Here is a 279,230-nt window from a genome sequence, read left to right as displayed (position 1 = left end):
GGGCATGAGCTCCCCTCGGCCGCCTGCAGTACCCCTTTTCCACCAGCAGGTGGCGGCAGAGGTGCGCCCTCGGGCGTCACCGGGCATGAGCTCCCCTCGGCCGCCTGCAGTACCCCTTTTCCACCAGCAGGTGGCGGCAGAGGGGCGCCCTCGGGCGGCACCGGGCATGAGCTCCCCTCGGCCGCCTGCAGTACCCCTTTTCCACCAGCAGGGGGCGGCAGAGGGGCGCCCTCGGGCGTCACCGGGCATGAGCTCCCCTCGGCCGCCTGCAGTACCCCTTTTCCACCAGCAGGTGGCGGCAGAGGGGCGCCCTCGGGCGTCACCGGGCATGAGCTCCCCTCGGCCGCCTGCAGTACCCTTTTTCCACCAGCAGGTGGCGGCAGAGGGGCGCCTTCGGGCGTCACCGGGCATGAGCTCCACTCGGCCGCCTGCAGTACCCCTTTTCCACCAGCAGGTGGCGGCAGAGAGGCGCCCTCGGGCGTCACCGGGCATGAGCTCCCCTCGGCCGCCTGCAGTACTCGTTTTCCACAAGCAGGTGGCGGCAGAGGGGCGCCCTCGGGCGTCACCGGGCATGAGCTCCCCTCGGCCGCCTGCAGTACCCCTTTTCCACCAGCAGGTGGCGGCAGAGGGGCGCCCTCGGGCGTCACCGGGCATGAGCTCCCCTCGGCAGCCTGCAGTACTCGTTTTCCACCAGCAGGTGGCGGCAGAGGGGCGCCCTCGGGCGTCACCTGGCATGAGCTCCCCTCGGCCGCCTGCAGTACCCCTTTTCCACCAGCAGGTGGCGGCAGAGGGGCGCCCTCGGGTGGCACCGGGCATGAGCTCCCCTCGGCCGCCTGCAATACCCCTTTTCCACCAGCAGGGGGCGGCCTAACCATAACCCTAACCTAACCCGAACCCCAACTCCAACCCCAACCCTAACCCTAATGGCGTCCCCCCGGCAACCGCACCCCGCACACTTGGTTCCCCCCTCATTTTAGTTCCCCCCGGTGCGCCCCACAAAAGTGTCCCCCCACAACCCGCACCCCGCACACTTGGTTCCCCCCTCCTTTTGGTTCCCCCTGGTGCGCCCCGCAAATTTGTCCCCCCGGAACCCGAACCCCGCACACTTGGTTCCCCCCTCATTTTGGTTCCCCCCCCGGTGCGCCCCGCAAATGTGTCCCCCCGGAACCCGAACCCCGCACACTTGGTTCCCCCCTCACTTTGGTTCCCCCCCCGGTGTGCCTGGCAAGTGTGTCCCCCCGGAACCCGCACCCCGCACACTTGGTTCCCCCCTCATTTTGGTTCCCCCCCCCCTTGGGGTCTCCCCAAGCCCCATGGACCCCCCCCCCTTGGTTCCCCACCCCCCGTCCTACCCGTGCCCGCAGCAGCCGCTCGCGCTCCGCCAGCGCCTCCCGCACCCGACGCTGCATCTCGGCCAGGTGGAGGCAGGCGCAGGGGGGGGGAATAAATTGGGGGGGGTCTGGGGGCGCATTTAGGGGGCGGAGGGGACTTGTTCTCACCTGTAGAACTCGGCGTCGAGCCCCCCCGGGGGCAGCTGCACGGCCAGGATGCCTGGGGGGGTGCGGGTGGGACATGTCAGCACCGGGCATGAGCTCCCCTCGGCCGCCTGCAGTACCCCTTTTCCACCAGCAGGTGGCGGCAGAGGGGCGCCCTCGGGCGTCACCGGGCATGAGCTCCCCTCGGCCGACTGCAGTACCCCTTTTCCACCAGCAGGTGGCGGCAGAGGGGCGCCCTCGGGCGGCACCGGGCATGAGCTCCGTTCGGCCGCCTGCAGTACCCCTTTTCCACCAGCAGGTGGCGGCAGAGGGGCCCCCTCGGGCGGCACCGGGCATGAGCTCCCCTCGGCCGCCTGCAGTACCCCTTTTCCACCAGCAGGTGGCGGCAGAGGGGCGCCCTCGGTCGTCACCGGGCATGAGCTCCCCTCGGCCGCCTGCAGTACCCCTTTTCCACCAGCAGGTGGCGGCAGAGGGGCGCCCTCGGGCGGCACCGGGCATGAGCTCCCCTCGGCCGCCTGCAGTACCCCTTTTCCACCAGCAGGTGGCGGCAGAGGGGCGCCCTCGGGCGTCACCGGGCATGAGCTCCCCTCGGCCGCCTGCAGTACCCCTTTTCCACCAGCAGGTGGCGGCAGAGGGGCGCCCTCGGGCGTCACCGGGCATGAGCTCCCCTCGGCCGACTGCAGGACCCCTTTTCCACCAGCAGCTGGCGGCAGAGGGGCGCCTTCGGGCGTCACCGGGCATGAGCTCCACTCGGCCGCCTGCAGTACTCGTTTTCCACCAGCAGGTGGCGGCAGAGGGGCGCCCTCGGGCGTCACCGGGCATGAGCTCCCCTCGGCCGCCTGCAGTACCCCTTTTCCACCAGCAGGTGGCGGCAGAGGGGCGCCCTCGGGCGGCACCGGGCATGAGCTCCCCTCGGCCGCCTGCAGTACTCGTTTTCCACCAGCAGGTGGCGGCAGAGAGGCGCCCTCGGGCGTCACCGGGCATGAGCTCCCCTCGGCCGCCTGCAGTACTCGTTTTCCACCAGCAGGTGGCGGCAGAGGGGCGCCCTCGGGCGTCACCGGGCATGAGCTCCCCTCGGCCGCCTGCAGTACCCCTTTTCCACCAGCAGGTGGCGGCAGAGGTGCGCCCTCGGGCGTCACCGGGCATGAGCTCCCCTCGGCCGCCTGCAGTACCCCTTTTCCACCAGCAGGTGGCGGCAGAGGGGCGCCCTCGGGCGGCACCGGGCATGAGCTCCCCTCGGCCGCCTGCAGTACCCCTTTTCCACCAGCAGGGGGCGGCAGAGGGGCGCCCTCGGGCGTCACCGGGCATGAGCTCCCCTCGGCCGCCTGCAGTACCCCTTTTCCACCAGCAGGTGGCGGCAGAGGGGCGCCCTCTGGCGGCACCGGGCATGAGCTCCCCTCGGCCGCCTGCAGTACCCTTTTTCCACCAGCAGGTGGCGGCAGAGGGGCGCCTTCGGGCGTCACCGGGCATGAGCTCCACTCGGCCGCCTGCAGTACCCCTTTTCCACCAGCAGGTGGCGGCAGAGAGGCGCCCTCGGGCGTCACCGGGCATGAGCTCCCCTCGGCCGCCTGCAGTACTCGTTTTCCACAAGCAGGTGGCGGCAGAGGGGCGCCCTCGGGCGTCACCGGGCATGAGCTCCCCTCGGCCGCCTGCAGTACCCCTTTTCCACCAGCAGGTGGCGGCAGAGGGGCGCCCTCGGGCGTCACCGGGCATGAGCTCCCCTCGGCAGCCTGCAGTACTCGTTTTCCACCAGCAGGTGGCGGCAGAGGGGCGCCCTCGGGCGTCACCTGGCATGAGCTCCCCTCGGCCGCCTGCAGTACCCCTTTTCCACCAGCAGGTGGCGGCAGAGGGGCGCCCTCGGGTGGCACCGGGCATGAGCTCCCCTCGGCCGCCTGCAATACCCCTTTTCCACCAGCAGGGGGCGGCCTAACCATAACCCTAACCTAACCCGAACCCCAACTCCAACCCCAACCCTAACCCTAATGGCGTCCCCCCGGCAACCGCACCCCGCACACTTGGTTCCCCCCTCATTTTAGTTCCCCCCGGTGCGCCCCACAAAAGTGTCCCCCCACAACCCGCACCCCGCACACTTGGTTCCCCCCTCCTTTTGGTTCCCCCTGGTGCGCCCCGCAAATTTGTCCCCCCGGAACCCGAACCCCGCACACTTGGTTCCCCCCTCATTTTGGTTCCCCCCCCGGTGCGCCCCGCAAATGTGTCCCCCCGGAACCCGAACCCCGCACACTTGGTTCCCCCCTCACTTTGGTTCCCCCCCCGGTGTGCCTGGCAAGTGTGTCCCCCCGGAACCCGCACCCCGCACACTTGGTTCCCCCCTCATTTTGGTTCCCCCCCCCCTTGGGGTCTCCCCAAGCCCCATGGACCCCCCCCCCTTGGTTCCCCACCCCCCGTCCTACCCGTGCCCGCAGCAGCCGCTCGCGCTCCGCCAGCGCCTCCCGCACCCGACGCTGCATCTCGGCCAGGTGGAGGCAGGCGCAGGGGGGGGGAATAAATTGGGGGGGGTCTGGGGGCGCATTTAGGGGGCGGAGGGGACTTGTTCTCACCTGTAGAACTCGGCGTCGAGCCCCCCCGGGGGCAGCTGCACGGCCAGGATGCCTGGGGGGGTGCGGGTGGGACATGTCAGCACCGGGCATGAGCTCCCCTCGGCCGCCTGCAGTACCCCTTTTCCACCAGCAGGTGGCGGCAGAGGGGCGCCCTCGGGCGTCACCGGGCATGAGCTCCCCTCGGCCGACTGCAGTACCCCTTTTCCACCAGCAGGTGGCGGTAGAGGGGCGCCCTCGGGCGTCACCGGGCATGAGCTCCCCTCGGCCGCCTGCAGTACCCCTTTTCCACCAGCAGGTGGCAGCAGAGGGGCGCCCTCGGGCGTCACCGGGCATGAGCTCCCCTCGGCCGCCTGCAGTACCCCTTTTCCACCAGCAGGTGGCGGCAGAGGGGCGCCCTCGGGCGTCACCGGGCATGAGCTCCCCTCGGCCGCCTGCAGTACCCCTTTTCCACCAGCAGGTGGCGGCAGAGGGGCGCCCTCGGGCGGCACCGGGCATGAGCTCCCCTCGGCCGCCTGCATTACCCCTTTTCCACCAGCAGGTGGCGGCAGAGGGGCGCCTTCGGGCGTCACCGGGCATGAGCTCCCCTCGGCCGCCTGCAGTACTCGTCTTCCACCAGCAGGTGGCGGCAGAGGGGCGCCCTCAGGCGTCACCGGGCATGAGCTCCCCCCGGCCGCCTGCAATACCCCTTTTCCACCAGCAGGTAGCGGCAGAGGGGCGCCTTCGGGCGTCACCGGGCATGAGCTCCCCTCGGTCGCCTGGAATACTCCTTTTCCACCAGCAGGTGGCGGCAGGGGGGCGCCCTCGGGCGTCACCGGGCATGAGCTCCCCTCGGCCGCCTGCAGTACCCCTTTTCCACCAGCAGGTGGCGGCAGAGGGGCGCCCTCGGGCGTCACCGGGCATGAGCTCCCCTCGGCCGCCTGCAGTACCCCTTTTCCACCAGCAGGTGGCGGCAGAGGGGCGCCCTCGGGCGTCACCGGGCATGAGCTCCCCTCGGCCGCCTGCAGTACCCCTTTTCCACCAGCAGGTGGCGGCAGAGGGGCGCCCTCGGGCGTCACCGGGCATGAGCTCCCCTCGGCCGCCTGCAGTACCCCTTTTCCACCAGAAGGTGGTGGCAGAGGGGCGCCCTCGGGCGTCACCGGGCATTAGCTCCCCTCGGCCGCCTGCAGTACCCCTTTTCCACCAGCAGGTGGCGGCAGAGGGGCGCCCTCGGGCGTCACCGGGCATGAGCTCCCCTCGGCCGCCTGCAGGACTCGTTTTCCACCAGCAGGTGGCGGCAGAGGGGCGCCCTCGGGCGTCACCGGGCATGAGCTCCCCTCAGCCGCCTGCAGTACCCCTTTTCCACCAGCAGGTGGCGGCAGAGGGGCGCCCTCGGGCGTCACCGGGCATGAGCTACCCTCGGCCGCCTGCAGTACCCCTTTTCCACCAGCAGGTGGCGGCAGAGGGGCGCCCTCGGGCGTCACCGGGCATGAGCTCCCCTCGGCCGCCTGCAGTACCCCTTTTCCACCAGCAGGTGGCGGCAGAGGGGCGCCCTCGGGCGTCACCGGGCATGAGCTCCCCTCGGCCGCCTGCAGTACCCCTTTTCCACCAGCAGGTGGCGGCAGAGGGGCGCCCTCGGGCGGCACCGGGCATGAGCTCCCCTCGGCCGCCTGCATTACCCCTTTTCCACCAGCAGGTGGCGGCAGAGGGGCGCCTTCGGGCGTCACCGGGCATGAGCTCCCCTCGGCCCCCTGCAGTACTCGTCTTCCACCAGCAGGTGGCGGCAGAGGGGCGCCCTCGGGCGTCACCGGGCATGAGCTCCCCCCGGCCGCCTGCAATACCCCTTTTCCACCAGCAGGTAGCGGCAGAGGGGCGCCTTCGGGCGTCACCGGGCATGAGCTCCCCTCGGCCGCCTGCAGTACCCCTTTTCCACCAGCAGGTGGCGGCAGACGGGCGCCCTCGGGGGTCATCGGGCATGAGCTCCCCTCGGCCGCCTGCAGTACTCGTTTTCCACCAGCAGGTGGCGGCAGAGGGGCGCCCTCGGGCGTCACCGGGCATGAGCTCCCCTCGGCCGCCTGCAGTACCCCTTTTCCACCAGCAGGTGGCGGCAGAGGGGCGCCCTCGGGCGTCACCGGGCATGAGCTCCCCTCGGCCGCCTGCAGTACTCGTTTTCCACCAGCAGGTGTCGGCAGAGGGGCGCCCTCGGGCGTCACCGGGCATGAGCTCCCCTCGGCCGCCTGCAGTACCCCTTTTCCACCAGCAGGTGGCGGCAGAGGGGCGCCCTCGGGCGTCACCGGGCATGAGCTCCCTTCGGCCGCCTGCAGTACCCATTTTCCACCAGCAGTTGGCGGCAGAGGGGCGCCCTCGGGCGTCACCGGGCATGAGCTCCCCTCGGCCGCCTGCAGTACCCCTTTTCCACCACCAGGTGGCGGCAGAGGGGCGCCCTCGGGCGTCACCGGGCATGAGCTCCCCTCGGCCGCCTGCAGTACCCCTTCCACCAGCAGGTGGCGGCAGAGGGGCGCCCTCGGGCGTCACCGGGCATGAGCTCCCCTCGGCCGCCTGCAGTACCCCTTTTCCACCAGCAGGGGGCGGCCTAACCCTAACCCTAACCTAACCCGAACCCCAACTCCAACCCCAACCCTAACCCTAATGGCGTCCCCCCGGCAACCGCACCCCGCACACTTGGTTCCCCCCTCATTTTAGTTCCCCCCGGTGCTTCCCACAAAAGTGTCCCCCCGGAAACCGGACCCCGCACACTTGGTTCCCCCCTCATTTTGGTTCCCCCCCCCCGGTGCTCCCCGCAAATGTGTCCCCCCGGAACCCGAACCCCGCACACTTGGTTCCCCCCTCATTTTGGTTCCCCCCCCGGTGCTCCCCGCAAATGTGTCCCCCCGGAACCCGAACCCCGCACACTTAGTTCCCCCCTCACTTTGGTTCCCCCCCCCGGTGCGCCTGGCTAGTGTGTCCCCCCGGAACCCGCACCCCGCACACTTGGTTCCCCCCTCATTTTGGTTCCCCCCCCCCTTGGGGTCCCCCCAAGCCCCATGGACCCCCCCCCCTTGGTGCCCTACCCCCCGTCCTACCCGTTCCCGCAGCAGCCGCTCGCGCTCCACCAGCGCCTCCCGCACCCGACGCTGCATCTCGGCCAGGTGGAGGCAGGCGCTGGGGGGGGGGAATAAATTGGGGGGGTCTGGGGGCGCATTTAGGGGGCGGAGGGGACAGGTTCTCACCTGTAGAACTCGGCGTCGAGCCCCCCCGGGGGCAGCTGCAGGGCCAGGATGCCTGGGGGGATGCGGAGGGGACATGTCAACACCGGGCATGAGCTCCCCTCGGCCGCCTGCAGTACCCCTTTTCCACCAGCAGGTGGCGGCAGAGGGGCGCCCTCGGGCGGCACCGGGCATGAGCTCCCCTCGGCCGCCTGCAGTACCCCTTTTCCACCAGCAGGTGGCGGCAGAGGGGCGCCCTCGGGCGTCACCGGGCATGAGCTCCCCTCGGCCGCCTGCAGTACCCCTTTTCCACCAGCAGGTGGCGGCAGAGGGGCGCCCTCGGGCGTCACCGGGCATGAGCTCCCCTCGGCCGCCTGCAATACCCTTTTTCCACCAGCAGGTGGCGGCAGAGGGGCGCCCTCGGGCGTCACCGGGCATGAGCTCCCCTCGGCCGCCTGCAGAACCCCTTTTCCACCAGCAGGTGACGGCAGAGGGGCGCCCTCGGGCGTCACCGGGCATGAGCTATCCCCGGCCGCCTGCAGTACCTCTTTTCCACCAGCAGGGGGCGGCCTAACCCTAACCCTAACCTAACCCGAACCCCAACTCCAACCCCAACCCTAACCCTAATGGCGTCCCCCCGGCAACCGCACCCCGCACACTTGGTTCCCCCCTCATTTTAGTTCCCCCCGGTGCGCCCCACAAAAGTGTACCCCCAGAACCCGCACCCCGCATACTTGGTTCCCCCCTCCTTTTGGTTCCCCCTGGTGCGCCGCGCAAATGTGTCCCCCCGGAACCCGAACCCCGCACACTTGGTTCCCCCCTCACTTTGGTTCCCCCCCCCGGTGCGCCTGGCAAGTGTGTCCCCCCGGAACCTGCACCCCGCACACTTAGTTCCCCCCTCATTTTGGTTCCCCCCCCCCCTTGGGGTCCCCCCAAGCCACATGGACCCCCCCCCCTTGGTGCCCCACCCCCCGTCCTACCCGTGCCCGCAGCAGCCGCTCGCGCTCCGCCAGCGCCTCCCACACCCGACTCTGCATCTCGGCCAGGTGGAGGCAGGCGCTGGGGGGGGGGAATAAATTGGGGGGGGGTATGGGGGTGCATTTAGGGGGCGGAGGGGACTGGTTCTCACCTGTAGAACTCGGCGTCGAGCCCCCCCGGGGGCAGCTGCACGGCCAGGATGCCTGGGGGGGTGTGGGGGGGACATGTTAGCACCGGGCATGAGCTCCCTTCGGCCGCCTGCAGTACCCCTTTTCCACCAGCAGGTGGCGGCAGAGGGGCGCCCTCGGGCGGCACCGGGCATGAGCTCCCCTCGGCCATCTGCAGTACCACTTTTCCACCAGCAGGTGGCGGCAGAGGGGCGCCCTCGGGCGTCACCGGGCATGAGCTCCCCTCGGCCGCCTGCAGTACCCCTTTTCCACCAGCAGGTGGCGGCAGAGGGGCGCCCTCGGGCGGCACCGGGCATGAGCTCCCCTCGGCCATCTGCAGTACCACTTTTCCACCAGCAGGTGGCGGCAGAGGGGCGCCCTCGGGCGTCACCGGGCATGAGCTCCCCTCGGCCGCCTGCAGTACCCCTTTTCCACCAGCAGGTGGCGGCAGAGGGGCGCTTTCGGGCGTCACGGGGCATGAGCTCCCCTCGGCCGCCTGCAGGACTCGTTTTCCACCAGCAGGTGGCGGCAGAGGGGCGCCCTCGGGCGTCACCGGGCATGAGCTCCCCTTGGCCGCACTCAGTACCCCTTTTCCACCAGCAGGTGGCGGCAGAGGGGCGCCCTCGGGCGGCACCGGGCATGAGCTCCCCTCGGCCGCCTGCAGTACCCCTTTTCCACCAGCAGGTGGCGGCAGAGGGGCGCCTTCGGGCGTCACCGGGCATGAGCTCCCCTCGGCCGCCTGCAGTACTCGTTTTCCACCAGCAGGTGGCGGCAGAGGGGCGCCCTCGGGCGTCACAGGGCATGAGCTCCCCTCGGCCGCCTGCAGCACTCGTTTTCCACCAGCAGGTGGCGGCAGAGGGGCGCCCTCGGGCGTCACCGGGCATGAGCTCCCCTCGGCCGCCTGCAGGACTCGTTCTCCACCAGCAGGTGGCGGCAGAGGGGCGCCCTCGGGCGTCACCGGGCATGAGCTCCCCTCGGCCGCCTGCAGTACCCCTTTTCCACCAGCAGGTGGCGGCAGAGGGGCGCCCTCGGGCGGCACCGGGCATGAGCTCCCCTCGGACGCCTGCAGTACCCCTTTTCCACCAGCAGCTGGCGGCAGAGGGGCGCCCTCGGGCATCACCGGGCATGAGCTCCCCTCGGCCGCCTGCAGTACCCCTTTTCCACCAGCAGGTGGCGGCAGAGGGGCGCCCTCGGGCGTCACCGGGCATGAGCTCCCCTCGGCCGCCTGCAGTACTCGTTTTCCACCAGCAGGTGGCGGCAGAGGGGCGCCCTCGGGCGTCACCGGGCATGAGCTCCCCTCGGCCGCCTGCAGTACCCCTTTTCCACCAGCAGCTGGCGGCAGAGGGGCGCCCTCGGGCGGCACCGGGCATGAGCTCCCCTCAGCCGCCTGCAGTACCCCTTTTCCACCAGCAGCTGGCGGCAGAGGGGCGCCCTCGGGCGTCACCAGGCATGAGCTCCCCTCGGCCGCCTGCAGTACCCCTTTTCCACCAGCAGGTGGCGGCAGAGGGGCGCCTTCGGGCGTCACCGGGCATGAGCTCCCCTCGGCCGCCTGCAGTACCCCTTTTCCACCAGCAGGGGGCGGCAGAGGGGCGCCCTCGGGCGTCACCGGGCATGAGCTCCCCTCGGCCGCCTGCAGTACCCCTTTTCCACCAGCAGGTGGCGGCAGAGGGGCGCCCTCGGGCGTCACCGGGCATGAGCTCCCCTCGGCCGCCTGCAGTACCCTTTTTCCACCAGCAGGTGGCGGCAGAGGGGCGCCTTCGGGCGTCACCGGGCATGAGCTCCACTCGGCCGCCTGCAGTACCCCTTTTCCACCAGCAGGTGGCAGCAGAGAGGCGCCTTCGGGCGTCACCGGGCATGAGCTCCCCTCGGCCGCCTGCAGTACTCGTTTTCCACAAGCAGGTGGCGGCAGAGGGGCGCCCTCGGGCGTCACCGGGCATGAGCTCCCCTCGGCCGCCTGCAGTACCCCTTTTCCACCAGCAGGTGGCGGCAGAGGGGCGCCCTCGGGCGTCACCGGGCATGAGCTCCCCTCGGCAGCCTGCAGTACTCGTTTTCCACCAGCAGGTGGCGGCAGAGGGGCGCCCTCGGGCGTCACCTGGCATGAGCTCCCCTCGGCCGCCTGCAGTACCCCTTTTCCACCAGCAGGTGGCGGCAGAGGGGCGCCCTCGGGCGGCACCGGGCATGAGCTCCCCTCGGCCGCCTGCAATACCCCTTTTCCACCAGCAGGGGGCGGCCTAACCATAACCCTAACCTAACCCGAACCCCAACTCCAACCCCAACCCTAACCCTAATGGCGTCCCCCCGGCAACCGCACCCCGCACACTTGGTTCCCCCCTCATTTTAGTTCCCCCCGGTGCGCCCCACAAAATTGTCCCCCCACAACCCGCACCCCGCACACTTGGTTCCCCCCTCCTTTTGGTTCCCCCTGGTGCGCCCCGCAAATTTGTCCCCCCGGAACCCGAACCCCGCACACTTGGTTCCCCCCTCATTTTGGTTCCCCCCCCGGTGCGCCCCGCAAATGTGTCCCCCCGGAACCCGAACCCCGCACACTTGGTTCCCCCCTCACTTTGGTTCCCCCCCCGGTGTGCCTGGCAAGTGTGTCCCCCCGGAACCCGCACCCCGCACACTTGGTTCCCCCCTCATTTTGGTTCCCCCCCCCCTTGGGGTCTCCCCAAGCCCCATGGACCCCCCCCCCTTGGTGCCCCACCCCCCGTCCTACCCGTGCCCGCAGCAGCCGCTCGCGCTCCGCCAGCGCCTCCCGCACCCGACGCTGCATCTCGGCCAGGTGGAGGCAGGCGCAGGGGGGGGGAATAAATTGGGGGGGGTCTGGGGGCGCATTTAGGGGGCGGAGGGGACTTGTTCTCACCTGTAGTACTCGGCGTCGAGCCCCCCCGGGGGCAGCTGCACGGCCAGGATGCCTGGGGGGGTGCGGGTGGGACATGTCAGCACCGGGCATGAGCTCCCCTCGGCCGCCTGCAGTACCCCTTTTCCACCAGCAGGTGGCGGCAGAGGGGCGCCCTCGGGCGTCACCGGGCATGAGCTCCCCTCGGCCGCCTGCAGTACCCCTTTTCCACCAGCAGGTGGCGGCAGAGGGGCGCCTTCGGGCGTCACCGGGCATGAGCTCCCCTCGGCCGCCTGCAGTACCCCTTTTCCACCAGCAGGTGGCGGCAGAGGGGCGCCCTCGGGCGTCACCGGGCATGAGCTCCCCTCGGCCGCCTGCAGTACTCGTTTTCCACCAGCAGGTGGCGGCAGAGGGGCGCCCTCGGGCGTCACCGGGCATGAGCTCCCCTCGGCCGCCTGCAGTACCCCTTTTCCACCAGCAGGTGGCGGCAGAGAGGCGCCCTCGGGCGTCACCGGGCATGAACTCCCCTCGGCCGCCTGCAGTACCCCTTTTCCACCAGCAGCTGGCGGCAGAGAGGCGCCCTCGGGCGTCACCGGGCATGAGCTCCCCTCGGCCGCCTGCAGTACTCGTTTTCCACCAGCAGGTGGCGGCAGAGGGGCGCCCTTCGGCGTCACCGGGCATGAGCTCCCCTCGGCCGCCTGCAGTACCCCTTTTCCACCAGCAGGGGGCGGCAGAGGGGCGCCCTCGGGCGTCACCGGGCATGAGCTCCACTCGGCCGCCTGCAGTACTCGTTTTCCACCAGCAGGTGGCGGCAGAGGGGCGCCCTCGGGCGTCACCGGGCATGAGCTCCCCTCGGCCGCCTGCAGTACCCCTTTTCCACCAGCAGGTGGCGGCAGAGGGGCGCCCTCGGGCGTCACCGGGCATGAGCTCCCCTTGGCCGCACTCAGTACCCCTTTTCCACCAGCAGGTGGCGGCAGAGGGGCGCCCTCGGGCGGCACCGGGCATGAGCTCCCCTCGGCCGCCTGCAGTACCCCTTTTCCACCAGCAGGTGGCGGCAGAGGGGCGCCTTCGGGCGTCACCGGGCATGAGCTCCCCTCGGCCGCCTGCAGTACTCGTTTTCCACCAGCAGGTGGCGGCAGAGGGGCGCCCTCGGGCGTCACCGGGCATGAGCTCCCCTCGGCCGCCTGCAGCACTCGTTTTCCACCAGCAGGTGGCGGCAGAGGGGCGCCCTCGGGCGTCACCGGGCATGAGCTCCCCTCGGCCGCCTGCAGGACTCGTTCTCCACCAGCAGGTGGCGGCAGAGGGGCGCCCTCGGGCGTCACCGGGCATGAGCTCCCCTCGGCCGCCTGCAGTACCCCTTTTCCACCAGCAGGTGGCGGCAGAGGGGCGCCCTCGGGCGTCACCGGGCATGAGCTCCCCTCGGCCGCCTGCAGTACCCCTTTTCCACCAGCAGCTGGCGGCAGAGGGGCGCCCTCGGGCGGCACCGGGCATGAGCTCCCCTCAGCCGCCTGCAGTACCCCTTTTCCACCAGCAGCTGGCGGCAGAGGGGCGCCCTCGGGCGTCACCAGGCATGAGCTCCCCTCGGCCGCCTGCAGTACCCCTTTTCCACCAGCAGGTGGCGGCAGAGGGGCGCCTTCGGGCGTCACCGGGCATGAGCTCCCCTCGGCCGCCTGCAGTACCCCTTTTCCACCAGCAGGGGGCGGCAGAGGGGCGCCCTCGGGCGTCACCGGGCATGAGCTCCCCTCGGCCGCCTGCAGTACCCCTTTTCCACCAGCAGGTGGCGGCAGAGGGGCGCCCTCGGGCGTCACCGGGCATGAGCTCCCCTCGGCCGCCTGCAGTACCCTTTTTCCACCAGCAGGTGGCGGCAGAGGGGCGCCTTCGGGCGGCACCGGGCATGAGCTCCACTCGGCCGCCTGCAGTACCCCTTTTCCACCAGCAGGTGGCAGCAGAGAGGCGCCTTCGGGCGTCACCGGGCATGAGCTCCCCTCGGCCGCCTGCAGTACTCGTTTTCCACAAGCAGGTGGCGGCAGAGGGGCGCCCTCGGGCGTCACCGGGCATGAGCTCCCCTCGGCCGCCTGCAGTACCCCTTTTCCACCAGCAGGTGGCGGCAGAGGGGCCCCCTCGGGCGTCACCGGGCATGAGCTCCCCTCGGCAGCCTGCAGTACTCGTTTTCCACCAGCAGGTGGCGGCAGAGGGGCGCCCTCGGGCGTCACCTGGCATGAGCTCCCCTCGGCCGCCTGCAGTACCCCTTTTCCACCAGCAGGTGGCGGCAGAGGGGCGCCCTCGGGCGGCACCGGGCATGAGCTCCCCTCGGCCGCCTGCAATACCCCTTTTCCACCAGCAGGGGGCGGCCTAACCATAACCCTAACCTAACCCGAACCCCAACTCCAACCCCAACCCTAACCCTAATGGCGTCCCCCCGGCAACCGCACCCCGCACACTTGGTTCCCCCCTCATTTTAGTTCCCCCCGGTGCGCCCCACAAAATTGTCCCCCCACAACCCGCACCCCGCACACTTGGTTCCCCCCTCCTTTTGGTTCCCCCTGGTGCGCCCCGCAAATTTGTCCCCCCGGAACCCGAACCCCGCACACTTGGTTCCCCCCTCATTTTGGTTCCCCCCCCGGTGCGCCCCGCAAATGTGTCCCCCCGGAACCCGAACCCCGCACACTTGGTTCCCCCCTCACTTTGGTTCCCCCCCCGGTGTGCCTGGCAAGTGTGTCCCCCCGGAACCCGCACCCCGCACACTTGGTTCCCCCCTCATTTTGGTTCCCCCCCCCCTTGGGGTCTCCCCAAGCCCCATGGACCCCCCCCCCCTTGGTGCCCCACCCCCCGTCCTACCCGTGCCCGCAGCAGCCGCTCGCGCTCCGCCAGCGCCTCCCGCACCCGACGCTGCATCTCGGCCAGGTGGAGGCAGGCGCAGGGGGGGGGAATAAATTGGGGGGGGTCTGGGGGCGCATTTAGGGGGCGGAGGGGACTTGTTCTCACCTGTAGTACTCGGCGTCGAGCCCCCCCGGGGGCAGCTGCACGGCCAGGATGCCTGGGGGGGTGCGGGTGGGACATGTCAGCACCGGGCATGAGCTCCCCTCGGCCGCCTGCAGTACCCCTTTTCCACCAGCAGGTGGCGGCAGAGGGGCGCCCTCGGGCGTCACCGGGCATGAGCTCCCCTCGGCCGCCTGCAGTACCCCTTTTCCACCAGCAGGTGGCGGCAGAGGGGCGCCTTCGGGCGTCACCGGGCATGAGCTCCCCTCGGCCGCCTGCAGTACCCCTTTTCCACCAGCAGGTGGCGGCAGAGGGGCGCCCTCGGGCGTCACCGGGCATGAGCTCCCCTCGGCCGCCTGCAGTACTCGTTTTCCACCAGCAGGTGGCGGCAGAGGGGCGCCCTCGGGCGTCACCGGGCATGAGCTCCCCTCGGCCGCCTGCAGTACCCCTTTTCCACCAGCAGGTGGCGGCAGAGAGGCGCCCTCGGGCGTCACCGGGCATGAACTCCCCTCGGCCGCCTGCAGTACCCCTTTTCCACCAGCAGCTGGCGGCAGAGAGGCGCCCTCGGGCGTCACCGGGCATGAGCTCCCCTCGGCCGCCTGCAGTACTCGTTTTCCACCAGCAGGTGGCGGCAGAGGGGCGCCCTTCGGCGTCACCGGGCATGAGCTCCCCTCGGCCGCCTGCAGTACCCCTTTTCCACCAGCAGGGGGCGGCAGAGGGGCGCCCTCGGGCGTCACCGGGCATGAGCTCCACTCGGCCGCCTGCAGTACTCGTTTTCCACCAGCAGGTGGCGGCAGAGGGGCGCCCTCGGGCGTCACCGGGCATGAGCTCCCCTCGGCCGCCTGCAGTACCCCTTTTCCACCAGCAGGTGGCGGCAGAGGGGCGCCCTCGGGCGGCACCGGGCATGAGTTCCGTTCGGCCGCCTGCAGTACCCCTTTTCCACCAGCAGGTGGCGGCAGAGGGGCCCCCTCGGGCGGCACCGGGCATGAGCTCCCCTCGGCCGCCTGCAGTACCCCTTTTCCACCAGCAGGTGGCGGCAGAGGGGCGCCCTCGGTCGTCACCGGGCATGAGCTCCCCTCGGCCGCCTGCAGTACCCCTTTTCCACCAGCAGCTGGCGGCAGAGGGGCGCCCTCGGGCGGCACCGGGCATGAGCTCCCCTCGGCCGCCTGCAGTACCCCTTTTCCACCAGCAGCTGGCGGTAGAGGGGCGCCCTCGGGCGTCACCGGGCATGAGCTCCACTCGGCCGCCTGCAGTACCCCTTTTCCACCAGCAGGTGGCGGCAGAGGGGCGCCCTCGGGCGTCACCGGGCATGAGCTCCCCTCGGCCGACTGCAGGACCCCTTTTCCACCAGCAGCTGGCGGCAGAGGGGCGCCTTCAGGCGTCACCGGGCATGAGCTCCACTCGGCCGCCTGCAGTACTCGTTTTCCACCAGCAGGTGGCGGCAGAGGGGCGCCCTCGGGCGTCACCGGGCATGAGCTCCCCTCGGCCGCCTGCAGTACCCCTTTTCCACCAGCAGGTGGCGGCAGAGGGGCGCCCTCGGGCGGCACCGGGCATGAGCTCCCCTCGGCCGCCTGCAGTACTCGTTTTCCACCAGCAGGTGGCGGCAGAGAGGCGCCCTCGGGCGTCACCGGGCATGAGCTCCACTCGGCCGCCTGCAGTACTCGTTTTCCACCAGCAGGTGGCGGCAGAGGGGCGCCCTCGGGCGTCACCGGGCATGAGCTCCCCTCGGCCGCCTGCAGTACCCCTTTTCCACCAGCAGGTGGCGGCAGAGGGGCGCCCTCGGGCGTCACCGGGCATGAGCTCCCCTCGGCCGCCTGCAGTACCCCTTTTCCACCAGCAGGTGGCGGCAGAGGGGCGCCCTCGGGCGGCACCGGGCATGAGCTTTGTTCGGCCGCCTGCAGTACCCCTTTTCCACCAGCAGGTGGCGGCAGAGGGGCCCCCTCGGGCGGCACCGGGCATGAGCTCCCCTCGGCCGCCTGCAGTACCCCGTTTCCACCAGCAGGTGGCGGCAGAGGGGCGCCCTCGGTCGTCACCGGGCATGAGCTCCCCTCGGCCGCCTGCAGTACCCCTTTTCCACCAGCAGGTGGCGGCAGATGGGCGCCCTCGGGCGGCACCGGGCATGAGCTCCCCTCGGCCGCCTGCAGTACCCCTTTTCCACCAGCAGCTGGCGGTAGAGGGCCGCCCTCGGGCGTCACCGGGCATGAGCTCCCCTCGGCCGCCTGCAGTACCCCTTTTCCACCAGCAGGTGGCGGCAGAGGGGCGCCCTCGGGCGTCACCGGGCATGAGCTCCCCTCGGCCGACTGCAGGACCCCTTTTCCACCAGCAGCTGGCGGCAGAGGGGCGCCTTCGGGCGTCACCGGGCATGAGCTCCACTCGGCCGCCTGCAGTACTCGTTTTCCACTAGCAGGTGGCGGCAGAGGGGCGCCCTCGGGCGTCACCGGGCATGAGCTCCCCTCGGCCGCCTGCAGTACCCCTTTTCCACCAGCAGGTGGCGGCAGAGGGGCGCCCTCGGGCGGCACCGGGCATGAGCTCCCCTCGGCCGCCTGCAGTACTCGTTTTCCACCAGCAGGTGGCGGCAGAGAGGCGCCCTCGGGCGTCACCGGGCATGAGCTCCACTCGGCCGCCTGCAGTACTCGTTTTCCACCAGCAGGTGGCGGCAGAGGGGCGCCCTCGGGCGTCACCGGGCATGAGCTCCCCTCGGCCGCCTGCAGTACCCCTTTTCCACCAGCAGGTGGCGGCAGAGGGGCGCCCTCGGGCGTCACCGGGCATGAGCTCCCCTCGGCCGCCTGCAGTACCCCTTTTCCACCAGCAGCTGGCGGCAGAGGGGCGCCCTCGGGCGGCACCGGGCATGAGCTCCCCTCAGCCGCCTGCAGTACCCCCTTTTCCACCAGCAGCTGGCGGCAGAGGGGCGCCCTCGGGCGTCACCAGGCATGAGCTCCCCTCGGCCGCCTGCAGTACCCCTTTTCCACCAGCAGGTGGCGGCAGAGGGGCGCCTTCGGGCGTCACCGGGCATGAGCTCCCCTCGGCCGCCTGCAGTACCCCTTTTCCACCAGCAGGGGGCGGCAGAGGGGCGCCCTCGGGCGTCACCGGGCATGAGCTCCCCTCGGCCGCCTGCAGTACCCCTTTTCCACCAGCAGGTGGCGGCAGAGGGGCGCCCTCGGGCGTCACCGGGCATGAGCTCCCCTCGGCCGCCTGCAGTACCCTTTTTCCACCAGCAGGTGGCGGCAGAGGGGCGCCTTCGGGCGGCACCGGGCATGAGCTCCACTCGGCCGCCTGCAGTACCCCTTTTCCACCAGCAGGTGGCAGCAGAGAGGCGCCTTCGGGCGTCACCGGGCATGAGCTCCCCTCGGCCGCCTGCAGTACTCGTTTTCCACAAGCAGGTGGCGGCAGAGGGGCGCCCTCGGGCGTCACCGGGCATGAGCTCCCCTCGGCCGCCTGCAGTACCCCTTTTCCACCAGCAGGTGGCGGCAGAGGGGCGCCCTCGGGCGGCACCGGGCATGAGCTCCCCTCGGCAGCCTGCAGTACTCGTTTTCCACCAGCAGGTGGCGGCAGAGGGGCGCCCTCGGGCGTCACCTGGCATGAGCTCCCCTCGGCCGCCTGCAGTACCCCTTTTCCACCAGCAGGTGGCGGCAGAGGGGCGCCCTCGGGCGGCACCGGGCATGAGCTCCCCTCGGCCGCCTGCAATACCCCTTTTCCACCAGCAGGGGGCGGCCTAACCATAACCCTAACCTAACCCGAACCCCAACTCCAACCCCAACCCTAACCCTAATGGCGTCCCCCCGGCAACCGCACCCCGCACACTTGGTTCCCCCCTCATTTTAGTTCCCCCCGGTGCGCCCCACAAAATTGTCCCCCCACAACCCGCACCCCGCACACTTGGTTCCCCCCTCCTTTTGGTTCCCCCTGGTGCGCCCCGCAAATTTGTCCCCCCGGAACCCGAACCCCGCACACTTGGTTCCCCCCTCATTTTGGTTCCCCCCCCGGTGCGCCCCGCAAATGTGTCCCCCCGGAACCCGAACCCCGCACACTTGGTTCCCCCCTCACTTTGGTTCCCCCCCCGGTGTGCCTGGCAAGTGTGTCCCCCCGGAACCCGCACCCCGCACACTTGGTTCCCCCCTCATTTTGGTTCCCCCCCCCCTTGGGGTCTCCCCAAGCCCCATGGACCCCCCCCCCTTGGTGCCCCACCCCCCGTCCTACCCGTGCCCGCAGCAGCCGCTCGCGCTCCGCCAGCGCCTCCCGCACCCGACGCTGCATCTCGGCCAGGTGGAGGCAGGCGCAGGGGGGGGGAATAAATTGGGGGGGGTCTGGGGGCGCATTTAGGGGGCGGAGGGGACTTGTTCTCACCTGTAGTACTCGGCGTCGAGCCCCCCCGGGGGCAGCTGCACGGCCAGGATGCCTGGGGGGGTGCGGGTGGGACATGTCAGCACCGGGCATGAGCTCCCCTCGGCCGCCTGCAGTACCCCTTTTCCACCAGCAGGTGGCGGCAGAGGGGCGCCCTCGGGCGTCACCGGGCATGAGCTCCCCTCGGCCGCCTGCAGTACCCCTTTTCCACCAGCAGGTGGCGGCAGAGGGGCGCCTTCGGGCGTCACCGGGCATGAGCTCCCCTCGGCCGCCTGCAGTACCCCTTTTCCACCAGCAGGTGGCGGCAGAGGGGCGCCCTCGGGCGTCACCGGGCATGAGCTCCCCTCGGCCGCCTGCAGTACTCGTTTTCCACCAGCAGGTGGCGGCAGAGGGGCGCCCTCGGGCGTCACCGGGCATGAGCTCCCCTCGGCCGCCTGCAGTACCCCTTTTCCACCAGCAGGTGGCGGCAGAGAGGCGCCCTCGGGCGTCACCGGGCATGAACTCCCCTCGGCCGCCTGCAGTACCCCTTTTCCACCAGCAGCTGGCGGCAGAGAGGCGCCCTCGGGCGTCACCGGGCATGAGCTCCCCTCGGCCGCCTGCAGTACTCGTTTTCCACCAGCAGGTGGCGGCAGAGGGGCGCCCTTCGGCGTCACCGGGCATGAGCTCCCCTCGGCCGCCTGCAGTACCCCTTTTCCACCAGCAGGGGGCGGCAGAGGGGCGCCCTCGGGCGTCACCGGGCATGAGCTCCACTCGGCCGCCTGCAGTACTCGTTTTCCACCAGCAGGTGGCGGCAGAGGGGCGCCCTCGGGCGTCACCGGGCATGAGCTCCCCTCGGCCGCCTGCAGTACCCCTTTTCCACCAGCAGGTGGCGGCAGAGGGGCGCCCTCGGGCGGCACCGGGCATGAGTTCCGTTCGGCCGCCTGCAGTACCCCTTTTCCACCAGCAGGTGGCGGCAGAGGGGCCCCCTCGGGCGGCACCGGGCATGAGCTCCCCTCGGCCGCCTGCAGTACCCCTTTTCCACCAGCAGGTGGCGGCAGAGGGGCGCCCTCGGTCGTCACCGGGCATGAGCTCCCCTCGGCCGCCTGCAGTACCCCTTTTCCACCAGCAGCTGGCGGCAGAGGGGCGCCCTCGGGCGGCACCGGGCATGAGCTCCCCTCGGCCGCCTGCAGTACCCCTTTTCCACCAGCAGCTGGCGGTAGAGGGGCGCCCTCGGGCGTCACCGGGCATGAGCTCCCCTCGGCCGCCTGCAGTACCCCTTTTCCACCAGCAGGTGGCGGCAGAGGGGCGCCCTCGGGCGTCACCGGGCATGAGCTCCCCTCGGCCGACTGCAGGACCCCTTTTCCACCAGCAGCTGGCGGCAGAGGGGCGCCTTCAGGCGTCACCGGGCATGAGCTCCACTCGGCCGCCTGCAGTACTCGTTTTCCACCAGCAGGTGGCGGCAGAGGGGCGCCCTCGGGCGTCACCGGGCATGAGCTCCCCTCGGCCGCCTGCAGTACCCCTTTTCCACCAGCAGGTGGCGGCAGAGGGGCGCCCTCGGGCGGCACCGGGCATGAGCTCCCCTCGGCCGCCTGCAGTACTCGTTTTCCACCAGCAGGTGGCGGCAGAGAGGCGCCCTCGGGCGTCACCGGGCATGAGCTCCACTCGGCCGCCTGCAGTACTCGTTTTCCACCAGCAGGTGGCGGCAGAGGGGCGCCCTCGGGCGTCACCGGGCATGAGCTCCCCTCGGCCGCCTGCAGTACCCCTTTTCCACCAGCAGGTGGCGGCAGAGGGGCGCCCTCGGGCGTCACCGGGCATGAGCTCCCCTCGGCCGCCTGCAGTACCCCTTTTCCACCAGCAGGTGGCGGCAGAGGGGCGCCCTCGGGCGGCACCGGGCATGAGCTTTGTTCGGCCGCCTGCAGTACCCCTTTTCCACCAGCAGGTGGCGGCAGAGGGGCCCCCTCGGGCGGCACCGGGCATGAGCTCCCCTCGGCCGCCTGCAGTACCCCTTTTCCACCAGCAGGTGGCGGCAGAGGGGCGCCCTCGGTCGTCACCGGGCATGAGCTCCCCTCGGCCGCCTGCAGTACCCCTTTTCCACCAGCAGGTGGCGGCAGATGGGCGCCCTCGGGCGGCACCGGGCATGAGCTCCCCTCGGCCGCCTGCAGTACCCCTTTTCCACCAGCAGCTGGCGGTAGAGGGCCGCCCTCGGGCGTCACCGGGCATTAGCTCCCCTCGGCCGCCTGCAGTACCCCTTTTCCACCAGCAGGTGGCGGCAGAGGGGCGCCCTCGGGCGTCACCGGGCATGAGCTCCCCTCGGCCGACTGCAGGACCCCTTTTCCACCAGCAGCTGGCGGCAGAGGGGCGCCTTCGGGCGTCACCGGGCATGAGCTCCACTCGGCCGCCTGCAGTACTCGTTTTCCACTAGCAGGTGGCGGCAGAGGGGCGCCCTCGGGCGTCACCGGGCATGAGCTCCCCTCGGCCGCCTGCAGTACCCCTTTTCCACCAGCAGGTGGCGGCAGAGGGGCGCCCTCGGGCGGCACCGGGCATGAGCTCCCCTCGGCCGCCTGCAGTACTCGTTTTCCACCAGCAGGTGGCGGCAGAGAGGCGCCCTCGGGCGTCACCGGGCATGAGCTCCACTCGGCCGCCTGCAGTACTCGTTTTCCACCAGCAGGTGGCGGCAGAGGGGCGCCCTCGGGCGTCACCGGGCATGAGCTCCCCTCGGCCGCCTGCAGTACCCCTTTTCCACCAGCAGGTGGCGGCAGAGGGGCGCCCTCGGGCGGCACCGGGCATGAGCTCCCCTCGGCCGCCTGCAGTACCCTTTTTCCACCAGCAGGTGGCGGCAGAGGGGCGCCTTCGGGCGTCACCGGGCATGAGCTCCACTCGGCCGCCTGCAGTACCCCTTTTCCACCAGCAGGTGGCGGCAGAGAGGCGCCCTCGGGCGTCACCGGGCATGAGCTCCCCTCGGCCGCCTGCAGTACTCGTTTTCCACAAGCAGGTGGCGGCAGAGGGGCGCCCTCGGGCGTCACCGGGCATGAGCTCCCCTCGGCCGCCTGCAGTACCCCTTTTCCACCAGCAGGTGGCGGCAGAGGGGCGCCCTCGGGCGTCACCGGGCATGAGCTCCCCTCGGCAGCCTGCAGTACTCGTTTTCCACCAGCAGGTGGCGGCAGAGGGGCGCCCTCGGGCGTCACCGGGCATGAGCTCCCCTCGGCCGCCTGCAGTACCCCTTTTCCACCAGCAGGGGGCGGCCTAACCATAACCCTAACCTAACCCGAACCCCAACTCCAACCCCAACCCTAACCCTAATGGCGTCCCCCCGGCAACCGCACCCCGCACACTTGGTTCCCCCCTCATTTTAGTTCCCCCCGGTGCGCCCCACAAAAGTGTCCCCCCACAACCCGCACCCCGCACACTTGGTTCCCCCCTCCTTTTGGTTCCCCCTGGTGCGCCCTGCAAATTTGTCCCCCCGGAACCCGAACCCCGCACACTTGGTTCCCCCCTCATTTTGGTTCCCCCCCCGGTGCGCCCCGCAAATGTGTCCCCCCGGAACCCGAACCCCGCACACTTGGTTCCCCCCTCACTTTGGTTCCCCCCCCGGTGTGCCTGGCAAGTGTGTCCCCCCGGAACCCGCACCCCGCACACTTGGTTCCCCCCTCATTTTGGTTCCCCCCCCCCTTGGGGTCTCCCCAAGCCCCATGGACCCCCCCCCCTTGGTTCCCCACCCCCCGTCCTACCCGTGCCCGCAGCAGCCGCTCGCGCTCCGCCAGCGCCTCCCGCACCCGACGCTGCATCTCGGCCAGGTGGAGGCAGGCGCAGGGGGGGGGAATAAATTGGGGGGGGTCTGGGGGCGCATTTAGGGGGCGGAGGGGACTTGTTCTCACCTGTAGAACTCGGCGTCGAGCCCCCCCGGGGGCAGCTGCACGGCCAGGATGCCTGGGGGGGTGCGGGTGGGACATGTCAGCACCGGGCATGAGCTCCCCTCGGCCGCCTGCAGTACCCCTTTTCCACCAGCAGGTGGCGGCAGAGGGGCGCCCTCGGGCGTCACCGGGCATGAGCTCCCCTCGGCCGACTGCAGTACCCCTTTTCCACCAGCAGGTGGCGGCAGAGGGGCGCCCTCGGGCGGCACCGGGCATGAGCTCCGTTCGGCCGCCTGCAGTACCCCTTTTCCACCAGCAGGTGGCGGCAGAGGGGCCCCCTCGGGCGGCACCGGGCATGAGCTCCCCTCGGCCGCCTGCAGTACCCCTTTTCCACCAGCAGGTGGCGGCAGAGGGGCGCCCTCGGTCGTCACCGGGCATGAGCTCCCCTCGGCCGCCTGCAGTACCCCTTTTCCACCAGCAGGTGGCGGCAGAGGGGCGCCCTCGGGCGGCACCGGGCATGAGCTCCCCTCGGCCGCCTGCAGTACCCCTTTTCCACCAGCAGCTGGCGGTAGAGGGGCGCCCTCGGGCGTCACCGGGCATGAGCTCCCCTCGGCCGCCTGCAGTACCCCTTTTCCACCAGCAGGTGGCGGCAGAGGGGCGCCCTCGGGCGTCACCGGGCATGAGCTCCCCTCGGCCGACTGCAGGACCCCTTTTCCACCAGCAGCTGGCGGCAGAGGGGCGCCTTCGGGCGTCACCGGGCATGAGCTCCACTCGGCCGCCTGCAGTACTCGTTTTCCACCAGCAGGTGGCGGCAGAGGGGCGCCCTCGGGCGTCACCGGGCATGAGCTCCCCTCGGCCGCCTGCAGTACCCCTTTTCCACCAGCAGGTGGCGGCAGAGGGGCGCCCTCGGGCGGCACCGGGCATGAGCTCCCCTCGGCCGCCTGCAGTACTCGTTTTCCACCAGCAGGTGGCGGCAGAGAGGCGCCCTCGGGCGTCACCGGGCATGAGCTCCACTCGGCCGCCTGCAGTACTCGTTTTCCACCAGCAGGTGGCGGCAGAGGGGCGCCCTCGGGCGTCACCGGGCATGAGCTCCCCTCGGCCGCCTGCAGTACCCCTTTTCCACCAGCAGGTGGCGGCAGAGGTGCGCCCTCGGGCGTCACCGGGCATGAGCTCCCCTCGGCCGCCTGCAGTACCCCTTTTCCACCAGCAGGTGGCGGCAGAGGGGCGCCCTCGGGCGGCACCGGGCATGAGCTCCCCTCGGCCGCCTGCAGTACCCCTTTTCCACCAGCAGGGGGCGGCAGAGGGGCGCCCTCGGGCGTCACCGGGCATGAGCTCCCCTCGGCCGCCTGCAGTACCCCTTTTCCACCAGCAGGTGGCGGCAGAGGGGCGCCCTCGGGCGGCACCGGGCATGAGCTCCCCTCGGCCGCCTGCAGTACCCTTTTTCCACCAGCAGGTGGCGGCAGAGGGGCGCCTTCGGGCGTCACCGGGCATGAGCTCCACTCGGCCGCCTGCAGTACCCCTTTTCCACCAGCAGGGGGCGGCCTAACCATAACCCTAACCTAACCCGAACCCCAACTCCAACCCCAACCCTAACCCTAATGGCGTCCCCCCGGCAACCGCACCCCGCACACTTGGTTCCCCCCTCATTTTAGTTCCCCCCGGTGCGCCCCACAAAAGTGTCCCCCCACAACCCGCACCCCGCACACTTGGTTCCCCCCTCCTTTTGGTTCCCCCTGGTGCGCCCTGCAAATTTGTCCCCCCGGAACCCGAACCCCGCACACTTGGTTCCCCCCTCATTTTGGTTCCCCCCCCGGTGCGCCCCGCAAATGTGTCCCCCCGGAACCCGAACCCCGCACACTTGGTTCCCCCCTCACTTTGGTTCCCCCCCCGGTGTGCCTGGCAAGTGTGTCCCCCCGGAACCCGCACCCCGCACACTTGGTTCCCCCCTCATTTTGGTTCCCCCCCCCCTTGGGGTCTCCCCAAGCCCCATGGACCCCCCCCCCTTGGTTCCCCACCCCCCGTCCTACCCGTGCCCGCAGCAGCCGCTCGCGCTCCGCCAGCGCCTCCCGCACCCGACGCTGCATCTCGGCCAGGTGGAGGCAGGCGCAGGGGGGGGGAATAAATTGGGGGGGGTCTGGGGGCGCATTTAGGGGGCGGAGGGGACTTGTTCTCACCTGTAGAACTCGGCGTCGAGCCCCCCCGGGGGCAGCTGCACGGCCAGGATGCCTGGGGGGGTGCGGGTGGGACATGTCAGCACCGGGCATGAGCTCCCCTCGGCCGCCTGCAGTACCCCTTTTCCACCAGCAGGTGGCGGCAGAGGGGCGCCCTCGGGCGTCACCGGGCATGAGCTCCCCTCGGCCGACTGCAGTACCCCTTTTCCACCAGCAGGTGGCGGTAGAGGGGCGCCCTCGGGCGTCACCGGGCATGAGCTCCCCTCGGCCGCCTGCAGTACCCCTTTTCCACCAGCAGATGGCAGCAGAGGGGCGCCCTCGGGCGGCACCGGGCATGAGCTCCCCTCGGCCGCCTGCAGTACCCCTTTTCCACCAGCAGGTGGCAGCAGAGGGGCGCCCTCGGGCGTCACCGGGCATGAGCTCCCCTCGGCCGCCTGCAGTACCCCTTTTCCACCAGCAGGTGGCGGCAGAGGGGCGCCCTCGGGCGGCACCGGGCATGAGCTCCCCTCGGCCGCCTGCATTACCCCTTTTCCACCAGCAGGTGGCGGCAGAGGGGCGCCTTCGGGCGTCACCGGGCATGAGCTCCCCTCGGTCGCCTGGAATACTCCTTTTCCACCAGCAGGTGGCGGCAGGGGGGCGCCCTCGGGCGTCACCGGGCATGAGCTCCCCTCGGCCGCCTGCAGTACCCCTTTTCCACCAGCAGGTGGCGGCAGAGGGGCGCCCTCGGGCGTCACCGGGCATGAGCTCCCCTCGGCCGCCTGCAGTACCCCTTTTCCACCAGCAGGTGGCGGCAGAGGGGCGCCCTCGGGCGTCACCGGGCATGAGCTCCCCTCGGCCGCCTGCAATACCCTTTTTCCACCAGCAGGTGGCGGCAGAGGGGCGCCCTCGGGCGTCACCGGGCATGAGCTCCCCTCGGCCGCCTGCAGAACCCCTTTTCCACCAGCAGGTGACGGCAGAGGGGCGCCCTCGGGCGTCACCGGGCATGAGCTATCCCCGGCCGCCTGCAGTACCTCTTTTCCACCAGCAGGGGGCGGCCTAACCCTAACCCTAACCTAACCCGAACCCCAACTTCAACCCCAACCCTAACCCTAATGGCGTCCCCCCGGCAACCGCACCCCGCACACTTGGTTCCCCCTTCATTTTAGTTCCCCCCGGTGCGCCCCACAAAAGTGTATTCCCAGAACCCGCACCCCGCATACTTGGTTCCCCCCTCATTTTGGTTCCCCCTGGTGCGCCGCGCAAATGTGTCCCCCCGGAACCCGAACCCCGCACACTTGGTTCCCCCCTCACTTTGGTTCCCCCCCCCGGTGCGCCTGGCAAGTGTGTCCCCCCGGAACCCGCACCCCGCACACTTAGTTCCCCCCTCATTTTGGTTCCCCCCCCCCCTTGGGGTCCCCCCAAGCCCCATGGACCCCCCCCCCTTGGTGCCCCACCCCCCGTCCTACCCGTGCCCGCAGCAGCCGCTCGCGCTCCGCCAGCGCCTCCCACACCCGACGCTGCATCTCGGCCAGGTGGAGGCAGGCGCTGGGGGGGGGGAATAAATTGGGGGGGGGTATGGGGGTGCATTTAGGGGGCGGAGGGGACTGGTTCTCACCTGTAGAACTCGGCGTCGAGCCCCCCCGGGGGCAGCTGCAGGGCCAGGATGCCTGGGGGGGTGTGGGGGGGACATGTTAGCACCGGGCATGAGCTCCCTTCGGCCGCCTGCAGTACCCCTTTTCCACCAGCAGGTGGCGGCAGAGGGGCGCCCTCGGGCGTCACCGGGCATGAGCTCCCCTCGGCCGCCTGCAGTACCCCTTTTCCACCAGCAGGTGGCGGCAGAGGGGCGCCCTCGGGCGGCACCGGGCATGAGCTCCCCTCGGCCATCTGCAGTACCACTTTTCCACCAGCAGGTGGCGGCAGAGGGGCGCCCTCGGGCGTCACCGGGCATGAGCTCCCCTCGGCCGCCTGCAGTACCCCTTTTCCACCAGCAGGTGGCGGCAGAGGGGCGCTTTCGGGCGTCACGGGGCATGAGCTCCCCTCGGCCGCCTGCAGGACTCGTTTTCCACCAGCAGGTGGCGGCAGAGGGGCGCCCTCGGGCGTCACCGGGCATGAGCTCCACTCGGCCGCCTGCAGTACTCGTTTTCCACCAGCAGGTGGCGGCAGAGGGGCGCCCTCGGGCGTCACCGGGCATGAGCTCCCCTCGGCCGCCTGCAGTACCCCTTTTCCACCAGCAGCTGGCGGCAGAGGGTCGCCCTCGGACGTCACCGGGCATGAGCTCCCCTCGGCCGCCTGCAGTACCCCTTTTCCACCAGCAGGTGGCGGCAGAGGGGCGCCCTCGGGCGGCACCGGGCATGAGCTCCCCTCGGCCGCCTGCAGTACCCCTTTTCCACCAGCAGCTGGCGGTAGAGGGGCGCCCTCGGGCGTCACCGGGCATGAGCTCCCCTCGGCCGCCTGCAGTACCCCTTTTCCACCAGCAGGGGGCGGCAGAGGGGCGCCCTCGGGCGTCACCGGGCATGAGCTCCCCTCGGCCGACTGCAGGACCCCTTTTCCACCAGCAGCTGGCGGCAGAGGGGCGCCTTCGGGCGTCACCGGGCATGAGCTCCACTCGGCCGCCTGCAGTACTCGTTTTCCACCAGCAGGTGGCGGCAGAGGGGCGCCCTCAGGCGTCACCGGGCATGAGCTCCCCTCGGCCGCCTGCAGTACCCCTTTTCCACCAGCAGGTGGCGGCAGAGGGGCGCACTCGGGCGGCACCGGGCATGAGCTCCCCTCGGCCGCCTGCAGTACTCGTTTTCCACCAGCAGGTGGCGGCAGAGAGGCGCCCTCGGGCGTCACCGGGCATGAGCTCCACTCGGCCGCCTGCAGTACTCGTTTTCCACCAGCAGGTGGCGGCAGAGGGGCGCCCTCGGGCGTCACCGGGCATGAGCTCCCCTCGGCCGCCTGCAGTACCCCTTTTCCACCAGCAGGTGGCGGCAGAGGGGCGCCCTCGGGCGTCACCGGGCATGAGCTCCCCTCGGCCGCCTGCAGTACCCCTTTTCCACCAGCAGGTGGCGGCAGAGGGGCGCCCTCGGGCGGCACCGGGCATGAGCTCCCCTCGGCCGCCTGCAGTACCCCTTTTCCACCAGCAGGGGGCGGCAGAGGGGCGCCCTCGGGCGTCACCGGGCATGAGCTCCCCTCGGCCGCCTGCAGTACCCCTTTTCCACCAGCAGGTGGCGGCAGAGGGGCGCCCTCGGGCGTCACCGGGCATGAGCTCCCCTCGGCCGCCTGCAGTAACCTTTTTCCACCAGCAGGTGGCGGCAGAGGGGCGCCCTCGGGCGTCACCGGGCATGAGCTCCCCTCGGCCGCCTGCAGTAACCTTTTTCCACCAGCAGGTGGCGGCAGAGGGGCGCCTTCGGGCGTCACCGGGCATGAGCTCCACTCGGCCGCCTGCAGTACCCCTTTTCCACCAGCAGCTGGCGGCAGAGGGGCGCCCTCGGGCGGCACCGGGCATGAGCTCCCCTCGGCCGCCTGCAGTACTCGTTTTCCACCAGCAGGTGGCGGCAGAGGGGCGCCCTCGGGCGTTACCAGGCATGAGCTCCCCTCGGCCGCCTGCAGTACCCCTTTTCCACCAGCAGGTGGCGGCAGAGGGGCGCCTTCGGGCGTCACCGGGCATGAGCTCCCCTCGGCCGCCTGCAGTACCCCTTTTCCACCAGCAGGGGGCGGCAGAGGGGCGCCCTCGGGCGTCACCGGGCATGAGCTCCCCTCGGCCGCCTGCAGTACCCCTTTTCCACCAGCAGGTGGCGGCAGAGGGGCGCCCTCGGGCGTCACCGGGCATGAGCTCCCCTCGGCCGCCTGCAGTACCCTTTTTCCACCAGCAGCTGGCGGCAGAGGGGCGCCTTCGGGCGTCACCGGGCATGAGCTCCACTCGGCCGCCTGCAGTACCCCTTTTCCACCAGCAGGTGGCGGCAGAGAGGCGCCTTCGGGCGTCACCGGGCATGAGCTCCCCTCGGCCGCCTGCAGTACTCGTTTTCCACAAGCAGGTGGCGGCAGAGGGGCGCCCTCGGGCGTCACCGGGCATGAGCTCCCCTCGGCCGCCTGCAGTACCCCTTTTCCACCAGCAGGTGGCGGCAGAGGGGCGCCCTCGGGCGGCACCGGGCATGAGCTCCCCTCGGCCGCCTGCAGTACTCGTTTTCCACCAGCAGGTGGCGGCAGAGGGGCGCCCTCGGGCGTCACCTGGCATGAGCTCCCCTCGGCCGCCTGCAGTACCCCTTTTCCACCAGCAGGTGGCGGCAGAGGGGCGCCCTCGGGCGGCACCGGGCATGAGCTCCCCTCGGCCGCCTGCAATACCCCTTTTCCACCAGCAGGGGGCGGCCTAACCATAACCCTAACCTAACCCGAACCCCAACTCCAACCCCAACCCTAACCCTAATGGCGTCCCCCCGGCAACCGCACCCCGCACACTTGGTTCCCCCCTCATTTTAGTTCCCCCCGGTGCGCCCCACAAAAGTGTCCCCCCACAACCCGCACCCCGCACACTTGGTTCCCCCCTCCTTTTGGTTCCCCCTGGTGCGCCCCGCAAATTTGTCCCCCCGGAACCCGAACCCCGCACACTTGGTTCCCCCCTCATTTTGGTTCCCCCCCCGGTGCGCCCCGCAAATGTGTCCCCCCGGAACCCGAACCCCGCACACTTGGTTCCCCCCTCACTTTGGTTCCCCCCCCGGTGTGCCTGGCAAGTGTGTCCCCCCGGAACCCGCACCCCGCACACTTGGTTCCCCCCTCATTTTGGTTCCCCCCCCCCTTGGGGTCTCCCCAAGCCCCATGGACCCCCCCCCCTTGGTGCCCCACCCCCCGTCCTACCCGTGCCCGCAGCAGCCGCTCGCGCTCCGCCAGCGCCTCCCGCACCCGACGCTGCATCTCGGCCAGGTGGAGGCAGGCGCAGGGGGGGGGAATAAATTGGGGGGGGTCTGGGGGCGCATTTAGGGGGCGGAGGGGACTTGTTCTCACCTGTAGAACTCGGCGTCGAGCCCCCCCGGGGGCAGCTGCACGGCCAGGATGCCTGGGGGGGTGCGGGTGGGACATGTCAGCACCGGGCATGAGCTCCCCTCGGCCGCCTGCAGTACCCCTTTTCCACCAGCAGGTGGCGGCAGAGGGGCGCCCTCGGGCGTCACCGGGCATGAGCTCCCCTCGGCCGACTGCAGGACCCCTTTTCCACCAGCAGCTGGCGGCAGAGGGGCGCCTTCAGGCGTCACCGGGCATGAGCTCCACTCGGCCGCCTGCAGTACTCGTTTTCCACCAGCAGGTGGCGGCAGAGGGGCGCCCTCGGGCGTCACCGGGCATGAGCTCCCCTCGGCCGCCTGCAGTACCCCTTTTCCACCAGCAGGTGGCGGCAGAGGGGCGCCCTCGGGCGGCACCGGGCATGAGCTCCCCTCGGCCGCCTGCAGTACTCGTTTTCCACCAGCAGGTGGCGGCAGAGAGGCGCCCTCGGGCGTCACCGGGCATGAGCTCCACTCGGCCGCCTGCAGTACTCGTTTTCCACCAGCAGGTGGCGGCAGAGGGGCGCCCTCGGGCGTCACCGGGCATGAGCTCCCCTCGGCCGCCTGCAGTACCCCTTTTCCACCAGCAGGTGGCGGCAGAGGGGCGCTCTCGGGCGTCACCGGGCATGAGCTCCCCTCGGCCGCCTGCAGTACCCCTTTTCCACCAGCAGGTGGCGGCAGAGGGGCGCCCTCGGGCGGCACCGGGCATGAGCTCCGTTCGGCCGCCTGCAGTACCCCTTTTCCACCAGCAGGTGGCGGCAGAGGGGCCCCCTCGGGCGGCACCGGGCATGAGCTCCCCTCGGCCGCCTGCAGTACCCCTTTTCCACCAGCAGGTGGCGGCAGAGGGGCGCCCTCGGTCGTCACCGGGCATGAGCACCCCTCGGCCGCCTGCAGTACCCCTTTTCCACCAGCAGGTGGCGGCAGAGGGGCGCCCTCGGGCGGCACCGGGCATGAGCTCCCCTAGGCCGCCTGCAGTACCCCTTTTCCACCAGCAGGTGGCGGCAGAGAGGCGCCCTCGGGCGTCACCGGGCATGAGCTCCCCTCGGCCGCCTGCAGTACCCCTTTTCCACCAGCAGGTGGCGGCAGAGGGGTGCCCTCGGGCGTCACCGGGCATGAGCTCCCCTCGGCCGACTGCAGGACCCCTTTTCCACCAGCAGCTGGCGGCAGAGGGGCGCCTTCGGGCGTCACCGGGCATGAGCTCCGCTCGGCCGCCTGCAGTACTTGTTTTCCACCAGCAGGTGTCGGCAGAGGGGCGCCCTCGGGCGTCACCGGGCATGAGCTCCCCTCGGCCGCCTGCAGTACCCCTTTTCCACCAGCAGGTGGCGGCAGAGGGGCGCCCTCGGGCGGCACCGGGCATGAGCTCCCCTCGGCCGCCTGCAGTACTCGTTTTCCACCAGCAGGTGGCGGCAGAGAGGCGCCCTCGGGCGTCACCGGGCATGAGCTCCACTCGGCCGCTTGCAGTACTCGTTTTCCACCAGCAGGTGGCGGCAGAGGGGCGCCCTCGGGCGTCACCGGGCATGAGCTCCCCTCGGCCGCCTGCAGTACCCCTTTTCCACCAGCAGGTGGCGGCAGAGGGGCGCCCTCGGGCGGCACCGGGCATGAGCTCCCCTCGGCCGCCTGCAGTACCCTTTTTCCACCAGCAGGTGGCGGCAGAGGGGCGCCTTCGGGCGTCACCGGGCATGAGCTCCACTCGGCCGCCTGCAGTACCCCTTTTCCACCAGCAGGTGGCGGCAGAGAGGCGCCCTCGGGCGTCACCGGGCATGAGCTCCCCTCGGCCGCCTGCAGTACTCGTTTTCCACAAGCAGGTGGCGGCAGAGGGGCGCCCTCGGGCGTCACCGGGCATGAGCTCCCCTCGGCCGCCTGCAGTACCCCTTTTCCACCAGCAGGTGGCGGCAGAGGGGCGCCCTCGGGCGTCACCGGGCATGAGCTCCCCTCGGCAGCCTGCAGTACTCGTTTTCCACCAGCAGGTGGCGGCAGAGGGGCGCCCTCGGGCGTCACCTGGCATGAGCTCCCCTCGGCCGCCTGCAGTACCCCTTTTCCACCAGCAGGTGGCGGCAGAGGGGCGCCCTCGGGTGGCACCGGGCATGAGCTCCCCTCGGCCGCCTGCAATACCCCTTTTCCACCAGCAGGGGGCGGCCTAACCATAACCCTAACCTAACCCGAACCCCAACTCCAACCCCAACCCTAACCCTAATGGCGTCCCCCCGGCAACCGCACCCCGCACACTTGGTTCCCCCCTCATTTTAGTTCCCCCCGGTGCGCCCCACAAAAGTGTCCCCCCACAACCCGCACCCCGCACACTTGGTTCCCCCCTCCTTTTGGTTCCCCCTGGTGCGCCCCGCAAATTTGTCCCCCCGGAACCCGAACCCCGCACACTTGGTTCCCCCCTCATTTTGGTTCCCCCCCCGGTGCGCCCCGCAAATGTGTCCCCCCGGAACCCGAACCCCGCACACTTGGTTCCCCCCTCACTTTGGTTCCCCCCCCGGTGTGCCTGGCAAGTGTGTCCCCCCGGAACCCGCACCCCGCACACTTGGTTCCCCCCTCATTTTGGTTCCCCCCCCCCTTGGGGTCTCCCCAAGCCCCATGGACCCCCCCCCCTTGGTTCCCCACCCCCCGTCCTACCCGTGCCCGCAGCAGCCGCTCGCGCTCCGCCAGCGCCTCCCGCACCCGACGCTGCATCTCGGCCAGGTGGAGGCAGGCGCAGGGGGGGGGAATAAATTGGGGGGGGTCTGGGGGCGCATTTAGGGGGCGGAGGGGACTTGTTCTCACCTGTAGAACTCGGCGTCGAGCCCCCCCGGGGGCAGCTGCACGGCCAGGATGCCTGGGGGGGTGCGGGTGGGACATGTCAGCACCGGGCATGAGCTCCCCTAGGCCGCCTGCAGTACCCCTTTTCCACCAGCAGGTGGCGGCAGAGGGGCGCCCTCGGTCGTCACCGGGCATGAGCTCCCCTCGGCCGCCTGCAGTACCCCTTTTCCACCAGCAGGTGGCGGCAGAGGGGCGCCCTCGGGCGGCACCGGGCATGAGCTCCCCTCGGCCGCCTGCAGTACCCCTTTTCCACCAGCAGGTGGCGGCAGAGGGGCGCCCTCGGTCGTCACCGGGCATGAGCTCCCCTCGGCCGCCTGCAGTACCCCTTTTCCACCAGCAGGTGGCGGCAGAGGGGCGCCCTCGGGCGGCACCGGGCATGAGCTCCCCTCGGCCGCCTGCAGTACCCCTTTTCCACCAGCAGCTGGCGGTAGAGGGGCGCCCTCGGGCGTCACCGGGCATGAGCTCCCCTCGGCCGCCTGCAGTACCCCTTTTCCACCAGCAGGTGGCGGCAGAGGGGCGCCCTCGGGCGTCACCGGGCATGAGCTCCCCTCGGCCGACTGCAGGACCCCTTTTCCACCAGCAGCTGGCGGCAGAGGGGCGCCTTCGGGCGTCACCGGGCATGAGCTCCACTCGGCCGCCTGCAGTACTCGTTTTCCACCAGCAGGTGGCGGCAGAGGGGCGCCCTCGGGCGTCACCGGGCATGAGCTCCCCTCGGCCGCCTGCAGTACCCCTTTTCCACCAGCAGGTGGCGGCAGAGGGGCGCCCTCGGGCGGCACCGGGCATGAGCTCCCCTCGGCCGCCTGCAGTACTCGTTTTCCACCAGCAGGTGGCGGCAGAGAGGCGCCCTCGGGCGTCACCGGGCATGAGCTCCACTCGGCCGCCTGCAGTACTCGTTTTCCACCAGCAGGTGGCGGCAGAGGGGCGCCCTCGGGCGTCACCGGGCATGAGCTCCCCTCGGCCGCCTGCAGTACCCCTTTTCCACCAGCAGGTGGCGGCAGAGGGGCGCCCTCGGGCGTCACCGGGCATGAGCTCCCCTCGGCAGCCTGCAGTACTCGTTTTCCACCAGCAGTTGGCGGCAGAGGGGCGCCCTCGGGCATCACCTGGCATGAGCTCCCCTCGGCCGCCTGCAGTACCCCTTTTCCACCAGCTGGTGGCGGCAGAGGGGCGCCCTCGGGTGGCACCGGGCATGAGCTCCCCTCGGCCGCCTGCAATACCCCTTTTCCACCAGCAGGGGGCGGCCTAACCATAACCCTAACCTAACCCGAACCCCAACTCCAACCCCAACCCTAACCCTAATGGCGTCCCCCCGGCAACCGCACCCTGCACACTTGGTTCCCCCCTCATTTTAGTTCCCCCCGGTGCGCCCCACAAAAGTGTCCCCCCACAACCCGCACCCCGCACACTTGGTTCCCCCCTCCTTTAGGTTCCCCCTGGTGCGCCCTGCAAATTTGTCCCCCCGGAACCCGAACCCCGCACACTTGGTTCCCCCCTCATTTTGGTTCCCCCCCCCCGGTGCGCCCCGCAAATGTGTCCCCCCGGAACCCGAACCCCGCACACTTGGTTCCCCCCTCACTTTGGTTCCCCCCCCGGTGTGCCTGGCAAGTGTGTCCCCCCGGAACCCGCACCCCGCACACTTGGTTCCCCCCTCATTTTGGTTCCCCCCCCCCTTGGGGTCTCCCCAAGCCCCATGGACCCCCCCCCCTTGGTTCCCCACCCCCCGTCCTACCCGTGCCCGCAGCAGCCGCTCGCGCTCCGCCAGCGCCTCCCGCACCCGACGCTGCATCTCGGCCAGGTGGAGGCAGGCGCAGGGGGGGGGAATAAATTGGGGGGGGTCTGGGGGCGCATTTAGGGGGCGGAGGGGACTTGTTCTCACCTGTAGAACTCGGCGTCGAGCCCCCCCGGGGGCAGCTGCACGGCCAGGATGCCTGGGGGGGTGCGGGTGGGACATGTCAGCACCGGGCATGAGCTCCCCTCGGCCGCCTGCAGTACCCCTTTTCCACCAGCAGGTGGCGGCAGAGGGGCGCCCTCGGGCGTCACCGGGCATGAGCTCCCCTCGGCCGACTGCAGTACCCCTTTTCCACCAGCAGGTGGCGGTAGAGGGGCGCCCTCGGGCGTCACCGGGCATGAGCTCCCCTCGGCCGCCTGCAGTACCCCTTTTCCACCAGCAGATGGCAGCAGAGGGGCGCCCTCGGGCGTCACCGGGCATGAGCTCCCCTCGGCCGCCTGCAGTACCCCTTTTCCACCAGCAGGTGGCGGCAGAGGGGCGCCCTCGGGCGGCACCGGGCATGAGCTCCCCTCGGCCGCCTGCATTACCCCTTTTCCACCAGCAGGTGGCGGCAGAGGGGCGCCTTCGGGCGTCACCGGGCATGAGCTCCCCTCGGCCGCCTGCAGTACTCGTCTTCCACCAGCAGGTGGCGGCAGAAAGGCGCCCTCGGGCGTCACCGGGCATGAGCTCCCCCCGGCCGCCTGCAATACCCCTTTTCCACCAGCAGGTAGCGGCAGAGGGGCGCCTTCGGGCGTCACCGGGCATGAGCTCCCCTCGATCGCCTGGAATACTCCTTTTCCACCAGCAGGTGGCGGCAGGGGGGCGCCCTCGGGCGTCACCGGGCATGAGCTCCCCTCGGCCGCCTGCAGTACCCCTTTTCCACCAGCAGGTGGCGGCAGAGGGGCGCCCTCGGGCGTCACCGGGCATGAGCTCCCCTCGGCCGCCTGCAGTACCCCTTTTCCACCAGCAGGTGGCGGCAGAGGGGCGCCCTCGGGCGTCACCGGGCATGAGCTCCCCTCGGCCGCCTGCAGTACCCCTTTTCCACCAGCAGGTGGCGGCAGAGGGGCGCCCTCGGGCGTCACCGGGCATGAGCTCCCCTCGGCCGCCTGCAGTACCCCCTTTCCACCAGCAGGTGGTGGCAGAGGGGCGCCCTCGGGCGTCACCGGGCATTAGCTCCCCTCGGCCGCCTGCAGTACCCCTTTTCCACCAGCAGGTGGCGGCAGAGGGGCGCCCTCGGGCGTCACCGGGCATGAGCTCCCCTCGGCCGCCTGCAGGACTCGTTTTCCACCAGCAGGTGGCGGCAGAGGGGCGCCCTCGGGCGGCACCGGGCATGAGCTCCCCTCAGCCGCCTGCAGTACCCCTTTTCCACCAGCAGGTGGCGGCAGAGGGGCGCCCTCGGGCGTCACCGGGCATGAGCTCCCCTCGGCCGCCTGCAGTACCCCTTTTCCACCAGCAGGTGGCGGCAGAGGGGCGCCCTCGGGCGTCACCGGGCATGAGCTCCCCTCGGCCGCCTGCAGTACCCCTTTTCCACCAGCAGGTGGCGGCAGAGGGGCGCCCTCGGGCGTCACCGGGCATGAGCTCCCCTCGGCCGCCTGCAGTACCCCTTTTCCACCAGCAGGTGGCGGCAGAGGGGCGCCCTCGGGCGGCACCGGGCATGAGCTCCCCTCGGCCGCCTGCATTACCCCTTTTCCACCAGCAGGTGGCGGCAGAGGGGCGCCTTCGGGCGTCACCGGGCATGAGCTCCCCTCGGCCGCCTGCAGTACTCGTCTTCCACCAGCAGGTGGCGGCAGAGGGGCGCCCTCGGGCGTCACCGGGCATGAGCTCCCCTCGGCCGCCTGCAGTACTCGTTTTCCACCAGCAGGTGTCGGCAGAGGGGCGCCCTCGGGCGGCACCGGGCATGAGCTCCCCTCGGCCGCCTGCAGTACCCCTTTTCCACCACCAGGTGGCGGCAGAGGGGCGCCCTCGGGCGTCACCGGGCATGAGCTCCCCTCGGCCGCCTGCAGTACCCCTTTTCCACCACCAGGTGGCGGCAGAGGGTCGCCCTCGGGCGTCACCGGGCATGAGCTCCCCTCGGCCGCCTGCAGTACCCCTTTTCCACCAGCAGGTGGCGGCAGAGGGGCGCCCTCGGGCGTCACCGGGCATGAGCTCCCCTCGGCCGCCTGCAGTACCCCTTTTCCACCAGCAGCTGGCGGCAGAGGGGCACCCTCGGGCGTCACCGGGCATGAGCTCCCCTCGGCCGCCTGCAGTACCCCTTTTCCACCAGCAGGTGGCGGCAGAGGGGCGCCCTCGGGCGTCACCGGGCATGAGCTCCCCTCGGCCGCCTGCAGTACCCCTTTTCCACCAGCAGGTGGCGGCAGAGGGGCGCCCTCGGGCGGCACCGGGCATGAGCTCCCCTCGGCCGCCTGCAGTACCCCTTTTCCACCAGCAGGTGGCGGCAGAGGGGCGCCCTCGGGCGTCACCGGGCATGAGCTCCCCTCGGCCGCCTGCAGTACCCCTTTTCCACCAGCAGGTGGCGGCAGAGGGGCGCCCTCGGGCGTCACCGGGCATGAGCTCCCCTCGGCCGCCTGCAGTACCCCTTTTCCACCAGCAGGTGGCGGCAGAGGGGCGCCCTCGGGCGTCACCGGGCATGAGCTCCCCTCGGCCGCCTGCAGTACCCCTTTTCTACCAGCAGGTGGCGGCAGAGGGGCGCCCTCGGCATCACCGGGCATGAGCTACCCCCGGCCGCCTGCAGTACCCCTTCCACCAGCAGGTGGCGGCAGAGGGGCGCCCTCGGGCGTCACCGGGCATGAGCTCCCCTCGGCCGCCTGCAGTACCCATTTTCCACCAGGAGGTGGCAGCAGAGGGGCGCCCTCGGGCGTCACCGGGCATGAGCTCCCCCCGGCCGCCTGCAGTACCCCTTTTCCACCAGCAGGGGGCGGCCTAACCCTAACCCTAACCTAACCCGAACCCCAACTCCAACCCCAACCCTAACCCTAATGGCGTCCCCCCGGCAACCGCACCCCGCACACTTGGTTCCCCCCTCATTTTAGTTCCCCCCGGTGCTTCCCACAAAAGTGTCCCCCCGGAAACCGGACCCCGCACACTTGGTTCCCCCCTCATTTTGGTTCCCCCCCCCCGGTGCTCCCCGCAAATGTGTCCCCCCGGAACCCGAACCCCGCACACTTGGTTCCCCCCTCATTTTGGTTCCCCCCCCGGTGCTCCCCGCAAATGTGTCCCCCCGGAACCCGAACCCCGCACACTTGGTTCCCCCCTCACTTTGGTTCCCCCCCCCGGTGCGCCTGGCTAGTGTGTCCCCCCGGAACCCGCACCCCGCACACTTGGTTCCCCCCTCATTTTGGTTCCCCCCCCCCTTGGGGTCCCCCCAAGCCCCATGGACCCCCCCCCCTTGGTGCCCTACCCCCCGTCCTACCCGTTCCCGCAGCAGCCGCTCGCGCTCCACCAGCGCCTCCCGCACCCGACGCTGCATCTCGGCCAGGTGGAGGCAGGCGCTGGGGGGGGGGAATAAATTGGGGGGGTCTGGGGGCGCATTTAGGGGGCGGAGGGGACAGGTTCTCACCTGTAGAACTCGGCGTCGAGCCCCCCCGGGGGCAGCTGCAGGGCCAGGATGCCTGGGGGGATGCGGAGGGGACATGTCAACACCGGGCATGAGCTCCCCTCGGCCGCCTGCAGTACCCCTTTTCCACCAGCAGGTGGCGGCAGAGGGGCGCCCTCGGGCGGCACCGGGCATGAGCTCCCCTCGGCCGCCTGCAGTACCCCTTTTCCACCAGCAGGTGGCGGCAGAGGGGCGCCCTCGGGCGTCACCGGGCATGAGCTCCCCTCGGCCGCCTGCAGTACCCCTTTTCCACCAGCAGGTGGCGGCAGAGGGGCGCCCTCGGGCGTCACCGGGCATGAGCTCCCCTCGGCCGCCTGCAATACCCTTTTTCCACCAGCAGGTGGCGGCAGAGGGGCGCCCTCGGGCGTCACCGGGCATGAGCTCCCCTCGGCCGCCTGCAGAACCCCTTTTCCACCAGCAGGTGACGGCAGAGGGGCGCCCTCGGGCGTCACCGGGCATAAGCTATCCCCGGCCACCTGCAGTACCTCTTTTCCACCAGCAGGGGGCGGCCTAACCCTAACCCTAACCTAACCCGAACCCCAACTTCAACCCCAACCCTAACCCTAATGGCGTCCCCCCGGCAACCGCACCCCGCACACTTGGTTCCCCCTTCATTTTAGTTCCCCCCGGTGCGCCCCACAAAAGTGTACCCCCAGAACCCGCACCCCGCATACTTGGTTCCCCCCTCATTTTGGTTCCCCCTGGTGCGCCGCGCAAATGTGTCCCCCCGGAACCCGAACCCCGCACACTTGGTTCCCCCCTCACTTTGGTTCCCCCCCCCGGTGCGCCTGGCAAGTGTGTCCCCCCGGAACCCGCACCCCGCACACTTAGTTCCCCCCTCATTTTGGTTCCCCCCCCCCCTTGGGGTCCCCCCAAGCCCCATGGACCCCCCCCCCTTGGTGCCCCACCCCCCGTCCTACCCGTGCCCGCAGCAGCCGCTCGCGCTCCGCCAGCGCCTCCCACACCCGACGCTGCATCTCGGCCAGGTGGAGGCAGGCGCTGGGGGGGGGGAATAAATTGGGGGGGGGTATGGGGGTGCATTTAGGGGGCGGAGGGGACTGGTTCTCACCTGTAGAACTCGGCGTCGAGCCCCCCCGGGGGCAGCTGCAGGGCCAGGATGCCTGGGGGGGTGTGGGGGGGACATGTTAGCACCGGGCATGAGCTCCCTTCGGCCGCCTGCAGTACCCCTTTTCCACCAGCAGGTGGCGGCAGAGGGGCGCCCTCGGGCGTCACCGGGCATGAGCTCCCCTCGGCCGCCTGCAGTACCCCTTTTCCACCAGCAGGTGGCGGCAGAGGGGCGCCCTCGGGCGGCACCGGGCATGAGCTCCCCTCGGCCGCCTGCAGTACTCGTTTTCCACCAGCAGGTGGCGGCAGAGGGGCGCCCTCGGGCGTCACCGGGCATGAGCTCCCCTCGGCCGCCTGCAGTACCCCTTTTCCACCAGCAGGTGGCGGCAGAGGGGCGCTTTCGGGCGTCACGGGGCATGAGCTCCCCTCGGCCGCCTGCAGGACTCGTTTTCCACCAGCAGGTGGCGGCAGAGGGGCGCCCTCGGGCGTCACCGGGCATGAGCTCCCCTCGGCCGCCTGCAGTACCCCTTTTCCACCAGCAGGTGGCGGCAGAGGGGCGCCCTCGGGCGGCACCGGGCATGAGCTCCCCTCGGCCGCCTGCAGTACCCCTTTTCCACCAGCAGGTGGCGGCAGAGGGGCGCCTTCGGGCGTCACCGGGCATGAGCTCCCCTCGGCCGCCTGCAGTACTCGTTTTCCACCAGCAGGTGGCGGCAGAGGGGCGTCCTCGGGCGTCACAGGGCATGAGCTCCCCTCGGCCGCCTGCAGCACTCGTTTTCCACCAGCAGGTGGCGGCAGAGGGGCGCCCTCGGGCGTCACCGGGCATGAGCTCCCCTCGGCCGCCTGCAGGACTCGTTCTCCACCAGCAGGTGGCGGCAGAGGGGCGCCCTCGGGCGTCACCGGGCATGAGCTCCCCTCGGCCGCCTGCAGTACCCCTTTTCCACCAGCAGGTGGCGGCAGAGGGGCGCCCTCGGGCGGCACCGGGCATGAGCTCCCCTCGGACGCCTGCAGTACCCCTTTTCCACCAGCAGCTGGCGGCAGAGGGGCGCCCTCGGGCATCACCGGGCATGAGCTCCCCTCGGCCGCCTGCAGTACCCCTTTTCCACCAGCAGGTGGCGGCAGAGGGGCGCCCTCGGGCGTCACCGGGCATGAGCTCCCCTCGGCCGCCTGCAGTACTCGTTTTCCACCAGCAGGTGGCGGCAGAGGGGCGCCCTCGGGCGTCACCGGGCATGATCTCCCCTCGGCCGCCTGCAGTACCCCTTTTCCACCAGCAGCTGGCGGCAGAGGGGCGCCCTCGGGCGGCACCGGGCATGAGCTCCCCTCAGCCGCCTGCAGTACCCCTTTTCCACCAGCAGCTGGCGGCAGAGGGGCGCCCTCGGGCGTCACCAGGCATGAGCTCCCCTCGGCCGCCTGCAGTACCCCTTTTCCACCAGCAGGTGGCGGCAGAGGGGCGCCTTCGGGCGTCACCGGGCATGAGCTCCCCTCGGCCGCCTGCAGTACCCCTTTTCCACCAGCAGGTGGCGGCAGAGGGGCGCCCTCGGGCGTCATCGGGCATGAGCTCCCCTCGGCCGCCTGCAGTACTCGTTTTCCACCAGCAGGTGGCGGCAGAGGGGCGCCCTCGGGCGTCACCGGGCATGAGCTCCCCTCGGCCGCCTGCAGTACCCCTTTTCCACCAGCAGGTGGCGGCAGAGGGGCGCCCTCGGGCGTCACCGGGCATGAGCTCCCCTCGGCCGCCTGCAGTACTCGTTTTCCACCAGCAGGTGTCGGCAGAGGGGCGCCCTCGGGCGGCACCGGGCATGAGCTCCCCTCGGCCGCCTGCAGTACCCCTTTTCCACCACCAGGTGGCGGCAGAGGGGCGCCCTCGGGCGTCACCGGGCATGAGCTCCCCTCGGCCGCCTGCAGTACCCATTTTCCACCAGCAGTTGGCGGCAGAGGGGCGCCCTCGGGCGTCACCGGGCATGAGCTCCCCTCGGCCGCCTGCAGTACCCCTTTTCCACCACCAGGTGGCGGCAGAGGGTCGCCCTCGGGCGTCACCGGGCATGAGCTCCCCTCGGCCGCCTGCAGTACCCCTTTTCCACCAGCAGGTGGCGGCAGAGGGGCGCCCTCGGGCGTCACCGGGCATGAGCTCCCCTCGGCCGCCTGCAGTACCCCTTTTCCACCAGCAGCTGGCGGCAGAGGGGCACCCTCGGGCGTCACCGGGCATGAGCTCCCCTCGGCCGCCTGCAGTACCCCTTTTCCACCAGCAGGTGGCGGCAGAGGGGCGCCCTCGGGCGTCACCGGGCATGAGCTCCCCTCGGCCGCCTGCAGTACCCCTTTTCCACCAGCAGGTGGCGGCAGAGGGGCGCCCTCGGGCGGCACCGGGCATGAGCTCCCCTCGGCCGCCTGCAGTACCCCTTTTCCACCAGCAGGTGGCGGCAGAGGGGCGCCCTCGGGCGTCACCGGGCATGAGCTCCCCTCGGCCGCCTGCAGTACCCCTTTTCCACCAGCAGGTGGCGGCAGAGGGGCGCCCTCGGGCGTCACCGGGCATGAGCTCCCCTCGGCCGCCTGCAGTACCCCTTTTCCACCAGCAGGTGGCGGCAGAGGGGCGCCCTCGGGCGTCACCGGGCATGAGCTCCCCTCGGCCGCCTGCAGTACCCCTTTTCTACCAGCAGGTGGCGGCAGAGGGGCGCCCTCGGGCATCACCGGGCATGAGCTACCCCCGGCCGCCTGCAGTACCCCTTCCACCAGCAGGTGGCGGCAGAGGGGCGCCCTCGGGCGTCACCGGGCATGAGCTCCCCTCGGCCGCCTGCAGTACCCATTTTCCACCAGGAGGTGGCAGCAGAGGGGCGCCCTCGGGCGTCACCGGGCATGAGCTCCCCCCGGCCGCCTGCAGTACCCCTTTTCCACCAGCAGGGGGCGGCCTAACCCTAACCCTAACCTAACCCGAACCCCAACTCCAACCCCAACCCTAACCCTAATGGCGTCCCCCCGGCAACCGCACCCCGCACACTTGGTTCCCCCCTCATTTTAGTTCCCCCCGGTGCTTCCCACAAAAGTGTCCCCCCGGAAACCGGACCCCGCACACTTGGTTCCCCCCTCATTTTGGTTCCCCCCCCGGTGCTCCCCGCAAATGTGTCCCCCCGGAACCCGAACCCCGCACACTTGGTTCCCCCCTCACTTTGGTTCCCCCCCCCGGTGCGCCTGGCTAGTGTGTCCCCCCGGAACCCGCACCCCGCACACTTGGTTCCCCCCTCATTTTGGTTCCCCCCCCCCTTGGGGTCCCCCCAAGCCCCATGGACCCCCCCCCCTTGGTGCCCTACCCCCCGTCCTACCCGTTCCCGCAGCAGCCGCTCGCGCTCCACCAGCGCCTCCCGCACCCGACGCTGCATCTCGGCCAGGTGGAGGCAGGCGCTGGGGGGGGGGAATAAATTGGGGGGGTCTGGGGGCGCATTTAGGGGGCGGAGGGGACAGGTTCTCACCTGTAGAACTCGGCGTCGAGCCCCCCCGGGGGCAGCTGCAGGGCCAGGATGCCTGGGGGGATGCGGAGGGGACATGTCAACACCGGGCATGAGCTCCCCTCGGCCGCCTGCAGTACCCCTTTTCCACCAGCAGGTGGCGGCAGAGGGGCGCCCTCGGGCGGCACCGGGCATGAGCTCCCCTCGGCCGCCTGCAGTACCCCTTTTCCACCAGCAGGTGGCGGCAGAGGGGCGCCCTCGGGCGTCACCGGGCATGAGCTCCCCTCGGCCGCCTGCAGTACCCCTTTTCCACCAGCAGGTGGCGGCAGAGGGGCGCCCTCGGGCGTCACCGGGCATGAGCTCCCCTCGGCCGCCTGCAATACCCTTTTTCCACCAGCAGGTGGCGGCAGAGGGGCGCCCTCGGGCGTCACCGGGCATGAGCTCCCCTCGGCCGCCTGCAGAACCCCTTTTCCACCAGCAGGTGACGGCAGAGGGGCGCCCTCGGGCGTCACCGGGCATAAGCTATCCCCGGCCACCTGCAGTACCTCTTTTCCACCAGCAGGGGGCGGCCTAACCCTAACCCTAACCTAACCCGAACCCCAACTTCAACCCCAACCCTAACCCTAATGGCGTCCCCCCGGCAACCGCACCCCGCACACTTGGTTCCCCCTTCATTTTAGTTCCCCCCGGTGCGCCCCACAAAAGTGTACCCCCAGAACCCGCACCCCGCATACTTGGTTCCCCCCTCATTTTGGTTCCCCCTGGTGCGCCGCGCAAATGTGTCCCCCCGGAACCCGAACCCCGCACACTTGGTTCCCCCCTCACTTTGGTTCCCCCCCCCGGTGCGCCTGGCAAGTGTGTCCCCCCGGAACCCGCACCCCGCACACTTAGTTCCCCCCTCATTTTGGTTCCCCCCCCCCCTTGGGGTCCCCCCAAGCCCCATGGACCCCCCCCCCTTGGTGCCCCACCCCCCGTCCTACCCGTGCCCGCAGCAGCCGCTCGCGCTCCGCCAGCGCCTCCCACACCCGACGCTGCATCTCGGCCAGGTGGAGGCAGGCGCTGGGGGGGGGGAATAAATTGGGGGGGGGTATGGGGGTGCATTTAGGGGGCGGAGGGGACTGGTTCTCACCTGTAGAACTCGGCGTCGAGCCCCCCCGGGGGCAGCTGCAGGGCCAGGATGCCTGGGGGGGTGTGGGGGGGACATGTTAGCACCGGGCATGAGCTCCCTTCGGCCGCCTGCAGTACTCGTTTTCCACCAGCAGGTGGCGGCAGAGGGGCGCCCTCGGGCGTCACCGGGCATGAGCTCCCCTCGGCCGCCTGCAGTACCCCTTTTCCACCAGCAGGTGGCGGCAGAGGGGCGCCCTCGGGCGGCACCGGGCATGAGCTCCACTCGGCCGCCTGCAGTACTCGTTTTCCACCAGCAGGTGGCGGCAGAGGGGCGCCCTCGGGCGTCACCGGGCATGAGCTCCCCTCGGCCGCCTGCAGTACCCCTTTTCCACCAGCAGGTGGCGGCAGAGGGGCGCTTTCGGGCGTCACGGGGCATGAGCTCCCCTCGGCCGCCTGCAGGACTCGTTTTCCACCAGCAGGTGGCGGCAGAGGGGCGCCCTCGGGCGTCACCGGGCATGAGCTCCCCTCGGCCGCCCTCAGTACCCCTTTTCCACCAGCAGGTGGCGGCAGAGGGGCGCCCTCGGGCGGCACCGGGCATGAGCTCCCCTCGGCCGCCTGCAGTACCCCTTTTCCACCAGCAGGTGGCGGCAGAGGGGCGCCTTCGGGCGTCACCGGGCATGAGCTCCCCTCGGCCGCCTGCAGTACTCGTTTTCCACCAGCAGGTGGCGGCAGAGGGGCGCCCTCGGGCGTCACAGGGCATGAGCTCCCCTCGGCCGCCTGCAGCACTCGTTTTCCACCAGCAGGTGGCGGCAGAGGGGCGCCCTCGGGCGTCACCGGGCATGAGCTCCCCTCGGCCGCCTGCAGGACTCGTTCTCCACCAGCAGGTGGCGGCAGAGGGGCGCCCTCGGGCGTCACCGGGCATGAGCTCCCCTCGGCCGCCTGCAGTACCCCTTTTCCACCAGCAGGTGGCGGCAGAGGGGCGCCCTCGGGCGGCACCGGGCATGAGCTCCCCTCGGCCGCCTGCAGTACCCCTTTTCCACCAGCAGGTGGCGGCAGAGGGGCGCCCTCGGGCATCACCGGGCATGAGCTCCCCTCGGCCGCCTGCAGTACCCCTTTTCCACCAGCAGGTGGCGGCAGAGGGGCGCCCTCGGGCGTCACCGGGCATGAGCTCCCCTCGGCCGCCTGCAGTACTCGTTTTCCACCAGCAGGTGGCGGCAGAGGGGCGCCCTCGGGCGTCACCGGGCATGAGCTCCCCTCGGCCGCCTGCAGTACCCCTTTTCCACCAGCAGCTGGCGGCAGAGGGGCGCCCTCGGGCGGCACCGGGCATGAGCTCCCCTCAGCCGCCTGCAGTACCCCTTTTCCACCAGCAGCTGGCGGCAGAGGGGCGCCCTCGGGCGTCACCAGGCATGAGCTCCCCTCGGCCGCCTGCAGTACCCCTTTTCCACCAGCAGGTGGCGGCAGAGGGGCGCCTTCGGGCGTCACCGGGCATGAGCTCCCCTCGGCCGCCTGCAGTACCCCTTTTCCACCAGCAGGGGGCGGCAGAGGGGCGCCCTAAGGCGTCACCGGGCATGAGCTCCCCTCGGCCGCCTGCAGTACCCCTTTTCCACCAGCAGGTGGCGGCAGAGGGGCGCCCTCGGGCGTCACCGGGCATGAGCTCCCCTCGGCCGCCTGCAGTACCCTTTTTCCACCAGCAGCTGGCGGCAGAGGGGCGCCTTCGGGCGTCACCGGGCATGAGCTCCACTCGGCCGCCTGCAGTACCCCTTTTCCACCAGCAGGTGGCGGCAGAGAGGCGCCCTCGGGCGTCACCGGGCATGAGCTCCCCTCGGCCGCCTGCAGTACTCGTTTTCCACAAGCAGGTGGCGGCAGAGGGGCGCCCTCGGGCGTCACCGGGCATGAGCTCCCCTCGGCCGCCTGCAGTACCCCTTTTCCACCAGCAGCTGGCGGCAGAGGGGCGCCCTCGGGCGTCACCGGGCATGAGCTCCCCTCGGCAGCCTGCAGTACTCGTTTTCCACCAGCAGGTGGCGGCAGAGGGGCGCCCTCGGGCGTCACCTGGCATGAGCTCCCCTCGGCCGCCTGCAGTACCCCTTTTCCACCAGCAGGTGGCGGCAGAGGGGCGCCCTCGGGCGGCACCGGGCATGAGCTCCCCTCGGCCGCCTGCAATACCCCTTTTCCACCAGCAGGGGGCGGCCTAACCATAACCCTAACCTAACCCGAACCCCAACTCCAACCCCAACCCTAACCCTAATGGCGTCCCCCCGGCAACCGCACCCCGCACACTTGGTTCCCCCCTCATTTTAGTTCCCCCCGGTGCGCCCCACAAAAGTGTCCCCCCACAACCCGCACCCCGCACACTTGGTTCCCCCCTCCTTTTGGTTCCCCCTGGTGCGCCCCGCAAATTTGTCCCCCCGGAACCCGAACCCCGCACACTTGGTTCCCCCCTCATTTTGGTTCCCCCCCCCGGTGCGCCCCGCAAATGTGTCCCCCCGGAACCCGAACCCCGCACACTTGGTTCCCCCCTCACTTTGGTTCCCCCCCCGGTGTGCCTGGCAAGTGTGTCCCCCCGGAACCCGCACCCCGCACACTTGGTTCCCCCCTCATTTTGGTTCCCCCCCCCCCTTGGGGTCTCCCCAAGCCCCATGGACCCCCCCCCCTTGGTGCCCCACCCCCCGTCCTACCCGTGCCCGCAGCAGCCGCTCGCGCTCCGCCAGCGCCTCCCGCATCCGACGCTGCATCTCGGCCAGGTGGAGGCAGGCGCAGGGGGGGGGAATAAATTGGGGGGGGTCTGGGGGCGCATTTAGGGGGCGGAGGGGACTTGTTCTCACCTGTAGAACTCGGCGTCGAGCCCCCCCGGGGGCAGCTGCACGGCCAGGATGCCTGGGGGGGTGCGGGTGGGACATGTCAGCACCGGGCATGAGCTCCCCTCGGCCGCCTGCAGTACCCCTTTTCCACCAGCAGGTGGCGGCAGAGGGGCGCCCTCGGGCGTCACCGGGCATGAGCTCCCCTCGGCCGCCTGCAGTACTCGTTTTCCACCAGCAGGTGGCGGCAGAGGGGCGCCCTCGGGCGTCACCGGGCATGAGCTCCCCTCGGCCGCCTGCAGTACCCCTTTTCCACCAGCAGCTGGCGGCAGAGGGGCGCCCTCGGGCGGCACCGGGCATGAGCTCCCCTCAGCCGCCTGCAGTACCCCTTTTCCACCAGCAGCTGGCGGCAGAGGGGCGCCCTCGGGCGTCACCAGGCATGAGCTCCCCTCGGCCGCCTGCAGTACCCCTTTTCCACCAGCAGGTGGCGGCAGAGGGGCGCCTTCGGGCGTCACCGGGCATGAGCTCCCCTCGGCCGCCTGCAGTACCCCTTTTCCACCAGCAGGTGGCGGCAGAGGGGCGCCCTCGGGCGTCACCGGGCATGAGCTCCCCTCGGCCGCCTGCAGTACTCGTTTTCCACCAGCAGGTGGCGGCAGAGGGGCGCCCTCGGGCGTCACCGGGCATGATCTCCCCTCGGCCGCCTGCAGTACCCCTTTTCCACCAGCAGCTGGCGGCAGAGGGGCGCCCTCGGGCGGCACCGGGCATGAGCTCCCCTCAGCCGCCTGCAGTACCCCTTTTCCACCAGCAGCTGGCGGCAGAGGGGCGCCCTCGGGCGTCACCAGGCATGAGCTCCCCTCGGCCGCCTGCAGTACCCCTTTTCCACCAGCAGGTGGCGGCAGAGGGGCGCCTTCGGGCGTCACCGGGCATGAGCTCCCCTCGGCCGCCTGCAGTACCCCTTTTCCACCAGCAGGTGGCGGCAGAGGGGCGCCCTCGGGCGTCACCGGGCATGAGCTCCCCTCGGCCGCCTGCAGTACTCGTTTTCCACCAGCAGGTGGCGGCAGAGGGGCGCCCTCGGGCGTCACCGGGCATGAGCTCCCCTCGGCCGCCTGCAGTACCCCTTTTCCACCAGCAGGTGGCGGCAGAGAGGCGCCCTCGGGCGTCACCGGGCATGAACTCCCCTCGGCCGCCTGCAGTACCCCTTTTCCACCAGCAGCTGGCGGCAGAGAGGCGCCCTCGGGCGTCACCGGGCATGAGCTCCCCTCGGCCGCCTGCAGTACTCGTTTTCCACCAGCAGGTGGCGGCAGAGGGGCGCCCTTCGGCGTCACCGGGCATGAGCTCCCCTCGGCCGCCTGCAGTACCCCTTTTCCACCAGCAGGTGGCGGCAGAGGGGCGCCCTCGGGCGTCACCGGGCATGAGCTCCCCTCGGCCGCCTGCAGTACCCCTTTTCCACCAGCAGGTGGCGGCAGAGGGGCGCCCTCGGGCGGCACCGGGCATGAGCTCCGTTCGGCCGCCTGCAGTACCCCTTTTCCACCAGCAGGTGGCGGCAGAGGGGCCCCCTCGGGCGGCACCGGGCATGAGCTCCCCTCGGCCGCCTGCAGTACCCCTTTTCCACCAGCAGGGGGCGGCAGAGGGGCGCCCTCGGTCGTCACCGGGCATGAGCTCCCCTCGGCCGCCTGCAGTACCCCTTTTCCACCAGCAGGTGGCGGCAGAGGGGCGCCCTCGGGCGGCACCGGGCATGAGCTCCCCTCGGCCGCCTGCAGTACCCCTTTTCCACCAGCAGCTGGCGGTAGAGGGGCGCCCTCGGGCGTCACCGGGCATGAGCTCCCCTCGGCCGCCTGCAGTACCCCTTTTCCACCAGCAGGTGGCGGCAGAGGGGCGCCCTCGGGCGTCACCGGGCATGAGCTCCCCTCGGCCGACTGCAGGACCCCTTTTCCACCAGCAGCTGGCGGCAGAGGGGCGCCTTCGGGCGTCACCGGGCATGAGCTCCACTCGGCCGCCTGCAGTACTCGTTTTCCACCAGCAGGTGGCGGCAGAGGGACGCCCTCGGGCGTCACCGGGCATGAGCTCCCCTCGGCCGCCTGCAGTACCCCTTTTCCACCAGCAGGTGGCGGCAGAGGGGCGCCCTCAGGCAGCACCGGGCATGAGCTCCGTTCGGCCGCCTGCAGTACCCCTTTTCCACCAGCAGGTGGCGGCAGAGGGGCCCCCTCGGGCGGCACCGGGCATGAGCTCCCCTCGGCCGCCTGCAGTACCCCTTTTCCACCAGCAGGTGGCGGCAGAGGGGCGCCCTCGGGCGTCACCGGGCATGAGCTCCCCTCGGCCGCCTGCAGTACCCCTTTTCCACCAGCAGGTGGCGGCAGAGGGGCGCCCTCGGGCGGCACCGGGCATGAGCTCCCCTCGGCCGCCTGCAGTACCCCTTTTCCACCAGCAGGTGGCGGTAGAGGGGCGCCCTCGGGCGTCACCGGGCATGAGCTCCCCTCGGCCGCCTGCAGTACCCCTTTTCCACCAGCAGGTGGCGGCAGAGGGGCGCCCTCGGGCGTCACCGGGCATGAGCTCCCCTCGGCCGACTGCAGTACCCCTTTTCCACCAGCAGGTGGCGGCAGAGGGGCGCCCTCGGGCGTCACCGGGCATGAGCTCCCCTCGGCCGACTGCAGTACCCCTTTTCCACCAGCAGGTGGCGGTAGAGGGGCGCCCTCGGGCGTCACCGGGCATGAGCTCCCCTCGGCCGCCTGCAGTACCCCTTTTCCACCAGCAGGTGGCGGCAGGGGGGCGCCCTCGGGCGTCACCGGGCATGAGCTCCCCTCGGCCGCCTGCAGTACCCCTTTTCCACCAGCAGGTGGCGGCAGAGGGGCGCCCTCGGGCGGCACCGGGCATGAGCTCCCCTCGGCCGCCTGCAGTACCCCTTTTCCACCAGCAGGTGGCGGCAGAGGGGCGCCCTCGGGCGTCACCGGGCATGAGCTCCCCTCGGCCGCCTGCAGTACCCCTTTTCCACCAGCAGGTGGTGGCAGAGGGGCGCCCTCGGGCGTCACCGGGCATTAGCTCCCCTCGGCCGCCTGCAGTACCCCTTTTCCACCAGCAGGTGGCGGCAGAGGGGCGCCCTCGGGCGTCACCGGGCATGAGCTCCCCTCGGCCGCCTGCAGTACCCCTTTTCCACCAGCAGGTGGCGGCAGAGGGGCGCCCTCGGGCGTCACCGGGCATGAGCTCCCCTCGGCCGCCTGCAGTACCCCTTTTCCACCAGCAGGTGGCGGCAGAGGGGCGCCCTCGGGCGTCACCGGGCATGAGCTCCCCTCGGCCGCCTGCAGTACCCTTTTTCCACCAGCAGCTGGCGGCAGAGGGGCGCCTTCGGGCGTCACCGGGCATGAGCTCCACTCGGCCGCCTGCAGTACCCCTTTTCCACCAGCAGGTGGCGGCAGAGAGGCGCCCTCGGGCGTCACCGGGCATGAGCTCCCCTCGGCCGCCTGCAGTACTAGTTTTCCACAAGCAGGTGGCGGCAGAGGGGCGCCCTCGGGCGTCACCGGGCATGAGCTCCCCTCGGCCGCCTGCAGTACCCCTTTTCCACCAGCAGGTGGCGGCAGAGGGGCGCCCTCGGGCGTCACCGGGCATGAGCTCCCCTCGGCAGCCTGCAGTACTCGTTTTCCACCAGCAGGTGGCGGCAGAGGGGCGCCCTCGGGCGTCACCGGGCATGAGCTCCCCTCGGCCGCCTGCAGTACCCCTTTTCCACCAGCAGGTGGCGGCAGAGGGGCGCCCTCGGGCGGCACCGGGCATGAGCTCCCCTCGGCCGCCTGCAATACCCCTTTTCCACCAGCAGGTGGCGGCAGAGGGGCGCCTTCGGGCGTCACCGGGCATGAGCTCCCCTCGGCCGCCTGCAGTACTCGTCTTCCACCAGCAGGTGGCGGCAGAGGGGCGCCCTCGGGCGTCACCGGGCATGAGCTCCCCCCGGCCGCCTGCAATACCCCTTTTCCACCAGCAGGTAGCGGCATAGGGGCGCCTTCGGGCGTCACCGGGCATGAGCTCCCCTCGGTCGCCTGGAATACTCCTTTTCCACCAGCAGGTGGCGGCAGGGGGGCGCCCTCGGGCGTCACCGGGCATGAGCTCCCCTCGGCCGCCTGCAGTACCCCTTTTCCACCAGCAGGTGGCGGCAGAGGGGCGCCCTCGGGCGTCACCGGGCATGAGCTCCCCTCGGCCGCCTGCAGTACCCCTTTTCCACCAGCAGGTGGCGGCAGAGGGGCGCCCTCGGGCGGCACCGGGCATGAGCTCCCCTCGGCCGCCTGCAGTACCCCTTTTCCACCAGCAGGTGGCGGCGGAGGGGCGCCTTCAAGCGTCACCGGGCATGAGCTCCCCTCGGCCGCCTGCAGTACCCCTTTTCCACCAGCAGGTGGCGGCAGAGGGGCGCCCTCGGGCGTCACCGGGCATGAGCTCCCCTCGGCCGCCTGCAGTACCCCTTTTCCACCAGCAGGTGGCGGCAGAGGGGCGCCCTCGGGCGTCACCGGGCATGAGCTCCCCTCGGCCCCCTACAGTACCCCTTTTCCACCAGCAGGTGGCGGCAGAGGGGCGCCCTCGGGCGTCACCGGGCATGAGCTCCCCTCGGCCGCCTGCAGTACCCCTTTTCCACCAGCAGGTGGCGGCAGAGGGGCGCCCTCGGGCGTCACCGGGCATGAGCTCCCCTCGGCCGCCTGCAGTACCCCTTTTCCACCAGCAGCTGGCGGCAGAGGGGCGCCCTCGGGCGTCACCGGGCATGAGCTCCCCTCGGCCGCCTGCAGTACCCCTTTTCCACCAGCAGGTGGCGGCAGAGGGGCGCCCTCGGGCGTCACCGGGCATGAGCTCCCCTCGGCCGCCTGCAGTACCCCTTTTCCACCAGCAGGTGGCGGCAGAGGGGCGCCCTCGGGCGTCACCGGGCATGAGCTCCCCTCGGCCGCCTGCAGTACCCCTTTTCTACCAGCAGGTGGCGGCAGAGGGGCGCCCTCGGGCATCACCGGGCATGAGCTACCCCCGGCCGCCTGCAGTACCCCTTCCACCAGCAGGTGGCGGCAGAGGGGCGCCCTCGGGCGTCACCGGGCATGAGCTCCCCTCGGCCGCCTGCAGTACCCATTTCCCACCAGGAGGTGGCAGCAGAGGGGCGCCCTCGGGCGTCACCGGGCATGAGCTCCCCCCGGCCGCCTGCAGTACCCCTTTTCCACCAGCAGGGGGCGGCCTAACCCTAACCCTAACCTAACCCGAACCCCAACTCCAACCCCAACCCTAACCCTAATGGCGTCCCCCCGGCAACCGCACCCCGCACACTTGGTTCCCCCCTCATTTTAGTTCCCCCCGGTGCTTCCCACAAAAGTGTCCCCCCGGAAACCGGACCCCGCACACTTGGTTCCCCCCTCATTTTGGTTCCCCCCCCCCGGTGCTCCCCGCAAATGTGTCCCCCCGGAACCCGAACCCCGCACACTTGGTTCCCCCCTCATTTTGGTTCCCCCCCCCGGTGCTCCCCGCAAATGTGTCCCCCCGGAACCCGAACCCCGCACACTTGGTTCCCCCCTCACTTTGGTTCCCCCCCCGGTGCGCCTGGCTAGTGTGTCCCCCCGGAACCCGCACCCCGCACACTTGGTTCCCCCCTCATTTTGGTTCCCCCCCCCCTTGGGGTCCCCCCAAGCCCCATGGACCCCCCCCCCTTGGTGCCCTACCCCCCGTCCTACCCGTTCCCGCAGCAGCCGCTCGCGCTCCACCAGCGCCTCCCGCACCCGACGCTGCATCTCGGCCAGGTGGAGGCAGGCGCTGGGGGGGGGGAATAAATTGGGGGGGTCTGGGGGCGCATTTAGGGGGCGGAGGGGACAGGTTCTCACCTGTAGAACTCGGCGTCGAGCCCCCCCGGGGGCAGCTGCAGGGCCAGGATGCCTGGGGGGATGCGGAGGGGACATGTCAACACCGGGCATGAGCTCCCCTCGGCCGCCTGCAGTACCCCTTTTCCACCAGCAGGTGGCGGCAGAGGGGCGCCCTCGGGCGGCACCGGGCATGAGCTCCCCTCGGCCGCCTGCAGTACCCCTTTTCCACCAGCAGGTGGCGGCAGAGGGGCGCCCTCGGGCGTCACCGGGCATGAGCTCCCCTCGGCCGCCTGCAGTACCCCTTTTCCACCAGCAGGTGGCGGCAGAGGGGCGCCCTCGGGCGTCACCGGGCATGAGCTCCCCTCGGCCGCCTGCAGTACCCCTTTTCCACCAGCAGGTGGCGGCAGAGGGGCGCCCTCGGGCGTCACCGGGCATGAGCTCCCCTCGGCCGCCTGCAGTACCCTTTTTCCACCAGCAGCTGGCGGCAGAGGGGCGCCTTCGGGCGTCACCGGGCATGAGCTCCACTCGGCCGCCTGCAGTACCCCTTTTCCACCAGCAGGTGGCGGCAGAGAGGCGCCCTCGGGCGTCACCGGGCATGAGCTCCCCTCGGCCGCCTGCAGTACTAGTTTTCCACAAGCAGGTGGCGGCAGAGGGGCGCCCTCGGGCGTCACCGGGCATGAGCTCCCCTCGGCCGCCTGCAGTACCCCTTTTCCACCAGCAGGTGGCGGCAGAGGGGCGCCCTCGGGCGTCACCGGGCATGAGCTCCCCTCGGCAGCCTGCAGTACTCGTTTTCCACCAGCAGGTGGCGGCAGAGGGGCGCCCTCGGGCGTCACCGGGCATGAGCTCCCCTCGGCCGCCTGCAGTACCCCTTTTCCACCAGCAGGTGGCGGCAGAGGGGCGCCCTCGGGCGGCACCGGGCATGAGCTCCCCTCGGCCGCCTGCAATACCCCTTTTCCACCAGCAGGTGGCGGCAGAGGGGCGCCTTCGGGCGTCACCGGGCATGAGCTCCCCTCGGCCGCCTGCAGTACTCGTCTTCCACCAGCAGGTGGCGGCAGAGGGGCGCCCTCGGGCGTCACCGGGCATGAGCTCCCCCCGGCCGCCTGCAATACCCCTTTTCCACCAGCAGGTAGCGGCATAGGGGCGCCTTCGGGCGTCACCGGGCATGAGCTCCCCTCGGTCGCCTGGAATACTCCTTTTCCACCAGCAGGTGGCGGCAGGGGGGCGCCCTCGGGCGTCACCGGGCATGAGCTCCCCTCGGCCGCCTGCAGTACCCCTTTTCCACCAGCAGGTGGCGGCAGAGGGGCGCCCTCGGGCGTCACCGGGCATGAGCTCCCCTCGGCCGCCTGCAGTACCCCTTTTCCACCAGCAGGTGGCGGCAGAGGGGCGCCCTCGGGCGGCACCGGGCATGAGCTCCCCTCGGCCGCCTGCAGTACCCCTTTTCCACCAGCAGGTGGCGGCGGAGGGGCGCCTTCAAGCGTCACCGGGCATGAGCTCCCCTCGGCCGCCTGCAGTACCCCTTTTCCACCAGCAGGTGGCGGCAGAGGGGCGCCCTCGGGCGTCACCGGGCATGAGCTCCCCTCGGCCGCCTGCAGTACCCCTTTTCCACCAGCAGGTGGCGGCAGAGGGGCGCCCTCGGGCGTCACCGGGCATGAGCTCCCCTCGGCCCCCTACAGTACCCCTTTTCCACCAGCAGGTGGCGGCAGAGGGGCGCCCTCGGGCGTCACCGGGCATGAGCTCCCCTCGGCCGCCTGCAGTACCCCTTTTCCACCAGCAGGTGGCGGCAGAGGGGCGCCCTCGGGCGTCACCGGGCATGAGCTCCCCTCGGCCGCCTGCAGTACCCCTTTTCCACCAGCAGCTGGCGGCAGAGGGGCGCCCTCGGGCGTCACCGGGCATGAGCTCCCCTCGGCCGCCTGCAGTACCCCTTTTCCACCAGCAGGTGGCGGCAGAGGGGCGCCCTCGGGCGTCACCGGGCATGAGCTCCCCTCGGCCGCCTGCAGTACCCCTTTTCCACCAGCAGGTGGCGGCAGAGGGGCGCCCTCGGGCGTCACCGGGCATGAGCTCCCCTCGGCCGCCTGCAGTACCCCTTTTCTACCAGCAGGTGGCGGCAGAGGGGCGCCCTCGGGCATCACCGGGCATGAGCTACCCCCGGCCGCCTGCAGTACCCCTTCCACCAGCAGGTGGCGGCAGAGGGGCGCCCTCGGGCGTCACCGGGCATGAGCTCCCCTCGGCCGCCTGCAGTACCCATTTTCCACCAGGAGGTGGCAGCAGAGGGGCGCCCTCGGGCGTCACCGGGCATGAGCTCCCCCCGGCCGCCTGCAGTACCCCTTTTCCACCAGCAGGGGGCGGCCTAACCCTAACCCTAACCTAACCCGAACCCCAACTCCAACCCCAACCCTAACCCTAATGGCGTCCCCCCGGCAACCGCACCCCGCACACTTGGTTCCCCCCTCATTTTAGTTCCCCCCGGTGCTTCCCACAAAAGTGTCCCCCCGGAAACCGGACCCCGCACACTTGGTTCCCCCCTCACTTTGGTTCCCCCCCCGGTGCGCCTGGCTAGTGTGTCCCCCCGGAACCCGCACCCCGCACACTTGGTTCCCCCCTCATTTTGGTTCCCCCCCCCTTGGGGTCCCCCCAAGCCCCATGGACCCCCCCCCCTTGGTGCCCTACCCCCCGTCCTACCCGTTCCCGCAGCAGCCGCTCGCGCTCCACCAGCGCCTCCCGCACCCGACGCTGCATCTCGGCCAGGTGGAGGCAGGCGCTGGGGGGGGGGAATAAATTGGGGGGGTCTGGGGGCGCATTTAGGGGGCGGAGGGGACAGGTTCTCACCTGTAGAACTCGGCGTCGAGCCCCCCCGGGGGCAGCTGCAGGGCCAGGATGCCTGGGGGGATGCGGAGGGGACATGTCAACACCGGGCATGAGCTCCCCTCGGCCGCCTGCAGTACCCCTTTTCCACCAGCAGGTGGCGGCAGAGGGGCGCCCTCGGGCGGCACCGGGCATGAGCTCCCCTCGGCCGCCTGCAGTACCCCTTTTCCACCAGCAGGTGGCGGCAGAGGGGCGCCCTCGGGCGTCACCGGGCATGAGCTCCCCTCGGCCGCCTGCAGTACCCCTTTTCCACCAGCAGGTGGCGGCAGAGGGGCGCCCTCGGGCGTCACCGGGCATGAGCTCCCCTCGGCCGCCTGCAGTACCCCTTTTCCACCAGCAGGTGGCGGCAGAGGGGCGCCTTCGGGCGTCACCGGGCATGAGCTCCCCTCGGCCACCTGCAGTACCCCTTTTCCACCAGCAGGTGGCGGCAGAGGGGCGCCCTCGGGCGTCACTGGGCATGAGCTCCCCTCGGCCGCCTGCAGTACCCCTTTTCCACCAGCAGGTGGCGGCAGAGGGGCGCCCTCGGGCGTCACCGGGCATGAGCTCCCCTCGGCCGCCTGCAGTACCCCTTTTCCACCAGCAGGTGGCGGCAGAGGGGCGCCCTCGGGCGTCACCGGGCATGAGCTCCCCTCGGCCGCCTGCAATACCCCTTTTCCACCAGCAGGTGGCGGCAGAGGGGCGCCCTCGGGCGTCACCGGGCATGAGCTCCCCTCGGCCGCCTGCAGTACCCCTTTTCCACCAGCAGGTGGCGGCAGAGGGGCGCCCTTGGGCGTCACCGGGCATGAGCTCCCCTCGGCCATCTGAAGTACCCCTTTTCCACCAGCAGGTGGCGGCAGAGGGGCGCCCTCGGGGGACACCGGGCATGAGCTCCCCTCGGCCGCCTGCAGTACCCCTTTTCCACCAGCAGGTGGCGGCAGAGGGGCACCCTCGGGCGTCACCGGGCATGAGCTCCCCTCGGCCGCCTGCAGTACTCGTTTTCCACCAGCAGGTGGCGGAAGAAGGGCGCCCTCAGGCGACACCGGGCATGAGCTCCCCTCGGCCGCCTGCAGTACCCCTTTTCCACCAGCAGGTGGCGGCTAGGGGCGCCCTCGGGCGTCACCGGGCATGAGCTCCACTCGGCCGCCTGCAGTACCCCTTTTCCACCAGCAGGTGGCGGCAGAGGGGCGCCCTCGGGCGTCACCGGGCATGAGCTCCCCTCGGCCGCCTGCAGTACTCGTTTTCCACCAGCAGGTGGCGGCAGAGGGGCGCCCTCGGGCGTCACCGGGCATGAGCTCCCCTCGGCCGCCTGCAGTACTCGTTTTCCACCAGCAGGTGGCGGCAGAGGGGCGCCCTCCGGCGTCACCGGGCATGAGCTCCCCTCGGCCGCCTGCAATACCCCTTTTCCACCAGCAGGTGGCGGCAGAGGGGCGCCTTCGGGCGTCACCGGGCATGAGCTCCCCTCGGCCGCCTGCAGTACCCCTTTTCCACCAGCAGGTGACGGCAGAGGGGCGCCCTCGGGCGTCACCGGGCATGAGCTCCCCTCGGCCATCTGAAGTACCCCTTTTCCACCAGCAGGTGGCGGCAGAGGGGCACCCTCGGGCGTCACCGGGCATGAGCTCCACTCGGCCATCTGAAGTACCCCTTTTCCACCAGCAGGTGGCGGCAGAGGGGCGCCCTCGGGCGTCACCGGGCATGAGCTCCCCTCGGCCGCCTGCAGTACCCCTTTTCCACCAGCAGCTGGCGGCAGAGGGGCGCCCTCGGGCATCACCGGGCATGAGCTCCCCTCGGCCGCCTGCAGTACTCGTTTTCCACCAGCAGGTGGCGGCAGAGGGGCGCCCTCGGGCGACACCGGGCATGAGCTCCCCTCGGCCGCCTGCAGTACCCCTTTTCCACCAGCAGGTGGCGGCTAGGGGCGCCCTCGGGCGTCACCGGGCATGAGCTCCCCTCGGCCAGCTGCAGTACCCCTTTTCCACCAGCAGGTGGCGGCAGAGGGGCGCCCTCGGGCGGCACCGGGCATGAGCTCCCCTCGGCCGCCTGCATTACCCCTTTTCCACCAGCAGGTGGCGGCAGAGGGGCGCCTTCGGGCGTCACCGGGCATGAGCTCCCCTCGGCCGCCTGCAGTACTCGTCTTCCACCAGCAGGTGGCGGCAGAGGGGCGCCCTCGGGCGTCACCGGGCATGAGCTCCCCCCGGCCGCCTGCAATACCCCTTTTCCACCAGCAGGTAGCGGCAGAGGGGCGCCTTCGGGCGTCACCGGGCATGAGCTCCCCTCGGTCGCCTGGAATACTCCTTTTCCACCAGCAGGTGGCGGCAGGGGGGCGCCCTCGGGCGTCACCGGGCATGAGCTCCCCTCGGCCGCCTGCAATACCCCTTTTCCACCAGCAGGTGGCGGCAGAGGGGCGCCCTCGGGCGTCACCGGGCATGAGCTCCACTCGGCCGCCTGCAGTACCCCTTTTCCACCAGCAGGTGGCGGCAGAGGGGCGCCCTTGGGCGTCACCGGGCATGAGCTCCCCTCGGCCATCTGAAGTACCCCTTTTCCACCAGCAGGTGGCGGCAGAGGGGCGCCCTCGGGGGACACCGGGCATGAGCTCCCCTCGGCCGCCTGCAGTACCCCTTTTCCACCAGCAGGTGGCGGCAGAGGGGCACCCTCGGGCGTCACCGGGCATGAGCTCCCCTCGGCCGCCTGCAGTACTCGTTTTCCACCAGCAGGTGGCGGAAGAAGGGCGCCCTCAGGCGACACCGGGCATGAGCTCCCCTCGGCCGCCTGCAGTACCCCTTTTCCACCAGCAGGTGGCGGCTAGGGGCGCCCTCGGGCGTCACCGGGCATGAGCTCCCCTCGGCCGCCTGCAGTACCCCTTTTCCACCAGCAGGTGGCGGCAGAGGGGCGCCCTCGGGCGTCACCGGGCATGAGCTCCCCTCGGCCGCCTGCAGTACTCGTTTTCCACCAGCAGGTGGCGGCAGAGGGGCGCCCTCGGGCGTCACCGGGCATGAGCTCCCCTCGGCCGCCTGCAGTACTCGTTTTCCACCAGCAGGTGGCGGCAGAGGGGCGCCCTCCGGCGTCACCGGGCATGAGCTCCCCTCGGCCGCCTGCAATACCCCTTTTCCACCAGCAGGTGGCGGCAGAGGGGCGCCTTCGGGCGTCACCGGGCATGAGCTCCCCTCGGCCGCCTGCAGTACCCCTTTTCCACCAGCAGGTGACGGCAGAGGGGCGCCCTCGGGCGTCACCGGGCATGAGCTCCCCTCGGCCATCTGAAGTACCCCTTTTCCACCAGCAGGTGGCGGCAGAGGGGCGCCCTCGGGCGTCACCGGGCATGAGCTCCACTCGGCCATCTGAAGTACCCCTTTTCCACCAGCAGGTGGCGGCAGAGGGGCGCCCTCGGGCGTCACCGGGCATGAGCTCCACTCGGCCGCCTGCAATACCCCTTTTCCACCAGCAGGTGGCGGCAGAGAGGCGCCTTCGGGCGTCACCGGGCATGAGCTCCCCTCGGCCGCCTGCAGTACCCCTTTTCCACCAGCAGGTGGCGGCAGAGGGGCGCCCTCGGGCATCACCGGGCATGAGCTCCCCTCGGCCATCTGCAGTACTCGTTTTCCACCAGCAGGTGGCAGCAGAGGGGCGCCCTCGGGCGGCACCGGGCATGAGCTCCACTCGGCCGCCTGCAGTACTCGTCTTCCACCAGCAGCTGGCGGCAGAGGGGCGCCCTCGGGCATCACCGGGCATGAGCTCCCCTCGGCCGCCTGCAGTACTCGTTTTCCACCAGCAGGTGGCGGCAGAGGGGCGCCCTCGGGCGTCACCGGGCATGAGCTCCCCTCGGCCGCCTGCAGTACCCCTTTTCCACCAGCAGCTGGCGGCAGAGGGGCGCCCTCGGGCATCACCGGGCATGAGCTCCCCTCGGCCGCCTGCAGTACTCGTTTTCCACAAGCAGGTGGCGGCAGAGGGGCGCCCTCGGGCGACACCGGGCATGAGCTCCCCTCGGCCGCCTGCAGTACCCCTTTTCCACCAGCAGGTGGCGGCTAGGGGCGCCCTCGGGCGTCACCGGGCATGAGCTCCCCTCGGCCGCCTGCAGTACCCCTTTTCCACCAGCAGGTGGCGGCAGAGGGGCGCCCTCGGGCGTCACCGGGCATGAGCTCCCCTCGGCCGCCTGCATTACCCCTTTTCCACCAGCAGGTGGCGGCAGAGGGGCGCCTTCGGGCGTCACCGGGCATGAGCTCCCCTCGGCCGCCTGCAGTACTCGTCTTCCACCAGCAGGTGGCGGCAGAGGGGCGCCCTCGGGCGTCACCGGGCATGAGCTCCCCCCGGCCGCCTGCAATACCCCTTTTCCACCAGCAGGTAGCGGCAGAGGGGCGCCTTCGGGCGTCACCGGGCATGAGCTCCCCTCGGTCGCCTGGAATACTCCTTTTCCACCAGCAGGTGGCGGCAGGGGGGCGCCCTCGGGCGTCACCGGGCATGAGCTCCCCTCGGCCGCCTGCAGTACCCCTTTTCCACCAGCAGGTGGCGGCAGAGGGGCGCCCTCGGGCGGCACCGGGCATGAGCTCCCCTCGGCCGCCTGCAGTACCCCTTTTCCACCAGCAGGTGGCGGCAGAGGGGCGCCCTCGGGCGTCACCGGGCATGAGCTCCCCTCGGCCGCCTGCAGTACCCCTTTTCCACCAGCAGGTGGTGGCAGAGGGGCGCCCTCGGGCGTCACCGGGCATTAGCTCCCCTCGGCCGCCTGCAGTACCCCTTTTCCACCAGCAGGTGGCGGCAGAGGGGCGCCCTCGGGCGTCACCGGGCATGAGCTCCCCTCGGCCGCCTGCAGGACTCGTTTTCCACCAGCAGGTGGCGGCAGAGGGGCGCCCTCGGGCGTCACCGGGCATGAGCTCCCCTCAGCCGCCTGCAGTACCCCTTTTCCACCAGCAGGTGGCGGCAGAGGGGCGCCCTCGGGCGGCACCGGGCATGAGCTACCCTCGGCCGCCTGCAGTACCCCTTTTCCACCAGCAGGTGGCGGCAGAGGGGCGCCCTCGGGCGTCACCGGGCATGAGCTCCCCTCGGCCGCCTGCAGTACCCCTTTTCCACCAGCAGGTGGCGGCAGAGGGGCGCCCTCGGGCGTCACCGGGCATGAGCTCCCCTCGGCCGCCTGCAGTACCCCTTTTCCACCAGCAGGTGGCGGCAGAGGGGCGCCCTCGGGCGGCACCGGGCATGAGCTCCACTCGGCCGCCTGCATTACCCCTTTTCCACCAGCAGGTGGCGGCAGAGGGGCGCCTTCGGGCGTCACCGGGCATGAGCTCCCCTCGGCCGCCTGCAGTACTCGTCTTCCACCAGCAGGTGGCGGCAGAGGGGCGCCCTCGGGCGTCACCGGGCATGAGCTCCCCCCGGCCGCCTGCAATACCCCTTTTCCACCAGCAGGTGGCGGCAGAGGGGCGCCTTCGGGCGTCACCGGGCATGAGCTCCCCTCGGTCGCCTGGAATACTCCTTTTCCACCAGCAGGTGGCGGCAGGGGGGCGCCCTCGGGCGTCACCGGGCATGAGCTCCCCTCGGCCGCCTGCAGTACCCCTTTTCCACCAGCAGGTGGCGGCAGAGGGGCGCCCTCGGGCGTCACCGGGCATGAGCTCCCCTCGGCCGCCTGCAGTACCCCTTTTCCACCAGCAGGTGGCGGCAGAGGGGCGCCCTCGGGCGGCACCGGGCATGAGCTCCCCTCGGCCGCCTGCAGTACCCTTTTTCCACCAGCAGCTGGCGGCAGAGGGGCGCCTTCGGGCGTCACCGGGCATGAGCTCCACTCGGCCGCCTGCAGTACCCCTTTTCCACCAGCAGGTGGCGGCAGAGAGGCGCCCTCGGGCGTCACCGGGCATGAGCTCCCCTCGGCCGCCTGCAGTACTAGTTTTCCACAAGCAGGTGGCGGCAGAGGGGCGCCCTCGGGCGTCACCGGGCATGAGCTCCCCTCGGCCGCCTGCAGTACCCCTTTTCCACCAGCAGCTGGCGGCAGAGGGGCGCCCTCGGGCGTCACCGGGCATGAGCTCCCCTCGGCAGCCTGCAGTACTCGTTTTCCACCAGCAGGTGGCGGCAGAGGGGCGCCCTCGGGCGTCACCGGGCATGAGCTCCCCTCGGCCGCCTGCAGTACCCCTTTTCCACCAGCAGGTGGCGGCAGAGGGGCGCCCTCGGGCGGCACCGGGCATGAGCTCCCCTCGGCCGCCTGCAATACCCCTTTTCCACCAGCAGGTGGCGGCAGAGGGGCGCCTTCGGGCGTCACCGGGCATGAGCTCCCCTCGGCCGCCTGCAGTACTCGTCTTCCACCAGCAGGTGGCGGCAGAGGGGCGCCCTCGGGCGTCACCGGGCATGAGCTCCCCCCGGCCGCCTGCAATACCCCTTTTCCACCAGCAGGTAGCGGCAGAGGGGCGCCTTCGGGCGTCACCGGGCATGAGCTCCCCTCGGTCGCCTGGAATACTCCTTTTCCACCAGCAGGTGGCGGCAGGGGGGCGCCCTCGGGCGTCACCGGGCATGAGCTCCCCTCGGCCGCCTGCAGTACCCCTTTTCCACCAGCAGGTGGCGGCAGAGGGGCGCCCTCGGGCGTCACCGGGCATGAGCTCCCCTCGGCCGCCTGCAGTACCCCTTTTCCACCAGCAGGTGGCGGCAGAGGGGCGCCCTCGGGCGGCACCGGGCATGAGCTCCCCTCGGCCGCCTGCAGTACCCCTTTTCCACCAGCAGGTGGCGGCGGAGGGGCGCCTTCAAGCGTCACCGGGCATGAGCTCCCCTCGGCCGCCTGCAGTTCCCCTTTTCCACCAGCAGGTGGCGGCAGAGGGGCGCCCTCGGGCGTCACCGGGCATGAGCTCCCCTCGGCCGCCTGCAGTACCCCTTTTCCACCAGCAGGTGGCGGCAGAGGGGCGCCCTCGGGCGTCACCGGGCATGAGCTCCCCTCGGCCCCCTACAGTACCCCTTTTCCACCAGCAGGTGGCGGCAGAGGGGCGCCCTCGGGCGTCACCGGGCATGAGCTCCCCTCGGCCGCCTGCAGTACCCCTTTTCCACCAGCAGGTGGCGGCAGAGGGGCGCCCTCGGGCGTCACCGGGCATGAGCTCCCCTCGGCCGCCTGCAGTACCCCTTTTCCACCAGCAGCTGGCGGCAGAGGGGCGCCCTCGGGCGTCACCGGGCATGAGCTCCCCTCGGCCGCCTGCAGTACCCCTTTTCCACCAGCAGGTGGCGGCAGAGGGGCGCCCTCGGGCGTCACCGGGCATGAGCTCCCCTCGGCCGCCTGCAGTACCCCTTTTCCACCAGCAGGTGGCGGCAGAGGGGCGCCCTCGGGCGTCACCGGGCATGAGCTCCCCTCGGCCGCCTGCAGTACCCCTTTTCTACCAGCAGGTGGCGGCAGAGGGGCGCCCTCGGGCATCACCGGGCATGAGCTACCCCCGGCCGCCTGCAGTACCCCTTCCACCAGCAGGTGGCGGCAGAGGGGCGCCCTCGGGCGTCACCGGGCATGAGCTCCCCTCGGCCGCCTGCAGTACCCATTTTCCACCAGGAGGTGGCAGCAGAGGGGCGCCCTCTGGCGTCACCGGGCATGAGCTCCCCCCGGCCGCCTGCAGTACCCCTTTTCCACCAGCAGGGGGCGGCCTAACCCTAACCCTAACCTAACCCGAACCCCAACTCCAACCCCAACCCTAACCCTAATGGCGTCCCCCCGGCAACCGCACCCCGCACACTTGGTTCCCCCCTCATTTTAGTTCCCCCCGGTGCTTCCCACAAAAGTGTCCCCCCGGAAACCGGACCCCGCACACTTGGTTCCCCCCTCATTTTGGTTCCCCCCCCCCCGGTGCTCCCCGCAAATGTGTCCCCCCGGAACCCGAACCCCGCACACTTGGTTCCCCCCTCATTTTGGTTCCCCCCCCCCCGGTGCTCCCCGCAAATGTGTCCCCCCGGAACCCGAACCCCGCACACTTGGATCCCCCCTCACTTTGGTTCCCCCCCCCGGTGCGCCTGGCTAGTGTGTCCCCCCGGAACCCGCACCCCGCACACTTGGTTCCCCCCTCATTTTGGTTCCCCCCCCCCTTGGGGTCCCCCCAAGCCCCATGGACCCCCCCCCCTTGGTGCCCTACCCCCCGTCCTACCCGTTCCCGCAGCAGCCGCTCGCGCTCCACCAGCGCCTCCCGCACCCGACGCTGCATCTCGGCCAGGTGGAGGCAGGCGCTGGGGGGGGGGAATAAATTGGGGGGGTCTGGGGGCGCATTTAGGGGGCGGAGGGGACAGGTTCTCACCTGTAGAACTCGGCGTCGAGCCCCCCCGGGGGCAGCTGCAGGGCCAGGATGCCTGGGGGGATGCGGAGGGGACATGTCAACACCGGGCATGAGCTCCCCTCGGCCGCCTGCAGTACCCCTTTTCCACCAGCAGGTGGCGGCAGAGGGGCGCCCTCGGGCGGCACCGGGCATGAGCTCCCCTCGGCCGCCTGCAGTACCCCTTTTCCACCAGCAGGTGGCGGCAGAGGGGCGCCCTCGGGCGTCACCGGGCATGAGCTCCCCTCGGCCGCCTGCAGTACCCCTTTTCCACCAGCAGGTGGCGGCAGAGGGGCGCCCTCGGGCGTCACCGGGCATGAGCTCCCCTCGGCCGCCTGCAGTACCCCTTTTCCACCAGCAGGTGGCGGCAGAGGGGCGCCTTCGGGCGTCACCGGGCATGAGCTCCCCTCGGCCACCTGCAGTACCCCTTTTCCACCAGGAGGTGGCGGCAGAGGGGCGCCCTCGGGCGTCACTGGGCATGAGCTCCCCTCGGCAGCCTGCAGTACTCGTTTTCCACCAGCAGGTGGCGGCAGAGGGGCGCCCTCGGGCGTCACCGGGCATGAGCTCCCCTCGGCCGCCTGCAGTACCCCTTTTCCACCAGCAGGTGGCGGCAGAGGGGCGCCCTCGGGCGGCACCGGGCATGAGCTCCCCTCGGCCGCCTGCAATACCCCTTTTCCACCAGCAGGTGGCGGCAGAGGGGCGCCTTCGGGCGTCACCGGGCATGAGCTCCCCTCGGCCGCCTGCAGTACTCGTCTTCCACCAGCAGGTGGCGGCAGAGGGGCGCCCTCGGGCGTCACCGGGCATGAGCTCCCCCCGGCCGCCTGCAATACCCCTTTTCCACCAGCAGGTAGCGGCAGAGGGGCGCCTTCGGGCGTCACCGGGCATGAGCTCCCCTCGGTCGCCTGGAATACTCCTTTTCCACCAGCAGGTGGCGGCAGGGGGGCGCCCTCGGGCGTCACCGGGCATGAGCTCCCCTCGGCCGCCTGCAGTACCCCTTTTCCACCAGCAGGTGGCGGCAGAGGGGCGCCCTCGGGCGTCACCGGGCATGAGCTCCCCTCGGCCGCCTGCAGTACCCCTTTTCCACCAGCAGGTGGCGGCAGAGGGGCGCCCTCGGGCGGCACCGGGCATGAGCTCCCCTCGGCCGCCTGCAGTACCCCTTTTCCACCAGCAGGTGGCGGCGGAGGGGCGCCTTCAAGCGTCACCGGGCATGAGCTACCCCCGGCCGCCTGCAGTACCCCTTCCACCAGCAGGTGGCGGCAGAGGGGCGCCCTCGGGCGTCACCGGGCATGAGCTCCCCTCGGCCGCCTGCAGTACCCATTTTCCACCAGGAGGTGGCAGCAGAGGGGCGCCCTCGGGCGTCACCGGGCATGAGCTCCCCCCGGCCGCCTGCAGTACCCCTTTTCCACCAGCAGGGGGCGGCCTAACCCTAACCCTAACCTAACCCGAACCCCAACTCCAACCCCAACCCTAACCCTAATGGCGTCCCCCCGGCAACCGCACCCCGCACACTTGGTTCCCCCCTCATTTTAGTTCCCCCCGGTGCTTCCCACAAAAGTGTCCCCCCGGAAACCGGACCCCGCACACTTGGTTCCCCCCTCATTTTGGTTCCCCCCCCCCCGGTGCTCCCCGCAAATGTGTCCCCCCGGAACCCGAACCCCGCACACTTGGTTCCCCCCTCATTTTGGTTCCCCCCCCCGGTGCTCCCCGCAAATGTGTCCCCCCGGAACCCGAACCCCGCACACTTGGTTCCCCCCTCACTTTGGTTCCCCCCCCCGGTGCGCCTGGCTAGTGTGTCCCCCCGGAACCCGCACCCCGCACACTTGGTTCCCCCCTCATTTTGGTTCCCCCCCCCCTTGGGGTCCCCCCAAGCCCCATGGACCCCCCCCCCTTGGTGCCCTACCCCCCGTCCTACCCGTTCCCGCAGCAGCCGCTCGCGCTCCACCAGCGCCTCCCGCACCCGACGCTGCATCTCGGCCAGGTGGAGGCAGGCGCTAGGGGGGGGGAATAAATTGGGGGGGTCTGGGGGCGCATTTAGGGGGCGGAGGGGACAGGTTCTCACCTGTAGAACTCGGCGTCGAGCCCCCCCGGGGGCAGCTGCAGGGCCAGGATGCCTGGGGGGATGCGGAGGGGACATGTCAACACCGGGCATGAGCTCCCCTCGGCCGCCTGCCGTACCCCTTTTCCACCAGCAGGTGGCGGCAGAGGGGCGCCCTCGGGCGGCACCGGGCATGAGCTCCCCTCGGCCGCCTGCAGTACCCCTTTTCCACCAGCAGGTGGCGGCAGAGGGGCGCCCTCGGGCGTCACCGGGCATGAGCTCCCCTCGGCCGCCTGCAGTACCCCTTTTCCACCAGCAGGTGGCGGCAGAGGGGCGCCCTCGGGCGTCACCGGGCATGAGCTCCCCTCGGCCGCCTGCAGTACCCCTTTTCCACCAGCAGGTGGCGGCAGAGGGGCGCCTTCGGGCGTCACCGGGCATGAGCTCCCCTCGGCCACCTGCAGTACCCCTTTTCCACCAGGAGGTGGCGGCAGAGGGGCGCCCTCGGGCGTCACTGGGCATGAGCTCCCCTCGGCCGCCTGCAGTACCCCTTTTCCACCAGCAGGTGGCGGCAGAGGGGCGCCCTCGGGCGTCACCGGGCATGAGCTCCCCTCGGCCGCCTGCAGTACCCCTTTTCCACCAGCAGGTGGCGGCAGAGGGGCGCCCTCGGGCGTCACCGGGCATGAGCTCCACTCGGCCGCCTGCAGTACCCCTTTTCCACCAGCAGGTGGCGGCAGAGGGGCGCCCTTGGGCGTCACCGGGCATGAGCTCCCCTCGGCCATCTGAAGTACCCCTTTTCCACCAGCAGGTGGCGGCAGAGGGGCGCCCTCGGGCGACACCGGGCATGAGCTCCCCTCGGCCGCCTGCAGTACCCCTTTTCCACCAGCAGGTGGCGGCAGAGGGGCACCCTCGGGCGTCACCGGGCATGAGCTCCCCTCGGCCGCCTGCAGTACTCGTTTTCCACCAGCAGGTGGCGGAAGAAGGGCGCCCTCAGGCGACACCGGGCATGAGCTCCCCTCGGCCGCCTGCAGTACCCCTTTTCCACCAGCAGGTGGCGGCTAGGGGCGCCCTCGGGCGTCACCGGGCATGAGCTCCACTCGGCCGCCTGCAGTACCCCTTTTCCACCAGCAGGTGGCGGCAGAGGGGCGCCCTCGGGCGTCACCGGGCATGAGCTCCCCTCGGCCGCCTGCAGTACTCGTTTTCCACCAGCAGGTGGCGGCAGAGGGGCGCCCTCGGGCGTCACCGGGCATGAGCTCCCCTCGGCCGCCTGCAGTACTCGTTTTCCACCAGCAGGTGGCGGCAGAGGGGCGCCCTCCGGCGTCACCGGGCATGAGCTCCCCTCGGCCGCCTGCAATACCCCTTTTCCACCAGCAGGTGGCGGCAGAGGGGCGCCTTCGGGCGTCACCGGGCATGAGCTCCCCTCGGCCGCCTGCAGTACCCCTTTTCCACCAGCAGGTGGCGGCAGAGGGGCGCCCTCGGGCGTCACCGGGCATGAGCTCCCCTCGGCCATCTGAAGTACCCCTTTTCCACCAGCAGGTGGCGGCAGAGGGGCGCCCTCGGGCGTCACCGGGCATGAGCTCCACTCGGCCATCTGAAGTACCCCTTTTCCACCAGCAGGTGGCGGCAGAGGGGCGCCCTCGGGCGTCACCGGGCATGAGCTCCACTCGGCCGCCTGCAATACCCCTTTTCCACCAGCAGGTGGCGGCAGAGAGGCGCCTTCGGGCGTCACCGGGCATGAGCTCCCCTCGGCCGCCTGCAGTACCCCTTTTCCACCAGCAGGTGGCGGCAGAGGGGCGCCCTCGGGCATCACCGGGCATGAGCTCCCCTCGGCCATCTGCAGTACTCGTTTTCCACCAGCAGGTGGCAGCAGAGGGGCGCCCTCGGGCGGCACCGGGCATGAGCTCCACTCGGCCGCCTGCAGTACTCGTCTTCCACCAGCAGCTGGCGGCAGAGGGGCGCCCTCGGGCATCACCGGCCATGAGCTCCCCTCGGCCGCCTGCAGTACTCGTTTTCCACCAGCAGGTGGCGGCAGAGGGGCGCCCTCGGGCGTCACCGGGCATGAGCTCCCCTCGGCCGCTTGCAGTACCCCTTTTCCACCAGCAGCTGGCGGCAGAGGGGCGCCCTCGGGCATCACCGGGCATGAGCTCCCCTCGGCCGCCTGCAGTACTCGTTTTCCACCAGCAGGTGGCGGCAGAGGGGCGCCCTCGGGCGACACCGGGCATGAGCTCCCCTCGGCCGCCTGCAGTACCCCTTTTCCACCAGCAGGTGGCGGCTAGGGGCGCCCTCGGGCGTCACCGGGCATGAGCTCCACTCGGCCGCCTGCAGTACCCCTTTTCCACCAGCAGGTGGCGGCAGAGGGGCGCCCTCGGGCGTCACCGGGCATGAGCTCCCCTCGGCCGCCTGCAGTACTCGTTTTCCACCAGCAGGTGGCGGCAGAGGGGCGCCCTCGGGCGTCACCGGGCATGAGCTCCCCTCGGCCGCCTGCAGTACTCGTTTTCCACCAGCAGGTGGCGGCAGAGGGGCGCCCTCCGGCGTCACCGGGCATGAGCTCCCCTCGGCCGCCTGCAATACCCCTTTTCCACCAGCAGGTGGCGGCAGAGGGGCGCCTTTGGGCGTCACCGGGCATGAGCTCCCCTCGGCCGCCTGCAGTACCCCTTTTCCACCAGCAGGTGGCGGCAGAGGGGCGCCCTCGGGCGTCACCGGGCATGAGCTCCACTCGGCCATCTGAAGTACCCCTTTTCCACCAGCAGGTGGCGGCAGAGGGGCGCCCTCGGGCGTCACCGGGCATGAGCTCCACTCGGCCGCCTGCAATACCCCTTTTCCACCAGCAGGTGGCGGCAGAGAGGCGCCTTCGGGCGTCACCGGGCATGAGCTCCCCTCGGCCGCCTGCAGTACCCCTTTTCCACCAGCAGGTGGCGGCAGAGGGGCGCCCTCGGGCGTCACCGGGCATGAGCTCCACTCGGCCATCTGAAGTACCCCTTTTCCACCAGCAGGTGGCGGCAGAGGGGCGCCCTCGGGCGTCACCGGGCATGAGCTCCACTCGGCCGCCTGCAATACCCCTTTTCCACCAGCAGGTGGCGGCAGAGAGGCGCCTTCGGGCGTCACCGGGCATGAGCTCCCCTCGGCCGCCTGCAGTACCCCTTTTCCACCAGCAGGTGGCGGCAGAGGGGCGCCCTCGGGCATCACCGGGCATGAGCTCCCCTCGGCCATCTGCAGTACTCGTTTTCCACCAGCAGGTGGCAGCAGAGGGGCGCCCTCGGGCGGCACCGGGCATGAGCTCCACTCGGCCGCCTGCAGTACTCGTCTTCCACCAGCAGCTGGCGGCAGAGGGGCGCCCTCGGGCATCACCGGGCATGAGCTCCCCTCGGCCGCCTGCAGTACTCGTTTTCCACCAGCAGGTGGCGGCAGAGGGGCGCCCTCGGGCGTCACCGGGCATGAGCTCCCCTCGGCCGCCTGCAGTACCCCTTTTCCACCAGCAGCTGGCGGCAGAGGGGCGCCCTCGGGCATCACCGGGCATGAGCTCCCCTCGGCCGCCTGCAGTACTCGTTTTCCACCAGCAGGTGGCGGCAGAGGGGCGCCCTCGGGCGTCACCGGGCATGAGCTCCCCTCGGCCGCCTGCAGTACTCGTTTTCCACCAGCAGGTGGCGGCAGAGGGGCGCCCTCGGGCGTCACCGGGCATGAGCTCCCCTCGGCCGCCTGCAGTACCCCTTTTCCACCAGCAGGTGGCGGCAGAGGGGCGCCCTCGGGCGGCACCGGGCATGAGCTCCCCTCGGCCGCCTGCAGTACCCCTTTTCCACCAGCAGGTGGCGGCAGAGGGGCGCCCTCGGGCGTCACCGGGCATGAGCTCCCCTCGGCCGCCTGCAGTACCCCTTTTCCAGCAGCAGGTGGCGGCAGAGGGGCGCCCTCGGGCGTCACCGGGCATGAGCTCCCCTCGGCCGCCTGCAGTACCCCTTTTCCACCAGCAGGTGGCGGCAGAGGGGCGCCCTCGGGCGTCACCGGGCATGAGCTCCCCTCGGCCGCCTGCAGTACCCCTTTTCCACCAGCAGGTGGTGGCAGAGGGGCGCCCTCGGGCGTCACCGGGCATGAGCTCCCCTCGGCCGCCTGCAGTACCCCCTTTTCCACCAGCAGGTGGCGGCAGAGGGGCGCCCTCGGGCGGCACCGGGCATGAGCTCCTCTCGGCCGCCTGCAGTACCCCTTTTCCACCAGCAGGTGGCGGCAGAGGGGCGCCCTCGGGCGTCACCGGGCATGAGCTCCCCTCGGCCGCCTTCAGTACTCGTTTTCCACCAGCAGGTGGCGGAAGAAGGGCGCCCTCGGGCGACACCGGGCATGAGCTCCCCTCGGCCGCCTGCAGTACCCCTTTTCCACCAGCAGGTGGCGGCAGAGGGGCGCCCTCGGGCGTCACCGGGCATGAGCTCCCCTCGGCCGCCTGCAGTACCCCTTTTCCACCAGCAGGTGGCGGCAGAGGGGCGCCCTCGGGCGTCACCGGGCATGAGCTCCCCTCGGCCGCCTGCAGTACCCCTTTTCCACCAGCAGGTGGCGGCAGAGGGGCGCCCTCGGGCGTCACCGGGCATGAGCTCCCCTCGGCCGCCTGCAGTACCCCTTTTCCACCAGCAGGTGGCGGCAGAGGGGCGCCTTCGGGCGTCACCGGGCATGAGCTCCCCTCGGCCGCCTGCAGTACCTCTTTTCCACCAGCAGGTGGCGGCAGAGGGGTGCCCTCGGGCGTCACCGGGCATGAGCTCCCCTCGGCCGCCTGCAGTACCCCTTTTCCACCAGCAGGTGGCGGCAGAGGGGCGCCCTCGGGCGGCACAGGGCATGAGCTCACCTCGGCCGCCTGCAGTACTCGTCTTCCAGCAGCAGGTGGCGGCAGAGGGGCGCCCTCGGGCGTCACCGGGCATGAGCTCCCCTCGGCCGCCTGCAGTACCCCTTTTCCACCAGCAGGTGGCGGCAGAGGGGCGCCTTCGGGCGTCACCGGGCATGAGCTCCCCTCGGCCGCCTGCAGTACCCCTTTTCCACCAGCAGGTGGCGGCAGAGGGGCGCCTTCGGGCGTCACCGGGCATGAGCTCCCCTCGGCCGCCTGCAGTACCCCTTTTCCACCAGCAGGTGGCGGCAGAGGGGCGCCCTCGGGCGTCACCGGGCATGAGCTCCCCTCGGCCGCCCTCAGTACCCCTTTTCCACCAGCAGGTGGCGGCAGAGGGGCGCCCTCGGGCGGCACCGGGCATGAGCTCCCCTCGGCCGCCTGCAGTACTCGTTTTCCACAAGCAGGTGGCGGCAGAGGGGCGCCCTCGGGCGTCACAGGGCATGAGCTCCCCTCGGCCGCCTGCAGTACTCGTTTTCCACCAGCAGGTGGCGGCAGAGGGGCGCCCTCGGGCGTCACCGGGCATGAGCTCCCCTCGGCCGCCTGCAGGACTCGTTCTCCACCAGCAGGTGGAGGCAGATGGGCGCCCTCGGGCGTCACCGGGCATGAGCTCCCCTCGACCGCCTGCAGTACCCCTTTTCCACCAGCAGGTGGCGGCAGAGGGGCGCCCTCGGGCGGCACCGGGCATGAGCTCCCCTCGGACGCCTGCAGTACCCCTTTTCCACCAGCAGCTGGCGGCAGAGGGGCGCCCTCGGGCGGCACCGGGCATGAGCTCCCCTCGGCCGCCTGCAGTACCCCTTTTCCACCAGCAGGTGGCGGCAGAGGGGCGCCCTCGGGCGTCACCGGGCATGAGCTCCACTCGGCCGCCTGCAGTACCCCTTTTCCACCAGCAGGTGGCGGCAGAGGGGCGCCCTTGGGCGTCACCGGGCATGAGCTCCCCTCGGCTATCTGCAGTACCCCTTTACCACCAGCAGGTGGCGGCAGAGGGGCGCCCTCGGGCGTCACCGGGCATGAGCTCCCCTCGGCCGCCTGCAGTACCCCTTTTCCACCAGCAGGTGGCGGCAGAGGGGCACCCTCGGGCGTCACTGGGCATGAGCTCCTCTCGGCCGCCTGCAGTACTCGTTTTCCACCAGCAGGTGGCGGAAGAAGGGCGCCCTCGGGCGACACCGGGCATGAGCTCCCCTCGGCCGCCTGCAGTACCCCTTTTCCACCAGCAGGTGGCGGCAGAGGGGCGCCCTCGGGCGTCACCGGTCATGAGCTCCCCTCGGCCGCCTGCAGTACCCCTTTTCCACCAGCAGGTGGCGGCAGAGGGGCGCCCTCGGGCGTCACCGGGCATGAGCTCCCCTCGGCCGCCTGCAGTACCCGTTTTCCACCAGCAGGTGGCGGCAGAGGGGCGCCCTCGGGCGTCACCGGGCATGAGCTCCCCTCGGCCGCCTGCAATACCCCTTTTCCACCAGCAGGTGGCGGCAGAGGGGCGCCTTCGGGCGTCACCGGGCATGAGCTCCCCTCGGCCGCCTGCAGTACCCCTTTTCCACCAGCAGGTGGCGGCAGAGGGGCGCCCTCGGGCGTCACCGGGCATGAGCTCCCCTCGGCCATCTGAAGTACCCCTTTTCCACCAGCAGGTGGCGGCAGAGGGGCGCCCTCGGGCGTCACCGGGCATGAGCTCCACTCGGCCGCCTGCAATACCCCTTTTCCACCAGCAGGTGGCGGCAGAGGGGCGCCTTCGGGCGTCACCGGGCATGAGCTCCCCTCGGCCGCCTGCAGTACCCCTTTTCCACCAGCAGGTGGCGGCAGAGGGGCGCCCTCGGGCATCACCGGGCATGAGCTCCCCTCGGCCGCCTGCAGTACCCCTTTTCCACCAGCAGGTGGCAGCAGAGGGGCGCCCTCGGGCGGCACCGGGCATGAGCTCCACTCGGCCGCCTGCAGTACTCGTCTTCCACCAGCAGGTGGCGGCAGAGGGGCGCCTTAGGGCGTCACCGGGCATGAGCTCCCCTCGGCCGCCTGCAATACCCTTTTTCCACCAGCAGGTGGCGGCAGAGGGGCGCCCTCGGGCGTCACCGGGCCTGAGCTCCCCTCGGCCGCCTGCAGAACCCCTTTTCCACCAGCAGGGGACGGCAGAGGGGTGCCCTCGGGCGTCACCGGGCATGAGCTATCCCCGACCGCCTGCAGTACCTCTTTTCCACCAGCAGGGGGCGGCCTAACCCTAACCCTAACCTAACCCGAACCCCAACTCCAACCCCAACCCTAACCCTAATGGCGTCCCCCCGGCAACCGCACCCCGCACACTTGGTTCCCCCCTCATTTTAGTTCCCCCCGGTGCGCCCCACAAAAGTGTACCCCCAGAACCCGCAACACGCATACTTGGTTCCCCCCTCATTTTGGTTCCCCCTGGTGCGCCCCGCAAATGTGTCCCCCCGGAACCCGAACCCCGCACACTTGGTTCCCCCCTCACTTTGGTTCCCCCCCCGGTGCGCCTGGCAAGTGTGTCCCCCCGGAACCCGCACCCCGCACACTTAGTTCCCCCCTCATTTTGGTTCCCCCCCCCCCTTGGGGTCCCCCCAAGCCCCATGGACCCCCCCCCCTTGGTGCCCCACCCCCCGTCCTACCCGTGCCCGCAGCAGCCGCTCGCGCTCCGCCAGCGCCTCCCACACCCGACGCTGCATCTCGGCCAGGTGGAGGCAGGCGCTGGGGGGGGGGAATAAATTGGGGGGGGGTATGGGGGTGCATTTAGGGGGCGGAGGGGACTGGTTCTCACCTGTAGAACTCGGCGTCGAGCCCCCCCGGGGGCAGCTGCAGGGCCAGGATGCCTGGGGGGGTGTGGGGGGGACATGTTAGCACCGGGCATGAGCTCCCCTCGGCCGCCTGCAGTACCCCTTTTCCACCAGCAGGTGGCGGCAGAGGGGCGCCCTCGGGCGTCACCGGGCATGAGCTCCCCTCGGCCATCTGCAGTACCACTTTTCCACCAGCAGGTGGCGGCAGAGGGGCGCCCTCGGGCGTCACCGGGCATGAGCTCCCCTCGGCCGCCTGCAGTACTCGTTTTCCACCAGCAGGTGGCGGCAGAGGGGCGCCCTCGGGCGTCACCGGGCATGAGCTCCCCTCGGCCGCCTGCAGTACCCCTTTTCCACCAGCAGGTGGCGGCAGAGGGGCGCCTTCGGGCGTCACCGGGCATGAGCTCCCCTCGGCCGCCTGCGGTACCCGTTTTCCACCAGCAGGTGGCGGCAGAGGGGCGCCCTCAGGCGGCACCGGGCATGAGCTCTCCTCGGCCGCCTGCAGTACCCCTTTTCCACCAGCAGGTGGCGGCAGAGGGGCGCCCTCGGGCGTCACCGGGCATGAGCTCCCCTCAGCCGCCTGCAGTACCCCTTTTCCACCAGCAGGTGGCGGCAGAGGGGCGCCCTCGGGCGGCACCGGGCATGAGCTCCCCTCAGCCGCCTGCAGTACCCATTTTCCACCAGCAGGTGGCGGCAGAGGGGCGCCCTCTGGCGTCACCGTGCATGAGCCCCCCTCGGCCGCCTGCAGTACCCCTTTTCCACCAGCAGGTGGCGGCAGAGGGGCGCCTTCGGGCGTCACCGGGCATGAGCTCCCCTCGGCCGCCTGCAGTACCCCTTTTCCACCAGCAGGTGGCGGCAGAGGGGCGCCCTCGGGCGGCACCGGGCATGAGCTCCCCTCGGCCGCCTGCGGTACCCCTTTTCCACCAGCAGGTGGCGGCAGAGGGGCGCCCTCGGGCGTCACCGGGCATGAGCTCCCCTCGGCCGCCTGCAGTACCCGTTTTCCACCAGCAGGTGGCGGCAGAGGGGCGCCCTCGGGCGGCACCGGGCATGAGCTCCCCTCGGCCGCCTGCAGTACCCCTTTTTCACCAGCAGGTGGCGGCAGAGGGGCGCCTTCGGGCGTCACCGGGCATGAGCTCCCCTCGGCCGCCTGCAGTACCCCTTTTCCACCAGCAGGTGGCGGCAGAGGGGCGCCCTCGGGCGTCACCGGGCATGAGCTCTCCTCGGCCGCCTGCAGTACTCGTTTTCCACCAGCAGGTGGCGGCAGAGGGGCGCCCTCGGGCGTCACCGGTCATGAGCTCCCCCCGGCCGCCTGCAGTACCCCTTTTCCACCAGCAGGGGGCGGCCTAACCCTAACCCTAACCTAACCCGAACCCCAACTCCAACCCCAACCCTAACCCTAATGGCGTCCCCCCGGCAACCGCACCCCGCACACTTGGTTCCCCCCTCATTTTAATTCCCCCCGGTGCGCCCCGCAAAAGTGTCCCCCAGAACCCGCACCCCGCACACTTGGTTCCCCCCTCACTTTGGTTCCCCCCCCCGGTGCGCCTGGCAAGTGTGTCCCCCCGGAACCCGCACCCCGCACACTTGGTTCCCCCCTCATTTTGGTTCCCCCCCCCCTTGGGGTCCCCCCAAGCCCCATGGAACCCCCCCCTTGGTGCCCCACCCCCCGTCCTACCCGTGCCCGCAGCAGCCGCTCGCGCTCCGCCAGCGCCTCCCGCACCCGACGCTGCATCTCGGCCAGGTGGAGGCAGGCACTGGGGGGGGGGAATAAATTGGGGGGGGGTCTGGGGGCGCATTTAGGGGGCGGAGGGGACTGGTTCTCACCTGTAGAACTCGGCGTCGAGCCCCCCCGGGGGCACCTGCAAGGCCAGGATGCCTGGGGGGGTCCGGGGGGGACATGTTAGCACCGGGCATGAGCTCCCCTCGGCCGCCTGCGGTACCCCTTTTCCACCAGCAGGTGGCGGCAGAGGGGCGCCCTCGGGCGTCACCGGGCATGAGCTCCCCTCGGCCGCCTGCAGTACTCGTTTTCCACCAGCAGGTGGCGGCAGAGGGGCGCCCTCGGGCGTCACAGGGCATGAGCTCCCCTCGGCCGCCTGCAGTACCCCTTTTCCACCAGCAGGTGGCGGCAGAGGGGCGCCCTCGGGCGTCACCGGGCATGAGCTCCCCTCGGCCGCCTGCGGTACCCCTTTTCCACCAGCAGGTGGCGGCAGAGGGGCGCCCTCGGGCGTCACCGGGCATGAGCTCCCCTCGGCCGCCTGCAGTACCCCTTTTCCACCAGCAGGTGGCAGCAGAGGGGCGCCCTCGGGCGTCACCGGGCATGAGCTCCCCTCGGCCGCCTGCAGTACCCCTTTTCCTCCAGCAGGTGGCGGCAGAGGGGCGCCCTCGGGCGTCACAGGGCATGAGCTCCCCTCGGCCGCCTGCAGTACCCCTTTTCCACCAGCAGGTGGCGGCAGAGGGGCGCCCTCGGGCGGCACCGGGCATGAGCTCCCCTCGGCTGCCTGCAGAACCCCTTTTCCACCAGCAGGTGGCGGCAGAGGGGCGCCCTCGGGCGTCACCGGGCATTAGCTCCCCTCGGCCGCCTGCAGAAACCCTTTTCCACCAGCAGGTGGCGGCAGAGGGGCGCCCTCAAGCGGCACCGGGCATGAGCTCCCCTCGGCCGCCTGCAGTACCCCTTTTCCACCAGCAGGTGGCGGCAGAGGGGCGCCCTCGGGCGTCACCGGGCATGAGCTCCCCTCGGCCGCCTGCAGAACCCCTTTTCCACCAGCAGGTGGCGGCAGAGGGGCGCCCTCGGGCGTCACCGGGCATGAGCTCCCCTCGGCCGCCTGCAGTACCCCTTTTCCACCAGCAGGTGGCGGCAGAGGGGCGCCCTCGGGCGTCACCGGGCATGAGCTCCCCTCGGCCGCCTGCAGTACTCGTTTTCCACCAGCAGGTGGCGGCAGAGGGGCGCCCTCGGGCGTCACCGGGCATGAGCTCCCCTCGGCCGCCTGCGGTACCCCTTTTCCACCAGCAGGTGGCGACAGAGGGGCGCCCTCGGGCGGCACCGGGCATGAGCTCCCCTCGGCCGCCTGCAGTACCCCTTTTCCACCAGCAGGTGGCGGCAGAGGGGCGCCTTCGGGCGTCACCGGGCATGAGCTCCCCTCGGCCGCCTGCAGTACCCGTTTTCCACCAGCAGGTGGCGGCAGAGGGGCGCCCTCTGGCGTCACCGTGCATGAGCCCCCCTCGGCCGCCTGCAGTACCCCTTTTCCACCAGCAGGTGGCGGCAGAGGGGCGCCTTCGGGCGTCACCGGGCATGAGCTCCCCTCGGCCGCCTGCAGTACCCCTTTTCCACCAGCAGGTGGCGGCAGAGGGGCGCCCTCAGTCGGCACCGGGCATGAGCTCCCCTCGGCCGCCTGCGGTACCCCTTTTCCACCAGCAGGTGGCGGCAGAGGGGCGCCCTCGGGCGTCACCGGGCATGAGCTCCCCTCGGCCGCCTGCAGTACCCCTTTTCCACCAGCAGGTGGCGGCAGAGGGGCGCCCTCGGGCGGCACCGGGCATGAGCTCCCCTCGGCCGCCTGCAGTACCCCTTTTTCACCAGCAGGTGGCGGCAGAGGGGCGCCTTCGGGCGTCACCGGGCATGAGCTCCCCTCGGCCGCCTGCAGTACCCCTTTTCCACCAGCAGGTGGCGGCAGAGGGGCGCCCTCGGGCGTCACCGGGCATGAGCTCCCCTCGGCCGCCTGCAGTACTCGTTTTCCACCAGCAGGTGGCGGCAGAGGGGCGCCCTTGGGCGTCACCGGTCATGAGCTCCCCCCGGCCGCCTGCAGTACCCCTTTTCCACCAGCAGGGGGCGGCCTAACCCTAACCTTAACCTAACCCGAACCCCAACTCCAACCCCAACCCTAACCCTAATGGCGTCCCCCCGGCAACCGCACCCCGCACACTTGGTTCCCCCCTTATTTTAGTTCCCCCCGGTGCGCCCCGCAAAAGTGTCCCCCCAGAACCCGCACCCCACACACTTGGTTCCCCCCTCCTTTTGGTTCCCCCTGGTGCGCCCCGCAAATTTGTCCCCCCGGAACACGAACCCCGCACACTTGGTTCCCCCCTCATTTTGGTTCCCCCCCCGGTGCGCCCCGCAAATGTGTCCCCCCGGAACCCGCACCCCGCACACTTGGTTCCCCCCTCACTTTGGTTCCCCCCCCCGGTGCGCCTGGCAAGTGTGTCCCCCCGGAACCCGCACCCCGCACACTTGGTTCCTCCCTCATTTTGGTTCCCCCCCCCTTGGGGTCCCCCCAAGCCCCATGGAACCCCCCCCTTGGTGCCCCACCCCCCGTCCTACCCGTGCCCGCAGCAGCCGCTCGCGCTCCGCCAGCGCCTCCCGCACCCGACGCTGCATCTCGGCCAGGTGGAGGCAGGCGCTGGGGGGGGGGAATAAATTGGGGGGGGGTCTGGGGGCGCATTTAGGGGGCGGAGGGGACTGGTTCTCACCTGTAGAACTCGGCGTCGAGCCCCCCCGGGGGCACCTGCAAGGCCAGCATGCCTGGGGGGGTGCGGGGGGGACATGTTAGCACCGGGCATGAGCTCCCCTCGGCCGCCTGCGGTACCCCTTTTCCACCAGCAGGTGGCGGCAGAGGGGCGCCCTCGGGCGTCACCGGCCATGAGCTCCCCTCGGCCGCCTGCGGTACCCCTTTTCCACCAGCAGGTGGCAGCAGAGGGGCGCCCTCGGGCGTCACCGGGCATGAGCTCCCCTCGGCCCCCTACAGTACCCCTTTTCCACCAGCAGGTGGCGGCAGAGGGGCGCCCTCGGGCGTCACCGGGCATGAGCTCCCCTCGGCCCCCTACAGTACCCCTTTTCCACCAGCAGGTGGCGGCAGAGGGGCGCCCTCGGGCGTCACCGGGCATGAGCTCCCCTCGGCCGCCTGCAGTACCCCTTTTCCACCAGCAGGTGGCGGCAGAGGGGCGCCCTCGGGCGTCACCGGGCATGAGCTCCCCTCGGCCGCCTGCAGAACCCCTTTTCCACCAGCAGGTGGCGGCAGAGGGGCGCCCTCGGGCGTCACCGGGCATGAGCTCCCCTCGGCCGCCTGCAGTACTCGTTTTCCACCAGCAGGTGGCGGCAGAGGGGCGCCCTCGGGCGTCACCGGGCATGAGCTCCCCTCGGCCGCCTGCAGTACTCGTTTTCCACCAGCAGGTGGCGGCAGAGGGGCGCCCTCGGGCGTCACCGGGCATGAGCTCCCCTCGGCCGCCTGCGGTACCCCTTTTCCACCAGCAGGTGGCGGCAGAGGGGCGCCCTCGGGCGGCACCGGGCATGAGCTCCCCTCGGCCGCCTGCAGTACCCGTTTTCCACCAGCAGGTGGCGGCAGAGGGGCGCCCTCGGGCGTCACCGGGCATGAGCTCCCCTCGGCCGCCTGCGGTACCCCTTTTCCACCAGCAGGTGGCGGCAGAGGGGCGCCTTCGGGCGTCACCGGGCATGAGCTCCCCTCGGCCGCCTGCAGTACCCGTTTTCCACCAGCAGGTGGCGGCAGAGGGGCGCCCTCGGGCGGCACCGGGCATGAGCTCCCCTCAGCCGCCTGCAGTACCCCTTTTCCACCAGCAGGTGGCGGCAGAGGGGCGCCCTCTGGCGTCACCGTGCATGAGCTCCCCTCGGCCGCCTGCAGTACCCCTTTTCCACCAGCAGGTGGCGGCAGAGGGGCGCCTTCGGGCGTCACCGGGCATGAGCTCCACTCGGCCGCCTGCAGTACCCCTTTTCCACCAGCAGGTGGCGGCAGAGGGGCGCCCTCGGGCGGCACCGGGCATGAGCTCCCCTCGGCCGCCTGCAGTACTCGTTTTCCACCAGCAGGTGGCGGCAGAGGGGCGCCCTCGGGCGTCACCGGTCATGAGCTCCCCTCGGCCGCCTGCAGTACCCCTTTTCCACCAGCAGGGGGCGGCCTAACCCTAACCCTAACCTAACCCGAACCCCAACTCCAACCCCAACCCTAACCCTAATGGCGTCCCCCCGGCAACCGCACCCCGCACACTTGGTTCCCCCCTCATTTTAGTTCCCCCCGGTGCGCCCCGCAAAAGTGTCCCCCCAGAACCCGCACCCCGCACACTTGGTTCCCCCCTCCTTTTGGTTCCCCCTGGTGCGCCCCGCAAATTTGTCCCCCCGGAACACGAACCCGCACACTTGGTTCCCCCCTCATTTTGGTTCCCCCCCCGGTGCGCCCCGCAAATGTGTCCCCCCGGAACCCGAACCCCGCATACTTGGTTCCCCCCTCACTTTGGTTCCCCCCCCCGGTGCGCCTGGCAAGTGTGTCCCCCCGGAACCCGCACCCCGCACACTTGGTTCCCCCCTCATTTTGGTTCCCCCCCCCCTTGGGGTCCCCCCAAGCCCCATGGAACCCCCCCCTTGGTGCCCCACCCCCCGTCCTACCCGTGCCCGCAGCAGCCGCTCGCGCTCCGCCAGCGCCTCCCGCACCCGACGCTGCATCTCGGCCAGGTGGAGGCAGGCGCTGGGGGGGGGGAATAAATTGGGGGGGGGTCTGGGGGCGCATTTAGGGGGCGGAGGGGACTGGTTCTCACCTGTAGGACTCGGCGTCGAGCCCCCCCGGGGGCACCTGCAAGGCCAGCATGCCTGGGGGGGTGCGGGGGGGACATGTTAGCACCGGGCATGAGCTCCCCTCGGCCGCCTGCGGTACCCCTTTTCCACCAGCAGGTGGCGGCAGAGGGGCGCCCTCGGGCGTCACCGGGCATGAGCTCCCCTCGGCCGCCTGCAGTACTCGTTTTCCACCAGCAGGTGGCGGCAGAGGGGCGCCCTCGGGCGGCACCGGGCATGAGCTCCCCTCGGCCGCCTGCAGTACTCGTTTTCCACCCTCAGGTGGCGGCAGAGGGGCGCCCTCGGGCGTCACCGGGCATGAGCTCCCCTCGGCCGCCTGCAGTACCCCTTTTCCACCAGCAGGTGGCGGCAGAGGGGCGCCCTCGGGCGTCACCGGGCATGAGCTCCCATCGGCCGCCTGCGGTACCCCTTTTCCACCCTCAGGTGGCGGCAGAGGGGCGCCCTCGGGCGTCACCGGGCATGAGCTCCCCTCGGCCGCCTGCAGTACCCCTTTTCCACCAGCAGGTGGCGGCAGAGGGGCGCCCTCGGGCGTCACCGGGCATGAGCTCCCCTCGGCCGCCTGCGGTACCCCTTTTCCACCAGCAGGTGGCGGCAGAGGGGCGCCCTCGGGCGTCACCGGGCATGAGCTCCCCTCGGCCGCCTGCAGTACCCCTTTTCCACCAGCAGGGGGCGGCAGAGGGGCGCCCTCGGGCGTCACCGGGCATGAGCTCCCCTCGGCCGCCTGCAGTACTCGTTTTCCACCAGCAGGTGGCGGCAGAGGGGCGCCCTCGGGCGTCACCGGGCATGAGCTCCCCTCGGCCGCCTGCAGTACTCGTTTTCCACCAGCAGGTGGCGGCAGAGGGGCGCCCTCGGGCGGCACCGGGCATGAGCTCCCCTCGGCCGCCTGCAGTACCCCTTTTCCACCAGCAGGTGGCGGCAGAGGGGCGCCCTCGGGCGGCACCGGGCATGAGCTCCCTTCGGCTGCCTGCAGAACCCCTTTTCCACCAGCAGGTGGCGGCAGAGGGGCGCCCTCGGGCGTCACCGGGCATTAGCTCCCCTCGGCCGCCTGCAGAACCCCTTTTCCACCAGCAGGTGGCGGCAGAGGGGCGCCCTCTGGCGTCACCGGGCATGAGCTCCCCTCGGCCGCCTGCAGAACCCCTTTTCCACCAGCAGGTGGCGGCAGAGGGGCGCCCTCGGGCGTCACCGGGCATGAGCTCCCCTCGGCCGCCTGCAGTACTCGTTTTCCACCAGCAGGTGGCGGCAGAGGGGCGCCCTCGGGCGTCACCGGGCATGAGCTCCCCTCGGCCGCCTGCAGTACTCGTTTTCCACCAGCAGGTGGCGGCAGAGGGGCGCCCTCGGGCGTCACCGGGCATGAGCTCCCCTCGGCCGCCTGCGGTACCCCTTTTCCACCAGCAGGTGGCGGCAGAGGGGCGCCCTCGGGCGGCACCGGGCATGAGCTCCCCTCGGCCGCCTGCAGTACCCGTTTTCCACCAGCAGGTGGCGGCAGAGGGGCGCCCTCGGGCGTCACCGGGCATGAGCTCCCCTCGGCCGCCTGCGGTACCCCTTTTCCACCAGCAGGTGGCGGCAGAGGGGCGCCTTCGGGCGTCACCGGGCATGAGCTCCCCTCGGCCGCCTGCAGTACCCGTTTTCCACCAGCAGGTGGCGGCAGAGGGGCGCCCTCGGGCGGCACCGGGCATGAGCTCCCCTCAGCCGCCTGCAGTACCCCTTTTCCACCAGCAGGTGGCGGCAGAGGGGCGCCCTCTGGCGTCACCGTGCATGAGCCCCCCTCGGCCGCCTGCAGTACCCCTTTTCCACCAGCAGGTGGCGGCAGAGGGGCGCCTTCGGGCGTCACCGGGCATGAGCTCCCCTCGGCCGCCTGCAGTACCCCTTTTCCACCAGCAGGTGGCGGCAGAGGGGCGCCCTCGGGCGGCACCGGGCATGAGCTCCCCTCGGCCGCCTGCAGTACTCGTTTTCCACCAGCAGGTGGCGGCAGAGGGGCGCCCTCGGGCGTCACCGGTCATGAGCTCCCCTCGGCCGCCTGCAGTACCCCTTTTCCACCAGCAGGGGGCGGCCTAACCCTAACCCTAACCTAACCCGAACCCCAACTCCAACCCCAACCCTAACCCTAATGGCGTCCCCCCGGCAACCGCACCCCGCACACTTGGTTCCCCCCTCATTTTAGTTCCCCCCGGTGCGCCCCGCAAAAGTGTCCCCCCAGAACCCGCACCCCGCACACTTGGTTCCCCCCTCCTTTTGGTTCCCCCTGGTGCGCCCCGCAAATTTGTCCCCCCGGAACACGAACCCGCACACTTGGTTCCCCCCTCATTTTGGTTCCCCCCCCGGTGCGCCCCGCAAATGTGTCCCCCCGGAACCCGAACCCCGCATACTTGGTTCCCCCCTCACTTTGGTTCCCCCCCCCGGTGCGCCTGGCAAGTGTGTCCCCCCGGAACCCGCACCCCGCACACTTGGTTCCCCCCTCATTTTGGTTCCCCCCCCCCTTGGGGTCCCCCCAAGCCCCATGGAACCCCCCCCTTGGTGCCCCACCCCCCGTCCTACCCGTGCCCGCAGCAGCCGCTCGCGCTCCGCCAGCGCCTCCCGCACCCGACGCTGCATCTCGGCCAGGTGGAGGCAGGCGCTGGGGGGGGGGAATGAATTGGGGGGGGGTCTGGGGGCGCATTTAGGGGGCGGAGGGGACTGGTTCTCACCTGTAGGACTCGGCGTCGAGCCCCCCCGGGGGCACCTGCAAGGCCAGCATGCCTGGGTGGGTGCGGGGGGGACATGTTAGCACCGGGCATGAGCTCCCCTCGGCCGCCTGCGGTACCCCTTTTCCACCAGCAGGTGGCGGCAGAGGGGCGCCCTCGGGCGTCACCGGGCATGAGCTCCCCTCGGCCGCCTGCAGTACTCGTTTTCCACCAGCAGGTGGCGGCAGAGGGGCGCCCTCGGGCGGCACCGGGCATGAGCTCCCCTCGGCCGCCTGCGGTACCCCTTTTCCACCAGCAGGTGGCGGCAGAGGGGCGCCCTCGGGCGTCACCGGGCATGAGCTCCCCTCGGCCGCCTGCAGTACCCGTTTTCCACCAGCAGGTGGCGGCAGAGGGGCGCCCTCGGGCATCACCGGGCATGAGCTCCCCTCGGCCGCCTGCAGTACCCCTTTTTCACCAGCAGGTGGCGGCAGAGGGGCGCCTTCGGGCGTCACCGGGCATGAGCTCCCCTCGGCCGCCTGCAGTACCCCTTTTCCACCAGCAGGTGGCGGCAGAGGGGCGCCCTCGGGCGTCACCGGGCATGAGCTCCCCTCGGCCGCCTGCAGTACTCGTTTTCCACCAGCAGGTGGCGGCAGAGGGGCGCCCTCGGGCGTCACCGGGCATGAGCTCCCCTCGGCCGCCTGCAGTACTCGTTTTCCACCAGCAGGTGGCGGCAGAGGGGCGCCCTCGGGCGTCACCGGGCATGAGCTCCCCTCGGCCGCCTGCAGTACTCGTTTTCCACCAGCAGGTGGCGGCAGAGGGGCGCCCTCGGGCGTCACCGGGCATGAGCTCCCCTCGGCCGCCTGCGGTACCCCTTTTCCACCAGCAGGTGGCGGCAGAGGGGCGCCCTCGGGCGGCACCGGGCATGAGCTCCCCTCGGCCGCCTGCGGTACCCGTTTTCCACCAGCAGGTGGCGGCAGAGGGGCGCCCTCGGGCGGCACCGGGCATGAGCTCCCCTCGGCCGCCTGCAGTACCCCTTTTCCACCAGCAGGTGGCGGCAGAGGGGCGCCTTCGAGCGTCACCGGGCATGAGCTCCCCTCGGCCGCCTGCAGTACCCCTTTTCCACCAGCAGGTGGCGGCAGAGGGGCGCCCTCGGGCGGCACCGGGCATGAGCTCCCCTCAGCCGCCTGCAGTACCCCTTTTCCACCAGCAGGTGGCGGCAGAGGGGCGCCCTCTGGCGTCACCGTGCATGAGCCCCCCTCGGCCGCCTGCGGTACCCCTTTTCCACCAGCAGGTGGCGGCAGAGGGGCGCCCTCGGGCGTCACCGGGCATGAGCTCCCCTCGGCCGCCTGCGGTACCCCTTTTCCACCAGCAGGTGGCGGCAGAGGGGCGCCCTCGGGCGTCACCGGGCATGAGCTCCCCTCGGCCGCCTGCGGTACCCCTTTTCCACCAGCAGGTGGCGGCAGAGGGGCGCCCTCGGGCGTCACCGGTCATGAGCTCCCCCCGGCCGCCTGCAGTACCCCTTTTCCACCAGCAGGGGGCGGCCTAACCCTAACCCTAACCTAACCCGAACCCCAACTCCAACCCCAACCCTAACCCTAATGGCGTCCCCCCGGCAACCGCACCCCGCACACTTGGTTCCCCCCTCATTTTAATTCCCCCCGGTGCGCCCCGCAAAAGTGTCCCCCCAGAACCAGCACCCCGCACACTTGGTTCCCCCCTCCTTTTGGTTCCCCCTGGTGCGCCCCGCAAATTTGTCCCCCCGGAACCCGAACCCCGCACACTTGGTTCCCCCCTCATTTTGGTTCCCCCCCCGGTGCGCCCCGCAAATGTGTCCCCCCGGAACCCGAACCCCGCACACTTGGTTCCCCCCTCACTTTGGTTCCCCCCCCCCGGTGCGCCTGGCAAGTGTGTCCCCCCGGAACCCGCACCCCGCACACTTGGTTCCCCCCTCATTTTGGTTCCCCCCCCCTTGGGGTCCCCCCAAGCCCCATGGAACCCCCCCCTTGGTGCCCCACCCCCCGTCCTACCCGTGCCCGCAGCAGCCGCTCGCGCTCCGCCAGCGCCTCCCGCACCCGACGCTGCATCTCGGCCAGGTGGAGGCAGGCGCTGGGGGGGGGGAATAAATTGGGGGGGGGTCTGGGGGCGCATTTAGGGGGCGGAGGGGACTGGTTCTCACCTGTAGAACTCGGCGTCGAGCCCCCCCGGGGGCACCTGCAAGGCCAGGATGCCTAGGGGGGTGCGGGGGGGACATGTTAGCACCGGGCATGAGCTCCCCTCGGCCGCCTGCGGTACCCCATTTCCACCAGCAGGTGGCGGCAGAGGGGCGCCTTCGGGCGTCACCGGGCATGAGCTCCCCTCGGCCGCCTGCAGTACTCGTTTTCCACCAGCAGGTGGCGGCAGAGGGGCGCCCTCGGGCGGCACCGGGCATGAGCTCCCCTCGGCCGCCTGCAGTACTCGTTTTCCACCAGCAGGTGGCGGCAGAGGGGCGCCCTCGGGAGGCACCGGGCATGAGCTAACCTCGGCCGCCTGCAGTACTCGTTTTCCACCAGCAGGTGGCGGCAGAGGGGCGCCCTCGGGCGTCACCGGGCATGAGCTCCCCTCGGCCGCCTGCAGTACCCCTTTTCCACCAGCAGGTGGCGGCAGAGGGGCGCCCTCGGGCGTCACTGGGCATGAGCTCCCCTCGGCCGCCTGCGGTACCCCTTTTCCACCAGCAGGTGGCGGTAGAGGGGCGCCCTCGGGCGTCACCGGGCATGAGCTCCCCTCGGCCGCCTGCAGTACTCGTTTTCCACCATCAGGTGGCGGCAGAGGGGCGCCCTCGGGCGGCACCGGGCATGAGCTCCCCTCGGCCGCCTGCAGTACCCCTTTTCCAGCAGCAGGCGGCGGCAGAGGGGCGCCCTCGGGCGTCACCGGGCATGAGCTCCCCTCGGCCGCCTGCAGTACTCGTTTTCCACCAGCAGGTGGCGGCAGAGGGGCGCCCTCGGGCGTCACCGGGCATGAGCTCCCCTCGGCCGCCTGCAGTACTCGTTTTCCACCAGCAGGTGGCGGCAGAGGGGCGCCCTCGGGCGTCACCGGGCATGAGCTCCCCTCGGCCGCCTGCGGTACCCCTTTTCCACCAGCAGGTGGCGGCAGAGGGGCGCCTTCGGGCGGCACCGGGCATGAGCTCCCCTCGGCCGCCTGCAGTACCCCTTTTCCACCAGCAGGTGGCGGCAGAGGGGCGCCCTCGGGCGTCACCGGGCATGAGCTCCCCTCGGCCGCCTGCAGAACCCCTTTTCCACCAGCAGGTGGCGGCAGAGGGGCGCCCTCGGGCGTCACCGGGCATGAGCTCCCCTCGGCCGCCTGCAGTACTCGTTTTCCACCAGCAGGTGGCGGCAGAGGGGCGCCCTCGGGCGTCACCGAACATGAGCTCCCCTCGGCCGCCTGCAGTACCCCTTTTCCACCAGCAGGTGGCGGCAGAGGGGCGCCCTCGGGCGTCACCGGGCATGAGCTCCCCTCGGCCGCCTGCGGTACTCCTTTTCCACCAGCAGGTGGCGGCAGAGGGGCGCCCTCGGGCGTCACCGGGCATGAGCTCCCCTCGGCCGCCTGCAGTACCCCTTTTCCACCAGCAGGTGGCGGCAGAGGGGCGCCTTCGGGCGTCACCGGGCATGAGCTCCCCTCGGCCGCCTGCAGTACCCCTTTTCCACCAGCAGGTGGCGGCAGAGGGGCGCCCTCGGGCGTCACCGGGCATGAGCTCCCCTCAGCCGCCTGCAGTACTCGTTTTCCACCAGCAGGTGGCGGCAGAGGGGCGCCCTCGGGCGTCACCGGTCATGAGCTCCCCCCGGCCGCCTGCAGTACCCCTTTTCCACCAGCAGGGGGCGGCCTAACCCTAACCCTAACCTAACCCGAACCCCAACTCCAACCCCAACCCTAACCCTAATGGCGTCCCCCCGGCAACCGCACCCCGCACACTTGGTTCCCCCCTCATTTTAGTTCCCCCCGGTGCGCCCCGCAAAAGTGTCCCCCCAGAACCCGCACCCCGCACACTTGGTTCCCCCCTCCTTTTGGTTCCCCCTGGTGCGCCCCGCAAATTTGTCCCCCCGGAACACGAACCCCGCACACTTGGTTCCCCCCTCATTTTGATTCCTACCCCGGTGCGCCCCGCAAATGTGTCCCCCCGGAACCCGAACCCCGCACACTTGGTTCCCCCCTCACTTTGGTCCCCCCCCCGGTGCGCCTGGCATGTGTGTCCCCCCGGAACCCGCACCCCGCACACTTGGTTCCCCCCTCATTTTGGTTCCCCCCCCCCTTGGGGTCCCCCCAAGCCCCATGGAACCCCCCCCTTGGTGCCCCACCCCCCGTCCTACCCGTGCCCGCAGCAGCCGCTCGCGCTCCGCCAGCGCCTCCCGCACCCGACGCTGCATCTCGGCCAGGTGGAGGCAGGCGCTGGGGGGGGGGAATAAATTGGGGGGGGGTCTGGGGGCGCATTTAGGGGGCGGAGGGGACTGGTTCTCACCAGTAGAACTCGGCGTCGAGCCCCCCCGGGGGCACCTGCAAGGCCAGGATGCCTGGGGGGGTGCGGGGGGGACATGTTAGCACCGGGCATGAGCTCCCCTCGGCCGCCTGCGGTACCCCTTTTCCACCAGCAGGTGGCGGCAGAGGGGCGCCCTCGGGCGTCACCGGGCATGAGCTCCCCTCGGCCGCCTGCAGTACTCGTTTTCCACCAGCAGGTGGCGGCAGAGGGGCGCCCTCGGGCGGCACCGGGCATGAGCTCCCCTCGGCCGCCTGCAGTACCCCTTTTCCACCAGCAGGTGGCGGCAGAGGGGCGCCCTCGGGCGTCACCGGGCAGGAGCTCCCCTCGGCCGCCTGCGGTACCCCTTTTCCACCAGCAGGTGGCGGCAGAGGGGCGCCCTCGGGCGTCACCGGGCATGAGCTCCCCGCGGCCGCCTGCAGTACTCGTTTTCCACCAGCAGGTGGCGGCAGAGGGGCGCCCTCGGGCGTCACCGGGCATGAGCTCCCCTCGGCCGCCTGCAGTACTCGTTTTCCACCAGCAGGTGGCGGCAGAGGGGCGCCCTCGGGCGGCACCGGGCATGAGCTCCCCTCGGCCGCCTGCGGTACCCCTTTTCCACCAGCAGGTGGCGGCAGAGGGGCGCCCTCGGGCGTCACCGGGCATGAGCTCCCCTCGGCCGCCTGCAGTACCCCTTTTCCACCAGCAGGTGGCGGCAGAGGGGCGCCCTCGGGCGTCACCGGGCATGAGCTCTCCTCGGCCGCCTGCAGTACTCGTTTTCCACCAGCAGGTGGCGGCAGAGGGGCGCCCTCGGGCGTCACCGGGCATGAGCTCCCCTCGGCCGCCTGCAGTACCGCTTTTCCACCAGCAGGTGGCGGCAGAGGGGCGCCCTCGGGCGGCACCGGGCATGAGCTCCCCTCGGCTGCCTGCAGAACCCCTTTTCCACCAGCAGGTGGCGGCAGAGGGGCGCCCTCGGGCGTCACCGGGCATTAGCTCCCCTCGGCCGCCTGCAGAACCCCTTTTCCACCAGCAGGTGGCGGCAGAGGGGCGCCCTCGTCACCGGGCATTAGCTCCCCTCGGCCGCCTGCAGAAACCCTTTTCCACCAGAGGGTGGCGGCAGAGGGGCGCCCTCGGGCGTCACCGGGCATGAGCTCCCCTCGGCCGCCTGCAGAACCCCTTTTCCACCAGCAGGTGGCGGCAGAGGGGCGCCCTCGGGCGTCACCGGGCATGAGCTCCCCTCGGCCGCCTGCAGTACTCGTTTTCCACCAGCAGGTGGCGGCAGAGGGGCGCCCTCGGGCGTCACCGGGCATGAGCTCCCCTCGGCCGCCTGCAGTACTCGTTTTCCACCAGCAGGTGGCGGCAGAGGGGCGCCCTCGGGCGTCACCGGGCATGAGCTCCCCTCGGCCGCCTGCGGTACCCGTTTTCCACCAGCAGGTGGCGGCAGAGGGGCGCCCTCGGGCGGCACCGGGCATGAGCTCCCCTCGGCCGCCTGCAGTACCCCTTTTCCACCAGCAGGTGGCGGCAGAGGGGCGCCCTCGGGCGGCACCGGGCATGAGCTCCCCTCAGCCGCCTGCAGTACCCCTTTTCCACCAGCAGGTGGCGGCAGAGGGGCGCCCTCGGGCGTCACCGGGCATGAGCTCCCCTCGGCCGCCTGCGGTACTCCTTTTCCACCAGCAGGTGGCGGCAGAGGGGCGCCCTCGGGCGTCACCGGGCATGAGCTCCCCTCGGCCGCCTGCAGTACCCCTTTTCCACCAGCAGGTGGCGGCAGAGGGGCGCCTTCGGGCGTCACCGGGCATGAGCTCCCCTCGGCCGCCTGCAGTACCCCTTTTCCACCAGCAGGTGGCGGCAGAGGGGCGCCCTCGGGCGTCACCGGGCATGAGCTCCCCTCAGCCGCCTGCAGTACTCGTTTTCCACCAGCAGGTGGCGGCAGAGGGGCGCCCTCGGGCGTCACCGGTCATGAGCTCCCCCCGGCCGCCTGCAGTACCCCTTTTCCACCAGCAGGGGGCGGCCTAACCCTAACCCTAACCTAACCCGAACCCCAACTCCAACCCCAACCCTAACCCTAATGGCGTCCCCCCGGCAACCGCACCCCGCACACTTGGTTCCCCCCTCATTTTAGTTCCCCCCGGTGCGCCCCGCAAAAGTGTCCCCCCAGAACCCGCACCCCGCACACTTGGTTCCCCCCTCCTTTTGGTTCCCCCTGGTGCGCCCCGCAAATTTGTCCCCCCGGAACACGAACCCCGCACACTTGGTTCCCCCCTCATTTTGATTCCTACCCCGGTGCGCCCCGCAAATGTGTCCCCCCGGAACCCGAACCCCGCACACTTGGTTCCCCCCTCACTTTGGTCCCCCCCCCGGTGCGCCTGGCATGTGTGTCCCCCCGGAACCCGCACCCCGCACACTTGGTTCCCCCCTCATTTTGGTTCCCCCCCCCCTTGGGGTCCCCCCAAGCCCCATGGAACCCCCCCCTTGGTGCCCCACCCCCCGTCCTACCCGTGCCCGCAGCAGCCGCTCGCGCTCCGCCAGCGCCTCCCGCACCCGACGCTGCATCTCGGCCAGGTGGAGGCAGGCGCTGGGGGGGGGGAATAAATTGGGGGGGGGTCTGGGGGCGCATTTAGGGGGCGGAGGGGACTGGTTCTCACCAGTAGAACTCGGCGTCGAGCCCCCCCGGGGGCACCTGCAAGGCCAGGATGCCTGGGGGGGTGCGGGGGGGACATGTTAGCACCGGGCATGAGCTCCCCTCGGCCGCCTGCGGTACCCCTTTTCCACCAGCAGGTGGCGGCAGAGGGGCGCCCTCGGGCGTCACCGGGCATGAGCTCCCCTCGGCCGCCTGCAGTACTCGTTTTCCACCAGCAGGTGGCGGCAGAGGGGCGCCCTCGGGCGGCACCGGGCATGAGCTCCCCTCGGCCGCCTGCAGTACCCCTTTTCCACCAGCAGGTGGCGGCAGAGGGGCGCCCTCGGGCGTCACCGGGCAGGAGCTCCCCTCGGCCGCCTGCGGTACCCCTTTTCCACCAGCAGGTGGCGGCAGAGGGGCGCCCTCGGGCGTCACCGGGCATGAGCTCCCCGCGGCCGCCTGCAGTACTCGTTTTCCACCAGCAGGTGGCGGCAGAGGGGCGCCCTCGGGCGTCACCGGGCATGAGCTCCCCTCGGCCGCCTGCAGTACTCGTTTTCCACCAGCAGGTGGCGGCAGAGGGGCGCCCTCGGGCGGCACCGGGCATGAGCTCCCCTCGGCCGCCTGCGGTACCCCTTTTCCACCAGCAGGTGGCGGCAGAGGGGCGCCCTCGGGCGTCACCGGGCATGAGCTCCCCTCGGCCGCCTGCAGTACCCCTTTTCCACCAGCAGGTGGCGGCAGAGGGGCGCCCTCGGGCGTCACCGGGCATGAGCTCTCCTCGGCCGCCTGCAGTACTCGTTTTCCACCAGCAGGTGGCGGCAGAGGGGCGCCCTCGGGCGTCACCGGGCATGAGCTCCCCTCGGCCGCCTGCAGTACCGCTTTTCCACCAGCAGGTGGCGGCAGAGGGGCGCCCTCGGGCGGCACCGGGCATGAGCTCCCCTCGGCTGCCTGCAGAACCCCTTTTCCACCAGCAGGTGGCGGCAGAGGGGCGCCCTCGGGCGTCACCGGGCATTAGCTCCCCTCGGCCGCCTGCAGAACCCCTTTTCCACCAGCAGGTGGCGGCAGAGGGGCGCCCTCGTCACCGGGCATTAGCTCCCCTCGGCCGCCTGCAGAAACCCTTTTCCACCAGAGGGTGGCGGCAGAGGGGCGCCCTCGGGCGTCACCGGGCATGAGCTCCCCTCGGCCGCCTGCAGAACCCCTTTTCCACCAGCAGGTGGCGGCAGAGGGGCGCCCTCGGGCGTCACCGGGCATGAGCTCCCCTCGGCCGCCTGCAGTACTCGTTTTCCACCAGCAGGTGGCGGCAGAGGGGCGCCCTCGGGCGTCACCGGGCATGAGCTCCCCTCGGCCGCCTGCAGTACTCGTTTTCCACCAGCAGGTGGCGGCAGAGGGGCGCCCTCGGGCGTCACCGGGCATGAGCTCCCCTCGGCCGCCTGCGGTACCCGTTTTCCACCAGCAGGTGGCGGCAGAGGGGCGCCCTCGGGCGGCACCGGGCATGAGCTCCCCTCGGCCGCCTGCAGTACCCCTTTTCCACCAGCAGGTGGCGGCAGAGGGGCGCCCTCGGGCGGCACCGGGCATGAGCTCCCCTCAGCCGCCTGCAGTACCCCTTTTCCACCAGCAGGTGGCGGCAGAGGGGCGCCCTCTGGCGTCACCGTGCATGAGCCCCCCTCGGCCGCCTGCAGTACCCCTTTTCCACCAGCAGGTGGCGGCAGAGGGGCGCCTTCGGGCGTCACCGGGCATGAGCTCCCCTCGGCCGCCTGCAGTACCCCTTTTCCACCAGCAGGTGGCGGCAGAGGGGCGCCCTCGGGCGTCACCGGGCATGAGCTCCCCTCGGCCGCCTGCAGTACCCCTTTTCCACCAGCAGGTGGCGGCAGAGGGGCGCCCTCGGGCGGCACCGGGCATGAGCTCCCCTCGGCCGCCTGCAGTACCCCTTTTTCACCAGCAGGTGGCGGCAGAGGGGCGCCTTCGGGCGTCACCGGGCATGAGCTCCCCTCGGCCGCCTGCAGTACCCCTTTTCCACCAGCAGGTGGCGGCAGAGGGGCGCCCTCGGGCGTCACCGGACATGAGCTCCCCTCGGCCGCCTGCAGTACTCGTTTTCCACCAGCAGGTGGCGGCAGAGGGGCGCCCTCGGGCGTCACCGGGCATGAGCTCCCCCCGGCCGCCTGCAGTACCCCTTTTCCACCAGCAGGGGGCGGCCTAACCCTAACCCTAACCTAACCCGAACCCCAACTCCAACCCCAACCCTAACCCTAATGGCGTCCCCCCGGCAACCGCACCCCGCACACTTGGTTCCCCCCTCATTTTAATTCCCCCCGGTGCGCCCCGCAAAAGTGTCCCCCCAGAACCCGGACCCCGCACACTTGGTTCCCCCCTCCTTTTGGTTCCCCCTGGTGCGCCCCGCAAATTTGTCCCCCCGGAACACGAACCCCGCACACTTGGTTCCCCCCTCATTTTGGTTCCCCCCCCGGTGCGCCCCGCAAATGTGTCCCCCCGGAAATCGAACCCCGCACACTTGGTTCCCCCCTCACTTTGGTTCCCCCCCCCCCGGTGCGCCTGGCAAGTGTGTCCCCCCGGAACCCGCACCCCGCACACTTGGTTCCCCCCTCATTTTGGTTCCCCTCCCCTTGGGGTCCCCCCAAGCCCCATGGAACCCCCCCCTTGGTGCCCCACCCCCCGTCCTACCCGTGCCCGCAGCAGCCGCTCGCGCTCCGCCAGCGCCTCCCGCACCCGACGCTGCATCTCGGCCAGGTGGAGGCAGGCGCTGGGGGGGGGGAATAAATTGGGGGGGGGTCTGGGGGCGCATTTAGGGGGCGGAGGGGACTGGTTCTCACCTGTAGAACTCGGCGTCGAGCCCCCCCGGGGGCACCTGCAGGGCCAGGATGCCTGGAGGGGTGCGGGGGGGACATGTTAGCACCGGGCATGAGCTCCCCTCGGCCGCCTGCAGTACCCCTTTTCCACCAGCTGGTGGCGGCAGAGGGGCGCCTTCGGGCGTCACCGGGCATGAGCTCCCCTCGGCCGCCTGCAGTACCCCTTTTCCACCAGCAGGTGGCGGCAGAGGGGCGCCCTCGGGCGTCACCGGGCATGAGCTCCCCTCGGCCGCCTGCAGTACCCCTTTTCCACCAGCAGGTGGCGGCAGAGGGGCGCCCTCGGGCGGCACCGGGCATGAGCTCCCCTCGGCCGCCTGCAGTACCCCTTTTCCACCAGCAGGTGGCGGCAGAGGGGCGCCCTCGGGCGTCACCGGGCATGAGCTCCCCTCGGCCGCCTGCAGTACCCCTTTTCCACCAGCAGGTGGCGGCAGAGGGGCGCCCTCGGGCGTCACCGGGCATGAGCTCCCCTCGGCCGCCTGCAGTACTCGTTTTCCACCAGCAGGTGGCGGCAGAGGGGCGCCCTCGGGCGTCACCGGGCATGAGCCCCCCTCGGCCGCCTGCAGTACTCGTTTTCCACCAGCAGGTGGCGGCAGAGGGGCGCCCTCGGGCGTCACCGGGCATGAGCTCCCCTCGGCCGCCTGCAGTACCCCTTTTCCACCAGCAGGTGGCGGCAGAGGGGCGCCTTTGGGCGTCACCAGGCATGAGCCCCCCTCGGCCGCCTGCAGTACCCCTTTTCCACCAGCAGGTGGCGGCAGAGGGGCGCCCTCGGGCGTCACCGGCCATGAGCTCCCCTCGGCCGCCTGCAGTACTCGTTTTCCACCAGCAGGTGGCGGCAGAGGGGCGCCCTCGGGCGTCACCGGGCATGAGCTCCCCTCGGCCGCCTGCAGTACTCGTTTTCCACCAGCAGGTGGCGGCAGAGGGGCGCCCTCGGGCGTCACCGGGCATGAGCTCCCCTCGGCCGCCTGCAGTACTCGTTTTCCACCAGCAGGTGGCGGCAGAGGGGCGCCCTCGGGCGTCACCGGGCATGAGCTCCCCTCGGCCGCCTGCAGTACCCCTTTTCCACCAGCAGGTGGCGGCAGAGGGCCGCCCTCGGGCGTCACCGGGCATGAGCTCCCCTCGGCCGCCCGCAGTACCCCTTTTCCACCAGCAGGTGGCGCCCAAACGCCCAAACCCCCTAACCCCCTAACCCTAACAGATCTAAGCCTAACCCTAACCCCCCAACCCTAACCCCCGACTCCCCAACCATAACCCCCTAACCCTAACGGATCTAACCCTAACCCTAACCCTCTAACCCTAACTCCCCAACCCCCTAACCCCCCAACCCTAACCCCCGACCCCCCAACCGATCTAACCCTAACCCTCTAACCCTAACCCCCCAACCCCCTAACCCCCCAACCCTAATAGATCTAACCCTAACCCTAATCCTCTAACCCTAATCCCCCAACACCTAACCCCCCAAGTACCCAACCCCAACCCCCAAACCCCCTAAAACTAACCCCCCAACCCCCTAACCCCCAACCCTAAACCCCCAACCCTAAACCCCGACCCCCCAACCCTAACAGATCTAACCCTAACACTCTAACCCTAACCCCCCAAGTACCCAACCCCAACCCCCAAACCCCCTAATCCCCCAAACCCCTAACCCCCAACCCTAAACCCCCAACCCTAACCCCCAAACCCCAACCCTAACCCCCTAACCCTAACGGATCTAACCCTAACCCTAACCCTAACCCCATGGACCCCCATTCTCATTTTGGTTCCCCCCCCAACTCATTTTGGTTCCCCCCCCGGTGCGCCCCACAAATGGGTCCCCCCGGAAACAAAACCCCGCACACTTGGTTCCCCCCCTCATTTTGGTTCCCCCCCGGTGCGCCCCACAAATGGGTCCCCCCGGAAACAAAACCCGCACACTTGGTTCCTCCCTCATATTGGTTCCCCCCCCCGGTGCGCCCCACAAATGGGTCCCCCCGGAAACAAAACCCCGCACACTTGGTTCCCCCCTCATTTTGGTTCCCCCCCGGTGCGCCCCACAAATGGGTCCCACCGGAAACAAAACCCCGCACACTTGGTTCCTCCCTCATTTTGGTTCCCCCCCCCAGGTGCGCCCCACAAATGGGTCCCCCCGGAAACAAAACCCCGCACACTTGGTTCCCCCCTCATTTTGTTCCCCCCCCCGGTGCGCCCCACAAATGGGTCCCCCCGGAAACAAAACCCCGCACACTTGGTTCCCCCCTCATTTTGGTTCCCCCCCCCCCGGTGCGCCCCACAAATGTGTCCCCCCGGAAACAGCACCCCGCACACTTGGTTCCCGCCTCATTTTGGTTCCCCCCCCCCGCCCTGTTGTCGACGGAAGGAAGACCCAGCACATCAATATGAGTGAACAGTGAACTTCAACTTTAATGGATAGCTCAGTCGTCTTTTATCTAGTTTGAACATAATCAACTCATACATATTGCAGAAACTAAGCTCAGGATTGGTTAACACTTCCCGGGCTTTTCAGTCTGGTCCTCCTTCTTTTGGCTACCTGTCCCACCTTAGGGACTTTCCCAATGGCCCAAGGGCATCGTGTCCTTGAGCCTGATTGGCTCTCAGCCAGCGGTGTACGTGCCAAGGCTCATGTGAGTTGAGTACGGTGCTTCACCAGCCCATTGTCTCCCAACTGCTCAACATTCACATGTCCTGCCTCACTTAACGATTCCTCCACAATTCCCCCGTTTTTATTTTGCAGCAACTATAATCAATATAACTATAAGTAGAACACGAAATTCCTCTTTGACGAAGAAAAAACCATCCACCCATGTTCCCAAAAAGAGATTTAAACCAACCTTCAAACCAAGTATCTTGTACTACTATTTTTTGCGTATGATCCCTTAACCATTTCAAACATAATCAACTCATCAACGAAAGGATCAGACGCAGAAGCGAGGAATAGGCAAAATGAACTTTGTCCGGTTTGTTTTGCCCAAGTGACCCACATATTGGTTTGAGGATCGATTTTGCTTAGGATGGCACTATTACGTCCAACCGTCATTGTCAAAGATAATGCAACCAGAATCCCTTGTGCCGTTAGATCAGCCATGGTTGCTGTTATTCGTACTTGATGACTTTTCTTCAATGGCTGGTTTAACACATCGACTAGGAACCCAGGTTGGCCCTGTAGGGGAAGAGATACACACATAACCTCGCCCCACATAAATCACGTCAGCAGGCCCCAGCCATTGTCCCGTTTTCATATCTCGGTACAGTACTCTCATAATACATTTATTATCATTTTCAGACTTAATGTAATGACGTGTCGCGGGTGGTTCCTCATCATCTCCATGCTATGAACCCCTAAACCCTGCTTAGCAGCGTCATTGTAATCACAGGTGTTATTTGTATTTTTGTACCGGTATGGCCTTTTCCAGGTTCCTGTAGCAGGAATCATCTGATATCCACGGCTACGTTCACATTTGTAGCCACCTTTCAGGTTGATACATATTTGACTACAGATACCAGGGTTTTGACATTTATCAAAATCTCCACAGTTTCTCTTGTCTACAAACTCAAACCCAGCTGGACAGTCACATTCATTTATGTTGCATTCCTTCAGGGGCTCATCACCCCAGTCCTTGCAGTCTCTCTGCTGGTTACACACTTTATTGATATCTATGCATTCTCCACTTCTGCACTTGAATTTGCCAGGTCCAGAGCACTGAATAACATCGTTACAGTTTGCTTCATCAGTGCCATCCAGACAGTCTCTCACACCACTGCACTGCCTACTCCTATGAACACAGTTCCCATCTTCACATCTGAACTGGTCTGGCCTGCAAGTCTGAGAACGGCAGTTAATTTCATCACTTCCATCCTTGCAATCAGGATCTCTGTCATAGTCTTTTTCACCTGAGCCGCACTGCACCTCACTCACATAACACTTCACCAGAGGTGCAGGCTGGCAGCCACACTGCTCCAAAGATACATCCGAGTGGTCGGAGCAGTCACCTTGACCATTGCAGACAAAGCTTTTGGAAATACATTGCCCACTACTGCATGTAAATTCTGCTGCACTACAAGTCACAATGCCGCAATTCTCTTCATGTTCTGCACTGTCACAGTCCTTTTCACCATCACATTTCCAGGACACTGGTGCCCGCCGCCCCGCACCTGTGTCACTTATACTACTGCTATTACCCGTGCCGTCAGTGTCAGTGGCATCCTCCTGGTACCATTTCTGTCTTTGCCGCCCCTTACTCTCCCCCTTTTCTTTTTGCCACTGACCATTCACCACAAATGGATGAGACACATGATTACTAGTTAGGAAAAAGCGTGTAACATCTGCTATACAGCTGCAGGCGATCTGCTGGTTTTGGTAATACTCTAGCTGCCTCTCTGCCAGGTCCATGCGCTGCAGCAGGTTCTCAATGAAGTGCTGGAGCCTGGCTTTTCCCTGCAATTCTTTTTCTGTCTCCTCCTCGAACTTGCTGAGGCGCTGCTTTAAGGCCGCGATCATCTCCACTGCCATGTCCACCTGCCTGCTGAGCACCCGCTCCCTCCGCTGCACCTCCTGCTGCTTCTGTGAGAGCTGCACAAAGGCCTCCCGCACCTCCAGCAGCTCCGCCGTCTTCTGGGCCAGCTCCCCGGTCAGCCTGTCGAGCCGCTTCTCCTTCGTCTTGTCCACGGCCTCCACCATCCTCGGCGGGGCGGGCTTGGGAAACTTCGGGCACAGGGACCGGGACCGGCCCTGTGGCCACCCGCGGCCGCGCTGCCCCGGCCGGTGCTGGCGCCGGGGCCGGGAGCGGAGCGGCCACAGGAGGCGTTTGCGACTCTTGCTGCTGTTCCGGCCATTTCCCGGCATGTTGCGTCGACATGTCGCTTCCTTGTGATTGTTCGACTGACAATTTGAGCACCATACTGCCCCAGCTTTGCAGTGTCGTCTCACGTGTCCAAAAGCACCACAACGATAACATCGGCAGCGGTGTGGTAATTGGTTACTAGGGGGTGGTACTGGACCACCGGCGGTTTGCAAAGGAGCAAGAGCTGCAAGGACCTGACTCTGTGTAGACTGAACATGCTCTTTCACAGCCTGTGCCTGTTCTCGCATGCTGTCACCTAATTGCTTTACTGCCTCTACTAACATAGCCTGTTGGCCTACTGGTACCTGAGCCATTCTTTCCAACCCTTCCTCGATTGTCCATGTCCCCGGTAACGTAGCTAATATACTACGAGTTGAAGGGTTGCAGTTTTGAATTGCACACTGCCTTAGAATAGTGCCCTTTAGATAATCAGGTACCCCAGCCGCTTCTATTGCGTTTGCTACTCGATCAATAAACAACCCAAATGGTTCCTCCCTTCCTTGCTTGATGCCCATATAGGATGGTATCCCCCCTGGCTCTCTAATTTGGTCCAAGGCTCTTCGAGCCAATCTCATTGATTCTTTAGCTTTGTCTGGACCCAGCAACGCTTGTGTCTCTAATCTATAATATGGTCCGAGTCCCATCAATTCCTCCAACGTGACACCATACAACGGATCTCCAGGTGCCCTTATCACAGCTACTGCCTCTTGACAAACACTTTGCCAATGCGCATTAAAAAGAAGCTGTTGATGTTGTGTTAGGATCAGCTTCATTATACCACGTATGTCCCCGGGGAGCAATATATTAGTTCCCCAAATATAATCTAACATTTGCCGAGTAGGTTTCCCCTTTAAACCAGAATCATTTACTGTAGATCGTAATTGAGTTAATAGTTTCCAGTCTAAATTTGTCATATTAACGGTCACATTCCCCTGTGTATCTGGTGGCGAGTATACTACCGGAAAAGCTTGTGTTAACTGTGCTGCCGTTTCATAATTCCCTTCACACAGTGCCTCATTTGCTATTTGTCTCCATCGCCCCTTTCCAAGGCCAATAGGGCCTGGGTCGAAAGGCACGTTCAGGTCAACAGGGGGCGTAACAGCAAAGGCCTTCGATGGCTGCAGACCTTCTCTTCCCTGCACCCCTGTTGTGAAGGGATTTATATTTGATAGAAATGAGTTAGCACTGGTCTTTTCACTTGCTCCTTTCTCACTTTCTATTGGAGCAGTTGGAGCTGTTGGTAGTGAGAGCTCCTCCTCTGCTACAGAGGACATTGTCACAGGCACCCCCGAAATTCCCGAGGCCCCCTGTGTAATAGTAGAAGTTCTAACGGAAGGTGGCAACGGGCAATCTGTGCCTTCCATATTTATTTGCTGTGGATTAACATTATTAACCCTTCTTGGTGGTCCTGACCACTCTGTTGCAGCAGCAGCAACTCTTTGTTCATCTTTATGTGTGGCTAATGCATTAGCCACTATTCTCCATGGCCTCATCAAATCTCCCAGTAAACTTAACATCGTTCCTAACATCATCAAACAATTTATTTCCAAATTTACGCCACTCTGTTTGTTCAAAAACTGTATCAGGACTTGTAAAACAACCCTTAGCTAGCCCATATACTAATAACCCTGGCAAATCTTTTTCTACAATCTGTATCTAAAATGCTCCGCTTCTCTAAAAAGCATTTGAGCAAATAATACGCCTCTTATCTTTTCATACCTTTATATACGTCGGTTGCAGCCTTTGCAAAGACCTCGGCGGCGCTTTTCCGGCGGGACCCTAAATAGGCTCATCCCGGGTGCGGGGACTCCCTTTCACCTTCCGAGCTGCAGATCTCGGCGACGCGCGACCAGCGGGATCCACTCCCGGGTGCGGGGGACTTCACATCCTTTTCACCTTCCCGGCGCGGGTGCAGGGATTCTTGTCCTTTTCACCTCCTGGGCTGCGTTGCAGGACCGGCTTCTCCTTTATTCCGTCCAACCGTGGCCCTGGATCACTGCCAGCAGTGTCCAAATCCTGTTCAGACTTGTCCCTGTTCGGGCGCCAATTTGTTGTCGACGGAAGGAAGACCCAGCACATCAATATGAGTGAACAGTGAACTTCAACTTTAATGGATAGCTCAGTCGTCTTTTATCTAGTTTGAACATAATCAACTCATACATATTGCAGAAACTAAGCTCAGGATTGGTTAACACTTCCCGGGCTTTTCAGTCTGGTCCTCCTTCTTTTGGCTACCTGTCCCACCTTAGGGACTTTCCCAATGGCCCAAGGGCATCGTGTCCTTGAGCCTGATTGGCTCTCAGCCAGCGGTGTACGTGCCAAGGCTCATGTGAGTTGAGTACGGTGCTTCACCAGCCCATTGTCTCCCAACTGCTCAACATTCACATGTCCTGCCTCACTTAACGATTCCTCCACACCGCCCCATCCTTGGGGTCCCCCCTAGCCCCATGTACCCCCCCCCCCCCTTGGTGCCCCCCCCCCATTTTGTCTCCCCCCCCGTCCTACCCGTGCCCGCAGCAGCCGCTCGCACTCTGCCAGCGCCTTCCGCACCCGATGCTGCATCTCGGCCAGGTGGAGGCAAGCGCTGGAGGGGGGGGAATAAATTGGGGGGGGTCAATTTGGGGGGGGGTCTGGGGGCATTTTGGGGGTTGGGGGCGCATTTAGGGGGCGGAGGGGACTGGTTCTCACCTGTAGGACTCGGCGTCGAGCCCCCCCGGGGGCAGCTGCAGGGCCAGGATGCATGGGGGGGCGCGGGGAGGGGCATGTCAGCACCCCCCAGACCGAAACCCCAAAACCGCTGCCGTTGACCCCAAAACCGCCGCCGTTGACCCCAAGGTGGCCGCTGGTGACGCCGGTAGGGCCACCGGGCGCCCCGCGGGCCACAAGTACCCAACCCCAACCCCCAAACCCCCTAACCCTAACCCCCCAACCCTAACCCCCGACCCCCCAACCATAACCCCCTAACCCTAACGGATCTAACCCTAACCCTAACCCTCTAACCCTAACCCCCCAACCCCCTAACCCCCCAACCCTAACCCCCGACCCCCCAACCGATCTAACACTAACCCTAACCCTCTAACCCTAACCCCCCAACCCTAACCCCCGACCCCCCAACCCTAACCCCCTAACCCTAACGGATCTAACCCTAACCCCCCAACCCTAACAGATCTAACCCTAACCCTAATCCTCTAACCCTAACCCCCCATCCTAACCCCCCAAGTACCCAACCCCAACCCCCAAACCCCCTAACCCTAACCCCCCAACCCCCTAACCCCACACCCTAAACCCCCAACCCTAACCCCCTAACCCTAACGAATCTACCCCTAATCCTCTAACCCTAACGCCCAAACCCCCTAACCCCCTAACCCTAACGGATCTAAGCCTAACCCTAACCCTCTAACCCTAACCCCCCCAACCCCCTAACCCCCTAACCCTAACGGATCTAACCCTAATCCTCTAACCCTAACGCCCAAACCCCCTAACCCCCTAACCCTAACAGATCTAAGCCTAACCCTAACCCCCCAACCCTAACCCCTGACTCCCCAACCATAACCCCCTAACCCTAACGGATCTAACCCTAACCCTAACCCTCTAACCCTAACCCCCCAACCCACTAACCCCCCAACCCTAACCCCCTAACCCTAACGGATCTAACCCTAACCCTCTAACCCTAACCCCCCAACCCCCTAACCCCCCAACCCTAACCCCCTAACCCTAACGGATCTAACCCTAACCCCCCAACCCTAATAGATCTAACCCTAACCCTAATTCTCTAACCCTAACCCCCCAACACCTAACCCCCCAAGTACCCAACCCCAACCCCCAAACCCCCTAACCCTAACCCCCCAACCCCCTAACCCCCAACCCTAAACCCCCAACCCTAAACCCCGACCCGCCAACCCTAACAGATCTAACCCTAACACTCTAACCCTAACCCCCCAAGTACCCAACCCCAACCCCCAAACCCCCTAATCGCCCAACCCCCTAACCCCCAACCCTAACCCCCAAACCCCAACCCTAACCCCCTAACCCTAACGGATCTAACCCTAACCCTAACCCTAACCCCATGGACCCCCATTCTCATTTTGGTTCCCCCCCCAACTCATTTTGGTTCCCCCCCGGTGCGCCCCACAAATGGGTCCCCCCGGAAACAAAACCCCGCACACTTGGTTCCCCCCTCATTTTGGTTCCCCCCCCCCGGTGCGCCCCACAAATGGGTCCCCCCGGAAACAAAACCCCGCACACTTGGTTCCCCCCTCATTTTGGTTCCCCCCGGTGCGCCCCGCAAATGCGTCCCCCCGGCAACCGCACCCCGCACACTTGGTTCCCCCCTCATTTTGGTTCCCCCCCCCCGGTGCGCTCCGCAAATTCGTCCCCCCGGAACCGCACCCCACACACTTGGTTCCCCCCTCATTTTGGTTCCTCCCCCCCCGGGGTCCCCCCAAGCCCTATGGACCCCCCCCGGTGAGCCCCTCAAATGCCGCTGAGCTGCGCTAAAATGTGTCCGGGCGGTGCCGCGCTAAAATGTGTCTGGGCTGCGCCGCGCTTAAATGTGTCCGGGCGGCGTTGCGCTTTAATGTGTCCAGGCGGTGTCGCGCTAAAATGTGTTTGGGCGGCGTTGCGCTTAAATGTGTCCGGGCGGTGCCACGCTTAAATGTGTCCGGGCGGCGTTGCGCTTAAATGTGTCCAGGTGGTGCCGCGCTAAAATGTGTCCGTTCGGCATTGCGCTTAAATGTGTCCGGGCGGTGCCGCGCTTAAATGTGTCCGGGCGGCGACGCGCTAATATTTGCCCTGGCAACACCGCGTTAAAATGTGTCCGGGCGGCGAGCGCTAAAATGTGTCCGGGCCGCGCCGCGCTGTGGGAATAGAAATGTTGTTTTTGCAGAGTTACATTGTTTAGAAGGAGGGAATGTGGTACTGAGATATGCTTACAGTGATAAGAAAGTTTAGCAGGCGACCTAGTAAAATGCAGACAACCAGACTCCTTAGGACAATTAGGTGAAAATCACGGTGTCAAGTCAAGTCAGATAAGTGAAGAAACATTACCACTTCAAGCAGTAAAAATGTCAAAAGAAATTTGAAATTTAGCAGGCCGGCAGCTGAAGGCCATGCATTGTTTGTGAAGCATCAGATAGATTGTGAACCTGGATTACCCACTCAGTGGGGAAACAGGGGAGGGTCCTGCCATCAAAAGGTATATAAACTGTGTTTTGGAACTAGCAGATGCGCTCTCTCCTGCTTGTGGGGCGCCCGCCATTGCAATCGCGAATAAATTACTACTTCACTGAGATCCTTGCCTGAGCCTAAGTTATTGGCTACAGAGTGTTTCTCACACGCGCTAAAATGTGTCCGGGCGCCGCCGCGCTTAAATGTGTCCGGGTGGCACCGTGCTTAAAGGTGTCCAGGCAGCGCCGAACCCGAACCCGAACCCGAACCCAAACCCGGACCCTAACCCGATCCCTAACCCCTAACCCTAAACCTAACCCCCTAACCCTAACCACGGCACGCTAAAATGTGTCCGTTCGGCGTCGCACTAAAATGTGTCTGGGCGGCATCACGCTAAAATGTGCCCTAACTCTAACCCTAACCCTAACCCCTAACATAAAATGTGCCCGGGCGGCGCCGCGCTAAAATGTGCCCGGGCGGCGTCGCGCTAAAAAGTGTCCTAACCCTAACCCTAACCCTGCATTTGCAGGCATGATCTGGGCACCCAACATGGCCTCCCGGAGGTCTGGAATCCAAGAACTTCATTTCCCAGTATGCTCTGGGCACTCAACATGGCCTCCCGGAAGTCCAGAGTCCCAGAACTACATTTCCCGGTATGCTCTGGGCACACAACATGGCCTCCCGGAAGTCCGGAGTCTGAGAACTACATCTCCCGGCATGCTCCGGGCACCCAACATGGCCTCCCGGAAGTCCGGAGTCCCCGAACTACATTTCCCGGTATGCTCTGGGCACTTAACATGGCCTCCCGGAAGTCCGGAGTTTGAGAACTACATCTCCCGGCATGCTCCGGGCACCCAACATGGCCTCCCGGAAGCCTGGTGCCGGAAAACTATATTTACCAGCATTCCTTGGACAGCCGGCACAGCCAATCACGGGCCGAGTTTTCGAGAATTACATTTACCAGCACGCACTGTAACCCTAGCCCTTACGCCTTTACAAAAAAGCCTCAAGCCCTAACCCTAAAAATCCTCGAAACCCCTACAGACATAACCCAAAATATTTACCACACTAAACACCTGAAGACCTATGCATAAAACCCCTAACCCAATAAATTAAGATGCTCAAAACCCAAGCCCACAAAATTAAGATGCTCAAATCCCAAACCCAAAAAAATAGGACACTCAAATCCCAAACCCCCTTCCAAAAAAGAAAAAGAAAATAAGAAAAAAAAAAATCAAACAAAACAAAAACAACAAAAGGGGTAGACCTGGTGGCATCTGCCCTGTAACCCTGCAAAAATCTTGATTCATGCAATAAATGCACATACTACTAGATTGGTTTCCTCTAAATGATCGTACAAGACTCTGACCCACCAAAAGAACCCTGCATGTAGCTAACAGAAGAATAAACAAATCACTGACCCCAAAGAGCAGCCCAGGCAGAAGGAGCTCTCTGATAGCATGATAGCATGCCTAGGGCTCGTATAACATTTGGCCCCGCCCAAACCCAATCACCTGGGAAAGAGGAGGGGCCAAACCACAAGAAAGAGAGCAGGAGCAGCAGCAGCTGTGATCTTTTATTTATTTTTTTATTTTTTTTCCCCATCCCTAGTTTACAGCATGCGGAGTGCAGACAAAAGAACTGTGGTGTTTCTAGAAGCAAAATTTACCGTATTTTTGCCTCAGCTTTGAACATAGAAAGGACAATACAACCAAGAAAGTAAATGAAATATTTTCAACAGGAATTAGCTCAAACCTTTCATTTACATATGAAGAAAAATCTAGGAGCGCAGGAAATTACACATCAAAAAAAAAAAAGACGTAATAAGCAACGCGCATGCGCGCCCCCGGGCAGCCTGCAGTACCCCTTTCCCACCAGCAGGTGGCGGCAAAGGGCGCCCGCGGGAGTCACCGCGCATGTGCGCCTCCCGGCCGCCTGCAGTACTTGTTTTCCACCAGCAGGTGGCGGCAGAGGGCGCCCGCGGGCGCCACCGCGCATGCGCGGCCGGCGGCAGCCTGCAGTACTCATTTTCCACCAGCAGGTGCAAAACTTTGGGTTCTTTGGCCAGCAGCTCTGCATTCCCAACCACAAGAGACCAAGAAGAGCCTTGCCTTTCCGTTTTTCAGAGAATCAATGCAATGAAAATATTCTCTGCCAGCTAATTTCTTGCTCTCTCCATCCTCCTTCGCTGCCTGGGCTGTGACACTATATTTATTGCTGTTACGCACCAGCAGTCCCATCAAGTGAGCTTGGTACATTTTACTTTATCAGAATCTCCAAAAGCGGTAGAGTCAACAGTTCCCTCAGCCAGAAGTATGAAACTCTGAGGGCAGTCGCAGCACCAACAGTAACCTGCACGTAATAGTGATCAAACAGAGGTTGTTCTTATGACCGCGCTTTCTTCCTTGTCTGAAAATTTTTAACACAAATGAGACAATCTCTAACCCTGCATATATTCAACACCTGGTGTGAGTTTTTTTTTTCTGCCCCATATCTCTTAACAGCAGTAGTACTTCCTATATTATGCTTTTACAGCATATTCAACTTAATTTTCTGCTTTTAGATCTGTAGCATTTTATATTCTATCTGTTTGGAAGTGCAGGGACTAGCTGCTCAAAAACCCCAGGGGTCCTAAGCAGCGGAGAACACAGTCCATCGAAGACCCTGATCACACTTCAAAACAAGCTACTTTGTTAGAAAAAAGCACATGACTTTAAAAAAGTTGAGTACATCTAGTTTTTCTTAACCACTGCTTTAACTTTGAAAATGTTGCCATTTTAGATACCTTTACTTTCCCTTTGGGCTAGAATTTCAGTACAACAGGTAAAACTGGAGTTAGGACATAGTCTAAAAGTTAATTGAGCCAATACTGTCTCTTAAATCCAGCTTGCACATGGAGCACATTCCAGGAACAGGGACTTGTGGTTATAGTCCCATCTTCTCTGGAGGCATACTAATTCCCACCAAATCCTTATCCAAACAATCCTTATTGGTTCAGAGAGAATAATCAGCTTGTGGTTTGCATCTCAGTGGGGAAGAGCTGTTCTTTAAACTGCAGCTGCATATCCTATAAATAAAACTGATTAAATCTTACATGTAAATGCTATTTCTAGTCTCGCTCACTCATTTCCTTTTCAGAGGAAATAAAAGCCTCTTCTCTCACTTCTAAGGTAGGGATGATGATTTCATTTTTCAAGGCCTGAGGGACTGGTGGATTAAGAAAATCATTGGCATCTGGAAACATTCATCTGCAGCACTATCATCTAACACCTCATCTGTAGCAGCTGAAATCTCCCATCCCCCGGATACAAGGCACCATTTCAGACATGTTTTGGACATGTTAATAACATAAAGGACAACTACTCTCTTTTTAAGGCTTCAGTTTACATAAAGGAAAAATCATACTTTAAATAGAGCGATAAGGAACACTGCAGAGAACCTGTAGCTGAAGGAAACGTTATCAGTCAGTGAGAACTATACTCATAACCAATGTCAATATCTTTCTTCCCTTTTCTCTGATGCTAGTTCTTCTGGTGGGTGCTCCATTCTTAGCATTGGTGGTTCAATAAGTATACCTTTTGAGTGCTAGATAAAATACGTTATTTGAATACAAACTCTTTAATGAAACATTAAGTTTACTGGCAATAAATTAAGGCTGTTTTCTCATGCAACTGTGCGGATAATACGTGAGTTAAGAAATACCAAGGACATACTAAATTCAGCCAACAGCCCTTAGACACAACTGGTTTTATCATTGACTTCAATTTCATCCTACCATCAGATTAGACAACGTTACTGGGAAGACACCTTTTACAACTGTGATTCTTCAGTGTTTATGAGGCTGTGGACCCGGAAGCATTAATTAGCTTATTTGCGGTAGCTCTGTACCATACTCAGAACAGAAAGAACTGGGTGCGTGACATAGATTTATACTGAAAATGGTAACTAGTTATATTGCAACAAAAAGTTTTAAGTTAACGTGACTTAATTTGAGTAAGCAGAAGGAATATAATCTAGCAGCACTCACTGCACTCTTTAGAAGATCCTTAGCAAAAATCAACATCAAAATACAGAGGGGAACAGACTTCCATCTTAAAAAAAATTATATATATATATATATATAACAAAACAAATCTGAAGGGTCTTTTCTAAGTGTCCAGTGCAGAAAATTTGTAATAAATAAAAGTGGCAAAAGGTTCAATCCTTAGGAAGGCAGCTACTGCGTGAAAAAAATCTAGGAACTTAACACTTTTGCTTACAGAGTTTCATAACAGTAACATCATTTCTCTTTCATAGTTAGATCTTCATCCTTTAGGGCAAACTTTCTTCTCAAAACTTCAGCTATAAGAACAGCAGGGTCTTCCTCCTTCACTGAAGTTCGGTTTCTATATGGAAGACAAACATGCAGTGTATTAGTAAATAGAAGTGCCCAAGCTGATCGTTCGCACCTCTGGTGAGATTCTTTAAGCTTTTTTTCTGCAGCCTTAATCATCACCTTTTGTTACAAATAGAGGAGGTGCTAGAACAACAAAAAGTATACAGATGACAGCCTGCCCTGGGAGATAACAGAAGCCATCCTGCTCCACAACAGAGAACGGCCGATCTGAAGGAATGTAACCTGTATGTGTCAAGAGCTAATTAGACTGTAGTGGATGAAACAAAGATTGTACAGGTATAGGAACAGAGGGAAACTTTTGAGCGGGGTCCCTCCTTGGAGGCACCCAGCTCGAGCTGATATATGGGTACTACTAAATTCTTGCTGCATTAAATAAGAGTTGACTGAGTGAAGTCCAGATGCCTGGGGAGACCCACTCTGCTGGGAAAACAATGGGATCCCCTAGCAGTTTTGGCACCCTAGATTGTGGGATTATTCTGGGTTGTGCCTACATGCACGAAAGGAGGGGTCTGGGGTGCCTGCGAGCACAGTGGGAGGGGTCCTGGGTTCCTGGGTGGGACGCTTTGACACTATATAAGATAATGTCACGCAGTAATAAATTGGCTTACGGCACAGAACGCTGGTCATTGTGTCCGTTTGTCCTGGGGCTTTCGTTTGGGTTATCCTACACTAGATGGGACCCTAGGTCACATCACCATCCTGAGCTGCTTGGACTTTGCTATCCAGAGCCTGCATAAAAGGAAGTTTTCCCTTTTAGGACCTCCAGGCTTAGTGGCAAAAATGTGTGGGAGATAATATCCAGAGACTAGGTTGGGGTCAAGTTCCCCCTCATGCCACGGTGGGTTTGAGTCCCTGCCTTGCTACAGCAGCCAGAAACTTAGTCAAAGGAATTGTATCTGTGCGTATCTGTGCATATTGTAGTCTAAATGGGGCACCCATCAGCTCACTGGAACTGCCCTCCACAAAGGCACTGTGAAGTCCTACTGGATAAAGTCGTGGATGGTGCAAGTTATGCTGAAAATATGCTGAGAATTACATTTCTTTTAAACTGAATTAGGCATAGAAGGTGTGAACAACCATCATGCAACATGTTTTTGGCCAGGAATCTTACTGACATAATGGGTGGAGAGAGCTTTGGTACTGAAGAATTTGGAAACTGAATTTCATTACTGTAATTTCACATATAAGATAAAGACAGTACAGCTAATGTATTAAAGAAGCTACATTTTCAGCTGGGCAGAATCCTGCCTCAGCCACGCAGCAGTCAGCATATCAGCATCCTGAGGTATGTTCTCATGATCAGTGTATACATGTAAACTCATAATGAGGCAAACGAAAACATACTCTGCCCATGCTCAGAGCTGGGCCTGATGCAAATCAGAGCAAGTCAGGAACATGAGACACTCCACATGTTTAATTCCTGTACAAAAACCTGCAGTTTCCCAACCAGAGACAACTTGGGCCTTCAAACAGTGTAAGCACCAGCACCTGGAACCACTGCAAGCAGAGAACAGGAGTGCAGCCCTCGCTCTGAAAGCTGCTTGTACATATACTTCTGGTCTTCAGCTGGGCAAAGCACTCTTTTTTTTTTCAGTTGAACAGGTTGAAATAGCCAAACATCGTGCTAATCGGTTTAAGTTTCCCTCTACTGCTTTCTAACCAAGCAGATAAGCCATCATAAAGGAAAAGAAAAAAAAAAACAAAAAGCATAAATATTAGCAAGTTCTAGTACAAATAGCCATTCCTCTCCCCCCATATCATGAATATACAGCAGCACTAACAAGAAGATAAATGCTATGTCCAATGTCTACAGTGATATGACAGAGAAAAAAAGATGACAAACTTTGAAAGAGAACATAAAATCAGAGTAAAAGAAGCACTTACAAGTCTTTGCTCTGCTTCATCCTATGGATGTCTTTAAGAATGCCCATCATGTCTGCAAAACTGCTGGCCTTGGAAAGAGACACAGAATCTTCCTCATCAGGATCCTTTGGTTCCGATTTACAACACTCAGAGGTTGCAGAACAAAGCATGGAGACTGATGGAAGCTCGGGAGTTTCCAGTTCTGCTTCCTCCTCTGTGATATCACTAATGACAAAGGAAGTTGTAGATTGGAAAGAGGGTCCAAAACAAGGTAAAGGAGAAGATGCATTTGAGCTTCCTGGAGATAATACGTCTGGTGTGAATGAAGGAGAAGCTGAAAGAGAAAATATAGGTGAATAGATAAACAAACACCAACTTATATATCCTTTTTTTTTTCCTCCAAAACAACAGAATATAATTCTAGAGGCATTATGAGATATCTTCCCCTATATTATTTTCAAAATGAACAAAAAGCACATCATATTCTCTGTGTTACCCTCCATGGTTACTCTGCTTCCTAAAACACCATGTGGTAACACAAGACCTTCTTCAGTACTTTTTATACCACCAACTCATTTTATGTATCTCTATCCCTATTGTACCCATCACTGTATCACCCCTGCAGTTCAAATACTGCACCCAGTCCCTGAAGAAGTCAGATAATGTTTACTTTTTCCATTTTTACAGACAAGTAATGGAGGAACAGAGATTTAGCTGCTGCTCAGGATCACAGGTGAAGCCTGTGTCAGAATGTAGATTGAAATTGTCTTAATTTTTCTCTTCTTGCTCTTCACCACTACGAAAACAGCTTTCATTTACTTTCATGCTCCCTCCTCCCCATACCATTATGACTGGTGTGAATGCAGAACTGGTTCAAAAGCTCCTGCACTTTACACTAGACGTTCTGCTGTGACTACAGGCATTTTTGACCTTACTTGCTTTCCATCACCACTTGTAAAATGAGAATACCATTCACCTGCTTCAAAGGAAGGATGAGACTAATTTGCTCCTGTTGTTAAATGTCATCAGTATAAAAACATCTATATAAATTCCAAGTGTTATGAAATGAAAATGAGTTAGATATATATTACATAAAACAGAAGGGGGGGAAATAAAACCGAAATGTTCTTAGCCTCAACAGTATACTTGCAGATAAATTGCCCGTGAGGGGATTACTCTAATAGTATAAAATAAAGCAGATTGCACAATACTTCTTTTCTGACATCAGTCTTTCTAAAATTAGCCTTCTAAATAGTTCAGATTACTGAGCTACAGCTAGGCCCTAAACCGTACCTCCCCATTATTGACTTAGAAGATAATAAGTCAATAAGAACTATTCTCACAACATAGGGGGAGTAAAACAGAATTTGCCCTGTTCTTTATTCCAAATGCTTTGTCCCTGTGATCTTACGTAAAGGGGGAAGAGGAAATACGCAGCTTCTCTGAAGCAGACATCAGCAACGCCCTGTTTTACAATTATTCCCTGCAGAGTTGAGGGCAATGTAGCTCCCTTGCCTCCAGTGGCTTCATTTAACCATGCTGCTCTAAGAGTGGAAGCATGTGGCATACAGGATCCAGTGTATTATTATACAACTGAATGTGACGGGAAACACAAGCACAGGAAGACCAGTATACTCCGCATGTATTACCTCACAATAGTATTTTCCCATGGCAGTGAATGGATCATCAGAAGAAATATCTAATAGCATCTAAATACAACTTCTTCCCCAAGTACTTTATTTGTTACGTATATGACACTACCATGTTTACAAAAGAAACAAGCACTGTCGTCTCACTCCTACCCAAATCAAGATGTAGCCCTCACACTAATGGCCAACTTGGAGCAGTGAACAGTGAGAATACACCACATATTTTCATGAAACAAGGTGTTTGAAATCAAACAGCCTCCAGATCAAATGCAGCAAATGCAGTCACAAAGCAACACCTGGTATTTCTTAAAGACAAGCAGGACTCCTGCAACAAAACAAATACAAGCACCTAGACAAAGAACCAGCACTGAGTTGGCACCAAAGATGGCATCCCGCCAACAAGAGTGACAATTCTGCTAAAATAAAAACAAGCAAGTCTGTTCTGTATGGAGGAAATAACATGGTTCTCTAAGTCAGCCCTTCTTGTTCAAAAAGAACAAGGGAACTCATATTCCTACCTGACTCTGCAGCAACAATTTTAGCTATCTGACTTCGAAGGTGACTCAGCTCATCCTGGAGCTCTGTTGTTCGACTCAGTGCTGGTAAACCAGGTTTTTTCAAGGCGAGCAGCTTCTCTCCCTGCTTCCTCAGGTTGGGGACTGAAGCATTTCGCTGTATAACAGTGAAGGGACTTGGCTTCCATTTGTGCTTCAGAGGGCGCGTATCGCTTCTACAGGACAAAAAAATGTTGGTCACTGACAAAGTCCAGTGAAAATGTTTGTCATTTCTCTGCCTCCACCTCAGGACAGCAAAATAATTCAACACAATGAATTAAGCCTCTGCACCACTACGTTCTACACACAGTTGTTTAGGTGGGCTGCACCGCTGTATGTGCTGCTTCTCCACATTACAAGGAACACAAAGTCAAAGAAATCGTGGCCATATGACAGAAGGATTGGTGAAAGGATGCAGGGACAAAAGTCAGGGTGTGCTCACAAAGTTACAAGTCGCTTCCCACCCACTAACTAACTGTCTCCATACTGAGGAGCATGCTGGATGCACATGTCACTTACCCATTAATTTCTGCCTTTGATTTCAAAAGTATCTTTCACAAGATATCTATTATTACCATCCTGCTTAGAGCACAAAAGTTCAATTGACCAGAACCAAACTCCTGGGGCAGAATGTTTCAGTCCCAGAATAACTGGGACTAATTTTTGGTGGTGCCAAGTGCCAGGACAAGAGGCAACAGCTACAAACTGGAACACAAAGAGGTTCTGTCTAAACATCAGGAAGCACTTTTTTTCTGTGCAGGTGACAAAGCATCGGAATAAGCTGCCCACAGAGGTTGTAGAGTCTCCCTCCTTGCAGATCTTCAAAAGCCAAATGGACATGGTCCTGCGCAACTTGTTCTAGGTGCCCCTGCTTGAGCAGGGAGGTTGGACCAGACGACCAACAAAGGCCCATTCCAAACTCAGCCATTCTGCGATTCTGTGAACTCAACTCTTCAACTTTCTAGGCTGAAAATAACACAAGTCAGTGGGTTACTCTGCCCAGATCTTTCAGTGAGTAAAACATGGCATGGCTCAGCTCTTAGTGCCCTTAGCGCTTCCTGTGAATTCCTCCCAAGGTCCTTTGTCCAAATTATTTTTCCTGTCTCTTGGGAAAAACACCGTTCAAAATGCATTGTATCAGATCTCAAAAGGACTGTAAGTTGAGAGCATTTGATCAATTACTAGATTATGCTAGGCAAAATAAACCAGCTTATTAAGAAAAAAAAAAAAAGAAAAGATCAGCAGACACAAAAAGGAAACCAACCTAACCCTAGCATATGTTTCTTCATCATCTGCTGCTATCCACCCAATGTCTGCCAAGGTTGGGACTGGAGGGACATCATTTAAATAGAGCTCTGAAACATTTGGTAGAACCTAAAAAGAAGAAAATTACAGTAAGTTAACAGTGGCTCTGTTTCCTGAAGCCGCCCCAGATTTGCTATACTGTCCATTAGAGACTTTTTCCCCTTCGTCAGGCCAGCAGATGCATCTGCCAGACGCGTGACAGAAACACCATTTAGCTTACAGAAATGCAGTGCTTCAGTGTTAGCTTCTGCGTGTGTTCCTTGGGACTGCAAGGCAGTAAATGGATACCTGATACGGCTTAACACACTGCCAAGGCCACGCGCATCACTTTGCCATTACAAATCCCAGCACTGGCCTTGATCTTAAACAGTGATGCAAGCATTTCCATATTAACCTTGTTTTACCTGCAGCTGCCAGAGGTCACAAAACAAGGCAGTGTTTCAGCAACATTCTTCTGTCTCCTCTAGTTATCATCTCTCTAACTCTGTGCACAGACACTATTTTAGGAGGTTTTTTCCTCAATGTTTGCCAATGATCAGTTACAAGCACAAGATTTACAAAAAAGAAATAGAAACTTCTTAAAAATTAAATACACTGCTACATAAAAGGTTTTCTAAGTACTAGTCTACAGACGCATTTGGTTCACAATACTGCAGCTCATGACAGTGCCTAAAATTGCTCAAGAATGGCAGCCTCCTACATGCAATCACCAAATTCCCTATGAGTCTACTTACCTCGAAGGTTGCTCTGGGACAGGGTTTTAAAGGAAGGTTTGACCCAATCCTCCTGACAACGCTGCGTGTTGAGCCATGTGGTTTGTTCTGCCAAATGGGGATTGTCTACAAGAAGCCATGTTATATTATTAACATTTCAATTCACTCATCCTTTTTAAAATCTATTAAATTAGAAATCATCACATGCAATCTGATCTCTCATTTTTTATTTGTTGAGAGATGCTTTTCATTTGGAGCCCAGAAATAGCTTAGGTCCTCATTCCATAACACTGTGTTTTAGCCTAACATAAATGACAGCCTGCCAGTTACTAGGGAGTATTTTAAGCACGGGTGTACTATTTTCAGGACTGAAAACTAAAAGCACTCAGTAACAGACACTAAGTTACAAATTAAACTATGCGGAAAGGAAGAAAACATTATCATGTGAATAACCCAGAAGAAAAGTGAAATCAGAAGAAAAGTCTCATTTAAAGGAACACCTTCACTTTCATGATCCTTGAAAGTAACCTGCACTGATAAAACCATGAACTTTTCCTGGACAATGGCAAAGCATTAAGTCTATTCAATGCCTATTGTCTTGGTTTTGGGTCGGATAGAGTTAATTTTCCTCCTAGTAGTTTGTGTGGTGCTGTGTGTGGGATTTAGGATGAGAATAACGTTGATACCACACTGATGGTTTAGTTGTTGCAGAGCAGTGCTTACACCAAGCCAAGGACGTCTCAGCTTCTCGCTCTGTCCTGCCAGCGGGCAGGCTGGGGGTGCAGTAGGAGCTGGGAGGGGACAGGCCCAGGACAGCTGACCCCAACTGCCCGAAGGGGTATTCCAACCCATCTGGGGTCATGCGGAACAGTACACAGGGGGGCTGGCCCAGGTCGGGGGGCAGCTGCTCGGGGTTAGGCTCGGCATCGGCCAGCGGGTGGTGAGCAACTGCACTGTGCATCACTTGTGTGTGCGCACTATTAGCAGTAGTACTACTATCATCATTATTATTATTTTCCTTTATTTTCTGTCCTAATAAACTGTCTTTATCTCAACGCACAGGCTTTCATTTTTTTTCTGATTCTCTCCCCCATCCCTGGGGGGGGGGGGGGGGAAGGGTGAGCGAATGGCTGCGTTCAACCACACCACCTATCTAAACTGGGAGCTCATCACAGCAGTCTTAGCAAGCATTTTCAGAAACAGATAATATTTTAGCAATCTCTGGTTACTAATGAAACAGATTCAAGAGCAAAGCCCTGCCCCTTTGACTGTTCTCCCCTCTGCCATTCTTACAGCTTTGCCACTGGCCTTCTGACAAGACACAGCACGAGACCAGGCAGCAAATACCATGGTGACAGACCGGAATCCGAAGAGCTTATTTTGCTCAGGCCACCAAGAAGCCCGTTAAAGAACTCACTGCTCGGGTTTGTTACACACACAACGCCCGAACGGCGGTCTCAGCGCAACAGCCACACGGTTGCGTTTAACGCTCTTTAACGCGCATTTTAAACTCAGCGTCGGAAGGGGAAGCGCTGACCGTGGGGTCGGCCTCCGGGAGGCCGCCAGGACAAGCGGGCCGGCGGCGCCCGGCGGGCCGGGGAGCGTGCGCTGGGGGCGGGTGCTTACGGAATCAGCGGCCATCTCGGGCACCGGCACCTCGGCCCCGGGGCGGGCTCACGGCAGGGTGCTGCGGGTCCCGCGGACGCGAACCGGCTCCATCGCACGGCGCTGCGGGCCACGCCGGGGCTTCTCCCTGCAAGACAGGCGCGACTGGGCTGCCGCCGGGCCGCCCGCGGGGCCGACCCGCGACAGGCGGGGCCGGGCCGGGCGAGGCGCCGGCGCCCCGCGGAGCTCGGCAGGCGCGGGTCGGCCCCGCCCCCGCCGCCCGAGGAGGCCGCCGGCCCCGCTCCCCCCGCCCCCCCCCCCAGCCGTACCTGAGAGGCGGCGGCGGCCCCGCTGCCCGCCCCCCTGCCTGCCCGCCGCGGCCCGGAAGCAGAGCTCGGCCCCCACCCTTCCGCCGCGGGGCCCCAGCATGCGCCGCGGCCTGGCCCCCGCCCCCCGCCCGCCCCCGCGGAGGGGAAGGAGTGCGCGAGGCAGAGGTGCGGGACGGGTTTTAGTGCGGCTCCAGCCCCGGCGGGCAGCGCGTCACAGCCAACGGCCACCAGCGAGCCCAGCCCGCCCCGCGCGGGGCAGGGAGGGGGGAGCAGCGCTGCTTTTCCCCGCGTCGCTGCTGCGGGACATCGGCTCTGAGCCGCGCGTGGGTTTCGGAGCAGAGCGTCACAGGGCGCAGCGCAGCGGGAAAAGCAGCGTCTCTCCCCCCCCCCCCCCCCCCCCAGGTATTACAAGCTTACTGAAAAAAACGTAGTAAGTTTACAAATGCAAGAAAAAGCTTGGCACACATTAAAAAGAAGGCCTCAGGCAACAGTTTCTGTCCAGAGTCCACCCACCGCAGTACGTGGACAGTGCCAGGCTGATGAGCTGGGGCAGTTTTGTAGTTAATGCGCACACGGGGACACAGCCGAACCCAGAATGCCCCAGATGGCTCCAGCCCGCGGGGGTCTGCCTGGGCTCCTGCCACAATTCAGGCAATTCCTGCCACCCTGTGCACAACCGCACCATGAGGGCGAAGGGCGCCCGTCCCTCCTCCACCCGGTACTCCCTGGCTTTGCAGAACCTCTCTTGCAACTGATTTTCCATGCCTTGCGAAGATAACCCCTGAATGCTCAGCTACTTCCTGTCCTCTCTGACCCCTTCTGCTGCAAAACCACTTGAAGGAAAGCAAATGGAATGAATTCTCCACAAGCACACAACTCAGAAACACCACCTGGAAGTCTGAAGCCATTGACTGCGGCACTAGCAAAAGATGCAAACAAAACAAGCTCATGAAGCCCTGTAAAAGATAGGAGAGGGGATCTAGGCTAAAGCTGTGCTTCCCAAGGAGCTGGAGGGAGGTAAGCACTTGGTTTGCTCTGTTGCTCTTGGATTGGACTGAAGTCCCCAGAAGGAACACAGAGGGGGCTGAGACTGCCAGCATGACAGGAGCTTGGTCTCTAATGCTGCCTAGAAGCTTTGACACTTTCCACAGCCACCACTAAAAGTGCTGTCTGTAACCCAACCCTGTAATTACCACATGGCCCTTGGAGTGCTGTAAAAGTGCAGAGCTAATGCATAGTTATTAAGTCAATTAAAAAAAATCCCACAGGTAATTAATCTCACTAGAGCAATTACTAAAGCTACCCTGGCTCATCCAAAGGTCCATCTAAACTCAGCCTGCAGCCATGGATGAAGACAGAAGGGCTAGAGCAGGATGAGGAAAGGGTACAGGAATCTCACGAAGTTCAACAAGGCAAAGTGTTAAGTCCTGCACATGGGGAGGAACAACGCCAGACATCAGTACATGCTGGAGGCCACCCCGCTGCAAAGCAGCTCTGCAGAAAAGAACCTAGGAGCCCTGGAAGACAACAAGTTGAACGTGAGTCAGCAACTGCCTCTGCTGTTAAGAAGGCTAACTGGTTTTGGTTGCATTAGGCAAAACATTGCCAACAAGTCAAGAGAGATGACCCTTACACTCCACCCAGCGCTGCTGAGGCCACGCCTGGGGTTGTGTCCAGCTCTGGGCTCCCCAGTACGAGAGACCTGGACATACTGCAAAGAATACAGCAGAGGGCTACCAAGATAACAGAGAGACCATCGTACCTCTCTTGTAAGGAGGCACAGAGAGCTGGGACTGTTCAGGCTGGAGAAGAGGAAGTTTGTAAGGAACCTTATCAATGTGTATCAACAGCTGAAGGGAGGGTGCAAGAAGACAGAACCAGGGTCTTTTCAGTGGTGCCCAGTGCCAGGACAAGAGGCAACAGCTACAAACTGGAACACAAAGAGGTTCCGTCTAAACATCAGGAAGCACTTTTTTTCTGTGCAGGTGACAAAGCATTGGAATAAGCTGCCCACAGAGGTTGTAGAGTCTCCCTCCTTGCAGATCTTCAAAAGCCAAATGGACATGGTCCTGCACAACTTGTCCCAGGCACCCCTGCTTGAGCAGGGGGGTTGGACCAGAAGACCTCCAAAGCTTCTTTCCAATCATAGAACAAACTGTTCTGTGATTCTACTCCTTCCTAAAAAAATAATAATAATAAAAAAGGCATTCCCACCACTTTTGATTTGGTCCAATAAAATTGTGCTTCGGAGAGCAGAAAAAGCATCAACAGCCATAGCTGTTTGCAGCTATATACTGAAGATGCTTAATCTCACCTATTTACTAGAATATGCTTAAAAACTCCATTTCATTTAACCCTTCCTTCCCCAAATTGCACTCACTGTGTAGTCAGGCATTGGTATGGGGTAGGAACAACTGCTCAGGATGTTTGCAGAAAAGGGACAATTACATTCTGGTTAAACAACTGCTTATTTGGGAAAGTTTCCTGACTGTTTCTTCATACCACTGTAAAACTGCTCTGTTCTCGGGCAGTTAATGCTCTCAGGATAATGCTGAACCTTCCCTTCCTAAAGGGAACTTCGTCATGGTTCATCATTCAGTAGGACTTAGAAAATCAGAGCAAGCATGGACTGAGTATTTCATCACCACTGAAGAGACACTGGAAGAATAAAGCTCTCACACCAGGTGGGGTGGGAGTAGCCTTGGTATGAATGGGATGGGAGTACTTCTCATTATGGTGTCCATAGCCTGTCACTCACATACTGTACAGGTAGAGCTCACTTCCAGAGGCTCTGGTCCCTAATCCTCAAATTAATCCACAACTAACATCTCTAAACTACACCATACCTCAGAAGCCCTGTTCTCCACTCCTAATTTCACTGTGTCAACCTCACCACCTTCATCAGATGCAAAGAACGTGTATAACTGAGACAGTTCCCACACCATGTCACACAGGATAGGTGTCTGAGGCATCCAGGGAGCTGGGAGGAGGCTACTCCAGAGATCAAGCCTCCAGCTAGATCCTCCTACTTCCATGTCTACACATTTTCAGCTACAGTCCCACTATGCACTGGTTGTCATAGCTGTCAATAAATGTCACCACAAAGAACTGGGATCCATGCCATAGAGTAGCTGACAGCTTGGAGCTGCTGCTGCTGCTGGCAAGAAGGTATGGAAGACACCACTCTTGGAACAGTCTGCATCTTAAAATCAGTGGCATGAAGATGAGGAAGAACTGCTGCAATCAAAATAGATGTCTGAAGTGTTTGGCCATCTCCATGGGGGCATGCAGGTGCCTTTGTTTTTAGGTCTGCAGGTATGATTTTGCTCTTTGCAGTCCTTCCTTCAGAAACTGGAGGTAAGTTGCAGTAGAAGGGTCATCAAAATTGTTTGAGAAACTAAAGATGCTGCTTTCAACATCTTCAGGCTTCATAGAAGTAATATCCAAGAAGTAGTTGGCATTGATATGGTGAATCTGGGAAAGAAAACAGATGAGGAGAGGAGATTTTAAAGACAAGCACAATACCTCATCTACTGCCTTGGCCTCTTGCCAGGGCACAGGTGACAATACTGTAACAACTCTTAAAGAATCTCAAACATTTTGCAAATCCTAATTCAGCATCCAGGACTCAGGTTTCTATTTTAGTTAGGGAAAGATGTGTGAAAGACAATGGTCTGTTCTTCTCCCTGGAAGTGCTGAGCCCTCACTTAGGTTAAGAAAAATACGAAGGTGATTTGGAAAAACTCATGCAAGCATAAAACTTAGCTCTGATCAAGGGCTAGGGATGTGGTAGCCCACCCATGCTAACTGCGGGGGTGCATGTTCTCAGACTAGCGTAGCTGCAAAACCAGTATGTGAGCTTAAAATGCCACTGTGCCTTCCATTTCCCCAAAGGATAAAGGACAGGGGGATGTGTAGCCACTGACCACAGAAACCCTTACAGGCTAACTTCCTGAGCAGAAGCCACTCACCGGTCCACAGCCTAGTTTGGAGGAGAGCCACTAAAGAGACAGCAAGGAGTCACTGCAAGTATTACTAGCTAAGGTCTGGGCAGTGTGGGGGACAGTCAAATTAGCAATGGTAGGATCCTCCACTGCAGGCAGCCAGGCCACTGACCCACAGCAAAGCCCCACAGCATGAAGCATCAGGAGCTATTGTCATTCTCCAAATCCAAGGCAGAAGGGATCATTGGGGAGCACAGCAAAGCCAAAGTGCGTGGACTTGCTAATGGCTGATCTGCTGTGAAAAACTCTGGGAAGCAAGATATAGGTAAACATATTTAGAAGCTGCTGCCAAGGAGAGATTTAAGCGGAACATTAACACAAGGGACAATGGATGCAGGAAAAAAAGCTACAATGGCTTTTCAAATGCCACCAACTCCAACAAAGGTCAACGAGGAAATGTAGGCAGACGTGGTTCATTTTTTATTGTTTTTCTCCCCTACTGTTGTTGTCCTGTTTCAGAATAAAAAGACATGTATCAGACTTCTTGGTAGAGCACTTGCTGCTGTCTGTCTGTCACAGCATCCCTGAGAGCAAAGCACAGCCCCACAAAGGTCAGAGGAGCCAGAGAACAGCAGAGGTAGCACACCTCTCACTTCAGGCTCTGCAGATGAAAGCACATTCTGGTGGGGAGAACCAAGCCCAGCTGAAGGGGTAATGAACATACCACCGTGCCATTTGGGAGGCAGATGATCATCTCCACGGGGAAATTGTATTTCTCAAGGTGCAGGTCAGCCAGCTTGCTGTAGAACTCGTTCTCTCTGTTGGTCTGTAAGGAGAACCCAGAGAAATATTCTTACATACACCAAAATGAGCAGAATGGAGTGGAAGGAGTAAAGCTAACATGGGATGAGGGGGCAGCCCAAAAAGCCACCATGACAGCTGTCTATATTGTCATGATCTGCTTTAGTATTCCCTTTCAGCCAGTGTCCCCTCCTCACATTTCAGCTGTAGGTTTTCTCCCCCCAAAATAAGATCATCCCATTACTGGCAGTTCCCAGTCACATGAACAGTCCAACCCTAGCTTTTTCTAATGTCTCCAGCTCTGTAACTGACCCCAGCTGACAGCATAGGCCTAGGGGCAGGCTCACAAGAGGGGAAAGGTGCAATCAGGGGATCAGGATTCAGTGTTATTTTGGTTGCTCCCTTGGGTACAGAGAAGTCAGCTTGCTGATAGCACAAAAAGCCTTGGATGGGGATAAGGCAGTGAAGCATCTGGTTTGTTTTTTAATATGGGCAACATGATGGAATGAAAGGGTTCGCTGTGCTGTTTTCTTAGCTTGCCTCCATCTAGTGTTTGTTTTGCCACTGCAGTTGCTAGGTCACAGAGGGCTTGGAGCCCCCACTGGTACAGGTGTGAGCTCTCCCCTCCTGCCAGCACCTCCTGGCACTGTGTTCACCAGCACCAAACACAAAGAAGGCAGATGTGGCTCCAGCACTCACCTGCAGCTCTTCCAGCTCCTTTACCAGCGACCAGCTGCTGATGAAGCTCTCATTCAGCAGGGCAAGGATGGGCGAACTTTCCAGGACAGTCTCCCGGAGAGTTCGCCCCGAACCTGGCATACAAAGAAAGGCAGACAGTAGTTTGCAGTGACTCCCAAGCTGACTATTGCCATGATTCACACCACTGCTTGAGCTGCTGCAGCAGCTGGTGAGCTCCCCCAGCCTGGCATATTGTCTAATTTCCCCTTTGCTGGCAGTTTTCCATTGCTTGCTGCTTCCAGTCTGTGCTGCTGGTAGAGAAGGCTCACCAGAGCAGACCCCATCCACTTGAAAGACAACACAAGGAGCAGAACAAGCTTATCATGGAAGCTGACTGGTTTGGTGCATTTTGGAAAGGATCAGGCACTGCACATCTACCCTGAGTGCCTCTTGCTTTTCATACTGAGCAGAGCAAATAAGACTAAAGATACCCGCACCTCTCCCACCCATTACTCCTGCCCAATGTGGCATGCAAATTATTGGGCACGTTGGGGAATGGCTACACATCAGGACATTTTCAATCCCACCCCTGGCTCTGGCTTCTTCTGTGCAGGTGTTAGCAACAAAGCAGAAAGCAGTGTCCATTTTAATCCACAGATGCAGCCTCTACCCTAGCAGACTGAGAGGGGAAGAGAAAGACCAGATGCACAGCTTACCTTCAACAAAGTCATTTGAATTAGTGTGTTGGTCTAGGACTTATCTAAAATAGACCTAATCCTGCCACTGGGGATCTATGCTCTGATCAGTAATTCCCCACTTCCAGCCCTTTTCTGTGCAGGCACCCAAAACAAGTAATACAACATTTATTTATCCCTGGCTCCTGACCAGCTCCCTGGCACCCAGCTCTTCTCAGATCCAGAACGAGGTGCATCATTCCTCCAACCACTGTGGTAGTGTTCCTCACCTCAGCAGGACTGGTCATCCAGGGCACCCCAGAGCAGGATCGAGTGCACCAGCTTCTTTTCTGCTTTTGCTCTCTCAAAAGCTTGTGTGAAGGGAAAATATGAGACCTGGAGGCAGACAGACAGCTTGAGAAATAGACACGGAACAGCCCCCACATATGAGTGGGGTCAGAAGGAACCAGATCTGCCACATCCCACAGGTGACATGCACAGATCTGCAGTAGTTTCTGTAGATCGAAGCAAATTACAATTGTCCCTCTCCCCAGGGGCAGCTTTCATCTTCCGTCACTTCAGGGACTATGGGGGGCAGACAGGCGTTTCCTGGGCAGGAGCAATCTCTTCTCACCCTCACTTTCAGCTGGTATTCTTGTTACTGCTGCTCAGGTAGGATGTAGCATAGCAGATGGTAAGTCTGTAGCATTAACTGTGTTGCCATGTGACACAGGGCCTTTACTTTGGGAAATGTTCAGGAAGCTAAAATTACCCTCAGGCCTGACCAACAGCCAGTGAGCTCCTAACAGCAAGGTGGGATGTTACTGGCACACACAGAGCCCCAGATTTACACACTGCAGGCAGCATCTGCACAATCGCAGGCAGGCTGTCTGCAAATGCACCTCAGTAGCCTGTGAAATCTGGACTTCACATATTTACTACAAAACCTCACTGAAATGGCCTAAAACTGTCTGTGAGGGACCGTGCACTGAGATTGTTTCAATTACTCAAATGAAGGGAACTTTATTAACATCTTGGCAGCACAAAGGGACATTCATAAGCTCAAGCACAAGGAGGCAGCCATTGAAATACTCCTTTAGCCAAGGAAACAGTGACAGGCAGTAGCCATTGCTTCACAGGCTACTGATATGTTAAACAGTTTAGGTCACCCAATGCTATTAATTTGTGTCTCACTGCAGGATGCAGCAGCACAGGCGGATTGTGTGTTTCCTGTTGATAAGGAAAACTTGATCCAAAAGCAGCTGAAATTTGCAAAAGCAATGCCAGAGAAAAACAAGTTCAAAAGCTGTGCAATTACCTGCCTCACACAAAAGCAGCATTAGTGGCTACTGATAAGAGGAAAGAAGGATGAGCCTACATTTACAATACAAGTCTGGGGCACATGACATCTAGGCCTTGTTCCTGCCTGTGCTGCTGTGCAACCCCTTCAAAGCTGCTGTTCTTCCTCACCTAAAAACTGGAGGCCCATCAAGCCACACAAGCAGTGCCTGGGAGGCACACATTGAGCTCTGACACCCTTCACACTACTCTAAATGTTGATCAGTTTACAGCCTCTGGCTTCTGCTCGTCCTCAAGGTGGACTGGCCAGCTCAGTAAAAATGATCCGCCCTAATTAAACATTTCAAGGAAGAGTACAGCCCCTTCCTCACCTTCTTAAACGGATACATGGCCACTTCCAGCTTCTGGGCTGCCTCTTCCCAGGGGATTTCCTGCTGCCAGGTTATCTCTTCAAAAACAAACTGAATAGGCTCCCCTGAGGGATCTCTGCTGTCAATGACATTTCCATTTTCATCATAGATCACAGAGGGAACTGATGGCCCTGTGGATTCCAGCTCCATCTGCAGAAAAAAAGCTCAGAGTTAGAAACTGTGGATATCCCACTCCTGTTTATTCTGTACTCCAGAACAGGATGAAGATACAAATTAAGACTGTACAGCTTATAATGAAGATAGAGCTGGATCTATGTCTCCTGGAGCTGCACTTAAACGGTTGCAGATGTGTTTTATTATTGGGGATTAACATGAAAGCACCTTCATTTCCTTCAATTATCGTCTGTCTCTGCTTGCTAAGTTGTAAATGCATGAGACTTCTTCATTCCACATTGCCATCTTCCCAGAGGAGATTTTTGACTGTGGGACGCCAACTCTTTAAAATAATTGGGATCTGCAGAGCTAGTCTCATTCATACCATCAACAAAACCCTTATACAGCCCATGGCTAGCCTGAGAGGGTGCTGTTTGGGGAAGCTGTTCAGGAGCTTCCCTGTAGCTTAGAGCTCAGGTACAACAGAAATTATTTTTTAAGTTTGTTTTCATGACTTTTGCTAACTAAAAAGTAACATTGATCTAGATTAGGAGAAAATGGTTCCATTCAATTCAGCCATTCATAATTCTAATTTATGTTTCCTGTCCCAACAGCTGGGATTACCACCAAATATCTTCATGCAGTTTCTAAATCCAGATACACCATTGTTTATACATCCCCATCTGGGCTCACAGCCTGGGTTTAGTTCCATCTTCCCCCCTGCCTGACAGACAACTTTTTAAATGGAAAAAAGTCGCATGACTCCAGGAGCTTAAGATTCAACCCAGGGCAGGTCATAAAAGCTGCCAGTACTAAGCCACATTACTGTGGAAGACATACACAGATCACCTGAGATTATTGTAACATTATATTGGAGTGTTGAACAGAAAACTCTGAAGAGCAGGGATAATTGAAGTCATACAGCTCAGGTGCACGGCAGCATGAGTTCCTGCCAAGATACTGCATGCATACAGAAGACTGACTGTGGCTACAGACCTGAGGCAGGTAACCTATATCCACTTCCATGTTGCTGCTTTCACTCGCCCCATACAGCCACTCCATATCAACGTTCAGGGACCTGCAAGGTGAACCCAATATGTTCAGTCACCCAATACTAAAGCTGTGTATAGAAGACCCTAATGCTCCTCTTGTAGGGTCAGCACTGAGGCCCAGAATCTCTAGGTCCTTGGAGATCGCAGTGTTCCTTGCACAAGACTAGCAACACTAGATCCCTGTTAGCTCAGGGTCTAGGCACCTACCAGACCTTCTGGGCAAATGCATTCATACCGTTGAGTACTGTCAAACTAAGGGAAGAGAGAAGTATGTTTGCACACCCTTTCCTGACAACACTTAACTTGCACATTCTGAACCTGCTGAACTTTTAAAATTGTCTTTTTTTTTTTTTTGGAGGCGAAAGGCTTTTGTCAAGGAGTTCTGGCAGAGCCGTAAGTGTCTGCTTGCTCTAACAAACACGCTGACAGAGCCATAAGGACTGAGTCACCAGGATAATGTCATAAGGACTGAGTCACCAGGATAATGTCAGAATTTTCACTCCAGCCGTCACAGGCAAAGAGATTTTAGGCTTCTTTCCCCTAAAATGCTTCCAGCTGCTTGCCAGAGAGCAGGAATGAGCCGCCAGAAGCTACGCACACAAAACATTAACCTGTGAAATGACAAGCAAAACTATTTTGAAGCATGAGCATCAGACTTTGGCGAACTTCAGTGTTTTCAGACAGACACTAAAATCACTAGGGATTCCACTGGGTCTCATTTATAACTGTCCTCAAGTCTGTTCAGCACATAGAAAAGGGAGAAACAGCTGTACCTGTTGTTAGGGACAAAGAGCTTAAACTCTCGGACATGCGAAGAATCCTTGGAGAGGATGATGTGTCCTGTGAACTGGCCTGGAGAAAACCAGAAAGGGAAGTCTGGTGGCTCATTCAGCTGGAACTCAGCGTGGATCCTGAAATTAGAAGGGAGCCATGAGCTCCAGTGCCAGGAGAGAAAGAATCACGTACTGCAAATGATAGCAGGGAGAAATGATCTCCAGGCACCAGACTTACAAAGCTAATAGGGGAGAGAGGTTCAATTCAAAAACCTTTTAATGTCACACAATAAAAAGGTAAAAGACTGGAGCAGATTCCCTGGATCAGCAGAGTTTCTGGTACTGATGCTTTTTGGAAGTGGGCAGTTAGTGCACATCCAGGAAGGATGAATTACGTTATCAGTCCTTGAAACATAGGAACAGTCTAGAGCTCCCTCAGCCTCCCTTCCGTCCTGATCGGGCAAATAAAATTGTGTTTAACAATCACAACAAAACATTAGAACAATTCCACAGAATATTCCCCCCCTGCCTTGGAGAAACACTCTATCCCATGATTAAACAAAATCTAGCAAGTTCCTTTGATAATCAGGCTCTCTCTGTTCAACAAGGGTCATTTCTAAGTCAAGGGTGACAGAGGATGGCTGCTGTCCTGGGCCCAGGCAACAGTCCCTGCTTCACCAGCGACTCAATGCCACTGGGATCATGGGTGCCTCCTTTGGGCATCAGCAAAGCATCACACATGGGCAAGAGCTGAATGGGTACCACCCTCCTCCTAGAATTGCTTTACCTCCCTCCTAGCCAGGGCACATCTGTCTTGTCTGGGAACATGACTTCAGATCCAGTACTATGGCATTGGATTACAGCAGCCTTCTCCACTCCCCTGAGATATGGTACAAAATGAGAGGTCTACCCAACACCTCTAACAACCTGGACCCATGGCCTTACCTGAATGCTATGGCATAGTAGAAGGTGCTGATGGCTTGGATACAGGCCACAGATCCCTGGGGAGCAAAGCGGGTTTTTACAAAGGGGCGTGGGTGGAACATGCTCAGAAGTCTGTGGATTGTGATCTAGGGAAAGAATTGTTAGAGAACAAAAATAAGAATGGTTTCCCTAGTGCAGATCACAGGTCAGATGCAGCTCCAAAATAACTACCATAACTACCTGCCAGATCAGGAAGACAAGAAAATTGCCATGGCTTAAAAATCAGCTCGGAGACTTGCCTAGTCACAAAGTAAGCAGATAAAACTAGAGACTGGCTTTAAAATAAATCCATCCTCCATGTTTTTTATGCTATTCCCCTTGTTCCAAGTTTCCATCCTCCCAGTCAGGTGAATGTCTGAGCATGGTAAACTGATCTATGGGGCTGTATCCAACAACACTACTTAAGACTTTCAAAGAGTGGGTATGCAATCAATAAACACACCAGGATGTGAAAGTATATAAATTATGTGATCACAAACACCTATCTGGGCACCCCAGGTGAATGCGACATAAACACCTGGCTTTACAAACTATGTATACACGTCACTTCAGTTGTCAATGAAATATCTCACCTCCAGGGTGGCAAAAAGCAACTGTTCTGCAAAATACAATCACCTCATTCAAGTGCTTTCTGAATGACCATTTCCCCCAGCCCACCTGCCCGCTCCCCCCCCCCTAGCCCCATTGAGGAAAGGCTAGCCTAAGAACCCAAACTCTTAAAGCAAGATGAAGTTACTCTGCTCAGCTCATCTGTCTATGACAGACACACAGAGCTTTTGCCTGCTCTCAGTTTTTACCTCTGATTTAGAAGACAGCGCTTCTAGCTGTACATTGCAGCGTTTTAGCTGCCTTTGAAAGTCCATGGAGACATATTGCAACAGCCTTGTCCAAGCAGTTAATCTGGGCCATAAGGCAGTACACATTTATACAAAAGCCACCTCTCAGATATATAGAAATCAAATTTTATATCTCACCTCTTTGCCCTTGGGAGGCGGAGGGTAAAATCTGTTGTTAGAAAGATACCCGGTGAAGATGTTCAATTCACTAGGTATTATCCACCACGGATCCCCAAGATCAACTTTATTCTTTGGAGGAAGAAAGGCTTTAAAGTGTTTGGCAAGCATTACACTCTTATGGGCTGCGGGAGCAGTCCAATTCCTCAGCCCAGACAGAGCGACGTGAGAAATCTGTTAACAAAAGATAGCATCAGAGGCTAGACCAGACTCCTCAAACGTGCAGCAATGCTGATGGATATAACTATGCCTTGGAGGACAGGGGAAAAAAATAATCATGTTTAAATTCTTCCCACCACCTCAAACACATCCAAATAGTTCTGTCAACTTTCAGTTATGTGAGCAACAGGAAATGGGAGACAGTGGAACAGGCCAAATAACACCACTGCTTTTGGACTTCGTTCCAGGAAAACCACCTCTAATGTCCACTTCAAGCTTTCCAGGAGGGGCGTATTAATTGGGACTGAGCGCTGAATGCATTGAAAACAAGGCAACGATGAAGAAAGCAGTGAGTTTGTCGGTCAAATCAAGTACTACTGCCCGGAGCCAGACCACCTCGCTCATACTTATTCATGATTACCAGCCCATAGGATGTGTTTATACTGGAATTTCTGGCCATACATGTCCTGCATGATACGTACTCCCAAGAAACCATCTTTGCTCTTTGTCATCGTTTCCATTACCAGAGGCTGGAATTTAGCCACAATGGACAATGTCTCCCCGGTTGGATCAGGCGTCTCTTCCTCTTCAAATTCTGAGACAGGAGTAACCCCTAGACAAAGAGACAAGAATTTAAGCAGCTGTTTCAACTTCCTCCCCTCTTCAGCCATCTGAATGATTATACATTTTTTCCTGGCTAAAACAGGAGCACTGGGAACTTCCCAGCTGTTACCATGCTGTATGCAAGGGAACACCCATCAGAACTCAAACCCACTCCAGAGAATGGCTTCTGCTACGTGAATTGAAGGGGAGCCCTTTTTTCAGGAGATGACACTACAAACCCCCATGGCTCAGTTAAGCACTCTTACAAGAGGACACACATACTTTAACCAATTCATTACAGCACAAGCAAACAACTCTCTGTATTACAATTGTACTGTAAATTCTCCTGTACATTACCATAACCACATTTCCTGTTTGGCACCACCAAGAGACATTTGCTACAGTCTCCAAGCATGATCTCTCACAATTGCTATCTGAGAGACTGCTATAGCCAGAGAAGCATATGAATGAAATAAGACTCACTAATAATGTTGGCCTAGACTGGACTGAGCTTTATTTGTTGCATTCACGCATCCCAAATCCTCTGTAAACTCTAGACAAAGTAACTTACATACTTTGCGAAGTCCAGCAATGGAACCCTTAGTCTTATAAAAACTGAACTTTGTGAAAGTGATGTTTACTGCTTAAGGCTCTTCAAATATATGTAAAGCATTACCAGCCTCTTTTCATGTAAATAAGACCCAAAACAGCACACAGAAAAAAAGTAAAGACATCAAGAGAAATCGCTGAGGACATTATCTTTGGCTTTTTCTCCGTCTATGCAGAGAGAATTCTGCAAGGTAGAAACCTACCCGTCAGCTTCTCAGCTATTGGCTTGAATTCTTCTGGACTGAGGTACAGATCATTGTTCGTGTCCAGAGAAGAAAAGAGAAACAGTCCCTCACTTCCCAAAGACTTCAGTGCCAGCTCCTAATTTGGGAAGAAGAGACAAGTGAGATTTCACTCCTATCTCTCACAGAAAATCATTGACCCCTCTCAGCTTCAGAGTTCATTTGCATTCCTTCCAGCACAGAAGCACAGTGATCAAATCGAAGGATTAATGCCCTCTGGCAGGATTTTGTGCTATTTACAGTAAGGATCAGTGTCCAGGAATAGCTGGCATCAGCATGTTAAAACTACATCTGGCTAAGTAATTCAAATTGAATGAGTCACTCAGAGTCAAATGAAAAAGTCTATTGTCAGAAAAATTTCCAACTTTTATAAGGCACTCCAAAAACCATGAATATTCAGGGCACCAGTGTAGTGGGTTTACGTGGCAAGGTTTTGGTAGCAGGGGGGCATTGGGGTGGTTTCTGTGAGAAGGATCTAGAAGCTGCCCCATGTTTGGTAAGGGCCCCACTGCTGACCAGAGCTGAGCCAATACGCGATGTTGTTTTGCGCCTCTTTGAGAGCATATTTAAGACAGGGAAAAAAAAACGCTGTGCCACACAGCAGCTGGGAGAGTGAGAGGAGTGAGGAACAGCCTTGCAGGCACCAAGCTCAGTGCAGAAGGAGGGGGAGAGGTGCTCCAGGCGCTGGAGCAGAAGTCCCCTGCGGCCTGTGGTGAGGCCCATGGTGAAGCAGGCTGTCCCCCTGCAGCCCATGGAGTACCACGGTGGAGCAGGGTTCCACGCTGCAGCCCGTGGAGGAGACCACGGTGGAGCAGGTGGCCCTGCACCGACGGAGGCTGCCGCCTGTGGAAGACCCCTGCTGGAGCAGATTCCGGGCCGGACCTGTAGCCCGTGGAGAGGAGCCCACGCAGGAGCAGGTGACCTGGCAGGAGCTGCTGCCCGTAGGGGAGCCAGGTTGGAGCAGTTTTCTCCTGAGGGATGGACCCCGTGGTACGGACCCATATCTGGAGCAGTTCTGGAAGAGCTGCTGCCTGTGGGAAGCCCACGCCGGATCAGTTCATCAAGGACTGCATCCCGTGGATGGGACCGCACAGCACAGGGGACAAGAGTGACCGAGAAGGAGCGGCAGAGAAGAAGCGCTGTAGACTGACCATAACCCCCATTCCCCCGCACCGCTCAGGGGGAGGAGGTAGAAGAGGGTGGATGGGGGAGGAAGGTGCTTTTGGTTTCTTTCCATTGTTTCTCACTTCTCTAGCTTGTTAGTAATAAGCAATAAATCTTACTGTCTCCCTATGCTGAGTCTGTTTTGCCCGTTACAATAATTACTGCATGATCTTCTTGTCCTTATCTCAACCTTTGAGCCCTTTTCATCATATTTTCTCCCCATTCCTCTTTGAGGAGGGGAAGTGAGAGAGCGGCTGTGGTGGAGCTCAGCTGCCCACTCGAGCAGAACCACGACAACCAGGAGATCCTGATTTCTGTAATTAGCTAATGCATAGTGAAACAACGTCAGTCAAATATGCGACTAGTCACATCACAAAAACACCAAGGAAGTCAATTGAAGCCTTGTACTTCTGCAAAAAGTAACAAACTCGGGCCGAGATCCATACCAGTTGTAGTGTGCACAACTGTCCTGCTGCAGCAGGTTGCCATCCAAGTCTCCAGTGTCAGGACTGCACTGAGCATTTTGATCCCTTGCTCCACAGGGACTACTGCCTACTCATTCTGTCATACACTTGGAGCCACAACTCAAACCACCTTCTCCAGAAACCCTACATAATCCCAGCCACCCTGTGCCCCAGTTTCTCCCTCTGTAATACTTAGCGGGACAGCCTGCAAAGCCCATGTGGAGATTCTCCAGTGGAAAACAGCACCGAAACGCAATGTCTCACTTGGAACATTTCCTGAAAGACTAAATTATTCTGGTCATTTCCAGTCTGCAGAACTCACAGCACTGAAGGGAAAAGGACAACCTGCAGGCAGAATGAGAAAGCTCCACACTGGGAAGCCAGACAATTCACATCACTTCCAGCCAGCCTACAGCAGATCCCCTGTGATCTATCATTTTGGGACAGCTTCCCCTGTCACCCAAGTAAAAGCCTAAAGCTGCAAGGACAAATACTCTGTAGCCTGCTCTTTCACTGTGTTTTTTTCTCTATTGCCTGCAGCACTGTTACCATCCCCAGAGCTCCTGAACTAGTTTATTTTCCATCTGTTGCCTGCCAGCCTGAAGCAGAACTAATGCAGCCTGGAAGCCAACTGCAGCAACAGAAGCACTTAAAAGCCTTCCAAGGTAATTTCAGGACTGAGAGGCAAAAATAAAGAGCCTGGAGCATAAACTAGAAATATGGACCCAGACACAACTGAAGAAAGACAAGGATCCAAAACATGGAACATAGAAGGAACAAGATAGTTATTTATCTACATACAGGAGCAAACCACTCAAGAATCCCCACATTCCTGGGGACAAAACTCAGCCTCTATAACCCCAACAAACGGGGACAAACATACTTGGCCGTATAAATCAGTAGCAACATCTTCCTGAACAACTGTCCTGTTACCTGACAGCCAGACGCCAGAGACATGTCACAAACCATTGGGCCAGGCTTCAGTATATTTCTCTGCTCCAGAGCTTGCTTGGGCATAGCACATACTGCACTAATCTTGCAAGGCCCATGTGATCACTCACTCTCCGGGAGCAAGCACACAGTACAGGGAATTGCGCAGGCATTGCAAAATGACATCCTGCTCTGCACAAGAGGCCGACTTAAGATGCATAGTAGGCTCTGAGGAGACAGTCCACTTCCTAGTCCTCTCCACAGCATGTTAGAATTATGAATCTTTCAGAGTGTCTCTTCTTTTGTACTTCACAGACACAGACCTCAAGGGATGGAAGGCAAATGAGTGACCAAGTTTTTGGCTGGTTAGACCACCTGCTGCTGTAGTATTGGGAAAAAGACATGATCGTTTGCTTAAGAGGGCTGAAGGCAGAATGAGAAGCAGTTATGCTCTCTGAGTGCATCTAAAATGGCAGAATATGAAGGAAGGAATATGAGTGCCTAGTGTTGGACACTATCATCCAAAACTCAATCTACAGGTAAGAACTGAGAGCATTCTCCAGTCCTCTGAGCCTCCACTTTTCACATTGGTTAAGCAATGAAAAAACATCAGCCGCAGAACCACCAGAAAATTATTCCGACGACCACAACTGGTCAGAGAGACAGACAGTAGCTTTGTGGTCAGGCGACTTATGGCTGTGCATGCATGAGCGTATCTCATGAACACCAGCAGTTAGCTGAATACAGCAGCCCTACAGGCCTCCTGTCTCCACCAAACAACGCATCCCTTTAAGGAGCCAGCTAAAGCAGAGAAAGCTGTGCCCCAGAAAGTACTGTCACACTGTATCAGCTCTGCAGGATCACTCCCTTCGCAAATTCATTTTCATACTCACAAAGTACAGCTTTCTTGGTCATTTTGTAGAGGAAGAGAGCTATGGTGTTCACAAAGAGTATTCTTCTCCCACCTGCTCGTGGGTTGCTCATCTAAATGGAAAATAACAAACACCTTGGACTGTTCACATTTTGTTCCTATCTCCAGCAGTGCCCTGTCACTTTAAAAACACTTGTCTTTTTATTTATAGAAATACCAACGCCTGCATTTTAATGCAAGTCAACTGAATTATAAAAATTACAATCAGAAACAATATCAAGAAGCCAAATTTAAAAATATAAAATTGCATTTTTCAGCTCCCATTCTCTATTCTTTTGCTACTTCCACTGACAGTCATTCAAGGCACACAAAAGCTGCATTTTTAGTATGAAAAAAAAATCTGAACATTTGGGGCCTTTTTTAAAGGAAATAAAGTAGCAAGAAAAGACATCTTTAGAGGCCATGTGACGAGGTGTAAAGCATTATGTCAAGAAGAGGGCTGGGGGTCTGAGGCTCTCGCTTGTCCCTCCCTCTTCTGGCTGGGGCCACTGGACTCAAAGCAGACAGGGGAGGAGGCAGAGGCCCAGCCAGACACAATGACTGAGTTAGAAACAGTCCTCAGGGCAAACCCTAAGCACCGTGGCTAGGCACAGCTCAAACCCGTGAGGCTAGCAGTAAAGCTCTGCCATCACATCGCTCTGAGTTCACTGGGAGGTGCCTGTGTCCCGCACCGGGCTGTGTGATGGTCACTGGTGTCTGGCGGTTACCTCAGCCTTTGGCAGCCACCTCAAGCCCAACAGCGGCCATCTCCAGCCCGGTGGTCACCACAGATCTGCGGTCACCATCAGTGCCTGGTGGCGATCACAACTCTGCATCCATTGCAGCCTGGCAGTGGCTGACACAATCCCAGCGATGACTTGAGGCCGGTGCCCGCCACTGCTCCAAAACACCTCAGCCTGCTCTACAGAACCTCCAGCCCACAGACGGCCGCGTACGGTGAGCACCACAGCTCTACGGTCACCTCACCCGCAGCCACCTCATGCCCCGCAGCCACTGACGGCTGTTGGCTACCAAAGCTCCGCGCTCACCTCAGGCCAGAGACGACCACCTCCACCCCAGCCGCCACCTCAAGGCCCGCCGTCCCCTCGCCCCTGCGGTCCCGACAGCCCTGCGGCGACCGCCACCGCCGGCTCCTCCCGCCATTTCCGCACGCACCCTCCTCCGTCAGGGGCTGCACGGCTACAGGCGCCCCCCCCGAGCCCTCATCTTCTCGGTACCTGCTGCCGGGCGGCTTCGGCGTCCCGGTAGTACTTGACGGCGGCCAGTGCGGCCAAGGCGGCGAGGGCTAGCGCCAGCCGCGAAGAAACCGCCCCGGGCCCCGCCATGCCGCCACCCTCAGCGCCGCCGCGCCGCCATTGCCCCGCGGCCCGGGGGAGGCGTCAGGCGGGCGGCGCCGGCGAAGGGGGGGCCGGGGCCGGGTGAAGGCCTGCGCGCCAGGAGGCCTGGCCGGGCGGGGGGGGGAGGCTTTGGTATGCCTCGGAGGAAAATCTACGTTTTTGCTTTAAATTTGCTGCAGTTTATCAGCTACGCGGGCTCTTACAGTAGATTGCTCACCGTCCTCCGCTGCAGTCTCATTTCTCTCCGTAGTTTTGTTTTTAATTATCGGAGAGTGGCATGTTTCCCATACACACACCAAGCAATTTCAAAAGTGGTCTCGGTATATAGCCAAAAAGAGCTGTATCCATCTTCTTAGGTAGCCTGGGGGGCTTCAGTGCTCCTCAGCAATCTGGAAGTAGACGTTGTGCTGCCATCCTGCAATGATCCCTGCAATCGTTCCTGCATGCCAGCCATCTGTGTGCCATTTCTGCCATCATGCTGGTCACAGACCTTTACAACAGCATGAAACTGTTCTTTGTGCTTTTCAGGTTCTTCGGTGGGGTTGCCACATTGCTCCTTAGCAGTGGCATGGCCAAGAGAGATACAAATATAGCCATTTTAATATTTTCCCCTTAACTCAGTCTCCTTCTTGTACTTATATGCAACTACACTGAAATCCTTCCATTGCTCAAAAAAATTTACGACTGTTTTTTGTTGTTGTTGTTTCTCTTCTCTTCTCTTCTCTTCTCTTCTCTTCTCTTCTCTTCTCTTCTCTTCTCTTCTCTTCTCTTCTCTTCTCTTCTCTTCTCTTCTCTTCTCTTCTCTTCTCTTCTCTTCTCTTCTCTTCTCTTCTCTTCTCTTCTCTTCTCTTCTCTTCTCTTCTCTTCTCTTCTCTTCTCTTCTTTTTCCTTCCCTTCCCTTCCCTTTCCTTTTCGCTGCTGCAAAACATTTATTTACCAATAACCATTCCTCTATGCTAAGCGTTCCATCCCCTATCTTTATTCTTTGAATAATGCTAAGTCCATATCTAACAACATTATTTCTCTTTGGGAATTACACAGGCATGAATTTAGAAACACATTTTTTGTTCCCACAACTTGCTTCAAGCAATTTCTTCTTCCCTAAGTGCTGACTGAACCAATTATCAAGAGTGTCACAAGAATGGAGAAAAATATTCTGTTACCAAAGACCATGCAGCTTTGCAATGACCAGAAAAAAGGCTGGTGGGAGCAACAATTCAAGATCCATCCCCAGTTGCAAGAACTGCTAAGCAGTACTGCTAAGCAAGTACTCTACAACTACCAGGGTCAGAACAAGAGTGATGTATGAACATCTCTACACAGTTACCCTGCCCAGAGTCACATACCAAGGACACACAGGGTAAAAAGCTAATTCAGTACCAGGACACACGGAAGAATCTGGCTTCATTTTTTTCCTTTCTTTTTCTCCTGTTACTTTATTCCAGAAACAATGTATATGAAAGAGCAAACTTATCTGGGGATGATTTAGTTTTTGCTATAAAATAAGACATTTAATAGTACTCCTGCTAATCTGTACCGGACAGTGAACAAATGATTTAAAAGAGCTGGTGCACGTGGGAATTGCTATCCATACAAGTAGGCTATGCTGGAAATCAACATACATTGTGAAATATTCCTGAAATAATCCAGTATTGTCACCTAGTTATTCCAAGCACAATGTAACAGGTCTTTGACAGATGGCTTTAAAGCAGGCTCAACCCATAAATGCTTTTTATTTTACAAGACTTTTATTCTCTTTCACAGATTTGACTATTACAGCAGTGAAAGTATTACAAGTGACTCATAACATTTAGTTCCAAATAAAAGTAGAAAAACACAAAAACACTAAGGGAAAGTTAAATGAGATATGATGTGTGGTAAATGTGTTTTAAGAGCACAGAAAAAATATATAAAAATACATTAGGATCAAGAAATTTACTGACAGGTTTTGATTTAGTTACAATTTTGACACCACCTAGAAAGCACAGTATATTGAAAACTGTTAATTAGAAAGGTGATAAATCCAACAGTATATAAAAGGAAAAAATGAAAAAGAAGAATGAAAGGAGGTGTGTGTGTGTTGTGGGGAAGTCTATTTTATGGCAAACTTCCAGTCCTTTGGCCACTATAAAGCAAAGTCTGTGGATTTCATATAAATTCTCTGTATAAAGGAATGTCTATGAACTGTGTACAGTATGGCCCAGAATAAACATCTCATTATCAGTCTAATAATGCTCCTCACAGAGGAAAATAAGGTGCTTATGTCACGGTTTCAGCTTCCCAATATAATACTGTCCGGAATTGGACTAGTGCCCCAAAATAACATTTTAGGAACAACACAAATTCCTTTAATGGAAAGGAAATGCAGTAACCTGCCGATGCTGTAGAAGCATGGTGCTGGGCAATGGCCTCACTACTGCACACTTGCTTTAGTTTTAAAGTTTGTGTGGTTGACTGGCAGGGGGTGAGCCTCTGTGTTGAACACCCAGTCGTCCAGGGACAGCACATCATCTTCACAGAACAGAAGATAGAGGTACCTGGAGCCATAAGGCAGGGGTGGGAGGGAAGAAGACGGACAAAAGGGAGATTAAAGAAGCCCAAGTGGGACTCCAAGCATGTACAAGAAAGCACTGCAAGCAGGACTGTGATGGGGCCACCACTGGCCTCAGCTGCCATGGTTTATGGTGACAGGTTTCCTGCCTGCCTGCCTCACTCTCTTGCTGGGAGTTACCACCCCTGGGGCAAGTGCAACAAAATGGGATGAGCATCTGTGCTCAGCCACCCGACATTAGCTCAAGCTACTAGCAAAAGAAAATCTACACCATGGGGCAGCAAATTCAAATCGTAGTCATGCCTCCTCTTTGTGCAGGGCATTAACCTGGCAGAGGAGACAGCTATCACTTAAACAATCAGACCTAAATAAGCCTCCCATTTATTTAGAGTGACTATGGATCACAGAAGAGTCTTTTAAACCCAGCACATGAGAAGAAACCTGGAGACACCCTATGGCAGCAGTGGTTCTACAGAAGGAAGTTACCAAAGCTTCAACATCCTTTCCCAATTTTCCCCACAGAGGATAAAAGGCTTTTCTCAATAGAGACTTATCATGCAGACAAAAGTGTTGATCTTGCAGGAATTATGCTACTCTGAAAGGCCTCAACGATACCAGACTTACTTCAGAGTCTCTGCAAGGAAAAAACTCTGTTGCATGTTGTCATGGGTTGGGACTGTAGTGTAAACATCTCGGATGCCAGAAAAACCAGCTTCTACTCTACAGTGCTTTTCCAGGGCCTGAGAAAGGAAAAGAAATCTGAGTAATGCACAATAGCATGGAGTAACTCATTAATCATTGTCAGTCACATTGCAAGTCAGCTTTATAAATCAAATTCCAAGTTTATCGTAGCTTCCGCCTCTCACTGGTGCTTACTCCAGTCTCCAGGAGAAAAGTTAGTTCTAATCAAATAGCAAGACAAACATAAACCTCCTCAACTGGTTCACTGATTGACCTTGACATTACACGTGTAGCAAAAACAGATCTAAAGTGGCAAATCTAGCTGTTTGCGGAGCCTCTTTTCCAGGGCACTAGATGAATGACAGTTCTGCCACTGAATGTAGTCCCAGCTAGGATGCAGGACAGCAGTCAACTAGCTATTGCATGAGCTTGGAAGAGATGAGGGACGGGAAGTGGTAGTGGGAAAATAAGGCAAAGCCAAGTTTGCTGATTTTCCCTGGCGAGCTCCAAGCCAATGGTTCAGAGTAGTGCAGGTATTTCAAATACAAGGTTCACTCCTTTAGCAAAGGGCTGTTACATTAACAGCAGGTTTTGCTGACTGAAACACTCCTCTCCATAAACTTCCACTGTTTTGATTGATTGTTTGATTTTAGCATAGCCCAAAGGGCAAAGAAAACATTCACTACAATCAGCAGAGAAGCCATACTAATTTAAGCGATGTTGTATATTTTGTATATTTTTGTATATTGCGATTTTTCCATTACTAATGAGTCTTAGTATCTTTATGATTTAAATCATTTCTGGTCTTTTTATTGACCAGAGGAAAGATTATTGTAAGAATCCAGCAGCCTGTAAGAATTATTATTGTGATTTTTGCAACCATACCTTCACAACCTCCCAGCCCCACTGTCTGTACTTGAGATCATGTGTCAGTCGCCACATGTACATGTAGCTTTCTACCACTTCTGGGCGAAGGATATAGTAGCGCTCGCTGAGTCTGGTTGCCATGGCTTCAGTTCCAGTGTCAAAGCGAAAGGCTTCAGGACCAAGTTTGGTGTCTAGACAAAATCACACATTTATAATGAGCAGTTTGATGAGCAAACAGATAAACAGATTATCCAGGTGCTTTTATGGTGTTCAGGATGCAGACATTTGACTAAGGCTTGTGTGAGATCAGAAGAGCAGATCAGTCATGCCTGTGTATCATACCAACCTCACAGCTCCTGTCAAAATAGTGGCAACTCCATAGAACACACGAGCTATGCTCACTACCCAAAGTTCCCACTCATTCTGTGGTATGCCTGGGTACCACCTAGCTGAGGATAAAGCATTTCTGAGGGTGAATACAGCTGACAAAACAAAAGGCTTGGACCAGATGTGAGTGTGGAGCAGGTACAAATCTCCCCCACACCCTAGATTTTTTGCTGGGCTGGGATATTGTCTTAAGAACTGCACCACACTTGATTTTGATAGCAGAGCTCCTCACTGAAGAGCTTGGGACCCAGCAGACTGAGCCATTTCAACTGTACTGGGGCAGGGAGGCTGTAATAAAAGGTACCTCGGGACCTGCAACCACTTCCTCTGCCTTTCTTCTGGTCCACTAGCAGCCTCGAAAAATGGACATCAGGTAGCTGGGGAAAGCTTAATCCACTTCACTACATTTTCATGAATAAAACATTCAAGTACATTGGTCTTTTTGAGTGTCCCTTATTTGAGACTCTCAGTCTCTTGCAAAGAACAGCTAGCATTCAGATACCACTTACAAGACCAACTCTCTCCTTATTTGAAAAACATGGAAGAGGAGGTTGCTTATGATCATGCCACATCAGGTTTCTCTTGCTACACGTGTTTACCACAATGCCATGTTTCAGGCAGTCATTTTATTGTTCTAAGTATTTTCTAAATATTTCACACACCTTCCCTTGGCCCTCCTGTCTACATGTGGATCTAACGTTGTTTGCTAACTGTGCTATTTGCTGAGAGCCAGTGCACAGACACTCTCTGCAAACAATGAGCTTGTTGAAATGGCATCACTATAATCACTGTGGGCAGGCTTGCTACTGTCCTTTCTATGCTGATGGATACTGTTGTGGGTGAAAATTGGCTCTAGGCACTCACAGCCAGAGGGTTTTTAGTTCATTTGATTTCCTTTATTTCTCTATGTGCCAAAGCGATGGGGGGTTATCTGCAAATACCGTTTCAGGTTAACCTGAAGTTTAATAGGCAAACATGCTGGATCACAGCTGCCAATATGGACTTGCTGATGTGGTGAAACAATCTTTGGGAACAACAACTAGCACAGATGTGTTTGGAAAGGTCCTGGAACGCTGACTACTGCTTTGCTGCCTGCAGGCTCAGAACAGCTACAGAGATGCCTTCAGAGAAAGAAGAGTCCAAAGCTAGCTTATCTTGCTGAAAGCCCTGCAGGCAGAGAACTAGCCCAGTCTCATACATCACCAGTCACTGCCCTCCCAAAATACTGACTGATAAACACACTGTGTGTGTGAAATACATTGCACTGGACTTGTCAAACTGGAAGACTTAGCCAGCCAGGAGAGGCTGAGAAACTTCCTTTTTTTCAGTTTGTACTAGCAGCTGCAGGTCTCCAACATTCTCCTGTTGGTCTTCTCAGCTGCTCTGCTCCATATAGTGCGCACCCGGCAATTAATCACTGTTAATTTCCTACTTTTGTCTGCATAAGGATGCGAAAGGACAGAATCAAACTACAGTCTTGTTGGGAGAAGGCTTATTCTGTGGCTGAGAAGCAGGACTACGATTCAGCTCTGGGTTCACAGGAGCTTACATCTGTCTATCCCGCTGCTCCAGCTGTCTGCCATGTAAAACATACTGCCTTCTTTTAGATATCCTGGAAAAGACAATTGAAAATCATATACACTGATGAAGATACTGCTGGAGCACAAAACACCCTGCTATAATCCTCTGCCACGCAAACACTGAGTCCGTTAGGCTGCAGACTCTCCCTTCCTCATGTTTTCTAGGCAGCCCACAGGTTTACCTGAACGTGCATAAGACTCGTGACAGGTGTTTGTTATTTCTGCAGCAAGATCCATGTAATGTTGCTTCCTCTCTTCACTGGCATGTTCAGCTCCAAGTGCTATCATGCCCCCAGAGAAGCAAGCCAAGTGGCCCATTTTGTGATCCAGGATGCCTCCCCTCCATTCAGCAATGTAGGTCAATCCTCCAGCAGACCTTCTGACCAAATGTTTTTCTATTGCCTAAAGGGATGAAAAGCAGGATCTCAGGATACTTAGTGGACAGGGTGAGGAGTGAATATTAGACTCAAAAATCTATAACACTTTTGCCTGAAACATTCTGATGAACAATGTTTCTAACCAAAAATAGAGTACGAGCCTGCTCCTTACCTCTAATGCATCATCATACATCTTTTTAGCTTCAGAGTCTTTCTTGTCTGACATCAGCCAAGATTTGATGAGATATTCATAAAAGCTGTCTCCAAGTCCTCCAATAGAGACATGGTCTATAGTGAGAAAGCCAAAAACAAGAACTCAGATTCGTGATATACAATGAGCACTTGCGTTACAAAGAGCAAACAACTATGTTCTATTTGATGTCTTTGTTCTTTCCTCTTCCTTTCCAGTTTCCAGGGGAGAGCTTGCTGCATTACTTTTCCAGAAACGAAGAAAGGTGGAAAGTGCAATCAGAAGAAAAATGTTCCGTCATTTTACAAAGCATTTTACAAGTTTAACAGAACTATTCAGATGTCTCATTTTGCAACACTTATTTATACTGCAACTTGAGGATGCTTCCTGCTTTGTGAAGTGATCATCATAAATCCCAGCCTCATAAACCAAATGCAGGTATCAATAGACCTCCATCTGTGTGAAGCTGCTGGGTGCTTCCTCTCTGCCTCAGGAAAGGGAGAATGCATGTTGGATCAGACACAGCTGCCAGCAAGGAGCTGCCACAGAGACCTCTAGATTCTGTCATCTGTAGTCCTGGCTCACTGTGGAACGCCCTGCCATGGGGAAGGCTGAGGTTGTTGGTGTATTAAAATGATAGTGTCAGGTGCAAAGATGGTCACCGAATATTGTATTCTGGAGAGATCAGATTTTCCAGGCTACCTATTCAGAGTATGCAATGCAATGACCTTACGAGTGAGGATGTTAACAAATTAATTGTGAAATGGGCAGGACAGCTGCAGGTTTTTGCTGGGGGAGAACTGCTGGTTGGATTTATATATTTAAGCCATACCACGGTGGAAAAAGTAACATTAATTCCTTGAAGTAGTGAAGAACTTCCCCTTTTAGAAGAACCAGTCAAATTACCAACCACGGTCTGAAGAGTCTCTGTTAATTAACAGTGTTCACCTCTGTGTCTGTACACTTCCCCATTTTAAATGTAAGCAGATGTGGCACGGTTTTTGGAGTTACCTCTTCAGATTTTTATTTTTCCTTTCATTGTACATATATAATGTCCTCAGGTTTATTCTAAATGATAAGTCCTACCAACAGGAGAGATCAACAGCCATGTATTTTCCTAATCATAAAATTGAATAATCCCGTGCAGTACATCTTACTGATCTATGGAACAATCCAGGGCAAAACAGTGAGATTAGACAAATGAATTCAGGGGGAAAAAAAGAGCACAGACTATTTACAAACAACAGCTGCACAGCCTGTCTCTAAAGAAAAGGTCTGTGATCTTAAGTGTGCTATTCATAACATCACCGAAGCAGAAGCTCTGGTATGTAATTGCTTTCCATATGGCAACAGCTTTGCCAGTGTTTGCCTCCTACGTACTTTGTACAAACAAATCTTTTATTTCAGCGGGGGACCGTGCTTTAATTTTCTAAAGGTAACAACTGCACTTAGAAGAGGCACAGCACTGCCTCTTCATTTAGAAGACCTGCTCATTCAGCCAGGTCAAAGATACACCTTTTAAGAAAATCACAGTAATTCCAAGAAAAACATCTTCCTGCAAACAGCTTTAATGAAAAGAGAGAAAATGAGAGCCTGGTACCTACAAGGAACATCTCTGTAGCAGGCAGCAGCTGCCTTCCTTCTTTAGTCCTTCCTAATCTATTTTGCAGCAGTAATATTGGAGGTGCAGAAGATGCTGAGTCTTTTCCCTAAATGGAATGCAGATTCAGACCACAACCATTACATTATGAACAACTGTTACAGGATTCTATGCCAGGAGTTGTCCTCATCATGTGAAAGCCTAGGAGAGAGAACATCTCTAGTCCTTTTGCATAAATCACTCTATCCCAGAACAAGTAATCAGAGACTGCTTTTAATAAGCTCTGAGCACCAACAACAGGCCCCTCTCTAGGTCAGCAAGGGATGGGAGCAGGTCAGTACAATGAAGTCAAATTTGGAGACATAAATAGAATTACTGGCAGAAGACATTAATGGTCACTATCAAGCTGACTATTTTAGCCATCTGAATTAAGAGCACAGCTCTTCGGTTTCCCAAAGATTCACTAATGAGCAGTTACGGCAACAGCAGATCTAAGAGACATACACTTCTCCTCTCAGCACCAATCAACAGGCAGAATTAACGCCTGTGTCTGGGAAAATGTGCAGTATGGCTACCAGCTGGGAATAACAAAAAGGAAGTAGCATCTCAGGGGTTTGGTCATTGACAGAAGATTAATTTTTCCAGTGGAACATATTGCAACAACTCTGCAGAGACAAATGTAGAGGGGAAGCTGAGCGGCTCACAAAGGAATTGGGATAACATGGAAGATCAGTTAATGGGACAAACATAGAAGCCTATTTTCTTTCTTCATGGCACCAAAGGACAGCTCTGGTTTAACGGGACAACTGCAGCCACCCAAGATGCTTTGTTGGGAAACTTTTCAAGACAAGCCCTGTCAATTAGCATTAGACATGCTGATCTGGCAGCTATAGATCAGGGATTGCTAACAGCTGGTGTGCTCTCACTGTCTCAGATGATGGCAGCCATGCAACTGCCTGTCACTTACAATCAGATACTCACAAATTACTCACAAATACTAGTTAGAAAGGTCTGGAGGGATCTGTGCAACATGACACAGGGACACCAAGTAATGCATGATCCAAAATCTGCTTAAACAATATAAAATGTAATCCACTGACAGGCTACAAAGAGCTTCAGAAAAAAAAAAAAAAAAAAAAAAAAAAAGACTTCCCTTTGACAGAGAAACATTAAATCCAGCTAACCTCCCTCACGAAACCAAGCAAATCCTTAACAGAGTGGAAAGCTGTGGTCAGGGATCTGTGACAGACCAGAAGAAGCAGCCTTTCTCATGTAACTATCAGAGGGTAAGCCCCTTTGGTGGCACAAAAAGAGGAGTACAGTCTCTTCACTGGGTAAAGAAGTAGCTGTGTGTGTAAAGCAAGACAATAAATAATCTTTCACTGGGAACACTACCTCTACTATTTTCTTGCTCTTTCCAAGCTCTTTCCTAATTGTTTCTCCCTTTTCTATATCAGGGCACTAATTGTTTTAGTGCCAGTGTCTTCGTGGCTGGACAGTGCTGGGTTCCCAACAAAAGAAAAAGTATGTATACTTGTCTCACTGTTTTGCACCAAATTGCACAACAGAGCAGGTACCATGCTGACAGGTATATGAATGCACACAAGCAAATGCATTCCTAAATCTTCAGGGGATCTGAGCATATGCAAGCCTCTTCCAGTGGTTTCCTATTTGCTACCACATTCTCAGGAACCAAGTCTCACAGGGCTTCTGCTCACAGTCATCCTGTGCAACTCCCAAGGAAGCCCACAGGCTAGGTGATGACTGCAGGATAAGATCTTAAAGAGATATGCTGATTTCTAGTATCTGTGTGATGAACCAGGTACCATGATCCTCCCCTGTGAAGGAAAGGCCTAGTTCTCTTTCTGGAGGTAAGACGCAGCTGGAAACAATGCTGATGGAGTAAGTGTATAATTACTATATTTCATCTTCCAAATCAGGTTGCATTATCTAATCACATTTATAACAGGCTTCCTGACAAGACATTTCCTTGGCTGGCTGCTCTGACAGTTACTATTTCTTCTTAAAGAATAATGTAAAGATTTAAATGCTACAGGTGGGACTCTGAATACAGACTGATACCTACGCTGCACCCAGTTCCCTGTCACTGGGCTGAGAAAGTTGGGATAAAGACCCTGTGGCTTCTCAACTCTGTTCAGGACTTTGCGGATGTTCATCACCTAGGAGAGATGAGAGATGAGAACTATGTTACTTATCTGCTGAAAAGAAACACCCGTTTTCACTGTCCCTGAGAACTCTAATTCATCAGTGCCAATCCGTGCCTGAACAAGCACAGCAGCCCTGCAACATTGTGAATCATCATGCAAGTGGAACTCAATGACATGGCTCTCCAGTGCGAGGTCTGTGATGGAGAGACCTTCCTGCTGGACTCCTCAGCACAATCTTTGTCCAGTTCTGTGGACTTCTAAAAATGATTCTAAAAATCCTGTAAGGCCCTAGTTCAGCAAGCAGCAGAAGCAGTTTCCCAATGCTGGTCCAGAAGAAATCCTAAGGATTTGGGATCTGGGTGGAAATGTATAGGATGCAGAGAGTGATTTTGTCATGATCCAAAGGGAAAGGAGTGGCAGGAATGCATGACTCACATAGTACTTCAATTCACCATGCGGTCACTTAACATGACGAATTTGCTCTTTTAATTTCAACAACAGACAGCTGCTTTAATGTGCTAGCACAGCCTTACCTATACTCTATAACCTCCCTTGGTTTCACCCCCATTAAATTCAACAGACCTTTCCCATAATGCATGAAAGTAAGTGGTAAGTAGTATACATATTCTACCATAACCTACAGCTAATAAACTCTAAATCTTTTATGAAATCAAATGATTTGTATGTAAAAGTTGGCTACAGACTTAAGATGGTATTTCCACGTAAGTCATCAGGCTGCATAATATTTAGTATGCCATGCTACTAAAATTCAGTAATGACATGTTTGAATAAAAGACACAGATGGACTTTATTCCTGCTAAAATCACACAAGTCCCAAGCTGCAAGTTAATGAGTTGATCTGCTTCTCTGAAATCATTTCGCACAGGATGGGCTGTTTGAGCCCTTATCATCCTGTTTTCTCTCTTACAGGGTATCAAGATGAATGGGATATGTTTTCTGTGGCACACACCAGACACGGTCAGCTAATAGGAGTCCATCAGAAAAATTCAGCCTTTATCCCTCTACGGGCTTAACAGGCAAAGAAAATATGTTACACTGGGGTCAGTGGCTTGACTGGCTCAAAATGCCACAGTTTGAACCTGGAATATGGATGAAATTCTGGTTTTCAATGTTGCGTCTTCTTGTCCTTGTGTTTTCAGTGCTCATCTCTCCTTGTCCCCCCTCCATCATTTCTTTCCCATGCACTTTCTTTTCACACCCTGTCCTGGTCCCTCCACTGGTCTTTTCTCACCCACCCCCAACTCTCCTCTGATCAATTTGTCTTTATCACTGTTCTCAAGCATCTTTAGCTTGTCTCCTTTATTTCAAATCAACAATCTTTCTTTGTCTTGTCTACAGAATTTCCTAGGTTTCTAGCTTCCTTTCACACTCTGCTTTTCTCTCCTGACCACTCCTCTGTAGCATTCCTCTTGCTTTCCACACAGTCCATAATATTCTTCATTTTGCTTTCCAAGTTCCTTCCATCTCTTACTTCCTCTCTTTTCCATAAACTCTCTTCTTGATTCAGAACTGACAGACCTGCACTGGAAATACCCTAGAAATGGACCGTTCTGAGGCTTTTACTGGCAATCCCAAAACCACTGTCTGTTGTCAACCCACTGTGGAACTCTGGATAGGCCTCATTTCTTTTAAGCTCATGGAGGTAGTTTGGATTCAACCTGGAACAAACTGTTGCCCTCAAAGGCCATTCTCAGGTATGTGCAGTGAAAGCTAATGACTAACTGGTATCCAATGGCATATTTACTAAATTGCTCTCACATGCACTACAAGATCACTTGTGGGGAAAAAAAAAAAAAAAAAAAAAAAAAAGCTCAAGGTAGTGTATAATATTAATAGATTTTCAGTTACAAGTTACATAGAAGGAATCCAATATGCCAACTGTCAGGACTGTCCTACACATAAAACCTCAGCAGAAATCTTGTTGGCTAGAGCATAATGAGCTAATGCTTGAGCATAATGGCTTTTTAGAGCAAAAAGGTCTGTGAGTACGAGGAACTACTATTAGGATATAAGAATTAACAATTATATTCAGTTGAGATCCAACATACAGCTTTATTTTGGCTGTGCCCTTGTCTGAATAAGTTTCTACTACAATGCCACACAACTGAGACACTGGGAAAAATGTTCCTATCTTCCCCACAAGTGATGGGAACATGCAGGTGAGGTTGCTACAGCAAATAAAAATGGCTGAAGAAAACACTGGAGTAGCTGCCCTCCAAAGCCAATTGGTCTGAAGTCGAGTGATCTACACACCCTGCAAGATACAGGTTTCTGGACCCATGTCCCACTCTGGAAGATTTCTCCTGTGTAAGTTGTACTAGTACTGAGGAGAGAGGACACTGCTGCCATGCTCTCTGCTGCAGGCAAACCAACGTGCTGCTTTGCTCCAGCCCTGCCCCCATGAGTATGAACGGACGATTTCATTAGTCAGTTGGGAAGTACTTGCCTTTTCCGCAAATACCGGGTTGCCAGAGAGCTCTGTGAGATGCAGGAATTCTAAGTGCAAGGTACCAAATTCTGCTAAGATGCTGCTTCCGGCAGATGCCCAACCCCAACTCCAACTCATGCCACTGCAAGGAGAGAAAAGGGAGCCTTCATTGTCACGAAAACACAGCCAACACCTGAGGTCACTCCCTGCCCCAGTGCAAACCGTGCTTTTGCTATGTGCATGCAATGCACATCAGGTGTCGACAAGGGCCATGTAAAGGACATATATAGATTTTTAGGACTCTACCAATACTAGTGGGGTGGAGCACTAGCTTTACAAAGGATTGTTTAGGATAGGACAAACAGACTGCACGTACTGGGAAACTGCATTTTTTGTGGGAAAGTAAGCCTTCCCAAAAAGCTTAAAGGAAACTTTGAAAGAACATTCACAAGCCGCACTATACAAGACACTTTGGGATAAAACACATCACTAAGTAGCCTCGACTGAACTTACATCTCAAACATCCCACAAAGCTGATATTTTACATAGAATCCAGACTGTCCCTAAGCACCTTGTTTCAACAAAATTTCATCTTCTTTAGTCATATACAACTCTGATATTCCCAACGTATGCTTGGTTTCAGGGGGATACAGCATACATCAACATCAGTGCTAGGAGAAAGTCGCCATTGGTCAAACCTGACTGTAGTAAAAAGCCACTGAGAACCTTAACATCTACACAGAACAAATCTAACTCTGAAAGTACCCTACCGGTACTCATCTTGCAAGAACAGGAAGGACAGAATAAAACTACAGAAACTGGCGAACAGTCTGAAGCAGCCAGCTTTACAAAGTGCCTCTGATCCTACTTTTGTGTATCATTTCTCACTTTGTTTTTTCCCCCTCTCACCCTGCCAAACCCATGCATGGATGGAGAGAAATCCTCCTTGGAGCAAAGGAAGAAACCAATTCTGGGGATGAGGAAGGCATCCCTTGTCCCTTTATCCTCAAAGTAAACCAAATAAAGGATATGGAAGCGCAGGGGCTCTTCCAAGCACTAACAGTGTCATTCACCTCCTTCCTGGATTTGCTTCTACATTCAACCATTTCCTTCTTGTAGACCACTGCTACAGATGACAGCTCTACACCTCTCTGAAATTTACACAGACAATAAGGTGACCTATGTCCTTAAGCCAAAATAGGCTCTGCAGGTTCTTGCTCAGGGAAGCTTGCCCAAACTATCTAAGAAGTGATGTGGCTTTGATTTTCCTGTCTCTGCAAGTGTTGCTTCTGGTTGGTACTGATGAGGTAACAAATTTCCAGTGATGGGGAGAACACTAGATGGCATCTGAAATCTTGTCTATGAAACCAGAAGTGTTTCTGTTGTTTACAGGAGGCTCAAACTAACAACCTTTCTGAGGGGAAAAATGCTTCCCCCTCCATGTGATGTATGGAAAGCCATCTCAAGTCCAGAGCTATTTGTTTCACCTCCAGACAAAAAGAGTCATGAGATAAGCAATATGTTCACTCTGTTTCAAATTGTTCAGTCACAGCCACACATCAGCCTTCCCTGCAAACTGTCAGGATGCTGTATCACCAGCTTTTCCATCGAAAACACTGTCTGCAGATAAAATGGGTACCCCAGTAACATCAAGCATTTATGGCTGAAACCCCTCTGTCCAGTCTGACCAGGTTAATGGTGGTATTAATATCACATTGGACATATCTGCTGAACCTGGAAGTAGCTGGACCTAGGATGGGTGTGCTAAACAATCCCATGGTGTTCTCATTTCTACAAAGAATCAATTTCTTCTTTATTTACTGCACTGGAGGGAGATGGTAGGAAATACAATCTCACAAAGCAGAAACAGGCTTCTGAGCTAGTTCAAATTAGTGTTTGGGAGCAGCCAACTGAGGCTGTATTTGTTGTGACGGGGGGTCACACAGCAGCTGACACGACTTTCCCCTGGGAACCTCTGTCCCACACATGCAGCAAGCCACTGCCTGCAAGGACCATGCTGACAAGCATCTAAGCTCTGAGTGACAAAACACAGTAAAACTCAGGAAAAACTGGTCTGGAGGAAACGGAGTGTCTGCACTTTGTCTTGGGGTTAAAGAGGAGCCTAAAATGACCCCTTGCAGGAAAACATTTTTCAGCATTACAGACTGAACAAACTGGATCTTCACACCTGCCCTATACTACAACATCTCAACACCTTTTAAAGGACCTTGGTCTTCTAGACACAGGAAAATGCCCAGAGCTCTATTCTCTTTATGCCCCTTTATGGGTCTTCATTAAACATTGTCCAGGGCAAGCTTGGACTGAATATAACTGTATCACCTCCTTCTCTCACAGAGATCCAAAGCAGTAAAACAGTGCCAAGTCAGAGAGACTAAGCAAGGAGGAGGATGAATAAGGTTCTGGAGACGCAGAGGTTTAGGGAAGCTGTGAAGGACAGCAGGGGCCAGTGACCTGGAACAGGAAGCGTCAGGAGAGAAATCACAATGTAACACACAGGCAGAGAGCACAAAGCATCAGCTTGAGAAGACAATGTACTCTAGGACCTGGCAAACAACATGGCAGTTAGACCAGCTGGATGGAAAACAAGCCTCTATGAGATATCATTCTGGAGCCTGTGTGAAAGCACTACAAGAGTACCACCGGGGAGGGGACACCTGCAAGGTAACCTGTTAAGAGAGAGAAGACCAGCTAGCTATGGGAAGAGGGGGACATGGGCTGTCTTTGTACTTGGGTCCTCAAAAATGTATACTCAGAATTGACTTAATGCCAGCATTTGTTTCACTGAATGCCATTCCTATCCACTCATAAAAGTTTATCTGCACCAAAAGCCTACACATGCTGGAAGACTGTCCTGCTTTTCAGTTGACAATTCCCTCTGGAATTAGCACAGCCTTGCAAAAGTAGCACTGGGGAGACAATTCCTCTTGCAAAACTTTCCTGGGTTTTGTTTCGGCCCCAGCATTTGGGTTAAACATCTGTTCTCACAGCATCACCTCTCTTCCTGTTGCTTCCAGTTCCACATGCTATCTCACACTGAATAACTCCCTTCCCCTTTGGGTTTACAGCATGTGGCTGTTCATCATGTTTCTGCACTAGTCAGACAACAGATTTAGCTCACATCATCTTTGCTTCTATATCAATTGACACTCCAAGCCCTCACAGCAGCTTCACAGCTGACGCCAGAGCTCAAGCCAGTAATATGGGTTCCAGGTTGGGGGTTCAGTTGTATTTTGATTTTCTTTGCCCTTAGACAAGGTCATCAGCAAAACATTTTGGGAATGTCTAGGCAGGCACAGTCTGTTTCCTTTGTCTTCACAAAGGGCAGGGGAGGGTTTTTAAAAGGTTAGTCTATGCCAAATCTTTATCAGCCACAGGAGAAGCAAACATCTCTTCTGTAAAAATACGATTAAAGTCTTGGTGGTGGCCTGAATTTTCACTGGGGTCACATGCAGATGAGACAACTCAAGGGTGACAGTGATATTTGAGCAATGGATCAGCATGAGTCAAACATGTGACAGCCTTGCACTTCACAGAGATGGGAACCAAACAGGAGATTTGGGCTAAGAGATGAATAATGATTTTCATGGCTGCTGCTCTGAGTTTTGCAAGAGGTGAGGATGAAAGGCTTTTGTCAACACACGTTGCCTACTGTCTGCGTTTCAGCCAGCATGCAGCTTTTACCCAGGGGAATTTGTTAGTAGGCATCAAAAGGAGCCAACGAGCCCTTATTGGCAGGGAACACTGTCTACTGGAGAGAATCAGAGACTGGGAGTCCAGCCTGCAGGTTGGCTTCTCTTTGCCAAGTGACCTTCAACAAGCTATTTAATGCAGATGTCTTAAAGATCACCTCCAGCAACAGACTACCACCTATCCTACATGAAATATTGTGACTCTAATTGAAGGATACACACCTGCCTGAGTGCTGCCAGCACGGAGAAAACTATATGATCTGTATGTTCCTCCCTTTCTAGTAGCAAAACTGTCAGCCAGTCCCATCCAGTTCCTTTCCCAATTTCCCCAAACATGGAACACAGATAAATTCACATGTATTTAGTTGGGCACATTACAAAAAATATATATACAGGTCTCCATGTTATGTGCAGACTACAAATAACCTTTTAAAGAAAATGAGAGTGAAGGAAATGCTATTGCAGCAGGGAGCCCTGCCAAGAGGTAGAGGAAGAAACTGCGGACAGTCCAAAATTAATAAAACACAGCTGGGTTTAATTTGAGTCTCCCGCAATCTCTGCCAAAGCACCTCTTGGTTTTGAGATGGCAAAACAAATGTCCTTGAAGAAGAGGGGAGCACCTCTGAGGAACTGCTGTTGTTCCTGCTTGGGTCCTGGTCTTTTACATTCAGTGTTAAAATGATACGTTTGTAAGGACATGTGTCTTGCCTGCCCAGATTTATGACGCCACGTGGAATACCAGTGGGGGTGTTAAAAGCTGGCAGAAGTTTCTCTCCAAGTTCCAGAGCTTTACTCTTGAAGACCTGTTAAAAGAAGAAGAGAGGATCAACATTTGATGGACTGCTTGTGAATACTAGTCATGCTGGATTCTTTTAAATCCAGTTTTTCACACTCCTGATTATAAAAAAATGGAAGTATTGCACCATATGAATCTACCATTTCAGATATTCTGCTGCCATAGATCCACTGCACAACAGATCTGAACCAAAAGTCATAGTGAATTGTGGTGTCTGTATAAACGTCCTCTAAAAATCTATACTAAGCCAGACCCAAGGTCCCCATCAAACCCTCAACCTGTATGTGAGTAGCCAGAGCTGTGGAGCTCACAGAACACCCCAAATACCTTAGCAGCAAATTTCGGTTATCTGAACTGAACAAAAGAGTACTCTTTTGAGACAAATTCTTACATTTTCCCAGTGTGCACACACAGGAGTGGTGAAATGACTGAATTAAAATCCAAAGAATCAGATTTACAACATGTCTTTTCCTAGATGGTGTTATGTACTGTAGCAAAAAAACAAAAAAAAAAACAAAAAAAAAAAACATGATTTCCAATAAACATTCTTTAACTTGTAACTAATTTACAGGAGGGATTCATGGTTTAATGGCTAAGCTGTTCCTTTTTCTAATCACAATGCCTGAGTTTTGAGCTTTCGAATCAAATTATAGCTTATGGTGGCTCGTAGCACAAAGCTGCCATACACAATTGTTCTGGGACAAACTGCTGCACGCACTAATTTTTGCTCCAGAGCTTAGACCTGATCAAGGGAAGCTTGCAGGTGACTTAAGAGATTAAGTGGAAGCCTTTTACTTCTATCTCCACTGTATCAGCCCAAGCTGTCATAGTAATTCTAAGAAAGCAGGAATTTATTGCTCCAAAACTGCAGCACTGAAGAAAGCTGAGATCTCCTGTGAGCTAGCAGGCCTTCGATGCACTTACAGGGAAGCAGGAATTTGATTCGGATGGGAAATCCAGGAGACAGAGACTTGCATTTTGCCTTTCAGCCTGGTGACATTGACTAGGTATATGACAGGCACTGTCCTGGCTGCTGTGTGTTGCTGCTGACTGCACTTCAAGAGGTCACTATTGGAGTTTTATGGTTTAATGTGGTTTCTTTTTGCTGTTGATCTGAAGCCTGTTGAAGTTGTCACTGAGAGGCCCTGAGTAGAGGCACTGAGTCTTTGAAAGTTTTCCCTGGTGGGGTAAGGTAGAAGTCATTCTAAAGGTAGAAGTTATTCCTGGAACTCATTTAAAATGCAACTAAAGTAACAGAGCAGCTCCCGTGTGTGACTCCACGGTGCCACCATGCAGTGATGAGCCATCCAGTGCTATTATGTTGGACAGCACCGAGCCATGGACAGTGTATGGCACAAGAGGTAAATTTATATAAAAGCCATTCTTACAGTTCCTTCACTCACAAAACTCCTCCTTGAAACAGACTTTCTGCTTGCCTAAGGCTTCTAGGACAAACAAATAATCTCCTGATCTCTCTATAGCCAACTATAAAATTCCAGTTCAGCCATATTATAAAACAGATTATGGCATTAAGCTTTGGCCTGTACAGGGCTGGAGAGAAAGAAGGGAAGTGGCAGTAAATGACTCCTGTTTCACGCAGAATTGCTGAAGGATGGGAGCATCCACTGAATGGCTGCTTCACCATTCTACAAGAGGTGCTGTGACCCCCTAAGACATGTGCTCCTGTCCCTACTAGGCAAACGGACAATTTGTGGAGCTATATCACTTTGGCATGTGAGCTGGCAAGATACAGGTACTCTGCATGGCAGTTTGACAACCCCTTCCTTCCTTGTGCCCCATGGCACTTTATCTTACAAGCTACTGCAACAGAGAGACTGTCCAGACAGAGTTTGGAGCAAGGGCTACTAACCAGTTGCCCTCCTTAGTCTGAGGCAGAACCTGGAGTGATGTTTGATGAAATACTGCCAAAGTTTAGAATGCAAAGGAACAAATGCAAAGATCACTGCACGTGGCATTTCACTGGGGAGCAATGCGTCCAAGTGAAAACATATATTGCTAGAATTGCCCACACAAGAAAAATCTGTGCAAGTGAGCCAGGCATGGTCTATGCAAGGTAATTATGTGAGGCAGTTAAAAGAACATTAGTAGCATTTCAATACACATACAAATTATAGATTTAGACTGTAGTTGTATAGGCTGATGGGATACTCTGATACACAGAGAAAAGTTGCTGGAAAATGCTGCTGAAGCAAACCTCTTCTCCAGTTAAGTAGTACGCCGCCAACAGTCCTCCAATATAGCGGATGTTCACCTCAAACAAGGATGCTTCTCCATTCTGAAAACACAAAATGATATAATTGACTGCAAAGTCTGCGCACACAAATGGCAGCTAAGGCAAACAGATTGTAGGCAGATGCTGAAGTCTCCAAGTTCTCACTAACACTGTAACACACTTCTTCATCTAAGATCTCAAAGCACCTTATTTGCTTTACAGTGACAGGTGGAGCATGAAGGGAAGAGAAATATTGAAATTGCCCATTTATCAGAAGCTAATGATACGTAAATCAGTTAGGGCAGGTGTACTGTCCATCACTTCAACCCTGTCTTGGGTTACACTTTGCAAAGATCTGTGAGTTAGGTTAGCAGAAAAAATGCCCTCTGAAAAGTTTTATTTAAAGAAAAAATGGTACAGCCACATGGAAAAAATATTTTCTCCATTTTTTGTGAAGAGATCACTGCATTAGACAGATGAAATGCACTTCCTGCGTGAGGTACTTCCTGTCATTCAAAGACTCACCCTAGTTTGCAGGAACAGAAATGACCACAGTCTGATGTATGTCATAGGCATGTTTATGAAGAAACAAACTGCATGATATATGTGTGCCCCACCAACAGAGATAGCAGACACAGATGAATATGGCTCATTGAATCACTCAAGAACACACTCACCTGGAAATCATTTTGCTCTGCCTACTCAGCTGATGATCAGCAAACGTCAAAATGAGTGCATTGAAAATGTGCTGGTGAATCTGTCTGATAAATGATTCCTACCCTCATGCAAATGCATAAAGGCACAAAACAGAAAGATATTCCACCAACACAACACCTTCAGTGAGCAGGGGAAAGTAGACCTGAACCTCTGCACTAGCCTCTCATTTCCAAATATCTGCAGGTTTCAAATCAGAGCAAATCCTTTATTGAGATAATGACTGAAATAGCATTAGGCAGAGCAGAGCATCCAGTTCCAAACAGATCTTGCGCATCTTGGGAGTTCCTGCCTCACTCTTCCGGACTGTCAGAGTCTTTTGTACAAAGCCATTTTTAAATTCATTTCCCCTCTTTTCTCCCTCTGCTGTGCATTCTAACACCACCTATCAATCCATAGCATTCATTCTTGTCTATGCAGATCAATCTATTCTGCAGGCCAAGATTAAAAGCTTTTATGAAATCCAAATAAATTAATTTCCCAGTTGATTTTGTCCCTTGTTTATCAATTCAGTAATGTGCTGCAAGCATTCAGCAAGTTTATCAGATGTGGTCTTCCTTTTACGAACACATGAGTGCTAGCCATGCACTCCCAAATGATGTTTTTCCACAAAGGTAACTGCATTCATTTCTCTCATGAGGAGAACCATTTTTCATGACAGACAAGTAGGCTGGCATTACAAAATAAAAGTTTGAACTGCACTTTGATTTTAACATTCTCTGTACACCACTGATGTGATCCCATCTGCTCTCCCACGAATTACAGAAAGGCTTGGGTTGGACGGGATCTTGAAGATCATTTACCTCCAACACATCCCACTAGACCAGGTTTCCCAAAGCTCGATCCAACTTGGCCTTGAACATTTCCAGGGATGGGGCAGACAACACTTTGATGGATGTCCTGTTCCACTGCTTCACCACCCTCATAAGCAAGAATTTCTTCTTCAAACCTAATCTGGATCTACCACATTTCAGTTTAAAGTCATTACCTCTTGTCCTATCACTACACTCCCTGACAAAGATTCCCTCTCATTCTTTCTTATAAGCCTCTATGTACTGACAGGGACAGCATCCTTCATTTGATAGCACTGCAAAGGATGTATTGTCCCAGAGTCCCATCAAATCTAACAGATTTTCCTCTAAGAAAAAGTAGCTAGGAAAGCTTCAAGGACCACAGAGAATGACCATCTTCAGCCATTTTCAGAGATGATGCCCTTCCTTTCAAAGCTAGGCTCAATATGTGCTCCCACTTTGCTCTCAAGGCACTACATTTCCACTGCACAAGCCTCAGCAACGGCTTTGCATACCAGCAAAGGACCCAGTGAAGGAGACCAGTGTTTTTAATCTTAACCTACAGCATGTAAAAAGAAAACTTGCTTTATCTTAGACAGACATTTTACCAAGATGAAGCAGAACTTGTTCTTTCATGAAAAGAAATTCTACAGAGTATCCTATAAGTACAGATGTTGTACAGCCGAGACCAGAATACAAAAACAAAATATTAAACACCGAATTTCATTTTCAGTCAGACATTGAGTTTGATCCAGTGATCCCTGCCTGGAAGCCTTTGCTACATATAGGGAGAAGATTGGGCGAATCATCGCAGCAGTCCCTTTGGCCTTAAAAAACAAATAAATTAATAAATTAAAAAAATCTGTGAGTTGAGTGTTTCTTCCCCTGCATTCTTCAGATGTCCCCTCCTCAAATGGTTCTTAGAGAAGGCTCTGTAACTAGAACTGGCAAAACACGCACTAAGCATTTCTCTGACAGACATTGCCAGAAACTGACTTACCACATTCAAGTCAAAGCTCTTCTCCACCCATTTTTTTGCTTCTTGGAATTCCTCCTCAAGTTCCATGATGTACAGAGTATCTAAGGCATCTACCACTGTAGCTCCTCGAAGACCTCCTGCAAATAGAAAAGTGTGATGAAGCCCCATTTGTGCAGTTTTTTTTACCTCTAAATAAATCTGCAGGAGCTGAGACAGGCAGCAGCTTCCAGTCCCAGTAGCGGGGATTTCTGGATGGGATCCAGACTAGCCACTTTTTCTGATTCTTTTGACAGGACTAGTGAGCTCCACTACCCAAAATATGTTGCTTTGGAGAGGCACAATTTTCAAAGGCCTGATAATGTTCAGAAAAAATACTCCCGAAGAACAGCTCAAGGTCTGCACGTTAGAACACCAGTCATGACTGCAATCCTTGGCCTTGTTTTTCAGTTCTTATCTTGGCCAAAATGTTTACACAATTGCACCCCTAATCTTTGTTCATCTGCAAACCCAAATTCAGCCTCTTTCTAACCCAGTTACAAGCATAAGCCTCTTCTGATGGAAAATAATTTTATTTTCATTGTGCAAGAGCATCTAAGAAAGCACTTTGATCAATTCTCTCCTGATGTAGTGCTTGTTATCTAGGCCACAAAGTACTTTTGCTCCAACTCATGATCCAGGCTTTCCTATTGCCAGCATACACACAGCACAGCCTCAGCTGGCAGCAAAGAGACCAGAAACTAATCTTAATGAATCATAAACAGAGAGTGGGTGACTCTGGGGATGGCTCCCTTCCTTTGGCTAGCAAAACAAAGAGTCCCTGTGAGCATGCCCACCGCTCTCCAGCTGATGGCAATGGGTCACATGCAGACTAAGCAAATACCAACCAAGTATTTGGACCTACTATGTCATCCATGTAAACAAAATGTATGCCAAGCTTTGTCTTATGCAAATACTGTAAGAGAGATTTCAATGAGACAGAATGACATGACGTGCACGCTGAGAAAACTATACGGGGTATACAAAGAGTCTCGGAGCAGTTAAGAGCAAATGAGACCAGAGATATTAACAACTCTGGGTTTGGAATATCCCAGTGCCGAACTTTTATTTCTATTAGGGTTCACTAAGAATATTCCTAGCACTAGAAAGCCAAGGGTACAAAGCACACCATGACTCAAAACCCTCTGTGTTTTCCTAAGACATCCTTCTATTCGGCTCAAGTCAGTTCCTTCTTCTATCTGACTTGAAAATACCACCCCAAATTTTCCAAGCTTTCCCAGCCTTCTATTGTATGCGCAGAGTGAGTTGGCACTTTTGTAATACCTTCAGTGTTACTTCAATTGTAGTTCTGCTTAAGAGAGAAAAACCTAGCTGGATGTGCTGTCAAGGAACTACAGCAGAGGAGAGAAGAAGGCAAAGGTGAGTCATGTGTTATGAACTTTAAGACTTTGGCCTTTTCTTATTAAGAAAAAAATGTGACTGTCTGATGTACACAATACCCTTACCCCACAGAAGTGCTCAGATCCACCAATTTCTTGTAGGGCTCATGTATGCTTTCAGCACTCATCTCCCATAAGAAAGATATCCTGCCTTATTTTGTTGATGTTACAAGACTGCAGTTTTTACTTTTCAGCCAGTCAGCACATCATCACTTTAACAAAAACCCAACCAAGACTTTACTGCTCAGCTACAGATTCCTGGCTTTCAGATGCTGTCTGCATCAAAAACAGGGACTGTGGAAAAGAGATGAAGACAGTCTCTAGAAATCCATTTATTCCTAACAGGCTTGCAGAATGTTCATCTAACTGAAGCTACCTCTCAAAGTGCAACAGATGGAATCAAATAGCCACTAGATCAACTGGTGTGTTCTAAAAACAGCCAAGCTGAGGTTTGTACAGCATGTTTTCCAAAAGCAGTGACCATGAAAAACAACATTTCTGCAGTCAGAGCTGTTTTTATCAACTTTAATGATTCTTCAATATTAATGATCATGTAACTTTTTATACACTTTCCTATTAGCAAGGAAAAATACACCAGTTCAGAGTAACACAGACAAGCAAAATACTTTTAAAAAAGGAAGAAGTGCCTGATGCACAGCCCATTACTGTGATATTCTGAGAGTAACACTAACGGGGTTGATTTAATTTGATGATATAATCCACAAAGCCTTTCAGAATCTGCAGAGAGACAATGAAAAAAGTTGCATCTTCTAACTGAAACAAAGACAAAGAGACAATAAAGTTACAATTTTCTGGAATGATTAATTGAAATGAAAATTAGTGCCTGAATTTATAGAGCCTTTTACACTTTTAACAAGTCAGGCCTTTAAATACATGAAAGGCACCAGAGGATTAGGAACATGCTTGAATCTTCATTAAGGCATACAGCTCAGAGTTGCTCAGCTTTCCTCCTCTGTATTTGATAAGGTGGGGGCAAACCATGCTTCCCTGCTGGCTTGTCTTTGTATCGTTTCAAAATTTGTTTTAAACATTCCCCTAAACACTCTTTATCTGAAGAACTGCAAGTTGTTTCATACATCAGTTTTGTCACAGGTTCCTTTCTTCTGTACCAGCTTTGAAACAATTGCACATCTGACTTTTTTTTTTTTTCCTGCAGCTAAGGTCTATAGCAACAGCAAAAGCTACGGTGTCACCTTCAGCTACTCATGAGAAGATACAAAGGAACCTCCCTGCCCTCCACAGCCATGCAGAGAGCAAACCAGGCACCAAGACTTTGCTGCTGTGTCCCTGTCACATGCCAGCTCAGAGAGGACATCTAAGACTCACAGATTCATAGAATGGCTTGGTTTGGAAGGAACCTCGACGACCATCTAACTCCAACCCCCCTGCCATGAGCAGGGACGCCACCCACTAGTTCAGGTTGGCCAAGGCCCCATCCAGCCTGGCCTTGAACACCTCCAGGGATGGGGCATGCACAGCTTCTGTGGGCGACCTGTTCCAGTGCCTCACTACCCTTATAGTGAAGAATTTCCTCCTAATGTCTAGTCTAAGTCTATCCTCGTTTAGTTGAAGAGCATTCCCCCTTGTCCTATCATTATCTACCCGAGTAAAGAGTCCTCTGTCTTTTTTAAAAGACCTCTTCAAGTATTGAAAGGTTGCAAAGAGGTCTCCCCCAGAGAATTCTTTTCTCTAGGCTGAACATCCCCAGCCCTCTCAGCCTTACAAAAAGACCCGGACCTTCCTGTACACACTGATTATTCTTTGCTACAACAGAATCTCCATCCCTTTCAGGTTTCCGCTTGGACTTTGTTTCATTGGATCATGACAGAGCTGGTGACACAACCTCCAGTGGTGACGATTACATTCAGCTGTCGAAAGATGGTGCTATACACATCCCAGCATGGTTACTAGAACACAGCCATTTATAAAGATAGTGATATTTGCCCATTATTTTGTGAGATGTAAAAAAAGAAACACCCTTCCAGGTCTATGCATTGTAATGTGATGGATGTAATCAAAGGGAAAGCAGCTTCAACAGGAAAAGGAATCAAAACCCACTCTGCCACTTTTGGCTTTTGCTGACACTTCCCTCTCTAAATTACTGGTTTCAGCTTCATTGAAATCCTCAGACAAAAACCTTCTGAAAGTGTCTGAACAACTCCGCGTCTGAATTTTTTCCTGTTTCCACAAATCTAAGACCCTGTGTGCTAACAAATTTCCTCCACTGATCCTGCTGCAAAATTGGCCTGGAGTGGAGCTAAACCTTGCTGGCAAGTGGCAAGGTCACTTCTTAGCTGATGGCCAGAATGGATGGTGTGTCTACTGGACACCACTCTGAGATCCTCTCCAGCTCCTATACTGCCCCATAAGACTGCACAACCATTCTGACTAGGAAAAGGAACCCTCTGCTGGAACCAGGGAGAAAAACTGGGACCTCAGGCAGAACACAGTGATGCTTGTCTAGAGACCATGGCATTTTTAACTGATGGACTTCATGGCAGCTCTTGTGAGAGCAAGCATCGGGGTCTCTGCCAGATGTTTCATGTGAGGGAACGCAGCACACCAGATGCAACAGCTCATGGCAGTAATCACCCCTCACACTGAAGGAGGCCCTGTACCACCCTATCCTAAGTCACAAGTGTATTTGCTCTTTTGTGCATTAGAAGAATGGAGACATCCATACAGGCAACAAGGCTGCTCTGTTCCCACTTCCACCCACACAGGGCAACTGTCATCCTCCTGCTCACTTGTGAGTGCTGCCACAGAAATCACTAACAAATGTTACATTAATTAACATAATGCTTGTGAAAGGTGCTGAATGGAGTGCACCACAGAGAGGAGAATGCATTGTACACACACTGAAACACCCACAGCCTCCGTGGGAATGTGCTTTAATGTCAGTCTGAAGGAACAAGAACATTCAAGTGACACTATCTTAGTGGGGCCTTCAGTGGAATTGATGTCAATTCTGTCTCTAAAAACCACAGATAAAGCCCACAGTGGCTCATTCTAGTCTGAATTAAATCAGCTGCATGGAACATCTCACGATCCTCTGTTCCCCTTCTATCCCCTTCTGATGCCTTATAGCTTGGGTGTTTGTTAAAGCCACTTACAGCAAGAGTTTGCAAGACAAAGCACATCTCCAAAGGATTCGCTATGAAGTTTAACGTGTGCTCACTGGACCAGAAGGGAAATATTCTGGAAGTCATATATCAGCCTCAACAACTTAAGAAACTAACACATACAGAAGTCTGCCATGCCACTGCAGCACTGACTCAAAGCCAGGTTCCTCCCTGCAGCGAGGGACAGCCGTCGTGGAACACAGCTGCGCACAGGGAAGGGCAGCCGAGAAGGGTGGGCACTGCAGCCTGAGGCTCCTCTGACCCCAACAAAGAGATTTGTATTGATTAAAAATGAGCCTATGAGCTATGGCCAAGAAGCAACAGATGTGTGGTCCCCATCACATGCTGAACAAGGACTGTAAGGGGTAAAAAGCTCCAACTCAGGCAAGTAGGGAACCTGCAAGTATCAGATGGGTCCCTTGGCACATGTACAAGCTACACACATTTTCACGTCCTCCCCTACAGGGTCCCAGCAAACCAGTGTGTAGACAAAAAAAAGCAACAACTTTCTTCTCAGTGTATGGTTTAAAAGGAGGACATGAGGGCTGGTCAAAGGTGGAGAATATCTAGCCTACCACCTGCCAAACATGTAAAAGCTGATTAAGACTTGAAAAGAACTGCAAAGCACCAAGCTGGAACTAAGTATAACTGTGGTAACGATCACAACTGCTGCTGCATCTGTCGACCTTTTAGCTACCCATTACCAGCAAATCAAACCCACCAATTTAGGCAGAAACAGGCCACTCAAACATACCAGCATCAGATACACAATGCAACTGCACATTTGACCATGAGTAGTGTAATAAGGGGTTACATCTGACTTAGCGAAGCTTTCATAAGCCACTAATTCAACACATGAAATTCAAATGCAGTCAACGCTTTGCAAGTGCTCACATTTACAAATCAAGGGACTGCCACTGGTCATACTGGGATAGGACACTGGTCCACGCATTGCTTATACAGCACAGCGGAGGTCCTCCATTATAAAGGGCCCAGTGGACAGGATTAGGTTTTTTAAGAGGCAAGATGACCCATCAAACAAAAGACAAAGATTTTACACCAAAGAACCCTCTTTTATCAGCGGACCATTATATTATCCCTGCTTTCTCTCTCCTTCAGCCTCTGTGGAAGCTATACAGAACAGAAGACAGTCACTTCAGAGAAAGCCACAACTTTTCACGTGGCTTCTTGCAGCCAAGGTCAAAAACCTCCAGCTTGAAAGAACCAGTGTCTACATCTTGTGCACCCTACAGGCAGACAACAGCAAGCTGAAATGCACAGTACTTTGTAGATTTCTCTACAGTTTCAGCAACTATATGACTGAGGGACTTAAGAAAAGGACAGAAGCGGGGAGGGAAGAGGAGGGGGACAGAACTAGACTGTAAAAAAAGAAAAATGAAAACCAAAGAGAGCGCAGAACACTTGCAAGAGCATCCAGGATATTTTCAATGTGCTCCCTTGGCACCAGAAAATAGATTGAGGTTTTCACTGTGCTCAGAAAATGGTTCATCTTCCCTTGCTCTGCTGCTCCTCTGTCAGTTCAAACTGCTAAGTGCTGCCTGTAACTGAACCAATCTATCGGCCTTCTGGGTCATGGAGCCTGAGCCGCATGTCATCTTTTCGGCCTATTCAGATGCTATCCAAAGTACGCCCCATCACACTCCTTCCAGTGGGAACAGGGCCCGGGGGTCCATCAAGCTGCTGGAATAAGTTGTCAGTGACTCACCAACAAAAGAGACAAACGTTAGGCAACGGAGTGGCTCAATGGTAACAAAGCATGATTCATTTACTTTCACCCTATATCAGAGAGTTTTTATTAAGAAGGATGGAGAACAGCAGACCCAAGGAGAAGGGACAGTTGGTACAGGAGCTTACAGTTCAGGATCTCTCTCCAGAATTGCACAGAACACACTTGCATGCTCTCTATACGAGCTCACACAGGTGAACCAAGCCCTCTCTCCTTCTGGCTTTTCTAGCTCCATTCCTACCAAATCCAAACAGCTCTCCTACCTAATGGACATCACTTTTCAGTTGCAATTTTGGGGGTCAAAGAGCACCTACTGACAAAATAATTTTTTTTGTGGAAAGCTACTCAGGCTCTAGGAAACCTGAATATGAAAACCAAGGAGAAACATCCTTGGGGTGAGGTATTTATGGGCTAGGGATCTACCTGTTCAAGACCTTTTGGTACCAGACTTACTACACAGAAGCACCCAATTCTCTCAGAAGTTAAACAAGTGTCCTATGCTGATGACATATTCAGCCTCCATAGCTCAGCAACATGTTTCATTTTCTAGACAAAGTGAAGCAGCTGTGATGGGAGGGAAAGAGAGTGTCACCTTCACTCACTCCCCTCTCCCCAAAATAGCCAACCTAGAGCATCACAGGCCAGATATGCAACTTGAAGAACTCCCAGCTGCAAGGCTGCCTGTCCCTTAAGAGTTGTTACAAAAGCTGTAAAACTGATGCTTCAGCAAATTAGCAGCTAAGATTGGGGTCTTTAATAGTCCTGCTCATCAGGAAGGAGATAAGCCTTTTACTAATGGTTTTGCCTAACTCCCATGTCTACTTTGTGTCTGAGGATCCAGTAAACATGACACCTTGTATGTGTGTGATCTAAAGTACTGCCGCCCTGCTGCAAAAGCCAAACATACAGCGCACACAACAAGGCAGTCTCTCTCAACTCTCACCAGCTTTGCTGTCTAAATGCATGGGAATAATGCTAAATGTAACGTGCGCCTAGATGCAATGACATTGCAATACTGGAAAAGGAGCAAGGATTCCCAAGCAACATGAGACAAGTATCTTCACCAGCTTTTAAACATAATCTCCCTTGAATAAAATTGTTCTTTGTGCCATTTAGCAAGGTGGGGATAGGGCTCTTCTCCCAAGCACCAAGTGATAAGACAAGGGAAAATGGCCTCGGCTGCCCAGCTGAGTAAAACCACCACAACAAGTGTACAACTGAAAGGCAAGAATAAAAGGTGAAGGAATTTAGATCAGTGCAATGTAAACCTAGATCAAAAATGAAAGGCCTTGGCTCTCACCGTTTTTTGACACATTTGTCAAAACAAAAACTAGTGCTGAAATCTTGTTTGGAATAAAAATTAGGAAGCAGTTTCTACAAAACATGATGAACTTGTTAACTGCTCACACAAAACACTCCAATTGTTACTAGCTATTTATCTTCACCTCTTAGAGAACAAGTGACACAGGGCAAAACAAGAACTGAAAACACTGAGATCCCCTCTCATTTTGCTGGTAGTGACAGCTTCAAAAAATTTAACTGTTTTTAATTAAAATCAGTGTCTTGATAAAACACAAGTTTGAAAAGCATGCACCTCTGAGTGCTCCTGTCTTGTTTGTTTTTTTTTTCTTCTGGTTATTTTTCTCATTGATACTGCTTAGAGATGGATTTATAATAACAAGCTCCTTTCACGGGAACTGCTAACAGAAGCTAGTGAGCTCTTTGACTGCCACCTCAGGTGCTGGGCTCAATTGGACACGGAAGGCTTTCTGTCTCAGAGTTAGTCCCTTCAACCATCCAGTCTTGCCCATCAAGCCAAACATTTTCCAAATGGCTGCTTCTTTCATCATCAGGGATTTAGCTAAGAAACTATCAAGCAATCAGGAAATGTGCCCACCTCAATTAGAAGCAACAGGTGGTGATGTATGAATATTTAACACGGGAAAGGTAATTGGATGAAAATACTAATGTAACACCATTCTGGCCACCCGAAGAGACATGCTAACCTCCAATTGTGCAATCACTTGGTGCAAATTTTCTGTTCTGCCCGAGTCTGTTTCCCTATGATCACAAAATTACAAAACCCTGGAGTCTTTTTATGTGGTTAAAATAATGATAGTAATAGTAATAATTGCTCTCTGAATTTGTGTGCTGAATTATTTCTGCTGCCTATTGCACATTACGTTATGCAGTTGTCTTCATGGGCTTTTAAAAGAGAAAAATATACCGTAATGAAGATGTTTCTGAAACACTGTTGCTCTCTGGCATCTTTTTTTTTTTCACGTGTAATGTTACCCAGATGAATATTATTTTCAGAGGAAGGGCATTTTAGCTTTACATCGGTTTTTGGTGTCACTGAAATGTGTAGCAACAAACTTGACTCCTGTCAGCATGAATTAGTGAATCAAGATATCCTACTATTATCAAAGTTGTTGGAGATTGGTTGCGTAATGCATATAAGATCTAACATTTAACCCTGCTACTTCCCCCCTCCCGCCTTCCACCTGCCTAATATTGCTCTTTCCAGACACCAAGGTTGTCATTACTACTGCAAGAGACCCGTTCCTGCTCTGCTTTCTCCTTGGGTCATGCAAAGAATGGTGGCTTCCTTCAAATTGCCGTGTCAAACATTAGCTCAAACATCAGGGTTCCACTGAATCCTAAACCTCACACAGAGATTTAAACTTACTACAGTAGTGCCTTGTAAGCTTGAAATGCTCATTTGAAAAGTTTAAATGGGAAAAAAAAAATGTTAATGTCCCATGTGGTATCCTGTGGGCTTCTTCAAACACCTTTGCTATTAAAGCCCTTATTCTTGGGTTGAGCTAGACCAGATCAGCTTCATTGTGTGAGCAATTCTTGAAAATGTTTGATTTGAACCAAATAAATTTATCTCCCTTCAGCTGAGACTTACATCTTAGAAAATAAAAGAACAAACTCAGAAAATTCAGTGGGGAACAGTCTTGACCTACGATGCTAAGCACAGGCGCACCTTCCAGTGTCTGTATGTTTGCATCCACAATCTCTGTGCAGCTCTTTAGATATGAGGACAGCTGCAAAGACTGGACAGTGAGGATTTGGTCTGGGCCTGTCTTTAGGAGGAAACAGAGCAGAATTCACATCATCTCAGTGTAAAACCATTAGTCATCCTCTGCTCCCTTGCAAATTTCATGAACTTTTCATTGACCCTGAGCAGAGTTTTGAGTTTAATGAGACCTAAAAGTAGGAGTGTGTCTTGGAATTTGTTAGAACTACTGCTCACAGCAAAACGGAAGAGAAGGAACAAAAAATTATGAAAAACAGCCATTAAAGTAGCACAAGAAAACACTAGAAGAAAAAAAATCCTGTTGAACTGTTATGATTAGAGAGCATTCTATAGAAGCTCTTTTCAAGATGCTGAGGAGCACTGAGGAATAGAACATTACAGCATTGTGGAGGAAGTAAGACATGCGTGAGCAGCCCTGTTACTGTGCAGACAGTGACTGGATTTTTGGCTTTCCTTTTTCACTCTCCAGGGGGCTCTATTAAAAAAAAATACAGTGAGCTTGTCCTTAGGCATTTTTTTAATGCCCCCTTTATATATGTTGCTTGTGCCTCATTCCAGACACTAATTATGCTGAAATAATTGTCTAATCTTCAGAGTTATTGAGCGTGTGATTAACAGGCAGCCAACCGAGAGTGGGTGTAGCTGTACTTCGCTGATTCTTCTCTGGACTATGGAGATGTTGGTGGCAACTTCACAGCAAAGGCTGTTTGGAGGTTTGGCACATCCAGTTGGATACAACTGACATCTAGTATCCACTCCAAGTATCTTAATGGCACCACTCCCTGCTGAGTAGATTATAAAAAGGAATATTCAGAGTTCAATACTAAACTTGAAGACCCTGACTACAGAGGTACCTTTGCTTTGGAAAGAATTTGTCTTTCAGAAATGCTGAGAGCAGTTTGTCTTCTAGCCACAATTTGCAGTCAAATGTTTTATGGAATTTCTGCTGCAGACACAAACCCACCTGCGCTACTAGAAACTATATTAGGAAGCAGAGCAAGTTAAAGATACTTAAAAGATGCATTTTCAGTTATTTGTTAAATATGTTGGAAGTGTCTTGAGATTCATGACTTGCTTATCTTTATCCTCCTGTATTTAGTTTTCTTCATTTATTCAGAGGAGATGAGTAACTATGAACTGTGTAGTAGAAAACCCACTTACATTCCTTGCTTTAATTCACTCTTATTCCATTCTTGAAACTTCTGAAGAGATTAGACAAGTTCAGAACTGGCTTTGTTGTGTTAGATTTCACGTTTACTGCTTTATCATATTTTTTCTTGTGCTATTGCTGAAGTTTCTTGCCACTTTTGTTATGTATCTCATTGGATATTCATCTGGATTACAGTTAGATTTGGACAATTTTTTATTTACATTTCATATGGCACCTGCTGCAGAAATTCATTTCCTATAACTTTGCCAGGTATTTGTTTCTGACATTATTATTTTTTTCATCTGTGCTACCTTTTGAGACAAAAGAAGTCTCTTACCTCTCTTAATCAGTAGTTGTTACATCATCCCATAGACATCAACTTTCAGATTTTTCACTGTTTTCAAGGGTGGATCTATGTGTTCAGAGTGTTGTAGTAAGCATTTTTTATAGTTTTTTTTTTTTTTTTTTTTTGTAATTTTAAAAAATGCTCTCTTTTAGCCTCTCAGGATTGTTCTAGTCTCTTGACAGATTTTTTTGGAATTTCAAGAAAATCCCTTAGCTTTTACTTGAGGCTTCAGAGTGAAACAGTGGGAGGATTTTTTGGACTTACTGAAATTGTTCCTCCTTCTTGTGATGTTTTATTCTTAGAAAAATCCACTGCACCCTTACACCTTATATGCAGCTCCCAAAAGAAAAATGAGAAAAAGATCAGTGCAGGAAAGTGAAAGTATTTCAAGAGAAAGTTCTAAAGGCAAAGGTTGTTTCTATACTTATTTCAACATGCTCAGAATATCCTTGCTCTGAAACAAACATGCAGTTAAGAACACCTGACTTAGGTCTAATTCTAGCCACAGTGCTTTTATTTGAACACATGATTATACAGGAATACAATGTCTTCAAAGAGCTGGAGGATGGAAAAGTACAAATTATGTGAACACTGCAATGCAGAGTGGTCCAAGATCATAGTCTTCTAGGTGATGGTCTTCACAGCAGCCATGATTTGTCTGTGTTGCATCTTGATTTCCAAACTCAACTCTGTGCTGTGTTCTGCAAGCAAGAGCAGGTAATTCAGGAATGAAGGAAGTAAGGATCGGGCTTTTCTCTGCAAATGAGAATAGAGAGCTTTCATCGACTTCACTGAGGCCCTCTTCAATCATCTGGAGATAAAAGTTGCCTTCAGGCATTAAAATTTACACCTTTTGACTAGGCGAGAACATTTCTTCTCTGTTGACAGGCTGCATCCTGGTTGCTACGGGAACCAGCATTTTTAATTTCCTGATTTTTGTGTACATCCAAAATTGTAACTGTGATGTGCTCTTGTCACTAAGGTAGCTTTGGGGGTTTGCAGGGAGTCAAACCACCAAAAAGCATATTATGTATCACTTTTTTTCCCCGGTATCACTGGTGCATCTCCAAGGGGCATCTTTGTGAGAACTGCAGGTCCCCAAAAAGTCTCATTCATCTTAGTGAGTAATCACAAAATGAAAAACAAACAGTGAGAGGTTATTTACTTCTACTCTTCTTAAGCCATCCACCATAAGGTATCCAAAGTTGGAAAGTCACTACAGGTATTCTACTTCAGTGCTTTACAGTTTTAAAGCTTGTGCTGGTGTCTGAACCTGCTCTCCTGATGAAAGTTAAGCTGTGATTTCTTTGTTTCTCCCCATGGATATGGAGAATGGTTTATTGTCTTACACATTGCAGTATCTCTCTGTGTCTTTGAAAACTGATACCAAGTTCTCTTCATTTTTATCCACTCAAGGGTTAGCAACCCCAGACCTTTCCAGCTTAATTGTAGGTCACATCCTACGGCCTTCTCCTCAGTTGCTCCCCTCCAAACTCTCCAGATGAGCCAAATGTTTCTTGAAGTGGACGCTGTCCTAGCTGAGTCTCTGCCAGCGTGGAGAATGGGAGCCTTTCCATGCCTTGTGTAAAACACACACTAGTTACCCATCCAGAGGTGAGACTTGTTTCTTTTTCAACATTACAACACTGTTGACTTGAGCTGAGTTTGTGATCTGCCATAGTCACGGTATCAAGGAAGGAGGAAAAGACTACTGAGAAGCTGAAATATGCCATGTACTTTCTCTTCCACAATTGGCTGCAAATTCTTGTGCTCCAAACCATTTTCCTTAAGAGTGCTCACAGACATGCTACAAACAAGCCTAAGTTCTGCCAACTGTTTTGTCATGATAAATGCATTTAAAAGCTTTCAGCATTTTCGTCTGTTTACAGGAATGCTCCTTGAGGAATTCTGACAAGTTTGCCAGAATGGAAAAGTTGCAAAATGCTTAACTATGTGCCAAAGTTAATGCAAATTCTTAAGTAAGGAATCAGTATTCTTGGGGTGTGCAAAGAAGATGACAAAAGAAGAACAAACACAAATCATTGCTCCTGATGGAAGTGAGAATGAGTAAGAGCAGTGGCTGGTCATTCGCAGCCTGTGCTATTACAATGCATTCTTCCCAAACTGCTTCCTCCAGACCCCAACAATTGTTAATGCAACTTCCATGCAACTTACAGATACTGCAAACAGTTAACTCTTCCGATACTTCTGCAGGAACTAAAGAGACAAGTGCCTTATCCATGGCAATTAAAGGATTTGATAGTGGTGCCACAAGCAGAACCCTAAGGTTTCTCCCAGTGCTGTGGTTAAACTGCAAGCCAGTCTGTCCTCTGACATCTCCATCAGGGCTATCTGCACTTGCAATTCAGAGGCCAAACAGGGCTGCTGCTCTTTAAGATTATGGCCATCCTACAGGATATGTGATGCTATTTCCACCTTCAAACACCCACTCTCACACAAATCCCAAGTTCCCCAAAGCTAACGAGGCTTCCACAGGAGGCTGCATGTCATACAAACTGATTAAGAGAAGGGCTAGGACACCCAGAGAGTGCAAAAACAGAAATGGGAACGTTTCTTCCTACTATAGTAGTCGAATCCCTTTACCCCGAGGAAATAAAGTTCACAGATTATTTGATCACTAAAAAACTCTATTCCAGTCTACTCTGGATGAGGGAATCTAGGAAAATCTCTGCAAAACAGTCCTGGGGAAAGAAGCCAAAAGAACCCTGGATAGCAAGCTTTCCCCAAAGAGGAGTGAGAAAGGGCTGCTAAAGCAGATTCTGGCTCACGTAATTAAAAAAGGTAATCTGTTAAAGAGTAAAATTATGCAAGCAAGTAACCACATAGTATAAAACAAAATTTAATATTTGTTCACTCATTCAATATTTCATGGAATTTACATCCTGCTCAACAGTGGAGCAATGCAAGAGAAAATGCTCAGTTTGGTCTGACATGTATAAGCTTAAACAAACAGCAGCATTGTCAGGTTGGGACTGACTTAATGTTTTAATAGACAATGCATGGATTTAGCATTGTTCTGTACACAGAAGTGATACAGTCTGAGCATTCAAAGACGCCTGTAGGAACGATATTCCCAGCAATAAGACAGGGGTAGGTAACTCCTAGGAGCTGTGCTGTGTGTATCACTTCATAAAAGTGGAAAGAAGATAGATCAAAGGTGTTGCAGATACCCTCACCACACTACATAGAAAGGAATTAACATAATAGCAGGCATGACCTTAAAAATCCATCGAGTTTACATCGGAATTGATGCAGAACTCACCAAACATGTTACCAATGTGGCCATTCTTAGTCAGTGGTCGTAGTTCATTTTTTCCAAATGCATATTGTTTGTAGCTATCCCAAGCAAATTTCATCATCTGCAAAAAGAAAGTTTGAATTAAAGCACTTAATGGAACAAAAAGTTTTCTGAACTTCAGTTCTGGGAAGGGATGATATTTGCCCAGTCACTGCTAAAACCGGCAATCAATGGCCCATTAATTATAAAAGCTTAATCTGCATGGAACACTGATGACTGGGACTGCATGGAGCACTTTGCTCAGGTGTTTTAGACCCAATGCTCCTGGTGCAAAACTTGGGAATGGAACATTTCAGAAGTACCACAATATTAGACACACTGAGAATCCACTTTTGGCCTGGGCTGTGCAAACCATGGGGGAATTTTGGAAACACGCCTCAATCTCTAGATTACTGACCTTTGTGAGGAGCACTGATATTTCAAAACAATAATTAAAATGGGATAAAAACATAAGGCCAAAGCTGACACATACCTAAATACAGGGATGTTAATTTCTGAGTTTTCACGTTTCATTATGATTCTGATTATGAAACTCAAAGTCCAAAACCACCTACCATCTTATCTGCCCACCTCACAGCACTTACACATACAACTTGGCAAAGCAACACTACAGAGGTACACAATGCACCTAATTCTGTGGTGAGCAAGCAAAGAAAACGGTCTAGCACTGCACAGAAGCTTTCTTTCTATTAATTAACAGAATACCTTCATAAGGAAGAAGGGGGAGATCTATGGCATTTTGGCATCTTCCTATCAAAACTCAGAAGTGTTTTCCTAAGAGACAGCCTGCAGATGGGTTGGGCAATTTCTGAGAAATCTGTTCCAACTCAAACAATTCCTTCTGGGATACATGAACTGTCCCGCCTATGCTCAGCACATTAAACTTTCCCTGAGGACTGCAAGGCAGCAGTTCTAACACACATGCACACTCACACTACTCTTCTTTAAAAGAACTAAACAAAAAACAACTAATTCCTGCCTCCTCAAAAGCAAATTTCTACAAATATATCCTCCGAAACAAAGCTCAAAGTTCAGGAAAGCGTCAGCTCTCTGACAGCTGCTTTTGCCATTATTTCATCCAGTTTTTCCTTAAACGCAAGGTAAAAGCTCATGTTTCTATACCCGAAGAACCAGACTGAATACGCAACTCCACCCATATGATCCAGCTCTTTGTAACAGCTTCTAAAATAAAATTCAAAACCTTGTCAACCTATTGACTGTAAATACATCTGCTGATTATTTAGTGTTAGATGATAGATAGATACTGTAAAGTGACATGTAGCAAATAATTTATCTAGAAGTAAATAAAACAGAGTAACTCAATCAAGTGGTAGGCCTGGCAAAGCCTTGGCAGGTTGTTTTCAAATTTGCATGGATGGTTCTCATGGCATTATTCACCACCACAGCCCACTCTCTCCTGCAAAATTGTCAGACACAGCAGTCCGTTGCTTAGAAAACTGATCTCCATCACTGGAAGCAATGAAGGAATTCTTCTTGAAATTAGAAGAAATTATCTTTCATCACATAGCCACAAGGCACCTTTCGGTGTCCTGCATTTAGAAAGAAGAAAAAAAGAAGTTTCACCTTCTGCTTGCTGTTCCCAGAAAGAGAGGCCAAACTAAGGATTGGTTATTCACCTCTAATCAACAGAGGCAAGCATTCCCTCCCTGCCACAATCAGAAAAAAGGCAAGACTAGCATGCACATCTGCACTGGAGGAAGAAGAAAAATACAGCACTTAGCAGCCCAAAGTCATTAGTGTTAGTGATAAGGACAGAAATAGAACTTTAGTCTTCCTGATTCACTGCCCCTGCTGGGAAAGCTGAATGGGAGGAAGAGTAGAAAAACACAATTATACTAACTCCTAATTAAATTCCTAACGCAACTAGATTTAACTGTGTAAAGAGGGGGGAAAAAATAAATAATTTTAAAAAATCAGTTGACAGTACCATCTCAGGCATTAAGACACGGCTGAATCCAGCTGCATCTAAATCTGGAAACATGTCAGCAAAAGCAGCTGATTTTGCAGTTACAGTGTCTTAATGAGATGCTAGATTGTAAGAGAATGGCAACATTTCTGAGAACAAATTCTAAGTATAGACCAAAGCACACGGTGGTTGAGTAGAGGCAAAAAGCTTCAGTCTCATCTTCTCCACTTCCTAGAATCAAAGCTTTTGGAAAAGTCTAATAGAAATAGCAGTTATTTGTGCTATTTGGTCACTCCAGTACCATCAGCTTATTTCCTCCATGATTCTATGAAAAAAAAAAATGGTCTAAAAAGTGTCTAAGAACAAATCTAACTATAGCTTCTATGATGCAGAGAAAAGTGAAGATGTTGTGCCAGCAAACATAAGTGAATAGTGCATGGAGAGGTAAAGATACAGGAAAGATAAAAAACTGAAGAGAAGAAACTTCAGGAAAGAGGAACTTAAAAACATGGGAAGAATTATTAACTCCCTTAGAGATTCAGACGGATAAAATGCAAGACTTCCCCAGCTCTGCCACAACAAGATGCTCAGAAGGGATGCAACAGAAGGGATCACTAGTCTGGACTGTCAAAATCACACAAATCAAACTCAACCACCAACACCAAACAACTTTCCACAAGAGTTTAAGTCCCAATAACATTTCTGTTTCTTGTCAATTATCTTTTGGTGACAAACCATCAACATATTTGTGTTTAGAAGACTACCTTAACAGGTGCCTGCTAACCTGCAGAATGACGCGGGATAACTCTGTGCATGGACTCTGATGGGCTTCTTTCCTGTGTTCCAATTTTCAAAAGCAAATAAATCTTTAGAGCTGTCTTACAAGAGGACAGCAAGGTGAAACAAAAAGAAAAGCCAGGATGAAAACAACTGTAGTGCAAAATAAATACACTTCAGTATTACTAATCGTGAGAGAGATGAATGTATGGTTCAAACCCAAGAGTACAATACCAGCAAAGGACTGAAAAACTTGGGAATTTTACATATTCACTTATTCAAAAGGGATAATGGACTCAGTCAAGTTAAACTATTAGGTATTCTCTGATGTCAGGCAAGGAAACTTGCCTTTTGTATCTGAAGAGTGAAAGAACCAGCAAGTCTATTTCAGCATTCACCTGTTTTCTCTGACGTTCATGACTGGAAGAATCACAGAATTTCTAAGTTGGAAGAGACCTCAAGATCATCGAGTCCAACCTGTGACCTAACGCTATCAGTCCCCACTAAACCATATCCCTAAGCTCTACATCTAAACGTCTTTCAAAGACTTCCAGGGATGGTGACTCCACCACCTCCCTGGGCAGCCTGTTCCAGTGTCTAACTACCCTTTCAGTAAAGAAGTTCTTCCTAAGAACTTCCTAAGAAAGCCTGCTTATTCCACTTCGATGGACACCTGCAGGTCTAGCTGGTTGCAGTGGTTGTTCTTAAGCACTAGATGGTATTTGCAGGATTGGCATAAAAATATTTCATAGGCATTCTGTTCTCTCCACACCACTTCCCTACCTATGAGACACGCAGGAGCGGGACTGCAAGAAGCAGTCTGTTCTGCTTCATCCATCATCAACAAAACTGTCAGCTCAGCTCCAACAGCAAAATCTTTATTACTTGTTACGATGCAAAAGACAGAAACCACAGAGTTTGATTTTCCCAGATCTGAGGCTGAGCTTGCAGTAGCAGCAGTTGAAAGGAAAATCATTCTGACTTTTCACTGAGCCAATTTGATCTGGAAATTGTTGAAAGCGAATAAATATGGACTCCCACTGTGGCATCTTTGCAGTCACTTTCTGACTACAAATACATTTTTTGTGCTTGTTTTTGAACATCAGTCATTAGCTGTTTTTTTTTCCCACATGTGCCAAATACTATTCCCTGTGAAGCCATGCATGACTAATCAATTATAGAACCAATACATTTTTCAGAAGTCAGTTTAAGAGGTGCATCCAAGATCTTTTTTAATTTCCCAACCTTTAACGTGGGGAGATGGCTATATGATTTTATTGGAAATTTCTTCAAAAGGTTTGAGTGCCCACTGTACTTGGCTGCTCACAATAGCACACAGCTGCATATCCTAGGCAATTCTTCAGGTAACCAATGACCTTTTGCAAAAATAGCCTGTGAAATACAGGTGTTTTCTTTTTTCCTCTAAGGGAAAGAACTGCTTATTGACTCTGGACTTGTCTTTAAAAAGATAAACTAAACCTAAGAAGCCTGCCACTCCGATAAGTTACCCACCAGTGCAAAGGAGAATACTTGCCTGCCCTTTGTCAGCCCAGCTCATTGCAGTACTTACCTCTAACAGACATACATATAATTTAAATTTGCTAATCCACCTCTTGTTCAGCTCAGCACCAGTAGGAAACACAGCATTCAGAGCACAGAGTCAGCATAGCAGATATACCCTCTGGTTGGGCTCCTTAATCTGCAAATGGCTCTGGTGCCCCTAGTGCTGCTCAGAGCTTTCCCCAACAAAAGTAAAGAAGACACCACAGTGGGGAGTTTTACACTCTGGACAACATTACCTTTTAAGCAGAAAAAAAGACCTTGCAGTGCCACATTACAGGGCACACAGATAGCAGCCCAGATACTACTGTCATACCCTCTTCTTTGGCTTCAAAAAGCTTAGAGGTTGGGTGGAAAAGAGGAGATAGCTCAGACCCCTGCTCAGACTGAAGGGTCCTATCAGAAAACAAAGTTCCAAGTCTCTGTGTTTGGCATCAGCCCTTCTCCTAGCTTTCAACTAGGCTCTGGCAGGCAGATGGGGATCAACATATTCCATCCATATCAATCCTGCCCATTACAAATCTGCTGACCTGTAAGAACAGCTAAAGTGGGGAAAAAGAAAACCTAAAGTATCGTGACAGTTCAGAACACATTTCAGCGAATTACAGGGCCTACAGCTCTGGAAGAAGGAGAGAAGAGAGACTCACTGCTACAGCACACATTACCTAACACACATTACCTACACACATTACATAACACACATCTCTCACATCACATAAAGAGTATTTATGCGATAAAGCAAACAAAGTGATAAACAAATGAAGGAATGAATTCCACTAGCTCTCATAAATTTGGTTTCCAATTTGATTTGTTTGTATAAAGTGGAAGCTGGGTTACTCATGAGTACGTCACACTATCATAGTCTACAATTTATTAAAGCACACATTCCCATAGCTCCAAGCACGTGAGAGGGCCAGGTACTGTAATATTATGACTCCCCTGAAGCCAAAAGGCAGAATAAAAGGATAGTTCAATCACACGTGGGACCACACAGAAACTCAGTACCCTGAGTGTGTTGTGTATGGTTGCCTGGCAGAGAATTAGCTGCAGCCTTTGTTTTAATGACCAACAAGATTAAAAAAAAGAAAATCTCCTCCTGATTATAAGTGTTTTTAAAACCCAGGTTACTGTAGATGAAAGCCCTTGGTATTCTTATTCTTCCATCCCTATTTAACATGGGTCAGCATCTCTATGGAATAGCCTACACCTTTGTGACAGAAGGAAATCAGGAAATTAGTACTTTGCTTAATTAAATCTGCATATCTTACTCATTGTCATCACTTACAGAATCAAAAGTTACTACAAGATTTTTATTCATCGTAGCAAGAGAAACGGCAAACACATTCTAATACTAGCAGAATCTATAGTTCTAAGTTATCTAGGTCACAGACTGCACTGCAATATCTGTATGGCTGCTAGGCTTTTATACCCAAACTGGAGGCACCGGGCCAAATTCTCCCCTCCGTTACATCCATGTAACCCTTCTGCCAACATTACCCAGGCATGTTGGGGTCTAAATGAGAGCAATCTTCAGGCCACTGTTTACAGGTAACAAGTCCTGAGCCAACTGCACCTGGACTATGTGACAAAATAACTTACAGTCAGCCTCAAGCCTCCTCTCCCATGACCACGTGAGTGCATCCCATCTGTCCATGCCCACAGACGAGCACAGTTTCATCATCTCCTACAAGCTTTTGTGTGTTCAAATACTGTGAAGCAACCAGGTTTGTGTTTGTACCCAGGGAAGGAGCCTTTTGCACAACCACAACCACTTCCCACCAAGCAACTTTCTTCCCTCAGTAACATCCGGAATAAAATTTCCTTTTGTTTAATTCTAATTTCTAGTTAAACCTTACTGTGTACCCTAACATTACCTTCAGTGAGAGCAGAGGCGTGCATACACAGGCAAACACAGACCCACTGACACATCACAGGAGCGAACTGATGCTTCAGGACACCCCCAGGGAAAGAGATGTCCTGTCCTGTCCCCCCTCCTTCCCCGATTCATGTCATCCTCCTTGGAGATGGGAAAAGGGGGCGGGAAGGGGAAGTTTCAAGTGGCCTGGTTGAGAAATGGGAACAGGGCAACTCTGGGGAAATGAGGGGAGCATGAGGAGTGCAGGGGTAACGAGGCACGATTAGGAGCAAATGAGGCTGTGGGTGGAAGCCACAGGGAGACTGCTGGGGAACACGGCTGTGTGGGATGGGCGAGGGATGGCGGATGGGGGGGTGAGGCTGCGGGGCAGGCATAGGAATGATTGGGGGGCAGGGGGGCAAGGCTGTGAGGGGAAACAACACCATGAAGCAGCCACAAGGGGCGACCAAGTGGGGCAACAGGGCTGCAAGGGGAGGACAGAGCGTGACTGAGGAGGAGAGGTGTCAAGGCCGTGAGGGACACCGAGAGGTGCCGGGGGAAAGGAGAGGGGGTGACAGGACCGGAGGGGAGGAGAGGTAAGAGAGCGGCTACGGGGGGAGGGCGAGGGATGACCGAAGACCGCGAGGGGAGGCGACGGCAAGCCGGGGGGCTCTCACCTCCTTGATCTTCATCCTTCGGGCACGGGCGTCGGGGTCCTCGCCGGGCCGCCCGCCCCGCACAGGGTGGCGAAGGCTTCGGCGGAACCGCTCGTAGTCGAAGCGGGACGGAGCTCGCGTCTCCCGGGCGGCGGGGGGCGCCCCCGTGTCGAGCTCGCGTCGCCGCCCGTCGCCCCGCACCTGCTGCCGGGACGCCGCCGCCGCCGTGTGTGCCGGCGGCCCGGCCGCGCGGAGCTGCTCCCTCAGGCGGCGGGGGGCGGCGGGGCTGGCGTGGCGGGGCTCGGCGGCGGCGGGGGGGCCGCGGGGCAGGGCAGCGTCGCGGGCGGAGGAGGCGGAGGAAGAAGACGAGGAGGAGGCGGCGGCGGCCGCCCGGCGGGGCAGGAAAAGGCGCTTGAAGCGAGAGGAGTCGGGCAGGAGGAAGAGGGCCCCGAAGCACAGCGTGAGCAGCCCCGAGAGGAAGAGCAGGAACAGGAACTTCTGCGGCAGCCGCAGCCCCAGCGCCGCCGGCCAGCCCGGCATCCCCGGCGGCTTCCGCGGCGGCACCATGGGCACGGGATCGCAGCCGCCGCGCGGCGCCCGCCGCCGCTGCCGCCGGCTGCCGCAGCGAAGGGCTCAGGGACCCACCCCCCGCCCCGCCGGCTGCGGCGGACGCCTTCGCAGGGGGCCGCCGGCGGGTTACGCGTGAACGGCTCCGGATCCGGCCGTGCCGCGGGCCCCCGCCGCAGGCCCGGGGCCCGAGGGCGGGCAGGGGCTGCCAGCGGGCGCCGGGCCGGGGCGCGGGAGGACGGCCCGAGGGGCTGGCAGGGCGCGGAGCGGCGATTCAGGGTTCCCCCTCCCGGCATGAAGGCGGCGGTGAGCGCATCCCGCTGGTAGGGCCGCTGCCGGCGTCTGTCCCCCGCGCAGGCTCCGAGCCGGACGGCGCCTTAGAGCCCGGCGCGGGGCGCGGGGCCGGGGAGGCGCGGGGCCGTCCCTCTAGGCGGTGGGTTCATGCTGCAGCGTTTCTGCGGGGGCGGGGAAGATGATAAGAGCGCGTTTATTTAATGGAGGAGCTGCAGCCTCCCCAGCCGTTCCCCCACCCTCCAGCCACACGAGCTCGCTCTCTCTGACTTGCCAGCAGCTCTCTGGTCTGCGAGCAGCTCTGCGCCGTCCCTCACAGCTCCTGGCTGTCGGCCTCTTCTCACCAGAAGCCGGGCAGCCCTCGGGCCGAGCACAGGGCTCGGCGCTCCGACGAGGAGCGAGGAGCCCGAGAAGGGCGGGCAGGGTGCTCGGGGCCAAGGGCGAGACAGACAGGGCCAGGGATATTTCTCTCTCTCCTCACCAGGCTTTCAGAAGCTGCCTTCACGCACAGGGATGGAGATAATGGGGTCCACAAATAATCCATGCGGAAAGCTCGACTCGGCCTAAAATTCTTGAGGAAAAACCTACGGACTTCGTTTTTGCAAAATGGATCCCAGTGAATTCCTACCCTCTCCCAAATCTCTGCCTCGCCGTTACCCCCTTCCTCTCATTCCTTCCTTGGGTGCGCTAGAAGAAACGGAGCCCAACTTCCAGACCAGGAAAGCATTAGCACTTCCAAAAAGCAGAACGCGTTTTAAAGACCTACGTAGGAGCCAAAAAAAAAAATCCCTGCTCCTACGGGCAGAGACCGCGCTGCCCGCAAGCACGACGTCGAAATGGGATCGCAGCCGCTTTGCTATTCCCAGCCCTGTTTACTCACCCCTCCGATAGATCCGAGCGGCTCCGAGTCCTACAGCGAACAAAACCTTCTCAGCTCTGCCCGCGCATCTCGGAAGCGAGAACCCCTCGCTGCTGCCGGCACTCGGGCGCGCTCCTTAAATTACGAGGACGCCGAGGACACCGCGTGCCCAGCTCTCGGCGGAGGAGCTCCGCTCGCCCGCCCACCCATCGCCGAGGAGGGCTGCGGCTGCCCCTGCCCCTGCCAGCCCCGGGCTCCTCGGGGGATTCTGCTTCACCCTCTCCCGCCCGCCCCGCGAGCCGCCCCCGCCGCCGCTCGCTGCGACAGGGCCGCCGGCCCCGCCCCGCCCCAGCCAACGTCATCGGGAGGAGGAGGAGGCGGGGCCGCCGTCAGCCAATCAGCAGCGCGGGCCCTGCCGGCCGTGACTCCGGCACCCCCACCGACCCGGGGCCTCGCTCCGCCCTCGCTCGTTATTGGCTGCCTGGTGGAGCGCGGCCTCGCCTGTTGGCTCTCCCCGACGCCAGGAGGCCGACGAGGCCCCGCCCCCTTATTTACCGCGGTTGCCTGGCTTGAGCCGGGAGCCGCGCCCCGCCTCTGTCCTGCAGCCGGCCCTCGCGAGGAGCGCCCCCCGCGCTGCGATTGGCAGAGGGCGGCGGGGGGGGCGGGCGGGGGCCGCTGCCCGCTCGCCCGCTGCGAGGGGCTCTGAGGGGCGGCTCCGTCCGCGCGGCCCCCGCGGCGCTCGGGGGCCGGGCAGGGCGGGCCCAAAGGGCCCCGCGCCCTCACAACCCCGCCGCGGCACGCGCAGGAGCACGGCGAGCGGCGGCCCGAGGGGCGGCGGGGCCCTGACGGGGGCTTACGGCAGGGCTGGGTGGCGGCGCCCCGCGGGACGTCGGACTGCGCGCACCCGAGGGCCGTCAGCCTGTCAGCCGCAGCCTTCTCGTAGGGAACGAGCGTTTGGATACTTGAAACCTTCCGAAGGGCTCGTGCCCGAGGCTGAGACCCTGGCTGGAACGCCCCGGCCGCGGCTGCAGGCCGGTTGGGTGCTTTAAACCAGCCCCACGTCGCGGGCGGGTACGCGGGGACCCCCTCCCGGCTGCTGCCACTCGGTAAACGCCTGCCTCCCCCTCCCACGAGCTGCCAGCGGAGGTGAAGGAAAGGGACGCTGAAAGCTTCTGAACTGTCGCTTAAAAAAAAAAAAAGTCACATCAAAGTTAAAAGATCCATTTGTACCTCAGCACCGCCACCGGTTATGCACAAAAGCAGACTGTTGGCATCCAGTACTCATCATCTGAGACATCTCCTTGCACTGGAACAGGCGATTTAAACAGAAAAATGAACTTTTTTTTTTTTTGATAGTGTTATAAATGACTGAGTCCTAAATTGGGTTACAACCAAAGTTTACAATTCATTAAAGGAATAGTGGTAAGCAAACAGCGCTGGGTGCGCTGGGAGTCTCTGCTCCACTGAGGCGCATATTTCACAATAGCCTAACGCTACTGGAAGAGAGGCATCTGCCTCCACCCAGAACCCAGCTCTGTTATGCCCAAGGAGCATGCCTGTACTCAGGTTAAATCTATTTGTCAGCATTCCCAAATTAATTTCTCCATTTGCTTCCCAGGTGAGTGTTAGCAGTGTGATTAACCAGCAGCTGCAGGAGCCCAACCACTCGAGCTAGTAGCCAGAAAAAGCCGGAATTGCAAGGAGAGGCTGGATATGCAGGGAAGTACAGGGTATTCTCTGCACAGTTTTATTTAAATGCCAACTATTAAACTCCCTCCAAGGGAGAAGTACAGTGCACAGTGACTCAAGTACTATCAGCTAAGATGCTTTTGATTTGTTGATGTTACCAGCACCACACATACCTGCCAATGAGACTAATCATTGACTTTCATCTTCTGTTATCATCCTTACCTAGAGGCTGATTTAGCTAAGCAGGGGCAGATATACTTAGCAGACTGCAGTCACCTCCTGACCCCATTAGTACATTGCCCACGGCACAGGAGGCAGATGCTGCACGCCCTTCTGCTACAGCCCGTGTGGCCACATCTGGTCCCGCTAAGCATGCCCTGGAAGCAGCGCTGCCACATGGTGCCCAAATGCAGCCATCATTTCTCCATATAGATAGCCCCAGAAACAGTCTTCTGATGGACAGAAACTTTCTTTTCCCACTGTTTCTCGTTGCTTACTGCTATGCCTAAAGGGAAAAAGAAAACTCAAGACTTCCACATATTAAAAATGCCACAGTAAAAGTAAGGCCAGCACAGATGCTCCAAAAAATGGCAGAATATTTATTTTTCTCCATACAGATATTGTTTACAGCATTAGGTTTTCTTAAAAACTATATACATACATATATAGTATTGTGCATTTCAGTATATGACTCTCAAATCTCTAGAAATGGAGAAGTACAATGTACAGAGAAAGCCTCACAGTCCATTAGGTTCATGTCTCTACTGTGTGCCTCTGTAGCATGGATGAACTTTGAGTAATTCCTTCAATCGCAAGAGAGCGATGCTACACATGACATCAAGTAAGTCATGGGCATAGTAGGTTCAAGATGTAAAATTGCTCTAAACACAATTTTGCAGAATAAGCAGGGAACGCATTTTACTAAGAGACATGGTGAGTTGGCTTCCCAAGTCCTCAATACCTTATCACAATAACAGAGAAAAAAAAAATCAAATCTAAGAGTCATTCAGCTGTTTCCTAATAAACTGTTAAAGCTGACAAAGAGGTTTTGTTTGTTTGTTTACTAGCAAACAAAGAATTATAATGACCTTTCTGACAAATGAATTAGTGTTTCAAAACCAAGGTCCAAGTTACAAATTCCAAGTTACAAATCTATAAAACAGCTTAGTATACTTAGTATACTTCACAGAAGGCCACGAACATTACAAACTGTCAGTGCAACTATTTAGGATTATTAAACTTAATCTTTTAATTAGCATAAGCTTTATACCTCCATTACTTATTTTCAGTTCCACGAATAGATGAAAAGAGCTTCCTAAGCCTCACAGCAGATGTGACTATAGGGGGAAGAGGACTGGAATACCACTGAAAGGGGCACCTTTTGCTAACTGAACATCCAAGTACTGGTCTTGTCTAATCCAATTCCATCTGAGTCTATTGAGTGAACAACTACCAAATAGTTTTGAGACAGTAAAAAGGCACGCATGGCCAAATCCACTTAGCAGAGCTAAGAACACAAATCTATTGTGCTACTGGATTCAGAAAACCTGCAACTTTCAACACACTTTAGAAAAGCAGATTGGTTACTCCCTGGTGGCTTTGCTTGTAAACCAACAATGCAACTGAGCCTTAGTATTTCGAGTTGTATCAGAAACAGTGTATGTGAGCAGTTTCGAAAGAGACCTGAAATACTGTCATTTTTTTTTTTGTTGTTGTTGTTCATTTGTTTTGGAAGAAGGATAAATAGCTTCTGAAGAGATATCACAGGCACTGCTTAGTTTGTCATTTTGGACCACTGCTTTCAGTTCAAGTTTTAAAGTGCAGAACTTCATAGAATCTTTGGGTAAAAAGCATCAATTCCTTTAAGAAGCTGGCAAAGAAAAAGCCAGAACATGTATGGGTGATTGACAACTGTGAGAGTATCACAGACATTCCCAACAAAAGCAACGTCTTTGCTACCTCTTTGATTTTATCATCGCTAGCAGCTGCAGCAACTCTCTTCCCCTTAGCCTAGGTAGGTGATGTATTGTTCAAGAAACAGTAGCTTAGTAACAGTCGTGCTTGCAACTGCATTTGCATCTGCAGATCTTTGTCTAGAAATGCGTATACGCAGAGACTTTGGTGTTGCATAGTCTTTTGCAGAGAGGAACAGGCACTGCTGATGGTTCTTCCATGGTATATTGCCATCAAATACGGTAGATGCTCTACACACCTTCCAACAATGTATGTAAACTGCAAAGCTATGAATAAATACGTTCAAGAGCATCTTACGGTTTAGATAAAAGGTTAAAAAAAAAAAAAAAAACTCTCAGCATTAGATTTCTAAAGCTTTGGTCTAAGTCGTGCCATAACATGATCTGACTTGGTGATGATCCCTCAGAATAGTCCCTTGTGTACAGCACCTGGAAGAGCATAATTCAGTCCACAGACTTTTACTGGTTATTCTAATGTCAGCTATTAGATAAATTTGACTTCAAAACATGAACACATCATCTTTCTCGCCTGTATTTGAATCTATTTTATCCCAATCTACAGGTGAAAGCATTTCTGCGCTCTGGATATCTTGAGCTGTCAGTCCCGTGTCAAGAACGTGAGGGTTTGTTCTCGACTGAGCAAGTCTAAGAGGGAAGAAAAACAAAAAAATAAGAACAGAAATGCATGCAGTTTATAGCCTGGATGCTTGATGCATCTTTAATGCCAAATCCGAACTTCAGTTATGCATTTAAAGTCCTCCAACGGAAAGTAGTAATTCAGTAAGGGGAGAGTTGGCGTGTAACGTTTGCAACTCTCTCATTAATAGCTGCTTTTCTGCTTGTTTATCCTTACATTTCCCCTACAGGCATCCAGGGAATTTGCAGTGGGAACATCCCATACGTTCACGGTCTGGCAGAACAGTGTCTTTTTCTTCCTATTAGATATTGCTGGCGGGTGTGTCATTAACTGGGTTCTTATCTCAGCATAAAGGCTCCACTGGCCAAAGGAGCAGCCTCACTGCAAGGCCTGGGTTCTCATGGCGTTGTCACTCTCTGCCTGCTAGAGATTGCAGCAGCTCTAAGCAGCCCTCCTGCCTCCCAGGGCCCTGGCCTAAACATTTAACTCTTTGTGTTAAGACAGTCTCAGTTGGTGTTTAGCAGCCCACAGGATCAGTTTAAAGAGTTTCCATCTCTGCAGGTCCTGGACATTCCACAACACTTAACAAGTCCCAGTTTGTTGTTGTGCTATTAAATACCCCTGTGGAAACATAACACTGCAGCATCTGTTCTCCCAGTTCCACAGATCAATACAAATATTTCGTGTTCCATATAACAGATGCACGGCATTGAATAAACCTCAGGTAAAACTAACCACGCATACACTTTTTAATAAAGTAGAAAAATGACCAGCAATGATGTTCTGGCAGGAGGACTTTCAAAAGCATCCACCCCAGTGGATGTGCAGTCCAAATACCGTGTTACTCAAATGACAGGGGCCAGGGGCGATGCAACAGCTCGGCATCCAGCAATGCAAAACAAAAGACTGCAATAACATCTGCTTATTTAAGCAGAGCAAGGAACAGAGGTGAGAAAAACAGATGACATTAACATCAAGCAGTCCCTTTATTGAATGTGACTTTGGACAGAGTTGCCATGGAAGTGGAACCTTTAAATCATTTCCAAGACCCAAATGAGATACAAAGGTCCATCTTCTTAGGGCTGAGCACATAGTTTTTTGCACCTCAACATCCCTGTCACCCTGCACAGACCTGTCTACGCAAGGACAGACAGGATAACTGACCCAAAAGAAAATGGGTCAGTTATCCATTGCTGGACTGCTCAGTGTGAACCTCCAGGGAAGGTTTTAATTTGGACTTGAAAGTTGAAAGTAAGTTAAGCCACATGAATTTATGGCCGCAAACTCTGAATGTGCTCAAGTATGTTAATTCAAAATTAGTTCAAAATTAGTGTATCAGAGTTACTACAAAGCTGCAAGTGGAACTGGACTCGGCAGGGAAGGAGAACGCTGCCCTCAGCAGTTTGCTCTTGGTTTGGGGAAAGATGAGACTGCGATACCAGGATTAGTCCAAGCCTCACAGAACGGAAAGGAAGGATAAAGACCCCCATGCCAGAAGCTGGGACCAGTGTTGCCACAGCTAGCACAGGAGCTGGAAACAGGCAGCTTCAAACCTCCCTGGAAAGCAAGAGCAGACATGCTGGCTGCTTGAGGAATTCAATTTCCTATCACACGCAGCCTCTCTCTGTCCTTAAAAGGTTGTCAAAATACTGGCTTATCAGCCAGTCTCAGAGCCTGTCTTTCAATTAGGAGCTGAGATACCGATGGGGCAGTTGCCTAGGTCAGATCACAGCAGCTGATTGGATTAGAAGCACTATGAAAAACGCTGGTCCCTTTGGGCTAGTCCCTGGTGGTGTGAGCTCGTAAAGGGAGTTATCAGAATTACCTTGAAAATGCCTCGTCGAGACCATCATCCATTTCCTTTTTTAAAGAGATAAAAAGAGAGAGAAGTAGTTGCTAAGAGAATGCACAGAAGTGTATTTAGAGATCTAACTCCATACTTGAGCATGGCAGATTATATATAGAGAGAGACTTCTGAGTGCCTAAAGCAACACTTCTACCAGCAATTTGCCTCCTTAAGCAGGTTTTATCTCACTCTCCATACAAGTCACAGGGTAAGAGATGTAACTCTGGGTTGTCCAGGGTTGCTCAGAGCAGGTCCCAGGGCTCAGTCTGGGGATTCTGTGCACCCCTCACAGCCCAGAGACAGGTGAGAGGGATGGCCTTTTTCCACCATATCCAAACCTGTCTAATTCTGCCCACAGGCTGCACCTGGCCCATCAGCTGGAGTAGATTCCCCTCTGTGGTCAACTGGGTCCTTCTGAAGAAGCCAATGCCCACAAACTCCCTGCTTGAAAATTGCCACCTTGTTCTAAGATGAAAGCTGGTTCCATCTGATGTAATAACGCAAAGTATGAAAACTGCAAGAAGGGAGGGTTCAGAGACTGCTGGTAAACCTCCAGGATTTTATATGACTTGGAATTGATCTTCAGGTTTAACCTGAAGTGCCTCAGACCTGGCAGACACAAGAAACAGGCTTCAAACAAAGGCCTTTATCATTCAATTCTCCCGAATTATTACAGGCAGCATGTTTCCAGAGAGGAAACACGGTGGGAACAAGGTCAGAGGTTGGGGGTTCAAAGATCAGCCCCAGCCCTACTGGTGAGGGAGCACTTGGTTGTGCAAGAAGCTCCCCTATGGATGCACACCCAGAAACATCATCTGGGTTATTTTTCTATTACCAGTCTGTGAAACAGTTAAGCCAGATGACTGGGTATTTTAGAGAAGCCATACATGCTCAGACAAGCAAGACAAAGCCACAAATGAGAACAAGGGAAAACTAAAAGTAATAACAAATGTAAACATAACCTGGTTTTAGTGAACAGTAGACAAAGGCCATGAACAATGATTTTTTTTCCCCTGAATAGAGCAGTTAGGTGGTCTCTCAATTAAGTGACAAACCACAGAGAAATGCTGTTACAGAATAAATAATATTAAATTATCTGACAGCAGCATTTTTCAGAGCAGCTTTAAATTGCTTTAATTTATTTACTGATCCTAAAAAGGACATTAGGTACTCAATTTCTAGGTAGGACACCAAAACCAAGCTCGCTTGGGCATGTCTGAAACCCTGAATGGCTCAGCTGCCTGAGAGCTCCCAGGGGGGTTTCACACACACAGAATCACACAGACCAAATGCAAGTTTTGTCCAAGAGCAAGCTCTGAAAGGGGACCCAGAGCACACAAAATGGAGGCAGCATCAATCCCTGTCAGCTTGGCAGATGCTACGGTGTCCTGGGCACTTACCCACATCATGTTGTTATTTACAGAGGAGCTGGGCCCAAACATGCTGTTATCTAAATGTGCAGAGTTTGCACTGCCACTCAGGGTCAGTTTGGCAGGATCTTCTAAATCCAGCAAGTTCGCTGTGACTGCTGCTGTGAGCAAAGAAGAGAGGAAACGAGGCAGGGGAGGAAAAAAAAAAAAAAAAACAGATGACACAAAACCAACCTGTTTTGCAGCAATTTCTTTCCCTTCAGGGGAATGTTAGGGGACAGCATTGAATTCCTTCACCATGGCCACAGCTTTTAATATGGAGAAGCTACATTCACAATGGCTGAGGCTGTGGTTTCTACCCAATTAATTCTAGATACTCACATCAGGCACCTGAGATCCCCTCATCAGGGAGGCAGGGAAGGATCAGACAGATTGTCCCTCCATCAGCCATCAAAGGAGGCTCCTGGGTACATGCTTACATTCGGAAGGACTCGGGATCAGTCCTGGGCAAAGCTGAGACATCCCACCCCAAGGCTTCATAGCCCATGGGATGGGAACAGCAACCACAGAGCGGGAACAGACTGGGTGATATCCTCAGCTCAGACCATGACATCAGTTCAACATCTCACAAGGATGCATCTTTATTTTATAGGAATGAGGGAAAATCCTGCACTGGACAAGGAATAGTTTATAGCTTGGGGGCTGCCGGTACACCACAGGGAAGCCTTAAATCCTCCCCACCACACTGTGATATGTGCAGATGCAGAAATGCTCCAACTGCAAATCATCAGCCTGTGGCCAGGCAGACAACAGGGCCTATTTCTACACCAGTTGCAGCCTTGGATCTCATTTGTTCTATTCTGCCACCACTTGTGACAGATTCATCCAGTCCTGGGCCTTCACATGAGAGAATGAGATATGCCAGTCTGGAAGTAAGCCCAGTTTAATGCTATTTTCCTCTGTGCCAAATCCTCTTATCTCTGTGGCCAGCATGGAAGGGAGATTAGCCTTCTGTCCCATATCTTCCTGGCTATACATCCAGTGTTTCAAAGGACCCATGGCCAGACAATGAATTATGAGGGCTTTTACCATTTAAGTGTTTTATTTTCACACAGCCAACGGGACAGCAAGTCTTTCGGGTCCAAAGCAAACTCAAAATCAAACTTACGATGTGGAGATCCATGCTAAGCTCTTAAGGGCATTACAGCCAATTTGTCTTGGATGGAAGTAAACAGATTTGGGGAGACAGCAGCTGTGTACAAGGGGGTGCAAGAGATATTTAACAGGAAGATGGAAGGATCCTGAACTCCTCGACTACACTCCAGGCACTCTACCAAGGGCAACATCTCAAAAAAAAAAAAAAAAAAAAGTGCCTGCTCCTCGCTGATTATCAAAGCCCTCCCAGGAAAATACCCACAAACGTTAGGCAGCAGCCTGATGCCCCCATCCCCAAGGCTGAGACAAATTTCTGCTGCTGGTGACTTACTTGTGTCAGGGCAAGCATGGGCATCCAAGTTTGGGCTGCTCAACCCTTCTCCTTCCAAGACGGACCTTTCCCGCTTCTCCTTCTCTGAAAAAGAAGGAGATCCTATCACTGCTGGCAAAGCATTACCCCATAAAGCCTTTTGCAAGGAGGGCCAGCAGGGACAGTTACAACAGGTCACCAGGTCTCCTCTGCCCAAAGCAGCCCAAGCTCTGGGTGTGTTTTATAATCTTCTGAAAGGTAAAAGCAAAATATTGACAGTGGCAGGGCTCCTGAGATACCACAGATAAATACTTGGTCCTCCAAACCTACTTGCAAGAAAGGAGTGCAGCCAAAATTCCGCCTGATTGACAAGGCTGTCTAGTGAAACCTGGAAGATGACTTAAATCATGCCACAGGTTGGACCAACCTTAACAGCAGCCTGGAAATTTTGAGGGCAAGAGGAAAAGAAAAAGCATTTGAAAGCCAGAAAAACAGAGTCATCCCTTGAACTTTTGGGTCCAACTCAAATCCAAAATCAAACTCGGATGTGGGGATCCACACTAAGAGCATAAGGACATTACAGCCAATTTGGCAAAAGTAAATAGATTTGGAAGGACTGCAGCTGTGTGGAAGAGTAGAAGTACATGTAATGAATGGAGAAAGTAGTAAAACTCACCTTCCTTGGAGGCTTGCCAGAACTCAAACGCTATTTTGAATGCCTGAGCTACAGTGAGGGTGACTGCCTGGGCCTGGAAAGACAGTGGTTAGGCAGCACATTAATAGACGGGTCCTCACAGACTGAAATCATTTGGAGGCTCTGCCTTGCAGATTCACGTTAACATGGATCCAACCAGTCCTCCGCTCCATGTACTCCTGCACTGCCTGGCTATGGAGAGGTAACCAAATATTGGTGGAAACAGGGACTTGCTCCATGTAGAACACAGAGCATATTGCAGACATCCTAAGCTGCAACTGGAGGATGGAGGAGGCAGAGGAAGAGACATCAGCAGCATTATGCTGCCAAGGAGAAAGAAGAGCCACTCCCAACCACAGGGTGCACAGCTCTTCACACACTCCACACCTAAACACAATCTCAACAAGTGCAACTGCTGCACAGCCCCAGGCTTGTCCCCATGGCTCCCCTAAAGCTGTAGCTCCCTGCTCAGAGGCTGTGCTGTGCAGTATCTGCCACAGAGCATCATGCCCAGAATGACCAACCCTGCAAAGGGACTCAGCACCTGGTCAGAGCCCAAGCAGCCTGGACCACACCACTGTCACTGTTGTCACACAACAGCCAGGGAGAGAAGTACAGGGCTGTGTTTTGCTGCCCTCTCCAGCACCCAGCGAGACCACATGCATGAGGATACTCTGAGAACAGCAGACAACAGGGCAAAATGTGGCAAGTTCCCAGCTCTCCTGGACAAGGAGTAATCTGGGAGGTGAGATGTGGGAGACCCACAGAGTCTTCCCCTTCTTCCCTCCAAGTTAGGCTGGGTGCCAGGGGTTTAAACCAATACTTCGGGTTTGTTTTGCAACAACCTCGAGCTGGACATACGCACAGACAGGGCTGCAGCAGGACACCTTCATTTCAGTCCCTTCATTCCTCCCCCAGCCAAGAGTTTGAGTAGTATTAAGAAAAAAAAAAACAACAACAAAACACACCTTAAATAACACAAGTTGCTTAAGATGTATAAATAGCAACATAAATGCTAGTTTCATTAGGAGAAGGCAGAGCAAGTAAAACACCACGGTTGACACACTGTAGGAGCCCCAAAGTTTGTTTTATGAAGTTACAAGCTAAACAAACCCAGATCCTGGAGCACATAACCTACAGCCCTTTGCAGTTTGGAGGACAGAGGCATAGGGGAAAGTGCTGAAGGAGAACACACTTCTCCCAAAAGCCATGAAGTCCTGCATGGGAAGAAGAGAGAAGACTGCAACAAAGCAATTAAGCCTTGTAAGGCATGAGAGCTCATTTGAATGTCAGAGCTATTTACATCTTTGATGGAAGTAGAAACATTTTATGGTTAAAAACTTAAATATGGTAATTAAGTACAAAAACCCCTTCACAGCTGTTTACAATTTTAAGCTTGATTCAGATTTGACAGCTTAAAGACACAGCCACTGTTGAGAATTACTCATGAACTAAAAATATAGATGAATGACATGCCTGTTGACTGGTAGCTATGCATACATTCAGGGATGCTGCCCTGGGACAGAGGCAGTCCCTGGTCTGGGAGCAGGGCACCACCTTACCAGCATGACATTCATGCATTTTATAGACAAAGAGAAATATTTCATTTTTTGCCACAAAAGGCCTTGGAGAACTTCATTTGGAGGGAGATGTACTGTGCTGATGTATAATGAGATAATTCATTTACCAATGGAGAGATTTAAATTTTAATTTGCAGAGCAAGGCTTATCTTCACCATGCAAGGATGGGAATGCATACCACAGGAGACACAACTTGTAGCTTCCATTATTCTCTCCCAAGAGGGGATAAAAAAAAAAAAAAAAAAGAACTGGGAGAAGTGAAGAATATTATCAGACCTGCAGTCACTTGTGCTCCAGGCACAAGCAGCAGTGCCAGCCTGCTGGAGAAGATAGGGACGCTCATGAGGACCCAGAAATCACCATACTGGGATGCACCAAAGGGAACAGCTCCTGCAGCCTCCTGGGCTATTGCTTCCTGGCTTGGAAAGGAGGGAAGCAGATCCAAGACATCCACCTCTCTGCTCAGACCCCCAACAGACACAGCAGGTCCCTCCAGAGGAAGGATTTCTGGGGGCAGAAGGATCTGACCTGTCCTTCTCTCCTACACCCCTTCCTGCCATTTGCTGTCAGACCCACATGATGCTCTACTTAAGAGCCCCAAGGACTTTCCCACGTTATCATACGGAGCCACTGCCCAGCGATCCACTTCTCTCCCCTTCCAGCTTGTAAAATGTTGTATTCCTGCCCATCCTGACCATTTGGGAGCCCTCCCTCCATGAGATGCCCTGAATCAGCAGGAAAAATCCCACAAGAAGGTTCAAAGCAAAAAACAGAGACTGGTTTACATATGCAGGTCTCTGCTTCAAGCCCTAATTTCTGGCACAGTGGGGTCTCATACACTGCACATCCTGACACCTCTTTCTGAGAGGACACAGCTCTGTCTGCAAAGATGTCAGCAAAAATTGAACAGGGAGCTTCAGTGGAAAAAAAGACGACAGAATAGTAAGCCCAGGATCACTGGCTAAAGGCCTCCCCCTGGCACCTTGCTATCATCATCCTCCCTGGAGACATCCGCACTTCTCCAAGCCTCTCAAGCCCATGATGTATCAAGGCTCCTGCAGTCCTGGGAAGCAGCTGCTGAGCAGGAAAAGGAGTCCCAGCTCCCAGGACTGCAGCAAGGCAGGAGGATTTCAGGTGCTCGTCCAGGCCCAGGTGCTCTCACCCCAGTCTCAGACCTTGGGGGCAGAAAGGCTTTTCCTTTCCTGTCCATGTGAGACAACTGGCTGAATCCAGCCCATAGTCACACCTCCTCCTCGTGCATGCTCCATGGCAGCGGTGTGGTCCCTCTAGAGAGTGATCGCCTGCCACTGCACAGCAATTAACTGCCTGCAGACAGGTTATAGCACCACATCAGGACCATGGAGCGCCTGCACAAGTACTGTCCCACGGCCTTTATGTGGGAAAGGACTCCCCTTGCTATAGCTCAGGGCAAAAACTGTTATTGCAGCACTCGTGCAGCCCCTCTCTGCTTCCTCCTCCTAACGCCACATCCCCATTTCTTCCTCTGGACTAACCATTTTCCGTTTGGTACAGAGGAAGGCATGGCACTCCAGGTTCTCATTGAGCTGGTTCTGGGCAATGTAGGCAAACACTTTATCGTGGATCTTGTCTGCCGTGCAGTAGGATATCCTGAAAGACAGAACGAAACGTCTTGTCTGGGGCACTGCACGCACAGACCAACCAACCCCTCATCAAACCTGCCAGCAAACTCCTGCACCGTGTCTTCAAGCATCAGGGCCACGCAGCGAAGGCAGAGAGAGTGCAGGAGCACTACCCAGCTGCAGTACAAAGCCCAGCACAGAGGACGTAATGCTGCTGGTTTGAGCGCAAGAGAAACTCAGAGCAGCTGCTGGCCCCTCCGTAGCCAGCCACAGCACAGCTCAGCACGAACCATGTGCATCACACAGAGGCAGGAGAGAAGAGAAAACATTTCACCTTGTGGGAGAAGGACAGGTTCTAGAAGGCAAGAAAGCACTGCAGCGTGGCAGTCTGGGAACACATCTAATGCTCTGCCTCAGAGAGACTCTGGAAGATCTTCCTTGGAGTATAAGGTTACAAGAGGAAACAGAAAGACTTGTTTCCTCAACTTATGAATTAATCTTGAGGTTTCCCTGTGCTTTCTCAAACCAGGGAAGGAAAATGATGCAGGAGCACCAAAGAAAAGCTGTCAAAGGCTGAAGTTTGGGCTCTGAGATCTGCAGCGGCAGATGCATAGGATGCTCTGAGAGCCCTGACGTGAGAACACAGGATGCAGAGAAGGAAGCTCAGCCTCCCTTGAGGGAGCATCCCTGGAACAGCTGCATCTCTTCCAGTCTCCAGGCAAGGGTTACGCTGGAATACAAGGCTCTGGAAGAGCAACAGGCTCTCCCCTCAGGGACCTTCTGGGCCAGAAGCTGCAGGACCAAGCATCTCATCTAAAGGCAGCACTAGCTGGAGCTGCCCTGGATATTTAGTGCTAGGCAGTAGGCACAAGCAGAGACTCTTTCCTGGGAATACAGCAGATCAAACAGGTGGTACAGAACAAGAAAGCTCAAGGAAAAAGTGGGACACTTTGGTGAAAGTTTTCCTGTTGCCCTGCGTTGCCCATTCAGCTCATGCTCTTGCTGCCCCAGAGGCTTTGTGGGGAAGGGACTGGAAAGTCCCAGATCCCGGGAGATGCTGAAACTTAAAAAGCAGCATTCAAAATGTATTTACACTGCATTAGGTTCTCACTGCATGTGAGGATGCTTCCGCTCAACAGCCTTTGTTTAGTCTTACAGAGCTGAGCTGTGCTCTGGATTAAAAAGGCACTTGGAAGTCTAGTCCTTCCTCCCATTTGTCCCCATAGCAGCATTTCTGGTCTTTTAATAACCACGACAAAGCTGCAAAAGGTCACCTACGCAAACATGCGGCTGTCTTCCCACAACCTCCAGTGTTCAGATTGAAATACGATGGGCTTTATTTGCAGGGAAAGGGCAATTCACACCCGCCTCTGAAGTGAGGAGGTTTATAACTGCGAGGCCTCTCGCAGCAGCACACCAGTGACAACAGCCACGTTTTAGTTGCAGCCATCCTGTCCTGCTGCCTGACTGAGCACCTGACCTGGGGCAAGAGCTCAGAGGTGGCATCTCCCTGGTAGACAAAAGAGCCAAACAGAAGACAGAGTTGTTAGAGGAACTCCCTGGAAACAGCAATGGTGGAGCATACTTGGAGAGTGAGGGGATAATCCCCACTTGCTTTCCCAGCTTTCACCCCTTATCACCAGCATCTCTGGGGAGCAGCATCAGTCCCCACATAACAGCCTATTTAAGCTGAACCAAGGGGATGCTTGTATACAAGCACTGATGGGGAGGGACAGCTTTACTGCTGGCCATGAAAGGGTCTGGGCAGAATTTAAGGTAGCATCTAAACACCCAAGGCCCGTGGCTATGCTCACATAAGATTTTACACCAGCATAGCAATACCAATTTCGGTGTGATCACACTCACGGCCGCTTCACGCAGCTCTGCTCTTTAAGCAGTGGTTTTTATCTCCAAGGGAGGTGGCTGCAGGTGACTGCTTAGTTTAAACTGGAGAAAAGCAAGTAAGTTAGTAGTCCTGCTAGAGAGTGCCCCAATCTAGCGCTCCCCATCCCATGCATAGCAAAGGGATGTAACGTGGCAGGTGAAAGACAGAAAGTGGAGCGTATGAAGGGTGAAAGGAGAAGGGACAGAAGAGACGGAAAGGGACAGATCTGAGCTTAGCTGTGCTCCTCCTGGCCTGCATCTGCCTCAAACCAGATACTCTTTGAAAATACACTTAAAAAATCCAGGAGTGGATATAGGATAATCCAGCCTCACCATCCCCTCCCACACTGGTATTAGGTCTCAACAGCTGCCTAAGCCCTGCTCTTTGTCAGAGTGATGTAAACACATCAGAAGCAAAGAGCATGGGGCGCAGCAGCAAGCAAGGGCGGGGGACAGCCCCAGCTCCAGCACTCACATCCCTCTCTGTTCAGCAATGCTCTGACCACCCTCCATATCCACCCCCTGCCTTTACCCGCTTCAGCATTTCTTCAGCAAAGCTTCACATGGCCACAGGGCGCTTGGCTGCAGATCAGCAGTGCACTCACATGAGATGTCTAGGCTCATTATGTCTTCCCTTACCGCACCACTGGACACACTTATTGCATGACACGTATGCTTCCCTTAAGTATAGGGATCACACTCCTTTTCCCACCACTGCTTTGCTTTAAGACACGATGGTCAGAGACGTCAGTTCAGGCCTGGGTGGACATCAGAGCTGGCCACCCAGGAGGGGGGACTCAGATGCCACCACAGAACGATTGTCTCATCACACTGGGCACAGGCAGGTGAGGAGGGCTCAGGGCACACATATGCTGCAGCATGTCCCATAACGCACCTGTATATGGAGATGTTCTCGATCAGCTCGTTAGTTCTGCTGTCATTTAACACGATCCCTCTGGGTGAGACCTTCAGAGTAACTTTCTGCAGTTTCTTTCCACTTGCTTTTGCCTTTGGAAGGAAAAGGGGGAGGGGAAAGTTGCAGGCTTTCAGCAAGGACACATCTAAGGCTATATGAGCACAGCAGATCAGTCACTCTAGATATGCAATAGACTACCTAATAGACATCCTAATAGCAGTAATTAGTATTAGAGACTGAATTTACTACCAGGTGTGTTAAGGCACTTGTTAAACCATTATGTTCCCTTAAGGAGTGATTTACCCTGGCATTAGTGAGACAAGGATGTGCACCCCACACAGCACAGAGGTACAAGTCTAGGAGTCTAGCACTAGAACTGTCACCACAACCATCAGCACAAAGTCCTGGCTGGTCTGGCCAAAATATGCAAAGCTGTAAATGCTTGATGGCACCCCAGGGAGTTTTCATTTTAGGACCAGCTCCAGAGCAGCGGGGTGCACCAGTGCAAATTCAGGAAGCCATGAGAGCATAAGTACTTAAGGGAGCAGTGCTGGGAGCAGGACAGCCCTGCAGAATGAGGGATCCTAAGCAGCCAGCTCCAAGTTGCACTGACAAATCCTGCTCAAGCAGCAAGACATCCCCTGTGCCAAGGTCAGACTGTGGCTTAAAAGGTAACAAGACTTAAGGTGCTTCCTTTTATTTACTATTTTTGAGCTTTCATGCTTGAAGTTACATTCAGCTCACTGCACAGCTTCTCTCCAAAAAGTTACACAGCTAGCTAGTTGCAGACCTCACCTCTATGAGGGCTAAACCTGCAACCCTGATGGCCACCACAGCCTGCAGAAAGAGAGCTTTGCCTCCATACCCTCAGCTTTTAAAATCATCACTGGTGCCAGAAGGTGACACGGGTCTGCTCTGCAAATGCTCCAGGGCTCACATCCCAGCACAGATACTCACAGTTGCAACGATCCTTTTGACAGCAGCTGCAGAGAGCTCCTCACCCTTTGGCTGCTCCACCAGCGTCATGCCCAGGTACTTGAGGCTGAAAAGCACCCCCTCCAGCAGCGTCTCTCGGGTATCAGTCCAGTTCTCTGGGAGCTCTAGGGGGGCAACAGAGAGGCTCTTGGAATCCCAAATGCACAAGGGAAGTTTGCTGGTAGGGCACAGCATTCCACCAGCTGGGGTCCCGTGTCAACATGGGTTGAGTGCATGCTACATGTGCTGAGCAACCAGACAGCCCTGCCACGATAGATTTCACAAGGTGCTGGTGTAAGGTGGTGGAGCAGAAAGCTGGCTGTCAGGAGAGGTGACAGCATGCTTCAGTTGCACACAACAGCAGCTGAGAGGTGTTCACGCAGTGGACATCACCCTCAGCCCCCACAGCCTTCCAAGGCAGCAAGAGCAACCCCCTCATTTTTCTTTTTCCCAGGAAGACAAGCCTTCACCAGTCCCAGCATGTGTCAGTGACTCTTTAAGATCCATCAGCTCTTCAGTTTAACAGAGGGTACCCATGCTCACACCAAAACCAAAGGACTCCTGAGCATCAGGCCCAGCCAGGTACGGAGGGGAGGACTCAGTGCCCACCCTGTGCACCACAATATCCTTACCCTATGCTAACCAGCACCTAAAGAAAGAGGGTCCTAAAAAGGGAGATAAATTTGGAATCACACTGAAAGTCAGGCAGGCTGGAAGATACAGACGTGCATGTCCAAGTGTGACTATTCCTCCTTTTCCCGGAAAGGCGTGGGAAACAGCAGTAGATTTGTAAGACTGAAATTGCACCACAGGATTTAACCTCTGACTTCTAGTTCCCGACACAGAGCTTGCAACCCAGGATCTGCAGCTTTCATATTAAAGGAATCTTGCTTTGAGCAGGAGGCAACTATACCAAGGTGCACATGATGCGCCGGCTGTGGGCTGCAGCATACAAACCAAAGCCCTCCTGTAATCATGGAATATCCTGACTTGTAAGGGACCAAAAGGATCACCAAGTCCAGCTCATGGCAGTGCAGCACCAGAGGCTGGGACATGCCGTGGTGCTCAGGTAGCACCCTATGGCCAAGAACATGCCTTGGCAGTGCCTTTCCTCCAGAAAGATGTGGTTTGTGTGTTCCTACAGTGCACACGAGAGGGGGCAGGGCAGAAGGGCAGAGTGTCTTATGCCAAGCACAGGCAGCCTGCGTGCCTCTGCGGTGCGTGCATGCAGGGGGAGCCAGCCTCTTACATGCCAGAACAGACAGGCTCGGGTCCCTGCAGCAGGTGAGGGGGAAGAGGCCAGGCTCTTACCTCTGCAGGTAATGCTGCAGCTGAGATGCCCTACAGCCCTGGGAGCAACGTGGCTCCTGGAGAACAGTTTATGCTGGCTGCAGACAAAACATGCCCCTGAAGGCTTTGTTGCCTTGTATTCAGCCCAAGCTTTGGCTGCCTCCAACCAACAGGGCCAAACTCTGCAACTTTCTGCAAATCCACAGCCACTTTGGAGAGCAGGGGCAGGGCTGCAGCAAGGGGGGACATGCCTCTTGAGTAACCCAAGGCATGCAGCCCTGTGGCAAGGCAAGATAGCAGATAAGCCACAAACCCGGCACCACTCCCAACATGGGTGTCAAGAAGAACCCACCTGAAACCTACCAGCAGGTCCCAAGGGGCTGCCTGCAGGGGGAAAAGAAAACCACCGGGCAAGAGCTTCTGAGCCCAAGCCCCAGCTTGGGTGAGGATTGTGCTGCAGGGAGGGAGCCGTGCAGCTGTGCAGCCAGAGCAGGTCCTGCTGAGCAGGAGAGGGCCCTGGCTGCAGGCTGAGCCAGGCACCTGGCAAGAGGAGCTGCTCCACTCCAGGAGCCAATATGAGAAGAGGAAAACAGCTTTTCTTCACTTGGCCAGCACGAGTCTCAGAGCAGTGCTTGCTGGTGAGCACACGCACAAAATCCACCCAGAGCTCCGAGGACACGTGGGATGCTGTATTCACCTTGTACCCTGTCTGGAAACGGATGACGCCAGCAAAGAGCCTGCTTTCTTCAAAAGCCAAGGGTGTTGCTGCTACCCTCCCACCCTCAGCACCCAAAGCTGGGCGAGCATGTCAGGAAAGAGATTTGCATACAACAGCCAGGCAGCCGCCTGCTCCCACTCCTTCAGCTGATCATGGTGCATACCCCATGTTCCCACCACACACTGCCCTTGAATCCTTCCAAGGCAGCACAGATAAGAGAAGCGAGCACCACCACCCCTTGACCTCACCTCCCTGACTTCTGCTCCGTGGCATTGCAACACAGCTTCTCCTTGATCCCTGCATGGAGGCGGAGGGACAGATTGGGCAAATCTAGCCCAGCACACCCCCTGCCTCCCACAGCCCCTCTGCAGGAAATTTCAGCCGGTGCAATGTTCCATCCTCTCTCCTCTGAACAGAGCGTCGCCCCAGCAAGGATTTCAGCCATTTCCGTCATGTTTTTTGTCCCAGGCGTGCTCTGTGCCTTGGCTGCTGACAAAAGTTCTCAGTAGATGAAGACAAAACCTTCCCTGCCCTTTCTTCTGTTACTGCCTTGGCTCCACAAGCAGGCAGGACTGCTCTCTTAGCATCAGCCACCCATGCCTCAGCTTCAGATACTATGCACGAGCCACACCCGAGAGATTCAGGACGGCCACCCAGGCTCCTTGGCGTTTTGCAACAGCAGCCATCACATTCATCTTCTGGACAGGGCTCCAGGTGCATGGCCTCTCCCCTGACACAAGCTCCACCACCAGGTGGGAGCTCAGCACGCTGCACTCCCAGCAGGGACTCACTGAGGACAGGGACCCCATGTGTGCTCGGGGGCAATGCCTCAGCGTCACCGGCTGCAGGAAGGCCCCGGGCACCTGCTCCTCACACTGAGCTGAGACAGAAACACGGGTGGTTTTGGTGCAGACACTGAAGGGCTTTTTGAAAGAAGAAGCTGACGAGGGCATCAAGGAGCAAGCATCAACAATCTCCAAGCCGGGATTTTTTCCCTCCTTTGATTCCTGCTACTGGGCAGAGCTTTGCTCCCAGGTAAAAGCCCAGGAGAGCCTCTGCTCCATTTGGCCCCTTTGCTGCCAGCACCCCTGCTCTGGCACTGCTTGCAGCGAGCGGTTACAGCCTGGGGAAGAACCTCCAAGTGTGCCACCTGAGGTGAGAGGCACGGAAACCACACGGCCGAACACACAACAAGCTGTCAGCTTGAAGCACGTAAACAGGCAGCGAGCGTGGCAGGGATGTGCAGACTCTCCTCCACGTGCCCTGCTCAGCACCATTTCCCACCACCTTCTCCACCTTCCAGTTAACGCAAGCACAACGCGCCCAGGCTGTGCCCTTCCCGAAGCAGGCCCCCGAGGCTGGCCTGGCACAGGTGATGTGGCCCCGCAGGCGGGAGGCGCCTGCCTGGGACAGGCTGGTCCGCAAGGTCATTGCTCTGCAGGCTCAGGGAGGTCTGCAGCCCGAACTGAAGGGCTGCCACACTTTGCAGTTAGCGAGGAGCGTCTCTGCCCCATGGGACCGCTCTGGGGAGCAGCTCAACAAGTCCCAGCACAGCACCAGGCGTTTGCAACCACGGGGCTGCCGGCCTCCCCCCCCCCCCAAAGCACCACCGAGCTGCGGTTTCAACTCCCGCAGCTCCCGGCCCCTTCATTCTCACAAAAAGGGGCAAGAACCCGGGATCAATCCCGCCAGGAGGGCAGCAAAACGGAGAAGCTGGAGCGTGCCCGGGGACAGCAGGGCCGGCCCCTTCCCACCGCTCCCGCGGCCCCTCGCCAACTGCGCCGCCCGCCGGAGCGGCCCCAGCGCCGGCCGCGCACGCCAAGGGGCGGCCCGGGGCTCGTCTCTGGCGGCCGCCGCAGGGACACGGCCGGCAGCAGCCGAGCGCCCGCCCCGGGCCGGGCCCACGCCGCGGCCGGAGCCCCCGCAGCTCGCGCTCCCTCCCCGCCGGGGGTCCCGCGATCGGGGACACGAGGACCGGGGCCACCGGGCCCCCCGCCCCGCAGCCCCGAGCCGCCCGCCGGGAGGGGAGGGGAGGGGAGGGGAGGGGAGGGGAGGGGAGGGGGAGGGGGGGCAGCACCCGCAGCCAGGGCGCGGGGCGGAAGCGGGGCACACGGGGAGGGGGGGGGGGGAACACGGTAAGGAAGAAGCGGGGCGCGGAGCGGCCGGGGCCGCGCGGCTCTCACTCTTGTGGCGGCCGCCGGCCCAGGCCGGCTTGGCGACGCTGGGGCTCCGCAGCAGGGCGCGCCCCGCCGAGCGCAGCGCGTCCATGACCGCTGCTGCCCCGCGGCCTCCGCAACTTGGCGGCGGCGCCGCCCCGGCACGGCCCGCGCTGACCGCGTCCGGGGGCGGGGCCGGCCGCTAAGCCCCGCCCCCATCCCCCCCCCCCCCGCGCGCGTGCCCGCGTCCCCCCCACGCGCACACCCAAGCGGGGGGCCGGAGCCCGGCCTCGGCGCGCGCTTCCCTGCGCGTCCCCGCGGCTGCCGCTGGGCTCGGCCCCAGCAGCCGGGGTTACGGGGGTGCGGGGGGGGCCCAGCCCCGTGCTCGGGACGTGCCGCACGGCTGAGCTCAGGCGGCAGCTCGGCGATCGGCTCCCTGATAACCAAGGCTGAGAAAACCGCGGGGCAGGTGTCTGCCCCGCCCGGCGTTGGCTTCCCTTTTCCCGTATTTTGGCCAAATCTCTTCTCTCTCAACACACCGCCACGCTCGGCTCCGTTCAGGCAGCGGCTCCTGCCTCGCTGTGCAGCGGTCCCAGCGGGAGGTTCCGGCCGGCATCCTGACGGGGAGGCTCCGCCGCGTGCTGCTGCTCTGCGTGCCGCTGGCCCCGTCCCCTCCGAGGCGCCCAGCGCACCGCGGGGCCTGGCTCAGGCTCTTGGTGCGAAGAGAAGAGCGTGGGGCACACGGCGGTGCCGCCGGCCCCTGCGGAGCTCTCCCAGCACTGGTGGCACTCACCCGTCGCTCTGCCGGCAGCGCTGGCTCTGGTGGCAGCAGCAGAAGGGATTTCTTCAAGGTGCCACCGCAGCCAGAGAGTGAAAGCCCACAACGGCGTGACAGCAGCCTGGGAGAGAGGAGTCACCGAGTCAAGGTCTCAAATGTGGCCATGATGTTGAAGCCAGCCTCCCTGAAAGTCGTAATTTGAGTTTAAAAGATCCTTGCGAGGGTGAAAAATTACCAGTGTCACCTCTCCGCGAGGAAGGCAGGGCCTCGGGCTCTCAGCCTCACAGCTTTGTACCTTTCAGCCTCCTGTCGTGCCAGGAAGCCCAGGCCATCCTGCCATCAAGAGCAGCCCGCAGGCAGGTGAGCTGTACAGGCCAGGGAAGCAAAGTCAAATCTCTCCATTCACGTCTAAGGGCTGAGGATGGCACAACAGCTTTTTGTTTGTTTGTTTTTTGAAACGTTGCTTTCTTGCTAGCTGTGAGCACAGCCTGTCTGACCTTCCCAGCCCTGCCATGCTCTGCCCAGTCATTTCAGAAGGTTTTTTTTTTTCCCTTGGGGTTATTTAAACTTTTTAAACCTTTTAAATTATTCACCCTTATCAAAATTAAAATAATTCTTTTTGAGACGACTCTTTGAACTGCCATACTTAAAACAAACAAACAAACAAACAAAAACCACACGCAACACCAAAATATCCAGGATTTTATAGTCTCCCATTCTTTATAGCTGAAACTTTTCCTCAGTTTGACTCAAATAATGAAGTATGCTTGCAGGTGTATTCTGGGCTGCTGGGATTTTGGCTACTCCTGCTTTACTCCCCCAAAGGCTGGATCTGGTCTCTTTTAATGTCATGCTTGGAATTAAGCATTGGGGTTTGGCACCCTGATGATGTGGCCACATGCCTTAGGGAGGCGAATATACTCAGCAAGGCAGCGTACTCTGTGGTACAGAAGCTCGAGATGGAAGTCAGGGCTGGGAGCATGTGCTCAGTCCCTGACAGAGTGCAACTTCAGGCTTGGCAGAGTGCAAGGGATGTCACAATATCACTAACAGCTTATTTATTTCAAAAGAGTTGAATAACATGAGCTGAAAAATAGCAATGAATTATTTCAGTGATTTTTTTTACATACTCCCCTGCAAAAACACACCAACGTGTATAATTCTCCAAGATGGCATTGGGTCCAGCATCCGTCCCTTTCAGAGGCAAATCTTCCTCTAGAGAATAGCCCCATTGCTCAGGTGGGGATTTTTTAGGAAAGAGAGAGCAAAATCCATTTCTTGATTTTTATGTATTTCCTTCAAAAAAGCTTTCAACCTATTCTCATCCCCTAAAGCAAGCCCCTAGGAGATTCTCCATTCCCCCCTCATCTCACATCCTTTGCTGCTGTGAGCAACCTTTTTTCTGCCACATTAGAGCAGGTGTAGATTAGGAAATTCATAGCACAGATGCAAAGGGGGTTTATTTGAACTCTGTGAAAAGCCACAACGACCTGATGTAATCTCAGCATTAGGCTCAATTTAACTCATTCTTAATTATAACATTTTTTTGGGCTTTCCTTAATAAAATTCTGTGTTCTCATTTGTCTCTACCCAGCAGTACTGTGTCATCTCTCCTGTCACATTACTGCATTTAAGATGCTATTTCCAGCTGCTTCTACCCAGCCAGATTCAATACGTCCAGTGCTGTCTCATTAGAGACAGACTTTATTATTGCTAGTGTTGCTTTGTGTTCAGATTGTACCAGAACATTACATTCAAGGTGTAGACAGGAACAAAGCCATCAAGACTATGCAGATGTAAAACAGCATATGGACAGTGCTTTGCTGCTCTGGTTGTGCAGATTTTGAAGCTAATAATAATTCTAAACATCTCTTTTCATCTTATTTAATCTTTATAATCTCCTTACCCTCCAGTCCAGATTTTCTTTGCGTGCTGAGATTGCTCCTTGTAGCTGTATGTCTCCGCTAGATCTGTACATACTGCGCATTGCCTTTGGGGAGGTGTACCCAGCTGTCCAGACGTAGACTTTATCAGGGATTTCTGTCCCAACAAAATGTCCTTGGTCCTTCTCACGAAGAGGGGGGCAGGCAGGGCTGTGACTGTTTGGAAAATGCTGGTAAATAAAAAATAAAAAATTTTAAAAAGCATTTAATGGTGAGTGCATGCAGAGACCAGAGACAATTTTATTTCCAGTTTTATTCTGGATGTGCTTTGTACCTTTTGGAATGGTTAGTCCTTGCAAGTATTGCTGTTTTACGTGCAACTTTGAGGGTTATGTTATCAGATTAAAAGTCTTCACTTCTATGAAAAAAAATTAGGTCTCTAGATTTTTGTGGTAAAAATTACAAAAAGTGGAAGTTCAGAAAGCCAGATAGCAAGCACAATAATCTGATTTTTTTTTTTTTTTTTTTTTCCCCTTTATTTATTTTTCATATTCAGACTCAGGGGAAGAGCTGACTAGGGGTTTTTGAGCTTTTAATAGCAACGCTGGAATCTGGTCACGTGGCTGCTAAGCTTGGCTCTCCAAAGGCAGAGTGCTCAGATCTCAGCTGATCACAAAGGGAACAACAGGCACTGACCTCTCTAAAAAGCCACCAAATCCTCTTCTGGAAAAGAGCCTTGGCTTTTGCTGGCCTCTTATCCTTTTTATTTTATCTTTTTTTTTTTTTTTTCCTTCAAATTGCAAAGCAAAATCCTTGTCCTATTTGGAAGCATTTTGAGATCCCTGCGTGAGAGGTGCAGCACTCAGCAGGGATCGTCAGCCCCCTTCTCTCACCCTCAAGCAGAGTCAGCAAGTGCAGGTGGCACCAGGAACTCAGACAACAGCAAATCTAACCACGCTGTGCTGGGGATCAGTGTTACAGGGAGCAGGAGTTTGACCAAAAATGCTCTTCAACGTGGGAGACAGATCATGAATACCTCATGAATACCTTTGGCACAGGGCAGGGATCTCCATTCTGACTGGCCTAAGAAAACCTGTGCCACTGCGAATGATACTGACCGACCCTGGGCCTCGTCCTCTAGCACTAAGACCAGCAGGAGCTTTACTAACCTACAAGAAGCCAGAGTGGTCCCTTTGTTCCTTTTAGCTCTGGCACTGCGTTGAGACAGTAGCCAAAGTAGACAGCAACATGGGGTAACCTCAGCACAAAAACTCAGTGACACTATTTCATGTTTTACACAAAGATGAAAAAACTATGACATTTCTGAGTAACACTTTTATGGTGACAATTATACAAGATGATTCAAAAATGCAAATGACAGGAACATGCACACCTGGCTAAAGCCATAAGTTTTATCCCAAAAAGGTATCTGTGAGTAAAATTATGAAACTTTAACACTTCTACTGACTGGTGTACTACTTCATTTTTTTTTTTTTTAATTGAGGCATACATGCCAAATACCATGAAACTTGAAAGAAATAAGGTTTTTGGTGTTTGTTGTTGTTTTTTCTTGAGAAGAACTTTCCAGCGTCCACTGCATGTTTGCAAAATCATAATGCTGGATTTATAATTCTGCTACTTCTCAGCACACTTTTGCTTCCCATCTCTCCACAATCCCCACCCTCAAAAAACTGAAACACTTCAGAAGTTACCATTGCAAACACTTTCTATCAGTGTATATTATACATTTGACTTTAAGCCTTTGTGCATTTTATGAATTTCTGTTAAAAACTCTTTAAAAACTCCTTGGCACAAAAGCTGAAAAATATTCTGCTCCATTTGAACTGTCAAATACAAGGTGATGTAGAGTGTAAATCATGGTAGAATAAAATAATAATAAAAATAATAAAAAAAAAAAACAGAACTGCAGCTTTTATTAGCCAGCTTTACAGTCTCTTGTATACAGTACATTGCACAATTCCGCCTTCACAATAACGCTTCCTGTATTAATATTGTGCCTTCCATGATGCTGTATAATCAAGGCAAGTTACAGAACACTGCTGAGTTTATATCAAAATAAACAGAAGATGTAACTTTGGTTTATAATGAACATCCAAATTACCAAGTACAATTTGCAGTAGACTGTAATGAGCTTGATATATAAGCTAGATGACAGTGAAGGGGGGAAAATAGTTTAAACTATCAAGTTTCCTCTTGAAATGTCTTTTCCCAAGGCACTGTGAACAAGACTGTTAGCAATTATCAATCACTAGAAACACCAATGGGAATATAAATATTTCACACAACAACCACCATCATATCATTCTTTATTCTCTTCTTCTTTTGCTTAAACAACGCCCCTAAAATTTGTTTGGTCCTTTGAGGGGGTAACCAAATTATCTTCTGAAACATCATGTATTTTTATTTAATATGACTATAAATCAAAGCTTTGATAGATTATTTAACCCTTTCACTGTAAAAACCAAAGGCTTTACCTCACTATTTCTCAATGAATCTGATTTGCAAATTCAACTTGATTGTTTAAAAAAAAAAAAAAAAAAAAAAGAAAGGGTTCAAAATCAAGCAAAGCCCTGTATTTTTCAAGAGGAAACCATGCAGGAGTACATAAGAAGGCAAAATTGGCTATTTGAAATCCAAGAATTATTTTTAATGCATTGGCCAAGGAAAATAAATCGCAAAAGTTCTGTGAGGTTTTCTAAAAATTTACAAGAAAAACTGATGGGCAGTTCTAGTCAATCCAGATGTTCTTTTTTCCTGTTTTAAATGACAACAAATACAGTCTCACACAATACAATTTCATCTTGACTGCAAGAGACACTCCTGTGTGAAGCCTTCAGCATGACAAAATTACTGGGCAAAAAGAAAATTGGCATTCATTTCTTCATGGGCTGATAAACAGAGGCATTGGGATCAAGTCCAGAAGGGCTGGTCTCCACAAATTTGGAAGAGTAATGTGGGGAAACAGGACTCAGAGTGCTGGTGGCTGCAGTGTATGTTATGCTGGGCATTACTGCCATAACTTCTGCAATCTTCTGTTTTAGGTCCTTGATTTCCTGATCTTTTTGAATGATTTGCCCTGAAACAACAAATTGCATCGCTTAGAACCAGCTGTATGTTTTTGCCCTCCACCATTTATGTAAAACACCCAGAAGACATTCAGCTTTTTGATATTATATACCAGTGAAAGCACAACTCATGCAACTGCCAGTGTGTGTTGGTGAGTTATGTTTAATTATCTCTAGTTACCACATAACGCAAGTAGACATGGCACTTATATTAGATATTGCATTGTTTGGATTCACAGCTGCACAATACCAAAACGTTATTTCTGTGGCTCACTTTTTTCTGCACTTTCCAGTTCATATTTTGCAAGCAGAAGCTTATTAAATGTGTTATTTTCCTTATTTTCAAAACTGTCCTATTCTCACCGTTTTTCAAAACTCCCTTTGTAGACACTCACAAAATTATTACATCAATTTATGTAACTATGTAAAGAGAAACACCAATGAAATGAGAACAAAAGACATTCTTACTCTAATCAAATTTTCCTGCAACCAAACAAGCTTCTGCAAGGAAATCAAATGGATGCTAAATCAAAAGGTTATTTAATTTTCCTTCACAGTTTACACGGCTGAACAAAGGACAGTCTGGCCAGAGCTTTTATACTGGCTTAACGCTCCCTCTGGTGGCTGCAACGGCAGCCAAAGACAGACGCCAGCGTCAGCTGCTTACCCCATGGCATGAAGTGTGTAAGACACCGTTTTATTTGTGTGTTTTTTTTTTTTTCCCCACATTTAGGCTGAATTTATTTCAGGAGTATCAACATGCTATTAAGATTCCATGCAAGGGCTTAATAGATGGCAACTACTGTTTTATCTTCTAGCTCTTTAAAAGAAGTTCAGGCTCTAGGGTTCATGAAAACACAGAAAAATTATCAAAAAATAAATTAAAACACTGTCTTGATATTTATCAGCTTAGTTCAATAACCTGGGGAAATTAATTCAATTGGAAAGCTTAGGCTCACATTCAAAATGATTTATAAGACAAAATCCCACTGCAAGCTTTCCTGAGTGTGGACCGCAGCACACCCCTACATAAAAAGGCAGGATGTTCTGTCATGTTTTCACCATTCCAGTCTATACTACTGAGTTGAATTAAACTATCCCATATTACCTTGGGCAATCTCCAGCTGCCGTTTTGCATCTCCTAATGCAGAGAATAGATCCAACTTGATTCTTGTCTCTGCGCTCAGGCTGTTCTCTAAGTGCTGTGTTTTATCCTGCATGGCTGAAAGAGCTGACATTAACACCTCCGTATCCTTCTCATTTTCCTTGTACTTCCGCAGTTCCTGTAGGAGTAATTGGGACAAATGTTATTCATATAGACTTCACACATGAGATATACCAAGAAGTCTTTCTCTTCCTCACAGCACACCACTACTGGGCTTGGTATTAATACTGTAAAATTAAGATGACAGTTAATTGAGGACACTGTAATATTACGTCCAGTAACACATGACCATCACATAAGTGATTAAAGCCATATTGTACAAAGAATAATTTCAGCACAGTGAGCAAGTACCAATCATTCTGCTTCTCAGCCCTCTATGATCTGTATCATCGAGACACCCCCCCCCTCCCTGAAATCCACCTCATCAGTTCCAAGAGCCAGCTGTGAAGCTGTACGGTACTCTCGTGGAAGCACAAAGAGCTAAGTTGTGGAATATGAAAACATTTCCCACAAGGAAAATGGCTAGAATGGGAACTAACCTCTTGCTAGAGAGTTAAAAGTGATACTAAACAAGCACCACATTTTAAGCTGTTTTGACTGTGTGATAAGAGGCATTTCTTTATCTCATCATACCTCCCACACTGAACCTAACTGTGCTGAATATCCAAACACCTTCACCAAAAAATCCAAGCCTGGCTAGTGATTATGACTACACTGAGTAAGCAATCCTACTTGCCAACAATGAAGTTTATAATGATGTAGACTGGCTACAAGTTCCTCACATTATACGAAAGATGTTGTGGAAATTACATGTATATTCTCCTCAGTCTATCCAGACCATTGGTTCTGAGAAAAGAAAAATCTAAATCATTTAAATAATTGAGTGGTATGGAAATGAGACAATTAACACTTCTTATACCCATATTCTTACAAACCCTGATGTAAGACAAGGAAGAAAAACATCTGAAGAGATTAATACTTAAAGGTGTTGATTGCCTCTTATGGATATTCACCAGTTTCAGGGGTCTGAAAGCACTCATTGTGAGCTGACCTAAGCCCCTGGTACTTTCTTTTTACCTGAACTTTCATTTCTAGTTCTCGTATCTGATCTTCTTTCAGCTTTATGTCAATTGTTAGCTTCTTGCACTCTGTCTCCAGCTCTCGGATACGATTCCGTAAAGTTTCAGTACATTCTCCTCTGTAGGAAAAACAATAAAAGGGAAGACAGTGAAAAAAAAATAATGCGGCTGACAATCCTGAATTGTTTATAACATGAAAAATTAATATAAATATTGAAGGATAAAAAGAGGAAACTAACTTTGTTCTTTTCAGCAAGTGAATTTCCCTTATGGCAACAATGCAACAAGCTGCAAAGAGTTACCTAATGTTATGCCTCAAGTACTAGGAAATTGCTTGGAACATTTATGAACTATGGAGAATAGAAAAGCAGAAATAATTATTTTTAGACATTAGGAACACTGCAGTCATCTGTACTTCTGCCATGCTTTCATCTTGAAAAGCTTTACATCTATGCACCTACATTACTACTGAAACATCACTGTGCTGAGCACTGGTAGTCACTGGCTAGATTAGAATATTTTTGAGATTTGAGATAAAGACAGAATTTTTGCCAAAAGGACACAGCACACAACCTTGATTCACAGTCCCCACGTGAAATGGGATGTTCCTCATAAGAAGACTAATCCACAGGGCACAATAGCCCTCTGCTAATACAATCAATGTAGAACCAATAATTTAGAGTGTATTCATCAACCTGTATTTAATGGATATGAGTACTTAGACTGAACTTAATGGAAGGTGACTTCCCCATACTCCCACTGTCTTAACACAAACAAACCTCAACAAAAATAAAGCTTTTTTTTTTTTTTTCCCCTTTATGTACACAATGGTAAAAAGTGCATCTTAGTGACAACAGCTACAATTCAAACATTTTCTGGAGCTGAGGTTGCTTCTACATTAGAACCAACTACCTTGTAGCAGCAGCAAATGCAACAGCACGTGCAGCTGTTGCTTCTTCCAACTTCTTTCTTTTCTTTTCTTCCATTAATTGTTTTTCTACAAAGGCTCTTGCTTCTTGCTCTGCCTTTAGTTTCTTCTCCAACTGGCTGATCATTTGCTTGTCTTTTTGTTTCATTTGTACAGCGTTGTGCAATCTGGAAGGTAACAGGTATAGAATTTAACAGAGGAGTTCATTTACCAAACATAAATTCCAGTCACTAGTCTCAATTAGATCTTGCTTTACTTGCAGGCAAGCACCTTAAATTTTGTAGAGTTTTAACATAATACTTCCTTTCTAGTAAACTACAGTCATCAGCAACTAATTTACACAGATTTGCAGAAACACATACTTGTTCTGGAGCAGTTCATTTTCTTGCCGTAGCTGTCCAATTTCAGACCGAATTCCCCGCTCTGTGTTAGTCAAAGAACTGATCTGACTACGTAGCTCCTGTTCGATCTGCCTGCTTGCTTGCAGGTCAGCCTTTAACTTTTTAATATCTTGTTCCAACCTAAGATAGACAATTTTAGAAGACAATTTCAACTTCCCAGATACACAAATGTTCAAGCACATTATATAAAAATAAGCACAGAGTAAACATCATACTATCTGCCCCCCTAAACCCTCCTTACTTGAACAACTAAGAAATTACATCTCTCTTTGTTGAATAATCTGTGTTACTATACATATATAACTCTATGTACAGCTATACACACAATTTATAACTCCCCACAGGAATTTAGCTTTTCTCCATGCACTGCACTGCAGCATTGTAAAACATCCTATGGAACTACATTTTCCACTCAAAGTAGAAATAAAACTGATAGGAAATTGAAATTGAGAAACTGTAAATGCTGACAGATGAACAGATGAACTCATTTTACGTTTCTCAAATTGTTAGCAATAGCTGAGCTATGGAGTGCACTTGTGAGTTCTCACTAAACATTTTTTCTTTCTTGAAGTACAAGATGTACACTCTAAACAAAAAGTACGTGTTAAGTAATCCACAATTCAGGAGTCAGCAAATTTAGTTTTAATTCCTCCTGAACACAGACCATCTGCTACACAGTTATTGTAGCTTTGGAAAGTTTTGAAGACTCATGGAAGCTTATTAATTAAAATATTTTCATCTAGAATTGGTTAAATAAAGCACCAGTTTCTGAAGAGTCACCCAGCTCACCTTCATTTTTCCCCACATTTTTAAAATGAGATTATTGGTTCTTACAATAAAAAAATACATCAATCAAATCATGTTCTACAAGCACTGTCACAAACTCTTTTTGTGTGCCTCTCAGTCATTCGCGTGATATCCTCATTTGCCCTGTCAGTTATCAATTTAAGTTTTTAAATGGTTATAAAGAAGAAAGATGTTTTTATTTCCTGAAGTTCCATAGACTTAATGCTAGTTGAACATTACGATTTGGGGAAAATAGTCACAAAAGCCAGAATGAACTGCTCTTAGTGACATTCAATACTCCAGATTAAAGGTTATAGCTCTTTGTCTTCATAATGAGACACTTCACTTTTTTGGGCTTCAATGCAGGAAAATCTCAACCTAAAATGCCAGTGTGCGATGTGACAGCACAAGGCATGATGCCATCCTGTTTGAACAAATCAAGAGGTTAAATGTGGAATCACTGAACTTTTGGAATTTCATAGAAGAGTATCTGTAACAGGCTGAAACTCAACCAAAGAAGTCTACTGGGATGAACTAACAGCAAAAACCTCAGATGTTCAGATCCTACATCCTGCAGCTGTACTACACTGTTCTTTGAGCTTACCTCTAGGGCAGTAGAACTAGAAAGTATAGACAAATTTCTTTTAATATAGTATAAATCAGGGTCAAAGGTATATGTAAAAAACAAACAAACAAAAAAACCTTACTAGGCAAATAGTAATCGTACTAAGCAAATGAACATTTCATAATGAAGACCACAAATCACTTCATCTTGTACTCTGTTGTAGGAGAAAAAGAATTTGAAAACATTACCAAAGATTCATTCATCCATTTAACCATCACACACAAGCCAAAAATGGAAAATCCATCAGCAGATGATAATAAGTATGAATTTTCATGGGGGTCTGTGTGTTCAGTGTGTTAGGTGGTAGAGCTGGACAGTCACTGGCTGACAATGTAAGAGTCCAATTTAAATCTTCTAATAAACAGAGACTAAGTGTTTTGCAAAGAGCAAAATTATTAACGTTGTCGGAAGCGTTAACTGTTGTATATCAACAACCAATTGGTTTTAACATACGTTTTCATAAATATTAACAACGGTTCATAAAAGCTATGCACATAAATCACATGCACACACTTCATATTGACAAGCATTCATAAACAATTTCAATATACCACTCTACAATAAAGTGGTACCAGTGAAAGAAAGACAGCCGTAAACACCATTCTGCCTATATCTACAACTATGTCAAACTTGCTCAAATATGATACATCTGGATTTATTACAGATATTTAGAAACCCAGAAAAAGAGGCCCTGATTAAGTAATGCCTGAGTAAGTCAGGAGCTGGCACACTACAAGCTGAATTAGTATTTTTGGTAACAGGGTATTCACAACTATTCCAACTTAAGCCATCTGGTTCACAGCTTTTGTGGCAGTTTCAGCGAGGGCTCTGTACCTGCAAAGCTCGCAGGACTGGTCCAGACTGCACTGTAAAGAAAGTGGAAGCCTCTATGATCTGTGGAGTGCACACAAAGGTGAGCAGAAAGGATGCCTACTCTCAGAAATACAATCGAATACCACAGCAGACATTTTCCTGCAATTTATTGAGCAAACGAATGTTCCTGGCTATCCAAAATGAATTAGGAAGCTAGTAATCCATCAGAATGTAAGAACCAAGTGTGTCCTAGTTGGCTTTTCTCGTCAGGACACCAGACCTGCCAAAATTAGATACAATTTCATTAAAAAAAAGTCATAAAGTTAATTTCCCCTCCAAAATATGTACTTTTTGCATTCTCTGTACTTTTTACATCTCTAACTGTATGCTCATCCATCTTATGAAGTCTAGGCAAATATTTTTAGCCTAAATTTCTGCTGTAAAAGAGGAGTTAAAAGCTCTTCTCTGTATATAGAGGTCATCCATCATTTTCAGGACAATACAAGGAGATTAAAAGAAAAACAAAACAAAATAAACAAGCCACTTCTCTGTTGCCCCATTTCTAAAGTGGAAGTACTTCATCAGGGTAAACCGATACAATTTCACAATAAGTGACACAAAATGACAAAATAACACTATTACTGTTTCTACTATTTCATTTTCTGCTTAAGTCTCTTATTTCCAGGCTTATTGGAAAAATATTTTTTCCTATTTACAAAGGGGGACAATTTGAGTTCTAGAAGAAATTTTCTCTGTTGCTGTACAAACTTCAAGTAATTTTGAAACACAATTGTTTTTAAAATGAAGATTTAGCTGTGGATTATTACATTGGGCTGCTTATACAACCAAGGTCAATTTCTTTCAGTTTGTCATCAGTATAAGCAGAAATTTAGGGATTTTATTTCTTTTAGCACCACTGCCTACCTTTACTGATCTCAGTAACAGAGAAGATCAATGAACAATCACCTGCAAGACAGAGCATTTTTCCAAGTGCTTCTTGGAAGACTGACAGACCAACTTAGTGACAACTCAGGCTGAGTTAATACTTCTAAGTATTGGTAACTGTTTGATGAATAGCACGCCCTTGCTTACTCAATTAATTCATCTCCATAATCATCTGGTAATTGTACACAAATTAAAACAATCTATATTTATATTATTCACCTAAAGTTTTAAATCACCCAGAGGGCACTTGAGAGCTTCTCTAAGAGACACATTTTTAAAAAATTTGTTCTCTTCTTGCCCAATCTGTTGGCATAAGCCACAGGCATCCATCCCCTGAAGGGAACCTACTTCTTTGAAGCTGCCAATGCAATCGCACAGCACTGAGGCTCTCCCACTCTCAGTACCAGACTACTGCCAGCAGTTCCGCAGAGCATTTTTTATTACCAAAATGACAATAATGCATAGGCAGGAAGCTGAGTTACTTATTTTTCTTCTGCACAGAATTGTTTGAAGTAGTTGGCATTTTGCAAGGTTACTGTTTCTGAACAGTCCATGCACTACATTGACAATGGCCTGAAAAAGGCTTGGAGGAAGAGATCTCACAGATTTCTGCCTTACGTTCCCAATGCTTTTTATTTTCTGTTCTCCACTTTCCTCAGTCCCATCATATCACTCAGAACACTGACCATCTTCTCTCCAGTGTAGCTGACAGGAGAAAGCCTTCTGGTATACAAAAGCCATTTCAGGCATCAGGCATAAGGAAGAAGAAACAATCACTCTTTGGACACCAACGGTGCCACAAAAGATTAACATGAGAGAAACAGAGGTTTATTTACATTAAAATCTTCCAAGTCTGTCTCTGCAGGAACACTGAGTTTTAGGAAAGCAAAATAAGATGTGATGGGCCATCCCTTACTTCACAAATATGTTGCTTAATTCAGTTTCCAGAATGCCATAACTATCTCTGCGAGTAACGAGTGTGTCAGACAGCTTGTTTCAACACGTGCAAGAGGCAAGACCTCTATGGATACAGACACTTTTGCTGAGCTGCATCACTAGGGTTTTTTTTGGGCAGTGGTGGGGTGTTTAGTTTTGTTTGTTTTAAGGTGCAAATAGCTGGAGCCAGGACATGAGTATTACCATGCAATACCCAATTCAAAAACACATTGCAAGCTACAATTACAGCTTGGACTTGTTCCATACATCAGGCCCCTTAAACATGAACAAAATCTGCTGCATCTCCGAATTGACACTGAAATGACAACAAGAAGTCAGCTCGTTCTGCAGTTACTGATATACAATATCCAAAGGATACCAATTTTACCTCTCCATTAGCCCAGTTACTGCGGTGTCCAGAAATAAGACAGAATAATGACAGAGATGCAATGACGAAGTACTTGACAAACAAACAGCAGATTTTAGCACTCGTCAGAACCAGACACTCATTTCAATTTTAAGATCAAAAAGCCTAAGACAAAGAGATTGCTTTGAAGACTGATTGGCAGGGACAGAGCCTCCTGAATCCTTCTACTCTAGCTATCAAAATGACAATAACAGTGACTGTTGTCACTGACATATCAAGTGATGGGGATCGGTCCAGAAAACTAAACATGGGAATAATTCAGAACACTAAAAGCTATTTCTCTTCAAATCTCAGAATGTTTCACACGAAATATTTTAGTCTTAACTCATAAAAGCTAAATATTTGCTTATGTTTCTGAAATATAAATATGCACTAACCGTTTTCCAGGCAGAACAACAACAAAAAAATCCCGTTTCAAATATACATAAATATATATAAGCCCCTAAATTACTTAGCTGAACCCTTCAGATATAACATGTTACATTAAATATTTAAGAGAAAGTTAGGAAGCATGCAAGGCTGTCTTGTTCTAAATATATATATATACAAATAAAAATAAAAACCACCAAAACAAACAAAACTAACACACATAACTGACACAACCTTCGCTGTCTCAAACAACTCCTGTCAATTCTGAGTCCATAGCAGTTATAAGGCATTCTTTACATTTAATATCTGTTCGTTAGCTCAGGGAAATCATTTGTAAACAAAAAAGGGAAAGCAGCTTGGCTCTGACATCCTGCTGTGTGTCTGCTGGACAAGAAGTTATAAAAAGCATCTTTATTTGGAAGCTGAACAGATCTGATTTGGAAGTCAGACACAGATGCAGGACTTTATACTGTCCTTTTCAGAGTACAGCCTTGATGCAAAGCAAAAGTTGAATAACTGGAATGAGTAATACCACTGGAAGTGGATAGGATGATAGCAACACCTCATCGACTGACAAGCTAAAAAAAATAAACGTGAATTTAAAATTCAGTGTGAGGAATAATACAAAGGACCACACGTCACACAGAAACAATTGACAAAAAAAAAAAAAAAAAAAAGGGAAGTAGTTACACTGATCGCGTACCCAGGATGTAGAATTTCCTGCAATTCTACACCGGGAATTAGAGGAGCTATATTCTGTAAGGGCATAATCTAGCCTATCTAATTCTCATTTCTGCATTAGAAATCTCCCTTTGGACAATTAAAATGACCAAATGTGAGATTAGACCACATGATGAACAGCATTTAAAAATCTCAATGTGCAATTTAAAACCTAAACCACATGAGATTTAAATCTCATTCTTTATCATAGCTACATGGGGCAGAATTCTTGAACAGCAGATCATCCTATAAAGTGTTTCCCTCCTCTTTTCTCAGGACTTTTTAACAATGTTTCAGGCTGCAGCAATGCTGAACTGATCATTCTCTTCTTCAGTGAGCAAACAAGCCATGTAAAAAGCGCAGAGATGCCATCTGAAACTGACGGCATACAAATACAGCAGTCCTGTACACATTCATTTAGATACAGCCTTGCTGAAGACAGAGCCATCTGCATCCCATTAATCTTGGCTGAATTTGGGTCATAGATGAGATTGACTAGCTTATTCCTTATTTACCTTATACAAGTTTTCAACAGACATTAATATGTAAAAGTTTGGCTATTTAATTGGCAGAAATATGCCAATCAGTGGTAGAGAGATCATCAGAAAACAGTATTTTCATTGAGATAACTGTATTCACATAGCACAAATCCTCAGAGACAGACCAGAGTCAAAAGTCCAATTATCAAAAGGTTCCAGCAGGGAAAGTGAACCTAAGCTGCCAGTTGAGTTAACCACCAAAGATTTGTTGACCAAAGCGTTTTCAGCACATGAGAAGGGGAAAAAGAGACAGAGGTCAGGAATGACAGAAAAGCATGCAACTGTGCAACAGCTTTGTTCTGACATAGCTCTGTCCTATTTTGAACACTTTACACATTGTCTTTCTTACAAGTATTTGTTTTTACAAAAAATGACAACGCTGTCTCAGGACTTACACGCTCTATTTCTTAGCTGCATGTCACACATATTTCTTTATTTACATATGCTTATCTGGAGTTTAAAGATGGGATTTCGCCAATCTTCATAGTTTACAAGGCAGCTAAATTAAATCTCTACGATGTGTATTTAAACCAGTATGTTATCAGGTATGCAAATAGGAAACTTAAGTTATTGCTCCAAGGAGTCACAGAGTAGCTGATACTTTGCACCTGTACTTGTAAAATGAAGATTAAACCAAATGCCAAACACTTCGGAGGGGTAAAACGGCATCACCACCAAAGTAAAAACCAAAACTAGTTCAGGCATGAAAACCCACCGAACTCCCTGGAGATGTAAAGGTCACTCCAAGGAACATTTGTCAAGAACACATCCACTGAGCTCTAAAATAATGATTCTCCACGTTTTTCTCACACCTTCTATCAAATGACTGTCACAGATATTAAGACTCATGACACCCTTGTGAGGTAGGCCAGTATCATACACTGAGGTAGAAAGCAAGCAATTTGCTCAAGGTTGCATAGCAAACCACAGGCAAAAGTCAGGAACAGAACCCAAGAGGACTATCTCCTTGCTATCTTATTTCATTCCTAGAAAATTCTGTTTTCTTTACGAGATCATAAATTACATTTTCCAAAGACAAACAATAAAAAAGCATATCCAATGTACTTGCACCCAGAGAAGTTGAAGGAGGCTGTTATAAAATGCTCAAATCAAACTTACCTCACCAATGCATCTGGTTTGCTTAGCTGGTTATTAGGAATACAATTTTCCATTAAGTCCTTATGTGCACTTGGGCTCTTGCTTGGACATTTCTGTTTTTTCTCATTTTTAGTAGATGATGAAGGGATGCTCCCATTAGTTGCACTGTGACTGCGAGGCGAGGAGTTCACAACTCCACTAACATTTTTGTAATTTTTGGATGAGGCAGTGCATGAGTCCTCTTTTAAGAGGTTTTCTGTACTTCCTACAAGATCATTATTTAATCTTTTACTATTGATATGGTTTTCCATATATTCAATTTCCTGTATTTTAGAGTCTACAGGTTGCAAAATATTATTATTTATTCCAAGGTTGTGTTTCTTAGCATCCTTGTCCTTCTCTTTTCCCTTTTCTCTATATTCTAGCTCTGGCAATGTTGCAGATACTTTTTTATTGGTTGGAATGCCTCCATTGTGCTGCAAAAGTATTGAGGAATCCATCTCAGATAATCCTTTGGCTGTAATACCAAAATAAAAAAATAGTTTATTAGAATCAATCAACATTACAACACAGAAAAATATCCAGGCGATAATCATTAGAGTCTATTTAGCAAAACAAAACAAAACAACAACAAAAAAAAACAATAGAAGCCATGTGACATTTTCAGATTTTTTTCCACTTTACAGACAGCAAGGAGTAACCTAGATGTTTAATAATAATAATAATTCCATCTTCATAGAGCACTGCCTACTAGATTGATGTTGTTCCTAGTAAGAAACTAATTAGACAGAACATAATTCGTTTCTACTGTCATATTAACCACTGCCAAAAGTTTAATTTCTGTCTCCTCTAAATTCACAAGACTCACATCATAACAACACGGACTAGAGAAGCTGTTCTTCAGCAGGCTTTTTGTGTTTGTTGTTTTTTTAATTGCAGGTGATAATAGCAAATATTAAGTAATAAGTACAGTTTACCTTCCTCTGCCTCCCTCTCTTGCCTTTGTAGCATCTGCTGTTCTGGGGGCAGAGCTTGCTGGAGAAGCTGCATGTAGAACTCATTCTCTTTCTGAACTTCTTTTTGTTTTCTTAAACGCATTTTGTAGCTGACATAACTTTTAAAGCCAAAGCCCAAAGTCACAACAGGGTAGCCAATACTAGGAAAAAGCAACTTTGTTATTCAAAATGTAATCATAATAGCAAATAAACAAACGCAAAAGCTGCGAATACATATGGATTACAACTTTTCATAGGAAGCAATATATGAAACTTTTTTGCTGTACTACAATAAAGCCATATTTTAAAGTGTAGAGATGACATTACCAAGATAAAATTACGGTTTGTTACAGACAGCAATTAACTGTAGCATAGATTAAAAGGTTATAACAATGTAGCTGCACTATGCATAGCAGAGACAGCTCTCAGACAAGTACAAATTACACATCCGTTATGGAGATAACAGCCAACTACAGCAGAAGTTCCTAAGTTCCCCTAAAGGGACATTTAATATATATTAAGCTGGGAGATGCATAATAAACATCTAACCAGAAGACTGAAAGGAGAAACTGATTCTTAGTCCCATCCCTTCACACTCGAAATTAAGAACATATATGCCTTTTCCACCGCTCTGTAGAGACAAAGCAATGGTTTTGCAAAAGATTGCCTCTGCAACAGGCCCTGTGATACCTTCTTACTGCAACACAGGCTGAGACATAGGAGCTGACAAAGATGCTGGAACATACAGCTCTGGGGCTACTACACTTCTGGTGGGGACCAAGTCTGTGAGCTAGAGCACCCTTCCATCACCCAGCCCTGCCACAGCTAGAAGGATCCCTGGAGGTACAGCCTCAATAACCACCTGGCGCTGTTGAGGGTGACCACAATGAAGACACCTCTTGTGGGCAGTGAATGGCTTTTGAGAATTCCTGGTTTAGAAGACTGACCTTAAAGGTAGAAGTAAACAACTTCTAATCTCTAATTTATTTCTCCCACTTATCTTACTGACAGGTAAGGTATGAAAAAAATGCTCACTTTCAGCCAGGCTCTGCCGTTCCAGTTGTTTACAAGGATGACAGAAAGGTGGCAGAACTTTGGAATTATTTATACCAGCTTCACCACGTAGAATTAAATATTCTTATTTGCTGCAGTTTTCACAAGCAATACAGAATGCCAACAAATCATGCTAGTTTACTTATTAACAGGGATACTTGAGGAGTGAACAACCATCCCTGCATATAAATACATACACCTCTGGCAAATATTTTAACAAAGCACCATGAATTTGCGTTCTGAACACTGAAGGTGTCCTAGATCAGGGCAAAACTCAGATGCAGATAACTGTATTAACTATCGGAGTCTTCTCACTCTTTGCTCAGTATTGGCTTTGTGCAAATTGCATTTCTAAGTATGCTTCCAGAACGCAGGAATCATTTGCACATGCACCTGATATGATCTCTGCAAACACTTCTATGTAATACTGGGTAAAGTCAGCTGCAGCTACGATTTTAAAACACTGATGCCAATCCGAAATATTTGCATCCAGCTCAGCAACAGAAAGACCTTTTTTCACCGTTCCTAAACTGCTTTGTAGCCTGATATAGAATTAACTTAGTGTTTAACGGACTTGTTGCGCAATGCAGATAATATAAATTAAAATGCCAAATGCCTAATTTATTGAAGACTGTATCACAGCAAACTGGACCGAATGACCCCAAGAACACATCTTAAACCTAACATGATTGATGCACACTATGTTAAAAATGTATGGAGTTAAAAGTGCATTTCTTCTAGGTATGGATACTCTGTAGTTATGTCTTCTGCCTGAAGTCACTCTTTTCAGTTACAAGGAACTATTGTAGTAAGTAGGGTTTCTTTGTTTGTTTTGCTTTCTGACAAGACTTTCAAGCTGAAGCTTATTCACCTTCTCTGGTGAATTATGAAATTAGACAGTCATGAGAACCATTATCATTGTAGGGGGACAGAGGAGTGCTTTGTCACTGGAAAAAAAATAAAATTCTTAATGGAATGCATAAATTATCAGCGAAATTATTGTTATGCTACTTTTATCATATATTCGTTATTATCTATATAAAATTTATAAATGACTAGCAAGAACTTTCAAAAAATGCTAGGAATATCCATGCTACAAATTCCCTACAGTTCACAAGAACTGTATTTTCAGAACAACTGTGCTTGGTTAGTGTTTACATTTTGCATGGAATATTTAATGACAGCTGTGAGAGGGGTGAATTAAACCCTGAACATCAAGTTTTCTGGCAAAATAAAAGTTAAAAAAAAAAAAAAAAAAGGAGAAAAAAAATACAACTTACCAGTGTGCTGCAAATGGACGACAAAGATCTACATGGAAGTTTTTTAAATCTTTAAATCTAATTGCCGCTTCGATATAAACGAAAAGTATCCACAGTGATACTGTTGGTAAACACACACCCCTCTCTATTGAGTGGAGGGGGGGAAGAAGAGGAACATCTTAGTAACATTACAAACAGCAGATATTTCAAAGTTATTTTTAAAAGATTCCAAAAGTCAAGGAAAATTTCCAGACATATATAAATAGAATTGTAAGAGGGTTTTTTTTTTTTTTTTGCATAATAAAATATCTAAGATGTCTTTATTTTAAAACAACTCTAAACTTTTGTCTCCTTATCTTGCTTTATTACTTTTACAAGTCACCAGTGAAAAATAACAGATGTACAGCTAATGAAATAGCTTGGCACAACGCTGTATACAGACAAGGAACACAAGTGGAAGAATCTGCAGAAGATGAGGTAATGTTACAGCTTATGATCTTTGAGTCAGAAGTGGTGTGCTTGGACTACTTTTGTACTCCAAGTTAGGTATAGCTTAGTACCAGCAGCGAGCGAGTCAGCTGAGAAAACAGGAGCGAGGAAGCATGGTACTGGTTACTCCATAAACAGCAGCGCAGACAACGGTATCTGACTCAGACCTCTAGAGCACAGAGACACTGAGGACACTACTGATTTCCAGATTTCTCTCTCTAGCACTACTGGTAACAACATAAAACAGTAGCCAAAGCTAAGGTCGTAGTCCTCTTGGCCAATGGAAACCACCACTGTTGCCTGTAATATAGCCACTGTAAAATTCAACAATTCAATTCCACTTGCATGCCACAAGCTTCAGAAAAATAAATGAAGTCTTTGATTATGCACTGATATCAACATACTTTGTACTTATTTGGAAACAAGTCTCAAATGCAAAACTAAGAGTATTTTTATGAGGACCTGATGCTTTGGTCTCTCCTGAATAACCTTCTACATGAGTTAGAAACCCATAGTAAAAACTCTCAGCTAATCAGGACTGAATGTTTCAACTAGGTAGACCTACCACCTAAAAAGATCATAACTTCAGTAAAAAAGAAGACCAAACCCCCCTTAATTTAGATGAGCATTGAAAAAGATTAATTCCTAAGGTTGCAGCAAAATATTAAAAGAGCTAAATAAGTAGAGTTAGAACTGGCCCACCACGTTTTTCCCTTATGGTTTCTAAACATCTGCTCTGAGAACAACTTCAGATATCATTTTAATATCTTAATATAACCCTAAAAAGAACTCCAGGGTTGGTTTGTTGTTGTTGTTTAAATTAAATTTACTTTATGTTGGACAGCAACTGGTTCATAGTCTCTCCCACTAGCTCCCATGCTGTCATTATTATAAATGACTAACTTGTCAAAAAGATGACTGCTTTCACCTGTAAGCTGAGAAATGATCCATGCTATCCTGCAACTTTTTTTGACCAAGGAAAGACAGATACATAACTCATGTCAAGTACTAACACACATGTAAACTAAACCATCTCCCAAACCCAACTGCTGCACCAGAACTCCAGGATTTCTAAAAATAATCAACAACAACCCTAAGGATGAGAAAAAAAGTCAGGGAAGAAAATTTCTCCATGTGTCTCAGACCGTTCGAGCAACCATTATCACAACCACAGTAAGAGTTAATAACAAAATTGGTATTAGAAACCTTTTTGATCTGAAGCTGAATCCACATGGCACAAAGATTTGATAAAGAAGAACTGAAAATGTGGTAATTTTCCTTTATTTGACTAACATGCTGTCTGATTGGAATGAGTGTTACGTCATTTCACACTTTTTTTTGCATTTGATCAGTATTTGTAGAGCTGCTACAGAAGTGTTTTGAAGTTGGAAAAAAATATTTTTTTATTAGTCTGGAATTCCTGCTTCTATACCATCAACTCCATCAGTCAGTCATTAAATGACTTCTAGAAGATGCACCCAGAGAAGTATCAATTGCACATAAGCATACTAAAGATAACAACACCAACAAAATTACTATAACAAAAGTACATTAAAGCAAGTGTGTTAACAAATAGAAGAGAGTTTCCACATGCTACTGAAGACTGTAAGATACATATTCAAATTAGTAAATTTTAGTTAAAGAATAGTGACCTACCTGTGTGCCAGACATACTGTACCCATACATACGTGCTGGCAGCAAAAAACAGCCATTGTATTGGTATGAAGAGCAGACATATTATATTTGATGTGAATGCTACACAGACAAAAAATACTGAAAAGGCCTAAAAGAAAAGAAGGGTAGGGGAGAAGAATAGTGTCTCAGTTTATTCCAGCAAACATCATTTTATTTTTTAATGGTGACACCACAGTGATTTCAACATGGAAACACTAGTGTTGTTTATAACTGGGGTAAAGAAGTGGGGCAGTCTAGGTGATGAAAATACAAACTTATCCAATGAAAGGACAACATGTAGAACTCGAGAATACTTGTCTCCTGCCTGCTCTTCCAAAAAGTCTCCAAACAGCTGTATTTATTCCTTACTACTTCGTTTGAAGACTATATTTACAACTGTTCATGTAGTATTATCATTACTAGAACCTCCTGGCAAAATATTAAATTAAAAAAAAAAAAAAAAAAAAGCAAAATCAGCAGTGTAGTTTACTCTCTGAAAGTAATAAGTATTTTAAAAGTCTTTTGTATTCTATTAAAGAAAATCTGTTATACAGGGATCTCAATAAATTCGTTGATCTCAGAAATTCAAACAATATTTGCCTATAGCAAGTATTTTGATAGCTATGTATTTCACTTCCACTTGCCACAGATGAAAAAGGAAGTCTGAGAGAGACAAGAGTTGAGCACAGATCATTTAGTCACTTGAAAATTCCTCTTCTTGTTAAAGTGATCAAAACTGCTAATAAGTTAGTTGTGTAACATGGCATTTACGCTGAAACATCACAGTAATTCTACGTTATACTTACCAAACCTTGGTATCTGAAAGAATCATAAACACTCCTGATGAAGAGCCAGAATGGCCACAGATACTCAAATCTGAACTCCAGGACAAAATCTGCTAGCAGTACTAGTGCCCACACTACTAGGAACTTCAGATACAGAAAGGTACTGTAAAGCAAAAGAAAAGTAATTTCAATCAGTGTTTCAATAGAAAGAACAAAACAAAATAACTTTTTTTTAATTTATTTTTTTAATTAAATGTTCAGGAATAAGAACTGGAGGCAACTGCAATACAGGTAAGAAAATTTCGTTCAAAATTACTTTACAAAACAGGTAGCTTTATTACGTTAAAATTGAGCCCCGTCTAATGAAGTTATTTATATTTTTATTTTAGAAGAGCCTTTATAGAAGGCTTGTTGCTCTTATAAGACATTCAGCGACAACCTCTCTTTAGCTTTGCACTGTATTTTTACAAAGCAATCTTGCAAATAGGGATGCTGTCACAGCTGAAACACCTCCCTTTCAGTTCGTAGTCTCTTGTACCTGCAGCTTAGAAGATTCTGTATTCCCTTCCTCAGACTATTCATTTTCCACATTTAACATAAACTGCACTATCAACAAATTTGGATATAATCTAAACCTGTAACTATAGCAGTTAGTGTGTTGACACTGAATTGTCAAAGGGTTATATATGACAATATCCATATTCAAGTAGATAGATCCATTTAAAAAAAATGGAGGCACATGAGTCTTGAGACCACTTTTTTTTTTTCTTTTGATTATTTTAAAGCTACACTCCCTTATTCTTAGTCCATGATTTTGAACCATTAATGATCCATCTTGGCTACAAAGGTCAAATTATTTTGAGATCATCACTAATACAGGAGCACTTGAGGGATAAGCCCAATCCATTCTGCTACAAAGGAGCAAGCAAAAACCCTTTTCCATCAAAGCCCGGAGACCTAGTGTATCACTGCAGTTCATCAAAAAGCAACCTTCTTGCACTACACTGGCTCATAACAAAGTTATTTTTGCTTTGTTTTTAATATATATATTGAAAACTAAGGACAGTTTTTCCTTTTAGTAACTTATTGTTCCCTCTGTATCACACTTCCAACATAACCAGCAGAACTTTGCCCTGGGACAGTTATTGCTATGTTGCCAAGAGTCAGGACACGCTATGCCAGGTAGGGTCCATGAGGAGCGCAGAAATTTGACGTGGCTTTTTGAGGAAGGAATTCAGAGCATCAGAGAAGATACACAACAGGGGACTTCTGTGAAAAGTGTTCTCTACCTCCCACCAGATCAGGTAGAACAACCTGCTCGATGCACTTCAGATAAAGTTTCGTCTCAAGATGATGAAGGAAAAACACAGAAAGAAAGGCTATTATCAGGGAAACTTTTTTTTTAAAGTTTATTTTTACTGGTCTTATTGCTAAACTGTTGCACGTACTTTTGCTCCCTGCATGATGTAGAGCTATTCTGAATGTCTCTCCTTAGGAAACCTTTAATAAGATCCAGTCCTCTCTGTATTTCACAAACCTTTCCAATCCTTCAAATGATAGTGATGAAGTTTCAAACTCATACAACTGATACGATTTTTGCAAGAAGTTACAATTTATTTTTCATCTGCCAACACCAAGGAAATTTGCTCCTGCTTGCAAATCGTTTCCTCCATCAAAGATTAACTGCATGTCCCTGAAAAAAACATTTATCAACTGACCTGGCCTTACCTCTTTACCCACCAAAAAAAGCTTTTGCTTAGCTACTCTCACTTACTGTGTGCCATCAGGCTGTCCCCCAAAGAGCCCAGTTCCAAGGTTTTCACTGTGACTAGAGCCCCTGAGAAGAATCTCTGAGGTGGAACCTAATATATGCTACAATAACACATACATGCTCTCTGGGGTATTTGCAAGTACACGCTTTAAATTCGTACTAATTCTTAACGACAGAGTCTAGAGAAAATGCATTTCAGAAGTCTAGGACACAGTAAGTACATATTCCTACACTTAACCCACCTCTGCCCCCCCCACACACACTTTTTGAAGGTGTTTTCTCCACGTATAGTGGAACCTGAAAAACATTATATCTGGAGCTTAACATAGTGGGACTGAAACGAATACGCAAAGCAGTTAAAGTGCTTCCTGTAGCCTCTTGAATGGCACGGAAATTAATGACGTGCACACCTAGGAAAGTCAGACTCAGCTTTTTTCAGTGTTTACGGAACCAGTCCCAGGCATTTAGTTGAAAACTGCTCTTGTAGAGGAACGAAGCTACATGAGACTACAGCAAGGTATGTAGGAAAGCCACAGCAAAAACCCCGTCCCGGTGTGCTGTGCTTGCACTCACTGCCATCCTCCGCCCAGCCAACGCTCCGACTGCGCTGCGGCTTAACCCCGCAGCACCGCACCGCTCTCCCTCGGGAGAGGGCTGGAAGAAAGGCACAGCCGCGGGCTGAGCAGGGCAGAAAAGGCAGCGGGCGTGCGGCGAGGCCCGCGGCCGGCAGGGGCTGCTGCCGACACAGCCCCCGGGCAGGCTCCGAGCAGCGGCCACCCCCCAGCGACCTCGTCCCGCTGCGGGCCTGGGGCCCGGCCGCCCCCCGGCACCGGCACCGGCACCCCCCCCCCCCCGCCTCTCGCTTTGGCCACGTTGCCGAACCGCACGAGTGCGGCTCCGAGCACAAGCAGAAGGGCGGCTCCTGTGGGCAATCACCATTTTGGTTGCTCGGCTGGCAGAGCAGCTGTGCAGGCGCTTTTTCCCGGGTTCAAGTGATGGCTGTTGCACGCTTTTCTGCCACTGAAATCCGCAGAGACTGGATTTTTCTTAGCAAAACAGAATTGTCGGAACTAATTCAGCTGTTAGGTGCCAATCCAAGTTAAAGCACGTGCTGAATAAGATTACGGTTACATTCCACTCCTATCAAACCCAGAGGCCATGCTGAGGCTCCCCCCGTTTCAAAGTGGAATTGTAACAATGCAATGCTTGCAGTAAGGCTCGCCCAGCAGTACAGATCCTGCTTCTTGGCCATCTGAAGGGCTCAAAAGCAATGAAGAGTTTCGTGAGAATAAGGCTAAAGACTCATGAAAGTTCATTCCTTTTATAAAAACCTTCATCCACTTCTGTTATCTCAACAACAAAGCTCACCGCTGTGCAAGACGTTCTGTTCACATCTTCACCTGCACGGGCCCGCGTGCAGACACGCACACTAAAACATTTCAAGGGACTGCACTCAGACTACTTCAGAGACTCCTGACAACGGGGCACGCTGCCCCCCGTCCATCCAGAGGGCTGCATCCACGTTAGCCTGCAGCCCAGAATTCACCCCAAGCTTTAAACCCGGGACTGGTGGCAGGCTGCAGGCATCAGCTCCCCGCTCCGGGTGGGCCAGCTCCGCGAACCGTGCTGAGCTCCGGCACGGCCACTTACACCGCCAGGCTAAAACCAGCTCGAGTGTCCCTGCGGCACACAGGGGGCTGCAGGCAGCAGTGGCTCTTAGGAGGAGGAAGAAAGGAGCAAAAATCTCGACTTCCCTTCTTCTATAAAGGGCTGGTGCACACCAAGACTTGCTGTTACTGACTAGCACGCAGTTTAAAGGTTAATTTACAAGTGCTTAATGAAAAGCCTCCCCTCCGGTGAACACTTCAATTAGTGATAGCTCAGAAATGTCCAACAAGGATGTAACCCTAGAGAAAAACAGGTAGCAGAGCTCTCATTTTGACAGGCTGATCACTCTTCTGTTCTTTTGCTTAATATGACAGACCCTTCAAATGAGATTGCACAAATAAAAAGACAAACAAACAATCTAGCCATAGCCCTCTTCCCTTTCTCCACTTTCTTCTAGCCACTCCTACTTCATCTTTGCTCTTCAGTCTCCCAATTCCTTCCAGACACCATTTCTCCCTTCTCTGCTTTCCTATTGGTATGTAGTCGCTGTCCCCAGTGTGCCTCCCTTCCAACATGCTCATCCTACACCCCAGCCAGCCGGTGCTCCTCTGGAATCCAGCACCAGCCGTTTAGTGCCTGTGAACCTCGGATATTCACTGATCTTTCTGGGCACATCCACACCTTTTTCCAATTTTTATAGCTGCTGTGTCAGTATCCTCACTGAGAAGCACCATTCGTTAGGTAGAGGTGCCTTCTAACCTCATGAGCCCTCACGCCACTAGGAAGGCTCAAACATAGTCCATGATGCCAGTTATAGTTCTGAGTTGGTTCTCAGTACAGGGGGAGGAAGGTTGTACGCCTAAATTGGTTGCAAAGAAATGCCTAAAATCTGGATGATTAATTTTCTGACACATCAAAAAAGCTGATTTCAGTGATCTGTCTGAGGCTTAAGGACAAGGCTTCCCCTATAAAACTAGCATATCGTCTCAAGTCTTGTAACGTAATACAAGGTGGGGGCTAAGGGGGAAGGATGAACACATTGATGAGGTACTGAACTGGACAGAGCGGTGGTAACAGTACTGTAAATTCCATTAAAAGGTCAATTCTCCCTCTTTGAATTTTCAAATAACTATTTGTCCGCCTTACTTTTCCTCCATCCTCCCCACTCAAGTGCCAGATGGCATTTCCTCTTTATTTTTTTCCATTCTTCTTGTTCTTTCCTCTCTTTTCACTGCCCCATAGAATCAGATACTGTTCTTGCTGTAATGTCAAAGCATTAAAAAAAACAAACAAACAAAAACCAACGATGGAAGTAAAAACAATTAGGTACCCCAAATCCAAACTGATAGCAAATGAAACCTCTGTTCCATCCCACTACTATCTGAAGCCCTGCCCCACACACTGCAAAGTGAATCTCAGCTGAGCTGATGGAACACTTCATTTTGCAGCCTGACTCATGATATAATTACAGTATCGTAGACTGCATCTTGAGACCGGCAGGACACTGAATGCAGAGGCAGACTTTGCAAAGGTAAAGTTTAACACGCATATGAAATTACCAAACGGTCAGCAACCACAGTCTCAGGGTTACCTATCCGATGCCTGACAGAACATTTGGGATGCCTGGGATGCTTACTGAACATCCACAGTAAGGGAGGTTCAAGACCACCTAAGGAACCTGAACGTGCACATGTTGATTGAGCCTGATGCGATGCATCCACTGCTCATGAGCGAGCTGGCGGATGTAGTTGCTAAGCCACTGCCCATCACATTTGAGAAGTTGTGGCAGTCCCATGAAGTTCCCAGTGACTGGAAAAGAGGAAACACCACCCCCATTTTGAAAAGAGAAAAAGAGAAGACCCAGGGAACTACAGGCTGGGCAGTCTCACCTCTGTGCTGCGCAAGATCAGGGAGCAGATCCTCCTAGAAACAACGCTAAGGCACGTGGAAAATAAGGCTGTGCCCAGTGACAGCCAGCATGGCCTCGCTAAGGGCAGATCATGCCTGACAAATCTGGTGGCCTTCTGTGATGGGGTCACTGCACGGGGATAAGGGGAGAGCAACTGACATCATCTACCTAGACAGGCATAATGGCTTTAAAATAAAAGAGGGTAGGTTTAGATTAGCTATAAGGAAGAAACTCTTCACTATGAGGGCAGTGAGGCCCTGTCCCAGGCTACCCCGAGCAGCTGTGGCTGCCCCACACCTGGCAGTGCCCAAAGCCAGGCTGGTGGGAGGTGTCTCTGCCCACAGCAGGGGCATTGGAACTAGATGGTCATTAAGGGCCTTCCAACCCAAACCATTCCGTAATTCTATGATGAATACCAGTGGAAATTTTCAAAGGAAAAAGCATTATACATATGCGTGTGTTTACATACACACACAACTATCATTAGTGGATAGAAAAGCAGCGCAGAATGAGCACAGCACGTATGCAAGAAGGAAAACATGACTGCTGGGACGTGGTATGCATACTGGAAACTATTATGCAAAATACTTGCCAAGTCAGTTTTCCAAAAGGAAAGAATCCCAGGAAGTCTCCCCAACTACTTATTCAGTATCTCGATACAGTACAGAACACACAAATCACTGAACCATGGAAATGTAAGTGTTGGTAGACAAAACAGAGAACTCTTTTCAGTAATTCTGGAAGCAAGTGTATCAGACTGGCTGAACCACAGGTATATAATCAGCAATCAGTATTGTAGTGCTGGAACAAGAGAAGCTATCAGCCCACTGTGGTAACTCAGCTGAAAACACCAGTCCAGAACATATGAAATAAATCAAGAGGACCTGCAGTGTGCATGGAATGAAAGTTACTGGCAGAACGAAGAGGTAACACACGTACCATTATGGTTTACATAACAGAATACATTTAAACGTAAACTAACTTAAATTCAGTTCTCAAGTCTAAAGCCACAAAAGGTAGCGCTGTCTGTTTGTTACAGACCTCAGGGGCAGTTTAGGAATAACTTTTTTTTTTTTTTAATAAGCTTTCTACATGAGGGGAAAAAAAAAAAAAAAAAGTGCCGGAATAAATCAGTAGGAAGAATCATCATGGGTTTAAAAATAAAGCCTAAGAAGAGGCCATGGTTAGTAGTGAACTGTTTTTTCCTTACAGTTTATTTAGCTGTTGGCAGAATCCAAAATCAGGTCCTTGGAAATAAGCTATATCAGAAGTTAGGTAGTATGCAGAACCACGTGAGTATCTCAGCACAGACATCCCGATATCAAGAAATACCACCCCATTAGATGCTATTAGATGCCCAGGGGCATGAACTGCCCTTATCCCACGAGCGGGTATCTCAGTCACCACTGGGAGATGACAGACACATACACATTCTCCTATGCATTCACTTGGCTGCCAGCCCAGGTAATGCCTGTGATAAAAAGCAATATACACAGAGCTAAAAAAAAAAAAAATCCCAGCACTAAAGGAACACAGAGCATTTAAGGACCACAGTCTGAAAATCCACGACACGGAGCAGAAGTCAGCTGATGTGGAAGTTAGGCCAACTGCAAGTGGGATTGCTCTCAGAACGTAACCAGCTACCAAATTGGTACGAACTGCCAACATGACTGTGTAGAGACAAAACAAGCAGTACCAAAATAAAGGCAGAGGATTTCAAATAGATCCGGTATGAGGACTGGGATACATAGAAAGAAGCGGTAACACGAAAACTTTAATTGCTTAACCGATGACAAGCTGCAGTGAACACTTCAATTAACAACTGAAATATTAATGCGTGAGCAGTGTCAAAGGCATAAGATGTTAGGCACTCACATGTTATAGAACAATAGCAACAGACAGCTTGAGAAGCACAAAGGCAAAATTTTGAGCATGAACTGAGGAAACGAGAGATCTGGTGATCCCTGCCTACCAACCATTTGTTACTTTTGGAGATCTACTGAAGGCACAGTAAGGTTTTAATGATAACAACACTCTTTCCGCAGAAAAGTCTCACAGTACAGTACAGTGTTCCACTGTACAATGCTACAGTTCTGTAGTACTTCTAAACGGCCTAAGTCTTTATCACAGCTGCACATAATATTGTGCAGCTGTTGAAAATTTGATGGAGAAGGTAGAGGTGGGGAACGGAAGATTGTTCACAAATAACTTTGGAAGTCTTTATGAAGGGCTGAGGCCATTAAATTTACAGAGTGAACACTGAGGAAAGTAAGAACTACAGCTGTGTAATTCCAAGTAAGAAAGGCTGTGAGCCCTTAGAAAAGCTTGTTTAAAAGGATACAGCAGAAGCTGGTATAAAAGCAACGTGAAGGGAGCCAGGATATTAATTTTTCAATGCAACCCAGCATTTTACGTTTCTGACTCTGTTTTGTGATTAGAAAATATTTTTCTATCACTTCTTGCACACTGTTACAGATTAGCACCCGTAGTGAAGCCTGCCATCAGAGTCCAGTTCTCTCATTCCTTCAACTGCTCCAAAACTCTCCAGCTTTGCAACTCTCAGTTACGTTCGCATGTGTCTGCCTGGGACAGTTGTGACTAGCTCTGCACTGAAAGACTGGACCAAGGGAACTGCACCACGGAACAAGGACAGGAAGATTGCTCTTAATTTAAAAAACAAACAAAAATCCTAAAAGGTTCAAGTATCCCAATCATGCTATTTGTTCAGCCTGGCTGTGTTGTTTGTATCACTACGATGCTCCCTACTGATAACTGCATTTACTGGGATTGTATAAACGGAGGGTAGCAATTAAGATAAACTGAGTCAATGGCTATAGTACCTAGAGTAATTTCACTAATTTAGAAATCTGTAGGTGCACGGGATGCTACCTGTGCACAACATCTCTGAATTGCAGGCTCAAGTTCCCAGCAGCTGCACGGATAACCCAAACTCAAAGCAGAGCGGGGCCCCTGTCCTTACCACAGCTGCCAAAGGTCCCCTCGCCACCCTCCACGGCAACAAACTCCTCGTTCCTCCGAAACGCGTTACGATCGCGTCGGTACCCGACTCGCCCTCCTGGCTCAGGCCGGCAGAGCCCCCGGACAACCCCCTCACAACCGCCCCGAACGGGCCCACGGGCAGGCGGCGCCGGGGGTCCCGGGCCGGGCTCCGCACGCAAGAAGCCGCCGGCCCGGCCCGCTCCGCTCCGCGCCCGGCGAGAGCCCTCAGCGGCTCCCGGCCCCCGCCCGCCGCCCGCGCCGCGCCGCCGGGAGCCTCGGCCGAGCGCCTGGGGCTGCCCGCGGGGGCCGCCATAGGGCTCCCGGCCGCCCCGGGGCACCGCCGACATGGGGGGGCCCAGCCCGGCCCCAACCCGGCCCCAGACCCCCCCCCGGGGGGCGGCGGCAGGACCCTGGCCAGCAGCTCCGGGCCGCGGCGGGGCGGGGCGCGGGGCGCGGGGCGCTGCCCCCCCGGCGCTCGGTACCTGCCGTAGATGCCCTCGGCGATGCGGTTCCGCTTCAGCGGCCGCCGCAGTTTGCTGCACTCGGCGCTGCGCCGCTTCATGCCGCCGGCCCGGGCCCGGCCCCGCTCACGGCTGCAGCATCCGGGCCCCGCGGGGCGCCTCCCTGCGCGGGGTGGGGGCGGGGCGGCTCCGGTTTTTGGTGTGTTTTTTTTTTTTTTGCTGTTTGTTTGTTTTTGCCTTTTTTCTTTTTTTTTTTTTTTTTTCTTCCCCCCCTGGAAACAAAGAAATAAAAATAATTCCGGGCCCGTCCCTCCCCGCCGCGTCCCCCCGCGCAGCCGCCGCGCGACGCCCCCGCCTCCCCCGCTGCCGTCCAATCGGCGGGCTGACGGCGCCGGAATGACGGCGCGCCCGGCCAATCGGCGGCGGGCAGGGGCAGACGGACGGCCGAGGAGGCCCATCAGAGCGTCAGGAAGTTGGTCCCGCCCCCGCGAGGTCAGGTGGCCCGCCCGCGCGTTTGATTGACGGCCAGGGGAGCCAGTCGCAGGAAAGGAGCTCGCGAACTGATGGCTCTTAGGCCAATCCCTGAGCGGGGTTTGTTCTGCTCCCGCCTACTGCCGTCTCGCGCTAGTTCCCGCCCCGCGCTGCGATTGACAGCGGTGCCGCCCAATAGAAAAGAAAAAGAAAAAGAACAGGACAGCTCAGCTATCCAGTCGGAAGCGGAAGAAGGCGGGGCTTAACTCCCTCTGTCAGCGCGACGCCGAAGAGCTCCGCCCTCACTCTCGATTGGCAGCCGCGCCGGCAAATCAGCCGTCGGGAGAGCCGAGTCCCCGGGCGCGCCGTGCGCCCAGCGCCGCGCGGCCCCGCCCGGACGTCTCGCGGGGGCCTCCTGCGGCACGCGGGGACGCGCACGCGGCACTGACAGCCGGCGGCCCGGCCGCGGGGCGGGGCGGGGCGGGGGCTGGACCAATCAGAGCCCGCGGCAGGAGGCGGCCCGGCCAATGAGGGGCTGCGCACTCCGGGGGTGCCGCCGCCGGCCCCGGGGCCGCTCCTCGGCAGCGCCGCGGTTTCGTTAGGCCCGAGTGGAGCGGCCCCGGGTCGCCTGCGGGGAGAGCCCGAGCGAGCACCGCCACTGCGAGTGTTTCCCGCGCGGCTCCGCAGCCGGGCTGCGGCTCTGCAGCAGGGGAGTGGCTGCTGCCTCCGGCCTCAGCTGCGGGAGGCGCCGTGCGGCTCTGACATTCCCACAGCGCCTCCCCGTGCCGCAGGATGGTGCCTGACAGAGCCGGGGCTAGGCCGGGGGCTGGGCCTGGTGACCTTGGAGGCCTCCTCCAGCCTCGGTGCCCCTGTGAACCCCTCGCTCCTGTGTTGGTTGTTTGTTTTTATGGTTGTGTTGTTTATTCCCCCCCCGTCCTCACTTTTACATAGTTTCTGCTCTCTTGAGTTAGGCCTCTTCCTGGCGGAGTTTTTCCCTTTCCCACCTGCCGTTACAAACCGTCTGTGCCTTTTTTCTGCTGTGTCGTTTCCACACTTGTTCCTGGATGGGGCTTCTGGCACAGCGCTCAGTTTGACACGGCCTCTACGTGGGAAGTCAGAGCCATCACCTCAGGATGTTGTTGGTCTGCGCTACCTGAACAAAGAAGGGTTCCGTTTCCCAGAAGCATAGTGAATACTGAGGAGACAGTAACCAGAAGAATGATAGTTCATAATCTGAAGAAATTCAGATTATGGAGCCGTTAATTGCCTGTCCTCAACAGGGCATATAGCCTTATCTATCAAATTACAGTGACTGTGGATAAGAACACACAATGCACATGGCTAATTTTTACCATATAGCCCTTCTTATGTGCCCAAAATGTTAACTAATGGCTCCTGTTTTTTTTTTTTTTTTTTTTTTTTTTTAAAAAAAAAGCCTTTGCCAACCAAAGAGCTCACAACCCATAAGGCAACAAGTACCTTGTAGCCACAATGTGGTACTAAAAGTTGATAAATTTCTGGAAGCAGTTTAGATCTGAAAGAAAGAATTGGGAGGGTTTAAAGCCTGCAGTGCGTCTGCCTGCAATGATAGGAAGAATCACAGAATTTCTAGGTTGGAAGAGACCTCAAGATCATCGAGTCCAACCTCTGACCTAACACTAACAGTCCCCAAAACTTCCAGGCCCAGGGGTTATCAAGGTTTACTAGAGTGTTCACTGTGGCTGCATCCATAGCCGTACTCTTACAAAAATAGACCAATATTGCAAGTAGCACAGAAAATGCTGTGTTACTTCTTCTTGTACAGAGAGTCTCAGTTCCCCGGCACTGGGTTGGGTTCAGTGTGTGTGAAGCTAACCAGCCCAAGAATCACAGTCCGGATCTCGGTGGGACCCTCCCTGATGTTTAGATGGAGGGGTTTGGATCTAGGACGACTAGATGTAAGTAAATAATGATTTAGCATGAACTTCAACATCCTACTCTTACGAGTCCATTTCTTTACTTGCAATGTAGCTTATCTGTAAGGCACCAGAGCAGCTGTATGGAAGGTGTCCTGGAGCATTACAGCATTGACAGTTTGATATGTGTGTTCGTGAACACGCAGAGCTCTGTGTCAGCTGTGGTGAGCCTGGGCTCCTGACCTGCCACAGATAAGGAACTGTTCCTTGCTGACGCCTCTTAGGTTTTTTATCTCCTTTATTCCTGCCCCTCCTCCCTCTCCTCTCTGCCTTTTCTATTGGGTTGAGGTTACTGGAACATTTTTATAGAAAAAATATTAATGCGTTTGTGCTTATATATGGTCTAGTGCTAGTGCACAATGCCTTCAAATTACCGCAGCTTCCGAAAAAGCGTGCCGTGGCTAATCCTTTTTCTGGAAACTGTTTTCATCATCCTCTTCTACTTTTTGTTCCCACGTTACAATGCCTTCATCACAAACATTTCCTACACAGGTAAGACTGCTGGTTTAGCTGTGAAAGGAAGGGCTTTTTTTTTTTGTGTGTGCTTTTATTTTGCAGTGCAGCAGAGTTGGGATTCAGCAGTTTTGTTTTTGTTACTGAGTAGAATGTTTTTACTGACCTTTAAGTACTCTTCTTTGCCATGTGTTATATTTATTCATATCAAAGCAAAGACAGTGAACAAAGACGTGATACCAACTGCCTTGCTTATCTGTTTCTGCTGTCTGTTGGTGGTAATCCTGATTCCTGTAAGCACAAACTTCTGAGGGCAGGTACTGCACTGAGCTATGGGCCCAAGCCTCGCGCAGTGTTGGCATGCAAGGCGGCGTGCCACAAAGCAGAAGTTCAGGATGGCAGTGTTCTCCAACTGAATGCTTGCTCCAAATACATGAAGCTATTACAGTGGAATTAAGGGCTTAAATATATTTTGGAAATGTGTTTTGTGCGTTGATTAAAGGAATGTATGAGCAGAGTATGCTATAGCCATAGTGTATAAAATATTCACAGTGCTGGGCAGAAGTGAGTTGGTTAATCCTCGTGACATTCTGGTATTGCCCTCCCTGTTTTATAGCCAGGAAAAATGAGACCTGCTTACAAGCAGCTTAATATTTTGCCATACGTAGAGGTCTGCGCAGCCATATGAGACTATGACTGTTAGCATGTCCTGGGGGATACTTCCAGGCCTACAGATCCAAGGCCTTGTACCTTGGACAGCCTCTTCCTTTTATGCAATGGTTTCCATGTTCATCTGTTCTGAGGTCGCTGTGTAAAATTAAATTCAGGGCCAACGGTATTGTCTTTCTGGTTGCTTATGGATCAGAAAGAAAGCTTTGGAAATCTTTAAAAAATAATATTGACACACAATTTTTTATCTAAAGGCTTCTTAGTTAATGGTAATTTTATTTATTTATTTATTTATTTATTTTTAAACCAGAAATTCAGTCTGCATTAACCACTTGACTGTTCTCTTGGTCTTTTCTGTCATGCAGATTTTCAAGATGTCAACATCATGGTGATTTTTGGATTTGGCTTTTTCCTGGCATTTCTGAAAAGATACAGCTTTAGCAGCACAGGATTCAACCTCCTCATTATCGTACTTGGTGTCCAGTGCTCCATTCTGATGGAAGGTTTATTATTTCCCAAAGAAACAAACGAACGTGATCCTAAAATGTAATTATTCCAGTTCTCACAAGAACTGATCTGGAGCTGCTGACTGCTTTCTGTCAAAGACAATGCCTTGTTTTATTGACCTGATTGTTAATTAGCATGGTCATTTGCAGACTTTTTTGGAGGGCTTTGGAGTGTTAAGTACATTTGGCCATCTGTCATTCTTTCATTGCCCCTGGTGTGGTCCCAGTATGGAATTATTTTCTTTCTTTCATTACAGCATAACAATGGCTGCTGTGAGTATGACTGCTGTGGCCATCTCCAGTGGAGCAGTTCTTGGGAAAACGAACCCTTTACAATTAATTGTGATGACAGTTGTAGAGATAATAATTTTCCATGTGAGCAGATGGATCAACAAGCAATTCCTGCAGGTACAGTAGTATGATTTCTAGTAACAGAGGGGAAAGTTTCACATGGACTGTGGAAGTGTTGCTTTTTGGTGATTCCTTAGTGCCATGCTGATGGGAACATCAGTGTATTTTATCTCATTCAGTTAGATTGTGGCTATGATTTCACTGAGATATGACATCTGACCCTGAGAGTACATTTAAGCATCAACCTCCAAATGCTCAGTATTCTGCACCGGTATAATTGACTGATTCTTGATCTTGAAGGATAAGCTGATCTGATGGATTGGGATATAGTGCATTTGACCTTACCCATGCCCTGACCCACCCCCAACACATGAATGAAAGCTTTGACCTTTGCTAAGGTACTGATTATCCTAAACCTTTGCTCCCTCCCTGTTGGTTCAATCTGGGAGATTAACAGCATGAATGACAGACAAGCCCAGCCTGGACAGCACAGAAAGACCTGCTTTTAATGTACAATGCCAACGTACTTCAGGCTCTCTGTAGATGAACTGTGTTTATGAGCTACACCGAGCTCATAAATTAACGTGGCATTAATAACTCCTGCTTAAACTGAGTGACAGTGATAACAAATAGTCCATAGGAAGGTTGTATGAGTAACTATATCAGGGTCTTCATCAAAGGGTTTCTGTGGCATAAAATGTTACAAAAGTATTCCGATGATACAGATTCAAGACAATATCAGCATGAAGCACGTTCACCTGTTTGGAGCCTACTTTGGTCTGGCAGTCTCTTCACGTTTCTCTGAGCCATCACCGAGGTCTGAGAAGAATGCAAGTACCCCGAAGTCGGATTTATTGTCAATGTTGGGTAAGACATTTGGTTTAATGCCTCAGACGGAAGAAGAGATTGTAGTGAGAGCAAGAAGGAGGTTTTGGGGAACAGGCCATGGCACACTTAAGCTTTTGCATTCAAAGTACAGGTCTGAGTGCTGTCCAGCACAGAATGCTGCTGTGGTTCATGGTTTTTGACAATGAGTTGGTGAGTCTCAGCAGGTTTCCTACCAGGCATGTAGGTCACTCTTGCAAAGGCAGTTTGCTTGTGTCAGTCTCAGCTTAAAGTCTACAGCAAATTAACTGTTCCCTCTCCCAACTAACTTCTCTCTTTTGGCCTTGTATAGGCAGATCAGTAAGAGACATGTGCACTGAGGTTATTACTTGTATTTCAGTAGTGCTTAGAGTTCCAGCTGGGCTGAGGCTCAGTTTTTCTTCGCAAGGTGCTGTACAGAGATATAAAAATACAGTCCCTGCCTAGTAACGTAAATGAGAAGATAAAAACCCACTGAAGGGAGGGGAATATGATACAGACATGCGCACGAGAAAGGATCTGAGTAATGACAGGCTGAACATATGGGAGTTCCATTTTTTTCTTAAAGAAGCAATTTAGTTTCCTCATTATTGTGACTTCTGTTATGTAACTGTCACCAGCTGAACTAACATCTTTGCAATTCTCAGTTGTCTTCACTTGACAAAAGACTTGACAAAAGAAAACTTAAAATTTTACTGTCAGGTGAAGTGCTCAGGGACTGGTACCTCTCTGGTTCAGTTATGGAGACATGAACATTAGCTATGGAAGCTGAACAACAACAATTAATGTCTAGACAAAGCGAAATAAACTGCAGCTTGTCTGTGCTGTCGTCTGTGCACTTATGTACGTCTGTGCAAAAACATATAGGCGCAAAGCTCCTGGATTTTCAAAGTTTCTTCTGTTCAGCAGTGCTTAATAGTCCTGGATGTCGTTATTTTTGGTACCATTGAAAGTCTGTTTTCAAATACCTGTGCAGAACAAGCATAATGCTTATTGTTTGGAAATGAATGGTGAAATTGTTCCCACTTGTATTTAAACCTCTGTTTAAGGGGACTGTATATAAGAAAGTTGTTTTTAAAGGTGTTCTTGAAAAGCATTAAGTACATCCTGGCTTGAGCTCCATGAAAGACCAGCCAGCTCCCAGTAGAGCCTTGATTTGGCTGCATGTATGACGTTACCATGTTTCTGGGAAGGTGTTGGAATAGCAGTCAGCTCCCAGGGCTGTCTGTGCTGTAAAGTGCTGCTGTCCTCTGTTCACAACAAGGGAATTGCAGAATTGCAGCAAATGTAAAAATGTGGGCTGGAGCCTTCCAGACACAGCCTATCATAGATTTGCTGTGTTTTAGAGCAAGTAATGATAGTTGCTTGTCTTTGTCTCCAAGGTACTCTCTTTCTTTGGGTATTCTGGCCAAGCTTCAATTCTGTACTAGCTGATAGAGACAAGACCAAAGCCATCTACAACACCTACTTTGCACTTGCAGTGAGTGCTGTAACTGCCTTCACGTTGTCTGTTCTGACCACAAAGGATGGAAAATTCAGAATGGTAAGACATGAGAGAAAACTGCTGTGTGGCAAAGCTATTTTTCTGTTACTTTCTGTAAAGCACCAAAAGTATAATAGCTATTAAGTAAAAACAGCTCCAAAGTTTCAGCTTCACATTTGTCATTAGCATGCCAAGCAGAAGTCTTTAAATGTAACTTAGAAATTATATCCTCAGATGGTAATTCACAGTATACAGAATCACAAATTAATGCAAAAGACATTCTACTTGCATAAGATTAGTGGTCTATGAAATTGTACAGCTATAAGACAAGCAATGCCTGAATTCTCACTCCATGTTTTTGTTATTTTATTTTACAGACTCATGTCCACAGTGCAGCACTAGCGGGTGGGGTTACTGTTTGTTACACAGCAGAAAGTATTGACTATCCCTGGATTGCGATGATTTTGGGTCTGCTTGCCAGTGTGATAACCATATTAGGATCTTTCTGTTTACAGGTAATGCTCAAAACCTGAAATTCATTTTTGTATAAGCTGTATAAACTTCTTTTCCAGCGTAGGATACCTCAGAGTAAACCTCTCTTTCAAAGAAATTAAAGCCAGGAAACGAAGACTTGACTGGAGTGCAGGATTGCAAGTTAAAAGACCAAAATTATTTTTCAAAGATATGCAATGTGCTGTAATCGACTTGAGGTTTTGTCTGTCAGTTAAACTTTTTCCTCTTTCTAGAGATGCTTGAATCCTGCGCTCAAGATTCATGATACATCTGGAGTTCATTTCACTTTTGGCTTGCCTGGTTTACTTGGAGCTGTTGCCCAGGTTGTTCTCTCAGTAATAAAAAAATGGACTCTTTCACCAAGGTACGTCTTTTTTTGATATTAATAAGTTTAATGATTATTGTAGGGTACCCTGAGTAGAGTTCTCATACATACAGAAAGCCTGAAAGTCATCACAGATAAATCATATTTTACCAGATAACCTCAGATCATCTCTGAAGTCCAAAAAAGTTAGCATAAAGACTTTCTGAGCTGAGCAGGCTTTGGATCAAAACTTTAATGTTATGTTTTGGTTCCATTTTCTCTTCCTTTTCATTTCATATTAAATACAGCAGACATGGGAGATGGATGGAGAAGCACATCCTTCCAAGACTCATTTTGACTTTTGTGTTTTGGGAAAGCTTTGTATGCTAATACAGCATACAGAAAAAAAGAAAAAAAAAATCATTTCTGTCTGAAAAAGGCTTTGCCTTTAATCAGGGGCAAAAATGCCAGCCTGGACTACAGCCACTCTGGACACCCAACTGGAAATTATACTTGGGGAGATATCCTGCAAAAGGGTCAGTGAAGTATAGGTCTACGTAGGATTTTTTTGAAATGGCACTGGCACCTCATTTTCACAAATCAAGCCCATGTCGCATCATGTAAGAAGTTCTCTGTGTAAGTTTCTCAGCTTATATAAGAATGAATCACGGTGCAATATCAGTCTGTATTAGGCTTCTGCTAGGATCTCTTAAAACATCTAATTGCAGCTATATAAAGATTCTAAAATAATAATTTGAGGTTTTGACAGGAAATGTGCACGTGCACCACTTGAGGCAGATTAATTCACATTCTGTTAAAATCAAACTGTCAAAGGTGAAACACTTGTTTTGCTTTTCAGCCTGGGTTATATGGTCATGATTTACATCGGTGCTTTCTGCCTGACCATCAGTGTTGCCTTGATAACAGGTTTTATTACAGGTAAGTATGGAAAAACGTTTCAGTAATATCTTCCTCATTTTCCTTGTGGGCAAAGGGTATGTCTTCCTACTATATCTGTTACCATGTCAGTGCAAGTCTTTGTATAAAGATGCCAGTGTAACTGGGGTGTTAAAGTGTATAAACGTGTATGTATGAATGATTTGTTCATATAGAAGGAAACTGACACATTAACACCAGGAACTCTTCAAAGGTGGGCTTTGAAGAAGAGATGTATTCAACATAACCTGCTAGCACCATTCATTTGTTGGTGACATTTATTTAAACAGATGCTTAACAGCCTCCTTCAGATTTCATACAGATGTGTGAGGATGAAAATATTTCTACATTTTGGTATTGTCTTACAGACAGAAAAATGCTATCTTAGAGTTTCTCATTTTTTAGGCCTGTTGGTATAAATCTGCAAAGTTCCACTAATGTCAGAGGTTTGCTTACATAAGCCAAATATTAGGCCTTTGATCACTAATGGTTTGGGGTCATCAGGGCTCATGTGTTCCTCATATGACATTCTGCTATTTTATGGCAGCTGCAGTTTTTCTATTAATTCTGGTATGAGTGGAAGAAAAATGGTAGTTAAAAGTTCCTGTGAAATATACTTTAAAATTATTTTTTGTGCTTTAATTGATCTGCAACCCTTGCATTAGCTCGGGGGTAGTTAACGAGGTTGAGCTAATCAAGCAGTTTTTCCAAAAAACAGCTTAAGCAATCATTCAGTCATTAAGTTTTAAAATCTATGTTTCCACCTGAAATCTCAAGCTAACAATGCTGATAAGCCTGTTTGCTTTAAAAACTCAGGCAGTTTTCAAGCAAGAAATTAATGACTTTTATTAATGATCTTTAGAATCTGGCAGACTGTTTAATGGCTTTACCTGTACAAATTAAGCTTTTATAATACAGGCCTTAATCCTGGCAAGCTTCTCTGTACTTAAAGTCAACTTGAGTCAAGGGGCTCCCATGAAGCATTTTGTTCCACTTTTGTATTTTGATGTTATGTTTGCATGTGTGTTACTAAGAAACTTTCAGTTATACACAGACATCCCCTTTCTGTGATACATGTATATGTTTTTACAAATAGGTTTAATCTTAAACTTCAAACTGTTGAAGATCATCCCTGTATCACAGTATTTTGAAGACCAGTTTTATTGGGAGGTAAGTTTCAGGGTAAAGTTAACCATGTAGGAGTATATATAGCACCAAGCATTCATTTCATAGTCCACTTTGAATGCCGTTTGATGAACTGTTTAGAGCCTGCATATTGTAAATGTATGTATCATATCCTTCAGCTACGACTCTCAGAGCTGTTGGTGGGCACAGAGCTAAATCTGAGATGATCTTGTCTGTTGTAATGCATAATCTTACATGCTCTGACATCCTGTGCTTCATATACCATCCTTGAGGAAATCTGAGCACCTACGAGTGGGATTTTTAGAAGCCAGTAAGCAGACCAAGTCTCCTGGCCTTCACTGGGCGTAGAGTGGCTTTTAAAGCTGGTGCATAAACACAGGCTTTGTGCATGTTTAGGTGCTGAATGTGACCCAATGTCTGAATCATAGAAATTAGAATAAGCTTCTAGTAAGGCTCTCCATTACCTTTTTCATATGATGACTTGATGCATAAAATATTCTGATACAAGAATATTTGTCTTGCAGTTTCCCCATTTGGCCGTTGGATTTTGAATGGATGAACCCACATGAAAGATCAACCAAGAAAAGGTCACTTGATAAAATGAGTAACTATGATGGGATGAAAGAGCACTTAATTATCAATTCTCATACTCAAAAAACCCTTCCCACGCAAGTTTGGTAACAAACTTTTCTAGTTATTCTTGAAAGACCAGGCTGTAAATTTACAGATGTAAAAGTTATTATGCATTTAGCTTTTCTGCTTTAATGGTCTTGCCTTAAATAGTTCATAGAACATGTACAAAAAAGTTCACCGCATTCATCGCTGTAACGGCTTATCAGTGAAAATGCTTAGAAATTTTTAGAAAGCTATTTTTAACTCCCCACTTTAAAAGCCAAAATATGTGTTTTAATATTATGTGTACAGGGAGTACACTTACTCTGATGTAGTGAAGCGTTAAAGTGCTTGTTTTTAAGCTAAATTTTGTTAGAGGTCTTGTAAAGTGAGGATTTAATGACTGAGCTGGATCTGGGCCAGAACTCTGCATCTTGCCAGACTGAACTCTTGAGTTATCTGACTGCCTGAAGAAAAATCTACACTTGGGTGGCTCAGGCTAGGCTCTCTGGATGTTCAAACGGCAAGAAATTAAATTGTTCTGCTTGTGGATGGTGTCATTGAAATTAACAGCATCGTTACTCATTACTTCAGGAACAAGCCTTAGAACACTATTCTTGAGCAGTGACAGTCTGCACATGGCCAGCTATCCAAAAGGCTCCGGGTGCTGTAAAGGCGTGAATGTCAGTCAGAGAAGGAGGGAACAGTCCTTTCTTGGGTATTCCCCTTTGTTTTGATAGGGCTGGTTATACAATAAATTTAACCGGACTGGGCTTAATTTTGCGCAACAAGCTTCATGATACCAATGCTAAAACCCAAATTCTAAAGTGTCTCACGCTGAATTTTGATGTTTTCTTTTTTCATATTTTAACGAAGTGGTTTGGTTTTTAAACATTTTAAGAAACATTGTATAGAGCTTCTACACTGTAGATACAAGAATAGGTAATAGCACTTTTTTTTTTGTACTGGGTGGATGATCAACTTGGAAAATTAAAAGATTTTAAAATTTATTGATTTAAGACTGCCAGTAATATCTTTTAAAGGCCTTAGTTTTGATTTGAATGGAACACAGCACATACCTGTTTGCAAAGGACTCCAGCTGAGACAAGCAGGGGCTTTGGTCCATGAGCTACAGCCTCACTGTGCAGAAGATTCTGTGTAAACAAGCCCCTTTTTTATGGATTACAATCCTGTGTTTCTTCATTATTTCCAAATAGTTGATATGCAAGTTCTTACATAATTAAAAAAGTCAAGCTTTGATTGTTTTTATTTACTCAGCACACTTGCTTAAAAATGAAGTAATGAGGGGAAAATTGCAACACTGAAAACGAAGGGTAAGTTCTTTGTTCACTGTAGCAATGTATGCTGACCTCAACTCATTCACTAGAGAATAAACAAAGTAGATCACTGCAATTAAAGGAAGTGTGAGACAGGTTTCAAAGTTACTCAGAGAGGAAGTGCCAGTTTTTCTTAATTCCAGCCCACAAAATAGCCAGTGATCTTTCTTACTTTACCAACTGCATGCAGCTTCCATCAGCTTACAGTACTATTCAGCTTGATACATATGCACTCACACACTTGCCTTATCTCACAGTTAGTGCACTCCTGCCTTTGTAATCCTGCAATCCAAGCTGAATTTGTATATTCAGTCTCTTACTTTTCAGCAATGAAACAAACATAACTTCTGCAACACAAAGTTCTTCTGATGTTTTCTGTAAAATGACGTCTGCTAGAATCAGATTTTACCCCTCTCTTTCCTCCACATCTTTTTGCTCAGCGATTTCTTGAGCAAGTAGCCAAAATGTATGTAGAGGAAGGGGTAAAACAGCTCTTCCTGTATCTCACCATTCACGTGAGTATGCTTATGGGATCAGAATTCTCCCTGGTAGTGACCGTCCCTGGTCTAACTCCCAGCTGAAGAGTATTCTTCCCTCGTTTTTATTGTTGTTAGGAAATATCTTACAGCAAGCTTTGTGGATGAACTACTTACAGCTAGAGCAACTGTATAATTTGTACTTGTGTAATCCACAGCAACAGTAAATTATTTACCAGTGACTCTCTCAATATCACCATAGAATAAATGAAATACTCAGGGGAAAAAAGTCTAAAGCAGCACCGTTCTATTTAATACAAGAAAAGCCACGTACCAGTAAATTTTGAAATTGAAGAACTGTTTATATTGTCTGGACATAGGAAATATTTAATAAATATGTTAAAAAATTGTTTTAAAGCATTTTAGTAGGTCTTGGATTGTAAATATTATAGAAACAGTTGGTTAAATACATCAGTTTTCCACTATTCTATTTACTTACAGCAAATGTATAAAAGTGACTTCCATTGTTACTTGTAGCAGTTTTACATTTGTCAAAAACATTACATTTAAATCAGAAGAAGAAAACAGAATTTTTAGTGCTATGATTTAATTTTTCGTTGTTTTATCTTCAGACACAATTGAAGGTCACTGTATACAAAATGGTTTTACAAAATTTTTGGAGTTATGCAGTTAAAAAAAAAAAAAAGACATAGCCAACGCACTTCCATAGGCATGTTCATTGCCACAAATCTTCTGTGCGACCAAATTTGAAGACCAGTCCTCTGTTTAAAACAATAAAGGTACATAAGTATGTAAGGGAGAATATTAAATACCTAATATTTTAAATACATGATTTCAGGGAGCAAGCTGAAGTATTTGTAAATCCATGTCCTGGTCCTGCAACAAGACCTATGCAGACAGATCACAGAGTGCCTTAACGAACAGTTTATTCACCCATATCCAATTGCAAAACAATAGAGCTGAAGTAAAAAACAGATTACAGCAAATTCCAGTTTTAATGAACGAATACAATCAGTAAGAAACAAACAAAGGCCAATAGGCTTACCCAAAAAAGATGAATGCGTTCTGGAAAAACACAGCTATTCCTGGGTATACTACTGTTTTTTCTAAAGGAAAACAAAAATCTCCATTAATTCTTCAGAAGTACTTCTCAAGAATACTCCATCTCACAACAAACTTCTAGCGCTGTTACTACTAGTAACAAATCCACCTAAGGCAGATTGTTCTCTCATGGAATTAAGATAGCACTGTACATCTGGTATAACCCTTTTTGTTCTCTGACAAGATGGTTTTCTCCAATTTCTGTTACTCACCTGTGCAAAACAAGGATGAGCACAAGGGTAACCCCACTAGAAAATAATTTCAGTGACTTCTGTGCTCCACAAAATCATTTAGCTTTCCTAATAGAAGAAATCTGTCTTGTTCTATAACCCAAAATGTGCATTCATGTAAGGGGATCCCCATTGTTTCCCCTAGCAAAATGGGTCTCCCCAGGTATCTGGAATTCACTCAAAAGAGTCAACTATTTAAAGCAGTGAGAATTTAATGGTACCCATGTATCAGCACGAGCTGGATGCCTCCAAGGAAGGACCCCACTGAAAACTTTCTGTGGGTTCCTGTACCTGTAAAATCTTTGTTTCATCCACTGTGGTGCAATCAGTTCTGGACACATAGAAGTTATATTCCTTCAAATCAGCCGTTCTTTGTTGTGGGGCAGGTTCTCATCTGGCGCCGTCCTTGGTCAGCACATCCCCCCTTCCCCATCACTGCCACCCAGGCCCCCTGCACAGTGTGGCTTGCTGTGACTGACACCACTGCATACCAGGTTACAGGGAGCCCATACTGCGGCCTAAGGCTTTGCTAATTTTACTCCACTGACATCAAACAATAGCTACCCAAATTCCTTACATATGGGCAAGGCAGCTTGTTTCCCTTTCACAACAGAAAAAGGGAAAGTAGGGGTGTTCAGGAAACCAAAATATTGAAACTGGACCTCCTTAGAAACAATCTAAACATAAGCTGCAAAAATTCTGTAGTCATTTAAAATATTTGAACTTTTCAAAAATGGATCAAATCACATTCCATATTGTGTCTTACCTTTAACAACATAGCCTCCAAAAAGGATCCACATAGAAGCAATCAGAGATCCAAAAGCCATCATAAAACCAATGAACAGCCAAATCCGAGCACCTTAAAAAAAGACGTATGGATGTTTTGTGCCTGTGTCTGAGTACAGACACCTGTAACTTTGAACACGCTTTAGTTTCAGAGCATGTTTTGTGACACACCAGAGATATGCAGAAAAACACAACGTGTACACTGGCATAGTTGTTACAACTCTTCCAAGAATTATGGACTTCACACAGATCCCTATATGATAACCTGCACCACTTTACCTGTTTGTCCTAGACAGCCTTCACTGTAACTGTCACCCCGAACTTGTCCGTTAGACACCGCATTGATCCTGTATGTGCAAAATAGGATGGAAGTGGAAAACAGGATAGAAGTGGGTAAACATTGGTAAAGCAAGAAAAAAATATTTATAAAACAATAGGAGAAACTTCTCAGAAACCCATTTAAATAGAGGTGCACTTCTTACACTTTTTTTTTGAAAGTGGAGAACAACGCTAAAACCTAAAAAAAAAAATAATCTCGAAATACTACGAACATGTGGGTCTGTACGATGTCCAGTTTTTTAGATGGTTACTATACTTACTATAAACAAATATAAGACATATTATCCTGGCTTACTTCACAAGAAGGTTCACAACAGCAGGTTGAGAGAGGTGATTTTTCCTCCTCTAATCTGCTCTTACATATCTGCAGTACCCCCACTCGGTATACTGTATTCAGCTCTAGGACCACCAGCATAAGGGGAACATGGACCTGTTGGAGCAGGTCCAGAGGAGGGCCACTAGGGTGATCAGAAGGCTGGAGCACCTCTCCTATGAAGAGATGCTGAGAAGGTTGGGGTTGTTCAGCCTAAAGAAGAGAATGCTCCAGGGAGATCCTACAGTGACCTGCCAGTACCTAGAAGGGGCCTATAGGAAAGCTAGGGGGGAGGGAAGGATGACTCTTTATCAGGGAGTATAATAATAGGACAAGGGGTAACGGCTTTAAACTAACAGGGTAGTTTTAGAATAGATATTAGGAAGAAATTCTTTACTTTCAGGGTGGTGAGGCACTAGAACAGGTTGCCCAGAGCAGCTGTGGCTGCCCCACCCCTGGCAGTGCCAAAGGCCAGGCTGGAAGGGGCTTTGGGCAGCCTGGGGCTGGTGGAAGGTGTCCCTGTCCACGGCAGGGGCACTGGGACTAGATAGTTTCTAATGTCCCTTCCAACCCAAACCATTCTCTGATGTTACTAACAATCAGATATTACCTTGATTTGTTATTCTCAGTTACTTCTCAATTTAAAACCTATGCTCTTTTTTAAATTCGTAACAGCACAGAAATTCTATGAGTGGGTAGCTCTGATGAAAAAGTTATGCTTACATTAGGAATGCAATTGTGGCTATAACCCCGCAAGCATGGTAAGAATGGTTGAAGTCTTCCATTTTAGGGTACTTCACAGCTGCATCTATGATTATCCACCAACCGGTAAAGAACTATTAAAAAAAGAAAACACAACAGTTTAAAATACAGATGCAAGCCTTTTAACAATACAAAAGATTGCTTTAGGAAAAAAATGCCAGTTTACAAAAACATACTTACAGAGCTCGTGTATAGCACGCCTAGCTTTGTTTTCAGTTTAGTCCAGTAACAGTTAAGAGCAAAACCCGTGATTTATCTACTCCAATAGTAATCACGTGGATAGAAACCGAAAAACTCGCACGGCTGCAAGCACCCAGAGCACATCCCAGCACTAATCCTGCTGCTAACGCCCCCCCCTCCCCGTGGCCTCCTTTTGCTTCCCAGCGGCTCCCTCTCAGCTCGGGGGCAGCGCGGCACCTACCAGCACTCCCGCAGCCACCGACGCGATCGCGTTCCGCTTTTCTCCCCAGTCAACGCACTCCGAGCACCTCACACTCTCGAGCAGCCCTGACATGGCGCAGCGCCCTGAGGAGCTGGGGAGACAGACAGAGGCGTTTCTCTCACGGCACAGCCCCCCCCCCCCCTCCCCCCCCCACGGCTCCCCGCCCCCGCCCCCGGCGCCCCCCGTCAGGGGCCGAGGCCTCGCGGGCACCGACAGACAGCGCTGCCCAGGCGGCCGCGGGGCCTCAGGGGGCCCGGCCGCGCTCCCGAGCCCGAGGCCGGGACCCTCGGGCGGCGCTGCGGGACGCGAAGGAGGCGGCGGCGAACGGCGGCGAACGGCCCCGCCCCGCGCCCCGCCCGCCCCAGGGCCCGGAGCGGCGGCCGGGCCCCCTCACCGGCAGCAGGCGGCAGCGAGGGCGCGCGGCCGGCCCGGGCTGCTCTGTGCGCACGCGCGGCCCCTCGCGCTCCCCGGGCCGAGGACGGGGCCGCCGCGCGCAGGCGCACCAGCGCCAGGAGTGCGCCGAGCGGCATCGCTTTGCGCATGCGCCTGAACGAGCGCGGGGCGGGGCGCTGGCGTCCAATACGCACGCGCGCCTCGTCAGCCGGCGAGCGGCCGGGGGCGCGTGCGCACTGCTGGCCTCGGCTGCGTCAGCGGGGGGCGGGTTCTGGAAGCTTCGGTCGGCGCCGGCGCCGCTCGTCTCGGGGGGCAGCAGCGCTGAGTGCCCGCAGGCAGCGTCTGGCGCCGGACCTCCCGCTGCGGCTCGGAGCCTGCGGGGACCGGGGTAGGGCGGCGGAACCGGGCCGGGCCTGGCGCGGGGTGCCGCTGGTGCGAGGGCCGGGCGCTGCCGCTCTGCGCCCGCCGTGCTGGGAGCGCCGCGGGGCGCGGTCAGGCGGCTGCGGGCGGTTCCCTCAGCGGCATCGCGCGGCGGCCATCTGGGCCCTGCTGCCGGGGAGAAGCGGCGCGGGTTGCCCGCGGTAGTAGCGGGGAGGACGCTTCTTACGGTGAGCGTGGAACTCGACGGGTTGTGGTGAGGCCGGGGGAGTTGTTGGGTAGTTCTGGTTTGCAGCGAGCACCGAATACACGCGGTGTGATGGAAGCTGCCGTCCGGGGTCTGTGGGGCGGCGACACGGCCGTAAGGAGCGGGGCGGGCTGGTTACGCCGCAGTGCAGGAACTGGGGCCGTGAAATGGCTGCCGCCGGGCGGGGGCGGCCATTTTAACGCCTTACCGTAACGGGGCACGTCCAGGGACATGAGCTGTTTTTTTTTTTTTTTTTTTTTTTTTTTTTTTTTTTTTACTGGTTATCTACAATATTTTTAACAGGGATTTGCTGCGTATGCTGCTGGGATGTGTGGAGGGTTGTGCAGAGGCAGTTTTGTAGTGCGTTTCAGTCAAGATCTTGAAGTGATTGCTGAACCTTCAGAATATTTTATTTTCCCGTGTAAGGAAAATACCAACTTGTTTCTCTTTGACAAAAGGTGTGTGTTTACACTGAGTGAAGGATATTAAAACCTACGCAAACTTCTTAAAGTTCCAGAGACATCTTCATGGTTTAAACTGGAGCAATTTTTAAATTTCACATAGAAGACTGATTACAGAAGAGGAAATGATGAAATTTAAAGTTGTCACGCATAAAACATGCTAATAATCTGGATTGAAAAATAGTCTGTGTGTTTAATTATTCTTGAACTTTTGGCCCATGTTGTAATGTTTAATTGATGTATAACTGACTTGCTCCGTACAAATGATTTTGCTTCTCTTCTCCCCACCCCTCAGGAATGGAGATTGGGTATTACAGAACAACAATAAAAACAGAATCAGATTCTGAAAGTATCTGCATGGAAGAAGTGACGGTTAAGAAGACCGATGATATGGCAGACTTCATGGATGACTTGAAACTCAGCTCACCAAAGAAAAGATATTCTTGTTTGAGATCTGAGAGAAGTTGTGATAGGTCATCAAGAAGGTCATCTAGTAGATCCTCTTGCAGTTTGCAGTCTAGTTCAAGTACATCCTCTTCAGCTTCCTCCAGGAGTTGGAGCCGGTCCAGATCTAAATCACGGGTTCGACGAAATAGTTCCCGGAGGTACAGGAGATACTCTCGTTCCTATTCCAGAAGCCGTTCAAGATCACGTGGCTACATGAGTTACAGAGGAAGGTACTGTGCCAGACACTCCAGGAGGTACCACCGTTCCCCAAGGTCTAGGTCGCGCAGTAGGTCGTGGTCTCGTGGAAGATCCTATTACAGAAGGTCCTATTCAAGAAGCAGATCACGTTCAAGAGGCCGAAGATACTATGGATTTGGGCGAACCATATATCCTGAAGTTTACAGGAACTGCAGAAGCAGGTCACAAACGAGATCTCGTAGTAGGTCACCTCTGCATTTGAGTGAAAAAGGTACAGTGAGACTTGCATCGCGCATGAGGCAGAAAGTGTGCGCTTCATAGAGAGCTGAGTTTGTCTGGTTAATAAGTCTAGTTGCTTTATAGAGAATAATTGATAATTAGAATTTGGAAGAAAATCTTGGCATGGCTAGAAAAATACATTAAAACAAAAACCAGTTAGTTTAGATGATACTTTTTGTATTTCAACTGAAGCTAAATTTCCAAAGTTAAGATGAAAATTAATCAGAGTTGATGCTTGCTTAAGTGCAGTGGCTATATATGTTCAGTTTTTAGGATTGCATGAACGGGTACATTTTGATCTTAAACATAAGACAATGGCACTTCTTGTTTTTCTTGTAGAAAAGAGGGAACTTCTGGAAATTGCGAAAGCTAATGCTGCAAAAGCTCTGGGAACAGATAACATAGTCTTGCCTGCAAGTTTGAAGATCCTTACTCCTTCCAAGGAGACAAATAATATAAAACAAGAGCATGAAGATTCTGGGGAGTCAGATGAGGTAAGTGTGAACTGGAATATTCTTGATTAAAAGGTAAATGTTTTTAAAATCTTCTGATCTGCGTGGATGTTACGGTATTTTTCAGCTGCGGAGTTCATGGTTACAAGTTCAAACTCTTGAACAAAAAATGACTTAATGTTTAAAAGTGCTGTAGACTTGACTTTACACTGAAAATACACTGGGCTTTGAGAAGCTGTTGATTCACATACAGGCTTTTGGTTGGTGTTAGGGAGGAGTGCGAAATGTAGCTCTTCCAAGTTTTTCTTCTAATACAGTACTGCCTGTTAGGTTGACTAGCCTCTTTTTGAGCTAATAGAAGGAGTCTCTGTACCAAGCCTGTTGAAGTTCTTAGTAAAGGTTGATTTTGCTACCTTTTTAACTGTTACAAGTTTTTCGTATGCAACAAACTGTTTCCCAGAAATTACATACCCAAACACGCAATGCATTTTACATGCTTTATTTCTGTCTTATAGAAATCATGACTATGGTTCCAGACATGATGAAGAAAATCTGTTGGTAATTAAGGGACTTGTGGGCTATAGTTGCTGTAAATTTAAGGGAGGGAGAAACTTGAGCAGCTTTAACTGAACTGTAGTTTGGCTCTGTTATGATGTAATAATCTGATTCATGATAAATAGAAAATTGCACTAATTGTTAAATCTATCAGATGCTGCTATTTCATATTGCTAAGGGTTTTAGACAAATGGTACAGGCATCCCGTTCATAATATATGCAATATATTCCAGATATTGAGAGATTACAGAAGAGGAGGCCTGCATCACTTGCAGATAAGTTTATTGTTGTTATCCAAAGCTCTGCAGGATTAATATGCAGAATGTCATGCAACTTAATCTAACACTACATTTCATTGTATAGCATTCCATGCTTTGATCATTTGAATCCTCTTTAAGACTTAACTGGGGCATGGATATCAGGTCACATGTGAATTGGCACAAGGACATTGATAAAGATAATACATGTTTTTCAAACCGACCTCAACACGGATCTGTTTGCCTACGTAAAAAAAAAAAAAAGCATCAAGTACAAAAAATACAATTAAAAAAAAGTATAAAAAAGCATCAAAAGAAGCTCACAGCTACTTTTGATGTAAAGAACTGAAACAATCATACTGGAAAACTGATAACCTGTAATGACTGCCTTAACTTGCATAGAATGTTGTATCTTTCCACTTAGGCTTTGTGTGCTTTTCTTTAGCAACCCAGAAGACTAACAGAAGATAGAACCAAAAGTGGAATGGAGAGAGCAACCACACAGAGGAGCATTTCTTTCAGCCCTAATGTAAGTGAACTTTCCAAAAATGGAAGTCCAGTAATTCATCACTCTTGTATTACATTCCACAGCATTGGATGCCAAATTAAATTTCTTAAATAATGGTAACAATTGAACTTGATGGTTTCACAATTACTTTACTAGAGGGGTTAGATCAGTATTTTAGCAGTACTGTAAACATAAAACAGCAGTGTGTTTACAATTCCTGTTTACGTTTCAACACTTAATGTTGAGTGTCTGTACTACAAACTTAAAAGTGTATGTGAGAAACAATTTACACCAAAACTTAATAAATTTTAGTAATGCACAACTATGGGGAAAAAACTTTCCTGAATCTCATGTCAATTAATTGTACGTAGTTGATGCCTAGTAGTCCTTGGGTCTCCTGTGAGCTGGAAAGAAAACAGTCTGACTTAAATGCGAATAAACCCCTTGGAGTCAGTAGGTCTTGGTATATTCCTTATCTTTCTAGCATTTTCAAAGGTAATTTATTTTCCAGAATACAATGGCAAAACCAGTGCTACAGAGGCCAGCAAGTCATGTTGTTAAAGAACCATCAATTTCTCCAGGAAGAGAAGATGACAAAAAGGGAAGTCCCTATGGGCAATGGGTTCCTGTCAAGAAGGAGGAGAAGAAAACATTTGTGAACTTCTCACCTAAATGTGCACTGTTCCGGGCACGCTAATATCTTACTGTTTCTCAGACTGTAGTAGTATGCATACCCCAATGGTGAGGTCTAAAGTTTTCTGATCAGGTTGAAGACCTGTTAATATTGGGTATTTATTTGGAGATCTTTAATTTTGAAATCTTAGGTTTCTCTTTCAGATACAAAGCACGGTGATCCAGAAGCCACAGATGGGAATCTTGTGTATATCTGTAAATATTTTTGTATTGCTTTAATGACCTAGAACTTACAGGTGGGTAACTTTTTCTAAAGAATAGTTTAGTAGCTGTTACTTTGAGCACTTAAATTACCTGTGTAACTGTTGACCCAAGTAAATAAATCTTAGTTTTGCACTGGCTTCTCAATGTGTCAAGTATTTGGAGTTTTGTTTAGTAGTAATTTGACATACATCCCGTAAGTGGTTATTTCCAGGTTTAGGTTTCACTTGCCTTATGATTACCACAAAGTACAACAGATCACTTGAATTATCTTGAAAAGTGACCTTCCTCTTGGAATAATTGCTGTCCAGACACTGACTTGCCCATTCCATCTTTTGAAAGCGTTCCACTTGAGCCGTCACACCTTCTGCTTTTAAATCCTGAACTTTGTTTGCAGGCTTATGGTTGACTCAGGTTGTTTTTAAAGCAACCTGTAAAGAATCACTGTAAGACAGTAAGTAAGGGGCAAGGTTGGCTGAGAAGGCTTCATGAAACCAGTTGTAGAGATTATACATAAATATTTAGCACTGCTGTGCATTTAGCACCATGGCTTACGAAGACACTTGGACACTTACAGGCCTTACTTTTGTTGAGGTGTGAGTGCAGAGTTGGTGAATGTAGAATAGAAACTTATGCAGCTACTTAAAGAATTGAGGTTTCTAGTGGGACAACTCACACAATGCTGTCAGATGTACTAACAATTCCATAGTTTGTAGTGATTTGAACTGTGCTGTAGGTTGTACACGTTCCTTGCCCTCTCAGTGAGGGTGGAACATAGTTCTGCTGCCTGAGTATTGTGCTTACTGTTCAGGTATTGCCCCTGGAAGAACTCCAACCTTTGGCAAATCACAAACACTGAGTAGTTTCCCACTCAGAATAGTAATGCACATTCTTGAAGGGTTTTTACCTTCTTGCTAAACAAATATTTTCAGGGACTTTGAGAATAAAGCATGTCAGTATGTAAAGAAGGGCAATCATGTGGCAAGAGCTTATTTATTTATTTGGAATGTGAAACAGGAGGTGGCTACTTCTGCAAGTAAAAGCTCTGTACAGCTGTGCTATATACTACGTGCACTATGGCTACTGCATTAAATACACTACTGATTGTACAAGTTACTTTGAGGTCTACCAAGTATATTTCTGATACAGTTTAAAAGTGCATGCAAAATATCCACATCAAACTTTAATAAGCATGGAGAGGCAGCAGGATGTACTTCGTATGTCCGTTCAGACAGCTGTTCCTCTCTCCAAGTTCTGTTTAATTTCAGCTGTGTACTTCCCATAAAACCTCTCTGCCTTCTTATTGAACTTCGCATTTCTCTCATTAATGTAGTCAATGTCCGCATCATCGTTGTAAGGACGTCTTCTGCTGTATTTTTCACGTTTTTCAATTCTGTAAGACAAGTGTTAGTGTGTGAAGATGTAGAGGAATCACGTGGACATCATTACACAATTCCTACACGCCATGCTTTTCTTAATTTTATCTTATTTACTTACTGTTTTTCAAGATCTGCAACCATTCTATCAATCCCCTCCTTAGTTGGCACGTGAGTTCCATGGAGAAGGCTGTCAGATGTTGGGTACAATGCTTCACCACTGCGCAAGGGGAACAGACGGGCACCAGTTTACATAACTATTGACTGAAATTCCACTGTTTCTGTTTGGGTTTTTAATATCACAAGGCATTAACTCGTGTCTAACTGCAGGAGTTGAAGATGCAGTGGTGACTGCTAGTATTGGAGACAAACTATGAGACAATATCACATGCCCATACAAGACAGAAAAATCAGCACTGAAACTCTAATTCTAAACTTTAGAACTTCATTTAAAATTTGTCAGACTTCCACAAAAAAAAAAAAAAAGAACTTAAAAAACCCACAACTGACTCCAAGAAATAGAGTAATTCACTTGCATGTCTGAATATTTTCCAATATACAAAATACTGCTTCAAACTCAGTAATACTGAATTTGAAGGAAAAAAAAACATTAATTACAATGCTACCTTTTCTCTATCGAAGTAGAGATTAGGAGGAGGATGATCAGGTAGGCTATGCATTTCAAAATGCTAATATTACAGTGCTTAAGAGAATATACAGAAATCCCTGAAAGGGTTAGTTTTTTAAGTCTTCAGTATTTATTACAAAATTAAAAACCTGGGAGATAGATGACTGAAGTTACACTTACTACTGTTCCTTCAGCTTCTCGTACTGCTCCAGATCAGGTTTGATCTGCCTGGTTAGTCTCTGGTATTGGCGCAACTGAGCCGCTGCATAATCTTTGGAAGAAAATCACTGCTAAGGTGAAGGTTTTTATTTCATGATTCAGTTTGCAACTGAAATATTAACAAGGTGTTCATTAGGAATATGGATAATCATATAGTTAAACTGTTACCTGAAAATCCTAGATCGGGATTTTTCCTCTTCTTCTTCCTTTCCCATCTCTCAGCATCCTCAGCACTGATCTCTAGAAGTTTAACTCGCTCATAGTCTTCTCCTCTTGCTGCACACTCCTAATACAGCACAAGTAATATTCAACAACAATACAGCGTCCAAGGAATAACCCCCCTGTAAACTCTCTCTCGAGTCCTGCAGGCATTACGGGGGAGCTTCACTGCAGCTCATGGAAAGCCACAGCTTTGTGTTTACCTTCTTCTTTTCCTCCACCTTCAGTTCCCATTCCAGGCGCGCTTTTTTAGCTTCCCAGTTCGGGGGTAACTTCAGCCTTTTGTCTTCTTCTACCACTTCTTGGTGGTTCAGCTTGCGAGCCTCGTTCTGGGAACAAAGCGGTTCACAAAGCTCTGCAGACGCGTCAAACTCCACGCCCCAAAGCCCCGGGTACTCGCGGCAGCGGGGACCGGCTGTGCGTGGGTCCCGACCCCGGGCCCCGCGCGAGGCCACCCACGCCCTCCCCGGCCGGCCGCACTCCCCCCCCCCCCACCGCCGCGCACCCGCTTCATGTGGAGCTCGCGGAACTTGCGCAGCCACCGCTCCCGCTTCTGCGCCGCCGCCGCCGGGCTGGGCCGTGCCTCGTCCTCCGAGCCCGAGGAGCCCTGGAACAAAGCGCACTGAGCCGCGGGCGCCGCGGGAAGCGGGACCGGGCCGGGCCGGGTCCCCCCGCGGCCGCCTCACCCCATCGGGAGCCTCGGAGCAGCCCCGCGCCGCCTCCGCCGCCGCCGCCACCTCCGCCACCTCCGCCATCAGCGCCGCCGACGCTTCCGCTTCCGCTGCTGCCGACGCACTTCCGGCCCGGCCCGTGCCGCGGCCTCGGCCGCCCCCTGGCGGGGAGGGGGGGGGGGGCGCCGGGGTTCGGGGAGCGCCGCCGGGAGCCGGGGCGGGGAGCGCGGGGGGGACGCGGCCAAAAAGCCAAAAATCAGCCCCCGCCGCGAGACCGGGGGCAGGAGCCGGGTGCTGGCCCCCCACGGCTGCTCCTTGTCCGGGAGGCTCCGCAGCGCCCGCCGCGGGGTGGCTCGGGGAGAGCAGCGCGGGGAGGTTTGGCCGCGGCGGCTGAGCCAGGGGAGCGAAACCTCCCGCGGTGCGCCGGGGGCGGCCGGGGTTGTCCGGCTGCAGCGCTGGTTATAAGCTTATAAATTGATTACCGGGGTGTAAGGCTTTGTCTCGGGGGTTCACGCAGCTGCCTCTCCGCCTGTAAGAGGTGTGCGGCGGCGGGCGGAGGGCTGGGGGCTGGGGGCTGGGGGCCGGGGGCTGGGGGCTGTGCGGGCTCGATGCGGGCCCCAGGAGGGGGGGAGCTGCTGCAGGATCCCACGCGGCCGGCCTCAGCTCGCGCCTTTCCAGCAGAGGGAAACGCAGCACAAGCGCTGAGGGGCTGTGACAGTGGCAACGAGCCCTGGCTGAGGCGAACTCTCTCTGTTCTCTTTTAACTTCACTTTCTTCCATTGCCAAACTCTGATGCATGCTGAGTGATTAAAAATATCAAATACAGCATCACCCAGCAAGGAGTCAAGTCAGAGGGGAAAAAAAAAAAAAAAAAAAAGAAAAAAGAAAGAAAGCCAAACCTAGTGGAACTAGCGCTGTGAAACAGAGCACACTGGGGCAAAGAATGGGAGGCTGAAGGCACTTACATAGCCCCGTTGACAATATCTCAAGAAAGAGGAGAAGATTTTCTCCGTTTTTTTTTTTGTTTTTTTTTTTGGTGGAAGAGTCTCCCGTCACCTGCCTTCTCTGTACCCTTGCAGTTGGTTGGGAAGCATCACATTTTCATGCCTGTGAGGCACCTGAGGCTGGCCACGCGAGGGTTGCCAGCACACTCGAGGATGGGGCTTGCCAGGGCTGGCGGAGGGGAGATTTCACCTGGCTGCTGAGGAAAGCAGCCGGCTGTGCGCTTGTCCGGGCTGCGCAGTGAGCTGGGCGGCGTGCTGTCGGGCTGAGGTACAGCGCACTGTGGTTGTACCAGCGTCTCTGCTCACTGCTTCTGAGCACTTTGCAGCAAGGGTGTCCTCGCCTTCTGCACAGGTGGCCCCGTGGAAATGTTCATTAGTGGAGGCAATCAGCGCATGACAGGAGCCAAGGAAAGCCCAAAGAAACATCTTGCTGCTGCAGCAGCAGCAGCCCTGGCCATGTCCTGGCGAGTCTTGATGCTTGTAAAGAAGAATATCAGGATTTGGCCCTGCTCACATGCCCTAAAACAGTGCTTGACTTCAGGGGCCATCTTCACCATGTGTGGGAAGAGGTCACCAGCACACATGGAACACCGCATAAGCTGTGCCCCTCCTGCCTTCAGTGCCTCAGCTGCCCTTGCATTTTCTGAAGCATCCAGGCAATGTCCTGGGATACCTGAGCACGGGGTTGCTCCGAGTACAAGTTAGGAGATACCGGGGGGGGCGACAGGGAAGGAAGGTGGCCTTAGCAGAGGCTGCTGGATATCGGCTCCGTTCCCTGACAAAGTTCCATTCCAAGAGGCTGCAGCTCAGCTGTCCCTCTGCAGAGTGGGGCCATCGGCTGCTTGTGTACGTGCTGCCCTTTTATTTAATCATGGGAAGCTGGATGGTTTTTATGGCTTTCTATGATGCCTTGGCCCAGCCTAACACCGAGCTTGGTGGAGCCTCTTTTCCCTTCTCACTACCATAATGCAGTTATAAAAACCCAAGAGGTTTTCCTGGCTTCTGTGGATTTGCTTCTGGGTCTGATGCCAACTCGGTGAGCCCAGTTCCTCATGCAGGTGCCGAGTGCATTACCTGCTTGGTGGTACTGCTGCAAATCACAGCCTGACCTGGAAGAGCAGGGAATTCACCCAATCCTCCCTCATGCCAAGGAGTGAGGACTGGTCCTGCGCAGGCTGACAGTGAGTACATGCAGATCTGCTCTTGCTGTCATTTACAGTTAATTTATTTTTAGATTTAAAAATGTTTTTATTTCTCATGCACACAGAATTGGCACTGCTTTTTTGGGTTGTAGCTGACTCCATTGTCTTCTCCAGTTATGCCTCCCCTGCAGTGCCGAAATGAAAAATTCCAGTTACATATTGTACAGGGGATGGGAGCTTGGAGGAACTGACTCATCTCAGTTATATTTGTCTCTCAAAAGGGAAGATCCTGGTTGAGGGTTGGTGAGGGAACAGCATCAGTTATCTCCCAGCCAGTACAGCAAATGTGACGCTGTTATCGGGGGTCCGCAGGGTACAGGTCTGAGTGCCCTCAGAGGCACCAGGCATCCTTGTAGCATGAAGCTCCTTGTGTTGATCAGGCAATCTGGGCAGCAGCGAATGGCATGGGTTGTGCTGTTCCTCAGAAAAATGACTGTGGCTCCAGCGTGACAGAGGCCACAGTGTGCCCCCCCCGATGAAGGCCAAGCCTCGGTAGGTAATGAGCCCTGGCCCTGAAGACATTTCCCACCCACAGGGCTTGGCTGAGCCCTTGGAGGCGCTGGTGTGGGTCCTGACGTTGGTGTCCTGCTCCCTGCTCCTGGCCATGGGAGGCTGATGCAGGCAGGGCAGTGTCCCCTGTGGTCAGAGTGGGTCCTGCTCCAGTGAGCAGCAGCCACAGCCAATGGTGCCTGGTGGAACGTGGCTGCAGCCTTGCGGGACTCCCAGAACCCTCCTTTGTCAGTGATTTTGAGCATTTGGTCTGAACTATTTGCCAGGCAGAGTGTCCCAGCTGGAGCACAGTGCTTCCCTGGCACTGCCCGGGGAGGTGCTGCGCTGTCTGTCTGGGACAGACCTTGGGAGAGCACCGTGGGGCATGAGGAGAGGGCGGCTGAACAGGGAGGTCAGTGCTCTGTCAGGGTTTGTGCCATTCACCCTCATGCTGGGGCCATGATGAGGCAGAAAGGGAAGATGCCGCGGGTTTGCGATGCAGCAGCTCTTTGTGCAGGGAGAGAAAGCACAATTTGTGCTGTACGTGAGCTTCTGCACCACCCCCAGCTTGCTCTGTACAGAGGTGGTGCTTAAAACAACAGCCGGGACAGGGGGCCGGCCAGCCCCTCACCCCGAGCCAGGACACCGCTGTGTCAGCCGGCCTCCGTGCTTGGTGCCCGGTGCCGTGGCTCAGTGCGCGGCGTCGCTGTGTCCGTGGCCCCGCACAGACCTGCGCAGTTTCACAGCCGGGCTCTGCGATGCTGTGGGTCAGGGTTGCTGTGCTGGGAGCAGGCACTGCTGGAGGAGGCGTGAAGGAGTGGTGCTGTGCCATGGCCAAGGGCTTTCCTCCCCTGGGCACCTGCGGGGTGCAGCTGCCCCCTGCACAGCCGCTGCACGTCACATCGGCGCTGTCATGTGCAGCCTGCCACATGGGCTCCTTGCGTGTCAGAAGGAAGCTGGGAGCATGCCGGGGGATGTGATAAGGCTCCAGCACGCGGTGGCGTGAGGACGGCTCTCCTGCACCGTCCCAGCAGCTGCAGGAGCCGCTTCCACTTCCTGCCCGGCCCTGCCTGTGCTGCACCGCTCCGTGCTGTTCAGCAGCTGCCGCCCTCCATCCTGCTTCGTGATGAAAGGTGCTTTATAAGCGGAAGAACGTTATTATGATCAGCAGCAGTAATGTACAGTCAGGGCTGGTGACAGGGCTCATCCCAGCCCCAGCCTGGGGGTGGGTGGCAGCAGCGGGGGGAAGGATGTCCTTGGGGTGAGAACCGTTCCCTGCCGCAGGCCTGGGGGAGCTGCGGGGCTGAGCGGGGGTGAAACACTCGGGGTGTTTGCTGTGTTACTGCCGGCCAGCTCACAGCGGTGCCTTCCCAGCAGCATGCTGACATCTGTGACCCTGACACGGCCAAATCCCCTCTGCCAGTGGGGCTGGGGGCCTGAGGGATGCTGGGCTGGTGGGGGTGCTGGGGGTGACCCCTGCTCTCCTGCGTGAGGTGGGGGTCCCTGCTTCAGTCACATTGGAAAGCCCTTTGCAAGCAGAAGCATCAGGTAAAGGGAAGGAAACCCAGGCCTACAACTTGCATAGGAGCAAATCAAACTTGCAGTGAAGGCATTAATCCAGTGAGGCTGCAGCCATGCCAGCGTATTGAAGATAAGATTATTCAGGACGTATTTACTGATTGGAACAGATCTCCTACACTGCCGTATTGCATTTAGAAACCACCACAACCATGGAGACATTTGGAGAGAGGGAAAAATGAAGATTGTCTGCTTTTGTTTGTTTGTTTGTTTTTTAGGTAGAAGAGAAGCTGCTTTTCTTTCAATCCTGTTCCTTTCAATCATAGACTACAGTTTGTGTCCTGTTGGGTTGCAATTATAATCTTTCAGATCAGACACATAATCATTGGGCTGGAGAGCAAAAAGTACCTGGGTAATGTGCTTAACAGAAATTAACCTGGTTACATTCATACTCTATTGAAAATGAGAAAGTGCTGATGGTCAAAATCAATTCCTCCACAGCCAAATTACTGCAGGACTGGCTTAGGGTTTCAGCTAAATGCTCAACCCTCAAACAATGATCCTAATTGTATTGAATTAGGCTCCTGATCACATAGTTGAAATGATGGCAACGGTTTGTGTTTAATGCTAGTAGCGGGTGGTGGGCAAAATGGCAAATTCACCCCATTTCTCCCTGAGACTACTCGGGGTCGCGCTGGGTGTCCCCGGTCCCAGCCCTGCCGTGGGGCAGGCAGTGGGGTGGGGGGGATCCCACAGTTTTGCCAGATGAGGGACAATGGGTGAGCTTTGCCCAAGCCTTCCCTTTCCATGTTATACCCTATCAGTCCAGGATCGTAGCTCAGGCTGGGATGATGGGCTGGGGGATGCACGGGGGGGTTTCTTGGGATTTGCAGCCCTAAGGGTGAGGGGAGGAAGCAGCAACATGTCCAGACACAGCTCCTGGCACTGCTGACCCCACACAGCCCACTGTGACCCCAAAGTGGCACACAGCAGGAATTTCATCGCTTCCTCCCAGAGCGATGTGCCCAAAGCCTCAGTCCTGCAGAGGTGACAGCCTGGGCACCCCGAGCAGCTCTTCCCTAGCCCCCTCCTTGCTGAAGATCACAGCCGTCCCTCGGGGGTGAGGTTTCTTTTGGAGACTTCTTAAGTGCCTGGAGAGCGGGGCAGCTCTCTGCAGTGCTTGTCAACTCCTGCCTGGTTACATCTTTTCCCTTAAAAGCCGGAACCTCACAGAGTTTCCTGGATGAGAGCAACTCGGTCATTAACTATGAATTTCAAATGAAGCAGATTTACAGTATATATCACAGAAATATGCTGCTGTGAGACAGCGGGCGAGCAGCCTGGGGTGCTCACCTTGGAGTTTCTCACTGTCCAGGCCCTGGCTGATGTGCAAGTTTGCCCCTGGGCATCACCCGCTGGCAAAAGATGCAGCAAAGATGCCCCTGAGCATCACCCGCTGGCCTTCACCACCCTGTGGCATGGGGCCATGCCCATGTGCAGCCGATTCGGGAGGTGCCAGCCCGGTTCTCTGCGATGGGCCCTGCCGGTCCTGGTGGGCTGGGGATGTCTCTGAGGCCCCTCAAACCCAGCAGCAGCAGAGATTGATTGGTGGGGGCAGATGCTTCCCCAGGGGAAGGTGACAAGTGGCAATTAATTAGCTGCCAATAACCAGGAGGGATGGGACCTGTGGTCCCCCTGTCGCGATTATGAGGGAGGAGGCTGGTGGGAAGCTGCCACGAGCCAGGCAGCATGGAGGCGGCACCACTGGTCCTGGCACGAGTCACATCGACTCTGCAGCACTGTGGGGCCAAGGGCCTGCCGTGAACACCGGGGGTTTGCTCCCCTCCCTGCTGGGGCTGCTTCGCCCTCCATTCCACAGGAACCACTCCTGCTGTGGAGCACAAGCCGCAGCCCCTTGGGCAGATGCTGCAAATTCACCTCTTACTGCCGTGGGCAGTAGGCAAAACCAAACATGCACCAAAATCTGCTTTTGGAATCACCCTTGTAGGAGGCTAAGCCCTGGCTGGCACTGAGGTGGCTTTGGAAACGTTCCCCAGGATCTCGTTTTTGAGAAGCACCCCAAGGATTTGGGATCCTGAAGATCCTCATCTTCCCTCTGCCCTGGATGAAGCCCAAGCCTGGCCCCAGGGATCCTCTCTGCTGAGGGGCTGAGCCTGTGGCACCCTGTCCCAGAAAATGGGGCCCATGGCAAGGGTGTCGTGCTGGACACGTCCCAAAGGACACACTGGGACGGACACATCCCCGGTGGGCAGTGAAGCAGGGGATGCTGCAAGGGAGATGCCTCTCCAGGCACAGGGGGCTGATAACATGACATTTTTCCCGATCGATGAAGATTTTGGTTTGTGAGTTATTAGCCCAGTGTCATAAACTATCTCAAAGCCGCAATGGTAAAATACTAAACCTCCATGTTTACCTCCTGTGTGTTGTTTTTAGTACCAAAGTCCCTCCAGTCACCTCTTCGATATTGCATTGGCCAAACTTAAATACAAATCACAAAGACAATGCTGTATTTTGGAGAATATTAGTCAATCTCTGCTGTTTTTCAGCACTTGATGGCGTCCAAGGCAACTCCTGTGGCATGAAACTGCCAGAGCTGTGGGGCAAACATCGACCTCATAGCAAGGCTTAGCGGGGACAGGGAAGCGCCGAGCGAGGACGGCGCCGCAGAAGCTCTTGGGGTGGCATCCAGGTCCCCTCAGGTGCTTTGGGTACCACTGCCCCTGATTTGTTGTTCTCCCCCTGCCCCCCCACAGCAAACCAGGCAGGGTGGAGCAAGAAATTTCATTTTGATGCTTTTTTGCCACCACTGAGATTGAGCAATTCCAGTCTGAGTATCACTTTCTTGTAACCCCGCATTGAGCCCCCCCGTGTGGGAAGCACACTTTAGCTGTCATTAAATATTAAAGGACCGCCGGTGCTCGTAAACAGCAGGCACCTTACCCCCAAGCTGCACTTCATCATCAATGCAGGGTGGGGACAGGGGCCAGATCTCCCCAGTGCTCCCAGTACACTGCCCTAGGTGCATATCCAGAGGTGCTGTGGGTCTGTGGGGTGCCCACTGCCAGCAGAGGGGCTATGCCCCTCTTACCCCCATCCTCTTCCCAGTGTCCTGAGGAGCCCAGAGGTGCCAGGGTGTCTCCTGATTCCTCCCAGCCTCAATACTTCTCCTGCCAGCCACAGGTTTTCTTTTTAAAGATGCCTCTGCTGGCTCTTCCCAGTATTTTTGTCTCCTGGTTGCAGCCGCTGCATCCTCCCTCATCATTAACTGGCTGGGTTGGGTTGCTCTGTGGTTTTCCCCTATCCCAGTGATCTCCCCCTTATTACCCACCAGAATAAACCTTTTAAAGAGGAAAAAATAACAGTAAAGGCTATTTCAGGCAGAGCCAGAGGGTTCCCCTCCGCAGCGCTGGGAGCTAGATCCAGGCAAAATTCCCAGCTGTAGGGAGGAACCTGCCTGGCTGCATCTGGGACCTGGGAGGGAAAAACGAACTGCAAGGACAGCGGAGGCCGGTCAGGGACATGTGAGCTTGCCCCAGCACACGGCGTGGCTCTGGGAAGGGAATGCTGGAAACCACGTCTGTAACCCAGGTGTGAAGCAATTAGGGCTGAAGTTTGCCAGCTTTTATGAAGGAAGTTCAGAGAGGAGTGATGGGGCCGCTGGCTGCCTTTTCCAGGGACACACGAGGTGTGCACTGCGGCCTACGGCAGAGCAGGGAGCAGCCCCCAGGGGGGCACAGAGCGTTGTGGCACGGGGCTGTGCGGGCACCGCTGCCCAGCACCTCTGCTAACAAGGCCCTGCCTGCAGCCCTGGGAAGGAGCTGGGGCACAGGCTGCTCCCCGGGGCTGCCCAGCAGCCTCCCAGCCCCGCTCGCAGACACTCCTTGCAGAGCAGCAGTGTTAAACACACGGTTTCCCATCTCAGCACCTGGTTTTCAGCAACCCCCCATGCTGTTCAAAGCCAGAGGGGGAGAGGAAGCTGCCCCTGTGCGGGCCATGCCCTTCTCCGCCTGCAGAGACCCCGCCAGGGCCAACCTCTGCACCCCTGCCGCCCACCCACACCCCCAGCCATGTGTGTCCTGCAGAGCCACCCCACGGACGGTGCAGGATTCAGAGGCCTGGGAAAACAAAATGGAAAACAAGTGAGAGCATTTCCAGAGCACAGAGCTGAGGTCCCCAGGCTCCCTGACCCCCAGCTGTCCCCTGTGGTCTCCCCAGCCACTGGAGGCATCTCCTAGCAGCAGGATGCAGGCTTGTGTCTGAGGCACCACAGCACGGTCCTGCTACTGCAAGGGGAGAGTTGGATTCTGCTCTGATGCAAACAGGTGCAGCTTATTGAATTTCTTCTGAGGGATGATTTTGGTCTCTAAAGTGTTAAGTGAGTGCTAAGCCTTATAAAATTACCCTTTCAGCTACTATTTCTGCACGAAAGGCTTTCAGCGACAAGATATGCCAAAGCATCTGATGAAGTAATATGTCTATTCTCATTTGTGACATTTATTATTAACAGGAAAAAAAAAAAAAAAACAGACAGAAAGAACTCTTAATTGAAGGACTATTGTGCCGTGGTAACTGCTATTAAATTAATCTGATGCATTCCTTTCCACCCACACACTTTAAAACTTCCTGGTTATAATTAGAACCATTTAAAACCAATTTGACACTCCTTGGATGATGCAGTTCAGCTGCTTAATATGGTGAAGCTTTGGTGAAAGGAGCAGAGAGGGGCTGTGAGCAAGCTGGATTTGTTTGACTCTTGCAGAAAATCAAACCTGGGAGCTGTTTCTTGTGTGTGGGGGGGGTTTTGTCCTTCAGGAAAATGCAAACTCAGGCCTGATCTTCTCCAGTGCTTCAAGTCTCCCAGGCTGTAACCTGTCTTAAATCTTCTGCAGTCATCCTGTAGGAAGTGCTCCTGTGAGAGTTGCTGAGAGCATCCTTTACTCCAGGCACCCATGGGTCCTGGGCAGGCTCAGCAGCACTGGTTTCTGCTGGGGGGATGCAAATTTTTCCTGCTGTTTTGGGAGGTACCTGGAGTGGTCGCTTCCTCCTTTGTGCATGATAACAAATGCACCAAAACAGAAAACGCAGTGATGCAAAAACATTTGGTCATTTAACTGCAGGAGGCCTTAGAGGCATGCTGATAGCACGCACCTTGCACCAGCACTCTGCCCCCCTCAAACCCTTGGCCTGGGCCAGGAAGCCCTCAGAGGGTGCTAATCCCAGGCGGGAGTCAGGAGCTGCTCCCCGTGTGAGCCCTCTGTCTGTGCAGGAGCAGGGGCATCTCTGTCTGGTGGGAGAAAAACTGAGAAACCATGAGGCCAAGCCGACAACCAGTGCTGAGCCCCAGAGGGTGTCACTTCTGCAAATATGTTCCTGCTCTGCTGCCTTTATCTGTCATTCTTGTAACCACCTGGGTGGCATTTTGATGGTATCTGTGGGGCTGTGCACAGCGCTCCAGCACATCCCCGACCACCTCAAGGCAAAGCCAGTTCCTCTAACCAGCCCTGGAAGATCCCTTTAGTCACGGTATCTTTACTGTCACCTTCTGTTTCCTTCTCCATTTGGCTTTCAGTTTTGCGACATGTGTTAACCAGGACTGCATGCCGGATCCCAGCCCAGCCCCGCAGCTTCCTCGCATGCCGCTGGGATGATTTCCTCCCTCTGTGGTACCGGGTGCCCACCTTGTGCCGAGGGGTGCCGAGCCCCACACCTAAACATCCTGTGCACCAACAGCTTAAATTCTCACATTTTGAGTGAAAGCAGCATTTTGTGCTCTGTGCCCTCTGTTGTTACGTGTGTTTTTCCCTTCAGGAAGGGCCGTGATTGGAACCTCATGGGCTTGAGCAGTGCCCTTGGCTTCCCTCTGCTGCAGCTTGGTTTCGGGTCCCATACCCAGCAGCTCCCCCGGTGTCCCCAGTGGTTCCCCAGACCTCATCCTCCATGGGGGCAGGTGGCAGCTCCTTGTTCCACTCGCTGCTGTCACGGCTTTCCCTGGGCTGTTTGAGCAAGTGCCCCATGGACTTCTGCACTGACCACAGCTCCAAGCCCTTACTTGCTGGCCAGCCTTACTTGCCCTCCTTTGGTGCCAGATCCCTTCCTTTCCATGACAGTACTTTTCCTTTAAATACACCTCATTGCTTTCCCTCTCACTAACATTTTACATCTCTCCCAGATGCCCTTAACTGTCCTCAGTTCATCCTCATTTCCTTCCTCCCTTTGCTGCCTACTTGGGACTTGGCACAATGGCATGAGGTGAAGATGTGTGCTTGCCCGGCTGAGACCCGTGCTGAGGGGGCTGGCAGGGAGCAGATCTGTCAGGAAAGACAAGCAGAAGATGTGTATTTGTTCATCCAAGTGGACCCCAGCTGCGGGGCAGGGCTCCTGGCTGGGGCTGGCAATGAGGAGCTGCTGCCAACGGCTCATCTCCATAGGGCTGCTGCACGATGGGCTGGCGTCACTGCTTTTGTGTTTGTTTTTTGGTTTGTTTATTTTTTCTTTAAAAAAAACGTACTCTAATATTCTGGATTTTGATTTTTTTCCATCTTTCTGTCCTCTCCTTTCTGCTCTGGAGTGCGATCAACCCCCAAAATCAGAGTTTATTTATGTGTTTGTCTAATATGTGTTTTTTTTTCCTTTCTTGCTACTTCATAATTTTTTTTCCCAACTTTGGAAGTGCGACAGAGTGGCCAAAGGAAAAACAAAACGAGTATATTTCTGCTACCCTGTAACTTTGCAAAAATGCTGCGTGCTTGCGCTGCTGCTCTGCAGGAGGCGTAACAAGAACCAGTGGCTGCGAGCTCCGGCCAGACAGAGTAAAATTAGCAGGCAATGTCATGCCGCCAGGAGGAGGTGGGAGGGGGGGAAACAAATATGGCCCTGGAAGCTTTTGGAGCCCAAGGGGGCTCATGTGGAGGGGACAGGAGGGGAGGGGAGTGCCTGGGGCAGTGTGCAGTAGGCAGAGCACCCCGGGGAGCGTTGCACCCTCTGCACTCACCCCTCATGGGGCTGAGCTGAGCCTGAGGTGAGCAACAAGTCCCTGCTGAGCGGTTAAATGTGCTCGCTGAAACATCCCCACCTGTCAGCATTCGCTATCCCTCCTCCCTTCAGAACCAGAGTGTCTCCCGTTTCCTTCCAGGCCCAGGCTTTTCTGTGGTTTCCTGTCGACGCTGGGAGGAGCGGGGCTTGCACGTGGCCCTCGCCGCAGTGGTGCCCGGACAATTTCCTGCTCCCGAGGTCCTGGAACGAGCCGCACGTGGAGCAGCCACCCGGCCCGGCTCCTGGCCTGCTGCAGGCCGTGGGGACACCGTGTGCCTCCCCGCTGCTCCGGGCAGAGCTTTCGCCTGCCGCTCGCAAGCCGCCTCTTGGCAGGAGGCATCAGCAGTGATCTGGGGTTGTCGACACGCCTGTGCCCACAGCTCTGTGCATCCGGCAGCACTGCTCCCACAGCCATCCCTCTGTGTCCGTATGTGCCTGTAAAAGAGACTGAAGCACCTTGAATTTTGCTCTTCAGGAAAAAAAAAAAAAAAAAAAAGAGAGAGAGAGAGAGAAAAAAAAGTAATCCAGGCAACATTTTTAGGTGTAGAAAGCCAAGCATGGGGCTGCACGGGTCCCTGGTGCTTGCTGGGGGCCCTCTAAGTATTTCTGAGAAACATCACGGGCTGGACTATAATTCATGTACATAAGCATCCATTAAAGTAACTGTAGAGATCAGGACATGGACAAACGTGATTAAGGAATCGATGCTGCCAGATCAGAGGTCCTGGCAGAGGACTTGGCTCGAACTTGATTTAGGCATCGAAGGGGATAATTTGATAGAATAAAAAGCCAATGCTTATTAGCAGGAGAATGGTAATGAAGACACACGGGTCCCTGGGCCAGCACAGGGCTGGCACCACATCTGCTTTGATGGCAGCTTCTTGCAGACATCCTTGAATCAGCCATCCACGTGCACAGCTGTGATTTAGGAAGGCATCATCCAGCAGGCTCTTTGGGGACAGTACAGGGCTTGGTGCAACAGTTAGCACTGTTGTCGTGGCAGTAGCATCCTTTCGTGATGTGGCATAAGTACTTTTAAGAAAAATTAATCTTCTGAGCTGAGGAGTTGCTGGGCTCAGCTCCCCTACACCTGTTGAACAACAGACCTAGTGTGTACGAGTACATTAGGAGGAAATATCAACCTGGCAAGATATGAGCACAAAAGTAGGAGCAACAGAGAGTCGCTTCACTTGAAAACTTGAAATGCTGAAAGCAGCTTCTTGAGAAGTCAGCAAGCTGGGTGCAGATGTGGCAGCGGAAGCAGCACAGGCATAGCACAACTCTAGCTTCCTTCCTGGGAATGGAAAAGAGGGGTTGGTTGAAATCAAGGGGGGTGTAACAAGGGACAAATCTCATTAAAGATCACTAGAGCCCTGTGTCCTGCAGGTTCAGAAATGAAGCCCAGGCCTGCAATGTGGAGCTGGCATGGTTTGGGGGATGATAAGGTACAGCATAAAATGCCTGGCACCTGAGCTGCCCCCAGGGCGGCACTGACAGGGTGGAGGCAATTAGGGATTAATCAGCTGCAGGTGGTGGGAGGGGTGGCAGCTTGTGACTGTGGCTTTGCTGCACCTGAGCATCTCCCCAGAGATCTGGTGAAGGGGTGTGTGTGTGTGTGGGGGGGGGGGGGGGGGGAGGGGGTTACTTGCTCCTGTGCTACAATATGCAGAGCCTGCTTTGAAAAATGTGAATCTTGGAAAGCTGTTGTTGCTCCTTGGGGCTGTTGTGGTGTCAAAATTTCTGATGTACTGTCTGTACCATTCCCAGGGTGTCTAGCCCCTGGGACAACCAAGGGCTGGAAAGTAGCAAAAAGGTAAAATTTGGGCTGGCCTGGCCTGGGGCTGCTGTTCACGCACTGCAGGAGGAATTGGGTTGTCCTCTGTGGTCTTGGGGCTGGCAGCTTTCAGGAGTCTACATCCCTGTCTTTGTTCCATATTGTGCTGGGGATAGGGTGGCTGCTGGCTAACCTTGCATTTACCTCTCTGAAAATACCTACAAGATCATTCAGCTAATCCACTTAGAACTAAATAAATAAACAACAAAGTATTTTCTTCTGAACTGTTTGGAAAAGGCTCCTGGCCAGATTTAAAAAGCCACTAAGGAACATTTCTAAGCAGAAAACAAATAAACAAAAAACCTTTCCCATTAAGAAGGGGGAGTGCTTTATTTTGAAACACTGGCATAATGTGTTTGACAGTTTTGACTTTTAAGATGATACTTCAGGAAACGGAATGAAACTTGCATAGCATTTTGATGTCACTCAACGTGCAGGTTTAGCTGAGAAGCTCTCGCTGGAGGAGCTGCCCATCTGCTGCCAGCATGTGGGGCCGTGGCGAAGCTGAGCTGCTCTGACAGCTTTGTCAGCTGTCCAAATGAAGGGGAGAGAAATATCATGGAACCCACTCATTTGTTTGAACAAACCTCCTGTACGGGAGCAGGCTGCTGGAAGGAAGGTTGGGCTTGTGGGGGCTCTGCGGCTTCCCGGCCTTTCATGAGTTACCCAAATTCTTTATTTTCGATGCAGCAGTCATTCAGCTTTCCCTGCCCTCCTGCTGCTCGGAGCCTGTGCATTGGCTCTCTTCACTTGTCTGCTATGCAATTGTTCCTGTGGGCCTCGTTTTTTCTTTCTGTCTTCCCTTTCTGCATTTCTTTAAATGCCAAACCTGGTTATTTTTCATGCTGGCAGGGTGTTGGTGGGAGCTGGAAAGCAGCAGCAAATCTTTTGGACACTGTGGGGAGTAACTCTGTGACGTGCTTCAAGGGGAGGAACTTCCCCCCTTGCCTCCGTAGCTTGGCTGGTCCCAAAGGTTGTCACCCAGCACGGTGACACTTGAGCACTTAGTAGCCTGCTGTCAGCCCCCAGACCAATTATTTCTCTTCAGTTTTCTTGAGTTGGATTCTCTCCATCTAATCTATTGATTTATATTTTAAGTGGGAGGGATAATGGCATTTTATTATTATTGTTATTTTTTTAAATTGTGCTGGGAGATGAGGCAGGGGGCACGGGTGCTGCAGAAATAAATACATTTATTATTGCATTTGTGCAGGGGAAGGATTGGGGGGGCACGGGCGGGGTGGCTGTCAGCAGCCCCCTGCAGGAGCAGTGGCTGCTCGCTGCCCTGCCGCAGCTGGGGTGGGCACTGCTCGGGGCTCCTCGGGGAGGTTCAGCCTTCACTGCAGCCCAGCAGCTGTGGGTTTGTGTCCCTGGCCGGAGGAGAGCAGGGCAGCGGTGGCAGTGGGACGTGCAGCCTGGCCAGGGCAGGTTGTGAAGGTGTTTGCAGAGGTTGGATGAGCTCCTTCCCAGCGGGAGCCCATGCTGCACGTCCATAAATCCATCTTGTCCCACGTGAGGGCAAGAGAAGCAAAACCTACACAGCAAACCTCTGTGTACCTTGAATCGCTCTGGCATTAAATATATATGGATAGAAAATTAGCTTAATCAAGTCGAAGTAGAATCAATTAATATTTTAGTAAAAACGTCAAACTTCAGTTTAACACACTGGTTAAGTCTCAGCTGGAAAAACCACTGTGGTTCTCCACTGCCTTTTTTTTTTTTCTTAAACCCAGGCTGGTTTCCATAGCCTTGTCTCTGCCTGTGGGGGCTATTGAAGCAACCGACCTCCAGTGGGGTTGCTGGAGAGCATTAGATGCACACAGATCGCCGAGCTGTTTGCCCTTTATCTGAACAAATAATTAGTAGCGGTTTAAAAAGGCCCTTTCTCCCCCTCCCTGATCCCTTTTATAGGTACAATAATCAGATAAAATATTTCTGGAAGACTATTTACAAACTTCCCCATACCCATCAATCTTACCGTTAAGAAGGAACAGAGGAAGATATCTAACCTCAAGAAGCTGCTAATGCAACCAAGCTATTTAATGGTGGGGTAGATTTTTTTTTTTCCTGCTGCCATTACTATGGAATACATAATAACATCAATAATTAAATATAAATTGGATTTAATATTTTATGCTGGCGACATGTAATTTACACTCTACCCGAGAAATCAAAAGGTCATGTCTGAAGTAAAGGCAAGAAGTAGGGGGAGATGGACTCGTCCGTGAAATGAGTCCTACTGACTTTGTGACAGGCTCTAATCCTGGTGAAAGGGAGTCTCAAAAATTTCTCCAGGGAGGGAAATAAGAGCTCTGTTTCATCTAGAAAAGGAGAGCTACTGCTCTGATTGCTGTTAATGTGGGTTTTGCATGATTTTTCCTGTTTTCTTCAGTCCTGGATCTGATTGCTCTTGATCCAGTAATGTTCCTCTGCCCATGCTTGCTTCTACCCACCTGCCAGTGACGATGGCACTAGGGCTGGGCTTTAAGGTGAGCATGTGCTTGCGGGACTGTCCCCATCACTGATGTCTTTGAGCCTCCTAGAAGAAACACTGTTCAGGAGTCCAAGAAAATGCATAAATTATTCCAGACTGGTCGTGCTATCACTGCATTGATTTTTGTGAGATTATAGCAGATTTCAATGGTGTGCCCGTGGAGCAGACTCCATTAATGGAGTAGTAATTCAGGAACTGCCCGATTTATTTCTGGAATGTTTGAAACATTTTCATTTTTTGTTTTTCCCCCCTTGGGTCAACCAACACCTCATCTAATTTTCACATTTGTACATGGGAGTTCGCATCAGCTCTGGGCCTCAGCAGCTCAGGCTCTTATTGCTGTTCATTTTACATCTGCAATTACTTAAAAGTAAGAAAAATCAAACATCCCTTAGGCAGATGTGGGGTCTTAGAGCTTTCCAGTCCCTGTTCTCCACCTCCTCCTTCGTTCTCTGGGCTAGGAGGTGGCTGGCACTGTTGTGCCACGTTTGCATCATGAAGGCTCTCGTAATGAGACCACAGCAGCTGGGTGGGTGCTCCTCACGGCTCGAGCAAACCTCAGGCCTTTCTGGGGGCTGTGCGCAGGGCTGTGCTGTGCTCAGGGAGCTGCAACATGGGGAGAGAACATCCCCGTCGTGGTCGGGATAAATTATTGCTCAAGATTGTGGGCAGGGAGGTTTGGGGTTTGTCTGAGCTGCCCAGAGCAGGTTTCTCTGCAAGTAGGGCTTCTGCTTTTTTAAAGGTTGTGCAATGCATCTGGGCAAAGCAATTCTTGATTCTTCTTCTTCTTCTCCCCGGAGTGGGTGAAGCTGCTGTGTGAGACAAGGAAGTCGTCAGAAACCAGCACAGATCGTGGCTGCTTTCAGTGTCTCACCTGGCACGAAGGTGGGGGAGGCAGGTAGTGCTGGGACGGGGCTACCAGGGGCACTTTGGGCTGGGGTCTGCAGGGAGAGAGGCAGCATGGGTTGCTGAGTTTTGATTGCTGTTTGCTTGATGTGAAAGATTGGGACCTGAAAAATAAAATCTGAACACTCGAGGAAAATAAATCCCTTTAGTGTACCGGGGGACAGTCGCAGGGAGCAGCTGGCTGAGTGTTGGCTGTTGCCTTTTCATGCTGGGTAGAGTTCAGGTGTCCTTTACGCTAGGGCAGGGCCAAGAGCGCGTGCATGAACACGGGCAGGCTTCGAGGGAAGGGTCTGGGGAGAGCGCAGCCGGGCGAGTACAGCCCACAGATGCACGGGCACCTTTGTGTGGCCCTTGCTGGCTGGGTGAAGGTGGCCAAGTCTGGCATGCTACCACTTGGCTTTCCCTGTTGGGGGCCTGAGATGCAATGCCAGGAAGGCCTGGATTTTATTTTGGGTATGTTTTGTCCAGATTTAGCTGCTACCATTGAATCAATGAGAGGAGCATGTCCAGCAGAGTGTGCTGTGTGTATCTGAGGTGGAAAAATCCTCCCTGATGCTTGTGTTAATTGAGCTAGTATTTTATTTTATTTTATTTTATTTTATTTTATTTTATTTTATTTTATTTTATTTTATTTTATTTTATTTTATTTTTTATTTTCTGTCTCCATGGCCAAGTTAAATAAAAGCCTGTGATAGCTGACTTTCCAGACCCTCTAGGAGTTATAAACCCCCATTATAGTAGCTCAGAAGTGGGAATAAAATTACCTGTTTAATTTGGCAAGCCGCAGATGTGGCCAAAATGTCTCTGGCTTCTCATAGAGCCCTGCCAGAGAAAAGGACTTCAGAGAAGCCAAGCTCCAATGGAGGCATTTTGCAAACTGTGCGGGTGGGAGGGCTGGATCCTGCCTCCAGGCCTGGATCCACAGCCGTGGCTCGGTCTGCTCTGGCATTTTGCATCTCCCAGAGGGCGGTGGTCTCTGCCTTCAGGTGCGCTCCCGCTGGGCACAGCAGTTCCAGGACCTCATCGCATGCCACAGTCTGAGCCAAGCTGCCTCCAAGTACACTTGGGGCTGAGGTTTATAAGGTCATTCAGCTTTCAGCATCCTTTTATGAGTCTTTGGAGTCTACTCGGAAAAAGAGCTACTTGTTTTTTGTCTGGGCTAAATGGTTTTGATCAAAAATGTGGTCTTTTTTTTTTTTTTTTTCTTTTAGTGCCTCTTTCCCTTGTACAACCCACGGTTCAGATCAGCACCTGCCCGCTTGAGGAGGGAGGATCTAATGAATTCCAAAAGGATGCAACTGCACTTGTTTTCAAAGGGCTATGGTTTAGTTGCCTCCATGCTATTTTTTTTCTCCAAGTCAGCTATGGAAAATCCATATAAATGTCCCATTCTTGCAGCTCATGGTGCCCCTGAAAGTGAAAACACCTGGTTTCAAAGGGCAATCCTGACTCCAAATTGCTCTTAATAGCAGATTTTGATTTTATGTACACCATAATGCAACTTGGGGCCTTACTTGCTTGCCTGGCAATGGAAACACTAGTCTTTCCTGATGCTGTGGAGTTTGAGTTCAGCAAGGCGTTTGGTAGAGGAGGAAGCTTTCTGGTGCAGGAGTAGCCAGCACGGCTGTGTCTGTTTGGCTTTCACCACGACAGCTGGCGAAGGGCATGAGATTGACTGGCAGGGTGTGTAGGTTTTTTGTGTGTTTGACTTCTGATTTTTGAGCTGGTTTTGAGAGGGGTCCTGGATGATCCCAGGTTCAGTAAAACATCTATATTTTCAAAGCAGTGGTGATGAGCTTGTCTGAGTGCAGGATTTGTCTTCTGCTGCCTTCTGCATGCATCAGCTTTGCTGCTGCTCAGTGGGGGAGCTGGAGGATCCCCCTGAAAGTTTGCTTCTTGGCCCCAAAACTTAGGAAACTGCGTTAGCAATCAGGCCCCTTTCCCACACGCCTCTGTCTGTTGTACAGGCTCCCCAGCTTCGAGGGGACATGACCATGACAAAGTCCATGGGGATAGGTCAGAAGAAATCTTAGACTAAAAATTTTTCCACTTTTAATGCATCAAAATCCAGAGGCATCTTGTGCCATTCCTGTTTTGAAGGGACAAGCAACTTTAATTCTTAAAAGATTAATACAGCAAAGTTGCAATACCATTGATATACTATTATTTTCCATCTTTATTCATCCCCAGATGCAGCACGAATGGCTCCCTTCAGGCCATTCATAATTGGAAAATGCTTTTAAGACCTTTAACAGTTGCATGCTCCATTTTGTAAGGTGCCTAGTTTATTGTCTGGAAGAGTTGCCCTGATGAATTACTTCACTAATGTTTTGCAAGGGACCAAACTGAGTGATTGATGGACAGGATTCAAGTCACTGATAGCCAGTCACTTAATCTACAATCAGTACTGTCCTGATCAATTTGAGAGGCAGCAGGCTCATGTGCGGCAGGGAAGAGATGTGAAGATTTACCTTCACTGCAGCAGCTATCAAAGGACTATTGCCCAGAGAAATAGGCAGCCAAAATCAGGGCCAGGTCATCTGTGGGAGTCAGTGAGATTAACCCCAGCTGAGGACCTGGATTGCCTCTTGCATTTAGCCTTAAGGATGCCCTACTATGCCTTTAGCTGTGCTGGCAGCACTGCTCTCTTTACCTGTTCCTCGTGCTCTTCCCAATATCCATAACTGTCCTTGTCCCAGGTAAAGGCTCTTCTGTCACTTCTGGGAACTCCCGTTTGCTTTGCAATGAGTCCCTGTGTGCAGCATTTTGTCTGTTCTGTTGCTGTGGAAAAATACCTGAGATGAGATGAGAGGGACAGGGTGAACATGCAGATCAAATGGATGGGCTCATGCTCGTGCTGGTGGGTTTTCATGTTGGTTTTCATAAGACCACATTACAGCGGTTTGGGGACAAATTCCATAACGCAGCACCAATGTTTTCTCTCATCTATTTTTAATCAAGCCTTGAAATCAGTTCAATTTTCCCAGAATCCTTTGGTATAAAAGCTAGTGTGTGGTGCTGGTGTAGGTGATGTGACAGCAGGCGTAGCCCAACCTCTCCGCTGCGGGCAGATGGCAAGCCCCAGGGGCTATGGGGACATGAGCGAGGTGCAAGCCTGCCCCAAACGCTGCTGCAGGAGGCATTTGGTGCCATAGAAGTAAATGCTATGACACTATCACAGTGCAGACACACATCCTGCTGGAGGCTTTCTGATTGTGTTTAATTGTTCTTCCTCCACTGTAAAGGGAGACAGTCCCCCTGGCTGGGACTGCTCCCAACGAGAAAAGTTCAACAACTCATTGTTTCACCAAAGCAATCTTTTGAAACAGAAAGCAATTATAGCTAACGGCTCTAAGGTTTTACTTACCCAACTTGATTTGCCTTGTCACGTCCCATTAACTTCTAATTCAGCACTAATCCCTGCCCTGAAATATATAATGAAAGACATTCAAAATATATCAAAATGGCATTGGTATTGATTTATTAATGCTAGGGAATGCTGCCCTAATTGAATTTAGATCCAGGAAGTAAGTTAATGCAGCTGACAGTGATACAGGAATCCAATCTCCCCAGTGCACAGAATTATGACTTTTTTTCTCTCTTTGTTGTCAGTTGGATAAATAACAAATCAATTTAAATTTCAATGAGATTGCTAAAAACAAAGCAGCACCTGCCTGGGCTAATCACTCGGACAGGGTTTCGGCTGCCAGTGAAGGTTAGGGAAGTTCAGGAAGGGGATGAAGGACATCCACAGTTCTTGCTGGGGTTTCTTGGTGCTAAGCCCCTGGGGTCTGTGTTTCTTGCATGAGTCTGGGTTGGTGACTTTGTTAGTGAATACTGTTGGGACTGTAGGTAACTGCTGTTTTTCTAACCCAGAGGACTTGAAGCCTTCTTCTTTAAAACCCACTTGGCAGGACGTTGTAGATGCTGACTGCACGGACAGCAGCTGTGGGGCTGTGCCAGGGCAAAGTGGTCCCCATCCCTGGTGTATGGGATCATCTCTATGGTGGGCCTGCCCAGAAACTTTTTTTTTTTTTTTTGGGGGGGGGGGTGGGGGGAAAACAGTCAGATTTCCATGAGGTAGCAGGAGCTACCATTTGGTTTTGCCTCCTGGAGGTGCCGGAGGGATCCTGTGGTTATACCTTGAGTGTTCACTATCAACAACTGTGCTTGTCATTAATCACTATCAGCTGTGTTCATTGACACTTGATTCCACTGCAGAATAAAAAAAGACATGAACAATTGTTGTTTATCATGGTTAGGATCAAGCAAACAATATTGCCATACCTGTACACTCTGCTTTGCTGAGACCTGCAGTAACTGTGTGGCAGTTTGGGTGCTGACCTGGTGCCCAGGTGGCTCCTTGCTCCCTTCCCTGTGCTCTGGAGAAAGTGCTCTGCAGAGTCCAGTTGTTCAGACTTTTTTTTTTTTTTTTTTCCCCTCCTCTACCTGGAGATAAATTTGGCGCTTTGCTTCCCCTCAGTATCCCTCACTTTTTGTAAAAGAGAAATACTCAGGGCTTGTGTTTGAAATCCAGCCCTGCTGGGGTTGGTATGGTCAAGAAGGCAGAGGAGCCTGAGTTAATTAAATCAACAGCTAACAGTGGAGGTTACCCACAAAAGTGAACCTTGGTGCCCCTAAAACCACTGACCAGAGAATGGCTGGAAAAAAACAAAACCACAGTTGGAGTGAAATGGAAAAAGAATTCTTCAGCTCTATATCACTTCAGCTAGCCACAGGTATCAGAATATTAATTGCTCTTTGACTTGATTTTGTTGTGGGATTAAGGGCACATTGTGGCTTATGAAGATATTCTAGGAGCCACAAGGATGGATGCAAAATCCATCTGTTAAGCATTTCTTTGCCTGCTGAAATCCAGGGTGCTACTGCTGTAGCTCCAGCAAGAGCCTCCTGCTGCAGCCACTCTCCTGTTGCAGCTGGCGCTGCTCTCCCGGGTTTGTGTTCCCCTCTGGCAGCTTGTAGTTCCTTGCCTCTGTGCAGGGAGATACAGTGTGAAGCATAACCTTCCCTAAGATTTAGGACACAGTATTGATCTGCTTGCCTTGCCTGCAGTGAAAACTCTCATTGGTGGCAGCTGCTGCAGGGTCATGCCGCCGCTCTTTATTCCCAGATGTGCAAATCCCTGGTGGATGGACCAGCATGAAAATCTGCAGGGAGGTACCTGTGGCTGGGAAGGTACCCATGGACTATAAAATGCATGGGACAGTTTGAGGCCAGGGTGAGTTACACAGTGGATTTTTAGCTCTCCTGCAGCAGCATGTCCCCACCTCCAGCACTGGCTGGTACAGCCCACTGTGCCTTATGTCCCCATGCAGTGCTGGAAGACCTGTCCCTTCTCCTCGGGTGTCCCTGCCATGCTCTGCTTCATTCCAGCCACCCTTCAGAGAGGTGCTGATGGATGGACTCAGCCATCGCAGCCAGAGCATCACTCGGGCAGTGGGGAGGTTTCCTGAGGACAGAGCAGCACAAAGTTTACTGAGCTGGAAACCGAGCTGCCTGTGAAATGCCGATCGGATCCTTGCTCCTGTTGTCCTCCCCACAGCCCCTCCCTGCTCTCCGCTCTCTCCCCTTTGTGTTCTGTTGCACCCGTCCTGGTGCTGTGCTTTGGCCATTGCCTCTTGCTCCATGTTGTTGTGGGGAAATACAGAGGCGATGCTGCAGGTGGTGGTGCCCAGCCCCGCACGGGGCACTCGGGCAGAGGTGTTGTGGCTGGGACAGGATGGCTCTCCGTCCTGCGGCTGTGGCTGAGCTGACCTCTCCATTGGTGCTGGGTGCCCTGCGGCTGTGTTTTGCTCCCTCCCCATCAGTTCAGCATGGGGCCTGTCGTCACTGCAGCACTGAAAGAGTCGCTTGGTGAATTTTTCAGGCTCATAAATCCAGGAGATCAGAGCAGGGGAATCCAGTCCAGCCCATAAGTCACAGGACGTCAAATAAAACCGCGGACATTAAAACTTTACTAGAGTGAATAGTTTTAATTTCCGGGGTATAACAGCTGTTTTGACACTAATAGCAGATGAAAGCTGCGATTTCCTGGTCAGTCCAACCCCAGCCTGGACAGGACACAACCAGGAGCGCAGGCTGTTAACAATGCATCTTTTTATCCCCTGAAACTTGGATACATTAACTTCAGAGATGTTAATTACAGCAGGAATTACCCGTGAAAGACCTTGCTCAGGAGCCTGAATGTTTGCAGGCGCAATACCCCCCCCCCCCCCTTTTTTTTTTTCCATAATGCTGATGAAATTTGTTTGGTGGGGGTTTGGAGGGTTTCTTTTTTTTTCTTTTTTATTTTTTCTTTCCATTTAAAAAGCCAGCGCACCCAGGGGCAGTGCAACCTGGGGCGTCCACTGGCATGGCTGCTCAGCTGCCTGGGCTCTGCCACAGCATGGTGCTGCAGGAGCTTGTGGCTGGGCTGCTGGACCAGGGCTCTTTGAAATAAATGGAAAATCTCCAGCCAAGCAAGCCAGTCCCCAGCCAAGCCTTATTTCCAGTCCATCCACTGCTTCGTTCTTTTCTCTGGGGTGGGGAGATCCTCCCAGGCCAGCAGGGTGATGAGAGGTGAAATGCCTTCCGGGAAGACGAGGCCAGCAGCAGAGACCATATGGGGAAAGACGCCACTTACGGAAGTGGAAGAAGGGTTGAGGTGCTAAAGAAGAAGTAGGACACCAGCAAACCACCTTTTCTGGCTTTGTTTCAGCGTGCAACCCCGAAAGGCAACTGTGTGGTGGGTGACAGCACAAAACTGTCCCTGGAGCATGGCGCAGCCGTGAGCCGCAGCGTGTGCTGAGCCGGCAGGGCTGGGGGAAGCGGTGGCTGGAGGATGGGTTTTGGGTTCACGATGGCCCTGTCCTGCCCTTGTCTTGCTCAGCAACCTCAGGCAATGCTTGGGGCCAGTTCCCCCATGCAATGGAGCAAGAAGCTCTTTGCAGAGGTCTTGGTGTGTTGGGGTGGCCACGCAAGCTGCTCTCGCTGTTCACACGTGCAAAAGGAGCTGCTGAGGACTGGGAAGCACCTGTGGGACTGGGGATTGGTATCTCAGGCTGGGAGCAAAGGGAGAAGTGGGGAAAGGCGACCTCATGGTGGGGGTGACCACTGCTGAGAATGGCTGCAGTATCACAGGGGGGAAAAGAGAAGCGAGGAGACATTATGCAGCTCTGAGAGCTGCCGGGACCTGGTCCCAGCACCACAGTGCTTTGCCCCCTCCAGCAAACAGGGTGCAGGGTCTGGGACAGCCCTGGGGCTGGACTGAAGCCATCCCATCCTGGGGGTGCTGACTTACAGTCCTGGGGCTTACCACTCAGCCTTCAGCCCTGCTGAATGAGCCTGATCGCTTTTTGTGGCCCAGGGGAGAGGGACGTTCCTGCCCCTCTGTCGAGCAGTGGGAGAGATGGAGTAGAGGCATAGGAGTAGAGCTGTTGTCTAATTCTTTTTTTCTTCTTTGCTCTCCCATTGCTGCTGGATTTCCATGGCTGATATTTCCCCTGCAAGTCCCCTTGACTCAAAAATAGTACTTGCTGAGGATGCAAAGCAGAGGTGGTGATGTGCATCCATCTCCTCCTGAGCTGCCCTTTGCAAATGGTTCTTGGCATGGTGGCAGGTGTTGCTGTTTCACATCAAAATAATAATTAATGACGAGGGTCCTGCTAGCTCCTGGGAGAAGACTATGATATGGACCCTGAAGGGACTTGTGGTCCTTGAAGGTGAGGAAGAAAGCAGTGGCCCAGACTGCACACACACTGCAGAACGGGACCATTTCTTCTGACTCTCATTGCTTTGGTGAATCAAGGAAATTCTCAGTGTGTATGAGCAGACTGACTGACATACCTGATTGTGTTTCATATGATACTACCCTGTTGTTGGAATAACATTGAAGCTGGTACTCTGCTAGTTGCTCCTCTACCTTCACATGTGGATGGAATCTGCTCTGAACCCCCTGATGCCAAAGGACATCTCCCTTAGTGAGCACGAGTCTGACCCCAGTTGCTTATGGCTTTGAGGCTCCAGGACAGAGGTGCCAGTGCTGGTCTGTACTCTGCAGAGCCGTGATGTCTCCCCCAGGAAGGATGACGATGTAAGATCCCAGCCCCCGAAAAATAAGGGGGGTAAATGTGCTGATGAATGCATTATAAGAATGGACCAGTGTTCAGCTTCACCATGCAGAGCTGCACTGGCTAAATTATCAGTGACTGTTAATTTAAGGTTATCTGTATGCTTGGATTACAATGACAGTCGTGTGCCTGAGAGGTGAAAAACGGAGCCACAGCATGGCATGGATGGACAGGACAGCAGTGGGGCTGGGGACAGAGGCAGGATAAGACTTTTGCCACTGCCTTGTGCGATTGCCTCATCCTCCTGGATGAGCCAAGTGTGGATGCTGGTGCCTGGTAAATAATTCCTGGGGATTTGGGGTGGTTTTAAGGTGTCAGGGTGATCCCTGGTACCATTTGGGCTGGGGCAGCCTCGTGCTACCTGTGCAGTAGTCCTTGTGGCTTCTGGGGGGCAGGGCAGGAGAGCCCAACTTGTCATTTTTGTTTTGTTTTGGTTTTTAGGCATTAACATCTGACTGGAGAGCCTCTGGAGAGCTCGGAGTGGAAAATATTGTGTTCCTCATCCCAGCCCACCCCTTGCTTAATGAACGCATTAACAACAGGCCCCGGTTTATTTATATCAATTTCAAAATCTCCAAAGACGCTCCTATATATAAGCAGGGCATCAGATCCCATCCCTGTAATGGGTCATTAATGTATTTTAAGGGAGAGAGACGAGTTTGCATTGGCAGAGAAGAGGATTAAAAATGCTTTTATAGCAAAATGACCAAGAGTGCCTTTTTGATTGCCTCTAAATTCCCAGTGAATAAATGAATAATAGAAAAATAAATGAATAATAGATATATCAGCGGGCTGGATACTGTAATGCAAGGATAGTGAGTCCCCCTG

At 54.3% G+C, this 279,230-nt stretch overlaps 9 protein-coding genes and 2 long non-coding RNA genes across 20 annotated transcripts; 4 read left to right on the top strand and 7 right to left on the bottom strand.

Annotated features, from left to right (window-relative positions):
• Positions 1–105,161: 105,161 nt before the first annotated feature.
• Positions 105,162–114,358, bottom strand: MTFR1L (mitochondrial fission regulator 1 like). Its single transcript, XM_068657639.1, has 7 exons — positions 114,213–114,358; positions 113,905–114,031; positions 112,300–112,404; positions 111,525–111,634; positions 110,225–110,436; positions 108,079–108,391; positions 105,162–106,183 (listed from the first exon to the last, which is right to left on the bottom strand). The coding sequence occupies exons 2-7, from the start codon at positions 113,917–113,919 to the stop codon at positions 106,078–106,080; spliced, it is 861 nt and encodes a 286-aa protein (XP_068513740.1). The 5' UTR covers positions 113,920–114,031; positions 114,213–114,358; the 3' UTR covers positions 105,162–106,077.
• A 20-nt stretch (positions 114,359–114,378) lies between these two features.
• Positions 114,379–132,459, bottom strand: SELENON (selenoprotein N). Of its 3 annotated transcripts, none has more exons than XM_068657631.1 (12): positions 132,274–132,456; positions 127,529–127,646; positions 126,638–126,726; positions 125,916–126,128; positions 124,903–125,027; positions 123,958–124,095; positions 123,129–123,210; positions 121,980–122,168; positions 120,600–120,705; positions 119,657–119,769; positions 118,881–118,982; positions 114,379–117,686 (listed from the first exon to the last, which is right to left on the bottom strand). In XM_068657631.1, exons 1-12 carry the CDS (start codon positions 132,379–132,381, stop codon positions 117,516–117,518), a joined length of 1,554 nt encoding a protein of 517 aa, XP_068513732.1. In that variant the 5' UTR covers positions 132,382–132,456; the 3' UTR covers positions 114,379–117,515. The 3 variants fall into 3 exon arrangements, with proteins under 3 accessions (XP_068513732.1, XP_068513731.1, XP_068513733.1); XM_068657630.1 differs by having other exon boundaries at positions 126,596–126,726; positions 132,274–132,455; XM_068657632.1 differs by lacking the exon at positions 125,916–126,128 and having other exon boundaries at positions 126,596–126,726; positions 132,274–132,459.
• LOC137842936 (uncharacterized) lies at positions 131,547–134,738 on the top strand. Its single transcript, XR_011089276.1, has 2 exons — positions 131,547–131,992; positions 133,435–134,738. It is a non-coding gene; the product is annotated as an uncharacterized lncRNA (long non-coding RNA).
• On the bottom strand, positions 134,120–177,482 carry MAN1C1 (mannosidase alpha class 1C member 1). Of its 2 annotated transcripts, XM_068657627.1 has the most exons (14): positions 177,167–177,482; positions 175,450–176,450; positions 168,618–168,714; positions 154,488–154,603; positions 151,965–152,045; positions 149,662–149,756; positions 145,262–145,385; positions 142,713–142,806; positions 139,009–139,124; positions 138,642–138,861; positions 138,429–138,491; positions 136,511–136,683; positions 135,569–135,684; positions 134,120–134,930 (listed from the first exon to the last, which is right to left on the bottom strand). In XM_068657627.1, exons 2-14 carry the CDS (start codon positions 175,993–175,995, stop codon positions 134,807–134,809), a joined length of 1,965 nt encoding a protein of 654 aa, XP_068513728.1. In that variant the 5' UTR covers positions 175,996–176,450; positions 177,167–177,482; the 3' UTR covers positions 134,120–134,806. The 2 variants fall into 2 exon arrangements, with proteins under 2 accessions (XP_068513728.1, XP_068513730.1); XM_068657629.1 differs by lacking the exon at positions 138,429–138,491.
• Positions 177,483–179,413: 1,931 nt separating this feature from the next.
• LDLRAP1 (low density lipoprotein receptor adaptor protein 1) lies at positions 179,414–198,130 on the bottom strand. 5 transcript variants are annotated; one of them, XM_068657634.1, is made up of 9 exons: positions 197,967–198,127; positions 193,758–193,900; positions 192,780–192,892; positions 189,914–190,028; positions 186,802–186,874; positions 186,147–186,230; positions 184,691–184,821; positions 183,270–183,304; positions 179,414–181,452 (listed from the first exon to the last, which is right to left on the bottom strand). In XM_068657634.1, the coding sequence occupies exons 1-9, from the start codon at positions 198,049–198,051 to the stop codon at positions 181,308–181,310; spliced, it is 924 nt and encodes a 307-aa protein (XP_068513735.1). In that variant the 5' UTR covers positions 198,052–198,127; the 3' UTR covers positions 179,414–181,307. The 5 variants fall into 5 exon arrangements, with proteins under 5 accessions (XP_068513735.1, XP_068513736.1, XP_068513739.1 ...); XM_068657635.1 differs by having other exon boundaries at positions 184,691–184,818; positions 197,967–198,126; XM_068657638.1 differs by lacking the exon at positions 197,967–198,127 and adding an exon at positions 195,418–197,807.
• Positions 198,131–202,514: 4,384 nt separating this feature from the next.
• MACO1 (macoilin 1) lies at positions 202,515–229,878 on the bottom strand. The gene is made up of 11 exons (XM_068657626.1): positions 229,543–229,878; positions 220,794–220,935; positions 219,970–220,096; positions 217,846–217,969; positions 215,495–215,673; positions 214,539–215,034; positions 207,221–207,379; positions 206,843–207,025; positions 205,929–206,049; positions 204,795–204,969; positions 202,515–203,697 (listed from the first exon to the last, which is right to left on the bottom strand). Exons 1-11 carry the CDS (start codon positions 229,620–229,622, stop codon positions 203,495–203,497), a joined length of 1,989 nt encoding a protein of 662 aa, XP_068513727.1. The 5' UTR covers positions 229,623–229,878; the 3' UTR covers positions 202,515–203,494.
• A 335-nt stretch (positions 229,879–230,213) lies between these two features.
• On the top strand, positions 230,214–231,393 carry LOC137842935 (uncharacterized). Its single transcript, XR_011089275.1, has 2 exons — positions 230,214–231,159; positions 231,193–231,393. It is a non-coding gene; the product is annotated as an uncharacterized lncRNA (long non-coding RNA).
• A 276-nt stretch (positions 231,394–231,669) lies between these two features.
• Positions 231,670–241,042, top strand: RHCE (Rh blood group CcEe antigens). Of its 2 annotated transcripts, XM_068657571.1 has the most exons (11): positions 231,670–231,929; positions 232,295–232,439; positions 233,435–233,615; positions 233,833–233,983; positions 234,652–234,793; positions 236,173–236,333; positions 236,651–236,788; positions 237,020–237,150; positions 237,950–238,029; positions 239,123–239,196; positions 239,697–241,042. In XM_068657571.1, exons 2-11 carry the CDS (start codon positions 232,307–232,309, stop codon positions 239,721–239,723), a joined length of 1,218 nt encoding a protein of 405 aa, XP_068513672.1. In that variant the 5' UTR covers positions 231,670–231,929; positions 232,295–232,306; the 3' UTR covers positions 239,724–241,042. The 2 variants fall into 2 exon arrangements, with proteins under 2 accessions (XP_068513672.1, XP_068513673.1); XM_068657572.1 differs by lacking the exon at positions 232,295–232,439.
• An 845-nt stretch (positions 241,043–241,887) lies between these two features.
• TMEM50A (transmembrane protein 50A) lies at positions 241,888–246,778 on the bottom strand. 2 transcript variants are annotated; one of them, XM_068657576.1, is made up of 7 exons: positions 246,592–246,778; positions 245,571–245,682; positions 245,111–245,223; positions 244,015–244,082; positions 243,716–243,808; positions 242,664–242,724; positions 241,888–242,379 (listed from the first exon to the last, which is right to left on the bottom strand). In XM_068657576.1, exons 2-7 carry the CDS (start codon positions 245,661–245,663, stop codon positions 242,334–242,336), a joined length of 474 nt encoding a protein of 157 aa, XP_068513677.1. In that variant the 5' UTR covers positions 245,664–245,682; positions 246,592–246,778; the 3' UTR covers positions 241,888–242,333. The 2 variants fall into 2 exon arrangements, with proteins under 2 accessions (XP_068513677.1, XP_068513678.1); XM_068657577.1 differs by lacking the exon at positions 246,592–246,778 and adding an exon at positions 245,986–246,140.
• Positions 246,160–250,800, top strand: RSRP1 (arginine and serine rich protein 1). Its single transcript, XM_068657573.1, has 5 exons — positions 246,160–246,372; positions 247,366–247,986; positions 248,334–248,488; positions 249,704–249,787; positions 250,278–250,800. The coding sequence occupies exons 2-5, from the start codon at positions 247,368–247,370 to the stop codon at positions 250,461–250,463; spliced, it is 1,044 nt and encodes a 347-aa protein (XP_068513674.1). The 5' UTR covers positions 246,160–246,372; positions 247,366–247,367; the 3' UTR covers positions 250,464–250,800.
• An 834-nt stretch (positions 250,801–251,634) lies between these two features.
• Positions 251,635–253,952, bottom strand: SYF2 (SYF2 pre-mRNA splicing factor). The gene is made up of 7 exons (XM_068657574.1): positions 253,789–253,952; positions 253,608–253,709; positions 253,306–253,431; positions 253,052–253,169; positions 252,845–252,935; positions 252,158–252,256; positions 251,635–252,053 (listed from the first exon to the last, which is right to left on the bottom strand). Exons 1-7 carry the CDS (start codon positions 253,855–253,857, stop codon positions 251,888–251,890), a joined length of 771 nt encoding a protein of 256 aa, XP_068513675.1. The 5' UTR covers positions 253,858–253,952; the 3' UTR covers positions 251,635–251,887.
• Positions 253,953–279,230: the final 25,278 nt, after the last annotated feature.

The sequence above is a fragment of the Anas acuta genome, chromosome 21 (assembly GCF_963932015.1).
Source record: "Anas acuta chromosome 21, bAnaAcu1.1, whole genome shotgun sequence".
Lineage (NCBI taxonomy): Eukaryota > Metazoa > Chordata > Aves > Anseriformes > Anatidae > Anas > Anas acuta.
This window is presented reverse-complemented; position numbering and strand designations above follow the sequence as displayed.

What these genes read in the sequence shown, in the direction of transcription:
- MTFR1L (XM_068657639.1), bottom strand. An exon ending in GTCCCAGAGCAACCTTCGAG is followed by an intron (nt 111,635 to 112,299) that starts GTAAGTAGACTC and finishes TCTTCTTTTTAG; the next exon opens with GTTCTACCAAATGTTTCAGA. An exon ending in GAAACATATGCTAGGGTTAG is followed by an intron (nt 110,437 to 111,524) that starts GTTGGTTTCCTT and finishes TTTGTCCTGTAG; the next exon opens with AAGCGATACGCGCCCTCTGA.
- MAN1C1 (XM_068657627.1), bottom strand. Translation starts at nt 175,995, where the DNA reads ATGGTGCCGCCGCGGAAGCCGCCGGGGATGCCGGGCTGGCCGGCGGCG. An exon ending in CCACATTGGTAACATGTTTG is followed by an intron (nt 154,604 to 168,617) that starts GTGAGTTCTGCA and finishes TTCTATTTGCAG; the next exon opens with GAGGTCTTCGAGGAGCTACA. An exon ending in ACTACTTAACTGGAGAAGAG is followed by an intron (nt 149,757 to 151,964) that starts GTTTGCTTCAGC and finishes TTCTTTTAACAG; the next exon opens with GTCTTCAAGAGTAAAGCTCT.
- LDLRAP1 (XM_068657634.1), bottom strand. Translation starts at nt 198,051, where the DNA reads ATGGACGCGCTGCGCTCGGCGGGGCGCGCCCTGCTGCGGAGCCCCAGC. An exon ending in TCTGTACCAAACGGAAAATG is followed by an intron (nt 186,875 to 189,913) that starts GTTAGTCCAGAG and finishes CTGTCTTTCCAG; the next exon opens with GCCCAGGCAGTCACCCTCAC. An exon ending in TAAATAACAACATGATGTGG is followed by an intron (nt 183,305 to 184,690) that starts GTAAGTGCCCAG and finishes TCTTTAAAAAAG; the next exon opens with GAAATGGATGATGGTCTCGA.
- MACO1 (XM_068657626.1), bottom strand. Translation starts at nt 229,622, where the DNA reads ATGAAGCGGCGCAGCGCCGAGTGCAGCAAACTGCGGCGGCCGCTGAAG. An exon ending in GCATTTGCTGCTGCTACAAG is followed by an intron (nt 206,050 to 206,842) that starts GTAGTTGGTTCT and finishes TTTTTCCTACAG; the next exon opens with AGGAGAATGTACTGAAACTT. An exon ending in AACTAGAAATGAAAGTTCAG is followed by an intron (nt 204,970 to 205,928) that starts GTAAAAAGAAAG and finishes TTACTCCTACAG; the next exon opens with GAACTGCGGAAGTACAAGGA.
- RHCE (XM_068657571.1), top strand. Translation starts at nt 232,307, where the DNA reads ATGCCTTCAAATTACCGCAGCTTCCGAAAAAGCGTGCCGTGGCTAATC. An exon ending in TCAACAAGCAATTCCTGCAG is followed by an intron (nt 233,984 to 234,651) that starts GTACAGTAGTAT and finishes CCGATGATACAG; the next exon opens with ATTCAAGACAATATCAGCAT. An exon ending in TAGGATCTTTCTGTTTACAG is followed by an intron (nt 236,789 to 237,019) that starts GTAATGCTCAAA and finishes TCCTCTTTCTAG; the next exon opens with AGATGCTTGAATCCTGCGCT.
- TMEM50A (XM_068657576.1), bottom strand. Translation starts at nt 245,663, where the DNA reads ATGTCAGGGCTGCTCGAGAGTGTGAGGTGCTCGGAGTGCGTTGACTGG. An exon ending in GCCACAATTGCATTCCTAAT is followed by an intron (nt 244,083 to 245,110) that starts GTAAGCATAACT and finishes TTGCACATACAG; the next exon opens with GATCAATGCGGTGTCTAACG. An exon ending in AGGCTGTCTAGGACAAACAG is followed by an intron (nt 243,809 to 244,014) that starts GTAAAGTGGTGC and finishes TCTTTTTTTAAG; the next exon opens with GTGCTCGGATTTGGCTGTTC.
- RSRP1 (XM_068657573.1), top strand. Translation starts at nt 247,368, where the DNA reads ATGGAGATTGGGTATTACAGAACAACAATAAAAACAGAATCAGATTCT. An exon ending in TCTGCATTTGAGTGAAAAAG is followed by an intron (nt 247,987 to 248,333) that starts GTACAGTGAGAC and finishes TTTTTCTTGTAG; the next exon opens with AAAAGAGGGAACTTCTGGAA. An exon ending in GCATTTCTTTCAGCCCTAAT is followed by an intron (nt 249,788 to 250,277) that starts GTAAGTGAACTT and finishes TTTATTTTCCAG; the next exon opens with AATACAATGGCAAAACCAGT.
- SYF2 (XM_068657574.1), bottom strand. Translation starts at nt 253,857, where the DNA reads ATGGCGGAGGTGGCGGAGGTGGCGGCGGCGGCGGAGGCGGCGCGGGGC. An exon ending in GCTCCGAGGCTCCCGATGGG is followed by an intron (nt 253,710 to 253,788) that starts GTGAGGCGGCCG and finishes GCTTTGTTCCAG; the next exon opens with GGCTCCTCGGGCTCGGAGGA. An exon ending in GTTGCAGATCTTGAAAAACA is followed by an intron (nt 252,054 to 252,157) that starts GTAAGTAAATAA and finishes CTTGTCTTACAG; the next exon opens with AATTGAAAAACGTGAAAAAT.